The following is a 260,053-nucleotide window of genomic DNA, read 5'->3' as shown; positions in this document are numbered from 1 at the left end:
TTTTCCCATAGTAAGTGCTAAAAACATTAACTTGATATCTGTTTTTTTTAAATTGTATATTTGACTACATATATTTCCCAGCCAAGATATTCATATGTATTAATACATTGGCTCCTCCTTCACCTCTTCAGAGAAATTCCTCAGAGCTATCTGAGAGTCTGTCTTCCAGGCTCTAGTCTTCAGCAAGACACTGAATAATGCTCAACTCATAGCTCTTACCTTGTTTTTGTTTTTTTTCTCAGTTGAAATCTTTAAATACCTTAATTTCTAGTGAAAATTAAGAAGTAAGCAATTATGGACTGCCATAAGTTAGTGGACATGGTTAGTGGACATGGATTCAATCCCTGGTCTGGGAAGATTTCACGGGCTGCAGAGCGACTAAGCCGGTGCGCCACAACTACTGAAGTCCACCTGCCCTAGAGCCCATGCTCTGCAACAAGAGAAGCCGCCACAATGAGATGGCCAGGCACTCCAACTAGGGAAAGCCTGTGCGCAACAAAGAAGACCCAGCACAGCCATTAAAAAAAAAAAAAAAAAGAACTGGACTGCCACCTAAATGATACCAAAAGATTGATCTGCTCAACTACATTGTCTTTAATTTGCTTCTTTCTATCAGCAGGAAGATCTCTGACTAAAATGGAAGTAAAATGATTTCTATGTTCTAGAACTTCAGGGTTCAATGTATCATGCCTTTAAAAAGTTTGAACAAGGCATTCAATAAAGGCCCTCTCTACTGAGCACACAAATCAAACCCAGACAAATTTATACTAGGAGTAAAAGTCTCCGTTATTGCTTCTAATAGCCCCTGAATATTAGCCCCTGTTTGTTACTTCACACTGGGCTTAGGTAACTCTATTGGTCCCCTTCAGTAGGTTTAATTAATACTCCCTGAAGGGCATATTTATATGCCCTATTTTATAGTGCCAGGCAGGGAAGGCAATTCCCAGTGAGAAATTAGGTCTGTCTTCACAATATGATCAAGTAAAAGAGATGCAACATAAAGCCTGTTTGAATACACCAATTTTCTTATAAGCTTCATCTCAGTTCCATCAGCTCTTAGACCTTTAACTTTAGCCTCCATGAAGACCCCCATCAAAAGTCTCGGTCTTAAAAGGAGTCCCAGAAACTTTTCCTTTCTACCTCCCAGTCATTTTATCCACTTCTGTATAAAAGGCTTTGTGGGGTTGAGTCAAGGGACCCAGGCTCTTCAGTCAATCTTTAACTTGATTAATTGGTCTAAATAACTGTTGTCCCAAGCAATTGTTGTTTGCCTTTTCAGTGTAATTTTTTCTTCCTTCTCAGCGTAATTTTTTCCTCTTCCAGCTTTTAAAATTCCTCCAAACTGGGGTAAATAAAGAGGACTTGCTTGGGCCCTTTAATGTTGGGGGGACCAATGAAGGGGATTCATTTGACCCATCCAACCTTAGATGGTGCTGTATCAAAGCCTTTGTTTTAATCCCATCAACATCCATTTTATTTATCTCATTTCTTAATAGCCTTCTAAAGATTTCCATCCTGTTGGGGCAAGTCCCTTGATTTTCCCCTTAACAACCCTTCCGATTCTCTTGTTAATTAACCTAACTAACATTAATCAACCAATTTTTTTTTGGTTTGTTTTCTTTGGTGGGGGAGTGAAAGAGCTGGTTTATTTTTTTCACCCATTTATTTTTATTTTTAATTCTTATTTTATACTGGAGTATAGCTGATGGGCTTCCCTGGTGGCTCAGACGGTAAAGTGTCTGCCTGCAATGCAGGAGACCAGGGTTCAATTCCCGGGTTGGGAAGATCCCCTGGAGAAGGAAATGGCCACCCACTCCAGTACTCTTGCCTGGAAAATTCCATGGACTGAGGAGCCTGGTAGGCTACAGTCCCATGGGGTCGCAAAGAGTCGGACACGACTTCACTTTCACTTTCATGGCTGATTAACAATGTTAATGTTTTCTGTTTTGTATTTTTAGTTTGAGTCCTTTTATTCTTTTTTTTTTCTTTTTTGCTGCACCACCCGGCTTGTGGGATAGGAGATCGCCAACCAGGAATAGAACCCAGGGCCCTCAGCAGTGAGAGCTTGGAGTGCTAATCAATGGACTGCCAGAGAATTGGTCTTCTGTGATAGCTCAGTTGGTAAAGAATCCGCCCGCAATGCGGCAGACCCCAGTTCGATTCCTGGGTCGGGAAGATCCCCTGGAGAAGGTATAGACTACCCATTCCAGTATTCTTGGGCTACCCTTGTGGTTCAGCTGGTAAAGAATGTGCCTGTAATGAGGGAGATCTGGGTCCGATCCCTGGGTTGGAAAAATCCCCTGGAGAAGGGAAAGACTACCCACTAAAGCATTCTGGCCTAGAGAATTCCATGGACTGTACAGTCCATGCTGTGGAAAAGAGTCAGACTGAACAACTTTCACTTTAAATGTTTATATTGGCATCTGTAAGACCCATTGAGATGAAGCTGAGACCACAAATTCAAATAGGCTTCCCAAACAGGTTTTTTTTTTTTAATTATAGGCTTTCTTAAAGTAAGCCATTATATTTCTTTGTATTCATTTTTAATTTACTCTTTCCATACGTACCAATTAAACAGCTGTTTATGATTAGACCTCTCTAAAAATTTACCAATTTAGAAGTTTTTTTCCAATTGAAAGGATCCATCATCTGACCATTGACAAAAAGGATCTTACTGATGACTCAAACCAATAAGATGCAAGAGGTGTTCCCACAGGAGAGTGCAAAGGATGCAGCCCTCACAAGATCTGGGAAGTTTATTCTTTCCCTCTGCCTCCCCCCACCACCCTCAATAATCTATAAGGTCAAGGCCTTCATACAGGCAGACGCAATGAAGGTTGAAATGAAAAAAGTCCTTATAGATGAGGACCCCTTATGACCAACTCCCTGGAGAGCAGGCACACCAGGCAAAAAGACTGCTCAGAATCCCAGTCTCTTTGACTGGATGCCGTACACTGTATGAGTACCTTCTGGGTGGAAGAGACCAGAGAGATTTTTCTCACTGGTCAACAAACCAAGCCCTCAAGACACAGAACAGGATGCTTAAGAAGATCAGGTAGAATATTTACATATCAAAGGCACAGGGAGATAATGCAAGTTCCTCCTAAAAGGACTTTTTCTCCTTTAAGATTAGAATTTTTAAAAAATGTTTTTAAAAAATGATCAAAATAATCACAGACTTTTTTTTGCATGTTTATTTTCTTTATTTTTAATATAACTTATTTAATTATAAATTTACAGGAGCTAATTTTTGATAACAAATGTTAAAATGTTTTAAACAGCTGACTTGCAACATTCCTGAAAATTAACAGTGGACTCTTGTGAGCTGGTAGGAGATGGCCTTAACAAACCACGGACCCATTCCCAGAGGCCTCTATATTCTTGCTCCAATCTGGATTGATTGATGTCTACAGTTACTGCAGGGTCATCATATTAGAATTTTCATTTTGATTTTCTTTTTTTATTTCTCTTTGCTTTATTTATACTCCCTCATCTTGCTGGAGTACATCCTCAAGTAACTCACAAAGAAGTTACCTTTTATATAAGGTGGAAGAAGAAGAACAAAATTTCTGAGTTCTTGTATGCTTGATGATATCCTTATTTTTTTTTTAATTAATTTTTTTAATTGAAGGATAATTGCTTTACATAATTTTGTTGTTTTCTGTCAAACCTCAACATGAATCAGTCATAGGTATACATATATCCCCTCTGTTCTGAACCTCGCTCTCATCTCCCTCCCCATCCACCCCTCTAGGTTGATACAGAGCCCCTGTTGGAATTTCCTGAGCCATACAGCAAATTCCCATTGGCTATTTATTTTGCATATGGTAATCTAAATTTCCATGTTACTCTTTCCATACATCTCACTCTCTCCTCCCCTCTCCCCTTGTCCATAAGTCTATTCTCTATATCTGTTTCTCCACTGCTGCTCCGTAGATAAAATTCTTCAGTACCATTTTTCTAGATTCCATATATATGTGTTAGAATATGATATTTACCTTTCTCTTTCTGACTTACTTCAGTCTGTATAATAGGTTCTAGGTTCATCCACCTCATTAGAACTGACTCAAATGCATTCCTTTTTATGGTTGAGTAGTATTCCATTGTGTATATGTACTGCAACTTCTTTATCGATTCATCTGGTGATGGACATTTAGGTTGCTTCCAAGTTCTAGCTATTGTAAATAGTGCTGCAATGAACAATGGGATACATGTGTCTTTTTCAGTTTTGGTTTCCTCAGGGTATATGCCTAGGAGTGGGATTGCTGGGTCATATGGTGGCATCACCAACTCAATGGAGATGAGTTTGAGTAAGCTCCAGGAGTTGGTGATGGACAGGGAAGCCAGGTGTACTGCAGTCCATGGGGTCACAAAGACTGAGCAACCGAGAGACTGAACTGAACTGAACTGATGGTGGTTCTATTTCTAGCTTTTTAAGGAATCTCCATACTGTTTTCCACAGTAGCTGTATGAATTTACATTCCCACCAACAGTGTAAGAGCATTCCCTTATTCCCTTTTCTCCACACCGTCTCCAGCATTTATTGTTTGTAGACTTTTTGATGATGGCCATTCTGACTGGTGTGAGGTGATACCTCATTGTAGTTTTGATTTGCATTTCTCTAATAATGAGCGATGCTGAGTATCTTTTCATGTGTTTGTCAGCCATCTGTATGTCTTCTTTGGAGAAATGTCTCTTCAGGTCTTTTCCCCACTTTTTGATTGGGTTGTTTGTTTTTCTGGTATTGAGTTGTATGAGCTGCTTGTATGTTTTGGAAATTAATCCTTTGTAAGTTTCATTTGCTATTATTTTCTCCCATTCTGAGGGTTGTCTTTTCACCTTGCTTAAAGTTCCCTTTGCTGTGCAAAAGCTTTTAAGTTTAATCAGGTCCCACTTGTTTACTTTTGTTTTTATTTCCATTACTCTAGGAGATGAGTCATAGAGGATCTTTGATATATGTCATTGAGTGTTCTGCCTATGTTTTTCTCTAAGAGTTTTATAGTTTCTGGTCTTACATTTAGGTCTCTAATCCATTTTGAGTTTCTCTTTGTGTATGGTGTTAGGAAGTGTTCTAGTTTCATTCTTTTACATGTTACTGTCCAGTTTTCCCAGCATCATTTATTGAAGAGGCTGTCTTTGCCCCATTGCATATTCTTGCCTCCGTTGTCAAAAATAAGGTACCCATAGGTGCATGGGTTTATTTCTGGGCTTTCTATCTTATTTCATTGGTCTATATTTCTGTTTTTGTGCCAGTACCATACTGTCTTGATGACTATAGCTTTGTAGTATAATTTGAAGCCAGGAAGGTTGATTCCTCCGGCTCCATTCTTCTTTCTCAAGACTGCTTTGGCTATTTAGGGTCTTTTGTGTTTCCATATGAATTGTGAAATTTTTTGTTCTAGTTCTGAATCACAGACATTTTAATCAGTGCTTTAGAAATATTGTTGCCTTCTGAGGGGAATCAATTTCAGTGTTATAAAAAGGAAGTTCAGGGACAGGTGGATAGCAAGGAGTAGAGGATACTGTGGACACTTAGAGGAACTGGGAGGAACAGAGGGAGGGACCCGGCCTGCGTCAGTGGACTTTTGAAATTTTGATATGTTTTTAAGCAGGTTTTTGTTGCTGTCTTGCAAAGAAATTACATTATCATTTCCTCTTTTAGAAGTTAAATACAATCAAACTAAACATTCCATTCAATCTATCTGATTTTATAGCTGGCTTTCTCTAGCCGTATATGCACACACACACACACAAAAAGGTCAAAAGAACCCCATCTTGGCTAGTTTAGTGTGACATCTTCTTTAGTAAAACTTTCCCATGTAAGTAAGTACTTGCAAGTGTGAGCTCTATGTATCATACATGAACCTGGCTGGTGTGTTATTTGAAGGTTGGAGTCCCTTGGACTGCAAGATCAAACCAGTCAGTCCTAAAGGAAATCAACCCTGAATGTTCACTGGAAGGACTGATGCTGAAGTCGAAACTCCAATACTTTGGCCACCTGATGCGAAGAACTGACTCAATGGAAAAGACTCTGATGCTGGGAAAGATCAAATGCAGGAGGAGAAGGGAATGACAGAGGATGAGATGGTTGTATGGCATCACCAACTCAATGGACATGAGTTTGAGCAAGCTCTGGGAGTTGGTGAAGGACAGGGAAGCCTGGCGTGCTGCCTTTAGTTCTCATAAATTACAACTTGTTTACATCAAAACCAATCCATCTCTATTGGTAAACTGTACCACCACCAGGTAGTTCCTCTTTGACTCCACTGGGCACCCTGTCCCTTTTCCTCAGTGAGTGGTGGCTTCTGATAAAGCAGCTGAGACTCAGAGGCAGGAGGTGATCTGGGCCCAGGAGGTCAGGTTGCCCATTTTCCTGGCACAGCCCTCGGGACATCTCTAACCTCATAGGAGCATCCAGAGGGTGCAGTAAGGAGGAGAGGGGGACTTGATCCACTTCCCTACTCCTACTGAGTCCTGACCCTGTGCCTGGCACTGATCCAGGGCAGGACCCATATTGGTGGACAAGATAGGTCACAGCCTGGCCCTGATGGGGCTTGCTTGGCAGGGGGAGACAGACAATAAAGAAACAAGTATAATTCATGGGAAGAGAAACAATATGGAGAAAGACGGAGCAGAGCAAGGGGAAAAGTGATATGGATGGGTGGACTGTTTTAAGCTGAGGGTCATGTACCCTTTTTTGAGGAGGGACATCTGAGCCTGGGAGCCATAGGGCCATGTGGGGAAGGAGTGTTCAAGGCAGAGGGAGCAGGAAGTGCAAAGGCCCTGAGGCTGGTGTCTTCCAGGGACAAGCTTTCTTTATAGTCCAACTGGTCAACCACCAATTAAAAGTTAAGCATAGGGTACCTCTCTGGTGGTCCAGTGGCTAAGACTCCATGTTTCCAATGCAGGTGGCCTGTGTTTGATCCCTGGTCAGGGAACTAGATCCCACATGCTGCAACTATGACCCGGTGCTGCCAAATAAATAAGTACATAAATAATTTTTTTAAAAAGAAGGGGAAAACAGGAGTTAAAAAACGAAGTTGTCCACTTCATTCCTGCCTGGAGTCTGGGGGAAAAGGTGACAAGTCCTCTCTAGGGTCAGAGACTCTTGTTGAAGGCCTGGGGTGAAGGTCAGTCATTGCTGAAACACAGGTAAGCATAGCCTTGAAGTGGGAGGAAAGACCACAGTGTGGGTCTTACATACTGATAGCTAAAATAAAAGAATCTAAAGAAAGCTGAGCACCACATAACTGATACTTTTGAACTGTGGTGTTGGAGAAGACTCTTGAGAGTCTCTTGGACTGCAAGGAGATCCAACCAGTCCATCCTAAAGGAGATCAGTCCTGGGTGTTCATTGGAAGGACTGATGTTGAACGTGAAACTCCAATACTTCAGCCACCTGATGCGGAGAGCTGACTCATTTGAAAAGACCCTGATGCTGGGAAAGATTGAGGGCAGGAGGAGAAGGGGACGACAGAGGATGAGGTGGTTGGATGGAATCACCGACTCAATGGACATGGGTTTGGGTGAACTCTGGGAGTTGGTGATGGACAGGGAGGCCTGGTGTGCTGCAGTTCATGGGGTTGCAAAGAGTTGGACATGACTGAGTGACTGAACTGAACTGAATGATATCTTCTTGTCTGTGTCACAGAAGCTGGAGAGCTCTTTCTGGTCATGTAGGAAGCAAGGGCAAAGGGCTGGGTAAATTCTCTTGTGGTGGGATTTTTGAGGGTTTCTCTTGATTTAGTTTAAGCCCACACATCTCATTCCTGCAGTGATAGGTGGGTGCAGATGGGAAAAGACCAAAAGCAGTGGACAAACTGAAGCAGAACAAGTCACCAGCAGAATGAGGCTAGGCTCTGGGCTATGCCTTTGGGCTGAGGAAATGCCTTTTTATTTTTCTGGTCCTGCATGTTTAGCACATCAGAGTCTTGTTCCTACTGCTCTCCCCCCTTCTTTCTAGCTGTACCCACTTGCTAAAGGAGAATCGTCTCTCCTGAGAGGGCTCTGAATACCTCGTGACTCTGATGGGGAGAAACTTGCCTCAGTCAGATTTCTGCTCTCCTGGGCTCATCCCTCTCAGAAAGGGACTGAGCTTTCTTTCCACACTAGGGCAAGCAGTTTCTTTACTTCATATTCTTAGCTGAAAGAATGGAGCCAAGACTCTCAACCCTCTGTGTGATGACTCTTCTTTCACCTCTGATGTTAGTAATTTGTGTCTTTTCTCCTCTTTTGTTGATCAGTCTATTTTCTTTATTTTGGGGGTTTCTAAGCTGGGATAGGAACCCCTGGTGGCTCAGATGGTAAAGAATCTTCCTACAATGCAAGAGACCTGGGTTTGATCCCTGGGTTGGGAAGATCCCCTGGAGAAGTCTATGATATACTGTATAATATCACTCATATGTGGAATCTAAAATATGACACAAATGAACTTATCTACAAAACAGAAACAGACTCACAGACATAGAAAACAGACTTTTGGTTGCCAAAGGGGAGGAAGGTAGGAGAGAAATGGATTGGGAGTTTGGGACTAGCAGATGCAAACTATTATACAGAGGACAGATAAACAACAAGGTCCTGCTGTATAGTACAGGAAATTATATGCAATATCCTGTGACAATCCATAATGGAGAGAATATGAAAAAGAATGTGTACATATGTAAAACTGAATCACTTTGCTCTACAGCAGAAAGTAACACAATGTTGCAAATTCAGCTATAAGTCATTAAAAAAAGTATGCCATGAAGACATAATGGTTTGAATAAATTTTCTTTTCTTTTGTTTCATCAGTTGCATTGGTTATATATCCAGAATTCATTCTGTAAATCTTTTAAAATAACTGCATTTTATAAGAATAGCTCACAGTTCAGCTCATTGCACAAATACTTGACACAGGGAGCCATTTTTACAAATACTTATGTTTTCTTACAACAATACTTTAATAAAGAAAATAAGTCTCTATACATTCCACAGCAAATTTTATGCAGTTTTTCCCCCTCCACTTAGCCATCACTTCACATTTCCTATCACAGCATGTCTATTATATGCAATAAGCCAAATTATAATCTGCTGCTGCTTCTTATTTTCCATTACTATTGACATTCACAGTGTGAAGAGTTTTTCGGCTTCTTTTCTAACATTTCCCAATCTGAAAGAATTTACATATTCAGTATAGAAGTGGTAATTTAAATGACATTCTTACTAAATGTAACTTATATTAGGTTAGCCACTGCAGATGAAGAATTTTTTCGCTTCTCACTTAGGCTAGACCAGTTGGTGGTTTACCCCGGTAGAATCAAGCAGAAGGGACAAAGTCCTTACATTCCTGATAGTTTCTAAACTGCAAAAAACCAAACCCTAGAAACAAGAGTTTAATACAAATGTTTAGAAAGTGAAAATTTTGCTAATGATTAGAAGTAGAGAACACTTAGATTCAAGGTTCCTCCTAGGTTAATGAAAACATAAAAGAAAGAAAGTACAAGGATATGGTAGTCATTTCATAAAATGTTGAAAAATTGAAAAAGGTTACTTAACTTGTGTCAGTGGTATGTCATTTCTGAAGTGCCAGATGAAATAGAATCTTAGACTTTGTGGCTAGCTGAACTCACTGTTTGACATTCTTCTTACGCTGTCGTTTTTGAAATAGTCTAATAAATACCCCTTTGCCCAGAGCAAATAGTCATTTTGGCTGGGGGAACTTTACAGAATATTGACCATGTTTCTCTAAAGGGGAAACATTTGACATTCATTCCATTCCTTCGCTGTAACTGAAAAGTGTGTCCAGTTAGCAAAGCTGGTCTTACTTTTCAGGTGCATGAATTAAAACCAGGAGTTTGGCAGTATTCTTCAATCAAGTTTCTGAGTGCTCAGTTCCAATTATCCATTTTTTATTATTTTGGCCATTTTGCTTGTGAGATTTTAGTTCCCTGACATTACTTTGTCAACAAAGGTCCGTCTAGTCAAGGCTATGGTTTTTCCAATGGTCTTGTATGGATGTGAGAGTTGGACTATAAAGAAAGCTGCTGCTGCTGCTGCTAAGTCACTTCAGTCATGTCCGACTCTGTGAAACCCCATAGACGGCAGCCCACCAGGCTCCGCCATCCCTGGGATTCTCCAGACAAGAACACTGGAGTAGGTTGCCATTTCCTTCTCCAATGCATGAAAGTGAAAAGTGAAAGTGAAGTCGTTCAGTTGTGTCGGACCCCTCACGACCCCATGGACTGCAGCCTACCAGACTCCTCCATCCATAGGATTTTCCAGGCAAGAGTACTGGAGTTGGTTGCCGTTTCCTTCTCCGATAAAGAGAGTTGAGCACCGAAGAATTGATGCTTTGGAACTGTGGTGTTGGACAAGACTCTTGAGAGTCTCTTGGACTGCAAGGAGATCCAACCAGTCCATCCTAAAGGAGATCAGTCCTGGGTGTTCATTGGAAGGACTGATGTTGAAGCTGAAACTCCAATACTTTGGCCACCTGATGCGGAGAGCTGACTCATTTGAAAAGACCCTGGTGCTGGGAAAGATTGAGGGCAGGAGGAGAAGGGGACGACAGAAGATGAGGTGGTTGGATGGCATCACCGACTCAATGGACATGGGTTTGGGTGGACTCTGGGAGTTGGTGATGGACAGGGAGGCCTGGTGTGCTGTGGTTCATGGGGTTGACATGACTGAGTGACTGAGCTGAACTGACCGAGGATAGAATCCTGGGCCCCCTGAGGTAGAAGCAAACAGTTCTAATGATTGGACCACCACGGCAGTCCCTGTCCAATCTTCTTAAAACGTTTCTTTTTCTTTTTTTAAAAAAATGTTTATTGAATCAAGCATTTGCCCAATGAGAGAATAGTGCTTGGAGACTACAATATATCCCATTTCTCCTCCTTTTATTTTTCTTGGTTTCTCTTTCTTACCCTACTGTAACAAACTGCTGCAAATCTTTATGAAAATATCTGAGCGGTGTTTTGGAACTGAACTATTTGGAGTTACTGAAAGCGTTCCATCATATTATAATGGGTCACATTTGCGTGTAAGGAGGAAAGTTATCACCAAATCATGCATTCTGCATGATTTGTGAACCGGGTATAGTCGATGTATCTGTCATTGTTTTTGTCACTGTCTCTCAAAACACTGTGTATTAAGTTGATCAGTTCATATTCTTTCATTGGTGGTACAGTGGTGGCCTCCCAAATCAGAACCTGAGGCCTGATGTGCCCTTCCCTTCCTGGGGCCCACCTGTGTGTTCCGTTGAGTCAGGGGCCGCTCTGTCACAATACCTCTCTGTACCTATCTCACCAGACTGGCCAGCTCCCGCTGCCCACCCCCTGCACAAGCCAGCAGGCAGAAGCTCCGCTCCGGGGGGCGCCAGCTTGGGGCCACCTCGGACGAAGGATTCAATGGAGTCATAGACTGGCTGGTGGGGTCAGAGGTGGGCTGAGCCCACAGCACTCACTGCCTCAGATGGCGATCATGCTTGACGGACTAGTCAAGCACCTCTACGTGGCCACCATGGTCTCGGCCGCTCGCGGGCCTGGTTCCACCAAGGGCTGGCGGCTGACGTTGCTGGAGGGGCCGGGGTACTTCTTTCTACCCGGCTGCTTTCTGGAGCCGCCCCTTTCTGCTCCAAGTGCAGCGGCAGTGAAGCAGGCACCAGCTGTAGCGGCCCTGCTCATCCATTGGCTGGCGCAGCAGTGGGCCCCTCCCCCAAGTGAAGGACTGTCATCTAACTTCCTAGGTGGCGCTAGTGGTAAAGATGCCGCCTGGACTCCACTGAATCCCTGGGTCGGCAAGATCCCCTGGAGGAGGGGACAGCAACCCACTCCAGTATTCATGCATGGAGAATACCATGCACAGAAGAATCTGGTGGGTTAGGATCCATGGGGTTGCAGAGTCAGACACGACTGAAATCGACTTAGCACAGCACAGTTACCCTTAGTGGCCTAGCTTAGCCACTAGATGGTGCCAAAATGCCCCCCAACACCCCCAACTTGTATACAGAAGGAGCCTGAATTTGGACCGAAGGAAGATGGTTTTTTGAGATGCTAGTCTGCCATCTTGGTCTCCTAGCTTTCCAGTTAAAGTTATTATTGCTTGTCCCAACAACTGGTTTCCTGATTTATTAGCCTGTTGTGCAGCCAGCAGAAGGAACTTGGGCTCAATAACAGTGGTACCTGTTTGTTCCCTTCTTTTTTATGGACATGAATGATGGCTGTGTAGAGTTCTAGTCCATCAAGCATATTATTGCTATTACAACCATGCATCTTGAAATAATGGAGCTGTAGTTCTTATGGGACATCTTCTGTTTCTGGTTTGTTGGTGACACCTTCCAGATGCTCCATAAAACACGCTTGATCATGCACTCGGTTCTTAATCAGGCCCAGTCTGCTGGGATGGGAGAAGCCAGTCCTGGTTCCTTGGGCCTGGCACCTGTGACACAAAAGTCCCAGGGCAGGCTGCACAGGAAGTGAGTTCTGAGCAGCTGCAGAGGTCTCATGTCAGCAGTACCTCTTTTAGGTAAACCTCTTTCAGCACAGAGAAAACTTCTTATGGTGAATTTGAAACTCTGATGTGTTACTGAATTTGTTGGACCCACCCCAGTGTCCTAGCACCCACCAACACCCCTTGTCTTGGCCAGGGAAGTTCTTTTTTCCATAATATTTGCACAGCCAATAACGAAACCAATGCTAAGACTGGAAGGATACAAGCTTTATTCAATGGCCAAGGATGGAGTAGGAACCTGGTTCACAAATCAACTTCTCGATCCCATTTGGGAGGAGACACCATTTATATAGGAGAGTTGAGGTAAAACAGGGGAACTGGAAGTAGCAGGAGGAATATTCATGACTAATCTGAGAACAGAGGTGTGCTTTGGATGGGAACTGAGGCAATACTCCTTTTCAGTCCTTGTCTGGGCATTTCCAGCTGTTGGCATGGCAATTGTCCATCATCTTAGTGCTGGTGGGTGTGTCACTTAACATATGCTAATGTATTACAGTGAGCGCACAATAAGTCTCAGGGTCTACTAGAATGCAAATCTTCCACCATCTTAGGCCTTGTTAGTTCTAACCAGTTCTGGTTTATTTCTTTCCGGCTTTTCTGAAGATGGCGGGTGCAGTGGAGCTCTGCAGTGCTCAGGGCCACCCCAAGGGACCACGTGCTATAGCTGGATGGCAGATGTAGGTGATAGTCTCCTCTGGCGTAGGCGGCTGGGGAATTAGCCCCAGCGCCTTATTCAGTCCTCTGGACACCAGTAAGTGAGCTGAATGTGTTTTCACAACAGTTACAGAATACAGTTCTGTATTCTTACAGAATAATTGTGTGTTAGCTACCTGTGACTATTTTTTTGTGGAAATTGTTGGAATGACATTATCATATCCTGATAAACATAAAACAAGCATATACACAAGATGCATTTACCATCTTTTATGTTAAGATTGTAGTTGTATGACCAGACACATATTTCCTTGTTTTTCTCTGTGTCTATGCCTATGGTGATTTGGTGCCAAATTATAGTGCCTTTTGGGACTTTCCAGGTGGCTTGGTGGCAAAGAATTCACTTGCCAAGCAAGAGGCACAGGGTTCAATCCCTGGGTCAGGAAGATCCCCTGGAGGAGGAAATGGCAACCCACTCCAGTATCCTTGCCTGGGAAATCTCCTGGACAGAGGAGCCTGGAGGGTTACAGTCCATGGAGTTGCAAAAATTGGACAGACTTACTGACTAAACAAGGAATAGTACCTTTCAATGGATTTAGTTGTCTAGGTCCCAGTCAGGGCAAACCTTATCAAGTGTTTTTTTTCTTTAAATGAAAATTAATAACAAATTTATTTGATTACTTACTAATAAATACCAGGGTATAAATTTACATATTTAAGAATCATTGGTTTCACTTTCTTCATGGTCTATAATTTGGTTCTAGTCTCAGGACTGCTTATCTTAAATTCATACTAGATAATGGGTTAAAACTTTGGTGGTAATGTTTCAGCCCCCAAGACCAGCTCTAATAACCCACATGGTTCTTGCCCATGCAAGGATCTGGACTTGACTCACATAGTTGCTCTGATTGTTATCTTGCATTCTGAATTGTCCCTCCTCTTTTTTGAGTTCATTTTTTAATCTAAATGAAGGAAGAGATAGTAAAAATCAGTTTTTAGCGTGTTATTATAGTGATACTTTACAGGTGCACTTTTCCAAAAAATATTTAAAAAATTGAAGTATAGTTGATGTACAATATTAGACAAGTTACAAGTGTACAAAATAGTGGTTTGCAGTTTTTAAAGGTCATACTCCATTTATTAGGTCTTCCCTGGTGGCTCAGATGGTAAAGTGTCTGCCTACAATGCAGGAGACCTGGGTTCGATCCCTGAGTCAGGAAGATCCTCTGGAGAAGGAAAGGTAAACCTCTCCAGTACTCTTGCCTGGAAAATCCCATGGATGGAGAAGTGTGGTAGGCTACAGTCCATGGGGTCGCAAAGAGTTGAACACGACTGAGTGACTTCACTTTCACTCCATTTATAGTTATCATAAGATATTGGCTATATTCCCTGTGTTGTACTGTATATCCTTGTAGCTTTTTTTTTTTTTATTTTAACCTACTTAATAGTTTGTACCTCTTAATCCTATATTGCCTCCTATATTGCCCTTTGCTGCATCCCTTTCCTCACTGGTAAGCAGTTTGCTCTCTATATTCCAAAAAAACCTTTTCTTATTCCTTGTAAGTTTGTCTGTAAAAAAGAGGAATTAAGCTAAAATTAAGATTAAGTTTTAAACTGTATTAAAGTGTTTAAATTCACTGTGTTCTGGTAACGGACCTATGTGGCAATATCCTAAAATTTCACAAGATGGCGAGCGTTTCCCTTTAAAGCGGAACTGAAAGGCCCTTACTGGAGAGGCAATATGCTTTTTGCTTCATTGAAACAAGAAAACCAGAACGCTTCCTACCCCTCCTTTTCTTACCTACGCTTGTAGTTCAAAAAGACAAAGCAAAACATCTTATTTTACTTTCTTTTTGTACAAAAGATGAAAATAAAAATAAACTTGCTTTAGTAATTTCTACTCATTCTTCATAGTTTTTCTTCTAGAGCAACAGGTACAACTTTTACATTCTAACTTGTAATCTTTCAGATGTCTGACTTCATCGTTCTTTTTCTCTCTTTACTCTTCTCCTTTCTAGACCTACCCTCAGTTATTTCAATTCTCAGCATATAAAAGGGTTTCACAATTCTTAATTCTCCTTTTCTTTCTTATATCAATATTTAATTACTTCCAGAATTTGCAAACAGCCATGAGTCTGTGGTGATAGATGTAATTGCTTGTATGAGGAATTAAAAGAGTAGCTTCTTTTAATACTTTTTTTTTGCCTTGCAGATAGCTTTTGGTTACAGAATAGTGTAAATATAAGGCAGAATGTGTGAATGGGTATTTGGAAGACCAAAATTAAAAGAGCATGGATGGATCAGTTAATTGAAGTTTAAAGGAAAGTTGATATGCTTTTATTCACGTTGACTTTTTTGGTGATATGCGACTGTTTTAGTGGATATTTCTTTAGAGCTTTAGAAAATTAATAATTGATCTGAAAGACAGAGTTACAGTATATGCTTTATTGCATTAAAGAAATATTTTCCACTATTTTTACCTCACCCTTTGATCCTGCTTTTTTTCTCCTGAACTATGTTACCTATAGTGTGATCTGTTTCCTGTATTTTCCAGAACCATTTTGATTATAAAGATCAAAGTTTTATTAACTTGATAAAGAAATTACTAACTGAAAGCATCAAAGATTCTGAGCTTGCCATGAATCCAAGTGAGGCCAAGTCATTTTCTTCCTGAGCAATCTTTCATGTTCTTATCTTGTCCAAATCTAAATATTATCTAAACCAACCTGTGACTTCTAGTGTTTTAACACAAAAATCCTGTCCAGAGCTCAAGAGACAACCATATGGAAAAGACCCTGGGGATACTTAATTCTGTTCTTTAATGGTTAAAGAAATTAACTCTTGGAAAGATGAAGCAAATATTTTAAAGTTTTTTGAGAAAACAAGAGTAAGGAATAGGGCTATAACCCATGACTATAGGCCTTCTGTCAATTTTTCTGCCCTACTCCAAGGCTCTGCTTCTCTGGTATCTCAGCTGGTAAAGAATCCACCCACAATGCAGGAGACCCTGGTTCGATTTCTGGGTCGGGAAGATCTCCTGAAGAAGGAAACAGCTACCCACTCCAGCATTCTGGCCTGGAGAATTCCATGGACTGTATAGTCCATGGGGTCTCAAAGAGTTGGACAGGACTGAGCGACTTTCACTTTCACTCCAAGGCTCCATAAAGTATTCTTGGACTTTCAAAGGACTACCTAGACCAGTCAGTAGTGGCCCAATAACCTTGTTGAAATGCTTCCATTTCTATGAGGTTACCTTCTAAACAACACTTCAGATACCTGATCTTCAAACTACTTAACTGATCTTACCCCAGAGAGCAGGAAGCTCCATCTTGAAACAGAGGACACTTCGGCTTTGGGGAAGGAGAAACTTTGGAGGAAGTGATACTGACTTAGACTGGGTTGGAATGCTCCAGTTGGGACCTTGGCAGCCTCCAAGTTTGTAGCTGGGTTGGGAAATGCTAAAATGATTGGGTATATTTGAATCAGAGGCACATGTCACAGTTTTACCCTGTGGTGACCTGACATACTTTGCACTCTACATAATTAGTAATTAAGTGATCCAAGAGAAATCACTTATCTACTATGGTCCATGGTTGCTTCATCTGAAGTAGGAATTCATGACATCTTAGAAAGGTTCCTATTTTTGAAACGTGATTCCATTTCCTGAGTCATCTTGTAGAAATAGAAAGAACACTAATTTAGCTATGTGCTCTGTAGAGAGTTGCACAATATTTCTTCACCCCTGTTTTAATCTGCTAATTCTGCACTGTAATAATTCCTAACAGCTAATATCTCAGGATTGTGTAACAATTGATTTAAAAAGTGAAACAATTGGTGTGAATTAATTATAGACAGCAAAATGACATATGAGTGTAAGAAATGATTTTGCTTTTAATTAGTCTTTTTTTCCCCAAAAAAATCCAGTATAGAGAATTATCTTATATGCACAGTAAAAGTCTAGCCTCAAGGGTAGAGACCTTGTCAATATCTACTTTCATAGTCCCAAAGCCTTGTGCACTGCTTGGTATAGGTATAAATGTGCTCAATACGTTTATTTAAAAAAAATAGATATGTGAAGCTTCTTCTATTAAGGTTACCAAATCCAGGTAGAAGCCATAATAAGTTATTTAGCAATACTCTGATTCAAATAGTTTTGTCTTGGAGAGAGTTAAGTGAATAGAAAAATTCACGGGCATTAAATCATTAGAACTTCTTTGACTCATTCTGGTTAAAATGGAACAGGGAAAATGTGAACTGACTTATAAAGTTTATCAGTTAATTCTTTCTGGAGGCATTTAGGTGACTGGGTAGGAACTACGTGACAGGCACTTTCAGTAGCTACTGTGTGCATGGACTTGCTCCAAGCATCATGGGAGATTTTCAGTTTTGTAATGTTATTGAATTGTAAGACACAGTCCCTGTTTTGTAAGTGGTGGAGGTCTAACTGAAGAAAAACAGAGTATACATATTCTTACATCTTGGATGAAAGAATCGTAACTTTTAAGAAGCAGCTCATACTCTAAAGTGAAGCTATAATCAGTGATTGAGCATAGTGAAATCTTAAAAGTGATGATATAAATTGGTCATGGAGGACAGGAAAGGGAATTTCAGATGGGTGAAACTATTCTGAACACTGGACAAGTAGATTGGCAAAGAGACTGAATAGATGGAGCAGAGGGCTTTAAATGGTTTGCTAAAGTTGGGGCTTGGGTTGATATAAAGTTGGAGTTGTCATTTAGGAAGTAATCTGAATACTGAGTTAGAAATTTTTAATTTGATTAGGTAGAAATATTTTTTTTTCTGATTGCAGGGTCAACATATATATATATATTTTTCAGTTACCCATTTTTAAAATTTATTTTTATTTATTTTTCTTTTTTTATTTATTTTAATTGGAGGCTAACTACTTTAAAAATTTATTTATTTTTAATTGAAGGATAATTGCTTTACAGTACTGCACTGGTTTATACCAAACAGCAACATGATTACATAGAAATTTGAGCAAGAAGATGTGATAAAAGAATGTTAGTACAGATGATATTTGACAGAAATTATGCAGGAGTTCTTGAAAATGGTTTGGAATATTGTCAGGATGGAGCTCAAAGGATGCTGGAGGTCTCCATTTTCTAGATATAGCATTTTGAGAGTCCAGACAACAACTACAGCCAGGGAGGTGCAGAGAAGTGTGATGATGTTTAGTTCAGTTCAGTCACTCAGTCATGTCTGACTCTTTGCGACCCCATGAACTGCAGCATGGCAGGCCTCCCTGTCCGTCACCAACTCCCAGAGTCCACCCAAACCCATGTCCATTGAGTCGGTGATGCCATCCAACCACCTCATCTCCTGTTGTCCCCTTCTCCTCCTGCCCTCAATCTTTCCCAGCATCAGGGTCTTTTCAAATGAGTCAGCTCTTCACATCAGGTGGCCAAAATATTGGAGTTTCAGCTTCAACATCAGTCCTTCCAAAGAACACTCAGGACTGATCTCCTTTAGGATGGACTGGTTGGATCTTCTTGCAGTCCAAGGGACTCTCAAGAGTCTTCTCTAACACCACAGTTCAAAAGCATTAATTCTTCGGTGCTCAGCTTTCTTTCTTTCTTTCTTTTTTTTTTTAAATTTTATTTGCATTTATTTTCTGCGGCATTTATTCCCGGGCCATAAGTTTTTGTTTCTCCAGTTTCTTCTGGGATATCTTTTTCTTCTGTGCAACCTCCTCTTCTGGTTTAGGAACAATCTGTTCTTTTTCAGTAAGGATCATCTCAGTGTGGCAGGGAGAGCTCATGTAGGGGTTGATCTGACCGTGAGCTCTGTAAGTCCTGGGCCGCATCTTGGGGGCTTTGTTCACCCTTAAGCTCAGCATTACTCTCTGCATTTTTGAGAATTTGTAGTAAAAATTCAGCACTCTTTTTGGGCCACTGACCCTGCGTCCAGCCCCACTGTTTGGCCTGTGCACACCTAACAACTCCACCATTGTAACGACGGAATGGCACACATTGCTTCTTTAAAGTGACATCTTTCAGATACTTGGTGGCTTTTCTAATATGCATACCCTTTATGGCCTGGGCAGTTTCACGAGTATTCTTAAAGTGAACACAAAGATTTGAACCTCTTGATTTGCATGATTTTGTGGGGTTTTCTGGGTCGAGTGAATAGCGCACCATTTTTAGGGGTCAGCTCAGGCTGCTTACTGGAAAAGCTCAGCTTTCTTTATAGTCCAACTCTTACACCCATACATGATCACTGGAAAAACCATAGCCTTGACTAGATGGACCTTTGTTGACAAAGTAAAGTCTCTGCTTTTCAATATGTTGTCTAGGTTGGTCATAACTTTCCTTCCAAGGAGTAAGTGTCTTTTAATTTCATGGCTGCAATCACCGTCTGCAGTGATTTTGGAGCCTAGAAAAATGAAGTCAGCCAGTGTTTCCACTGTTTCGCCATCTATTTGCCGTGAAGTGATGGGACCAGATGCCATGATCTTAGTTTTCTGAATGTTGAGCTTTAAGCCAACTTTTTCACTCTCCTCTTTCACTTTCATGTTTGATGATGAAGTTTAATGATGAAGGAACCAGAATTAGTTGGACAGGCCCGACAAAGCCAATGGAGAAGAAATATTTTAAAAAGAAGGAATAAGTAAGATTTAATTGAGAATGTGGGAACACCCGAGTGGTCTCTGGATTGGTTAAGAAGATTTCCTAGTTGGCCCTAATTAAGAGAGCTGTTTCGACTGAGCGATACTAACACTTAACTTACTTTACTTGGAAGAAAGCAGACAATGCTGAGGGAAATTTCAGTAATGAGGAAAGAGATGCTCTATTTGAATACGTAAATGGAGATGGGCAAGGTCTGAATGACTTAAGTGGAGGCTGGATTAACTGGAAAAATTGTGTGGGAGGGGAATAAAGATACCTAGGACCTGGGACAGTTGGCAGAGTGGAGGCAGAATGAGGTATAGGGATGACAATATGGACCTTGGGTCATGGTGTATGTATTGAATTCTGAGGTCCTTAGCCCCTTCCTGTCCCAGGATTCTTGCAACTACATAAGAGAAGATTGTAGGATTTTTTCCCTAGAGAAACTAAATCGCTCCAGAGAAAAGATTTCCACATACTGACATCTACGTAGAAAATGTCCACCAAGCTGTTAGTACAATGAAAGAAAAAAAAATCTCAAGGCACAAGGATAATAAAGTTTGATGTTGAGATTCAAAACTTTGAAAATTCTGAGAGAGAGAGAAAGGATGAGTGCCTGCATACCCATGAGTGATCTAACCATCTATAAAGATTTTGAGTCAGAAAGCTTTCCGAGTGGACAAGAGCAAATTGGATTCCAACAAACACATTTCATAAAATTTAGGGGAAATAATTATCAAACTAAATTAGGCATCTTTGATCATAAATGTTACTTATTATGCCTCTTGATCTGTGCCCTGGTTTTCGAGTTACCAGGATAACTTGGAGGTGGTTTCACACCGGTTCACATAGAACTATCTTATTTATTTACTTATTTACTTACTGGTCATGTGGTTTGTGAAATTTTAGCTCTCCAACCAGGGATCAAACCTGGGCCCTTGGCAGTGAGAGTGTGGAGTTCTAACCACTGGACTGCCAGGGAATTCTCAGACCTATCTGATTTAGAGATGGCATTGGGTTGTTTAATAGTTAAGAAATCAGACTCTGGAGCCAGTCCATCAATTCAAAGCCCAGCTCTAGTGCTTATTAACCATGTAACTTTAGGCATGTCAGTTAGTCTCTGGAACTCTATGTTTTCATCTGTTAAATGTAATGCCTTGCTACAGTACTTACTTCATTGGGATATTATGCATCTAGAATGAATTAATGTGTCAGTTTAAGGTCAGTTCAGTTCAGTCGCTCAGTAGTGTCTGACTCTATGACCCCATGGACTATAGCATGCCAGGCTTCCCTGTCCATCACCAACTCCTGGAGCTTGCTCAAACTCATGTCCATCAAGTTGGTGATGCCATCCAACCATCTCATCCTCTGCCATCCCTTTCTCCTCCAGCCTTCAACTGAGTATAAATGTTGACCATACCTCCAAATGGTCATCTGAATTAAATTCGCCCATTCCTGTCCATTTTAGTTCACTGATTCCTACAATGTTGATATTCACTCTTGCCATTTCCTGCTTGATCACATCTAATTTACCTTGATTCATGGGCCAAACCCATCACCAACTCCTGGAGTTTACTCAAACTCATCTCCATTGAGTTGGTGAGGCCATCCAATCATCCTCTGTTATCCCCTTCTCCTCCTGCCTTCAATCTTTCCCAGCATCATGGTCTTTTCAAATGAGTCAGCTCTTTGCATCAGGTGGCCAAAGTATTGGAGTTTCAGCTTCAACATCAGTCCTTCCAAAGAACACTCAGGACTGATCTCCTTTAGGATGGACTGGTTGGATCTCCTTGCAGTCCAAGAGACTCTTGATCAACACCACAGTTCAAAAGCATCAGTTCTTTGGTGCTCAGCTTTCTTTATAGTCCAACTCTCACATCCATACATGACTAATGGAAAAACCATAGGTTTACTAGATGGACCTTTGTTGGCCAAGTAATGTCTCTGCTTTAAATATGCTGTCTAGGTTGGCCATAACTTTCCTTCCAAGGAGTAAGCTTCTTTTTATTTCATGGCTGCTATCACCATCTGCAGTGATTTTGGAGCCCCCCAAAATAAAGTCTGCCACTGTTTCTACTGTTTCCCCATCTATTTGCCATGAAGTGATGGGACCAGATTCCATGATCTTAGTTTTCTGAATATTGAGCTTTAAGCCAACTTTTTCACTCTTTTCTTTCATGTTCATCAAGAGGCTCTTTAGTTCTTCTTCACTTTCTGCCATAAGGGTGGTGTTATCTGCTTATCTGAGGTTATTGATATTTCTCCCAGCAATCTTGATTCCAGCTTGTGCTTCATCCAGCCCAACATTTCTCATGATGTACTCTGCATATAAGTTAAATAAGCAGGGTGACAATATACAGCCTTGACGTACTCCTTTCCCTATTTGAAACCAGTTTGTTGTTCCATGTCCAGTTCTAACTGTTGCTTTCTGATCTGCATACAGGTTTCTCAAGAGGCAGGTCAGATGATCTGGTATTCCCATCTTTTTCAGAATTTTCCACAGTTTATTGTGATCCACACAGTCAAAGGCTTTGGCATAGTCAATAAAGCAGAAATAGATGTTTTTCTAGAACTCTCTTGCTTTTTTGGTGATCCAACGGATGTTGACAATTGATCTCTGGTTCCTCTGCCATTTGTAAAACTAGTTGAACATCTAGAAGTTCATGGTTCACGTATTGCTGAAGCCTGGCTTGGAGAATTTTGATCACTACTTTACTGAGTGTCATTTCTGCTTTGGCCCAGCCTCTTCAGTCTTTCTGCAACAATTAGTAATTGCCCTCTGCTCTTCCCCATTTGGACACCTTTTTCTCTGGGGGGCTCGTCTTCCAGTGTCTTATCTTTTTGCCCGTTCACACTATTCATTCTGGCATTCTGGCGACAAGAATACTGGATTGGTTTGCCATTTCCTGCTCCAGTGGACCACGTTTTTGCTGACAAAGGTCTGTATAGTCAAAGCTATGGATTTTCCAGTAGTCATGTACTGATGTGAGAGTTGGACCAGGACATGGAAGCAACCTAGATGCCCATCAGCAGATGAATGGATAAGGAAGTTATGGTACATATACACAATGGAATATTACTCAGCCATTAAAAAGAATTCATTTGAATCAGTTCTAATGAGATGGATGAAACTGGAGCCCATTATACAGAGTGAAGTAAGCCAGAAAGATAAAGACCAATACAGTATACTAACACATATATATGGAATTTAGAAAGATGGTAATGATAACCCTATATGCAAAACAGAAAAAGAGACACAGATGTACAGAACAGACTTTTGGACTCTGTGGGAGAAGGCGAGGGTGGGGTATTCTGAGAGAATAGCATTGAAACAAGTATACTATCAAGGGTGAAACAGATCACCAGCCCAGGTTGGATGCATGAGACAAGTGCTCAGGGCTGGTGCACTGGGAAGACCCAGAGGGATGGGATGGAGAGGGAGGTGGGAGGGGGATCAGGATGTGGAATACATGTAAATCCATGGCTGATTCATGTCAATGTATGACAAAAACCACTACAATATTGTGAAGTAATTAGCCTCCAACTAATAAAAATAAATGAAAAAAAAAAAAAAAAAAGGCTGAGTGCCAAAAAATTGATGCTTCCCAATTGTGATTCTGGAAAAGACTCTTGAGAGTCCCTTGGACAGCAGGGAGATCAAACCAGCCACTCCTAGAGGAAGTCAGCACTGAATATTCATTGGAAGGACTGATGCTGAGACTGAAGCTCCAATACTTTGGCTACCTGATGGTAACAGCCAACTCATTGGAAAAGACCCTGATGCTGGGAAAGATTGAAGGCAGGTGGAGAAGAGGGTGATGGAGGGTGAGATGGTTAGATAGCACCACTAACTTAATGAACATGAATTTGAGCAAACTCCAGGAGACAGAGAAGGACAAGGAAGTCTGATGTGCTGCAGCCCACGGGATCACAAAGATTCAGACATGACTTAGTGAACAGCAACAACAACAAAGGGAGGCTCAAGAGGGAGGGGATATATGTATACATAGAGTTGATTCACTCTGTTGTACAACAGAAACTAGCAAAAACATTGTAAAGCAATTATACTCCAACTTAAAAAAAATAAGATATATAGTTGGGTCTGGGAAGGCTCAGCTCACGCCCTGGAGTCTACAATACTGACGACTATGTGAACCTCAGTGAGCACTGCTGGGCTTCCATAGTGGTTGCCAGGGCAATAGGGGCTGTTAGTAATGCCTCAAGACCCAGCGACTGGGGATTAGGACAGGTGTTGGTGGTGGCCAGAGCTGGTGGTGGGCACAAATTCAGCTGCAGGGGCCAGTTTCAGTCTTTTGTTGGGGCAGAGGCTGGGTGCAGACACACTTACAGTGTGTGTGTGTGTGGGGGGGGGGTAGGCAGCAAGGATTGGGCCAACTGAGGGCTCACTGGCAGTTGCAGGGGTCCTGGCTATTAGTGTGCTCTCCCCCAGCTGCAAACTTTCCCCCTAGACAAGTGCACTGCAGTGGAGACCACAGACAGGGCTCAGATTGGGGGCATGCAGGTGCTCAGTTGGAGGGGTTGGGTTAGGCTAAGTGTATGCCCAATAGTGGGTATCAGCCAGGGGAGTCTAGGCTTGCATCTTGCACACACATAGCCTCAGAAACCTGTGCTGGCTTTGTGTGGTTCTTGGTCTCTGGCTGGGGTCTGGGGACAGGGAGTGGGGAGGGACTCTAGTAGCTGCATCAGCAAATACATGTGAATTTGTGAATATTTAAGTTCACATATGTGACTTTGTGAATACAGTGAATACTTGTGGCACAAAAGCTGGTGTTGTCTTCAGGAGATGCCAGGTGTCTTGCAGCATGTTGGTTTAATCAGTGGTGAAATCTGCTGAATTTGTCTCCTGAATAGGTCACTATGAACTGCCGTGATTCCCACCATGTGTCTGCTATTAGTAGCCCCTGCTTTTCTTCTTGTTCCTCACCATCCTTATACATCTCAGCTTTGTGAATCTGCGTAGGGTGAAATCAAAGCAGGACGTTTGTACAGTGACCCCAAAGGCTGGAGGAGCCTGTTGCTCACTCTTCTCTCCCTTTCCTGGTGAGGGGAACTCTTTCTAGCTGGGAGGTTCCTTCTTGGCACTGAACACTGCTGACTTGGAGGGTGATGTTATTTGTAACCTCCACTAAGGCCTATCCTCTTACCTATTCACGAATTAGAATCCTGGTAAGAGACCTAGAAAGCAGATTCTGTACTCAAATGTTCCCACATATTCTTTGTTAAGAGTTTTGATGGTCACTGAGAGCAAAGGACAAGAGAGTATGATTTTGATTAACAACCTAGTTCTTTTTGAACTCTGACTGAGGGCATCTGATAAAAGATCATTGCCCCCTAAACTTTGAGGTACCTACTATCTGGGGTAAGCCAGGTTATCATAAACTTTCATAACCTTTCAGTTATCTCATGTCTGTGAACTAGAAGTTAATATTTAATAGCAAGTGTTTCCTATGTTTAATATTATGTTTATGGTTTCTTCAGATTCACATGATTAAAAACATCTTATATTTGAGAAGCAAAGACTTTTCAACTGGCAGTTCTGATTTTAACCCACAGTGTGACTAGATGCAGAAGTCTGCCTCTCTGAACCATTGTCACATTGCTCTTAAAATCTGGAAGTAAGTTTTCTTACTTACTTATATGTTTTCTAAGATCTGTTCCACCTCAGTCATTTCTCTGTGTTCTTCCTTCTATGAAGTGTAAAATGGCCAGGCATGTGAACACCCAGAAAGGTTGCATAGAAAAAGTTAAGACACAAGTTTCTTAGACAAAAGAATGACTAGAAGAGAGATGCTGAGAGAGAGAGAGAGAGAGAGTATAATTGTTTGAAAATATGCTATTTTTCCATTACCAGAGATTGAGAGAGAGTGAGAGAAGAAATAAAATCATTTAAAAAATCTACTCTACTTTCAAGACCAGAAATGTCCTAAGACAGTGTATATTAGGTATGGGATTGGACAGCTAATAACTGAATCTCTTTGAAATCTAGTTCTTTGAATCTAATCTTTGAATCCTGGCTTCCTGAAATTCTAAATATTGCAAAGGGACAAAGTGTTCTGAACTCTTATTTTTACTTAATCATGGTGAAATTACTGACTCAATAACTAATTTTAAGCAGATTTTTATGTCCAAATGAGATTGTAGGATACATCATAATTACTCAGCAAATGTGGAATGTAAACAAATTGAAATACTTTCCAATGCAGAGTTCACAAGTTATAAGACCAGAGTTGGAATCGTCACCATTTCTTAGAAATGGAAATTTGGGTGAAATCCTTCAGTTCTGATTTTCACTTGCCTCATCTGTAAAATGAATTCTAAAATACTTGTATGAGTTGATTATGAGATTCAAATAAGAAGATAGTCACAGAAGTGCTCATAAATGTCACAGAGTTCTACAAATAAAAAGATTATTATTGTCTTGCTACAGAGCCCTGGTTTGAGTTCCCTGAGTCATACAGCAAGTTCCCACTGGCTATCTATTTTACATACGGTAGTGCATATGTTTCTGTGTTACTTTCTCCATTTGTCTTAATGGTTCCTTCACTGCCCCTAACCTAGAGGGGTGGGATGGAGTGGGAGGTGGGAGGGTGGTTCAAGAGGCAGGGGACATAAGTATGCCTATGGCTGATTCATGTTGATATATGAACCAACAAAATATTGTAAAGCAATTATCTTTCAATTAAAAATAAGTACATTTTAAAAAAGATTACTATTTTTTAATTAAGGAAAGTCATTTATTTTCTTTTATTTTTTTCTTCTTCTTATTTTTTTTAATAAATATACATTTTTTTTATTAGTTGGAGGCTAATTACTTCACAACATTTCAGTGGGTTTTGTCATACATTGATATGAATCAGCCATAGATTTACACGTATTCCCCATCCCGATCCCCCCTCCCACCTCCCTCTCCACCCGATTCCTCTGGGTCTTCCCAGTGTACCAGGCCCGAGCACTTGTCTCATGCATCCCACCTGGGCTGGTGATGTTTCACCATAGATAGTATACATGCTGTTCTTTTGAAATATCCCACCCTCACATTCTCCCACAGAGTTCAAAAGTCTGTTCTGTATTTCTGTGTCTCTTTTTCTTTTTTGCATATAGGGTTATTGTTACCATCTTTCTAAATTCCATATATATGTGTTAGTATGCTGTAATGTTCTTTATCTTTCTGGCTTACTTCACTCTGTATAAGGGGCTCCAGTTTCATCCATCTCATTAGGACTGATTCAAATGAATTCTTTTTAACGGCTGAGTAATATTCCATGGTGTATATGTACCACAGCTTCCTTATCCATTCATCTGCTGATGGGCATCTAGGTTGCTTCCATGTCCTGGCTATTATAAACAGTGCTGCGATGAACATTGGGGTGCACATGTCTCTTTCAGATCTGGTTTCCTCAGTGTGTATGCCCAGAAGTGGTATTGCTGGGTCATATGGCAGTTCTAATTCCAGTTTTTTAAGAAATCTCCACACTGTTTTCCATAGCGGCTGTATTAGTTTGCATTCCCACCAACATTTATTTTCTTTTAAAAAAGCACTTTAAAATTCTAGGCACATTATTTAAAATGTTAATAGTGGTTTAATGGAAGACTGCTTTCAAATTCGGTTCTTTTATGTGGTATAAAGTTGAATTTTGATTTTATTACATTCAGGTGCTGATCTTAATGCATTATGTTCTTGTCTGTGGAATTGGAACATGGTGGTCTTTTCAGACTGGGGTGTTATTGGATGTGGTTAGCTCCTCAGGCTCTACCCTGAGCCATGCTCCTCTGCTACTGCAGAAGTTGTGGAGGGGAGCTCTTGTCTCCAAGGACCTGCCTGCTGACTTCCTCTGAGGCTGACTCCTTTTGCTGTATTACCAGTCATGGAGATGACTAAGTAACATTGGGTGTCCTGTATTGGGTTTATGGTTCTTAAAAGAGGGACTTCATTCCCTCCAGGCTGCTATTGTATGAGCACGCATTCTTCTTTTTTAAAGTTATAATTGGCATATATGATGTGTCAGATGTCCTAGGTTCACATCTGAACCTAGGACTACCTAGGTGTTCCAGCCCTGCTGTTTATTAACTGGACAGGGAGGTACCTCAATTGTTTCAAGGTAATTCAGCTGAAGGAGATCAGTCCTGAATATTCATTGGAAGGACTGATGTTGAAGCTGAAACTCCAATACTTTGGCCACCTCATGCAAAGAGTTGACTCATTGGAAAAGACCCTGATGCTGGGAAAGAGTGAGGGTGGGAGGAGAAAGGGATGACAGAGGATGAGATGGTTGGATGGCATCACTGACTCAATGGACATGAGTTTGGTTAAACTCTGGGAGTTGGTGATGGACAGGTAGGCCTGGCGTGCTGTGGTTCATGGGGTCACAAAGAGTCGGACATGACTGAGCAACTGAACTGAACTGAACTGAATTCAGCTGAAAGATTTCTGTTCAAAGCATCTTTTGAAGATCAAGTGAGCTAACTGGGTGGTGGAAAATATCTGGAGCAGAGAGTCTGTAAAATATTTCTTCAATCAATCTTGTGGTACTGGTTATATGCTAATTGTATTGGCTTGGCCAAAAAGTTCGTTTGGAACCAGAACAAACTTTTTGGCCAAGCCAATACAATTGCTGTAGCTATATTATGAAATTAGACTACTTAAATATTAAAGAACATTTATTAAAACTAAATTAATTATCTAAATGTTAAAGAATGACAGACTTTATTTGCTTGGGCTCCAAAATGACTGCAGAATGTGGCTGCAGCCATGAAATCAAAAGATGCTTGCTCCTTGGATGAAAAGCTATGACAAACCTAGACAGCATATTAAAAAGCAGAGACATCACTTCGCTGACAAAGATCCGTCTAGTCAGAGCTATGGTTTTTCCAGTAGTCATGTACAGATGTGAGAATTGGACCATAAAGAAGGCTGAGTGCCAAAGAATTGATGCTTTTAAACTGTGGTGTAGAAGACTCTTGAGAGTCTCTTGGATGGCAAGGAGGTCAAACCAGTCAATCCTAAAAGAAATCAACCCTGAATATTCATTGGGAAGACTGATGCTGAAGCTGAAGCCCAATCCTTTGTCCACCTGATGGTAAGAGCCGGCTCATTGGAAGAGACCCTGATGTTGGGAAAGATTGAAGCCAGGAGGAGAAGGGGACAACACAGGATGGAGATGGTTGGAGGGCATCACTGACTCAATGGACATGAATTTGAGCAAATTCTGGGAGATAATGAGGGACTGTGAAGCCTGGCGTGCTGCAGTTCACGGGGTCACAAAGAGTTGGACACTATTGAGTGACTGAACAACAAATCCAAAGTAAGTATTCAAATTTACCCAAAATAAAAGTTATTGCTGTACTTGCTAGCAATGAGGAACATTCTATTGGGTTGGCCCAAAACTTTATTTGGGCTTTTCCAAAGGGGTTATGGAAAAAACCTGAACAAACTTTTTGGCTAACCCATTATAATTATTGTTTATGCCACTTAACTTTGCAATTTTTGTCATTGTTATTTTGCACTTGATTTTTGTACATGATTCACTTTGAATCTTTCTATTTATTTGGTTTCTACTGGTCACTGGATAGTATATTCAGGAGGTGCTTCTTATAAAAACCCATGCAGTATTTGAAGGAAATGAGAAGTCATAATGCCTCACTTGATTTTTATCTCATGCTTAATAGACCTCATGCTTTTATATTGTCTTTAACTGGATTGATCAAGTTTTCTTTATTTCATTTTGCTTTTCCCTATTAAAAGGAAATGTGTTTCATTTTAAGTGGTATATCTGAAGTTTTAGTTAGCACATTTTATATTGTAATTGCTTTTATCTGTTCACATAATCAGAGATGAGAATTAGTACCAACAGCCTTCTCAGGTGGTGCAAGTGGTAAAGAATTTGACTGCCAATGGAGGAGACACAAGAGACGGATTCAATTCTGGGGTTGGGAAGATCCCCTGGAGGAGGAAATGGCAACCCACTCCAGTATTCTTGCCTGGAGAATCCCATGGACAGAGAAGCCTGGCTGGCTACAGTTCATGAGGTTGCAAAAAGTCAAATGTGACTGAGCACACACACACACACACACACACACACACACACACACACACACACACACACACACGAGAGTAAAACCAACAGCTCTCAAAATGCTGGCAACTTCCTACATTCTATATCAGTTTGCAGATTTTTTTGAAAACATCTAGAATTTTAGCTCCCCTTTCCTTATGAAAACTAATGATAATTTCTTTAAGCTTTGCTACCACTTATTAGTCATATTTAGACTCAATAGTTTTACTTGCCTTTTGCACCTCATTTTTTTGTGTTCCACATTCTCTCTTTTGGGGATCTATTTTTATTTGTTGGACCATTTCTTCAGGTAATTATTTCAGAAATGGTCTCAAGATTAGAAATGTTTGAATGTTTACATATCCAAAAGTGTTTATATTTATTTATTTGTTTTATTTTTGGCCATACCATGAGACATGGGGGATTTTAGTTTCTGGACCAGGGATCAAATTCACGCCCCCCTGCAGTGGAAACATGAAGTCTTAACCATTGGACTGCCAGGTAAGTCCCCAAAATATATATATTTTGACCTTATATTTGAATTCTAGTTTATCTGGTATAGAATAATAATTTTAAAGATCATTTCCTAGTGAATCTTTGAAGGCTTTACTTGACTATTATCTATCATTTATAAGCATTTTGTATGGGAAGATTTATTTTAAATTGAGTCTGATTCTTTATAATTTCCTTTTTTCTTTCTAGAACATTTTAGGCTTTTTTTTGTTTTCCTTGATGTTCTCACATTTCACAAGATTTTGAGAGTGTGGTTCTCACTTTAATCCTCCTTAGAACTTGGTGGGTACTTTGGATCTTTTATCATTATAGGAACAATTTATTCCATTTCCTTTGCTTATTATTACATTTGATTATTTTTCTCTCTCCTTGAAACTCCTGTGATAAAGTTGCTAGAATTTCTAGAACTATTGTCCATATAATTCAACTTTGTTTACAGTTTTTATCATTATTATTTTGTACTGTAATCTTGTAGAAACCCTTGTTCCCCCTGAATCTTTCTGATAGAATAAGTCAACCTGCAGGTAAATCTATTTTATCACTCAGCTTATCTGTTTATTAAAAATATTTTTGCAACCACATTCTTAACTACCAGGAGCTTTTCACCTTTCCATTAACTTTTTCTTTTTATTTGGTTACATTTATCTGATGATGTTCTATTTAATTTAACATTTTTTGTTTTTAATTCTTCAGGGATTAATTTTCTGATTTTTAAGATCGATGTTTGTTATGCTATTGAAGTTCCTCAAATAGCTTTTGAGACTTGAAATTTTGTTCTTTTTTGTGAGTCTTTAGACACTTTCTGGAGTGTATTTCCTCACCTAAGTGTGAACATTCAATGTTTGCTCAAGTTATGTAATCCTTATTGGAAATGGGTATGCAAAGAAGGGAGTGGGTGATAAGCAGTCAAGGGACGTTCCACTAATGTCTTTGAGTGATTTCTTTCCTTGACTTGAGGATTCCTCAGTATTTGTTATTCCTCTTTTCTATCTACTGTCTGCTGGCCTGCATCCTCTCTGGGAGTAAGTGGTGTCACAACTCCTGGCACAAAGAAAGAAGCTCTGCAAAAACCATTGGAATACCTCTGCTGCTGCTGCTGCTAAGTCGCTTAAGTCGTGTCTGACTCTGTGTGACCCCAGAGACTGCAGCCCACCAGGCTCCCCCACCCCTGGGATTCTCCAGGCAAGAACACTGGAGTGGGTTGCCATTGCCTTCTCCAATGCATGAAAGTGAAAAGTGAAAGTGAAGTCGCTCAGTCATGTCCGACTCTTCTGACCCCATGGACTGCAGCCTACCAGGCTCCTCCGTCCATGGGATTTTCTAGGCAAGACTACTGGAGTGGGTTTCCATTGCCTTCTCTGGAACACCTCTACTCTTTTCTAAGATAAGACCAGGTCCCTATTCCTTTCTTCATTTGCCCTGCCTCCTCCTTCTATCTTGATCTGGCCTTTCCGTGGATCCTCTGAGAAAAGGACCTAAGAGAGTGCTTCTTTTTCTGCTCATATGATGATGAATTTTGACACAAAGATACTCTCTTTCATCATTTGTGGTGATCATGAATTCCATCCCTTTGAAAATCTGATAGCTTCAATTTCACTACTAAAATATGATCGTCTCTGAGGAATCAAGTTATTTTTTAGTTGGTATTTCCATCAAAAACTTATTTATCAGTATTAAGGAAACTGTTTTTGTTTAAATATCTATTGACAGGCCAAAGTGCACTGATGAGAAAGCAATATTTATTCAAAAGTTCAAAGACTTATTCAATGTTTGGTGATAAGCTTGCACTTGGTATTTTAAAAGTTTTTAGATTCTAAACTTTCAGTTGCCCTCACTCGAAGCACACAATGGATCCCTTCGTAGTTCTGGTGATCTGTCTTTCTTTTTTGATTTTCCTTTTTCTGTGGAATCAGAGGCATGCCAAAGGGAAGCTGCCACCTGGGCCCACTCCTCTCCCAATTGTTGGAAATATTCTCCAGATAAATACTAAGAATGTCAGCAAATCCATAAGCAAGGTAAGTATGAGTGAGTTTCTTCCAATTGTTTGCCATGAGTAAGTAAGACAGCCCTATGTCTTGTATGTCTTGTCCCAGACACCAGGTTTTTTGTTTTTTAAATTGAATTTTTTTGGTATGCTTAGCCTTTTATTTTAAATTATCAGAGTTAGCTCCTATGGAACCCATTTCTGCTGGCAAATCAACCAACTCTTGTTACTGTAGGCACTGTGTTTTTAAAGAGTGGTTTTAAAGGGAATTGCCCAGAGGACACCCAAACATGATTCTATCATTTAGTTATTATTCATTTTTAAAAATGAAAGTATAATTGATGTACAATATTATAAGCTACAGATGTATAGTGATTCACAATTTTAAAGGTTATACTTCATTTATAGTTACTATAAAATATGGGTTATATTCCCTGTCTTTTCTCCATTGTATATTCTTACTTCCTTTGTTATAGATTAATTGACTGTAAGTGTGTGGGTTTATTTTTGGGTGCTCTATTCTGTTCCATAGATGTGCCTGTTTTTGTGCTAGTATCACACTTATTTGGTTAGTTTAGGTGTATAGTATATTGTGATGTCAGGGAGTCTGATTCTTCCAGCTCATTTTGTTTTTCTTTCCTTCAAGATTTCTTTGAGTATTTGGACTGTTTTGTGTTTACATATAACTTTAAAATTATTTATTCTAGTTGTATGAAAAATGCCATTGGTATTTTGTTAGAATTGCAATGTGCAGATTGCCTTGGTTAGTATGGTCATTTTATATATTATTTCTTCTAACTCAAAACAGAGTTTATCTTTCCATCTGTTTGTGTCACCTTCAATTTCTTTCATCATTGTTTTACAATTTTCGGAGACAGGTCTTTTATTTCCTTATGTAGGTTTATTCCTAGCTACTTTATTTTTTTATGCAGTGGTAAATAAGATTGTTTCCTTAATTTCTCTTTCTGATAATTCATTGTTAAAAGTGTATAGAAATGCAAGATATTTCTGTGAATTAATTTTGTATCCTGCAACTTTATTGAGTTAATTGATGAGCTCTAGTAATTTTTTTGGTGGTACCTTTAGAATTTTACATGTACAGTATCATGTCATCACAAGCAGTGACAGTTTTACTTCTTTCTTTCCATTTTGGATTCATTTTATTTCTTTTTACTTTCTGATTGCTGTGGCTAGGACTTCCAATACTGTATTGAATAAAAGTGGCAAGAGTAGGCATCCTTGTCTTATTTCTTGTTTTAGAGGAAATTCTCTCAGCTTTTCATTGTTGAGAGTGATGTTTGCTGTGGGCTTATCATATATAAAATTTCTTTTCTGTCTTTTTTCTTAATTGGAGGATAATTGCTTTACAATACTGTGTTGGCCTCTGCCATACATCAGTGTGATGTAATTTCTTTATTATGCTGAGGTATGTTCCCTCTATACTCACTTTATGGAGAGTTTTTTTTTTATAAATTGATGTTAATTTTTGTCAAAAGGTTTCTCTGCATCCATTGAGTTGATCATATGATTTTTCCTTCAGTTTGTTAATATGGTGTATCACATTGATTAATTTGAAAATATTGAATGATCCCTGCATCGCTGGGGTAAATCCCACTTGACCAAGGTTTTTGATACGTAGATGTGATTTTAAAAGATATACACCTAGAAGTTTGACAGAAGAGAATGAGATCCATGAGGTGATTATTGAAATTGTCAAAAGTAGAAATTCCCTATCTGAATTGTGACATAGGTGCCCTTTATAGTAATTATCCTTTAGTAATATGGCAATGAAACTGACTTCAAGTAAAAAAAAATCTACTCATTTACAGAGTGACAAAACTAAAATTTTCTGAAAAACAGACTGAAGTCAAGGAAATAAGTAAAATTTTAGGAAAATTCAGTTTCTATTACCTCAACAAATAAATGAATAATGGTTCTACTCAGCTATTTATAGAGCAATAACTCTCTAAAGCTTTTTTTTTTTTTTTTTTTAGCTCTCTAAATCTTGAGGGAATTATCTGAAATCAGACTTCTCTGAGACAATTAGTTACCAGAGTACTGCCCAGTGAAGCTCCTTCTTTGTTTGTGTTCAGATCTGGTTTCAAAGGTTGTGTTAGTACCCCAGAATATGCACTTGTTAAATCATGGCCTTGGTTAAGTTTTTTTTTTTCTGGTTAAGTTTTAAAAATATCTCTTGAATTTAATTTCTATTTCTTTAAAATGTAAATAGGAATTATTTTGCACAGGTTATTTGAGTATATTATATGTTCAACAAGTTATTAAATGCTTAATTTCACCAGGGCTTCCTTGTGAAGGTAGAGTCTGCCTACAGTGCAGGAGACTCAGGTTTGATCCCTGGGTCAGGAAGATCCCCTGGAGAAGGAAATGGCAACCCAGTCCAGCATTGTTGCCTGGAAAATCCCATGGATGGAGGAGCCTGGCAGGCTACAGTCCATGGGGTTGCAAAGAGTCGAACATGACCGAGCAACTTCACATCCTTAATTTAAGTGATAAGTATATTAGATTCTGGGATTTTCAAAGATGAATGAAAAAAAAAAAAACAACCCTAGTGTTATGGAATTTACAGTCTAGATGGTAGGGATGTACTTATGAAACAATCATGCAAATAAATGTATGGATGTGTTGTGTTGTGCTTAGTTGCTCAGTCGTGTCCGACCCTTTGAGACCCCATGGACTGCAGCTCACCAGGCTCCTCTGTCCATGGGGATTCTCCAGGCAAGAATACCAGAGTGGGTTGCCATGTCCTCCTCCAGGTAATCTTCCCAACCCCGGGATTGAACCCAGGTCAAAACATATAATGATGATGGTGTGGTTTAGTCGCTAAGTCATGTCCAACTCTTTTGCAACCCCATGGACTGTAGCCGGCCAGGCTCATCTGTTCATCATTTTCCCAGGCAAGAATACTGGAGTGGGTTGCCATTTCCTTCTTCAGGGGATCTCCCCAACCTAGGGATCAAACCTGCATCTCCTGCATTGCAGGCAGATTCTTTACACCCAACACCAGGCATGTATTTATGAAACAATGATGCAAATAAATGTATGGTTACAAAACATGTAATAGGAACACAGTCAAAACAGGCCATGTAGCTTGGAGAATTAGGGGTAAGAGGTTTAGTCAGCAGAAGGTTCTCTGAGGAAGTGAAATTGGAGCTGGTATCTAAAGAAAATAAGACAAAAAATATACAAGCAACTCCTGAAACTCAATTCCAGAAAAATAAATGACCCAATCAAAAAATGGGCCAAAGAACTAAACAGACATTTCTCCAAAGAAGACATACAGATGGCTAACAAACACATGAAAAGATGCTCAACATCACTCATTATCAGAGAAATGCAAATCAAAACCACAATGAGCTATCATTACACGCCAGTCAGGATGGCTGCTATCCAAAAGTCTACAAGCAATAAATGCTGGAGAGGGTGTGGAGAAAAGGGAACCCTCTTACACTGTTGGTGGGAATGCAAACTAGTACAGCCACTATGGAAAACAGTGTGGAGATTCCTTAAAAAACTGGAAATAGAACTGCCATATGACCCAGCAATACCACTTCTGGGCATATACACTGAGGAAACCAGATCTGAAAGAGACACGTGCACCCGAATGTTCATCGCAGCACTGTTTATAATAGCCAGGACATGGAAGCAACCTAGATGCCCATCAGCAGACGAATGGATAAGGAAGCTAAGGTACATATACACAAAGAAATATCACTCAGCCATTAAAAAGAATTCATTTGAATCAGTTCTAATGAGATGGATGAAACTGGAGCCCATTATACAGAGTGAAGTAAGCCAGAAAGATAAAGACCAATACAGTATACTAACACATATATATGGAATTTAGAAAGATGGTAATGATAACCCTATATGCAAAACAGAAAAAGAGACACAGATGTACAGAACAGACTTTTGGACTCTGTGGGAGAAGGCGAGGGTGGGATGTTTCGAGAGAACAGCATCGAAACATGTATATTACCTATAGTGAAACAGATCACCAGCCCAGGTGGGATGCATGAGACAAGTGCTCAGGGCTGGTGCACTGGGAAGACCCAGAGGAATTGGGTGGAGAGGGATGTGGGAGGGGGGATTGGGATGGGGAATACATGTAAATCCATGGCTGATTCATGTCAATGTATGACAAAAACCACTACAATATTGTGAAGTAATTAGCCTCCAACTAATAAAAATAAATGGAAAAAAAATAAAGAAAATAAGAGAGTAACCAGGTAAATTGCAGGTTTTTTCCATTCTTTTTCAATCTGGAGGTTAATTATGTTCTGGAGTCCCTGACATAGGACAAGACTGGTTGTAGCTCCAAGAATAAATAAAAATATGTTCCGAGATAAGTTTGGAGAAGTAAACAGGAGCCAGAACATGCAGGTCTTACAAGGATTTTAAGAATATTAGTCTTTAGCATAAAAGCAGTGTGATGTACTGCAACATTTGCTTTGTGGAAAAATCAGTCTGGTAGCTGTATGGAGAATAAATTGTAAGGTAGCAGAAGGACTCAAACACTGGACAAGTTGAAAGAGTGTAGGTCCTATGTCATGTGTTACATTGAATAAGTTGCCATGATAGAAAGACCTAACTCACATCACTATGTAGGGAAGCTGAAAAATGTCTATGACTATGTCCTATGTATTATGAAAACTTAGAGGTCTCTGGTGCTAAAAAGATGTGGAGAATGGATAATGAGGAATGATTTTTAGTTTGCATGTGGGGGAGATGAAGCACCTTTCCTTAAATGGGAGGAGAAACATATTATTTATTGTAATTATAGGAAAGAAGGGGAATTTTGGTGTAATTATAGGTTTGGTAGAAAAAAGCTTAATAGAACAGTATAAAATTCATACTATATCCTCTGTCATATAGTAGGAGCTGAATAAGGGATAACTATCGATGGTGATGATAATAATAACAATATTACTAGCCATATAATAGTAATTACCATTGGAGAAATGTGATTTCATACTAAATTATTAGTTCTAGAAGTTGAAATTTTTTATAATGGATGAATGAATATTGAAGTGTGTCTTATGAAAATTAAAACTATTTATCACATTGTCTACATTTTCAGTTTTGGAATGCTCACTATTCTTGCATCTCCTGTTCCTTTTCTAGCTAGCAGAAGATTATGGTCCTGTGTTTACTCTGTATTTTGGTATGAAGCCCACTGTGGTGTTACATGGATATGAAGCAGTGAAGCAAGTCCTAATTGATCAGAGTGACAAATTTTCTGGCAGAGGCAGTTTGCCAGTGGTAGACCACATCAACCAGGGATTAGGTATGCTTCTATTTGGGGAGTGTGTGGGAATTGCAGGTTGGAAAGATTCAAATAGGCTAAGGAATTGAGAAATTATAGGTACTTAGAGAAATTCATGAAGACATCATAGTTCCAACATTTCTCTATAAAGAATCGTTGTTGTTTAGTCACTAAGTTGTGTCCAATCACAGTCACTAAGCTGTGTCCACTAAGCTCTTTCATTATCCCATGGACTGTAGTCATCCAAGCTCCTCTCCCATGAGTTTTTCCAGGAAAGAATAGTAGAGTGGATTGTCATTTCCTTCTCCAGAGGATCTTCCTGATCAAGGGATCAAATTCACAGACCTATGTCTCCTGCATTTGCAGGCAGATTCTTTATCCCTCAGCCACCTGGGAAGCATAAAAGAGCATTAATCCATGTTTAAAATTATGAAAGTGACACAGTATCTCTATGAAGCTTTAAATGAGTGAAAACAAACCATCTAATCACTAAGGTTCTATTAATTTTAAATTATGGACAGTTAAGATAATGAGAAAGAGAGAAAGAAGGGAGGAAAATGACTAAGTTCAGTTCAGTCCAGTTGCTCAGTTGTGTGCTACTTTTTGCAACCCCATGGACTGCAGCACGCCAGGCCTCCCTGTCCATCACCAACTGCTGGAGGTTACCCAAACTCATGTCCATCGAGTTGATGATGCCATCCAACCATCTCATCCTCTGTTGTCCCCTTCTCCTCCTGCCCTCAGTCTTTCCCAGCATCAGGGTCTTTTCAAATGAGTCAGCTCTTCCCATCAGGTGGCCATAGTATTTGAGTTTCAGCTTCAACGTCAGTCCTTCCAATGAACACCCAGGACTGATCTCCTTCAATATGGATTGGTTGGATCTTCTTGCAGTCCAAGGGACTCTCAAGAGTCTTCTCCAACACCACAGTTCAAAAGCATCAATTCTTCGGTGCTCAGCTTTCTTTATAGTCCAACTCTCACATCCATACATGACTACTGGAAAAACCATAGCCTTGACTAGACAGGCCTTTGTTGGCAAAGTAATGTCTGCTTTCTAACATGTTGTCTAGGTTGGTCATAACTTTCCTTCCAAGGAGCAAGCATCTTTTAATTTCATGGCTGCAGTCACCATCTGCAGTGATTTTGGAGCCCCCAAAAATAAAGTCTGACACTGCTTCCACTGTTTCCCCATCTATTTGCAATGAAGTGATAGGACCAGATGCCGTGATCTTAGTTTTCTGAATGTTGAGTTTTAAGCCGACTTTTTCACTCTCCTCTTTCACGTTAATCAAGAGGATCTTTAGTTCTTCTTCACTTTCTACTATAAGGGTGGTATCACCTGCATATCTGATGTTATTGATATTTCTCCCGGTGGTCTTGATTCCAGCTTGTGCTTTATCTAGCCCAGCGTTTTTCATGATGTACTCTGTATATAAGTTAAATAAGCAGGGTGACAATATACAACCTTGATGTACCCCTTTTCCTATTTGGAAACAGTCTGTAGTTCCATGCCCAGTTCTATCTGTTGCTTTAATGAAAATTAAAAATACTTATCACATTGTCTACATTTTCAGTTTTGGATTTCTCAAAAGGCAGGTCAGGTGGTCTGGTATTCCCATCTCTTTCAGAATTTTCCAGTTTGTTGTGATCCACACAGTCAAAAGCTTTGGCATAGTCAGTAAAGCAGAAATAGATGTTTTTCTGGAACTCTCTTGCTTTTTCGATGATCCAGCAGATGTTGGCAATTTGATCTCTGGCTCCTCTGCCTTTTCTAAATCCACCTTGAACATCTGGAAGTTCACGGTTCATGTATTGTTGAAGCCTTGCTTGGAGAATTTTGAGCATTACTTTGCAGCGTGTGAGATGAGTGCAACTGTGTGGTAGTTTGAACATTCTTTGGCATTGTCTTTCTTAGGGATTGGAATGAAACTGACCCTTTCCAGTCCTGAGGCCACTGCTGAGTTTTCCAAACTTGCTGGCATATTGAGTGTAGCACTTTCACCGCATCATCTTTTAGGATTTGAAATAGCTCAATTGGAATTTCTTTTTTTTTTTCAATTGGAATTTCATCACCTCCACTAGCTTTGTTTGTAGTGATGCTTCCTTCCTAAAGCCCACTTGACTTCATATTCCAGGATGTCTGGCTCTAGGTGAGTGATCACACCATCGTGATTATCTGGGTCATTAGATCTTTTTTGTATAGTTCTGTGTATGCTTGCCACCTCTTCTTAATATCTTCTGCTTCTGTTAGGTCCATACCATTTCTGTCCTTTATTGTGCCCATCTTTGCATGAAATGTTCTGTTGGTATCTCTAATTTTCTTAATGAGATCTCTAGTCTTTCCCATTCTATTGTTTTCCTCTATTTCTTTGCATTGATCACTGAGGAAGCCTTTCTTATCTCTCCTTGCTATTCTGTGGAACTCTGCATTCAAATGGGTATAGCTTCCCTTTTCTCCTTTGCTTTTTGCTTCTCTTCTTTTCACAGCTCTTTGTAAGGCCTCCTCAGACAGCCATTTTGCTTTTTTGCATTTCTTTTTGATGGGGATGGTCTTGATCCCTGCCTCCTGTACCATGTCACAAACCTCTATCCATAGTTCATCAGGCACTCTGTCTGTCAGGTCTAGTTCCTTAAATATATTTCTCACTTCTACTGTATAATCATAAGGGATTTGAGTTAGGTCATACCTGAATGGTCTAGTGGTTTTCCCTACTTTCTTCAATCTCAGTCTGAATTTGGCAATAAGGAGTTCATGATCTGAGCGACAGTCAGCTCCCAGTCTTGCTTTTGCTGACTCTATAGAGCTTCTCCATCTTTGGCTGCAAAGAATATAATCAGTCTGATTTTGGTGTTGACCATCTGGTGATGTCCATGTGTAGAATCTTCTATTGTGTTTGTGTTAGAGGGTGTTTGCTATGACCAATGCGTTCTCTTGGCAAAACTCTATTAGCCTTTGCCCTGCTTTATTCTGTACTCCAAGGCCAAATTTGCCTGTTACTCCAGGTGTTTCTTGACTTCCTACTTTTGCATTCCAGTTCCCTATAATTAAAAGAACATCTTTTTTGAATGTACGTTCTAAAAGGTCTTGTAGGTCTTCATAGAATCGTTCAACTTCAACTTCTTCAGCATTACTGCTCGGGGCATAGACTTGGATTACCATGATATTGAATGGTTTGCCTTGGAAACGAACAGTGATCATTCTGTTGTTTTTGAGATTGCATCCAAGTACTGCATTTTGGACTCTTTTGTTGACTATGATGACTACTCCATTTCTTCTAAGGGATTCTTGCCCACAGTAGTAGATATAATGGTCATTTGAGTTAAATTCACCCATTCCAGTCCATTTTATTTCTCTGATTCCTGAAATGTCGATGTTCAATCTTGCCATCTCCTGTTTGACTACTTCCAATTTTCCTTGATTCATGGACCAGGTTCCAGGTTCCTATGCAATATTGCTCTTTACAGCATTGGGGATCCTGCTTCCATCACCAGTCACATCCACAACTGGGTACTGTTTTTGCTTTGGCTCCAAGCCTTCATTCTTTCTGGAGTTATTTCTCCACTGATCTCCAGTATCTTATTGGGCACCTACTGATCTGGGGAGTTCATTGCACAAGAAATATTTGTACTCAGCAGAATACAAAGCATAAAGCACAAAAAAACTCTGAAAAGAGGATAATTAAGAAGCATTGTTAAGTTTCAATTGGAAATTCAAGTTAAGTATCAATTGGACTATCAATTAAAGATGATATTAGGAAAAGCTTTTTAAATAAAGTCCTTGAATTGTCTTTCATCTGTGTTTGTAGCTGGGTTCTTACACTGGTCAGTCACTGGGTCCCTACAAAAATAAACAAGGCCCAAACAGGGTCATTTCCTCCTCTACATTGTTCTTTAAGGTCTTTTTGGACAAGTTCCTTGTGAGCATTGTCTTTTCCCCTAATCTCTTCTTGACTCTGAAAGTCTGATGTTGAACTTCTTTGGCGTTAAGACCATATTTCATGGGTGAAATTTAACAAATAAAGAAAAACGTTAAAATGAGAACTGTGACTGTGTCTCCTATTTGAAGAATAGATTTTCTTGAACTTCCTTCCAATGCACAAGTACTGTTTCTTCCCCTCTCGAGAACTGACTCCTTTTGTTGTTTCTTCTATAATTCACTCACAATGCACAACTTGGCTCTGAAAACTTAACCTACAACTTGGACTCCATGGATTGTTAGCTGAGTCATTTTGCCTCTGTGATTTTCAGCATCCTCATAAGTAAAATGGAGACAAAACACTTGGTTCTTAGGGTTGCTCTGAATTTTGCAGGAACTAATGGATAAGGAAGAGTATAGTAATATGTAAAACCAAGAGTCTTGACAGTAAGATACAAGCTGAGTTAAGAGAGGAGGAGGCAGGTGATGAAGGGCCCAATAGGAATTCCTGAGGCTGTCAGCACTATATTTAATCCCTGCTTAGGTGTCCTTGTCATTTCCTGGTTTAAAGACTCTCAGCTAGAATTCATGGCAATAGATTATTCTTCTCTGTTTTTGGTTTTTGTCCTGGTAGGAATTGTTTTCAGCAATGGTGAAATATGGAAGCAAACTCGGCGTTTCTCCCTCATGGTTTTGAGGAATATGGGAATGGGGAAGAGGACTATTGAACACAGAATTCAAGAGGAAGCCTTATGTTTGGTGGAAGCATTAAAAAAAACCAATGGTAGGTATTTCTTTATGCAATTAACAGTAACTGCTTGGGCAGACTAAATGATTTTACAAGTAGACTATAGAGAGATAATGGCTCAAATACAACAGAAGTTTATTTTCTGCTCACATGACAGAAGTGAAGTGGTTGGCATAATGGCCTTTTCAAGCACCTGGTTTTCAGGGCCTTTGATGCCTTCAACATATGAATGCCTTCCAGTGTCACCCAGAGTCCATCTCTTTGAATGGTAGTTGAGGGGGGTGGGGAGTAAAGAAAAGAACAAATAGTGTTTTTAATAGGTGAGATATGGCGGTGGCACACAAAAGTTCTTTCATATTCCATGGGCTGTAACTCAGTCACAGGGTCACACGTAAATGTACAAGGAGCTGGGAAATGTGGTTAGCTGTGTGCAGAGGAAGAAGAGGAGAACATGGATTTTGGTAATCTGCTAGTGACTTGAAAGACTAAGTTCTCAGGTAACTTCTTGAGAAGCATTGCAAATATTTTGCAACGTATGCATGTCATGTCATTATGCTGTAGCACCTTAAACTTGAGCAGTCCTGTCTATCAGTGATATCTTAGTAAAACTGAAACAAGGGTGGTTCAGGTGTGGACTTTGCACCAAATCCTTCTCTGAGTAGGACCGTATTACAGCTCCACTGTGGGTGTGAAAGGAGGGAGCTCAGCAGCACACATCTGCTCAGTGTACACGTGTGTGGATGCCCATGCAGGACAGGAAGAGGGGATGGGAGAGAAAGGGTGAGTAGGAGACTTGACAGGGAAGGAGCAAGATGAGGATCTCAAGACTTTTGTGCTTTTGTAAACCACAATGTTTAATTTTTGAAGAACATTATGAACTTAATAACACTATATTCTAAACAGTGACTAGCCATCATGATTTTTTACCAATGTTTTATTATTGTCCAGATAGGTTTTGTCCCTCATTTTTTGGTGTTACTCATATAAATAATGCAATTATTACAAATATTTGCATGATTTGGGTTTCTTCTTTTGAGTAAGTTTCTCAAGATGGCAGTAGAGTGTCAATGAACATCATTCGGACTTGGTGCATATTATCTAGGAATGGGTGGGAGATCTCGCAGAAGAACACAAGGCTCACCCTGCATAGATTGTTCTCTACTCTTTTGTTCAAATTTAGCATATTAAATAAATATTTTCACATGCTTAATTTTTAAATGTTTATCATGAATATTATTAACAAAATAGAATAGTAATTCATTATTTTCAACATACCATAATTTATTTTAGGCCAAATAGATAGCTTTCAGTTTTTTGTTGCTAATAATATTAAACAATGCAATCTATATTAATCATTGAACACCTCTGATTACTTTCTAGAGTAACATTTTGGAAAGGCAATTAGTAAATCAGTAAATATTGGGATTTAGCATGTTGTTGTTGTTCAGTCACTAAGTCATACCTGACTATTTGTGATCCCATGGATCACAGCACATCAGGCTTCCCTGTTCTTCAGTATCCCCCAGAGTTTGCTCAAACTCATGTACATAAAGTTGGTGATGCCCTCAAGCCATCTCATCCTCTGCCACCCTCTTGTCCTCCTGCCCTCAATCTTCCCCAGCATCAGAGTTGGCTTTTACCATCAGGTGGCCAAAGTATAAGAGCTTTAACTTCAGTGTCAGTCTTCCAATGAATAGTCAGGGTTGATTTCTTTATGATTGACTTGTTTCATCTCCTTGCTGTCCGAGGGACTCAAGAGTTTTTTCGAGGACCACAATTAGAAACATCAATTCTTTGGCACTCAGCTTTCTTTATGATCCAACTCTAACATCCATGCATGACTACTGGAAAAACCATAGCTTTGACTAGATGGATCTTTGTCAGCAAACTGATGTCTCTGTTTTTAAATATATTATCTAGGTTTATTGTAGCTTTTCTTTCAAGGAGCAAGTGTCTTTTAAACAGCTTATTATTAACTGGCTCAATTTTCCCATAGTGAATATGACCTTCTCTCAGCTTCCTTATCTATGACCACCCAGACTCTGTTCGATTCCACCTAAGTATGGAGACCTCATACTCTTGGGGTAGCCCAGTTTGTCACTGGTTAACTAACTGTTGTAAGTTTATTTCACATGTTGACCAGTACCTTTTTTCTTGTAATTTCTACTTTTGATCCCTACTAAGTTTTTTCATTCAGTAGTAAAGTGTTGTGGTAGTAGTCACCAGGAAGAGGCAGGATGGATTTCCCACTGAAAATTTAGTATAGCTGTTGAGGTTGGTAGTGATACACACATCTCAATAGGATATGAAAATTTCTATTACTCACATAATGAGGCTTTCTGTGTAGGGCACAGTGACTAGAAAACCAACCCAAAAATGCCTGGAGAAAGCCGGAAAATGATACAGGCTTGGGATTTTTATAGTGGTTAGGGGGTGGAGTAGGGTTGAGTGTTCCAATGTACAGACCAGGGTTTGTGTGGTTTAAACTTCCTGCTTGTGCCAAAGAAGCAATCACATCAGCTAGTCCAGGTGTGAGTAGAACAAGAAAAGTAAGTCTTAAAAGTTGTCAGGAATCAAACAACAAAAAAATGGTGTCATATTCACTATTTTATATTGTTAACCTGTTTATAGTTCAGTTCAGCTCAGTTGCTCTGTCGTTCCCCACTCTTTGCAATCCCATGGACTGTAGCGTGCCAGGCCTCATGTCATTTACCAACCTCTGGAGCTTGCTCAAACTCATGTCCATTGAGTCAGTGATGCCATCCAACCATCTCATCCTCTGTTGTCCCCTTCTCCTCCTGCCTTCAATCTTTCCCAGCATCAGGGTCTTTTCAAATGAGTCAATTCTTCTCATCAGGTGGCCAAAGTATTGGAGTTTCAGCTTCAGCATAAGTCCTTCCAATGAATATTCAGGACTGATCTCCTTCAGGATGGACTGGTTGGATCTCCTTGCAGTCCAAGGGACTCTAAAGAGTCTTTTCCTACACCAAAGTTCAAAAGCATCAATTCTTCAGCACTCAGCTTTCTTTTTTTTTTTTTTTTTTTCAGCTTTCTTTATAGTCCAACTCTCACATCCATACTGGAGAAGCAAATGGCAACCCACTCCAGTACTCTTGCCTGGAAAATTCCACGGATGGAGGAGCCTGGTAGGCTACAGTCCATGGGGTCGCAAAGAGTTGGACATGACTGAGCAACTTCATTCATTCATTCATTCACGTCTATACACGACTACTGGAAAAACCATAGGTTTGACTAGATGGACATCTGTTGGCAAAGTAATGTCTCTGCTTTTTAATATGTAGTCTAGGTTGGTCATAGCTTTTCTTTCAAGGAACAAGCATCTTTTAATTTCATGGCTGCAGTCTCCATCTGCAGTGATTTTGGAGCCCCCCCAGATTAAGTCTGTCACTGTTTCCATTGTTTCCCATCTATTTGCCATGAAGTGATTGGACCAGATGCCGTGATCTTAGTTTTCTGAATGTTGAGCTTTAAGCCAACTTTTTTACTCTCGTCTTTGCCTTTCATAAAGACACTCTATAGTTCTTCTTCACTTTCTGCCATAAGTGTGGTATCACCTGCCTATCTGACATTATTGATATTTCTCCTGGCAATCTTGACTCCAGCTTGATCTTCACCCAGCTCAGCATTTCACATGATATACTCTGCATATAAGTTAAATAAACAGGGTGACAATATATAGCCTTGATATACTCCTTTCCTGATTTGGAACTAGTCTGTTTTCCATGTCCAGTTCTATCTGTTGCTTCTTGACCTGCATACAGATTTCCCAAAAGGCAGGTCAGATGGTCTGGTATTCCCATCTCTTTCAGAGTTTTCCAGTTTGTTGTGATCCACACAGTCAAAAGCTTTGGCATAGTCAGTAAAGCAGAAATAGATGTTTTTCTGGAACTCTCTTGCTTTTTCGATGATCCAGCAGATATTGGCAATTTGATCTCTGGTACCTTTGCCTTTTCTAAATCCACCTTGAACATCTGGAAGTTCACGGTTCATGTATTGTTGAAGCCTTGGTTGGAGAATTTTGAGCATTACTTTGCAGCATGTGAGATGAGTGCAACTGTGTGGTAGTTTGAACATTCTTTGGCATTGCCTTTCTTAGGGATTGGAATGAATCTGACTTTTCCAGTCCTGAGGCCACTGCTGAGTTTTCCAAACTTGCTGGCATATTGAGTGTAGCACTTTCACCGCATCATCGTTAGGATTTGAAATAGCTCAACTAGAATTTCATCACCTCCACCAGCTTTGTTTGTAGTGATGCTTCCTTCCTAAAGCCCACTTGACTTCACATTCTAGGATGTCTGGCTCTAGGTGGGTGACCACACCATCATGGTTATCTGGGTCATTAGATCTTTTTTGTGTAGTTCTTCTGTGTATTCTTCCCACCTCTTCTTAATATCTTCTGCTTCTGTTAGTTCCATACCATTTCTGTCCTTTATTGTGCCCATCTTTGCATGAAATGTTCTGTTGGTATCTCTAATTTTCTTGATGAGATCTCTAGTCTTCAATCCCTCTCATTATTCTCTTCTGATAGAAAAGCACACTCAACATTTTTCAATGTATTTTGTAAAATATGATTTCAATTCTCCTCACTTTCCTTACCTTCTTATTATATTGCTCAGTTTCTTCTGGGTATTTTGAAGAATATCAACACCAAGAGCTAAATTTTATAGTTTTAAAGACATTTCACAATGATCTCCTTCTTGTGTATTATCCTGTGGCTTTAACTGGAGAATGATATACATAGAATAATTGGGAGAAATTTAATAAATAAATAACACTGGATTAGATAATTTTGCTTAGGGAAACACAGTTTTATTTTATTGTTGTTGTTCAGTTGCTAAGTTATGTCCGACTCTCCACAACTCCATAGACTGGCATGCCAGGCTTCTCTGTCCTTCACTACCTCCCAGAGTTTGCTCAAACTCATGTCAGCCGCTTCTCATCTTGCCCTCAATCTTTCTCAGCATCACAGTCTTTTCCAATGAGTCAGCTCTTCTGATCAGATGGCCAAAATATTGAAGCTTCAGCTTTAACACCATTGAATATTCAGGACTGATTTCCTTCAGGACTGACTGGTTTAATCTTGCTGTCCAAGGGACTCTCAAGAGTCTTCTCCAGCGCCACAGTTCAAAAACATCAATTCTTTAACACTCAGACTTCTTTATGGTCCAACTCTCTAGGCATGTTGAATTTATAGTGATGATGGCAGGTCCAGGTTGTTCCTGTAATAAAAAAATCTTAGAAATCAACCCTTCTCCATTATTTTATACAGTAAACTTAAGATTTATTTGAAAATTATATTCCAGCTTTTATATATTGTTTTTTAGGATCTCCATGTGATCCTACTTTCCTTCTGAGCTATGCTCCCTGCAATGTGATCTTCTCCATTATATTCCGGAATCGTTTTGAATATAGTGATGAAAATTTTCTAACCTTGGCAAGGTACATTGATGAAAATGCAACAATTTTTAGCACCCCCTGGATAGAGGTAAGGTCAGGGTTCTCTTTAAATAGGAGATAATTTTCTGTCTAAATTGATTACCACATCTCTTTGTGCTATTGTTTGTTACTGCTTAGTGAGTTATCAAAGCGATTGAATGTGTTGAAATGAATTTTTAAACAAAATATAACAATAATAATAAAAAAAATAGTGCAACTATTATAGCAAGGTATTTTTTTTTTTTGAGAAATCTTTTTTCCTCTGATTTTTATGTGTATAAATAGGGTGGTATATGCATTTGTATTTTTACTATTAGTAAACTGTCAGAAAAAAATAATAACCTATGTTGTACTATAACTAACAACTAAAATTCCGTGGATCATATTGTTATGATGTTTTTTACCTGGGAAGGACTCTAGAGAACAAATAGTCTATGGATCAGAAAGCTCATCTGGAAATACTGAGCTTATTTTCAAATTAACCAAACCAAAAGAAGAATGAGTTGGATATAAAAACTAGATTTCTTGATTCTCTATCCAGTTTGATACAAGATAGCAGCTGAATAAATTTCTTCAGTGCCTACCGAGGGTATTAAGTCATGAAGGTACTGTTTAAAAAGGATTCTATAAACTCTAGGACGGTGATGGCCAAATGAATAAGGGCAATGTGTACATTTCTGAAGATGTAAAATGCCTAAATAATAAGTTAGGTAATATAGGCATTTCCTTAATCTTTCTAGTATAGTTTCTTCATTTAAAAAATGGTATGGTGTGAACAAACTTAAAAGGAGTTACTGACAGTAATACAATAATACTAGGAGACAGTAACACATCAGTTACATCAATGGACAGAACAGTTCAATTAAGTCACTCAGTCGTGTCTGATTCTATGCAGCCCCATGGACAGAACAGCCAAACTAAATTAATAAGGAAACATTGTCCTTAAGCAACACATTAGACAAGATGGACTTAATAGATTTATATAAAACATTCCATCCAAATGCAGCAGAATACACATTCTTTTCAAGTACACATGAAACATTTTCCAAGATAGATCATATGCTGTTACAAAACAAGTGTCAGTAAATTCAAGAGATTGAAATTATATTGTGCATTTTTTTGACCACAATGGTATGAAACTAGAAATCAGTTACAAGAAAAAAACTGGAAAAAATACAAACACATAGGAGCTGAATAAGATGCTACTAAATAACAATGCATCAAAGAGGAAATCAAAATACCTTGAGAGAAATGAAAATGGAAACACAACATTCCAAAATCTATGAGACACAGAAGCAGTTCTAAGAGGGAAGTTTAAAGTGAAACAGGTCTACCTCAGGAAACCAGGAAAATACCAAGTAAACAATCTAAACTTACGCATAAAACTAGAAAAAGAGTGGGCACTCTCTGTCCTCCTTCTGATGTCTTTGTCAGAAGGTTTTTCTGTCCCCTTTCTTTCTTTAATACAACTGCTACATAAAAGCTCTTGAGTGATCAAGTTTGGTCCCTCGTCCCAAAGTTAAATCTTCTTCAGAGATCACGAATCTGACACCGTTCACCGTAAGCTATCATCTTGGGGGCTCATCTGGGATTTTCAGGACAAGGTAAGAACACTCAAGAGCTCTAGCCTCTCTGCTTTCTCAGTATACACATTTTCTGCTACCTCTATAGTGTTTTTGTGTGAATGAATGACGCGCCCTGCATGAAGCAAGTGATGAGCTCTGCTCTGTGGTTTCGAGGTGCCTCATAATGACTGAAGGCAGCCCCCAAAAGGGGAGCCTGTTGGGAGTTTATGCCGACCTGCCATGCCAAGAGGCTCTCAACATCCTTGCGAAGGGAGTGGCCAGAAATGCGCAAAGCGTGTGGACTGAGCTTTCCTTTCTCAATCAATTTTTTCTGGTCTCTTTGACCATTCTGTAACTGCATGGGGAATTAGAACTACTAACCTAATCTGTCGGATCATAGACTTTCAAGGGAATTGTGATTCATGCCGATACAATGTACTTTTACTTAGACCCCAAGTATGGAAGCCCCTAGCCTTGATAGGAGCCATAAGTTACAAGAGCTTGTTTAGGAGAGAGGTGGAGCTCTAGATCCAGGAATGTCTCTCAGGCTAGAGGTCACTCTCTTGACTGGCTGCCTCAGGGCCCAGAGTCCTAAAAGTGAGTCTTTGTCATGGTTGTGCCTCTTATCTATGTGGATAAAAGCACTGCTGGTGACCATGAGGTTTTTGAGGACATTGATTGGGAATTGCAGGATCTGTTCAGATTGGAAGTGCAATGGGTTTCTTCCTTTGGTAGTGCTAGCTGTTAGCAGACCAGAGAAAGCTCTCCAATGGCTTCTGTCTCAACTCCCTAGGTATTCCTTTTGTGGAATCTGTGGAAAGGAACTGGAAGGATTGGACCTAGTAGCTTGAGGACAAAAATCACTTTTTCCTCACTGGCCAGCCCTCTACCACCTCTTTTGCTATCACATATACTGGCGTGGTGACACTCAGAAGGAACATCTGGTTTTTATTCATCCCTTTATGACTCACCACTTCTACTGCAGTCAGGACTGTACTCAAGAATGTACATGGGCACACGTAAGATGGATGCTTCCTCTAGTAGTCCTAGCTTGGGAAACATCGTGGGAAACTATTCTGGCAAATCACGCAAAGGTCTTGGTGATAAGGAACTAGAAATCAATCTGGGATGCCATCAGGTCTATCCCTGGTGCATCTCCACCCCACCTTGGTGGTAGAACTGGGAGGAATGAGTAAGATGCCTGTGTCAGTAAGGGACAAACTAAGTCTGATCAGGGAAGGAACGCTTCAATGGAAACTCTGTTTGCATGCCCATCTACAGCAGGGAGGGATGCCTCTGGTGGAAAGAAGCCATGGCTGTGGATGCTGCTTTTTTCTCTCTTACATATTGGAGCTAACAGTTTCAGAACCACTCCTTTAAAATGTATTTAAAAAAATTGGGACAAGTTTGATCCCCAGAGTTTAAAAAATACATGCCTGATCTTCTGTGATACTGAATGGCCACAGTATCCTTCGGAAAATGGGGAACACTGGCCGGTTGAAGTGTCTCTCAATTATGATACCATTTTACAACTAGACCAGTTCTGTAGAAAACAAAAGAAATGGGTAGAAGTGCCATATGTGTTGCTCTTTATCTCTCTGCAAGACATGCCTGACTTATGTCCTAAGGGTGCAGACTTGGGTGTGAAGCCTTCAGCTGCCTCCTGTTCTCTTACTGTGCCCCTGTATCTGGGGCTCCCAACTGAACAGGCTGAGAATCAGGGTACCCTTCCAGGAGGGATTGCCTCAGTCTCAGTAGAAATTCAAACAGTCCCACTTGTGGTCGAGACTATTTAGAGGATCCAAAAAGTACATAGAAGGCTTTATGGGGCTAACTTTACTTTATGACCTTACTCGGAGAGATGTAATGTATGTCTAGGGACAGACACTGGCTCCTGATTCAGAAACTTGAGTTTTGGGGGAAGCTACTACTTTTGGAGATGAATGGCTTGAAGGCAAGGGGAAAGAGGGAACGTGAAATAGCCCTCCTTCCTACTGGGGGCCAAACGGTTCCAATAACAGAGCCACTTTGCTGGATGTATTCTTGAAGGACTCAAGGGAGCACAAAGACTTTAGACTATGTTAAGTTGACTGAGACAGAACAGGGAGAGAAGAAAACTGGTAAATTCCTAGCTACACTAAAGGGGGCTCTCCGCAAGTTTACTGACGTTGATCTCGAAATTACAGAGGGAGAAATGATCTTAAAAGATAGTTTTCTTACTCAATCGGCTCCAGATATCTGCTGTAAGTTACAAAAACAGACGTTCGGACCAAATCAGTCTTTAGAAAAACTGTTGCAGCTCTCTCAGACAGTATATTATGGTGGAGAATATAAGGAAGAAAAATAAGAGGCAAAAAAGAACCAGGCAAAAGACTGAACCCCAGCATGGCTGTTAGATCCACTCTGAAACAGCCTGAGGAAAAATGCCCAGAGGGACTCAGGTGAAAGGGATGGACTTGTTATTACTATGGAAAGGAGGGGTATCTCAAATGGTATTGGCCTGAGGCATCTAAGCTGCCCACAGCTCCATGTCCAGTCTGCAAAGGACCATACTGGAGATTAGACTGCCTTCCGAAGTGTAGGCCCCAGGGGTTGGACTCTCAAGACAATGGGACTGAAGCTGCCCGGGGGTCCCCATACAAGCTCTCATCTTAATTACACCTGAGGAACCCTGGGTATTAATAACTGCAAGGGGCCAACCTGTAAATTTCTTTTGGACACTGGGGCAACTTTCTCTGTGCTCACTGAAGCCCCTGGTCCTCTTTCCTCCTGATCCACTACGATATGGGACTGTCTGGATGAGCTAAACGTTATTATCTCATTTGTCCTTTAAACTGCAACTAGAATTCTGTGCTATTTTCTCAAATTTCTAATTGTGCTAGAGTCTCCCTCACCCCTTCTGGGGAGGGATATACTGAACAAGGTCTAGGTCTCTGTTTTCTTGAATATGGAGCCTGCTCTTTCTCTCCCATTAATTGAACAAAATGCAAATCCTAAAGTGTAGGCTGATGGAAAAACTGTGAGTTGAACACAAAATGCTGTTCCTGTCATTATCAAGCTCAAAGACCCTCACCTATTTTCACCTGCTTTCATCAAAAGCAGCACCCACTAAAACTCGAGGTTAAAGAAGGGTTAAAACACATCATTGAAGATTTATAGGAACAAGGGCTATTAATTCCCTGTAATAGTCCATGCAACAATCCTATTTTGGATGTAAAAATGTCAAATGATAAATGGAGACTAATTCAAGATATACAAACAGTAAGTGCCTAATCCTTATACTTTATTGTCTGAAATTCCTTAACAAGCCAAATATGACTTTAAGATAATTGAGAGGATTTTGGGGCATTACAGGCTACTGCCACATTTGGATTGTGGGTTATGGGGAACTTGCCTGGCCTTTATATAAACTTATAACTGAGACTCAGCAGGCCCAAACTGACAAGCTGGTTAGGTCCCCAGAGATTCAAAAGTCTTTTAAGGCTCTTCAAACTGCTCTCTTGCAGGCTCCCGATTTGATCTTGCCTACAGGATTAGAGTTTAGTTTGTTCGTTAGTTAAAAAAAAGACTATCGCCACATTCCTTAAAGGTAATTGCTACTATTGTTTTGCTAATGTCTAAAGCTTGTAAATTGACTAATGGGCAAAATCTTACTGTACTGACTTCTCATGATGTAAGTGAGATCTTAAACTTAAAAGTCAGAGCAACAATGGCTCTGTCTTTAAAGTTGCTGTAACTCAAGGGTTGTCGAAAACTCTTGGAATAGAATATCACTTACAGAGTTCCTGGAGACCCCAATCTTCAGAAAAAGTTGAAAAGGCTAATGACGTTTTTAAGAGGCATTCGTGTAAGCTAACTGAGGAAATATAAGACGGTTGGTTTAAAGTTTACCTGTAGCTTTAATGAAGGCTCGAACTGCCCCTAAAAAGGAAGGACTGTTCCCCTTTGAATGTATCTATGGAAGACCCTTCTTACACACAGACATTGTTATAGACCCTGAAGCCTTAGAATTAACCATGTGACTCAGCTTTCAGCTTTTCAATCTCCTCATCAATTGAAGGCTTCCCGTTTGTGTTTCTCTACTTCAAGGAAAGGACTTTCTTCAACTCTTCACCACAACAATCGTATGTGACGCCTCTTCTTGATCTGATGACTACTAGCAATCCTAAGATGGACTGATGTAACTATGGACATAATGTACTTTTAATTTTGATTATGTTTTAACTTAATTTAATGACTATTTTGACTTACACCTGTAACTGTATAATGGAGTTTGTTTCTAACCGTCTGAAAGCTTTTAGGTTACAAATGGTTGACCAGGCTCCTACGAGTGCCACAGCCTCCTCCAACTATTACTTGGGTCCCTTGGATCAGAGACCCTCAATATGAGGGTTAGGAGAAGATGTTGCCTCAGTAAATTAGAGATGACGCCCCTCAACAGCAGGAAGTAGTTATGGAATGAAAATGATGCCCTTTCCCTTGGCAACATAATTCTCCTAAAAGAAAAAGGGGGAATGATTCAATTCCTAGGCAGGTTGATAAGAAGTTCGGGGTCCCTGGGAAGGAGAAAGGGGTCTGGGGCTCATGAAGTGGAGATAGGGGTCTGGAATTCTCAAGGAGGAGAACAAGACAAACATCCCCCCCCCCCCCCCCACATTCTTTAGTCTTAGTCACATAAAACATTTTTTTCTTTAAGCCCAGAACTGATGATTACACAACAAACAACTCAGTTTAAACTCTGTACCAAGGATTATATAACAACAGTATATACTGCTTGAGGACAGTTTCTCCTTCTGAAAACCTTCCGGCTAATCCTGTTATCTTAAAACGTAAATTATGGGAGTGGATCTAGTAAGATTTTTACAACCTTGAGACATTCTTTTGACTTATCATAATAACTAATTAAAAAAGCATGTAACTCCCCTGCCTAGACTAGTGAGGGGGGCATTCTCTGTCCCCCTTCTGATGTCTATGTCAGAAGCTTTCTCTGTCCCTTTTCTTACTTTAATAAAACTGCTACACACACACACACACACACACACACACACACACACACACACAATAAACTAGAGAAAGAACAAACACAGCCCAAAGTTAGCAGAAGGAAGGAAATAATAAAGATCAGAGACTAAATAAACAATAGAGACTAAAAGGACAATAGAAAAGATTCAGTTCAGTTCAGTCTCTCAGTCATGTCCGACACTTTGCTACCCCATGGACTGCAGCATGCAAGCTCTCCGTCCATCACCAACTCCTGGAGTTTACTCAAACTCATGTCCATTGAGTCGGTGATGCCATCCAACCATCTCATCCTCTGTCATCCCCTTCTCCCCCTGCCCTCAATCTTTCTCAGCATCAGGATCTTTTCAAATGAGTCAGCTCTTCGTATCAAGTGGCCAAATTATTGGAGTTTCAGCTTCAACATCAGTCCTTCCAATGAACATCCAGGACTGATCTCCTTTAGGATGGACTGGTTGGATCTCCTCGCTGTCCAAGGGACTCTCAAGAGTCTTCTCCAATGCCACAGTTCAAAAGCATCAATTCTTTGATGCTCAGCTTTTTTTTTTTTTTTCCAACTCTCACATCCATACACGACTACTGGAAAAACCATAGCTTTGACTGGATTGATCTTTGTCAGCAAATAATGTCTCTGCTTTTAATATGCTGTCTAGGTTGGGCATAGTTTTTCTTCCAAGGAGCAAGTGTCTTTTAATTTCATGGCTGCAGTCACCATCTGCAGTGATTTTAGAGCCCCCCAAAATAAAGTCTGCCACTGTTTCCATTGCTTCCCCATCTATTCGCCATGAAGTGATGGGACCGGATGCCATGATCTTTGTTTTTTGAATGTTGAGTTTTAATATGCTTTTTCACTTTCCTCTTTCACTTTCTTTCTTTAATATAAATTTATTTATTTTAATTGGAGGCTAATTACTTTATAATATTGTAGTGGTTTTGCCACACATTGACATGAATCTGCCATGGATGTACATGTGTTCCCCATCCTGAACCCCACTCCTACCTCCTTCCCCACCCCATCCCTCGGGGTCATCCCAGTGCACCAGCCCCCAGCACCCTGTATCATGCATCAAACTTGGACTGGCGATTCATTTCACATATGATAATATACATGTTTCAAAGCCATTCTCCCAAATCATCCCACCCTCGCCCTCTCCCACAGAGTCCAAAAGACTGTTCTATACATCTGTGTCTCTTTTGCTGTCTCGCATACAGGGTTATCATTACCATCTTTCTAAATTCCATATATATCCTTTATTACTGTATTGGTGTTTTTCTTTCTGGCTTACTTCGCTCTGAATAATAGCCTCCAGTTCATCCACCTCATTAGAACTGATTCAAATGTATTCTTTTTAATGGCTGAGTAATACTCCATTGTGTATATGTACCACAGCTTTCTTACCCATTCGTCTGCCGATGGACATCTAAGTTGCTTCCATGTTTTGGCTATTATAAACAGTGCTGCGATGAACATTGGGGTGCACGTGTCTCTTTCAGATCTGGTTTCCTTGGTGTGTATGCCCAGGAGTGGGATTGCTGGGTCATATGGCAGTTCTAGTTCCAGTTTTTTAAGGAATCTCCACACTGTTCTCCATAGTGGCTGTACTAGTTTGCATTCCCACCATCAGCGTAAGAAGGTTCCCTTTTCTCCATACCCTCTCCAACATTTATTGCTTGTAGCCATTCTGACTGGCATGAAATGGTACCTCATTGTGGTTTTGATTTGCATTTCTCTGATAACGAGTGATGTTGAGCACCTTTTCATGTGTTTGTTAGCCATTTGTATGTCTTCTTTGGAGAAATGTCTATTTAGTTCTTTGGCCCATTTTTTGATTGGGTCGTTTATTGTTTTGGAATTGAGCTGCAGAAACTGCTTGTATATTTTTGAGATAATTTTTTGTCAGTTGCTTCATTTGCTATTATTTTTTCCCATTCTGAAGGCTGTCTTTTCACCTTGCTTATAGGTGCAAAAGCTTTTAATTTTAATTAGGTCCCATTTGTTTGTTTTTGTTTTTATTTCCAATATTCTGGGAGGTGGGTCATAGAGGATCTTGCTGTGATTTATGTCGAAGAGTGTTTTGCCTCTGTTCTCCTCTAGGAGTTTTAGTTTCTGGTCTTACATTTAGATCTTTAATCCATTTTGAGTTTATTTTTGTGTATGGTGTTAGAAAGTGTTCTAATTTCAATCTTTTACAAGTGGTTGACCAGTTTCGCCAGCACCACTTGTTAAAGAGATTGTCTTTTCTCCATTGTATATTCTTGCCTCCTTTGTCAAAGATAAGGTGTCCATAGGTGTGTGGATTTATCTCTGGGTTTTCTATTTTGTTCCACTGATCTATATTTCTGTCTTTGTGCCAGTACCATACTGTCTTGATGTCTGTGGCTTTGTAGTAGAGCCTGAAGTTGATTCCTCCAGTTCCATTCTTCTTTCTCAAGATTACTTTGGCTATTCGAGGTTTTTTGTATTTCCATACAAATTGTGAAATTATTTGTTCTAGCTCTGTGAAAAATACTGTTGGTAGCTTGATAGGGAGTGCATTGAATCTTTTTTTTTTTTTTTAAATTTTTTTATTAGTTGGAGGCTAATTACTTCACAACATTTCAGTGGGTTTTGTCATACATTGATATGAATCAGCCATAGATTTACACGTATTCCCCATCCCGATCCCCCCTCCCACCTCCCTCTCCACCCGATTCCTCTGGGTCTTCCCAGTGTACCAGGCCCGAGCACTTGTCTCATGCATCCCACCTGGGCTGGTGATCTGTTTCACCATAGATAGTATACATGCTGTTCTTTTGAAACATCCCACCCTCACCTTCTCCCACAGGGTTCAAAAGTCTGTTCTGTATTTCTGTGTCTCTTTTTCTGTTTTGCATATAGGGTTATCATTACCATCTTTCTAAATTCCATATATATGTGTTAGTATGCTATAATGTTCTTTATCTTTCTGGCTTACTTCACTCTGTATAATGGGCTCCAGTTTCATCCATCTCATTAGGACTGGTTCAAATGAATTCTTTTTGACGGCTGAGTAAAATTCCATGGTGTATATGTACCACAGCTTCCTTATCCATTCATCTGCTGATGGGCATCTAGGTTGCTTCCATGTCCTGGCTATTATAAACAGTGCTGCGATGAACATTCGGGTGCACGTGTCTCTTTCAGATCTGGTTTCCTCAGTGTATATGCCCAGAAGTGGTATTGCTGGGTCATATGGCAGTTCTATTTCCAGTTTTTTAAGGAATCTCCACACTGTTTTCCATAGCGGCTGTACTAGTTTGCATTCCCACCAACAGTGTAAGAGGGTTCCCTTTTCTCCACACCCTCTCCAGCATTTATTGCTTGTAGACTTTTGGATAGCAGCCATCCTGACTGGTGTGTAATGGTACCTCATTGTGGTTTTGATTTGCATTTCTCTAATAATGAGTGATGTTGAGCACCTTTTCATGTGTTTGTTAGCCATCTGTATGTCTTCTTTGGAGAAATGTCTGTTTAGTTCTCTGGCTCATTTTTTGATTGGGTCATTTATTTTTCTGGAATTGAGCTGCAGGAGTTGGTTGTATATTTTTGAGATTAATCCTTTGTCTGTTTCTTCATTTGCTATTATTTTCTCCCAATCTGACGGCTGTCTTTTCACCTTACTTATAGTTTCCTTTGTAGTGCAAAAGCTTTTAAGTTTCATTAGATCCCATTTGTTTATTTTTGCTTTTATTTCCAATATTCTGGGAGGTGGGTCATAGAGGATCTTGCTGTGATTTATGTCGGAGAGTGTTTTGCCTATGTTCTCCTCTAGGAGTTTTATAGTTTCTGGTCTTACATTTAGATCTTTAATCCATTTTGAGTTTATTTTTGTGTATGGTGTTAGAAAGTGTTCTAGTTTCATTCTTTTACAAGTGGTTGACCAGTTTTCCCAGCACCACTTGTTAAAGAGGTTGTCTTTTTTCCATTGGATATCCTTGCCTCCTTTGTCAAAGATAAGGTGTCCATAGGTTCGTGGATTTATCTCTGGGCTTTCTATTCTGTTCCATTGATGTATATTTCTGTCTTTGTGCCAGTACCATACTGTCTTGATGACTGTGGCTTTGTAGTAGAGTCTGAAGTCAGGCAGGTTGATGCCTCCAGTTCCATTCTTCTTTCTCAAGATTACTTTGGCTATTCGAGTTTTTTTGTATTTTCATACAAATTGTGAAATTCTTTGTTCTAGTTCTATGAAAAATACCGTTGGTAGCTTGATAGGGATTGCATTGAATCTATAGACTGCTTTGGGTAGAATAGCCATTTTGACAATATTGATTCTTCCAATCCATGAACACGGTATATTTCTCCATCCATTTGTGTCCTCTAGATTTCTTACACCAGTGTTTTATAGTTTTCTATATGGGTCTTTTGTTTCTTTAGGTAGATATACTCCTAAGTATTTTATTCTTTTTGTTGCAATGGTGAATGGTATTTTTTCCTTAATTTCTCTTTCTGTTTTCTCATTGCTAGTGTATAGGAATGCAAGGGATTTCTGTGTGTTGATTTTATATCCTGCAAATTTACTATATTCATTGATTAGCTCTAGTAATTTTCTGGTAGAGTCTTTAGGGTTTTCAAGGTAGAGGATCATGTCATCTGCAAACAGTGAGAGTTTTACTTCTGCTCCAATCTGGATTCCTTTTATTTCTTTTTCTGCTCTGATTGCTGTGGCCAAGACTTCCAAAACTATGTTGAATAGTAGTGGTGAGAGTGGGCACCCTTGTCTTGTTCCTGACTTTAAGGGAAATGCTTTCAATTTTTCACCATTGAGGATAATGTTTGCTGTGGGTTTGTCATATATAGCTTTTTTTTTTTGTACTGGGTAAGACTTTCTTTCTTTCTTTCTTTTTTTTTTATTTTTATTAGTTGGAGGCTAATTACTTCACAACATTTCAGTGGGTTTTGTCATACATTGATATGAATCATCATGGAGTTACATGTATTCCGCATCCCGATCCCCCCTCCCACCTCCCTCTCCACCGATTCCTCTGGGTCTTCCCAGTGCACCAGGCCCGAGCACTTGTCTCATGCATCCCACCTGGGCTGGTGATCTGTTTCACTATAGATAATATACATGCTGTTCTTTTGAAACATCCCACCCTCACCTTCTCCCACAGAGTTCAAAAGTCTGTTCTGTACTTCTGTGTCTCTTTTTCCATTTTGCATATAGTGTTATCATTACCATCTTTCTAAATTCCATAACTATGTGTTAGTATGCTGTAATGTTCTTTATCTTTCTGGCTTACTTCACTCTGTATAATGGGCTCCAGTTTCATCCATCTCATTAGAACTGATTCAAATGAATACTTTTAACGGCTGAGTAATATTCCATGGTGTATATGTACCACAGCTTCCTTATCCATTCATCTGCTGATGGACATCTAGGTTGCTTCCATGTCCTGGCTATTATAAACAGTGCTGTGATGAACATTGGGGTGCACGTGTCTCTTTCAGATCTGGTTTCCTCAGTGTGTATGCCCAGAAGTGGTATTGCTGGGTCATATGGCAGTTCTTTTTTTTTTTTTTTTAATTTATTTTTTTTTTTATTATTTGGAGGCTAATTACTTCACAGTATTTCAGTGGGTTTTGTCATACATTGATATGAATCAGCCATAGATTTACACGTATTCCCCATCCCGATCCCCCCTCCCACCTCCCTCTCCACTGATTCCTCTGGGTCTTCCCAGTGCACCAGGCCCGAGCACTTGTCTCATGCATCCCACCTGGGCTGGTGATCTGTTTCACCATAGATAGTATACATGCTATTCTTTTGAAACATCCCACCCTCACCTTCTCCCGCAGGGTTCAAAAGTCTGTTCTGTATTTCTATGTCTCTTTTTCAGTTTTGCATATAGGGTTATCGTTACCATCTTTCTAAATTCCATATATATGTGTTAGTATGCTGTAATGTTCTTTATCTTTCTGGCTTTCTTCACTCTGTATAATGGGCTCCAGTTTCATCCATCTCATTAGGACTGATTCAAATGAATTCTTTTTAACAACTGAGTAATATTCCATGGTGTATATGTACCACAGCTTCCTTATCCATTCATCTGCTGATGGGCATCTAGGTTGCTTCCATGTCCTGGCTATTATAAACAGTGCTGCGATGAACATTGGGGTGCACGTGTCTCTTTCAGATCTGGTTTCCTCAGTGTGTATGCCCAGAAGTGGGATTGCTGGGTCATATGGCAGTTCTAATTCCAGTTTTTTAAGAAATCTCCACACTGTTTTCCATAGTGGCTGTACTAGTTTGCATTCCCACCAACAGTGTAAGAGGGTCCCCTTTTCTCCACACCCTCTCCAGCATTTATTGCTTGTAGACTTTTGGATAGCAGCCATCCTGACTGGCGTGTAATGGTACCTCATTGTGGTTTTGATTTGCATTTCTCTAATAATGAGTGATGTTGAGCACCTTTTCATGTGTTTGTTAGCCATCTGTATGTCTTCTTTGGAGAAATGTCTGTTTAGTTCTCTGGCTCATTTTTTGATTGGGTCATTTATTTTTCTGGAATTGAGCTGCAGGAGTTGCTTGTATATTTTTGAGATTAATCCTTTGTCTGTTGCTTCATTTGCTATTATTTTCTCCCAATCTGACGGCTGTCTTTTCACCTTACTTATGGTTTCCTTTGTTGTGCAAAAGCTTTTAAGTTTAATTAGGTCCCATTTGTTTATTTTTGCTTTTATTTCCAATATTCTGGGAGGTGGGTCATAGAGGATCTTGCTGTGATTTATGTCGGAGAGTGTTTTGCCTATGTTCTCCTCTAGGAGTTTTATAGTTTCTGGTCTTACATTTAGGACTTTAATCCATTTTGAGTTTATTTTTGTGTATGGTGTTAAAAGTGTTCTAGTTTCATTCTTTTACAAGTGGTTGACCAGCTTTCCCAGCACCACTTGTTAAAGAGGTTGTCTTTTTTCCATTGTATATCCTTGCCTCCTTTGTCAAAGATAAGGTGTCCATAGGTTTGTGGATTCATCTCTGGGCTTTCTATTCTGTTCCATTGATCTATATTTCTGTCTTTGTGCCAGTACCATACTGTCTTGATGACTGTGGCTTTGTAGTAGAGTCTGAAGTCAGGCAGGTTGATTCCTCCAGTTCCATTCTTCTTTCTCAAGATTACTTTGGCTATTCGAGTTTTTTGTATTTTCATACAAATTGTGAAATTATTTGTTCTAGTTTTATGAAAAATACCGTTGGTAGCTTGATAGGGATTGCATTGGATCTATAGATTGCTTTGGGTAGAATAGCCATTTTGACAATATTGATTCTTCCATTCCATGAACACGGTATGTTTCTCCATCTGTTTGTGTCCTCTTTGATTTCTTTCATCAGTGTTTTATAGTTTTCTATGTATAGGTCTTTTGTTTCTTTAGGTAGATATACTCCTAAGTATTTTATTCTTTATGTTGCAATGGTGAATGGTATTGTTTCCTTAATTTCTCTTTCTGTTTTTTCATTGTTAGTATATAGGAATGCAAGGGATTTCTGTGTGTTAATTTTATATCCTACAACTTTACTATATTCATTGATTAGCTCTAGTAATTTTCTGGTAGAGTCTTTAGGGTTTTCTATGTAGAGGATCATGTCATCTGCAAACAGTGAGAGTTTCACTTCTTCTTTTCCTATCTGGATTCCTTTTACTTCTTTTTCTGCTCTGATTGCTGTGGCCAAAACTTCCAACACTATGTTGAATAGTAGTGGTGAGAGTGGGCATCCTTGTCTTGTTCCTGATTTCAGGGGAAATGCTTTCAATTTTTCACCATTGAGGGTGATGCTTGCTGTGGGTTTGTCATATATAGCTTTTATTATGTTGAGGTATGTTCCTTCTATTCCTGCTTTTTGGAGAGTTTTAATCATAAATGAGTGTTGAATTTTGTCAAAGGCTTTCTCTGCATCTATTGAGATACTCATATGGTTTTTATCTTTCAATTTGTTAATGTGGTGTATTACATTGATTGATTTGCGGATATTAAAGAATCCTTGCATTCCTGGGATAAAGCCCACTTGGTCGTGGTGTATGATTTTTTTAATATGTTGTTGGATTCTGTTTGCTAGAGTTTTGTGAAGGATTTTTGCATCTATATTCACCAGTGATATTGGCCTGTAGTTTTCTTTTTTTGTGGCATCTTTGTCTGGTTTTGAATTAGGGTGATGGTGGCCTCATAGAATGAGTTTGGAAGTTTACCTTCTTCTGCAATTTTCTGGAAGAGTTTGAGTAAGATAGGTGTTAGCTCTTCTCTAAATTTTTGGTATAATTCAGCTGTGAAGCCATCTGGTCCTGGGCTTTTGTTTGCTGGAAGATTTTTGATTACAGTTTCGATTTCCTTGCTTGTGATGGGTCTGTTAAGATCTTCTATTTCTTCCTGGTTCAGTTTTGGAAAGTTATACCTTTCTAAGAATTTGTCCATTTCATCCAAGTTGTCCATTTTATTGGCATAGAGCTGCTGGTAGTAGTCTCTTATGATCCTTTGTATTTCAGTGTTGTCTGTTGTGATCTCTCCATTTTCATTTCTAATTTTGTTAATTTGGTTCTTCTCTCTTTGTTTCTTAATGAGTCTTGCTAATGGTTTGTCAATTTTGTTTATTTTTTCAAAAAACCAGCTTTTAGCTTTGTTGACTTTTCCTATGGTCTCTTTAGTTTCTTTTGCATTTATTTCTGCCCTGAATTTTAAGATTTCTTTCCTTCTGTTAACACTGGGGTTCTTCATTTCTTCCTTCTCTAATTGCTTTAGGTGTAAAGTTAGGTTATTTATTTGGTTTTTTTCTTGTTTCTTAATGTAAGCCTGTAATGCTATGAACCTTCCCCTTAGCACTGCTTTCACAGTGTCCCATAGGTTTTGGGTTGTTGTGTTTTCATTTTCATTCATTTCTATACATAGTTTGATTTCTTTTTTGATTTCTTCTATGATTTGTTGGTTATTCAGAAGCGTGTTATTTAGCCTCCATATGTTTGAAGTTTTAACAATTTTTTTCCTGTAATTGAGATCTAATCTTACTGCACTGTGGTCAGAAAAGATGACTGGAATGATTTCAATTTTTTTGAATTTTCCAAGACCAGATTTATGGCCCAGGATGTGATCTATTCTGGAGAAGGTTCCGTGTGCACTTGAGAAAAGGTGAAGTTGATTGTTTTGGGGTGAAATGTCCTATAGATATCTATTAGGTCTAGCTGGTCCATTGTGTCATTTAAGGTTTGTGTTTCCTTGTTAATTTTCTGTTTAGTTGATCTATCCATAGTTGTGAGTGGGGTATTAAAGTCTCCCACTATTATTGTGTTACTATTAATTTCCTCTTTCATACTCGTTAACGTTTGCCGTACATATTGCAGTGCTCCTATGTTGGGTGCATATATATTTATAATTGTTATATCTTCTTCTTGGATTGATCCTTTGATCATTATGTAGTGTCCTTCTTTGTCTCTTTTCACATCCTTTATTTGAAAGTCTATTTTATCTGATATGAGTATTGCGATTCCTGCTTTCTTTTGGTCTCCGTTTGCGTGAAATATTTTTTTCCAGCCCTTCACTTTTAGTCTGTATGTGTCTCTTGTTTTGAGGTGGGTCTCTTGTAGACAGCATATATAGGGGTCTTGTTTTTGTATTCATTCAGCCAATCTTTGTCTTTTGGTTGGGGCATTCAACCCATTTACATTTAAGGTAATTATTGATAGGTATGGTCCCGTTGCCATTTACTTTGTTGTTTTGGGTTCACGTTTATACACCCTTTCTGTGTTTTCTGTCTAGAGAAGGTCCTTTAGCATTTGTTGAAGAGCTGGTTTGGTGGTGCTGAATTCTCTCAGCTTTTGCTTGTCTGTAAAGCTTTTGAATTCTCCTTCATATCTGAATGAGATCCTTGCTGGGTACAGTAATCTAGGTTGTAGGTTATTCTCTTTCATTACTTTCAGTATGTCCTGCCATTCCCTCCTGGCCTGGAGGGTTTCTATTGATAGATCAGCTGTTATCCTTATGGGAATCCCTTTGTGTGTTATTTGTTGTTTCTCCCTTGCTGCTTTTAATATTTGTTCTTTGTGTTTGATCTTTGTTAATTTGATTAATATGTGTCTTGGGGTGTTTCGCCTTGGGTTTATCCTGTTTGGGACTCTCTGGGTTTCTTGGACTTGGGTGGCTATTTCCTTCCCCATTTTAGGGAAGTTTTCAGCTATTATCTCCTCGAGTATTTTCTCATGGCCTTTCTTTTTGTCTTCTTCTTCTGGAACTCCTATGATTCGAATGTTGGGGTGTTTCACATTGTACCAGAGGTCCCTGAGGTTGTCCTCATTTCTTTTGATCCTTTTTTCTTTTTTCCTCTCTGCTTCATTTATTTCTACCATTTTTTCTTCTACCTCACTTATCCTATCTTCTGTCTCTGTTATTCTACTCTTGGTTCCCTCCAGAGTGTTTTTTATCTCATTCATTGCATTATTCATTTTTAATTGACTCCTTTTTATTTCTTCTAGGTTTTTGTTAAACATTTCTTGCATCTTTTCAATCTTTGTCTCCAGGCTATTTATCTGTAACTCCATTTTGTTTTCAAGATTTTGTATCATTTTTATTATCATTGTTCTAAATGCTTTTTCAGGTAGATTCCCTATCTCCTCCTCATTTGTTTGACTTGGTGGGCATTTTTCATGTTCTTTTACCTGTTGGGTATTTCTCTGCCTTTTCATCTTGTTTAGATTGCTGTGTCTGGAGTTGGCTTTCTCTATTCTGGAGGTCTGTGGTTCCTTTTTATTGTGGAGGATTAACCCAGTGGGTGGGGTTGGACGATTGGCTTGTCAAGGTTTCCTGGTTAGGGAAGCTTGCGTCAGTGTTCTGGTGCGTGGAACTTGATTTCTTCTCTCTGGAGAGCAATGGAGTGCCCAGTAATGAGTTTTGAGATGGGTCTATGTGTTAGGTGTGACCTTGGGCAGCCTGTATGTTGACGTTCAGGACTATGTTCCTGTGTTGCTGGAGAATTTGCGTGGTATGTCTTGCTCTAAAACTTATTGGCTCTTGGGTGGTGGTTGGTTTCAGTGTAGGTATGGAGGCTTTTGGACGGTCACTTATTACTTAAAGTTCCATGTAGTCAGGAGTTTTCTGGTGTTCTCAGGTTTTGGGCTTAAGTTTCCTGCCTCTGGATTTCAGTTTTATTCTTCCTGTAGTCTCAGGACTTCTCCAACTATACAGCACTGATAATAAAACTTCTAGGTTAATGGCAAAAAGATTCTCCCCCGTTAGGGACACCCAGAGAGGTTCACAGAGTTCCATGAAGAAGAGGACGGGGAGGAGGGAGATAGAGATGAGCTGGAGGAGAAAAAAGGGGGACTCAAGAGGAGAGAGACAGATCTATGCAGTTGTCTGATCCCAGAGTGTTCTCCATAGCCCAGACACCCACAAAGATTCACAGAATTGGATTGGGAAGAAAAGGGGAAAGGAGGAAGTAGAGGTGTTCTGAGGTAGAAAACAGAGAGTCAAGATTGGGAGAGAATAATCAACACACTCCTGAATAAAAATGGGAACTGAATATTGGATTCTTAAATGTTCACAATTTATATCATATACTGAAAAACAAAAATTAAAAATCTAGAGTAGAGGTTAGACTCTTAAAGATACTATATTAAAAAACAAAAACAAAAACACAAAAAAATTTTAGAAATATATATGAAGTTTGGTTTAAAAATAGGGCTTCTGTTTTTTTTTTGCAAGGTTATAGTGTAATGAAAATGAAAATTAAGGAGTAGTAGAGGAGTAATAGAGGACTTTAAAAAGAAGAGAAAAAGAAAAATAGAAAATAGAAGAGCAAAAGGAAAAAAAAAGAAGAAAAAAAAAGAAAAAAAATTTTTTTCCTAATTAAAAAAATCGTAGAAATCTATGAAAATGAAAGTTAAGGAGTAATGGGGGAGTAATAGGGAATTTTAAAAGAAAATAAAAGAGAAAAAATAAAAAAGAAAAAAAATATTTTTTTCTTACTTAAAAAAAAAAAAAAAGTAAAAATATATCTAGGAATTTCTCTGGAGCTGTTGTGGTCAGTGTGGGTTCGGCTCAGTTTCAGATAGCTCCTCGTTCCAGCTTACACGTCTCGCTATCTACAGGCCCCTTCCAGTGTAGTCGGTGTTTTCTACAGGGATTTTAATCTGTTGCACCGGTCCCTTCTGAAGCGGTTCCCTTTGTTTATTTGGCTTCTGTTTGCTGGTCTCTTCAGTGCCGAATTTCCGCCCTGACACAGGCGGGCGGAGGTGGTCTCTTATTCAGGTTGCTAGTTCCGTCTTGCTGTGGGGCGGGGCTGGCGCTGCTTTCCCCCATCTACTCAGGCTCCCGGCTGCTCTATATGGAGCGTGCCCTGCGCTGCGCGCGGTTCCAGCCCTCGGGTGTTCCACAAAAGCACGGAATAAAAAGCTGCGCCTGCTTTTTGTGCCTTCCCCGTCAGAGAGGTTCAGGCAGCCAGGGGCTTGACGGGCACACTCTCCCCGGGTGCGGCACGCCTACTCCCTTCCTCGGTCCCAGTCTCAGTTTCCGCCGGTGCCAGTCGTGTGCGTATGCCTTCTGCCCTCCGTGTCCCCAGCCCCAGTCCCCACCCGCACCGGTCGGGTGCCTGTGCCCTCTGTCTCGCTGCAACCCTCCCGGTGGATGTCAACCATCCAGAATCTCAGAAGGTCTTTGATTAGAAACTGGAGGCCTGTTTGCAGTGCGGTAGGGGATGCAGTCCTTGGGGCCGAGCCTGCCCCTTTCCCCTGCCCCCTGCCTCCAGCCTCTGGCAGGGCTGGGCCAGCCCACAGCCTGCGAGCTCTCCTCTGGACTTTCTCGGTCCCTTTGTTCTGTGAACGGCCGGCAGTGTGTTCGGGCCGGTTAATTTTCTCTCTCTCTTTTGCTATCCCACAGTTTAAGCTGGTAACTCACAAAAGCTCCCTCCGATTGTCCTCAGGGCACTCAGGCCCGGTCCTTACCCTAAGCCATGCTGCTTGCTCCTCTCCGTTCCGCCCCCACTTGCTGGTGGCAGATGCGGGTGTCTGGGGTACTTTTCTGCTGGGAGTTGCTTTTAGGCTCATAATCTGTGGGTTTTATTTATTGTTCCCCTCCCAGTCAGGTTGCCCTCCGAGATTCAAACACTTCCCCCAGACCTGCCAGTGCTAGGGTTTCCTGGTGTCTGGAAACTTCCTCTATTGACTCCCTTCCCAGGACGGATCTCCGTCCTTAGCTCTTTTGTCTCTGTTTTTATCTTTTATATTTTGTCCTACCTCCTTTTGAAGACAATGGGTTGCTTTTCTGGGCGCCTGATGGCCTCAGCTAGCGATCAGAAGTTGTTTTGTGAAATTTGCTCTGCGTTCAGTTATTCTTTTGATGAATTTGTAGGAGAGAAAGTGGTCTCCCCGTCCTATTCCTCTGCCATCTTGGCTCCTCCCCTCCCATATATAGCTTTTATTATGTTGAGGTATGTTCCTTCTCTTCCTGCTTTCTGGAGGTTTTTTTTTTTTTTTAAATTATAAATGGATGTTGAATTTTGTCAAAGGCTTTCTCTGCATCTATTGAGATAATCATATGGTTTTTATCTTTCAGTTTGTTAATGTGGTGTATTACATTGATTGATTTGTGGATATTAAAGAATCGTTGCATCCCTGGGATAAAGCCCACTTGGTCATGATGTATGATCTTTTTAATGTGTTGTTGGATTCTATTTGCTAGAGTTTTGTGAAGGATTTTTGCATCTATATTCACCAGTGATATTGGCCTGTAGTTTTCTTTTTTTGTGGCATCTTTGTCAGATTTTGGTATTAGGGTGATGGTGGCCTCATAGAATGAGTTTGGAAGTTTACCTTCCTCTGCAATTTTCTGGAAGACTTTGAGTAGGATAGGTGTTAGCTCTTCTCTAAATTTTTGGTATAATTCAGCTGTGAAGCCATCTGGTCTTGGGCTTTTGTTTGCTGGAAGATTTCTGATTACAGTTGCAATTTCTCTGCTTGTGATGGGTCTGTTAAGATTTTCTATTTCTTCCTGATTCAGTTTTGGAAAGTTGGACTTTTCTAAGAATTTGTCCATTTCTTCCAAGTTGTCCATTTTATTGGTGTATAGTTTCTGATAGTATTCTCTTATGGTCCTTTGTATTTCTGTGTTGTCTGTTGTGATTTCTCCATTTTCATTTCTAATTTTATTGATTTGATTTTTCTCCCTTTGTTTCTTGATGAGTCTGGCTAATGGTTTGTCTATTTTATTTATCTTCTCAAAGAACCACCTTTTGGCTTTGTTGATTTTTGCTATGGTCTCTTTTGTTTCTTTTGCATTTATTTCCGCCCTAATTTTTAAGATATCTTTCCTTCTACTAACACTGGGGTTCTTCATTTCTTCCTTTTCTAGTTGCTTTATGTGTAGAATTAGGTTGTTTATTTGACTTTTTTCTTGTTTCTTGAGGTATGCCTGTATTGCTATGAACTTTTCCCTTAGCGCTGCTTTTGCAGTGTCCCACAGGTTTTGGGTTGTTGTGTTTTCATTTTCATTCGTTTCTATCCATATTTTGATTTCTTCTTTGGTTTCTTCTGTGATGTGTTGGTTATGCAGAAGCATGTTGTTCAGCCTCAATATGTTGGAGGCTGAATTTTTAATAGTTTGAATAGTTGAATTTTTAATAGTTTTTCTCCTGTAATTGAGATGTAATCTTACTGCATTGTGGTCAGAAAAGATGCTTGGAATGATTTCAATTTTTTTGAATTTACCAAGGCTAGATTTACGGCCAGGATGTGATCTATCCTGGAGAAGTTTCCATGTGCACTTGAGAAAAAGGTGAAATTCATTGTTTTGGGGTGAAATGTCCTGTAGATATCAATTAGGTCTAACTGGTCTATTGTATCATTTAACGTTTGTGTTTCCTTGTTAATTTTCTGTTTAGATGATCTATCCATAGGAGTAAGTGGGGTATTAAAGTCTCCCACTATTATTGTGTTGTTGTTAATTTCCTGTTCCATACTTGTTAGCATTGATCTTACATATTGCAGTGCTCCTTTGTTGGGTGCATATATATTTATAGTTGTTATATCTTCTTCTTGGATTGATCCTTTAATCATTATGTAGTGTCCTTCTTTGTCTCTTTTCACAGCCTTTATTTCAAAGTCTATTTTATGTGATATCTATTTTATGTGATATCACTACTCCTGCTTTATTTTGGTCTCTATTTGCATGGAATATCTATTTCTAGCCCTTCACTTTCAGTCTGTATGTGTCCCTTGTTTCAAGGTGGGTCTCTTGTAGACAACATATATAGGTGTCTTGTTTTTGTATCCATTCAGCCAGTCTTTGTCTTTTGGTTGGGGCATTCAACCCATTTACATTTAAGGTAATTATTGATAAGTATGATCCTGATGCCATTTACTTTTATTGTTTTGGGTTTGAGTTTATACACCCTTTCTGTGTTTCCTGTCTAGAGAAGATCCTTTAGCATTTGTTGGAGAACTGGTTTGGTGATGCTGAATTCTCTCAGCTTTAACTTGTCTGTAAAGCTTTAGATTTCTCCTTCATATCTGAATGAGATCCTTGCTGGGTACAGTAATCTGGGCTGTAGGTTATTTTCTTTCATCACTTTAAGTATGTCCTGCCATTCCCTCCTGGCCTGAAGAGTTTCTATTGAAAGATCAACTGTTATCCTTATGGGAATCCTCTTGTGTGTTATTTGTTGTTTTTCCCTTGCTGCTTTTAATATTTGTTCTCTGTGTTTGATCTTTGTTAATTTGATTAATATGTGTCTTGGGGTGTTTTGCCTTGGGTTTATCCTTTTTGGGACTCTCTGGGTTTCCTGGACTTGGATGATTATTTCCTGCCCTGTTTTAGGGAAGTTTTCAACTATTATTTCCTCAAGTATTTTCTCATGGCCTTTCTTTTTGTCTTATTCTTCTGGGACTCCTATTATTTGAATGTTGGGCATTTAATATTGTCCCAGAGGTATCTGAGGTTGTCCTCATTTCTTTTAATTTGTTTTTCTTTTTCCTCTCTGTTTCATTTATTTCTACCATTCTATCTTCTACCTCACTTATCTTATTTTCTGCCTCCATTATTTTACTGTTGGTTCCCTCCAGAGTGTTTTTTTTTTTAATCTCATTTATTGCATTGTTCATTATATATTGACTCTTTTTTATTTCTTCTAGGTCCTTGTTAAGCCTTTCTTGCATCTTCTCAATTCTTGTCTCCAGGCTATTTATCTGTAACTCCAATTTGTTTTCAAGATTTTGCATCATTTTCACTATCATTATTGGGAATTCTTTTTCAGGTAGATTCCTTATCGCTTCCTCTTTTGTTTGGTTTGGTGGGCATTTATCCTGTTCCTTTACTTGCTGGGTATTTCTCTGCCTTTTCATCTTGTTTATATTGCTGTGTTTGGGGTGGCCTTTCTGTAATATGGCAGTTTGTGGTTCCTCTTTATTGTGGAGGTTCCTCACTGTGGGTGGGGTTGGATGGGTGGCTTGTCAAGGTTTCCTGGTTAGGGAAGCTCGTGTTGGTGTTCTGGTGGGTGGAGCTGGATTTCTTCTTTCTGGAGTGCAATGAAGTGTCTAGTAATGAGTTTTGAAATGTCAGTGGGTTTGGTGTGACTTTGGGCAGCCTGTATATTGAAGGTCAGGGCTATGTTCCTGTGTTGCTTAAGAATTTGTGTGTTATGTCTTGCTCTGGAACTTGTTGGCCCTTGGGTGGTCCTTGGTTTCAGTGTAGGTATGGAGGCGCTTGATGAACTCCTGAAGTCAGGAGTTCTCTGGAGTCAGGAATTCTCTCGTGTTCTTAGGATTCGGACTTAAGCCTCCTGCCTCTGGTTTTCAGTCTTATTCTTATAGTAGCGTTAAGACTTCTCCATGTACTCCACTGGAGCTGGGAGACAAGTCTTCTAAGATCAGTTGCGCTCTGATGCTCTCTGAAAAGATCACAAGTTCAGAGTCCAAAAAATTCACCTGTTCACAGAAAGCCCTGCATTCCTATACAATTTTGGAATGACCGGAAATGTTGGGAAAAGTTAGAATGGCCTTCTCATTTTCGCCTTCGGATGTGACCTCCAGTTCCCCTGCACTTCTCAGGTTGGAAGGCTTCCCCAGACTTCAGGCCACCAGGCAGTTGAGCCGAGGGGCTGCACCAGAGAGCAGGGCTCAGAGGCAGGAAGCAGGTTTGAGGACAGCAGACAGGTCAATGACAAGGAAAGTTTCCCAGTGCTGGGTGTACAGTGGTGCTTCTCTCTGACAGCTTTCTTGTGGAAGTGATGATATCCCTCAGTTCTGGTCGGCCACCCCAGTGCTTGTCTGAGACTCCTCTTTCACTTTCATCAAGAGGCTCTTTAGTTCTTCTTTGCTTTCTGCCATAAGGGTGGTGTCATCTGCATATCTGAAGTTATTGTTATTTCTCCAGGCAATCTTGAATCCAGCTTGTGCTTCATCCAGCCCAGAATTTCCCATGATGTACTCTGCATATAAGTTAAATAAGTAGGGTGACATAGAGCCTTGATGTACTCCTTTCCCAATTTGTAACCAGTGTATTGTTCCATGTCCAGTTTTAACTGTTGCTTCTTGACCTGCCTACAGGTTTCTCAGGAGTCAGGTAAGGTGGTCTGGTATTCCCATCTCTTTCAGGATTTTCCAGTTTGTTGTGATCCACACAATCAAAGGCTTTGGCGTAGTCAATGAAGCAGAAGTAGATGTTTTTCTGGAATTCTCTTGCTTTTTCTGTGATCCAATGGATGTTGACAATTTGATCTCTGGTTCCTCTGTCTTTTCTAAATCCAGCTTGAACATCTGGAGTTTCTCAGTTCACATACTGTTGAAGAGTTGCTTGGAGAATTTTGGGCATTACTTTGCAGCATGTGAGATGAGTGCAACTGTGTGGTAGTTTGAACATTATTTGGCATTGCCTTTCTTAGGGGTTGGAATGAAAACTAACCTTTTCCAGTCCTGTGGCCACTGCTGAGTTTTCCAAACTTGCTGGCATATTGAGTGCAGTACTTTAACAGCATCATCTTTTAGGATTTGAAACAGCTCAAGTGGAATTTCATCACTTCCACCAGTTTTGTTTGTAGTGATTCTTCCTAACGCTCACTTGATCTCCCATTCCAGGATGTCTGGCTCTAGGTAGGTGATCACACCATCATGGTTATCTGGGTCATTAAGATTTTTTTTTTGTATAGTTCTTCTGTTTATTGTTGCCACCTCTTCTTAATATCTTCTTCTTCTTTTAGGTCCATAACATTTTTGTCTTTTGTTGTGCTCATCTTTGCATGAAATTAAAATCAGCAATACATTAACAGGATTATAATCTATGAATAAGCAAAATTTATTCAGGGGATGCAAAGATGATTCAGTGTCTGCAAATCAATCTATGTGATGCTACTGCTGCTAAGTCACTTCAGTCCAACTCTGTTCGACCCCATAGACAGCAGCCCATCAGGCTCCCCCATCCCTGGGATTCTCCAGGAAAGAATATGGAGTGGGTTGCCATTTCCTTCTCCACTGCATGAAAGTGAAGAGTGAAAGTGAAGTCACTCAGTCGTGTCCGACTCTTCGCGACCCCATGGACTGCAGCCTACCAGGCTCCTCTATCCATGGGACTTTCCAGGCAAGAGTACTGGAGTGGGGTGCCACTGCCTTCTCCTAATCTATGTGATACATCACATTAAAAATGAAAAATAAAAATCATATGATTTTTTAAAGTTATGCAAAAAAACCTTTTGACTGAATTCAACATACATTTATGATAAAAACTCAAAAGTGAATACAGAGGGAACATATCTGAATGTAATAAAGCCCCTATAGGAGAAGCTCCCATCATTCTCAATGGTGAAAACCAGAAAGTATCTCCTCTGAAATCAGGAACAACACAAGGATGCCCATTCTCCCAACTTTTAATCAGCATAGTACTGGAAGTTCCAGCCACAGCAAGCAAAGAAAAAGAAATATGGTACTGGCACAAAAGCAGGCATAGTTAATGGAACTGAAGAGGCAGCCTAGATATGAACCCACACCTAGTAGGTAATTAATATACAACAAAAGAAGCTGGAATACAGAATGTAGAAAAGACACCCTCTTCAATCAGTGGTATTGGGAAAACTGGACAGTTACATACAAAAGAATCAAAGTGGATGCCTTTATCACACCACATATAAAAATAAATTCAAGATGGATTAAGGATTTAAATGTAAGAACCAGAACTATAAAAATTCTAGTAGTAATCATAGATGTGTGCTCTTTGACATTAATCTTGTTGATATTTTTTTGGTTATGCCTTGTTTGGCAAGGGAAACAAAAGCAAAAATAAAGGAATGTGACCTAGTCAAATGTAAAAGCTTTTGCACAGTGAGGGTAACTATCAACAAAACAAAATGCCTGCCTGCTGAATAGACTATATTTGCAAATACACAAAAAACTCATACACTTCAACAGCAAAAGAAAACCTTAATTAAAAAGTGGACAGAAAGTTCAAATAGGTATTTTTTCCAAAGAGGACAAACTGTTGGCCCATAGGCACACAGAAAGATGTTCAAAACACAAATTATCAGGAAAATACAAATAGAAACACTGTAAGATTTTACCTCACACCAGTCAGAATGGCTATTATAAGAAAGAGAAGAAATAACAAGTGTTGGGAGGATGTGGAGATAAGGGAACACTCATGCACTGTTGGTAGGAATGTAAATTGAAACAGTCATTATGACACACAGTATAGAGGTTCCTCAAAAAGTTAAAAATAGAACTCCTATATGATCTGGGATTTAACTGGGTACTTCTCTTTAGAAAACATCTGGGTATTTATCTGAAGAAAAGAAGCTTATCCAAAAAGATATGTGCTCCCCTATATTCATTGTAGCATTGTTGAAATAGGTAAGATATCAAAATCACCTAAGTGTCCATTAATAGATGAAAGGATAAAGAAGAAGTGGTATACACACACACAGACACACACAGAAATATTACTCAGCCATATAAAAAAATGAAATCGTGCCATTTTTACAGCATGGATAGTCCTAGAAGATATGCCAAGGGAAGAATGTCTGGCAGACAAAGACAAATATTATATGGTTTACTTCATATTTAGAATCTAAAAATTAAAACAAACAAAATAAAACAGAAACAAATTCATAGATACAGAGAAGAAACTGGTGGTCCTCAGAGAGGAAGAAGTAGAGGGATGAATGAAATAGGTAAAGGGGATTAAGAAGTATAAACTTCAGATATAAACATAATAAGTCACAGGGATGTAATATACAGCATAAGGAATAGAGTCAATAACATTTCAATAACTGTATGATGACAGATGATTCCTAGGCTTATCATGGCTATCAATTTGTAATGCATGTAAATGGTGAATCACCATTTTGTACACCTGAGACTAATTAATATGTATCAACTATTAATATATTTTCATAAAAATGAATATAGAAAAAGTGTATGATCCCTGCACACTTTTTAGTTGACTCTCTATAGACATGTGTGTAGTGTAAACTGGGATAAACACTGGATTCTACTTCTGTCACTTGTTTTGTGTCTTAGACTGGTAGACTAACCTTTCTGAACCTCAGTACCCTCATTTGGAAAGATGTGGTATGATCCTGAATTTCCTCAGAGTTATGGGTAGGAAAATATTTCGAATGGTTTTGAAATTAGTTGTTAATCTGTGTATACTGTCACTCAGGCCATTTTATCAGTTCTCTCTCCTTCAAATCCCAAATGGGTTCCAGTGCAAGAAGCATATCTTACTCATCTTTATTTACTCATTTTATAGCAATATGTCTGCACCATAATATGGGCCTGTAAATGTTTGCTGAAAGAATTGACTGTCTCTTTTCTTTTTCAGCTCTACAATGCTTTCCCCTCTTTACTACATTATCTCCCAGGGAGTCATAATACATTATTTAAAAACATGACTGAGCAAAGAAAGTTTATTTTGGAGAAAATAAAGGAACACCAAGAATCCTTGGACCTCAATAACCCTCAAGACTTTATTGATTACTTCCTGATTAAAATGGAAAAGGTAAAATGGGATCCAGATTTGCTACTTCATCATTGTATGTGGAGTGATGTGATGCATGGAATAACTTTGTTTCTTCTCAGTGGAATCAGTTTACTAAAACAAATGCTCCTTCTTAAAGATATATTCATTGCCTGTGCAACCTATTGTTGTGCAAACTGTACTGGATGTCTTGAATTATTTCTGCATTGTCACTGAAAATTGCTTGGAAGTTTTTATATTTACCATGTTAAAGCTGGTTCTTTATTTGAGAACAGATTGAAACACACACACGCCCACACATTCAAGATAAGTGACAGATAGTATATTTTCTTTCATTAGATAAATTCCGTGAATGGGTGATGTAAGAAATGAGAGAAGGTAGAAATGGGTGGGAATCTAGAAAGGCTTACTCTTGGAAAGACAGTAGGAAACAGATGAAGTAGCTTTTGAGAATTAGCAGAGATGACAAAATTTGTTCAGGGAAAGATAAGTGCAGTGATGAAGTGTGTGGAGTTTTTAAAGAGATTGTCTTGCTAGTAACTGAGGAACTGTCATGGGTTTAATGACTGATGAATTTGGGAATAGTGTTTCAGTTTGAGGATAGGTGATTCTGAAGGCCTGAGTGAGAAATTTAGATTTGATGAAATAGACAATAGATGCCTGAACTGGTGGTGAGTGGCAGTGATAACTTGATAAGAGTCAGGTTAGAAAGAAATGACTGAAGAACTGATTTACTCCAGTGGGTGAGAAAGTGAGGAATCAGAAAGGACTTGTTGGAAGTTTAACTCTGGTTATATTTTAATTGAAGAAATTCTAATAACTCATCTAACTTTGCCTTCATCTATAACATTCTCTAATGTTTGGCTTAATTTGTCAAAAAAGTAAACTTAAAAAATTATGTTGTTATATGATATTATTTTAAGTTACTTGTAAGTTTATTTTACTTATCAAGTAATCCTAATACATCATTGCTAGGAGAAACACAATAAACAGTCTGAGTTTACCATGGACAACTTGATCACCACTCTATGGGATGAGCTTACTGCTGGAATAGAGACAACAAGCATCACTCTGAGATATGGACTGCTGCTCCTGCTGAAGCACCCAGAGGTCACAGGTAATGTCACAGATGATGGACAGGATGAAATTCCAGTTAGAAATTGGCAGGCAACCCTGATGACTTTTCTACTCTTCATCTGCCTAAAAGATGTACTAGAAAAACTTCCATCCTTAGTACATCTTCCTATCACTGTATGAATTGCATTCAAATTAGAGTATAATAAAAAAGGAGAATGAAATAGTTAACCAGCAGCAGAGTTACGGAGGGCAGAGATCACTGTCCTCCCAACTGTGGTGGAGTATCCTTGATTTGCTTCAGGTCAGATGCAGTAGGGGTTCCATGATGGCTCAGATGGTGATGAATCTTCTCTACAATGATATTGCTTGATAAGCTTTCCAAATCCAGATAAATATACTTTTGTCAAAAGTTGATTCTACTCAGATGCATTTGCAATGGAAGGATTGACTCAACAAATCACAATCTTTCTTCATCAAAAAACCTCACTCTTTAAATTAAAACTTATACACAAAAATTCTGTTCAAATACACCCTTCTGGGCAAACAAATTTTTTCCTCACATATGTAATTTCTCATCCTCCTTTTTTTTTTTTTTTTTTAAATTCAGTCCTCATTTAAGAGAATATTTTCATTACTATCATGTTTTGTGCGTTGACTCATTAAGACCCTTTTATTTTTATTTTTTTGAGTTTAATTGTCTTACAATGTTGTAATAGTTTCTGTGGTACAACAGAGTGAATCAGTTATATGTATATATATTTACGGACTTCCCAGAGGGTGGTAGTGGTAAAGAACTCACCTATCAACATGCATGTGAGACATAAGAGATGTGGGTTCATTCCCTGGGTTGGGAAGATCCCCTGGAGGAGGACATGGCAACCCACTCCAATATTCTTGCCTGGAGAATCTCATGGAGAGAAGAGCCTGGTGGCTGACAGTCCAAAGGGTTGCAAAGAGTCAGACATGACTGAAGCAACTTAGCACATATGCATGTAGATTTATAACTGTTATATCTTCTTGTTGGATTGATTCTTTCATCATTAGGTAATGTCCTTTTTTTCCCTCTTGTTCCATACAGTCTTTGTTTTTAAAGTTCGTTTTGTCTAAGAATTGTTTCCTCAACTTTCAACTTCCATTTGTACTCAATACATTTTTCTTGTGGAGTAGCTGCTGGGTGATGGTGGGTGTGGCAGCTGGTTATGAAACCCCTATGGGGCCCAGTCTAGTCCAGGCCCTCTGGTGGTTAGAGCTGGGTCCAGGGTCTCTTCCTGAGATGGCTGGCAGAGAGTTCTGGGATTTCCTAGAATTGGGTGTGAGTTTGCTGTTGGGTGAGCCTGGGGCCCAAGATGTCTTCTAGTGGTGCTGACCTGCTGTTGAGTAGGCTGGATCTTGACATGGTTGGCTGCAGGACTGCTGTGGTCCTGGGGCTGAGGTTGGCCTGCTAGTTGGTGGATCAGGCCCTAGGAGTCTTGAGGATAGTACCTGCCTTCTGTGTGTATGAGGCCACATCCTGGCTTCTCTGGCTGCAGGGTCTTGGGTATCTTGGTGGGAGAGGCCAGATCCTGTGTTCTCTGGCTGTAGGACCCTGAGGATCCTGGAGTTGGAGTTGGCCTGCCCATTGTCTGGATGGGGGCCCTGGGGGACCCGGGGTTGGTGTCTCCCAACGGGTGAGTGGAGTTGGGTCCAGGGGCAGCTGGGGCTCAGGGCTGCTATAGTAACCGACATGCTGGTGGATAGGACTATGTGCCAGCCCAGCTAGCTGCTTGGCCTCCCACATCCAAGAACGGGTAATAACTGGCTGATGTGAAGTTCTGGCAAAATAAGCCAGAGGGAAGATTCTAAAACTGCTCTTACTATCATCCATGTCCATGTGTTGGGATGAGCTGTCTAAAACAGCTGCTACCAGCATATGTGTTCCAGAGGTGAGCCCCAGCTGCCTCGTGCCTCTCTGGGAGGCTGTCCAAGATCAACAAATGGGTCTGACTCAGGCTCCTTTCAAATTACTTTTCCTGCTTCTGGGTCCCAGAGTGGGTGAGATTTTGTATACACTCTTTAAGAGTGGAGTCTCTACTTCCTGCAGCTCCCTAGCTCATCTGAAATAAGCCCTGTTGGCCTGCAAAACCAAGTGCTTTGGGGGCTCATCTTCCTGGTGCAGGACTCGTGGGTTAGGGAGCCCAGTGATGGGTTCAGACCCCTCACTCCTCGGGGAGAACCTCTGTAATTATAATTGTCCCATTCATGGGTCTCCTACCTGGGTGTACGGTCTTAACTGTGCTGTTTCTGCTTCTCCTATGCATTACATGATTCCATCTTTAGTTCTTTAGTTGTTGAAGAACTTTTCTGTTAGACTTCAGGTTGTTCTTATTGATAGTTGTTCTGTAAATCATTGTATTTATCATTTTGTAATGCTTGTGGGAGGAGGGGATCTCAGAGTCTTTATACTTTATCATCTTGGATATTCTCCCTTAACTTACTTATTATTCTTATGTGTTGAGTGAACCAAACATCTTGTTCAGTTGGTCCATTTATTAAGCATTTCCTGCTTGGAGTACTTCTACTCTCTTAGAACTATCATAAAATAAAACTGACATAAACAAAATGGTTAAACTGCATGATGTGAGCCTTTGAGATCCCACGTCCCTGAGATTATTTTAAAAAATACACAAAGGAGAGAATCAGAATTGAGAAATGAATTTCATGATGTAACTGTGTTTTATATGCATGTGTATTTAAGTCTCTAATGAAATTCCAGTTTGCCCATGACACTGAAATTCTGTTTCTTTTTTTCCCTTGTAGGGAAACACATGTAATTTTCCCTTCTCTCCATATCCTACCACAATGTAATCATCATTAAGAAGATAAAATTATATTTATCACTTCACATAAAATCTGATTTCTACCTTGCCAGCTAAAGTCCAGGAAGAAATTAACCGTGTGGTTGGCAGAAACCGGAGTCCCTGCATGCAGGACAGGAGCCACATGCCCTACACAGATGCTGTGATCCACGAGATCCAGAGATACATTGACCTTGTCCCCAACAACCTACCCCATGCAGCAGCTCAGGACATTAAATTCAGAGAATATCTCATTCCCAAGGTGAGAGGTATTTCATTTATACTCCTCATTAAGACTCTTAGGTTTCAGCTATCACAGCAGTAGAAGTATAGATTGCCTAATTGTCTACAGGTATTACACAGTCATGTCTCAGGTATTTCACCCTCTGACCACATGCTCCTTTCCTTTTAGTTTGTAAATACAGTTTAATAAATATAATAGTGCTTATATTCCCACAGGATTCTCAGTACATTGTTAGTCCCATATTCTGCCTGTTCATTAAGCTACTCTTCTGTCCACTCCCTATTTTCCAGTGTGTTTTATTACTCTTACCACTTAATCAGTAAGCACCTCCCTTCTGTTTCACTTGTCAAAAGTCCAGTGCAACAGTTTTCTTCCTCCCTACCTGCATTTGAGCTACTGATCACTTCTAGAAGACCATGCAGCTCATCAGGTTGATATTATTGTCACCAACTCAATCAGTTCAGTTGCTCAGTAGTGTTTGACTCTTTGTGACCCCATGAACTGCAGCACGCCAGGCCTCCCTGTCCATCACTAACTCCCGGAGTCCACTCAAACTCATGTCCATCGAGTCAGTGATGCCATCCAACCATCTCATCCTCTGTCATCCCCTTCTCCTCCTGCCTTCAATCTTTCCCAACATCAGGGTCTTTTCCAATGAGTCAGCTCTTTGCATCAGGTGGCCAAAGTATTGGAGTTCAGCTTCAGCATCAGTCCTTCCAATGAACACCCCAGGACTGATCTCCTTTAGGATGGACTGGTTGTATCTCCTTGCAGTCCAAGGGGCTCTCAAGAGTCCCTTTGAACACCACAGTTCAAAAGCATCAATTCTTCTGCGCTCAGCTTTCTTTATAGTCCAACTCTCACATCCATACATGACTACTGGAAAAACCATAGCCTTGACCAGACAGGCCTTTGTTGGCAAAGTATGTCTCTGCCTTTTAATATGTTGTCTAGGTTGGTCATAACTTTCCTTCCAAGGAGTAAGCGTCTTTTAATTTCATGGCTGCAATCATCATCTGCAGTGATTTTGGAGCCCCCAAAATAAAGTCTGACACTGTTTCTACTGTTTCCCCATCTATTTGCCATGAAGCGATGGAACTGGATACCCTGATCTTAGTTTTTTGAATGTTGAGTTTAAGTCAGCTTTTTCACGTTTCACTTTCATCTAGAGGCTCTTTAGTTCCTCTCCGCTTTCTGCCATAAGGGTGGTGTCATCTGCGTATCTGAGGTTTTTGATATTTCTCCCGGCAATTTTGATTCTTTTATTTATTTGCCCACATAGAAATGACAGTTTGTCTTTCAATTGATGTTTTGGAGTGAGAACTATATCGTGTATTTGGAAAGGCCATGAAATATACCAGAAGGCATTCAGATGGAACTGAATTTGAATTTTGTCTCTTTATTATTATGATTCCAAGATATTATGAATAAAATCTTTGCTATCATAACAATAACAAAATATTGAGCATTTTAGCTTGTGGTAATAACTTCTGTTTAAAAAATATTTCACATATTATTTCATTATATAATAAAATAATCAAATTTATTGTTTATTTTTGTTGTTGTTGTTAGTTTAGTTTTTTTGGCATTCTGAGAGATTTGTGGGATCTCAGTTCCCCAACCAGGGATGAAACCTAAGCTACAGATTGAACCCTAGACACCAGGGAACTCTCTGTTTATATTTTACTAGTGATGGAAATAAGACACGGAAATGCAAAAAAAAAAAAAAAAAAAAAAAAACCAAAAACAACAACAACAAAAAACCCCCCAAAACCCTTGCCTATAGTCACAGAGATTAATTTAGTAGAGAGAAATGTTCAATTGATTCTGAAAACTAAACTAAATCATTATGTTACATGGTATCTCTGAGTTTAGGAAACCTTACAAGAAACCAGAAATGCCATCTTATTTCCAGAAGAATATTCAACAAATACATTGAAAAACCATAGCAGGAGGAGAGAATGCTTACCAGTTTCTCATCTTTGTAGGAGAATAAAATGGTTTTCAAAAATATGGCCACTCATGTAGTTTTGAAGAAGACGTCATATTTGAGAAAGAGCTAGATTTTCAGTGACATCAGCACGTTTAAACAGTATGGTTTTTGTTTTTTGGTTTTTTTTTGTCAAGAAAAATGCAGCTGCTCTAATTTACTGGAAAGCAAGTGCAGCAGGTAGGCTACAAGCTGAAGATGATGGTCTTGGAGTCAGGTTTTAACAGTGCCCTGAACTGGCATTATAAGATTTAAGACCAGTTAGGCTCGGTCATTGGGCTTCCCTGGTGGCTCATACAGTAAAGAATCTGCCTGCAATGAGGGAGACCTAGGTTCGATCCCTGGGTTGGAAAGATTCCCTGTAGGAGGGCACAGCATTCCATAATTCTTGCCTGGAGAATCCCCATAGACAGAGGAGCCTGGTGGGCTACAGTCCATGGGGTTGCAAAGAGTCGGACATGACTGCGTGACTAAGCACAGCACAGGCTTGGTCATTAATTTGTTCTCTGACATGGAAAGAATAACTTTTTTGTATGTGCCTCAGTCATCTCATCTACAAAAGGAAAGGATTAGACAAGGTGCTTTTTTTCAAGCTCCATGACCATTTTTATAATCCCGTTAATCTGTTTGTCTTTATCTCAGGGCACAATCATATTAACATCTCTGACTTCTGTCCTGCACGATGGCAAGGAGTTTCCCAACCCAGAGCGGTTTGATCCTGGTCACTTCCTGGATAAAAGTGGTAACTTTAAGAAGAGTGACTACTTCATGGCTTTTTCAGCAGGCAAGGATGCTTCATTTTTGTTTGTATGTCAGCGGTGAAAGGAGAGAAGGAAGGGCTTTGCATGGAGGCTAGTCTGGGCTGGACAAATTGTCATTTGCATGAGACCAGAGGCACCACTCCCAAAGTGCAGATAATTTCTCACTGGATTGGAGGCTGTATTTCTTGACTTCTGCTCTCTCACCCACTCCTGAGTATTGTAAGAGGTCCTCCTAGATGTCTAGTTCCACTGAGACTTTTCTCCCCTGCCCTGAGAAGTCAATTCACTCAATGAAGTCAATTCACTCAATGAATGAGTCAATTCACTCAATGTAGTCTACATACCTTATATGCAGTAGACTCATGCTCACTCAGGTTCAGAGACACAAATGTGAGTAACAGATGCATCCTTCCTCTAAGAAAGAGGAATGCAGGTTAAAGGCAAGGATACTCCAGAGAGAAAATACTCTTCAAAGGGTTTCTGTCAGCACCCAGAGAGAGAAGCTCTTGAATGTTGCATTTTGAGGGACAGGGCAGAGGGCAGAGTAGTTGGAGAATAAAAGAAGTTTTCTTGCAGGAAGAAATATTTTATACTTAATATCTTCCTTCAATTTGTCAGGGTTCTTGAAAGAAAGAGTTAAGATACTTTAGACAGTTTAATGAAGAGACTGTTTTCAGAGGTGTGGACACGATTAAGGGAAGTGGCAAGGAGTGGTCAAGTACTCAGGGATGGCATCAGTAGGATGATGTTACCATCATCATGATGTTGCTGAAACTCAAGCAGATTTTTAGCAAAGAGAGAATGGATGCCTCAGCAGGAGATGGGTCTGTAGGTTGGAGAATACAGCCACTGCTGAAACTGTGGCCTGACAGGCTGGGACTGAGGGAGGACATACCCTAACCTTCTCAATGTTTAATCTTCTGAGTTTACTCACAGTGAAGAAGGTGACTAACTACTGGAGCCATGCATTCCAAAGAAATCAACTTCCTAAACACAGAGTAGGTGCAAAAGAAAAACAAACAGAATGGATCTGGGAAGATGGAGAAACATACACATAACAATGCCCAGAGGTGATCGCAAAGAGAGACCCTGCTAATCTTATCTTCTTCCTGAATTTTGGGTCCATTGTTACATAATGAGCCTGCTCAAGATTTCTGCTCAATTTACAGGGTTTGTGGGATTGTTTTTGTCCTGACATTGTGCTACCATTTTAAGATCTAAGGCTTTACCTTACGAGCTTATATTCCAGTGTGTGGGAGAGAGGAATAATTATGATTTCATGTGAAATATTCTGTATTAGAAGCATTAATAAGTCTTGTGGAATACCAGTGAGGGAGTAAATTATATTCCCCTGAATAGATCAAAGATATTTGTATGGAATAAATGACACCTGTGCTGGATCTAGAAGGATGTAGAGAAGCTCCGCTGGCAGAGCTGAGGGGATGAGTATTTCAGTTGGAGGAATGACTGGAAATTCCTGACACTTGAAATAGCTTATGTGTCTGGGGCTTGGTGAGCATGTAGTAATACTTGTGTCTAGATTGTGACATTTCTTTTTATACCTGATATGGGTAAACTCTTAAAATAGTGTTAATACAGGGACATGGCAAGGTCAAGATTTTTTTAGGACTCAGATGAGGAGAAATAAACCTGTTGTTGAGACTTGGGTTGGAGGTAGATGGAAAACGTATTGTGTGCCTCATGCCAATTGGGATGAGTGTGTGTGTGTATATGTCTTTGTGTGTGTATATGTTTGTGTGTGTGTGCATATCTGTGTGTGTGTGTTAGTGTAGAAAAATGTCACTGGCCACCCTCAGGAAAGCAATTCCAACGTGGGTGTACAGAATAGATTTTTAAAAATATATGAATAGAATGTACACAGAAATATGTTCTGAGGGAATGAGCAGACCAGATTTTGGTATAAATAGGAGAAGCCATTGGTTATTTGGTCTTTCCTTAGTTTATTTATTTATTTACTCTATTCTTTCATTTCCTATTTATCTACACCTCCCTGTGCACTAGGACAAATGAAAATTATATGAATATTTCATTTATGTGTCTTTTTTAGGAAAAAGAGTTTGTGTTGGAAAAGGCTTGGCCCGCATGGAGCTGTTTTTACTCCTTGTCAGCATTTTACAGCATTTTACCTTGAAACCTCTGGTTGATCCGAAGAACATTGACACTACACCACTTCTGAAAGGGTCAGGCTCTATACCACACTTCTACAAGGTCTGTTTCATTCCAGTCTGAAGAAAGGGCCGCTGCCAGATCACAGACAAGCCTCTCCCGCTCTATCTACACAAGCTGATGATCTTTGCCCGTTCTGTTAGCTATGATCCACCTCTCCCTAATGTCAGGAGTGACATTCCTGAGACCTGTCTCTTCTGATTTTCTTTAAGATTCAGTTCAAGTTTTGCTTCATGAAATACAGCCCACTGTTTGTCTCCAATAAAATGTTTTTTGTAATTCTATCCTGAGATCTTAAGCTGTATCTCATCTACAGTGGAAAGGTACCTGTAAATGTCATATTTTGATTTTTTAAAAATTAGAGTGGTAAATTATCACATGTGTTAAAAAATACATATGTATAATGTACTCATCTCTTACTGCTACTATCTCTTCAGGGGAGTAATCTCTTGACAGTTTGGCATGTATAATTTCTGTTTTTCTCAATGTTCATTAAAGTGTAATTATATGTGTGATGTATATGTTTTTATATATGTGTGTATATATATATACACACACACAGACACATACATACATACAGGCAGGAAGAAACTAGAAGAAGATTGCTCCAGCTAGAGTGGATAACATGAGATGAAAATTACATTTGCTGGTTATTTTCAAGGCTGTCCTTTCTCTTTTCCCCTAGTTATTAAACACAGACCCACACATAGACCCAATTACAGATATACAGACATATTAAAGCAAAAAAGAAGGAAAAGAATATGTATTTATGGTTGTGGTTGAACACACATAGAAATATGCATGTGTGTTTCTGTGGGTATATGCGTATGTACGTATTATTTATTATATATCTCTGACTTCTTGGTGACATTAGATAATAGCAACAGATGCTTTCACAATCTATATAAATAAATGTATCTCATAATACCATATTTCATGCCTGTAATAATCTTAAAAATTATCTTAGCGTTCAAGGATATTTAGATCAATTTTGAACTTTTGTTAATATAGAAATATATATATAGAAAAAATATATATTTTCTATATATACATACATATATGTGTATATATAGATACATAAAAAATATAGAAATGCTCCTATCTGCATATATCTTTTATTATTCCTGTACTACGTCTTAAGGATAGTTTGCTAGAAGTGAAGTGTCTGCACATAAATGTGCATTTTTGTTTTTCATGAATACTGAAGAATAATGCCCTAAAAAGTATGTATCTCTTCACTTTTCTGTCATGACTGAAATAGAAAGACTATTTGACCAAACCCTTTTATATGTTGAGAACTGAATTCTTTGGTAGATTTAGTAACTTTAGTTAGCTTTCATGGATTTTTCAAGTAGGAAATTTTATCACCTACAAATAATATATAATTACAACGACCAGAAACTTGATATAACCTATATTTATGTCTGTATTTTTCTTCCTCTGCCTGGCTCATCACAGACACACGCACACAAACACATGCCTATGTACATATATATCTGTCAGCAGGGAAGAGTGTTCAAAATTGTGAGGATTTCTGGGGACAAGAAAGCAGAGGGTTTGGGAAATCCATATTAGGAAGCCTGTTATTTGATGTGCTTTTACCTTTGAAGTGATTGTTGATTTGAAATCAGGAGCTGAGAGTCTGAAGGCCTGACTATAAAATGTCATGTAGGAGCTTTAGAAACCATAAAAAATTTTGAAGGTTCTGAGGGCTTGTAGGAAAAAAAATGGAGTCTAGAGCTTGCCAAGTAAGAAGGATCAAGTAAATGTTCCAACTTCAGCTGAAGCCTGAAGGTTATGAAGATCTGCAAATAAGCCTTAAGAATAAACCTGAAGTTGAACAGTAGTTATAAGACTAGAGTTCATCTTTAAGTAATTTTAAACATTGCTTTAATTACATTGATTCACCCCTAAACATTTTCTGCTTGCTGGAACATACTTTCTGCTGGAGAAAACTAATGTCACCCAGAGCCTCAGATTATCATTGCATATTTGATGTACAATGTGTAGCATAAACACTAACCTAGCTGATAGAACAAGTGACCTTCTCAGTAAATGTAAAAAGTTTGATAATGGTCAAGATTTTTTCATGATAAACATTCTCTGTAAATTGAGAAAAATTCTGAAAAAAGATGTCTCCAAAATCCTAGAAACTATTTTCATTAATGGTGAAGTATTGAACCCATATCCCGTAAGTTTGAAAAAAGTAAGAGTATCCACTTTTTATTACTTCCTTTCAAAATTAGACTGAAAGATGTCAGCAAATGTGGTATGGAGTAATGACTTCTAATAATTCTCTGATATAAACAATGAAAGCACAATTAAAAATTATCAGGTCTGCTTCTTCAGATCTTTGGCCATTAGCCAAGACGTGCATCAATCTGCAAAGTGTTTCTTCAAGAAAATGGATAAACCTCAATAATAAGAGTGAGTTTTGTCATGTTTTGCCTCATTCCCTTCTATCTTCCCAGCTTTGAGGTAGCCTTGAAATGCTATAGACTATAATCATGGTGAAAAGCATCAACAATATGTTACCCACAAAGAGGAAGCAGTGAGTTGAGCTGGAACTCCTTCAAAACCCTGTTCCCAGAGAATCATTATTATTTGACCTGCCTGTGGTCCCTGTGGAAGACTACATTCAGGATTGATCTGACTCAGAGCTTTCCCAGTATGAACAGCCTTTCCACAGACACATTTGTTGAAAACAATCAGGGGCAATTTTTGAATATTGTAGATGCCTGAAACTATAGAAATCAGTACACTAACAAAAGAGCTTAAAAGGAAAAGTTGAGGAATTAGATATTCGTGGAAGGAAGGCTTTGAAAACCTGATGAATTCCTGAGACACTTTGTGTGGGTGCATGCCAAGTCACTTCAGTTGTGTCTGACTCTGTACAACCCTAAGGACTATAACCAGCCAGGATCTTCTATCTATGGGATTCTCCAGGCAAGAATACTAGATTGGATTGCCATGCCCTCCTCCAGGGGATCTTTCTGATCTAGGGATTGAACCTTCATCTCTTATGTCTCCTGCCTTGGCAGGCAGGTTCTTTACCACTAACAACACCTGGGAAGCCCTCCTGAGACATTCTTCTTCTTCTTCTGAGTCACTTCAGTCATGTCCAACTCCCTGAGACATTAGAAATCTACAAATGTTCTGAAAAGACTGGAGAAGATCCTAAACTCTCACCTCTGGCAAACCCAGAGGTTCTGTGCAAGAAGGAAGTGAAGGATACAGCAGAACTATAAAGTGTCTGGATGCATGTTGAAGGCATGCTCCAACATATATATAAAGTGTCTTGCAAACAGCAGGTGCTGGTTTTGTTCCTAAAACTACTAAGGAAATATCTGTCCAATTATTAGATGTGCACTAAGCTAATTGAGTGGTCTTTAGTGGCCATCAATAGAAACTTTATGTGAGTTCCAAGGAGCTGCTAAACAAAAATAAACAAAGCAAACTGTTAAGCATGTCCTCCTTAGATCTCGAGAATGTTACATTTGAGAGTGTAATAGAAGTACACTGCTGATGGCAAAGTAGAATGGCTTTGAGAACTGGCTACAAGGTTAATAAAGAAATGAATTGAAAAAAAGGAATTGTACTGCTTTGTACTAAGATCAAATAATTAAATAATGATATTGATGAAGAACCATTTAAAATAAGCTAACTGCTCCCTGCTAATATCTAGGGCTGAACCTAATGAATCACGTGAAACACTTCAACACTTCAAATTTCACAACGTTGCTGGGAGAAATTATACCCAAATATAGAGTTATACCCTGTTCATAAATTTAGAAAATCAGTATTGTTTAAGTGTCAATTCTGTCAAAGTAGAGATTCAATGAATTCTCAGTAAATATCAGATCTCCTGAATTGATCAATTGATCTAAAATTTGTGTGGAAATACAAAGAAGCTAATATAATCAAGAAAGAAAGAAGAATAAAGGTTGAAGACTTACACCCGATATGAGGACTTAGTTTAAAGCTATAATAATTAGGACAATATGGTATTGGCACAAGAATAACAACTTGAAATGCATTAGAATAGAAAAAACTTTAGAAATAAACTCACACTTATATGACCATGTGATGGTGCCACTTAATTTAGCTGGAAAGAATAATCTTAATGCTAGATGAAATGGATATTGGAAAAAATCAACTTGTTCCTTACGAGTTGCTTGCAAACACTTGTTTGAGGTGGATCATGGACAAAAGTATGAAAAATAGAACTATAAAGCCTCTGCTGTGAAACATAAGAGAAAGTCATTATGACTTTGAGCTTGACAAAGTTTTAACAAAACAGAAAAAAAAGCACTAATTATAAGAGATCAACAAATTGGTCTTTATTTAACTTAACTTTAAAACTCCTATTCATCAAAAGATATCATTTAATATCATCAAAAAGCTAGCCAGAGTCTGGGAGAAATATTTACACTGAATAAATCCAATGAAGGACTTACATTCAGATTACATCAGTAAAAGGAAAGACTTCCATTCAGATATTTTGTTAGATGGGCAAAATGTGTGAACAAATTCTTCACAGAAAAGAATATCCATGTGGTCAATAAATATGAAAAAAGGTACTCAACATTTTTAGTTATGTGGGAAATAAAAATTAAAATCACAATGGATTACTAGTATGTACTTACCAGAATTTTTTAAAAGTCCTGAAAATTCCAAGTGTTCATGAGGAAGTGGTACTACTAGACCTGCCATATATTTTGGTGGGAGGATAAACTGTTCCAAAACCTTGAAATGTTTACCATATGTTCTAAAGCTAGGCATCTGCCTGGTCCTGGAGCCTGAGGACATTAAGCTGTATATCCTTGAAAAATGTCAGCGTGTATCTAAGATCACACATGGAAAAAAAGTGTTCACAATAGCTTTCTTTTTAGTAGCTCCAAACTGGAATCAACTCAATGTCTATTAGCATAACAGTGGGTAAATGTATCACATCACATTCATGGAATAGGATACTGCCATCAATGAAAAAAGACAATCCTCTGCAACTTGTGGAAACACGGAAGAATGTCCAAGATGAGGTTGAACGAAAGAGTCCAGACACCAAAAAGTACATTCTGTAAGATTCTGTTTCTGTTCTTTTCTAGCATAGGCAGAACTAACCTTCATTGAGAGAAGTCAGAATAAGGGTTTATTGTCTGGGGTAAATAGACTGGAATAGGAAGTGAGAGAGCCTCCTGTGGTATAAGAACATGTTCTAGATTTTGATGTAAATGGTGCTTAGGAAGGTGTACATATATGTAGAAAGTGTACACTTAAGGTTAATACACTTTACTGCAGGTATTTTGTGTTAATATTTTATCAAGGGAAAAAATAAAATAGACGTAAAAAACAAGATGCACACAAAAGTATGAGGATAAAAAGTAGACAATAGAAAGAAAAACCTGTTAAATCTAAGCATTGGAATTATCTGAAAGTAGCAAGTATGATGAAAAATTATGGAGATGAAAAGAGAAAGAATGCGAGAATACAAGGCAGAAAAGAGCATATCTAAGGTGCAATGTAATGGTTTTATATATGAATACATTGTGAATAATTACCACAATTATTCCATAATTATCATAGACATTAAAGCATGTATGAGGTGATGTCTATCTGTGGTTTTTTATTGCATTTCCCTGGTGACTAGGGATGTGGAGAATCTTTTAACAAACCTGTTAGCCATTTGGAAACTTTCTTTGGAAAAATGTCTGTTCAGATCATCTGCCTATTTTTAAAAAACTTTTTAATTTTGTATTGGGTTATAGCTGATTAACAATGTTGTGAAAGTTTCAGGTGACCAGTGAAGGGTCTCAGCCATACATATACATGTATCCACTCTCCCTTAAATACCCCTCAGAGTTCCATATGCTATACAGTAGGTCCTTGTTGGTTATCCATCTTAAATATAGAAGTGTGTACATGTCCATCCCAAACTCTCTAGCTATCCCTTTCCCCTGGCCACCATAAGTTCCTTCTCTGTGAGTCTTTTGTAAGTAAGTTCATTCATATCATTTCTTTTTAGATTCCACATATAAGAACGTCTGCCCATTTTAAAAACTGAGTATTTTTTTAAATTGAGTTGTATGAGTTCTTTTTCTTTCTTTCTCTATTTTTTATGGATATATGAAAAAATTTTAAATTTATTTACACATTTAAGCATAGTTGGTTTATAATATATTTTTCATATGTACAGCATAATGATTTAGTATTTTGTAGAGTATACCCCCTTAAAAGTTGTAACAGGGTAGTGGCTATAATTCCCTGTGCTATGCAGTATATTTTTGTTGCTTATCTATTTTATAGATAGTAGTTTGTATCTCTTAACCTCACGCCCTGGATTGACCTTTCCCCTTGTCTCTTTCCTTTGGTAACCACTAGCTTGGTATATATATCTGTAGGTCTCCTTATGTTGTACACACATATTTGTTTGTATTATTTTTTAGTTTCCACATATAATGGTATGATATAGTATTTGTCTTTGTTTGTCTGACTTAATGTCGATCCATGTTTCTGTAATTGGGAGAATTTCATTCTTTTTATGACTGGGCAATATTCCATTATATGCATATACTACATCTTCTTTATTCATTCATATGTTGACTGACACTTAGTTTGCTTTCATATCTTCATTATTGTAAATAGTGATGCTAGGAATATTGGGGTGCATGTATCTTTTCAAATTCAGATTTTCATTTATTCTGATATATACCCAAGATATGCCCAAGATTGCTGGGAGAAATATCAACAACCTCAGACATGGAGATGATACCACTTTAATGGCAGAAAGTGAAAAGAAACTAAAGAGCCTGTTGATAAGGGTGAAAGAGGAGAGTGAAAAAGCTGGCCCCAAACTCAACATTCAAAAAACTAAGATCATGGCATTGGGTCCCATCACTTCACAGCAAATACATGGGGGAAAAGTGGACACAGTGACAGATTATACTTTCCTGGGCTCCAAAATCACTGCAGATGGTGAATGCAGTCATGAAATTAAGACATTTGCTCTTTAGAAGAAAAGTTGTGACAAACCTAGACAGCATACTAAAAAGCAGAGCTATCACTTTGCCAACAAAGGTCCATATAGTCAAAGCTATGATTTTTTTTAGTAGCCATGTGTGTATGCATGTGAGAATTGGACCATAAAGAAGGCTGAGAACCAAAGAATTGCTGCTTTGGAACTGTGGTGCTGGAGAACACTGTTGAGAGTCCTTTGGACTGCAAGGAGATCAAACCAGTCAATTCCAAAGGAAATCAACCCTGAATATTCATTGATAGGACTGATGCTGAAGCTGAAGTTCCAGCACTTTGGCCACCTGATGCGAAGACCAGACTCCTTGAAAAAAGATCCTAATGCTGGGAAAGATTGAAGGCAAAAGGAGAAGGGGGCAACAGAGGATGAGATGGTTGGATGGCATCACTGTCTCAATGGACCTGAAGTTGAGCAAACTCTAGGAGATAGGGAGTGAGAAGGCTGGCATGCTGCAGTTCATGGGGTTGCAAAGAATCAGACACAACTTAGTGACTGAACAACAAAACAATACCCAAGAGTGGAATTGCTGATTCTATTTTAGCTTTGTGTGGAACCTCCATACTATTGATATTTTTCTTAGTGGTTGCACCAATTTACATTTCCACCTCTTCACATCTGCTCCAACATTTGTTATTTGTGGTATTTTTGATGATAGCCATCTGACAGGTATGAGATGTCTCATTGTTTTGATTTTCATTTCTCTAATAATCAACAATGTTGAGCATCTTTTCATGTTCTTGTTAACCTTTAGTGTGTCTTTGGAATAATGTCTGTTCAGATCTTCTGTCCACTTTTTGATTTGATTGGGTTTTTTATATTAAGTTTTATAAATTGTTTATATATTTTTGATATTAACCACTTGTTGGCCATATCATTTGCAAATACTTTCTTCCAGTTTGTAGATTATCTTTTTATTTTGTTGATGGTTTCTTTTGCTGTTGAATAGCTTTTAAGGTTAACCAGGTCCTGTTTATTTATTTTTGCTCTTGTTCCCTTTGTGTTAGGAGACAAATAAAAAGCAATATTGCGGGGAGGAGGAGCCAAGATGGCGGAGGAGTAGGACGGGGAGACCACTTTCTCTCCTACAAATTCATCGAAAGAATAACTGAACGCAGAGCAAACTTCGCAAAACAACTTCGGATCGCTAGCTGAGGTCATCAGGCGCCCAGAAAAGCAGCCCATTGTCTTCGAAAGGAGGTAGGACAAAATATAAAAGATAAAAAGTGAGACAAAAGAGCTAAGGATGGAGATCCGTCCCGGGAGCTCTTAGGCGGCATTGCTTGGGGTAGGGTCCAGGCCCGAGTGCCCTGAGGACAATCGGAGGGAGCTTCTGTGAGTTTCCAACTTGAACTGTGGGAGACCAAAAGAGAGAGAGTAAATTAACCGGCCCGAACACACTGCCAGCCGTTTGCAGAACAAAGAGACCGAGAGGGTCCAGAGAGGAGCTTGCAGGCTGCGGACCGGCCCAGCCCCGCCGGAGGCAGGAGGCAGGGGGGAGGGGAAGGTCGCGGCGAGACACAGGCCGCAGGCACCCGACCGGCGCGGGCGGGGACTGGGGCTGGGGACGCGGAGGGCGGAAGGCGCGCGGCCGACTGGCGCCAGCGGAAACTGAGTCTGGGTCCGCGGAAGGGAGGGGGAGCGCCACACCTGGGTAGAGTGCGCCCACCAAGCCCTTGGCTGCCTGGACTGCTCTGACGGGGAAGGCACAGAGAGCAGGCGCAGCTTTTCCTTCCGCGCTTTTGGGGAACACCCGAGGGCTGGAACCTCGCGCAGCGCGGGGCGCGCTCCATATAGAACAGCCGGGAGCCTGAGCAGCACAGACGGAGAAAGCAGCGTCAGCCCCTCCCCGCAGCCCCGGCCCATCCCCGCGGCGCAAGCCTGTCCCCACAGCGCAAGCCCCTCCCTGCCCCGCAGAGCGACGGAACTAGCTACCTGAGTAAGAGTCCACCTCCGCCCGCCTGTGTCAGGGCGGAGATGAGGCTCTGAAGAGACCGGCAAACAGAAGCCAAATAAACAAAGGGAACCGCTTCAGAAGGGACCGGTGCAACAGATTAAAATCCCTCTAGGAAACGCTGACTACACCGGAGGGGCCTGTAGATATCGAGAAGCGTAAGCTGGAACAAGGAGCTATCTGAAACTGAGCCGAACCCACACTGACCGCAACAGCTCCAGAGAAACTCCTAGATATAATTTTACTTTTTTCTCTTTTAAATTTTTTTTATTTTTTTCTTTTTTCTTTCTTCTCTTTTATTTTCCTTTAAAATCCCCTATTACTCCCCCATTACTCCTTAACTTTCATTTCCACAGACTTTTACGATTTTTTAATTAGGGGGAAAAAAAAATTTTTTTTTCTTTTTTTTTTTTTTCTTTTTCTTTCTTTTTTTTCTTTCCTTTTTCTCTTCTATTTTCTATTTTTCTTTTTTTCTTATTTCTTTTAAAGTCCTCTAGTACTCCTCTACTACTCCTTAATTTTCATTTTCAATACACTATAACCTTACAAAAAAAAAAAAAAAAGAAGAGAAGCCCTATTTTTAAACCGAAGATTATTCTCTCCCAATCTTGACTCTCTGTTTTCTACCTCAGAACACCTCTATTTCCTCCTTTCCCCTTCTCTTCCCAATCCAATTGTGTGAATCCTTGTAGGTGACTGGGCTACGGAGAACCCTCTGGGAACAGACAGCTGCGTAGATCTGTCTCTCTCCTCTTGAGTCCCCCTTTTTCTCCTCCTGTTCATCTCTATCTCCCTCCTCCCTCTCCTCTTCTTCATGGAACTCTGTGAACCTCTCTGGGTGTCCCTAACGGGGGAGAATCTTTTAGCCATTAACCTAGAAGTTTTCTTATCAGGGCTGTATAGTTGGAGAAGTCCTGAGACTACAGGAAGAATAAAACTGAAATCCAGAGGCAGGAGACTTAAGCCCAAAACCTGAGAACACCAGAAAACTCCTGACTACATGGAACTTTAAGTAATAAGTGACCGTCCAAAAGCCTCCATACCTACACTGAAACCAACCACCACCCAAGAGCCAATAAGTTTTAGAGCAAGACATACCACGCAAATTCTCCAGCAACGCAGGAACATAGCCCTGAACATCAACATACAGGCTGCCCAAGGACACACCTAACACATAGACCCATCTCAAAACTCATTGATGGGCACTCCATTGCTCTCCAAAGAGAAGAAATCAAGTTCCACGCACCAGAACACTGACGCAAGCTCCCCTAACCAGGAAATCTTGACAAGCCAATCGTCTAACCCCACCCACTGGGTTAATCCTCCACAATAAAAAGGAACCACAGACCTCCAGAATAGAGAAAGCCCACTCCAGACACAGCAATCTAAACAAGATGAAAAGGCAGAGAAATACCCAACAGGTAAAGGAACATGAAAAATGCCCACCAAGTCAAACAAAAGAGGAGGAGATAGGGAATCTACCTGAAAAAGAATTTAGAATAATGATAATAAAAATGATCCAAAATCTTGAAAACAAAATGGAGTTACAGATAAATAGCCTGGAAACAAAGATTGAAAAGATTCAAGAACTGTTTAATAAAGACCTAGAAGAAATAAAAAAGAGTCAATTAAAAATGAATAATGCAATGAATGAGATCAAAAACACTTTGGAGGGAACCAAGAGTAGAATAACGGAGGCAGAAGATAGGATAAGTGAGGTAGAAGATAAAATGGTGGAAATAAATGAAGCAGAGAGGAAAAAAGAAAAAAGGATCAAAAGAAATGAGGACAACCTCAGGGACCTCTGGGACACTGTGAAACGCCCCAACATTCGAATCATAGGAGTTCCAGAAGAAGAAGACAAAAAGAAAGGCCATGAGAAAATACTCGAGGAGATAATAGCTGAAAACTTCCCTAAAATGGGGAAGGAAATAGCCACCCAAGTCCAAGAAACCCAGAGAGTCCCAAACAGGATAAACCCAAGGCGAAACACCCCAAGACACATATTAATCAAACTAACAAAGATCAAACACAAAGAACAAATATTAAAAGCAGCAAGGGAGAAACAACAAATAACACACAAAGGGATTCCCATAAGGATAACAGCTGACCTATCAATAGAAACCCTCCAGGCCAGAAGGGAATGGCAGGACGTACTGAAAGTAATGAAAGAGAATAACCTACAACCTAGATTACTGTACCCAGCAAGGATCTCATTCAGATATGAAGGAGAATTCAAAAGCTTTACAGATAAGCAAAAGCTGAGAGAATTCAGCACCACCAAACCAGCTCTTCAACAAATGCTAAAGGATCTTCTCTAGACAGGAAATGCAGAAAGGTTGTATAAACGTGAACCCAAAACAACAAAGTAAATGGCAACGGGACCACACCTATCAATAATTACCCTAAATGTAAATGGGTTGAATGCCCCAACCAAAAGACAAAGATTGGCTGAATGGATACAAAAACAAGACCCCTATATATGCTGTCTACAAGAGACCCACCTCAAAACAAGAGACACATACAGACTAAAAGTGAAGGGTGGAAAAAAATATTTCATGCAAATGGAGACCAAAAGAAAGCAGGAGTCGCAACACTCGTATCAGATAAAATAGACTTTCAAATAAAGGATGTGAAAAGAGACAAAGAAGGACACTACATAATGATCAAAGGATCAATCCAAGAAGAAGATATAACAATTAGAAATATATATGCACCCAACATAGGAGCACCGCAATATGTACGGCAAAAGCTAACGAGTATGAAAGAGGAAATTAATAGTAACACAATAATAGTGGGAGACTTTACTACCCCACTCACAACTATGGATAGATCAACTAAACAGAAAATTAACAAGGAAACACAAACCTTAAATGACACAATGGACCAGCTAGACCTAATTGATATCTATAGGACATTTCACCCCAAAACAATCAACTTCACCTTTTTCTCAAGTGCACACGGAACCTTCTCCAGAATAGATCACATCCTGGGCCATAAATCTGGTCTTGGAAAATTCAAAAAAATTGAAATCATTCCAGTCATCTTTTCTGACCACAGTGCAGTAAGATTAGATCTCAATTACAGGAAAAAAATTGTTAAAACTTCAAACATATGGAGGCTAAATAACACGCTTCTGAATAACCAACAAATCATAGAAGAAATCAAAAAAGAAATCAAACTATGTATAGAAATGAATGAAAATGAAAACACAACAACCCAAAACCTATGGGACACTGTAAAAGCAGTGCTAAGGGGAAGGTTCATAGCATTACAGGCTTACATCAAGAAACAAGAAAAAAACCAAATAAATAACCTAACTCTACACCTAAAGCAATTAGAGAAGGAAGAAATGAAGAACCCCAGAGTTAGCAGAAGGAAATAAATCTTAAAATTCAGGGCAGAAATAAATGCAAAAGAAACTAAAGAGACCATAGCAAAAATCAACAAAGCTAAAAGCTGGTTTTTTGAAAAAATAAACAAAATTGACAAACCATTAGCAAGACTCATTAAGAAACAAAGAGAGAAAAACCAAATTAACAAAATTAGAAATGAAAATGGAGAGATCACAACAGACAACACTGAAATACAAAGGATCATAAGAGACTACTACCAGCAGCTCTATGCCAATAAAATGGACAACTTGGATGAAATGGACAAATTCTTAGAAAGGTATAACTTTCCAAAACTGAACCAGGAAGAAATAGAAGATCTTAACAGACCCATCACAAGCAAGGAAATCGAAACTGTAATCAAAAATCTTCCAGCAAACAAAAGCCCAGGAGCAGATGGCTTCACAGCTGAATTCTACCAAAAATTTAGAGAAGAGCTAACACCTATCTTACTCAAACTCTTCCAGAAAATTGCAGATGAAGGTAAACTTCCAAACTCATTCTATGAGGCCACCATCACCCTAATTCCAAAACCAGACAAAGATGCCACAAAAAAAGAAAACTACAGGCCAATATCACTGATGAACATAGATGCAAAAATCCTTAACAAAATTCTAGCAAACAGAATCCAACAACATATTAAAAAAATCATACACCATGACCAAGTGGGCTTTATCCCAGGAATGCAAGGATTCTTTAATATCCACAAATCAATCAATGTAATACACCACATTAACAAATTGAAAGATAAAAACCATATGATTATCTCAATAGATGCAGAGAAAGCCTTTGACAAAATTCAACACTCATTTATGATTAAAACTCTCCAAAAAGCAGGAATAGAAGGAACATACCTCAACATAATAAAAGCTATATATGACAAACCCACAGCAAGCATCACCCTCAATGGTGAAAAATTGAAGGCATTTCCCCTGAAATCAGGAACAAGACAAGGATGCCCACTCTCACCACTACTATTCAACATAGTGTTGGAAGTTTTGGCCACAGCAATCAGAGCAGAAAAAGAAGTAAAAGGAATCCAGATAGGAAAAGAAGAAGTGAAACTCTCACTGTTTGCAGATGACATGATCCTCTATATAGAAAACCCTAAAGGCTCTACCAGAAAATTACTAGAGCTAATCAATGAATATAGTAAAGTTGCAGGATATAAAATTAACACACAGAAATCCCTTGCATTCCTATATACTAACAATGAAAAAACAGAAAGAGAAATTAAGGAAACAATACCATTCACCATTGCAACAAAAAGAATAAAATACTTAGGAGTATATCTACCTAAAGAAACAAAAGACCTATACATAGAAAACTATAAAACACTGATGAAAGAAATCAAAGAGGACACAAACAGATGGAGAAACATACCGTGTTCATGGATTGGAAGAATCAATATTGTCAAAATGGCTATTCTACCCAAAGCAGTCTATAGATTCAATGCAATCCCTATCAAGCTACCAACAGTATTTTTCACAGAACTAGACCAAAGAATTTCACAATTTGTATGGAAATACAAAAAACCTCGAATAGCCAAAGTAATCTTGAGAAAGAAGAATGGAACTGGAGGCATCAACCTGCCTGACTTCAGACTCTACTACAAAGCCACAGTCATCAAGACAGTATGGTACTGGCACAAAGACAGAAATATAGATCAATGGAACAGAATAGAAAGCCCAGAGATAAATCCACGAACCTATGGACACCTTATCTTTGACAAAGGAGGCAAGGATACACAATGGAAAAAAGACAACCTCTTTAACAAGTGGTGCTGGGAAAACTGGTCAACCACTTGTAAAAGAATGAAACTAGAACACTTTCTAACACCATACACAAAAATAAACTCAAAATGGATTAAAGATCTAAATGTAAGACCAGAAACTATAAAACTCCTAGAGGAGAACATAGGCAAAACACTCTTTGACATAAATCACAGCAAGATCCTCTATGACCCACCTCCCAGAATATTGGAAATAAAAGCAAAAATAAACAAATGGGACCTAATGAAACTTAAAAGCCTTTGCACAACAAAGGAAACTATAAGCAAGGTGAAAAGACAGCCCTCAGATTGGGAGAAAATAATAGCAAATGAAGCAACAGACAAAGGATTAATCTCAAAAATATACAAGCAACTCCTGCAGCTCAATTCCAGAAAAATAAATGACCCAATCAAAAAATGAGCCAGAGAACTAAACAGACATTTCTCCAAAGAAGACATACAGATGGCTAACAAACACATGAAAAGGTGCTCAACATCACTCATTATTAGAGAAATGCAAATCAAAACCACAATGAGGTACCATTACACGCCAGTCAGGATGGCTGCTATCCAAAAGTCTACAAGCAATAAATGCTGGAGAGGGTGTGGAGAAAAGGGAACCCTCTTACACTGTTGGTGGGAATGCAAACTAGTACAGCCACTATGGAAAACAGTGTGGAGATTCCTTAAAAAACTGGAAATAGAACTGCCATATGACCCAACAATCCCACTTCTGGGCATACACACTGAGGAAACCAGATCTGAAAGAGACACGTGCACCCCAATGTTCATCGCAGCACTGTTTATAATAGCCAGGACATGGAAGCAACCTAGATGCCCATCAGCAGATGAATGGATAAGGAAGCTGTGGTACATATACACCATGGAATATTACTCAGCCGTTAAAAAGAATTCATTTGAATCAGTCCTAATGAGATGGATGAAACTGGAGCCCCTTATACAGAGTGAAGTAAGCCAGAAAGATAAAGAACCTTACAGCATACTAACATATATATATGGAATTTAGAAAGGTGATAACGATAACCCTATATGCAAAACAGAAAAAGAGACACAGAAATACAGAACAGACTTTTGAACTTTGTGGGAGAATGTGAGGGTGGGATATTTCAAAAGAACAGCATGTATACTATCTATGGTGAAACAGATCACCAGCCCAGGTTGGATGCATGAGATAAGTGCTCGGGCCTGGTGCACTGGGAAGACCCAGAGGAATCGGGTGGAGAGGGAGGTGGGAGGGGGGATCGGGATTGGGAATACATGTAAATCCATGGCTGATTCATATCAATGTATGACAAAACCCACTGGAAAAAAAAAAAAAAAGCAATATTGCTATGATTTGTGTCAAACTGTTCTGCCTATCTTTTTGTATAGAAATTTTATGGTCTCCAATCTTGCTTGTAGGTCTTAATCTATTCAAGTTTGCTTTATTTTAAAACATTTATTAATTAAATTATTTAATTAATTTTTGGCTCTGCTAGGTCTTTGTTGCTGCATGTGGACTTTCTCTAGTTGTGGTGAGCTGGGCATATTCTCTAGCTGCAGTGCTTGGGCTTCTTATTGTGGTGACCTCTCTTTTTGCAGAGCATGGGCTTTAGAGCACAGGCTCAGCAGTTGTGGCACATGGGCTTATTTGCCCCAAGGCATGTGGAATCTTCCCAGAGCAGGGATTGAACCCATGTTGCCTGCATTGGCAAGCCGATTCTGAGTCACAAGACCACCAGGGAAGTCCTGAGTTTATTTTTGTATATTATGTGAGTAAATGTTCTAATTTCATTGTTTTCCATGTAGCAGTCCATTTTCCCCAGCACCACTTGTTGAAGAAAGTGTTTTTCCACTGTTTATTCTTGCCTCCTTTAACTGACCATAAGTGCATGAGTTTATTTCTGAGCTCTCTATTCTGTCTTCTGTCCACTTTTTAATCAGAGTTTTTTCTTTTGATACTGAGTTGCATGAATTGTTTATATATTTTAAACATTAGCCCTTTATTGGTCATATCATTTGCAATTATTTTTTCCTATTCATTAGATTGTCTTTTTCTTTTGCTGATGGTTTGTCTGCTGTGCTTTCACAATTGTTTGTAAGACATATTTAGTGGTGATAAACTCCCCCAGCTTTACTTTATTGGAAAATTCTTTTTTTTAAATATATAGTTACTTCTGCTATATAATAGGACCTTGTTTCTTTACACTTTTTTTTTTAAATATAAATTTTTTAAATTGAAGGATAATTTCTTTACAGAATTTGTTGTTTTCTGTCAAACCAATATGAATCAGCCATAGGTACACATATTTACCCTCCCTTTTGAGCCTTCCTCCCTTCTCCCTCCCCATCCCACAGCTCTAGGTTGATACAGAGCCCCTGTTTGAGTTTCCTGAGACATACAGCAAATTCACATTGGCTATCTAGTTTACATATGGTATTGTAAGTTTTCATGTTATTCTCTCCATACATGTCACTCTCTCCTTCCCTTTCCCCATGTCCATAAGTCTATTCTCTTTGTCTGTTTCTCTGTTGCTGCCCTGCAAATAAATTCTTCAGTATCATTTTTCTAGATTCTGTATATATTCATTAGTATACAGTATTTATCTTTTTCTTTCTGACTTACTTGACTGTGTATAATAGGCTCTAGGTTTATCCGCCTCATCAGAACTGACTCAAATGCATTCCTTTTTATGACTGAGCAATATTTCATTGTATGTATGTACTACAACTTCTTCATCCATTCATCTGCTGATGGACATCGAGGTTACTTCCATGTTCTAGCTATTGTAAATAGTGCTGCAACGAACAGTGTGATACATGTGTCTTTTTCAATTTTGGTTTCCTCAGGGTATATGCCTAGGAGTGGGATTGCTGTGTCATATGGTGCTTTGATTCCTAGTTTTTTAAGGAATCTCCATACCGTCTTCCATAGTGGCTGTATCAATTTACATTCCCACCAGCATTACAAGAGCATTCCCTTTTCTCCACACCTTCTCCAGCATTTATTGTTTGTAGACTTTCTGATGATGGCCATTCTGACCTGTGTGAGGTGATATCTCATGGTAGTTTTGATTTGCACTTCTCTAATAATGAGCATGGGTATTCATTGGAAGGACTGATGCTGAAGCTGAAACTCCAATACTTTGGCCACCTTGTGCAAAGAGTTGACTCATTGGAAAAGACCCTGATGCTGGGAGGGATTTGGGGCAGGAGGAGAAGGGGTAGACAGAGGATGAGATGGCTGGATGGCATCGCCGACTCGATGGACATGAGTTTGAGTAAACTCCGGGAGTTGGCGATGGACAGGGAGGCCTGGCGTGCTGCGATTCATGGGGTTGCAAAGAGTCGAACACGATTGAGCGACTGAACTTAACTGAACTGAATAATGAGCGATGTTTAGGATATTTTCATGTGTTTATTAGCCACCTGTAAGTCTTCTTTGGAGAATATTTGTTTAGGTCTTTTCCCCACTTTTTGATTGGGTTGTTTCTCTGGTATTGAGTTGTCTGAGCTGCTTGTATATTTTGGAAATTAATCCTTAGTCAGTTGTTTCATTTGCTATTATTTTCTCCCATTCTGAGGGTTGTCTTTTCACCTTGCTTATAGTTTCCTTTCCTGTGCAAAAGCTTTTAAGTTTAATCATGTCCCACTTGTTTACTTTTGTGTTTATTTTTACTGGAAAATCTTGCCTTCACTTCTGGAGGATAACCTTACTGGGTAAAACATTCTTTATTGGCAGTTTTTTTTGGGTTGTTGTTGTTACAACTTTGAATGTATCATCCCATTATCTCCTGGCCGGCAAGGTGTCTGTTAAGGAATATTCTAATAGCCTTAAGGTTGGGTCCCTTTTATAAGAGAAATATGTTTTCTCTTGTTGTTTTTAAAACTCTCTCATCTTTGATTTTAAATAGTTTCATTACACATGTTTTGGAGAAGATTGTTTTGGATTGAGGTTTTGGGGTGATCTATTTGCTTCATGAACTTGAATAGCCAAATCTCTCTCCAAGTTTGGGGAAGCTGTTAGCCATTATTTCTTTAAGTAAGCCCTTCACTCCTTTTGCCTATCTTTCTCCTTCTGGGACTCCAATGGTGCATATGTTATTTCTCTTGAAGATGTCCAATAAGTTCCATAACCTTTCTTCATTCCTTCTCATTGTTTTATTAATTTACTTTTCTGAAAATATATGGCAGAAAGTGAAGAGGAACTAAAAAGCCTCTTGATGAAAGTGAAAGAGGAGAGTGAAAAAGTTGGCTTAAAGCTCTACATTCGGAAAACTAAGATCATGGCATCTGGTCCCATCACTTCATGAGAAATAGATGGGGAAACAGTGGAAGCAGTGTCAGACTTTATTTTGGGGTGCTCCAAGATCACTGCAGATGGTGATTGCAGCCATGAAATTAAAAGACGCTTACTCCTTGGAAGGAAAGTTATGACCAACCTAGATAGCATATTAAAAACCAGAGACATTACTTTGCCAAAAAAAGTCCATCTAGTCAAGGCTATGGTTTTTCCAGTGGTCATGTATATATGTGAGAGTTGGACTGTGAAGAAAGCCGAGCACTGAAAAATTGAAGCTTTTGAACTGCGGTGTTGTAGAAGACCCTTGAGAGTCTCTTGGATTGCTAGGAAATTCAACCAGTCCATCCTAAAGGAGATCAGTCCTGGGTGTCCATTGGAAGGACTGATGCTGAAGCTGAAACTCCAATACTTTGGCCACCTCATGCGAAGAGTTGACTCATTGGAAAAGACCCTGATGCTGGCAGGGATTGGGAGCAGGAGGAGAAGGGGACTACAGAGGATGAGATGGTTGGATGGCATCACCGACTCAATGGACATGAGTTTGAGTAAGCTCTGGGAGTTAGTGATGGATAGGGAGGCCTGGTGTGCTGCGATTCATGGGGTCTCAAAGAGACGGACATGACTGAGTGACTGAACTGAACTGAAAATATAATTTCAATCTTCTGTCTTCAGGCTCACTGCTTCTTTTCTTTGCTTGGTCCAGTCTGCTGATGAAACTATTGTTCAGTCATTTTACTCATAAGCAATGTTTGGTTCTTTTTATATTTTCTATCTCTTTGTTGAACTTCCTATTTAGTTCTTTTATTGTCTCCCAATATTGTTAAGTTGTTTATCTGTGTTCTCTTATAGCTCTCTGAGCACCTTTAGAACAATTGTTTATACTGCTTTGTTGGGCAACTCCTGGATCTCCATTCCTTTAGGGCCAGATACTGGAGATTTCCTGTAGTCCTCTGGTGGAGTCATTTCCCCCTGATTCTTCAGTGATCCCTGGAGCCTTCCACATAGGTCTACAGATTTGAAAAAGCATACACCTCTTCCAGGCATTATTCTTCCAGGCATTTCAGGACTTTCTTTAGTAAGAGAAGATTTTCACCTGTGAGTGGGAGTATGCTGACATATGCTGTTACTCTAGGTCAAGTGCTGCAAGGTATGAGTTATGGGAGCATGTGGAAGCACTGAGTCTGAGGAAAGGGGCATGATGTCTCTTTAGCTCAGGCCACTGGTACCACAACACTGACAAACCTTGGACCTTGATGAACACTCCTGGGATCGCCCAGTGGCTGCAAGGATAATAGGCATCTTCAGTGGTGTCTAAAGGCTCAGTGGCTAGGGAACAGGACAGGCATTGGTGGTGGCCAGAGAAAGTGGTGGACACAAACTCAGCAGTATGAGTCAGCTACAGGTCTTGTGTTGGGGCAGAAGCCAGGTCAGTTCAGTTCAGTTCAGTTCAGTATGAAGCCAGGTACAGACATATATACAGTGTGTAGGTGGCAAGAATCAGGCCAAGTAAGGGCTCATAGGCAGTTGCAGGGGTCCGGGCTGTTGGCAAATTCTCCCACAGCTGCAAACTCCCCTCTAGACATGTGCACTGCAGTGGAGGTCACACACAGGGCTCAGGCTGGGTGTGTGCAGATGCTCAGCTGGAGCAGTTAGTCCAAGTGTATGACCAGCAGTGAGTATGAGCCAGAGGAGTCTAGGCTTGCATCTTGCACTCACACAGCCTCAGAAATCTGAGCTGGCTTTGGGTGTGGCTCTTGGACTCTGGCGGGGGTCTGGGGACAGACTGGGAAGGGGCTCCAGTAACTGCATCAGCAAATGTGAATACCTGTGGCACAAAAGCTGGTGTCATCTGCAGGAAATGCCAGGTGGCTTGTAAGATCTTTGTTTAATCAGTGGTGAAATCTGCTGAGTTTGTTTCCTAAGTAGGTCCCTGTGAACTGCAATAACTTCTACTGTGTGGCTGCTGTTAGTAGCCCCTGCATTTCTTCTTATTCCTCACATCTCTATACATCTGAGCTTTGTGAGTCTGGGCAGCGTGAAATCAAAGCAGGACATTTGTACAATGACCCCAAAGGCTGGAGAAGCCTGTTGCTCCGACTTCTCTCCCTCTCCTGGTGAGGGGACCTCTTTCTACCTAGGAGATTCCCTCACAACACTGAATGTTGCTTCCTTGGGGGATGGTTTGATTTTTTTAGCCTCAACTAATGCCCATTCTCTACCTACTCACAAATTAGAATTCTGGTCAGGGACCTAGAAACTAGATTCTGTTCTCAAATATTCTGACTTATTCTTTATTTAGAATTTTGGGGATCACCGAGAGCAAAGGGCAAGAGAGTATGTCTTGTATTGACATCCCAGTTTCTTTTTGAGCTCTGATTGAGGATTTTAGGTAAAAGACTGTTGTTCTCTAAACTTTGATGTCCCTACTATCTGGGGTAAGACAGGTTATCACAAACTTTCATAACCTTTCAGCTTTCTCATGTTAATTTACTAGAGAGTTAAAATTTAATAGTATGTGTTTGCTATGGTCAATATTATATTTACAATTTCTTCAGATTCACATGATTAAAAAACATATTTGAGGAAGCAAAGACTTTTCAACTGGAAGTTCTGATATTAACCCACTGTGTGATTATGTGTGGAAGTCTTTGCCTCTCTGAGCCATTATCACATTGCTCTTAAAGTACAGATATAAGGTACTTTATTAGAACATTTCTAAGATCTGTCCCGGCTGAACAATTTCTATGGTTTCTTCCTTCTATGAAGAGTAAAATGGTTAGGCATATGAGACCCCAGAAATTTTGCATAGAAAAAGGGAAGTCACAAGTTTTTCAGGTAAAGAGATTGCTCTGGAGGAACAGAGAGAATATTATCATTCAAAAATCTACTCTTCTATGTAGCTTTCATTGATTTTCTACATAAATGATCATATACTTGCAAAAAAAGACAATTTTTCTTTGTTTCTCAAAATTATTCCTGTTATTCAGTCACTAAGTCCTGTCCACTCTTTGCAACCCCATGGACTGTAGCACACCAGGCTTCCCCATTCTTCACTGTCTCCCAGAGTTTGCTCAAATTCACGTCCATTGAGTTGGTGATGCTATAGAATTATCTCATCCTCTGCTGCCCTCTTCCCCTTTGGCCTTCCATCTTTCCCAGAATCAGGGTCTTTTTCAAGGAGTCCGTTATTTGCTCTGGCGGCCAAAGTATTGGAGCCTCAGCTTCAGCATTAGTTCTTCCAATGAATATTCAGGGTTGATTTCCTTCAGGATTGATTGGCTTGATCACCTTGCTGTCCAAGGAACTCTCAAGAGTCTTCTCCAGCATCGCAGTTTTGAAGCATTAATTCTTTGGTGCTCAGCCTTCTTTAATGTCTAGCTCTCACATCTGTATGTGATTACTGGAAGAACTGCAGCTTGGACTATGCGGCTCTTTGTCAGCAAAGTGACGTCTCTGCTTTTTAATACACTGTTTAGGTTTGTCATAGCTTTTCTTCCAAGGAACAAGCATTTTTTTTTTTAAAGTTTCATGGCTGCAATTACCATTTGCAGTGATTTTGGAACCCAAGAAAATAAAATCTGTCACTGTTTCCACTTTTCCTCTTCTCTGCCTTGAAGTGGTGGGACCAGATGTCATGATCTCAAATTTTTGAATGTTGAGTTTGAAGTCAAATTTTTCCACTCTCTTCTTTCACTTTCATCAAGAGGCTCTTGAGTCCTCTTCACTATCTGTCATAAGGGTGGTGTCATCTGCATATCTGAGGTTGTTGTTATTTCTCCTGGCTATCTTGATTCCAACTTGTGATTCATCCAGCCTAGTATTTTACATGATGTACCCAGCATAGAAGGTAAATAAACAGGGTGACAGTAGACAGCCTTTTTGTACTCCTTTCCCAAGTTTGAACCAGTAAGTTGTTCCATGTAATGTTTTAACTGTTGCTTCTTGACCTCTATATAGGTTTCTCAGGACATAAGTAATGTGGTCTGGTATTCCCATCTCCTTAAGAATTTTCTAGGGTCTGTTGTGATCCACACAGTCAAAGGCTTTAGGGTAGTCAATGAAACAGAAGTAGATATTTTTCTGGAATTCCCTTACTTTCACTATGATCCAACAAATGTCGACAATTTGATCTCTGGTTCCTCTGCCTTTTCTTCACCCACCTTGTACATCTGAAGGTTCTCAGTTCACATACCGCTGAAGCCAGGGTTGAAGGATTTTGAGCATAACCTTACTAACATGAGAAATGAGTGTAATTGTTCAGTAGTTTGAACATTCTTTGACACTCTTCTTCTTTGAGATTGGGATAAAAACTGACCTTTTCGAGACCTGTGGCCACTGCTGAGTTTTCCAAATTTGTTGACATATTGAGTGCTACACTTTAACAGCATCATCTTTTAGGATTTGAAATGGTTCAGCAGGAATTCCATCACTTCCACTAGCTTTATTTGTCATGTTTCCTAAGGTCCACTTGACTTCACATACCAGGATGTTTGGCTCTAGATGGGTGACCACATCATCATGGTTATCCAGGTCATTAAGACCTTTTCTTGTGTAGTTCTTGTGTGTATTCTTGTCACCTCTTCTTAATCTCTTCTTCCTCTGTTAGGTCTTTACAGTTTCTGTTCATTATTGTGCCCATCCTTGCATTAAATGTTCCTTTGATATCTCCAATTTTCTTGAAGAGATCTCAAGTCTTTCCCATTCTATTTTTTTCATTTACTTCTTTTCATTATTCACTGAAGAAGACTTTTGTATCTCTCCTTGCTATTCTCTGAAGCACTGCATTCATTTGGTTATATCTTTCCCTTTCTCCCTTGCTTTTTAACTTCTCTTCTTTCCTCAGCTATTTGCAGATCTCCCTCAGATAACCACTTTGCCTTCTTGTTTTCCATTTCTTTGGGATAGTTTTGATCACTGTCCCCTGTATAATATTGCAAACTTCTGTCCATAGTTCTTCAGGCACTCTGTCTATGAAATCTAATCCCCTGAATCATTTGTCTCCTCCACTGTAGTTATAAGGGATTTGATTTAGGTCATACTTGAATATCCTACTGGTTTTCCCTACTTTCTCCAATTTAAGAATGAATTTTTGCAATAAAGAACAATTTTGCAATAAGGATGTTATGAGCCACAATCATCCCCAGGTATTTTTTTTATTGACTGTATAGAGCTTCTCCATCTTTTTTTTTTTCCCATTTATTTTTATTAGTTGGAGGCTAATTACTTTACAATATCATAGTGATTTTTGCCATACATTGACATGAATTAGCCATGGATTTACATGTGTTCCCCATCCTGATCTACCCTCCTGCTTCCTTCCCCATCCCATCCCTCTGGGTCTTCCCAGTGCACCAGCCCTGAGCACTTGTCTCATGCATCCAACCTGGGCTGGTGATCTGTTTCACCATAGATAGTATACTTGTTTCAATGCTATTCTCTCAGAACATCCCACCCTTGCCTTCTCCCACAGAGTCCCAAAGTCTGTTCTGTACATCTGTGTCTCTTTTTCTGTTTTGCATATAGGGTTATCGTTACCATCTTTCTAAATTCCATATATATGCGTTAGTATACTGTATTGGTCTTTGTCTTTCTGGCTTATTCACTCTGTATAATGGGCTCCAGTTTCATCCATCTCATTAGAACTGATTCAAATGTATTCTTTTTAATGGCTGAGTAATATTCCATTGTGTATATGTACCTTAGCTTCCTTATCCATTCATCTGCTGACGGGCATCTAGGTTGCTTCCATGTCCTGGCTATTATAAACAGTGCTGCGATGAACATTGGGGTGCACGTGTCTCTTTCAGACCTAGTTTCCTCAGTGTGTATGCCCAGGAGTAGGATTGCTGGGTCATATGGCAGTTCTAATTCCAGTTTTTTAAGAAATCTCCACACTGTTCTCCATAGTGGCTGTACTAGTTTGCATTCCACCCAACAGTGTAAGAGGGTTCCCTTTTCTCCACACCCTCTCCAGCATTTATTGCCTGTAGACTTTTGGATAGCAGCAATCCTGACTGGCGTGTAATGATACCTCACCGTGGTTTTGATTTGCATTTCTCTGATAATGAGTGATGTTGAGTATCTTTTCATGTGTTTGTTAGCCATCTGTATGTCTTCTTTGGAGAAATGTCTGTTTAGTTCTTTGGTCCATTTTCTGGTTGGGTCATTTATTTTTCTGGAATTGAGCTGCAGGAGTTGCTTGTATATTTTTGAGATTAATCCTTTGTCTGTTTCTTCATTTGCTATTATTTTCTCCCAATCTGAGGGTTGTCTTTTCACCTACTTATAGTTTCCTTTGTTGTTGAAAAGCTTTTAAGTTTCATTAGGTCCCATTTGTTTATTTTTGCTTTTATTTCCAATATTCTGGGAGGTGGGTCATAGAGGATCCTGCTGTGATTTATGTCGGAGAGTGTTTTGCCTATATTCTCCTCTAGGAGTTTTTTTTTTTTTTTAAATTTTTTTAAATTTTTTTATTAGTTGGAGGCTAATTAATTCACAACATTTCAGTGGGTTTTGTCATACATTGATATGAATCAGCCATAGATTTACACTTATTCCCCATCCCGATCCCCCCTCCCATCTCCCTCTCCACCCGATTCCTCTGGGTCTTCCCAGTGCACCAGGCCCGAGCACTTGTCTCATGCATCCCACCTGGGCTGGTGATCTGTTTCACCATAGATAGTATACATGCTGTTCTTTTGAAACATCCCACCCTCACCTTCTCCCACAGAGTTCAAAAGTCTGTTCTGTATTTCTGTGTCTCTTTTTCTGTTTTGCATATAGGGTTATCGTTACCATCTTTCTAAATTCCATAACTATGTGTTAGTATGCTGTAATGTTCTTTATCTTTCTGGCTTACTTCACTCTGTATAAGGGGCTCCAGTTTCATCCATCTCATTAGGACTAGTTCAAATGAATTCTTTTTGACGGCTGAGTAAAATTCCATGGTGTATATGTACCACAGCTTCCTTATCCATTCATCTGCTGATGGGCATCTAGGTTGCTTCCATGTCCTGGCTATTATAAACAGTGCTGCGATGAACATTGGGGTGCATGTGTCTCTTTCAGATCTGGTTTCCTCAGTGTGTATGCCCAGAAGTGGTATTGCTGAGTCATATGGCAGTTCTATTTCCAGTTTTTTAAGGAATCTCCACACTGTTTTCCATAGTGGCTGTACTAGTTTGCATTCCCACCAACAGTGTAAGAGGGTTCCCTTTTCTCCACAGCCTCTCCAGCATTTATTGCTTGTAGACTTTTGGATAGCAGCCATCCTGACTGGTGTGTAATGGTACCTCATTGTGGTTTTGATTTGCATTTCTCTAATAATGAGTGATGTTGAGCACCTTTTCATGTGTTTGTTAGCCATCTGTATGTCTTCTTTGGAGAAATGTCTGTTTAGTTCTCTGGCCCATTTTTTGATTGGGTCATTTATTTTTCTGGAATTGAGCTGCAGGAGTTGCTTGTATATTTTTGAGATTAATCCTTTGTCTGTTTCTTCATTTGCTATTATTTTCTCCCAATCTGACGGCTGTCTTTTCACCTTACTTATAGTTTCTTTTGTAGTGCAAAAGCTTTTAAGTTTCATTAGATCCCATTTGTTTAGTTTTGCTTTTATTTCCAATATTCTGGGAGGTGGGTCATAGAGGATCTTGCTGTGATTTATGTCGGAGAGTGTTTTGCCTATGTTCTCCTCTAGGAGTTTTATAGTTTCTGGTCTTACATTTAGATCTTTAATCCATTTTGAGTTTATTTTTGTGTATGGTGTTAGAAAGTGTTCTGGTTTCATTCTTTTACAAGTGGTTGACCGGTTTTCCCAGCACCACTTGCTAAAGAGGTTGTCTTTTTTCCATTGTATATCCTTGCCTCCTTTGTCAAAGATAAGGTGTCCATAGGTTCATGGATTTATCTCTGGGCTTTCTATTCTGTTCCAGTGATCTATATTTCTGTCTTTGTGCCAGTACCATACTGTCTTGATGACTGTGGCTTTGTAGTAGAGCCTGAAGTCAGGCAGCTTGATTCCTCCAGTTCCATTCTTTCTCAAGATTGCTTCGGCCTTTCGAGTTTTTTTTTTTTTTTTTTTTTTTTTTTTGTATTTCCATGCAAATTGTGAAATTGTTTGTTCTAGTTCTGTAAAAAATACCATTGGTAGCTTGATAGGGATTGCATTGAATCTATAGATTGCTTTGGGTAGTATAGTCATTTTCACAATCTTGATTCTTCCAATCCATAAACACGGTATATTTCTCCATCTGTTTGTGTCCTCTTTGATTTCTTTCATCAGTGTTTTATAGTTTTCTATATATAGGTCTTTAATTTCTTTAGGTAGATATACTCCTAAGTATTTTATTCTTTTTGTTGCAAGCGCTTCTCCATCTTGAGCTGCAAATAATATAATCAATCTTATTTCAATATAGACAATTTGGTATTCTCCATATGTAGAGTCACCTCTTGTGTTGTTGGAAATGGGTGTTTGCCATGACCAGTCTGTTCTCTTGTCAAAACTCTGTTAGCCTTTGCCCTGTTTCAGTTTGTATTCCAAGGCCAAACCTGCCTGATACTACAGGTATCTCTTGACTTCCTACTTTTCCATTCCAATCCCCTATCATGAAAAGGACATCTTTTTTTGGTGTTTTTTTCTAGCTTGTAAGTCTTCATAGAACTGGTCAACTTCAGCTTCATTGGCATCAGTGGTTTGGGCATAGATTTGGATTACTGTGATGTTGAATGGTTTGCCTTGGAAGTGAACGTAGGTCATTTTGTCATTTAAGAATGCACCCAAGTACTACATTTCAGACTCTTTTATTGATTGTGAGGTCTACTCCATTTCTTCTAAGGGATTCTTAGAACAATTGCCCACAGTAGTGGATATAATGGTCATCTGAATCCCCAAAGAATAGCAACAACGAAACAACTCTTCTTCCAGTAGAAGAATGTCCTGAGGCAGTGCACAATAGGTATGGGGTTGCACACCTAATAAGTGCTTTTCTTTGAAATAAAATTCTTTGAATCTGTGAATCTGGTTTCCTGAAGTTCTAGAGATTTCAAAGGGACAAACTTTTCTGAACTCTTATTTTTATTTACTCATGATGAAATTACTGACTCAGTAACTCTTTAATCTTAAATGGATTTTCATGCCAAAATGAGGCTGCAAGATATATAAGAGTTACTCAGCAAATGTAGAATGTATTTGACTTGAAACACTTTCCAATGCAGAGTTCACAAGTTACAAAACCAGAGTCGAAGTCTTGTACAATGCCTGAGAAAGAGTAATTTGGATGCATCCCTTCAGTTCTGGTTCTCATTCTCCTCATCTGTAAAATGGATTGAAAGATATCTGTTTTATGAGTTGATTATGAGAGTCGAATAATAAGGCAGCCACAAAAGTGCTTCATCAACTTTCTACAAATAAAAAAAATTATTTTTTAGTTAAGGGAAGACATTTATTTTCTTTATTAAAAGCACTTATAAATTCTAGGCACATTATGTAAAAATCCAATAGTGGCTTTAAAGAAGACTGCTTTTAAATTTGGTTCTTTTGATTTTATTACATTTAGATGCTAATTTAAATGTGTTGTGTTCTTATCTGTGGAATATGGACACGGTGATCTTTCCAGACTGGGTTGTTATTGGATGTGGTTAGTTCCCCAGCCTCCACCCTGAGCTGTGCTCGTCTGCTGCTGCAGAAGCTTTGGAGGGAAGCTCTTATCTCTGAAAACCTTCTTGCTAACTTCCATGTTGAAAACTAAGTAACACCGGTTGTCCTGATTGATTTTTATATGTGCACAGCTCTGAAGAGGGGGACTTCTCTCGAGGCCTCTGTTGTTGTGGAACACCAGTTTCTTTTTTAAAGTTCTACTTGGCATATGTGGTGTGGCAGATGTCTTAGGTTCACATTCCATCTCTACCCTTTATTAACTGGGCAGGGAGGTATCAGGTAATTCAGCTGAAACATTTCTGTTCAAAGCATCTTATGAAGATCAAGTGAGCTAACTGGGTGGGAAATATCTGGCACAGAAGAGACAGTAAAATATTTCCTCGATCAATGTTATCTTGTTGATTATATACTAGTTGTATTTTATTATTAAATTCAGCTTCTTAAATATTAGAAAGTGTTTATTAACTACAGTGAGCTTCCCAGGTTGTGCTAATGGTAAAGAACCCGCCTGCCAATATAGGAGATATAAGAGAGGTGGTTTCAATCCCTGGGTTGGGCAGGTTTTCTGGAGGAGGGCATGGCAACCCACTCCAGTATTCTTGCTTGGAGAATCCCATGGACAGAGGAGTCTTGCCAGCTATAGTCCATGTTATCATAAAGATTCAGACACGACTGAAGTGACTTAGCGTGCATGTATTATCTAAATTAATTGATTAAATATTATTCAAAATAAGTATCCAGATATACCTGAAATAAATGTTATTGATGTACTTGCTCGCAATAAAGGACATTCTAGAACTATCTTCCATACAACTTTTTGGGTAATTTTCATCATTGTTATTGTTTGCACTGATTTTTGTACACAGAATTCACTTTTAGTCTTCATATTTATTTGGTCCATACTGGTCTTGGGCAGTATATTCAGGAGGTGCTTCTGATAAAAACCCATGCCATCTCTGTAGGAAATGAGAAGTCATAGTGCCTCACTTAATGATTTTTACCTCATGCTTAATAGACTTCATACTTTTATTTGTCCTTAGCTGGACTGATCAAGCTTTCTTCATTTCATTTTGCTTTTCTTCTATTAAAAGGAAAGATATTTCATTTTAAGTGTATTTTAAACTTTCAGGCAAAATTTTTGTATTGTAATTGCTTGTATCTGTCTATATAATTAAAAATTAGAATTACTATCGATAACCTTACTAGCATAAGACAGACCACTCTCTAAATGCTGACAACTTCCTACCCTCTATATCAGCTTGCATATTTTGTTAGAAACATCTAGAATTTTAGCCCTGTTTTCTTATGGAAAATAAGTTGATAATTTCTTTAATCTTTGCTATGACATTATCAATCATTATTTAGACTCAAAAGTTTTGCTTGCCTTTGTACATTATTAATTTTGTGTCCCACTTTCTCCCGATTTGGGGATTTTTTTTTTTTTTGGAGTTTTTCTTCAGGTAATTATTTCAGAAATGATTTCAAGATTATAAGTCTGAATGTTCACATGTCTAAAAATGTCTATATTTTTCTTACTTATTTTATTTTTAGCTCTACCACACAGCACGAAAACCTTAGTTCCCTGACCAGGGATTGAACCCCTGCTCCCTGCAGTGGAAGCATGGAATCTTAACCACTACACCACCAGAGAAGGCCCCCAAATGTCTATACTTTGACCTTATGTTTGAATTGAGATTATCAGGTATAGAATAACAATTTTGAAAATCATTTCCTATTAAACTTTTGAAGATTTTACTTGACTGTTTTTAATCATTTATAAGCATTGTGTAAGGAAAGATTTATTCTAAATTGAGTCTCATTCTTTGTAACTTCCTTTTTCTCTTTAAAACTTTTCAGGGTTTAATTTTCCCTTGTTATTCTCATGTTTCACAAGATTTTGGGAGTGTGTATCTTTTCACTGTAATCCTGTTTAGAATTTGGTGGATTCTTTGGGTTTTTCATCATTGTAGGAAAAATGTATTCACTTTCCTTTGCTTATTATTGTTTGCTTATTTTTCTCTCTCCTTAAAACTCCTGTGATAAAGTCACTAGGATTTCTATTAATAGAACCATTTCCCATACTGCTTAACTTTGTTTAATGTTTTCATCATTATTATTTTGTACTCTATCTTTGTGGAAACCCATGTTACTTGCTAAATCTTACTGCTGTTTAAAATAAGTGAAAATGGAACTAAATTTATTTTATTGCTCAGCATACCCATTTAATGAAAAATATTTTTTGCCACCACATACTTAATTACCAAGAACTTCTCAGTTTTCTAATAACATTTTCTTTTTCATGGCTATATTTATCTGATGATACATTTATTTTAACTTTTCTGTTTTCACTAAGTTAAGTCCTTCAAGGATTAGTTTTCTGACTTTTAAGTTTGATGCTTATTATGCAATTGGAGGTCCTCAAATATCTTTAGAGTCTTGAAATTTTGTTTATATTTGTGAGTTTCTAGACACTTTCTAATATTTATAGTATTGAATGCTGGAGTGTATTTTTTCACCTAGGTGTGAACATACAATGTTTCCTCTGGCTATGTGATCCTTATTGGAAATGGGTATGCAAAGAAGTGGGGTGGGTGATATGCAGTCAAGGGACCTTCTACTGATGTCTTTGAGTGATTTCTTTCCTTGACTTGTTATTCCTGTTTTCTTTCTACTGTCTGCTGACCAGCATCTCCTCTGGAAGTAAGTGGTGTCAGAACTCCTGGCACACACACACACACACAAAGGGGCTCTGTGAGGACTGGAGGGATAGCTCTAGTCTTTTCTAAGATAAGACCAGCTCCCTATTCCTTTCTTTATTTCTCCTGCCTCCTTCTTCTGTCTTCAGCTGGGCTTTCCATGGATTTTATGAGAAATAGCTCTAAGAGTGTGCTTCTTTTTCTGCTTATATGATGAGCAGAGACGCTCTCATCTGTTGTGATTGTGAATTCCAGTCCTTTGAAACTCTGATAGCTTCAATTTTACTACTAAAATATGGGCATCTCTGAGAAAGTGAATTATTTTCAGTTGAAATTTCCATTGAAACTGACATGTTTATCAATACTAATGTAACCTTTTGTTTAGATATCTATTGACAAGCCAAAGTGCACTGATGATAAAGCAGTATTTATTTAAAAGTTCAAAGACTTATTGCATGTTTGGTGATAAGCTGGAACTTTGTTTGTTTGTTTTTTTCTTTGCACTTAGTTTTTATAAAGTGTTTGGATTCTAAACTTTCAGTTGCCCTCACGCAAAGCACACCAATGAATTTCTTTGTAGTTCTGGTGATCTGTCTTTCTATTTTGATTTTTCTTTTTCTATGGAATCAGAGGTATGCCAAAGGGAAGCTGCCACCTGGGCCCACACCTCTCCCAATTGTTGGAAATATTCTCCAGATAAATATTAAGAATGTCAGCAAATCTTTAAGCAAGGCAAGTATGATTACTTTTCTTCCAGTTGTTTGTAATGAGTAAGTAAGACAGTCCTATGTCTTGTCCCAGACTCCATAGTCCCAGACACCATGTTTGTTAAAAGTGGTTTTAAAGGGGAATTCCCATTAGACACCTGGACATTATTTTATTTATTTATTTATTCATTGTTATTTATTTTTATTCATTTATTTTAAAAATATTTATTTTTGGCTGTGCTGGGTGTTCATCAATGTGCACAGGCTTTCTCTCATTGTGGCGAGCAGAAACTACATTCTAGTTGCAGTGTGCGGGCTTCTACTGCCATGACTTCTCTTGTTGCAACAGACAGACTCTGTGGCTCATGGGCTTTAGTAGTTGCTCCTCACAGTCTCCAGAGTGTAGGCTAAGTAGCTGTGGTACTCAGGCTTTTTCCCTGCAGTAAGTAGGGTTTTCCCAGACCAGGGGTCAAACCAGCATCCCTTGCATTGTGAGGCAGATTCTTAACCACTGGATTACCAGGGGAACCCTGTTAATTTATTTTCAATTGAGCTAGAGTTGATTTACAATATTATGTTAGTTTCAAGTGAGAACATAGAAAATTTTATAGATTATGCTCCTTTGAAATTTATTATAAAATATAGGCTGTATTCCCTGTGCTGAACAATTTATCCTTGTAGTTTATTTGTTTTATGCATAGCAGCCTATAGTTTTTAATCCCCTACCTCTCATTTCCCCTTCCATTCTTCTTGTTTCCCACTGGTAACCACTAGTTTGTTCTCTATGTATGTGAGCCTGTTTATATTCTGTTCAGTTAATTCATTTTATTTTTTTTAATATTCCACATATAAATGATAACATAGAGTATTTGTCTTTGTCTGTCTGACTTACTTCACTAAGGGTAATGGCCTCCAGATTAGTTTATGTTATTGCAAGTGGCAAAATTTCATTCTTTTTTGTGGTAAAGATTGTAAAGAATTTGCCCACAATGTGAGAGACCTGGGCTTGATTCCTGGGTTGAGAAAGATCCCTTGGAGAAGGGAATGGCTACCCACTTCAGAATTCTTGCCTGGAGAATTCCATGGACAGAGGAGCCTGGTGGGCTACAATCTAGGGGGTCACAAAGAGTTGGACAGAGCTTGGTGACTAACACTTTCACTTCAGTAGGAGGCAGATCCAAAAGTATACGCTATGATACATGTCAAAGTGTATGCAGCCTATGTTTCCTTCCAGGTGTTTTATGGTTTCTGGTCTTACATTTAAGTCCTCAACCCTTTTTGAGTTAAGTTTTGTATATAGTATGAGAAAATATTTGTTTCTGTGTTGTTCAGTCACTGAGTGTTGTCTAACTCTTTGTGACCCACAGACTGCAGAATGCCAGGCTACTCTGTCCTCCACTATCTCTTGGGGTTTGCTCAAACTCATGTCCATTGAGGCAGTGATGCTATCTAACCATCTCACCCTCTGCCACCCGCTTCTCCTTTGTCTTCAGTCTTTCCCAGCATCAGGGTCTTTTCCGATGAGTTGGCTCTTCCCATCAGGTTGCCAAAGTATTGGAGCTTCAGCTTGATCAACAGTCCTTCCAATGAATATTCAGGACTGATTTCCTTTAGGATGGACTGGTTGGATTTCCTTGCAGTCCCAGGGACTCTCAAGAGTCTTCTCCAACACCACAGTTCAAAGGCATCAGTTCTTCAGTGTTCAGCCTTCTTTATGGTTCACCTCTCACATCTGTACATGACTACTAGAAAAACCATAGCTTTGACTAGATGGACCTTTGCCAGCAAAGTGATGTCTCTGCTTTTTAATATGTTGTCTAGGTTTGTCATAGCTTTTCTTCCAAGGAGGAAACACCTTTTAATTTCATGGCTGCAGTCACTGTCCACAGTGATTTTGGAACCCAAGAAAATAAAATCTGTCACTGCTTCCACTTGCCCCCTTTTGTTTGCCATGAAAAAATGGGATGGAATGCCATGATCTTAGTTTTTTGAATGCTGAGTTTTAAGTTAGTTTTTCACTTTTCTCTTTCACCCTTCTATAGTTCCTCTTTGCTTTCTGCCATTAGATTGGTATCATCTGCATATCTGAGCTTGTTGATAGTTCTGCTGGTAATCTTGATGCCAGCTTGTAATTCATCCAGCCCAGCATTTCATATGATGTACTCTGTATATAAATTAAAATATACTCTCCATATAAGCAGGGTGACAATATACAGCCTTGTTATACTCCTTTCCCAATTTTGAATCAGTCAATTTTCACATGCCCAGTTCTGACTGCTGCTTCTTTACCTACTTGCAGGTTTCACAGGAGACAGGTAAGGAGGTCTGGTACTCCCACCTCTTTAAGAATTTTTCACAGTTTGTTGTGATCCACACAGTAGAAGGATTTAGTGTAGTCAATGAAGCAGAAATAGATATTTTTCTAGAATTCGCTTGCCTTCTTTTAGAAGAGGATGTGACGGTTGTTTGGCTTCACTGACTTAATGAACATGAGCTTGAGTAAACTCTTGGAGTTGGTGATGGACAGGGAGGTCTGGCGTGCTGCAGGCCATGGGGTCGCACAGAACTGGACGTGACTGAGCGACTGAACTGAACTGAACCTGCTTTCTCTATGATCTAATGAATGTTGGCAATATTTGATCTCTGGTTCTTCTGCCTTTTCTAAACCCAGCTTTTGAATCTGGAAGGTCTCAACTCATGTACTGCTGAAGCCTATCTTAAAAGATTTTCAGCATAACCTTACTAGCATGTGAAATATTTTAATTTAATTCTTTGACGTGTAGCTGTCTAGTTTTCCGCACACCACTTATTGAAGAAATTGCCTTTTCCCCACTGTATATTTTTGTGTCCTTTTTCATGGATTCGTTGTTCATGTAAGTGTGTGTTATTTTCTGGGCTACATGTTCTGCTCCATAGACCAGTGTCCATTTTTGTGCCAGTGCAATTCTGTTTTGGTTACTGTAACTTTGTACTGTAGTCTGACATCAGGGAGTATGATACTTTCAGTTCTGTTCTTTCTTTGGATATCTTTGTCTGCTTGAGATCTTTTGTGCTTCCATACAAATTTTAGAAGTACTTGTTGTAGTACTTTGAAAATTACACTGGTATTTTGATAGGATTTGCTTTGAATCTGTTGATTTCCTTGGGTAATATATAATATGTTCATTTTAACAGTATTAACTTTCCCTGTCCACGAGCATGTTATGTCTTTCCATCTATTTGTATTGCCTTTTTTTTTTTTTTTTTAAAAACAGCATCTTATAGTTTTCTGAGTACATGTCTTTTAATTCCTTGGTTGATTAGATTTATTGCTTGGAATTTTATTCTCTTTTATGTGATGATAAATGGGATTGATTTATTAATGTCTCTTTATAATAGTTTGTTCTTAGTGTTTAGAAATGGAACAGATTTCTCTATGTGAATTTTTTATTCTACAACTTTTCCAAATTCACTGATGAGCTCTAGAAGACTTTTGTTGGGCTCTTTAGAATTTTGGACAGCAAGGAGTCCAACCAGTTTATCCTAAAGGAAATCAGTCCTGAATGTCCATTGGAAGGACTGATGCTGAAGCTGAAACTCCAATACTTTGGCCACTTGATGCAGAGCACTGACTCATTTGAAAAGACCCTGATGCTGGGAAAGATTGAGGGCAGGAGGAGAAAGGGACAACAGAGGATAAGATGGCTGGATGGCATCACCGACTCGGTGGGCATGAGTTTGAGTAAACTCCGGGAGTTGGTGATGGACAGGGAGGCCTGGCATGCTGTGATTCACCGGGTTGCAAAGAGTCGGACATGACTGAGCGACTGAACTGATGTCCTTGTGTATTTTGAAAGCTTAGAGGTCTCTGGTGCTAAAGATGTGAAGAATGGATGATGAGGGGATGATTATTAGTCTGCATGTGTGAGAGGTGGAGCACCTTCCTTTAAACAGAAGAAACATATCATTTATTGCCACTATAAAAAGGAAAGAGCAATTATAGGTTTGGCAGAAAAAAGCTTAATAGAATAATACTAATAGAATTCATACTACGGCCTTTGTCACATAGTAGGACCTGAATAAAGAGTAACTATTGATGGTGATGATAATAATAACAGTATTCCTAATAATATAATGATAATTACCCTTGTAGTAAAGTGATGTCATATTATATTACTGGTTCTAGAAATTGAAATCCTTTATAATGTGTGAATCTTAAGAAGATTGCAAATATTTCCCACATTATCTATATTTTCCTACATTATATACATTTTCAGTTTTGAAATGCTCACTGTTCTTGCATCTCCTGTTTTCTCCAGCTAGCAGAAGATTATGGTCCTGTGTTCACTCTGTATTTTGGCATGAAGCCCACTGTGGTGTTGCATGGATATGAAGCAGTGAAGCAAGTCCTGATTGATCAGAGTGAGGAATTTTCTGGCAGAGGTAGTTTACCAGTGGCAGACCACATCAACCAGGGATTAGGTATGCTTCTATTTGGGGAGTGTGTGGGAATTGTAGGTTGGAAAGATTCAAATAGGCTAAGAAATTGAGAAATTATAGGTAATAGAGAAGTTTATGAAAGCATCATAAATAAACAGTTTTCTATGGATCATTAATCCACATTTAAAATTATGAAGATGACACGGTCTGAATGAAACATTAAGTGCAGTGAAAGCAAATCTAACCACTAATGTTCTATTAATAAATTATGGCCAGGTAAGAAAATGAGAGAGAGACAGAAAAAGAGAGGAAAATGACAATAAATTATCCTATTTATTAAATATTTTGCTTTCTGGCCTGAGTCATGGGTGCTAAGAGACTAGTTTTGGGAGCTTGCATAATATATACACGGAACTACCAAAGGTTTGAAGTATGTACATTGCATTTAATTTCTATTCTTCTTAGAAAAAAGGCACAACAAAAATTTTTATCCGATAGAATGTAATACAAAGCATAAAGCAGAAACATGCTCTGAAACGAGGGTCATGGGGAAACACAATAAATATAAATTAGGATATTAAAGAAAATCTTTTGAAATCAAATACTTGCTCTGTCTGTCATCTGTGTTTTAGTAGCTAGACCTTAAACTGTCTTATCCTCTGTGGTTCACTGGGTTCTTACAAAAATAATGCCTGAATAGGGTCACTTCATCTTTTACATTGTTCTTTATGGTCTTATTAGACAAGCTCCCTATGAGCATTGTCTTTCCCTCTGATCTTGTCCTTGGCTCTGAAAGCCTGACATTGAACTTTCTTGGTACAGTGTAAAAAACAGATGACAGACAGTGCAAGTATTTGATTTCAAAAGATTTTCTTTAGTATTCTAATTTATATTTATTGTGTTTCCACATGACCCTCTTGTCAGAGCATATTTGTGCTTTATGGTTTGTATTATAGACCGAGCCTAGCTGTGGGGTTGTCAGAAGAGGGGTGGCAGATACCCACAGGGTAGAACGCAGGGAAGACATCCATATTTTGTGGTAGAGATTAGCAAATAGAGGGAAAATGTCAAAATGGGAAGAGCTATGGCTATGTCCCTTACTTGAGGAATAGATTTTCATGAGCTTCCTTTCAATACACAAGTGCTGTTTATCCCCGTATTAAGAATTGACTCTTTTGTTGTTTCTCCTACAGTTCATTTTCTGTGCACAAATCAATACTGAAAACTTAACCTATTACTTGGACTCTATGGATTGTTAACTGAGTCATCAAAGAGCAGGCATTTTGCCTCTGTGATTTTCAGCATCCTCATAAGTAAAATGGAGACAAAACACTTGGTTCTTAGGGTTGCTCTGAATTTTGCAGGAGCTAATGGATAAAGAAGAGTGTAGTAATATGTAAAACCAAGAGTCTTGACAGTAAGATACAAGCTGGGTTAAGAGAGGAGGAGGCAGGCGATGAAGGGCCCAATAGGAATTCCTGAGGCTGTCACTACTACATTTAATCCCTGCTTAGGTGTCCTTGTCATTTCCTGGTTTAAAGACTCTCAGCTAGAATTCATGGCAATGGATTATTCCCTACTTTTGGTTTTTGTCCTGGTAGGAATTATTTTCAGCAATGGAGACAGATGGAAGCAAACTCGGCGTTTCTCCCTCATGGTTTTGAGGAATATGGGGATGGGGAAGAAGACTATTGAACACAGAATTCAAGAGGAAGCCTTATGTTTGGTGGAAGCATTAAAAAAAACTAATGGTAGGTATTTCTTTATGTAATTAACAGTAACTGCTTGGGCAGACTACATGATATTACAAGTAGACTACAGAGAGATAATGGCTCAAATACAACAAAAGTTTACTTTCTGCTCACCTGACAGTAGTAAGAGGTGAAGTGGTTGGCATAATGGCCTTTCCAAGCACCTGGTTTTCAGTGCCTTTGATGCCTTCAACATATGAATGTCTTCCTGTGGCACCCAGAGTTCATCTCTTTGAATGGTAGAGTGGGGGTAGTAAAGAAGAAAGAAAACAACAAATAGTGTTTTTAACAGGTAAGATATGGCACTTGCACACAAAAGTTCTTTCATATTCCATGGGCTGTAACTCAGTCACAGGGCCACACCTAAATGTACAAGGAGCTGGGAAATGTGGTTAGCTGTGTGCCCAGAAATAAGAGGAGAACATGGATTCTGGCAATCTGCTAGTAACTTGAAAGACTAAGTTCTCAGGTAACTTCTTGAGAAACATTTCAAATATTTTGCAACATATGCAGGTCATGTCATTATGCTATATAGCACCTTAAACTTGAGCAGTCCTGTCTATCAGTGATATCTTAGTAAAACTAAAACAAAATTAGTGGTTCAGGTGTGGACTTTGCACCAAACCCTTCTCTGAGTAGGCCTGTATTACAGCTCCCCTGTTGGTGGGTGTGAAAGGAGGGAGCTTCAGCAGCACACATTTGCTCAGTGTACACGTGTGTGGATGCCCATGCAGGACAGGAAGAGGGGATGGGAGAGAAAGGGGTGACTAGGAGACCTGACAGGGAAGGAGCAAGATGAGGATCTTAAGACATATGTGCTTTTGTAAACCACAATGTTTAATTTTTATTACAAATATTTGCATGATTTGGGTTTCCTCTTTTGAGTGTTTCTCAAGATGGCAGTAGCATGTCAATGAAAATCATTTGGACTTGGTGCATATTATCTAGGAATCGGTGGGAGATCTGACAGAAGAACACAAGGCTCATCGTGCCTAGATTGTTCTCTACTCTTTTGTTCAAATTTAACATATTAAATAAATATTTTCACATGCTTAATTTTTAAATGTTTATCATGAATATTGTTAATAAAATAGAATAGTAGTTCATTATTTTGGATGTACCTTAAGCTATTTTAGGCCAAACAGATTGCTTTCAGTTTTTTGTTGCTAATAATATTAAACAATGCAATCTGTGTTAATCATTGAACAACCCTGATTATTTTCTAGAGTAAAATTTTGGAAATGCAATTAATAAATCAGTAAATATTGGGTTTTAGCATGTTCTTGTTGTTCAGGCACTAAGTGATACCTGACTGTTTGTGACCCCATGGACCACAGCACACCAGGCTTCCCTGTTTTTCAATATCTCCCAGAGTTTGCTCAAATTCATGTACATTAATTTGGTGTTGTCCTCCAACCATCTTATCCTCTGCCACCCCCTTGCCCTCCTGCCCTGAATCTTTCCCAGCATCAGAGCTGGCTCTTATCATCAGGTGGCCAAAGAATTGGAGCTTCAGTTTCAGTGTCATTTTTCCAATGAAAATTCAGGGTTGATTTCCTTTACAATTGACTTGTTGGGTCTCCTTGCTGTCTGAGGGACTCTCAAGAGTCTTTTCCAGGACCACAATTGGAAAGCATCAGTTCTTTGGTGCTCAGCCTTCTTTATGATCCAACTCTAACATCCATGCATGACTACTGGAAAAACCATAGCTTTGACTAGATGGATCTTTGTCAGCAAACTGGTGTCTCTGCTTTGTAATATGTTATCTAGGTTTATTATAGCTTTTCTTTCAAGGAGCAAGTGTCTTTTAAACAGCTTATTATTAACTGGCTCAATTTTCCCATAGTGAATATGACCTTCTCTCAGTTTCCTTGCCTATGACCACCCAGACTCTGCTCGAATCCACCTAACTATGGAGACCTCATCCTCTTTGGGTAGCCCAGTTTGTCATTGGTTAACTAACTGTTTTAAGTTTATTTCACATGTTGAGCAGAACCTTTTTTCTTGTAATTTCTACTTTTGATCCCTACGAAGTTTTTTTCATTCAGTAGTAAAGTGTTGTGGTAGTAGTCACCAGGCAGAGGCAGGATGGATTTCCCACTGAAAATTTAGTATAGCTGTTGAGGTTGGTAGTGATACACATATCTCAATAGGATATGAAAAGTTCTATTACTCATATAATGAGGCTTTCTGTGTAGGGCCAGTAGCTAGAAAACTGAACGAAAAATGACTGGAGAAACCCGGAAAAGGATACCAGCTTGGAATTTTTATGGTGGGTAGGGGCTGGAGTGGGGGATGAGGGTTCCAATGTATAGACCAGGGTTTGTGTGGTTTAAACTTCCTGCTTGTGCCAAAGAAGCAATCACATCAGCTAGTCCAGATGTGAGTAAAGAAGAAAAAGCAAGGCTTAAAAGTTGCCAGGACTCAAAAAACAAAAAATGGTGTCATATTTGCTATTTTATATTGTTGACCTGTTTATAGTTCAGTTCAGATCAGTTGCTCAGTAGTGTCTGACTCTTTGCAGCCCAATGGACTGCAGCATGCCAGGTCTCCCTGTCCATCACCAACTCCCGGAGTCCACTCAAGCTCATGTCCATTGAGTTGGTGATGCCATCCAACCATCTCATTCTCTGTTGTCCCCTTCTCCTCCTGCCTTCAGTCTTTTCCAGTATCAGTTGTCTTTTCAAATGAGTTAATTCTTCTCATCAGGTGGCCAAAGTATTGGAGTTTCAGCTTCAGTATCAGTGCTTTCAATGAATATTCAGGACTGATTTCCTTTAAGATGGACTGGTTGGATCTCCTTGCAGTCAAAAGGACTCTAAAGAGTCTCCTCCTGCACCACAGCTCAAAAGCATCAATTCTTCAGTGCTCAGCTTTCTTTATAGTCCAACTCTCATATCTGTACATGACTACTGGAAAAACCATAGGTTTACTAGATGGACATTTGTTGGCAAAGTAATGTCTCTGTTTTTTTAATATGTTGTCTAGGTTGGTCATAGCTTTTCTTCCAAGGAGCAAGCGTCTTTTAATTTCATAGCTGCAGTCACCATCTGCATTGATTTTGGAGCCCCCCCAAAATAAAGTCTGTCACTGTTTCCATTGTTTCCCCATCTATTTGCCATGAAGTGATTGGACCAGATGACGTCATCTTAGTTTTCTGAATGTTGAGGTTTAAGGCAGCGTTTTCACTCTCCTCTTTCACTTTCATTAAGGGACTCTTTAGTTCTTTGCTTTCTGCCGTAAGTGTGGTGTCATCTGCATATCTGAGGTTATTGATATTTCTCCCGGCAATCTTGATTCCAGCTTATGCTTCATCCAGCCTGGCATTTCGCATGATGTACTCTGCTTATAAGTTAAATAAGCAGTGTGACAATATGCAGCCTTGACGTACTCCTTTCCCAATTTGGAACCAGTCTGTTGTTCCATGTCCAGTTCTAACTGTTCCTTCTTGACCTGCCTACAGGTTTCTCAGGAGGCAGGTAAGGTGGTCGGGTAGTCCCATCTCTTGAAGAATTTTCCACAGTTTGTTATGATCCACACAGTCAAAGGCTTTGGTGTAGTCAATAAAGCAGAGGTAGATATTTTTCTGAAACTCTCTTGCTTTTTCTATGATCCAACGATGTTGGCAATTTGATCTCTGGTTCCTCTGCCTTTCCTAAATCCAGCCTGAGCATGTGGAAGTTCATGGTTCACATACTGTTGAAGCCTCGCTTGGAGAATTTTGAGCATCACTTTGCAGTGTATGAGATGAGTGCAACTGTGTGGTAGTTTGAACATTCTTTGGCATTGCCTATTTTTGGGATCGGAATGAAAATTGACCTTTTCAGGTCCTGTGGCCACTGATGAGTTTCCAAACTTGCTTGCATATTGAGTATAGCTCTTTCACAGCATCATCATTTAGGATTTGAAATTGCTCAACTGGAATTCCATCACTTCCACTAGCTTTGTTTGTGGTGATATTTCCTAAGGCCCACTTGACTTCACATTCCAGGATGTCTGGCTCTAGGTGGGTGACCACACCATCATGGTTATCTGGGTCATTAAGATCTTTTTTGTATAGTTATTCTGTGTATTTTTGCCACCTCTTCTTACTATCTTCTGCTTTTGTTAGGCCCATACTGTTTCTGTCCTTTTCGTTTCATCTTTGCATGAAATGTTCCCTTTGTATCTCTGATTTTCTTGACAAGATCTGTAGTCTTCAGTCCCTCTCATTATTCTCTTCTTAGAGAAAAGCACACTCAACATTTTTCAGTGCATTTTGTAAAATATGATTTCAATTCTCCCCAGTCTCCTTACCTCCTTATTATATTGCTCAGTTTCTTCTGGGTATTTTGAAGAATATCAACACCAAGAGCTACATTTTATAATTTTAAAGACATTTCAAAACGATCTCCTTCTTGTGTATTACCTTGTGGCTTTAATTAGAGAATGATATCAATAGAATATTGGGAGAAATTTAATAAATAAATAACACTGGATTAGATAATTTTGCTTAGGGAAATACAATTTTATTTTATTGTTGTTGTTCAGTTGCTAAGTTATGTCCGACTCTTCACAACTCCATGGACGACTGCATGCCAGGCTTTCCTGTCCTTCACTACCTCCCAGAGTTTGCTCAAACTCATGTCAGCCACTTCTCATCTTGCCCTCAGTCTTTCCCAGCATCACAGTCTTTTCCAATGAGTCAGCTCTTTGGATCAGATGGCCAAAATATTGGAGCTTCAACTTTAGCACCAATGAATATTCAGGACTGATTTCCTTCAGGACTGACTGGTTTAATCTTGCTGTCCAAGGGACTCTCAAGAGTCTTCTCCAGCGCCACAGTTCAAAAACATCAATTCTTTAACACTCAGACTTCTTTATGGTCCAACTCTCTAGGCACGTTGAATTTATAGTGATGATGGCAGGTCCAGGTTGTTCCTGTAATAAAAAAAAAATCTTAGAAATCAACCTTTCTCCATTATTTTAAACAGTAAACTTAAGATTTGTTTGAAATTTATATTCCAAATTTTATATATTTTTTTCAGGATCTCCATGTGATCCTACTTTCCTTCTGAGCTATGCTCCCTGCAATGTGATCTGCTCCATTATATTCCGGAATCGTTTTGAATACAGTGATGAAAATTTTATAACCTTGGCAAAGTATATTCATGAAAATGCAGCAATTTTTAGCATGCCCTGGATTGAGGTAAGGTCAAGGTTCCTTTTAAATAGGAAATAATTTTCTGTCTAAATTGATTACCACATCTCTTTGTGCTATTGTTTGTTACCACTTAGTGAGTTATCATGGAGAAGGAAATGGCAACCCACTTCAGTATTTTTGCCTAGAGAATCCTGTTGATGGAAGAGCCTGGTGGCCTGCTGTCCATAGGGTGGCACAGAGTCGTACATGACTGAAGCGACTTAACATGCATTGGAGAAGGAAATGGCAGCCCACTGCAGTGTTCTTGCCTGGAGAATCCCAGGTACGGAGGTGGGCTGCCATCTATGGGGTCGCATAGAGTCGGACATGACTACAGTGACTTAGCAGTAGGAGCAGCTGTGAGTTATCAAAGCAATTGAATGTGTTGAAATGAGTTTTTTAAAATATAAAAATGGTAATAAAAAATAGTGCAACAATTATAGCAAGGTCTTTTTTTTTTGAGAAATCTTTTTTCCTCTGATTTTTATGTGTATAAATAGGATGTATATACATCGTATTTTTACTATTAGTAAACTGTCAGAAAAAAAAATAATAACCTATGTTGTACTATAACTAACAACTAAAATTCCATGGATCATAATGTTATGATGTTTTCTACCTGGGAAGGACTCTAGAGAGCACGTAGTCTATGGAACAGAAAGCTCATCTGGAAATACTGAGCTTATTTTCCAAGTAAACTAACCAAAAGAAGAATGAGTTAGACATATAAACTAGGTTTCTTGATTCTCTATCCAGTTTGATACAAGATAGCAGCTGAATAAATTTCTTCAGTACCTATCAAGGGTATTAAGTCATGAAGGTACTATTTAAAAAGGATTCTGTAAACTCTAGGACTGTGATGGCCAAATGAATAAAGGCAATGTGTACATTTTGAAGATGTGAAATGCCTAAATAAAAGTAAGTTAGGTAATATAGACATTTCCTTAATCTTTCTGGTATAGTTTCTTCATTTAAAAAATGGTATGAACAGATCACCAGCCCAGGTTGGATGCATGAGACAAGTGCTCCGGCCTGGTGCACTGGGAAGACCTAGAGGGATCGGGTAGAGAGGGAGGTGGGAGGGGGGATCGGGATGGGGAATACATGTAAATCCATGGCTGATTTATGTCAATGTATGACAAAAACCACTACAATATTGTAAAATAATCAGCCTCCAACTAATAAAAATAAATGAAAAAAAAATGGTATGGTGTGAACAGACTTAAAAGGAGTTATTGACAGTAATACAATAATACTAGGAGAAATTAACACATCAGTTACATCAATGGACAGAACAGTTCAGTTCAGTCACTCAGTCATGTCCGACTCTTTGCAGCAGCCCCATGGACAGAACAGCCAAACTAAATTAATAAGGAAACAATGGCCTTAAGCAACACATTAGACACAATGGACTTGATAGATTTATATACAACATTCCATCCTAATGCAGCAGAATACACATTCTTTTTTTTTTTTTTAAATTTTTATTTATTTATTTATTTTTTTGTCATACATTGAAATGAATCAGCCATAGATTTACACGTATTCCCCATCCCAGTACACATGAAACATTTTCCAAGATAGATCATAAATGTTACAAAACAAGTGTCAGTAAATTCAAGAGATTGAAATTATATTGTGCATTTTTTGACCACAATGGTATGAAACAAGAAATCAATTACAAGAAAAGAAAAAAACAAAAAAACAACTGGAAAAAACCCAAACACACAGGAACTGAATATGTTGTTGAATATGTTGTTCAGTTCAGTTCAGTTCAGTTCAGTCACTCAGTCGTGTCCGACTTTTTGTGACCCCATGAATTGTAGCACGCCAGGCTTCCCTGTCTATCACCAACTCCCAGAGTTTACTCAAACTCATGTCCATTGAGTTGGTGATGCCATCCAGCCATCTCATCCTCTGTCGTCCCTTTCTCCTCCTGCCCCCAGTCCCTCCCAGCATCAGGGTCTTTTCCAGTGAGTCAACCCTTTGCATGAGGTGGCCAAAGAACTGGAGTTTCAGCCTCAGCATCAGTCCTTCCAATGAACACCCAGGACTGATCTCCTTTAGGATGGACTGGTTGGATCTTGCAGTCCAAGGGACTCTCAAGAGTCTTCTCCAACACCACAGTTCAAGAGCATCAATTTTTCAGCGCTCAGCTTTCTTCACAGTCCAGCTCTCACATCCACACATGACCACTGGAAAAACCATAGCATCGACTAGACAGACCTTTGTTGGCAAAGTCATGTCTCTGCTTTTTAATATGCTATCTAGGTTGGTCATAACTTTCCTTCCAAGGAGTAAGCATCTTCTAATTTCACGGCTGCAATCACCATCTGCAGTGATTTTGGAGCCCCCAAAATAAAGTCTGACACTGCTTCCACTGTTTCCCCGTCTATTTCCCATGAAGTGATGGGAGCAGATGCCATGATCTTAGCTGCTACTAAACAACAATGGGTCAAAGAGGAAATCAAAAACCTTGAGAGAAATGAAAATGGAAACAAAACATTCAAAAATCTATGTGACTCACAAAAGCAGTTCTAAGAGGGAAGTTTATAGTGAAAAAGGTCTACCTCAGGAAATGAGAAAAATACCAAGTAAACAATCTAACCTTACACATAAAACCAGAAAAAGAGTGGGCACTCTCCATCCCCCTTCTGATGTCTATGTCAGAAGCTTTCTCTGTCCCTTTTCTTTCTTTAACAAAACTGCTACACAAAAGTTCTTGAGTGATCAAGAATGGTCCCTGGTCCCAAAGCTAAATCTTCTTCTGAGATCACGAATCTGACACCGTTCACCATAATCTATCATCTTGGGGACTCATCCAGGATTTTCAGGACAAGGTAAGAATACTCAAGAGCATTAGCCTCTGTGCTTTCTCAGTATACACATTTTCTGCTTTACTTTGCTAACACCATGGTGTTTGTTCGAATGAAAGACACGCCCTGCATGAAGCAAGTGATGAGTCCTCTCTGTGGTTTCGAGGTGCCTCATGACTGAAGGCAGCCCCCCAAAGGGGAGCCTTGTTGGGGGTTTATGCTGACCTGCCAATGCCAAGAGACGCTCAACACCCCTTCAAGGAGAATGGCCAGAAATGGGCAAAGCATGTGGCGTGAACTTTCCTTTCTCGGTCAATTATTTTTTGGTCTCTTTGATCATTCCGTAACTGCCTGGGGAATTAGAACTACTAACCTAATCTGTCAAGAAAGCTGAGCACCAAGGAATTGATGCTTTTGAACTGTGGTGTTGGAGAAGACTCTTGAGAGTCCCTTGGACTGACAGGAGATCCAACCAGTCCATCCTAAAGGAGATTGGTCCTGGGTGTTCATTGGAAGGACTGATGTTGAAGCTGAGAATACAATACTTTGGCCACCTGATGCGAGGAGTTGACTGATTTGAAAAGACTGTGATGCTGGGAAAGATTGAGGGCAGGAGGAGAAGGGGATGACAGAGGATGAGATGGTTGGATGGCATCACCGACTCGATGCACATGGGTCTGGGTGAACTCCGGGAGTTGGTGATGGACAGGGAGGCCTGGCATGCTGCGGTTCATGGGATTGCAAAGAGTGGGACATGACTGAGCTACTGAACTGATACTGAACCTAATCTGTCGGATCATAGACTTTCAAGGGAATTGTGATTCATGCCGATACTATGTACTTTTACTTAGACCCCAAGTATGGAAGCCCCTAGCCTTGATAGGAGCCAAAAGTTACAAGAGCTTGTTTGAGAGTGAGCAGGAGCTCTAGATCCAGGAATATCTCTCATGCTAGAGGTCACTCTCTTGACTGCCTGCCTCAGGGCCCAAAGCCCTAAAAGTGAATCTTTGTCATGGCTGTGCCTCCTATCTATGTGGATAAAAGCACAGCTGGTGACCATGAGGTTTTTGAGGATATTGATTCGGAATTACAGGACCTGTTCAGATTGGAAGTGCAATAGGCTTCTCCCTTTGGTAGTGCTAGCTGTTAGCAGACCAGAGAAAGTTCTCCAATGGCTTCTGTTTCAACTCTCTAGATGTTCCTTTTGTGGAATCTGTGGAAAGGAACTGGAAGGATTGGACCTAGTAGCTTGAGGACAAAAATCACTTTTTCCTCACTGGCCAGCCCTCTACCACCTCTTTTGCTATCACATATACTGGCATGGTGACACTCAGAAGGGACATCTTGGTTCTTGTTCATCTCTTTATGACTCACCACTTCAACTGAAGTCAGCAGTGTACTCAGGAATGTACATGGGCACACGTAAGATGGATTCTTCCTCTAGTAGTCCTAGCTTGGGAAACATCGTGGGAAACTACTCTGGCAAATCAAACAAAGGTCTTGGTAGTAAGAAACTAGAAATCAATCTGGGATACCATCAGGTCTACCCCTGGTGCATCTCCACCCTACCTTGGTGGTAGAACTGGGAGGGATGAGTAAGATGCCTGCGTCAGTAAGAGACAGACTAAGTCTGACCAGGGAAGGAAACTTCAGTGGAAAGTCTGTCTGCACTCCTCTTTAGAGCAGGGAGGGACACCTCTGGTGGAAAGGAGCCATGGCCGTGGATGCTGCTTTTTTCTCTCCTACAGATGGGAGCTAACAGTTCCAGAACCACTCCTTTAAAGTATATTTAAAAAACGGAACAAGTTTGATCCCCAGAGTTTAAGAAATACACACCTGATTCTTCTTCTGTGATACTGAATGGCCACAGTATCCTTGGGAAAACAGGGAACACTGGCCAGTTAAAGGGTATCTCAATTATGATGCCATTTTTACAACTAGACCAGTTCTGTAGAAAACAAAGGAAATGGGTAGAAGTGCCGTATGTGTTGCTCTTTATCTCTCTTCGAGACATGCCTGACTTATGTCCAAAGTGTGCACATTTGGGTATGAAGCCTTCAGCTGCCTCCTGTTCTCTTACTTTGCCGCTGTATCAGGGGCTCCCAACTGAACAGGCTGAGAATCAGGGTACCCTTCCAGGAGGGGTTGCCTCAGTCTCAGTAGAAATTCAAACAGTCCCAACTGTGGTCGAGACTATTTAGAGGATCCAAAAAGTACATAGAAGGCTTTATGGGGCTAACTTTACTTTATGACCTTACTTGGAAAGATGTAATGTATGTCTAGGGACAGACATTGACTCCTGATTCAGAAACTTGAGTTTTGGGGGAAGCTACTACTTTTGGAGATGAATGGCTTGAAGGCAAGCGGAAAGAGGGAACATGAAATAGTCCTCCTTCCTACTGGGAGCCAAGCGGTTCCAATAACAGAGCCACTTTGCTGGATGTATCCTTTTTTTTTTTTTTTTAAAATTTTATTTATTTATTTAGTTATTTTTTATTAGTTGGAGGCTAATTACTTCACAACATTTCAGTGGGTTTTGTCATACATTGATATGAATCAGCCATAGAGTTACACGTATTCCCCATCCTGATCCCCCCTCCCACCTCCCTCTCCACCCGATTCCTCTGGGTCTTCCCAGTGCGCCAGGCCTGAGCACTTGTCTCATGCATCCCACCTGGGCGCTGGATGTATTCTTGAAGGACTCAAGCGAGCGCAAGGACTTTATACTATGCTAAGTTGACTGACACAGAACAGGGAGAGAAGAAAACTCCTGGTAAATTCCTAGCTAGACTATAGGGGGCTCTCTGCAAGTTTACTGATGTTTATCTTGAAATTACAGAGGGAGAAATGATCTTAAAAGAGTTTTCTCACTTAATCGACTTCAGATATCTGCTGAAGTTGCAAAAACAGGCGTTCGGACCAAATCAGTCTTTAGAAAAACTGTTGCAGCTGTCTCAGACAGTATATTATGGTGGAGAATATGAGGAAGAAAATGAGGCAAAAAAAGAACCAGTCAAAAGACTAAAGTCCCAGCATGGCTGTTAGATCCACTCTGAAACAGCCTGAGGAAAAATGCCCAGAGGAACCCAGGTGAAAAGGGATGGACTTGTTATTACTGCTGAAAGGAGGAGCATCTCAAGTGGGATTGGCCTGAAGCATCTAAGCTGCCCACAGCTCCATGTCCAGTCTGCAAAGGACCATACTGGAGAAGAGACTGCGTCCGAGGTGTAGGCCCCAGGGGTTGGACTCTCAAGACAATCAGGACTGAAGGTGCCCAGGTGTCCCCACACAAGCTCCCATCCTAATTACCCCTGAGGAACCCTGGGTATTTATAACTGTTGGGGGCCAATCAGTCAGTTTGTTTTGGACACTGGGACAACTTTCTCTGTGCTCACTGAAGCCCCTGGTCCTCTTTCCTCCTGATCCCGTACCATAATGGGACTGCCTGGATAAGCCAAACGTTATTATCTCAGTTGTCCTTTAAACTGCAACTAGAATTCTGTGCTATTTTCTCAAGTTTCTAATCGTGCCAGAATCTCCTTCACCCCTTCTGGGGAGGGATATACTGAACAAGCTCCAGGCCTCTGTTTTCATGAATATGGAGCCTGCTCTTTCTCTCCCATTAATTGAACAAAGTATAAACCCTAAAGTGTGGGCTGATGGAAAAACGGAGGGTTGAACAAAAATGCTGTTCCTGTCGTTATCAAGCTCAAAGACCCTTCCCTATTTTCACATCAAAAGCAGCACCCACTAAAGCCTGAGGTTAAGGAAGGGTTAAAACACATCATTGAAGATTTAAAGGAACAGGGGCTATTAATTCCCTGTAATAGTCCATGCAGCAATCTTATTTTGGATGTGAAAATGTCAAGTGATAAATGGAGGCTAATTCAAGATATACAAACAGTAAGTGCCTAATCCTTATACTTTATAGTCTGAAATTCCTAAACAAGCCAAGTAAGACTTTAAGATAGTTGAGAGGATTTTGAGGCATTACAGGCTACTGCCACGTTTGGATTGTGGGTTATGGGGAGCTTGCCTGGCCTTAATATAAACTTATAACTGAAACTCAGCTGGCCAAAACTGACAAGCTGGTTAGGTCCCCAGAGATTCAAAAGGCTTTTAAGGCTCTTCAATCTGCTGTCTTGCAGGCTCTTGTTTTGAGCTTGCTCACAGGATCAGAGTTTAGTTTGTTCCTTAGTTAAAAAAAAAAAAATCCTATGGCCACATTCCTTAAGGGTAATTGCTACTATTGTTTTGCTAATGTCTATAGCTCATAAGTTGACTAATGGGCAAAATCTCACTGTACTGACTTCTCATGATGTAAGTGAGATCTTAAACTCTAAAGTTCAGAGCAACAATGGCTCCATCTTTAAAGCTGCTGTAACTCAAGGGGCATTGAAAACTCTATGAATAAAATATCACTTACACAGATCCTGGAGACCCCAAGCTTCAGAAAAAGTTGAAAAGGCTAATGACATTATTAAGAGGCATCTGTGTAAGCTAACTCAGGAAACATAAGACACTTGTTTTAAAGTTCTACCTGTAGCTTTAATGAGGGCTCGAACTGGCCCTAAAAAGGAAGGTCTGTTCCCCTTTGAATGTATCTATGGAAGACCCTTCTTACACACAGACATTGTTATAGACCCTGAAGCCTTAGAATTAGCCATGTGACTCAGCTTTCAGCTTTTCAACCTCCTCATCAATTGAAGGCTTCCCATGGTGGGTTTCTCCACTTCAAGGAAAGGACTTTCTTCAACTCTTCACCACAACAATCATATGTGATGCCTCTTAATCTGATGACTACTAGCAATCCTAAGATGGACTGATATAACTATGGACATACTGTACTTTTAATTTTGATTATGTTTTTTTTTTTTTTAATTTTTTTATTAGTTGGAGGCTAATTACTTCACAACATTTCAGTGGGTTTTGTCATACATTGATATGAATCAGCCATAGATTTACACTTCTTCCCCATCCCGATCCCCCCTCCCATCTCCCTCTCCACCCGATTCCTCTGGGTCTTCCCAGTGCACCAGGCCCAAGCACTTGTCTCATGCATCCCACCTGGGCTGGTGATCTGTTTCACCATAGATAGTATACATGCTGTTCTTTTGAAACATCCCACCCTCACCTTCTCCCACAGAGTTCAAAAGTCTGTTTTGTATTTCTGTGTCTCTTTTTCTGTTTTGCATATAGGGTTATCGTTACCATCTTTCTAAATTCCATATATATGTGTTAGTATGCTGTAATGTTCTTTATCTTTCTGGCTTACTTCACTCTGTATAAGGGGCTCCAGTTTCATCCATCTCATTAGGACTAGTTCAAATGAATTCTTTTTGACGGCTGAGTAAAATTCCATGGTGTATATGTACCACAGCTTCCTTATCCATTCATCTGCTGATGGGCATCTAGGTTGCTTCCATGTCCTGGCTATTATAAACAGTGCTGCGATGAACATTGGGGTGCATGTGTCTCTTTCAGATCTGGTTTCCTCAGTGTGTATGCCCAGAAGTGGGATTGCTGGGTCATATGGCAGTTCTATTTCCAGTTTTTTAAGGAATCTCCACACTGTTTTCCATAGTGGCTGTACTAGTTTGCATTCCCACCAACAGTGTAAGAGGGTTCCCTTTTCTCCACAGCCTCTCCAGCATTTATTGCTTGTAGACTTTTGGATAGCAGCCATCCTGACTGGTGTGTAATGGTACCTCATTGTGGTTTTGATTTGCATTTCTCTAATAATGAGTGATGTTGAGCACCTTTTCATGTGTTTGTTAGCCATCTGTATGTCTTCTTTGGAGAAATGTCTGTTTAGTTCTCTGGCCCATTTTTTGATTGGGTCATTTATTTTTCTGGAATTGAGCTGCAGGAGTTGCTTGTATATTTTTGAGATTAATCCTTTGTCTGTTTCTTCATTTGCTATTATTTTCTCCCAATCTGACGGCTGTCTTTTCACCTTACTTATAGTTTCCTTTGTAGTGCAAAAGCTTTTAAGTTTCATTAGGTCCCATTTGTTTAGTTTTGCTTTTATTTCCAATATTCTGGGAGGTGGGTCATAGAGGATCTTGCTGTGATTTATGTCAAAGAGTGTTTTGCCTATGTTCTCCTCTAGGAGTTTTATAGTTTCTGGTCTTACATTTAGATCTTTAATCCATTTTGAGTTTATTTTTGTGTATGGTGTTAGAAAGTGTTCTAGTTTCATTCTTTTGCAAGTGGTTGACCAGTTTTCCCAGCACCACTTGTTAAAGAGGTTGTCTTTTTTCCATTGTATATCCTTGCCTCCGTTGTCAAAGACAAGGTGTCCATAGGTTCGTGAATTTATCTCTGGGCTTTCTATTCTGTTCCATTGGTCTATATTTCTGTCTTTGTGCCAGTACCACACTGTCTTGATGACTGTGGCTTTGTAGTAGAGTCTGAAGTCAGGCAGGTTGATTCCTCCAGTTCCATTCTTCTTTCTCAAGATTACTTTGGCTATTCGAGGTTTTTTGTATTTCCATACAAATTGTGAAATTCTTTGGTCTAGTTCTGTGAAAAATACCGTTGGTAGCTTGATAGGGATTGCATTGAATCTATAGATTGCTTTGGGTAGAATAGCCATTTTGACAATATTGATTCTTCCATTCCATGAACACGGTATGTTTCTCCATCTGTTTGTGTCCTCTTTGATTTCTTTCATCAGTGTTTTATAGTTTTCTATGTATAGGTCTTTTGTTTCTTTAGGTAGATATACTCCTAAGTATTTTATTCTTTTTGTTGCAATGGTGAATGGTATTGTTTCCTTAATTTCTCTTTCTGTTTTTTCATTGTTAGTATATAGGAATGCAAGGGATTTCTGTGTGTTAATTTTATATCCTGCAACTTTACTATATTCATTGATTAGCTCTAGTAATTTTCTGGTAGAGTCTTTAGGGTTTTCTATGTAGAGGATCATGTCATCTGCAAACAGTGAGAGTTTCACTTCTTCTTTTCCTATCTGGATTCCTTTTACTTCTTTTTCTGCTCTGATTGCTGTGGCCAAAACTTCCAACACTATGTTGAACAGTAATGGTGAGAGTGGGCACCCTTGTCTTGTTCCTGATTTCAGGGGAAATGCTTTCAATTTTTCACCATTGAGGGTGATGCTTGCTGTGGGTTTGTCATATATAGCTTTTATTATGTTGAGGTATGTTCCTTCTATTCCTGCTTTTTGGAGAGTTTTAATCATAAATGAGTGTTGAATTTTGTCAAAGGCTTTCTCTGCATCTATTGAGATAATCATATGGTTTTTATCTTTCAATTTGTTAATGTGGTGTATTACATTGATTGATTTGCGGATATTGAAGAATCCTTGCATTCCTGGGATAAAGCCCACTTGGTCATGGTGTATGATTTTTTTAATATGTTGTTGGATTCTGTTTGCTAGAATTTTGTTAAGGATTTTCGCATCTATGTTCATCAGTGATATTGGCCTGTAGTTTTCTTTTTTTGTGGCATCTTTGTCAGGTTTTGGAATTAGGGTGATGTTGGCCTCATAGAATGAGTTTGGAAGTTTACCTTCATCTGCAATTTTCTGGAAGAGTTTGAGTAAGGTAGGTGTTAGCTCTTCTCTAAATTTTTGGTATAATTCAGCTGTGAAGCCATCTGGTCCTGGGCTTTTGTTTGCTGGAAGATTTTTGATTACAGTTTCGATTTCCTTGCTTGTGATGGGTCTGTTAAGATCTTCTATTTCTTCCTGGTTCAGTTTTGGAAAGTTATACCTTTCTAAGAATTTGTCCATTTCATCCAAGTTGTCCATTTTATTGGCATAGAGCTGCTGGTAGTAGTCTCTTATGATCCTTTGTATTTCAGTGTTGTCTGTTGTGATCTCTCCATTTTCATTTCTAATTTTGTTAATTTGGTTCTTCTCTCTTTGTTTCTTAATGAGTCTTGCTAATGGTTTGTCAATTTTGTTTATTTTTTCAAAAAACCAGCTTTTAGTTTTGTTGATTTTTGCTATGGTCTCTTTAGTTTCTATTGCATTTATTTCTGCCTTAATTTTTAAGATTTCTTTCCTTCTGCTAACCCTGGGGTTCTTCATTTCTTCCTTCTCTAATTGCTTTAGGTGTAGAGTTAGGTTATTTATTTGGCTTTTTTCTTGTTTCTTGATGTAAGCCTGTAATGCTATGAACCTTCCCCTTAGCACTGCTTTCACAGTGTCCCATAGGTTTTGGGTTGTTGTGTTTTCATTTTCATTCATTTCTATACAGATTTTGATTTCTTTTTTGATTTCTTCTATGATTTGTTGGTTATTCAGAAGCGTGTTATTTAGCCTCCATATGTTTGAAGTTTTAACAATTTTTTTCCTGTAATTGAGATCTAATCTTACTGCACTGTGGTCAGAAAAGATGACTGGAATGATTTCAATTTTTTTGAATTTTCCAAGACTAGATTTATGGCCCAGGATGTGATCTATTCTGGAGAAGGTTCCGTGTGCACTTGAGAAAAAGGTGAAGTTGATTGTTTTGGGGTGAAATGTCCTATAGATATCAATTAGGTCTAGCTGGTCCATTGTGTCATTTAAAGTTTGTGTTTCCTTGTTAATTTTCTGTTTAGTTGATCTATCCATAGTTGTGAGTGGGGTATTAAAGTCTCCCACTATTATTGTGTTACTATTAATTTCCTCTTTCATACTCGTTAGTGTTTGCCGTACATATTGCGGTGCTCCTATGTTGGGTGCATATATATTTATAATTGTTATATCTTCTTCTTGGATTGATCCTTTGATCATTATGTAGTGTCCTTCTTTGTCTCTTTTCACAGCTTTTATTTGAAAGTCTATTTTATCTGATATGAGTATTGCGACTCCTGCTTTCTTTTGGTCTCCATTTGCATGAAATATTTTTTTCCAGCCCTTCACTTTTAGTCTGTATGTGTCTCTTGTTTTGAGGTGGGTCTCTTGTAGACAGCATATATGGGGGTCTTGTTTTTGTATTCATTCAGCCAATCTTTGTCTTTTGGTTGGGGCATTCAACCCATTTACATTTAAGGTAATTATTGATAGGTGTGGTCCCGTTGCCATTTACTTTGTTGTTTTGGGTTCACGTTTATACAACCTTTCTGCATTTCCTATCTAGAGAAGATCCTTTAGCATTTGTTGAAGAGCTGGTTTGGTGGTGCTGAATTCTCTCAGCTTTTGCTTATCTGTAAAGCTTTTGAGTTCTCCTTCATATCTGAATGAGATCCTTGCTGGATACAGTAATCTAGGTTGTAGGTTATTCTCTTTCATTACTTTCAGTATGTCCTGCCATTCCCTTCTGGCCTGGAGGGTTTCTATTGATAGGTCAGCTGTTATCCTTATGGGAATCCCTTTATGTGTTATTTGTTGTTTTTCCCTTGCTGCTTTTAATATTTGTTCTTTGTGTTTGATCTTTGTTAGTTTGATTAATATGTGTCTTGGGGTGTTTCGCCTTGGGTTTATCCTGTTTGGGACTCTCTGGGTTTCTTGGACTTGGGTGGCTATTTCCTTCCCCATTTTAGGGAAGTTTTCAGCTATTATCTCCTCGAGTATTTTCTCATGGCCTTTCTTTTTGTCTTCTTCTTCTGGAACTCCTATGATTCGAATGTTGGGGCGTTTCACATTGTCCCAGAGGTCCCTGAGGTTGTCCTCATTTCTTTTGATCCTTTTTTCTTTTTTCCTCTCTGCTTCATTTATTTCCACCATTTTATCTTCTACCTCACTTATCCTATTTTCTGCCTCCGTTATTCTACTCTTGGTTCCCTCCAAAGCGTTTTTGATCTCATTCATTGCATTGTTCATTTTTAATTGACTCCTTTTTATTTCTTCTAGGTTTTTGTTAAACATTTCTTGCATCTTTTCAATCTTTGTCTCCAGGCTATTTATCTGTAACTCCATTTTGTTTTCAAGATTTTGGATCATTTTTATTATCATTATTCTAAATTCTTTTTCAGGTAGATTCCCTATCTCCTCCTCTTTTGTTTGACTTGGTGGGCATTTTTCATGTTCCTTTACCTGTTGGGTATTTCTTTGCCTTTTCATCTTGTTTAGATTGCTGTGTCTGGAGTGGACTTTCTGTATTCTGGAGGTCTGTGGTTCCTTTTTATTGTGGAGGATTTACCCAGTGGGTGGGGTTAGATGATTGGCTTGTCAAGGTTTCCCGGTTAGGGAAGCTTGCGTCAGTGTACTGGTGCGTGGAACTTGATTTCTTCTCTCTGGAGAGCAATGGAGTGCCCAGTAATGAGTTTTGAGATGGGTCTATGTGTTAGGTGTGACCTTGGGCAGCCTGTATGTTGACATTCGGGGCTATGTTCCTATGTTGCTGGAGAATTTGCGTGGTATGTCTTGCTCTAAAACTTATTGGCTCTTGGGTGGTGGTTGGTTTCAGTGTAGGTATGGAGGCTTTTGGACGGTCACTTATTACTTAAAGTTCCATGTAGTCAGGAGTTTTCTGGTGTTCTCAGGTTTTGGGCTTAAGTTTCCTGCCTCTGAATTTCAGTTTTATTCTTCCTGTAGTCTCAGGACTTCTCCAACTATACAGCACTGATAATAAAACTTCTAGGTTAATGGCGAAAAGGTTCTCCCCCATTAGGGACACCCAGAGAGGTTCACAGAGTTACATGAACAGGAGAAAAGGGAGGAGGGAGATAGAGATGAGCAGGAGGAGAAAAAGGGGGACTCAAGAGGAGAGAGAGAGATCTACGCAGCTGTCTGTTCCCAGAGTGTTCTCCGTATCTCAGACACCTACAAGGATTCACAGAATTGGATTGGGAAGAGAAGGGGAAAGGAGGAAATAGAGGTGTTCTGAGGTAGAAAACAGAGAGTCAAGATTGGGAGAGAATAATCTTCGATTTAAAGATAGGGCTTCTCTTTTTTTTCTTTTTGTAAGGTTATAGTGTAGTGAAAATGAAAATGAAGAGTAGTAGAGGAGTACTAGAGGACTTTAAAAGAAATAAGAGAAAAAGAAAAAGAGAAAATAAAAGAGAAAACGGAAAGGAAAAAAAAGAAGAAAAAAGAAAAAAAAGAAAAAAAAACAAAAAAAAAAAAGAAAGAAAGAAAAAAAAATTTTTTTTTTCCCCTAATTAAAAAAATCGTAAAAATCTATGAAAACGAAAGTTAAGGAGTAATGGGGGAGTAATAGGGAATTTTAAAGGAAAATAAAAGAGAAAAAATAAAAAAGAAAAAATATAAAAAGAAAAAAAAAATTTTTTTTTTTTTCCTTACTTAGAAAAAAAAAAGTAAAAATATATCTAGGAGTTTCTCAGGAGCTGTTGCGGTCAGTGTGGGTTCGGCTCAGTTTCAGATAGCTCCTCGTTCCAGCTTACACTTCTCAATATCTACAGGGCCCTTCCGGTGAAGTCGGTGTTTTCTACAGGGATTTTAATCTGTTGCACCAGTCCCTTCTGAAGCGGTTCCCTTTGTTTATTTGGCTTCTGTTTGCCGGTCTCTTCAGAGCCTCATTTCTGCCCTGACACAGGCGGGCGGAGGTGGACTCTTATTCAGGTAGCTAGTTCCGTTGCGCTGCTGGGAGGGGCTGACGCTGCGGGGATGGGCTGGCGCTGCGGGGATGGGCTGGCGCTGTGGGGCGGGGCTGACGCTGCGGGGAGGGGCTGGCCCTGCGGGGGCGGGCTGGCGCTGCCGGGAGGGGCTGACGCTGCTTTCTCCGTCTGCACTGCTCAGGCTCCCGGCTGTTCTATATGGAGCGCGCCCCGCGCTGCGCTAGGTTCCAGCCCTCGGGTGTTACACAAAAGCGCGGAAGGAAAAGCTGCGCCTGCTCTCTGTGCCTTCCCCGTCAGAGCGGTCCAGGCAGCGAGGTGCTTGATGGGCGCGCTATCCCCAGGTGTGGCGCACTCACTCCCTTCCGCGGACCCAGTCTCAGTTTCCGCTGGCGCCAGTCGGGTGCGCGCGCCTTCCGCCCTCTGCGTCCCCAGCCCCAGTCCCCGCCCGCACCGGTCGGGTGCCTGCGCCCTGTGTCTCACCGCGACCCTCCCCTCCCCCCTGCCTCCTGCCTCCGGCGGGGCTGGGCCGGTCCGCAGCCTGCGAGCTCTTCTCGGGACTTTCTCCATCCCTTTGTTCTGCGAACGGCCGGCAGTGTGTTCCGGCCGGTTAATTTTCTCTCTCTCCCTTGGTCTCCCACAGTTCAAGTTGGCACCTCACAGAAGCTCCCTCCGATTGTCCTCAGGGCACTCAGGCCCGGACCCTAGCCCAAGCAAGGCCGCCTAAGACTCCCTTCCCAGGATGGGTCTCCGTCCTTAGCTCTTTTGTCTCACTTTTTATCCTCTATGTTTTGTCCTACCTCCTTTCGAAGACAATGGTCTGCTTTTCTGGGCGCCTGATGACCTCAGCTAGCGATCAGAAGTTGTTTTGTGATGTTTGCTCTGCATTCAGTCATTCTTTTGATGAATTTGTAGGAGAGAAAGTGGTCTCCCTGTCCTACTCCTCCGCCATCTTGGCTCCTCCCTCTGTCTCTACTTTTTAATATGCTGTCTAGTTTGGTCATAACTTTCCTTCCAAGGAGTAAGCATCTTTTAATTTCATGACAGTCACCATCTGCAGTGATTTGGAGCCCAAAAAGTCAGCCACTTTAGAAAAGATTCAGTTCAGTTCAATTCATTTCAGTTCAGTTGCTCAGTCGTGTCCGATTCTTTGCGACCCCATGAATCTCAGCACGCCAGGCCTCCCTGTGAAAGGTTGTTGCTGAATCATGCAAAGACGCTGGGGTTCTTGGCCTCCAGAGGAGAAGAATTCAATCCAGGGCCAGAGATGAGGTTGGATCGCTCAGAGCTTTTGTGTAATAAAGTTTTATTAAAGTATAGAGGAGATAGAGAAAGCTTCTGACATGGATATCAGAAGGGGGAGAAAGAGTACTCCCTTGCTAGTCTTAGCAATGGAATTATATACTCTCAAATTAGTTATTACAGTGACTCAAAAGAATGGAGATTGTAAAGACCTCACCAGGCCTACTCCCAGAATTTACATTTTGAGATAACAGAATTAGCCAGAAGGTTTTTCCAGAAACTGTCCTCAAGCAGAATACATTATTGTTATATAAACCTAAGGAATGTAGAGGAGAAAAAAAAATTTGTCCTTTCTTCCTCCTTGAGAACTCCAGACCCCTCTCTCCATGCGGACCCCTAGACTTCTTATCAACCTGCCTGGGAATTGACTCTCTCACCTGTCCATCACAAACTCTCGGAGTTTACTCAAACTCATATCCATCGAGTCAGTGATGCCATCCAGCCATCTCATCCTCTGTTGTCCCTTTCTCCTCCTGCCCCCAACCCCTCCCAGCTTCAGAGTCTTTTCCAATGAGTCAACTCTTTGCATGAGGTGGCCAAAGAACTGGAGTTTCAGCCTCAGCATCAGTCCTTCCAATGAACACCCAGGACTGATCTCCTTTAGGATGGACTGGTTGGATCTCCTTGCAGTCCAAGCGACTCTCAAGAGTCTTCTCCAACACCACAGTTCAAAAGCATCAATTTTTCGGCACTCAGCTTTCTTCACAGTCCAACTCTCACATCCATACATGACCACTGGAAAAACCATAGCCTTGACTAGACAGACCTTTGTTGGCAAAATAATGTCTCTGCTTTTTAATATGCAATCTAAGTTGGTCATAACTTTCCTTCCAAGGAGTAAGCATCTTCTAATTTCATGGCTGCAATCACCATGTGCAGTGATTTGGAGCCCCCCAAAATGAAGTCTGACACTGTTTTCACTGTTTCCCCCTCTATTTGCCATGAAGTGATGGGACCAGATGCCATGATCTTAGTTTTCTGAATGTTGAGCTTTAGGCCAACTTTTTCACTCTCTTCTTTCACTTTCATCAAGAGGCTTTTTAGTTCCTCTTCACTTTCTGCCATAAGGGTGGTGTCATCTGCATATCTGAGGTTATTGATATTTCTCCCGGCAATCTTGATTCCAGCTTGTGCTTCTTCCAGTCAAGCGTTTCTCATGATGTACTCTGCATATAAGTTAAATAAGCAAGGTGACAATATACAGCCTTGACGCACTCCTTTTCCTATTTGGAACCAGTCTGTTATTCCATGTCCAATTCTAACTGTTGCTTCCTAACCTGCATATAGGTTTCTCAAGAGGCAGGTCAGGTGGTCTGGTATTCCCATCTCTTTCAGAATTTTCCACAGTTTATTGTGATCCACACAGTCAAAGGCTTTGGCATAGTCAATAAAGCAGAAATAGATGTTTTTCTGGAACTCTTTTGCTTTTTTGATGATCCACCAGATGTTGGCAATTTGATCTCTGGTTCCTCTGCCTTTTCTAAAACCAGCTTGAACATCTGGAAGTTCATGGTTCATGTATTGCTGAAACCTGGCTTGGATAATTTTAAGCATTACTTTACTAGCGTGTGAGATGAGTGCAATTGTGCAGTAGTTTGAGCATTCTTTGGGTTTGTCTTTCTTTGGGATTGGAATGAAAACTGACCTTTTCCAGTTCTGTGGCCACTGCTGAGTTTTCCAAATTTGCTGGCATATTGAGTGCAGCACTTTGACAGCATCATCTTTCAGGATTTGAAATAGTTCAACTGAAATTCCATCACCTCCACTAGTTTTGTTCATAGTGATGCTTTCTAAGGCCCACTTGACTTCATATTCCAGGATGTCTGGCTCTAGGTGACTGATCACACCATCATGATTATCTGGGTCATGAAGATCTTTTTTGTACAGGTCTTCTGTGTATTCTTGCCACCTCTTCTTAATATCTTCTGCTTCTGTTAGGTCCATACCATTTCTGTCCTTTATTATGCCCATATTTGCATGAACTTGAAATCAGCAATACACTAACATGTTATAATCTATGAGTAAGCCAAATTTATTCTGAGGATGCAAAGATGGTTTGGTGTCTGCAAATCAATCTATGTGATACATCACACTAAAAATGACGAATAAATCATATGATTTTTTAAGTTTTGCAAAAAAGCTTTTTGACTGAATTCAACATCCATTGAATGATAAAAACTCCAGAGTGAATAGAGAGGGAACATACCTGAATGTAACAAAGCCCCTGTAGCAGAAGCTCCCATCATTCTCAATTGTGAAAACCTTAAAGTATTGCCTCTCAAATCAGGAACAACACAAGGATGACCACTCTCCCCACATTTATTCAGCATAGTACTGGAAGCTCCAGCCACAGCAGGCAAAGAAAAAGAAGTGTGGTATTGGCACAAAAGCAGGCATAATCAATGGAACTTAAGAGATAGCCTAGACATGAACCCACACTTAGTAGGTAATTAATATACAACAAAAGAAGCTAGAATACAGAATGTAGAAAAGACACCCTCTTCAATCAATGGTATTGGGAAAACTGGACAGTTACATACAAAAGAATCAAAGTAGATGCCTTTATCACACCACAGATGAAAATAAATTCAAGATGGATTAAGGATTTAAATGTAAGAACCAGAACTATAAAAATTCTAGAAGTAATCATAGATGTGCACTCTTTGACATTAATCTTGTTGATATCTTTTTGGTTATTCATTGTTAGGCAAGGGATACAAAAGCAAAAATAAAGGGATGTGACCTAATTAAATGTAAAAGCTTTTGCACAGTGAAGGTGACTATCAACAAAACAAAATGCCTGCCTGCTGAATAGAATGTATTTGCAAATGATGTATCTGACAAGGAATTAGTGTTCAAAATACACGAAAAACTCACACACTTCAATAACAAAAAGAAAACCCTAATTAAAAAATAGACAGAAGGTTCAAATAGGTATTTTTCCAATGAAGAAAAACAGTTGGCCAATAGGCACATTGAAAGATGGTCAAAACACTAATTACCAGGAAAATACAAATAGTAACACTAAAAGATTTTTACCACATACCAGTCAGAATGGTTATTGTAAGAAAGAGAAGAAATAACAAGTGTTGGGAGGATGTGGAGATAAGGGAACACTCATGCACTGTTGGTAGGAATGTAAATTGAAACCGTCACTATGGCAAACAGTATAGAGCTTCCTTAAAAAGTTAAAAATAGAGCTCCTATATGATCTGGGACTTAACTGGGTACTTCTCTCTAGAAAACGTCTGGGTATTTATCTGAAGAAAAGAAACTTATTCAAAAAGATATATGCACCCCTATATTCACTGTAGCGTTGTTGACAGTAGGTGAGATATCGAAATCACCTAAGTGTCCATTGATAGATGAAAGGATAAAGAAGAAGTGGTACACACACACACATACACACACACACACACACACACAAAATGAAATATTACTCAGCCATATAAAAGCATGAAATTGTGCCATTTTTACAGCATGGATAGTTCTAGAAGATATTATGCTAAGGGAAAAATGTCAGGCAGATAAAGAAATGTTACATGATTTACTTCATATTTAGAATCTAAAAATTAAAACAAGCAAAATAAAACAGAAACAAATTCATAGATACAGAGAAGAAACTGGTGGTCCTCAGAGAGGAAGAAGTAGAGGGATGAGTGAAATAGGTAAAAGGGATTAAGAAGTATAAACTTCAAATATAAATGTAATAAGTCACAGGTATGTAATATACAGCATAAGGAATAGAGTCAATAACATTTCAATAACTGTATGATGACAGATGATTCCTAGGCTTATCATGGTGATCAATTTGTAATGCATGTAAATGGTGAATCACCATTTTGTACACCTGAAACTAATATAATATGTGTCAACTGTTAACGTATTTTCATAAAAATAAATATAGAAAAAGTGTATGATCCCTGCACACTTTTTAGTTGACTCTCTGTAGACATGTCTGTAGTGTAAACTGGGATAAACACTGTCACTAGTTTTGTGTCTTAGACTGGTTCACTAACCTTTCTGAACCTTAGTACCCTCATTTGGAAAGATGTGGTATGATCCTGAATTTCTTCAGAGTTATGGTTAGGAAAATAATTCGAATGGTTTTGAAAGTAGTTGTTAATCTGTGCATACTGTCACTCAGGCCATTTTATCAAATCTCTCTCTCTTTCAAATCCCAAATGGGTTCCAGTGTAAGAAACATATATTATTCATCTTTATTTACTCATTTTATAGCAATATGTCTGCACCATAATACGGGCCTGTAAATGTTTGCTGAATTAATTGTCTCTTTTCTTTTTCAGCTCTACAATGCTTTCCCCTCTTTACTACATTATCTCCCAGGGAGTCATAACACATTATTTAAAAACATGACTGAGCAAAGGAAGTTTATTTTGGAGAAAATAAAGGAACACCAAGAATCCATGGATCTCAATAACCCTCAAGACTTTATTGATTACTTCCTGATTAAAATGGAAAAGGTAAAATGGGATCCAGATTTGCTGCTTCATCTTTGTGTGTGGAGTGATGTGATGCATGGAATAGCTTTGTTCTTCTCAGTGGAATCAGTTTATTAAAACAAATGCTCCTTCTTAAAGAAATAGTCATTGCTTTTGCAACTTATTTTTGTGCAAACCATACTGGATATCTTGAATTATTTCTGCATTGTCACTGAAAATTGCTTGGAAGTTTTTATATTTACCATGTTAAAGCTGGTTCTTTATTTGAGAACAGATTGAAACACACACACACATTCAAGATAAGTGGTAGATAGTATATTCTCTTTCATTAAATATATTCCATGAATGGGTGATGTAAGAAATGAGAGAAGGTAGAAATGGGTGGGAATCTAGAAAGGCTTACTCTTGGAAAGACAGTAAGAAACAGATGAAGTAGCTTTTGAGAATTAGCAGAGATAACAAAATTGGTTCAGGGAAAGATAAGTGCAGTGATGAAGTGTGTGGAGTTTTTAAAGAGATTGTCTTGCTAGTAACTGAGGAACTGTCATGGGTTTAATGACTGATGAATTTGGGAATAGTGTTTCAGTTTGAAGATAGGTGATTCTGAAGGCCTGAGTGAGAAATTTAGATATGATGAAATAGACAATAGATGCCCGAACTGATGGTGAGCAGTAGTGATGACCTGATAAGTGTCAGGTTAGAAAGAAATGACTGAAGAACTGATTTACTCCAGTGGGTGAGAAAGTGAGGAATCAGAAAGTACTTATTGGAAGTTTAACTCTGGTTATATTTTAACTGAAGAAATTCTAACAACTTATCTAACTTTACCTTCATCTTTAACATTCTCTAATGTTTGGCTTAATTTGTCAAATAAATAAACTTAAGAAATTATGTTGTTATATGGAATTATTTTAAGTTACTTGTAAGTTTCTTTTACTAATCAAGTAATCCTAATACATCATTGCTAGGAGAAACACAATAAACAGTCTGAATTTACCATGGACAACTTGATCACCACTCTATGGGATGTGTTTACTGCTGGAATAGAGACAACAAGCATCACTCTGAGATATGGACTGCTGCTCCTGCTGAAGCACCCAGAGATCACAGGTAGTATCACAGATGATGGACAGGATGAAATTCCAGTTAGAAATTGGCAGGCAACCCTGATGACTTTTCTACTCTTCATCTGCCTGGAAGATGTACAAGAAAAACTTTCATCCTTAGTACATCTTATCATTGTATGAGTTACATTCAAATTAGAGAATAGTAAAAAAGGAGAATGAAATAGTTAACCAGCAGCAGAGTTATGGAGGGCAGAGATCACTATCCTCCCTACTGTGGTGGAGTATCCTTGATTTGCATCAGGTCAGGTGCAGTTGGGCTTCCATGGTGAATCAGATGGTGAAGAATCTTCTCTACAATGATATTGCTGGTAAAGCTTTCCAAGTCCAGATAAATGTACTTTTGTCAAAAGTTAATTCTACACAGATCCATTTTCAATGGAAGGAATGACTCAACAAAATCACAATCTTTCTTCATCAGTAAACTTCACTCTTTGAATTTAAAAATTATACACAAAAATTCTGTTCAAATACACCCTTTTGGCCAAACAAAATTTCCTGAAAAGTGTAATTTCTCATCCTCCTTTTTTTCTTTATTCATTCCTCACCTAAGAGAATATTTTCTTTACTCTATCATGCTTTGTGCTTTGACCTATTAAGACACTTTTATTTTTATTTTTTTGAGTTTAATTGTCTTACAATGTTGTATTAGTTTCTGCTGTACAACAAAGTGAACCAGTTATATGTATATATATTTACTGGCTTCCCAGGGGGTGCTAGTGGTAAAGAACTCACTTGCCAATGTGCATGTGAGACATAAGAGATGTGGGTTCATTCCCTGTGATGGGAAGATCCCCTGGAGGAGGGCATGGTAACCCACTCCATTATGTTGCCTGGAGAATCCCATGGACAGAGGAGCCTGGTGGGCTACGGTCCAAAGGTCACAAAGAGTCAGACATGACTGAAGCAACTTAGCACATATGCATGTAGATTTATAATTGTTTTATCTTTTTGTTGGATTGTTTCTTTCATCATTATGTAATGTCCTTCTTTTTTCTCTTGTTCCATACAGTCTTTGTTTTAAAGTCTATTTTGTCTAAGAATTGTTTCCTCAACTTTCTTTTGACTTCTGTTTGTATTTAATACATTTTTCTTGTGGAGTAGCTGCTGGGTGATGGTGGGTGGGGCTGGGTCATGTGGTAGCTAGTTATGAAACCCCTATGGGGTCCAGTCTAGTCCAGGCCCTCTGGTGGTTAGAGCTGGGTCCAGGGTCTCTTCCTGAGATGGCTGGCAGAGAGTTCTGGGGTTTCCTAGAATTGGATGTGAGTTTGCTGTTGGGTGAGCCTGGGGCCCAAGATGTCTTCTAGTGGTGCTGACCTGCTGTTGAGTAGGCTGGATCTTGACATGGTTCGCTGCAGGACTGTTGTGGTCCTGGGGCTGAGGTTGGCATGTTGGTTGGTGGATCAGGCCCTAGGAGTCTTGAGGATAGTACCTGCCTTCTGTGTGTATGAGGCCACATCCTGGCTTCTCTGGCTGCAGGGTCTTGGGTATCTTGGTGGGAGAGGCCAGATCCTGTGTTCTCTGGCTGTAGGACCCTAGGGGTCCTGGAGTTGGAGTTGGCCTGCCTGTTGTCTGGATGGGGGCCCAGGGGGACCCGGGGTTGGTGTCTCCCAATGGGTGAGTGGAGTTGGGTCCAGGGGCAGCTGGGGCTCAGGGCTGCTATAGTAACTGGCATGCTGGTGGATAGGACTATGTGCCAGCCCAGCTAGCTGCTTGGCCTCCCACATCCAAGAACGGGTGATAACTGGCTGATGAGAAGGACCAAGTTCTGGCAAAATAAGCCAGAGGGGAGATTCTGAAATTGCACTTACTATAATCCATGTCCATGTGTTGGGATGAGCTCTCTAAAATAGCTGCTACCAGCTATTTTATATGTGTTCCAGAGGTGAGCCCCATCTGCCCCTTGCCTCTCTGGGAGGCTGTCCAAGATCAATAAATGGGTCTGACTCAGGCTCCTTTCAAATTACTGCTCCTGCTTCTGGGTCCCAGAGTGGGTGAGATTTTGTATACGTTCTTTAAGAGTGGAGTCTCTACTTCCTGCAGCTCACTGCTGCTAAGTCACTTCAGTCGTGTCTGACTCTGTGCGACCCCATAGACGGCAGCCCACCAGGCTCCCGTCCCTGGGATTCTCCAGGCAAGAATACTGAAGTGGGCTGCCATTTCCTTCTTCAGTGCATGAAAGTGAAAAGTGAAAGTGAAGTCGCTCAGTCGTGTCCGACTCTTCGCGACCCTATGGACTGTAGCCTATCAGGCTCCTCCGTCCATGGGATTTTCCAGGCAAGAGTACTGGAGTGGGGTGCCATTGCCTTCTCTGACCCGCAGCTCACTAGCTCATCTGAAATAAGCCTTGTTGGCCTGCAAAGCCAAGTGCTTTGGGGGCTCATCTTCCTGGTGCAGCACTCCTGGGTTAGGGAGCCCAGCGATGGGTTTCAGACCCCTCACTCCTCGGGGAGAACCTCTGTTAATTGTAATTATCCTGTTCATGGGTCTTTTATCTGGGGGTACGGTCTTAGCTGTGCTATATTTCTGCTTCTCGTATGTATCGCATGATTCCATCTTTAGATCTTTAGTTGTTGAAGAACTTTCTCCTTAGACTTCAGGTTGTTCTTATTGATAGTTGCTCTGTAAATCATTGTATTAATCATTTTGTAATGCTTGTGGGAGGAAGTGATCTCAGAGTCTTTCTACTCTGTAATTTTGGATATTCTCCCTTAACTTACTTATTATTCCTATGTGTTGAGTCAACCAAGCATCTGTTCAGTTGGTCCATTTATTAAGTATTTACTGCATGGAGTACTTCTACTCTCTTAGAACTTTCATAAAAAACTGACATAAACAAAATGGTTAAAGTGCATGATGTGAGCCTTTGAGATCCCACGTCCCTGAGTTTATTTTAAAAAATACACAAAGGAGAGAATCAGAATTGAGAAATGAATTTCATGATATAACTGTGTTTTATATGCATGTGTATTTAAGTCTCTAATGAAATTCCAGTTTGCCCATGACATTGAAATTCTGTTTCTTTTATTCCCTTGTATTGAAACACATGTAATTTTCCCTTCTCTCCATAACCTACCACAATGTAATCATCATTAAGAAGATATAAAATATCTTTATCACTTGACATAAATTCTGATTTCTACCTTGCCAGCTAAAGTTCAGGAAGAAATTAACCATGTGGTTGGCAGAAACCGGAGTCCCTGCATGCAGGACAGAAGCCGCATGCCCTACACAGATGCTGTGATCCACGAGATCCAGAGATACATTGACCTTGTCCCCAACAACCTACCCCATGCAGCAGCTCAGGACATTAAATTCAGAGAATATCTCATTCCCAAGGTGAGAGGTATTTCATCTATACTCCTCATTAAGACTCTTGGGTTTCAACTATCACAGCAGTAGATGTATAGATTGCCTAATTGTCTACAGGTATTACATAGTCGTGTCTAAGGTATTTCACCCTCTGACGATATGCTCCTTTCCTTTTAGTTTGTAGATACATTTTAATAAATATAATAGTGCTTATACTCCCACAGGATTCTCAGTACATTGTTAGACCCATTCTCTGTGTGTTCATTAGGCTACTCTTCTGTCCACTCCTTATTTTCCAGTGTGTTTTATTACTCTTACCACTTAATCAGTAATCACCTCCCTTCTGTTTCACTTGTCAAAAGTCCAATGCAACAGTTTTCTTCCTCCCTACCTGCATTTGAGCTACTGATCCCTTCTGGAAGACCATGCAGCCCATCAGGGTGATATTATTGTCACCAACTCAATCAGTTCAGTTCAGTTCAGTTGCTCAGTTGTGTTCAACTCTTTGTGACCCCAAGGACTGCAGCATGCCAGGCCTCCCTGTCCATCGCCAACTCCCGGAGTCCACTCAAACTCATGTCCATCGAGTCAGTGAAACCATCCAACCGTTTCATCCTCTGTCATCCCTTTTTCCTCCTGCCTTCAATTTTTCCCAGCATCAGGGTCTTTTTGAATGAGTCAGTTCTTTGCATCAGGTGGCTAAAGTATCAGAGTTTCAGCTTTAACATCAGTCCTTCCAATGAACACCCAGGGCTGATCTCCTTTAGGATAGACTGGTTGGATCTCCTTGCAGTCCAAGGGACTCTCAAGAGTCTTCTCCAACAACAGAATACAAAAGCATCATTTATTCAGTGCTCAGCTTTCTTTATAGTCCAACTCTCACATTCATACATGACTACTGGAAAAACCATAGCCTTGACTAGATGGACCTTCGTTGGGGAAGTAGTGTCTCTGCTTTTTATTATGCTGTCTAGGTTGGTCATAACTTTCCTTCCAAGGGGTAAGCATCTTTGTATTTCATGGCTGCAGTTACCATCTGCAGTGATTTTGGAGCCCCCCCCCCCCCCAAATGTTGGCAATTTGATCTCTGGTTCCTCTGCCTTTTCTAAAACCAGCTTGAACATCTGGAAGTTCACGGTTCATGTATTGCTGAAGCCTGGCTTGGAAAGTTTTGAGCATTACTTTACTAGCATGTGAGGTGAGTGCAATTGTGCGGTAGTTTGAGCATTCTTTGGTATTGGCTTTCTTAGGGATTTTATCCAATGTTCTTGTTTCACAACTGAACTCATCTTACTCCAACAAGCATACCACCACCACCAACAACAACCTTCAGCTCTGAATTCTTCCCTTCCAGTTCTCCACCATGGACCTTCCACCAAATGATCTAGTATTTCACAGAGAAATTCAGAAGCCATTTTATGGGTCTCCCTCAACTCCTTTCCACTAGATTTACAAATTTAGCTACATCCACACCCCTTTATTTTGCTTTTCATTTTGTTGTTGTGGAAGAATGGCTTTCCTTTCATTTAAAGTAAATCTTTCCACTTGTGTCATGGATCTCTTTCCTCTCACTTTTTTATGGTTCCTCTTCAGATAATCATTTCTTCTTTTCTCTTTATCCTCTCCTTCCCTGCTGGTTCTTTCCATTAGCATTTAAATATACCCAATTCTCTTGCATCTTAAGGAAAATTTTCCCAAACCCTGACTCCTTCTGTTCAATATAAGTGGTGATTCTGGTCTCCTTACTGATCTTAAAAGAAAAATTTTCACCTTTTCACTGTTGAGTATGATATTGAATGTTGGGGTGTCATATATAGCTGGTAGTAGGTTGAGGTACCTTCCCTCTATACCACTTTGTTGAGAGTTTTTATAATAAATGAATGTTGATTTCATCAAATGCTTGTTTTTTTTTCTGAATAAACAGAGGATTCTATGATTTTTATTTCCCATTTTGTTAATGAATTCTATCACACCAGTTGATTTATACATGTTGAACCATCCTTACATCCCTGGAATAAATCCAGCATGCTCATGAATCCACCTGTTACTGTATTCTTCAATTCAGTTTGCTAATATTTTGTTGAGGATTTTTGCATCTACATTTATCAAGGATTGTTGTTGTTTTTCAGTCCCTAAGTTGTGTCTGACTCTTTTCATCCCCATGGACTGCAGTACGCCAGGCTTCCTTGACTTTCACCATCTCCTAGAATTTGCTCAAATTCATGCCTATCAAGTTGGTGATACTGTCTAACCATCTGATCCTTTGCTGCCCTCTTCTTCTTTTGCCTTCAATCTTTCCCAGCATCAGTTTCTTTTCCAATGACTCGGTTCTTCGAATCACATGGCTAAAGTATTGGAGCTTCAGCTTCGACATCAGTCCTTCCAATGAACATTCAGGGCTGACTTCCTTTAGGATTCACTGGTTTGATGTCCTTGCAGTCCAAGGGACTCTTCAAGAGTCTTCTCCAGCAGCACAATTCAGAAGCATCAATTTTTTGGCATTCAGCCTTCTTTATGGTCCAACTCTCATATCCATACATAATTAACTGGAAAAACCATAGGTTCGACTGTACGGACCTTTGTTGGCAAAGTGTTGTCTCTGGTCTTTAATACGCTGTCTAGGTTTATCATAGCTTTTCTTCCAAGGAGCAAGCGTTTTTTAATTTCATGGCTGTGGTCACTGTCTGCAGTGAGTTACTTTGGAGCCCAAGAAAACAAAATCTATCACTGTTTCCAGTTTTCCCCCTTCTATTAGCCATGCTGTGATGGGACCAGATATCAAGAATATTGGCCTATAATTTTCATTTCATGTACTATTCTTTTTGGTTATAATAGAAGGGTAATGTTGGCTTTTCAAAGTTAGTTTCGAAGTGGCCTTTCCTCTTGTATTTTTTGGAAGAGTTTGAGAATTGGTATTCATTTCTCTTTATATATTTGATAGAATTAATCAGTGAAACTGTCTGGTCCTGCACTTTGTGTTTTGGGAGTGTATGATTGCCAATTCAATCTCCTTACTCAAGATTCATGTATTCAGATTTCTAATTCCTCATGACTGTTTCTTGATAGGTTGTAGGTTTCTAAGAGTCTATTTTTTCTAAGTTTTCCAATTTGTTCAGGTATGGTTCTTTATATTAATAGGTTGTTATGATTATATGTATTTGTCTGGTATCAGTTGTAATGTTTCCTCTTTTATTTCTGCTTATTTTAGTCTTATTTCTTCTTTTCTTGGTAAGTCTAGCTAAAGGTTTGTTGGTTTTTTTTTTTATGGCTTAAAAAAGCCAGCTCTTAGTCTCATTGGGTTTTTTTTTTTCTTATTGGTCTCTGTTTCTTTTATTTACTTTATGATCTCTACTTCCTTCCTTCTGCTGACTCAGCTTTATGTTTTCTTCTTTTTCTAGTTCTTTGAGGTGTCAAGTTAGGTTGCTTGTTTGATATCATTCTCATTTCTTAATGTAGGCATTTATTACTGAACTGTTCTCTTAGAACTGCTTTTCCTGACCTCATAAGTTTTGGTATGCCATGATTACATTTTTTTTTTGTCTCAAGGTACTTTTTGATTTTTTTTTGATTTATTCTTTGATCCTTTGATTGTTCAGTAGCATATTGTTTAATATCCACATCTCTGTGAATTTTCCAGTTTTCTTATAATTGATTTCTCAATTTATAATATTTTGTTTGGAAATATACTTGATATGATTTCGGTCTTCTAAAACTTCTTAATATTTGTTTTGTGTCATAACGTATGATCTATTCTGGATAATGTTTCATGTGTGCTTGAGGAGAACGTGTTCTATTGCCTTTGGATGGATTGTCCTTTTATGTCTATTAAGTGCATTCTACTTTTTAAATTGGAATATTTAGTTTATTGCAATTTAATATAATTACTGATATGGTGGGTTTATATTTGCAAATTCATCATTTGTGTCCTGCATATCCACCAAGTTCATAATTCTACTCTTCCTCCTTTACTGTTTTCTCTTGGGAATAACTGTACTTTTAAATAATTGGTTTTTTGTTTTTCCCTCTTTTTTATATCTCTCTACTTCTTATTTCCTGCCTTCCTCTGGATTAGTATATATTTTTTTCAGGATTATAAGTATCTGTTGTCATTGAACTATTTTTTAAATGATTTCTTTTGAGATTACAATATGTATCCTTAAATTTTTACAGTCTTCTTAAAATTAAACTATTAAATTAAAAAATACAAGAACACTGCAGTCATATATGACTATTTAACCTGTTCCTCTTCCTTTATACCAAAGTTATTACATGTATAATATCTATGTATATTATAAAGCTGCCATTAGTGTTATAATTTTTGCTTTAAGCAGGGTTGGCAAACATCTCTTTAAGAGGCCACGTAGTGATACAGATTTTGTGGACCGTGTGGCCTCAATCTGCCATTGTAGAATAAAGGTAACCATAGATAATACTTTAAGAAACAGGCAGGGAAATATTTGTTTACAACAGGTGGGTATCTGGATATAGATTACTGTGTTAACTGGGTATAAGTTTTTTCTTTTTAGCACTTTAAATATTTCATTTAAGTATTAAATGAAATCAATATTAAATATTAAACAATAATTTTAAATATTTCATTCAAAAATATTCCATATTTTTATTTTCTGGGTCAATTTTTATTGATGAGTAGTCAGCAGTCATTTGAATTCTTGTTCTTGTGTAGGTAATGGGCCATTTTTCTTTGACTGCCTTCAAGTTTTCTCTGTGTATTTGACTATATTTTAACTACAATATATTTATGTTTAAGTCTGGTTTTGTTTTTATTTATTCTATTTGTCTACATTGTAGATGTCTACATTTTCTTCATTATTTTCTCAAATTTTTTTTGCCCATTCTCTCTTACTTATTTTCTTTCTTTTTTTGGTACTCCAATCACCCTATGGTGTTGTTGAAAATGTTCCTTAGGTTCTGTTTGCTTATTTGTTTTCAATTTTTTCCTTCCCTCCAGACTGAAAAAAGTTTTATTGATTTATCTTCTATTTCACCAACTTTTTCTTTCAAACTATTGTAAAGCCTATTTAATAATTAATCTGATCAACCATAAATTTTAGTTTTGGAATTTCCATTTGGGTTCTCTTTACAATTTATATTTTGATCACTCATTCATTAACATTTTACTTTATGTTGAGACATTTTTTCATTTCCTTGACTATAATAGTTATGATTATAAATTCAAAATTTGACTGTGATTCAAAATTCTTATCTGTTTATTCCATTTTCACTATTGTTATTTTAGTGTTAGTGTTGTTTTTCTTTTTCTCTTGTGTATGGGTCACATTTTCTTGGTGTGTGTGTGTATGTATCTGTGTCCTACATATTTTTAATGATATATCGTAGGGATTCGTGATTCATTTATGTCCTTTGAGGAACATCAAGCTTTGTTTATTTACTTGTTTTAGCAGGTCGTTAACTATGCTGTTCTCAATTCAAAATTCTGAGTTTTAAATTTAGTTTTTTTTTAACTTTAGGGTAGTTATCTGGAATTTCTTCCACACGTAATTCAAGGATTATAGGATTGTCAGAGATTTGGGATATTTCATATAGGGAATTTAAGGGTCCTTTTCTCTGGCTCTTTCTTTTATGGTATTAACCCCCCACCCCCTCTTTTTTTTGGTTTCTGTGCAGTAGGTACAGCTGAATGTTGTCATTGATTCTTTAAAGCAGTGAGACGTGGCTTATGGCCATGCTTTAGTCACTCAATATTTTGTTGTCTGAGACCTGTCCTCATGATAACATCTTTAAAGTGGAAAACTCACCCAGTATCTTTTTGTCTTCTCAAGTGTTTTCTACACTTCATGCTTTTCTACATTTTCATGCTTTTGGCTACCTTGCAGAATGTGTGTGTTTGTGTTTATTTCACAGTTTATAATTACTGTCTGTTGGAAAGTTCTTCCAATAGGGGCTTCTGAGCTGTTACTCTATTGATAGGTCTCTAAATTCACTAACTTTTCTTTTGCAGTCTCTAATGTTTTTAATTCAATCCTGTAAAAATTTCATTTCTAGAATTTCTATTTTTATAGTTTTAAATCTCTGTTGAGATTTCTCATTTATTCTTTTTTTGTTATTAATTGTTCCTTTAAGAATTTGGATATACTTATGATAGATGGATTGTAATTCTTGTGTAGTTCTTAGATAATTTTAATATCTAGGATAATATGGGTTCTACTTCTATTGGCTATTTTTCTTCAAATTTGGGTCACATTTCCTTCATTTCATATTTATTTTTTATTTTCTGTTGTATAGTGAATGTTTTGAATGATGTCTTACAGGGAGTCTGGAATACCTTTTCTTTAAAGGGCACTGAATTTTATTTTGAAAGGCAGCTATGAAACAGATCACCAGCCCAGGTGGGATGCATGAGACAAGTGCTCGGGCCTGGTGCACTGGGAAGACCCAGAGGAATCGGGTGGAGAGGGAGGTGGGAGGGGGGATCGGGATTGGGAATACATGTAAATCCATGGCTGATTCATATCAATGTATGACAAAACCCACTGGAAAAAAAAAAAAAAAAAAAAAGAATGAGAAAGGGTATCTATATAATCATAAAAAAAAAAAAAAGAAAGGCAGCTAAATTACTGATAGATGTCCTTTAGTCTCTTAAGCTTACTATAATTGTTTGTCACTGTGATTTAATTTCAATGTTTGATTTAATCTTAGGGCATGACCATTAGTCCAGGGTGGGTTCTTTAATCCAACAATTTAGAATTAGGGGTATCAACCATGACAGAAAATCTGAGTTGCCAGGAAAGTTCTTCCCACTCTCACTGGGTTAGAACCTCAACTTCTCTGTCACTGTACAGTATCTGGTATCCACCTTCAGTTCTCACCTCCCCAGCAGTCATACTCTAATTGGGGTCCTGAAGCTGCCCAACCCACAGATATGAATGTACAGAAGATAGTCTTGTATACTTTCGAGATTGTCCCTGTTTATAGATTCTTCCTGACTTGTGTCCTTCCTCATGAATTGTAGGCATCAGGCTTTGATCTCTGTCTCCTTAGCTTAGAAAGGGTCCCACTTTGCTTGGCTACCACCTCCCTGCACTCTAGGAGGAAAGTGTTCTCAGAAGTATATTAGGAGTGAATATAGGGCTTACCTAATTCCTCTTTATTAGAGTATCATAATCCTGATACAATGGAAAAAAGACAACCTCTTTAACAAGTGGTGCTGGGAAAACTGGTCAACCACTTGTAAAAGAATGAAACTAGAACACTTTCTAACACCATACACAAAAATAAACTCAAAATGGATTAAAGATCTAAATGTAAGACCAGAAACTATAAAACTCCTAGAGGAGAACACAGGCAAAACACTCTCTGACATAAATCACAGCAAGATCCTCTATGACCCACCTCCCAGAATATTGGAAATAAAAGCAAAAATAAACAGATGGGACCTAATGAAACTTAAAAGCCTTTGCACAACAAAGGAAACTATAAGCAAGGTGAAAAGACAGCCTCAGAATGGGAGAATATAATAGCAAATGAAGAAACAGACAAAGGATTAATCTCAAAAATATACAGGCAACTCCTGCAGCTCAATTCCAGAAAAATAAATGACCCAATCAAAAAATGGGCCAAAGAACTAAATAGACATTTCTCCAAAGAAGACATACAGATGGCTAACAAACATATGAAAAGATGCTCAACATCACTCATTATCAGAGAAATGCAAATCAAAACCACAATGAGGTACCATTACACGCCAGTCAGGATGGCTGCTATCCAAAAGTCTACAAGCAATAAATGCTGGAGAGGGTGTGGAGAAAAGGGAACCCTCTTACACTGTTGGTGGGAATGCAAACTAGTACAGCCACTACGGAAAACAGTGTGGAGATTTCTTTTTTTTTTTTTTTTTTTTTGGAGATTTCTTAAAAAACTGGAAATAGAACTGCCATATGACCCTGCAATCCCACTCCTGGGCATACACAACCAAGGAAACCAGATCTGAAAGAGACACGTGCACCCCAATGTTCATCGCAGCACTGTTTATAATAGCCAGGACATGGAAGCAACCTAGATGCCCATCAACAGACGAATGGATAAGGAAGCTGTGGTACATATACACCATGGAATATTACTCAGCCATTAAAAAGAATTCATTTGAATCAGTTCTAATGAGATGGATGAAACTGGAGCCCATTATACAGAGTGAAGTAAGCCAGAAAGATAAAGACCAATACAGTATACTAACACATATATATGGAATTTAGAAAGATGGTAATGATAACCCTATATGCAAAACAGAAACAGAGACACAGAAGTACAGAACAGACTTTTGAACTCTGTGGGAGAAGGTGAGGGTGGGATGTTTCGAAAGAACAGCATGTATATTATCTATGGTGAAACAGATCACCAGCCCAGGTGGGATGCATGAGACAAGTGCTCGGGCCTGGTACACTGGGAAGACCCAGAGGAATTGGGTGGAGAGGGAGGTGGGAGGGGGGATCGGGATGGGGAATACGTGTAACTCTATGGCTGATTCATATCAATGTATTGACAAAACCCACTGAAATGTTGTGAAGTAATTAGCCTCCAACTAATAAAAAATAAAAAAAAATAAAGTATCATAATCCTGGATTGCTTCTTGTTCAATGCTGGAAAGCTGTTACTTCATGTTTTTTCCCCTGTAGATTTCAGAAAGTATTATTTATTTGGCTGCACTGGGCCTTCATTGCTGCATGTGGGCTCTCTCTAGTTGTGGTGAGCAGAGGCTAGTCTTTAGTGCGGTGCCTTGGCTTCTCATTGCAGTGGCTTGTCTTGTTGCAGCATGCAGGCTGTAGAGCATGTGGGCTCAGTAGTTGTAGTGTACGGACTTCGTTGCCCCGAGGCATGTGGGATGTTCCCTGACCAGGGATCGAACCCATGTCCCGTGCAGGCAGATTCTTCACCACTGGACCAGCAGGGAAGTCCTCTCTGTATTTATATTTATTTCAGGTTTGTGAGGGCAACTCAAAAGCAGTTGCTCTGTTATACCTTGAAGTAGATGGTCCCATCTTCCTCAGTTGGGAAGATCCCTGGGAGAAGGAAATGGCAACCCTCTCCAGTATTCTTGCCTGGGAAATCTCATGGACAGTGTGGCCTGGCAGGCTACAGTCCATGGGGTCTCAGAGAGTAAGACACAACTCAGCGACTAAACAGCAACAGATGGTCCCATCATCTAGGATAAATTTTTTGTCACTAATTAACTTTATATGAAAGCCTTTGTAGTGTGGCCATATTATCTTCCTGTACTTCATGCTCAGGGCATATATCTAAGTCCACCCAGGCCAGAAAATGAAACACAGGAGTTTCTGTGTCATAAGGAAGAGGTTCAGTAAAGACTGAAACTTCAGTTTGTCCCTTATTCCACTCAGTTCAGTTACTCATTCATGACCAAGTCTTTGCAACCCCATGGACTGCAGCATGCCAGGCCTCCCTGTCCATCACCATCTCCTGGAGCTTGCTCAAACTCATGTCCATTGAGTCAGTGATGCCATCCAACCACCTCACCCTCTGTTGTCCCCTTCTCCTCGTGCCTTCAATCTTTCCTAGCATCAGGGTCTTTTTGAATGAGTCAGTTGTTGTCATCAGGTGGCCAAAGTATTGGAGTTTCTGCTTTAGTCCTGCCAATGAACTTTCAGGACTGATTTCCTTCAGGATTGACTAGTTTGATCTTGCAGTTCAAGGATCTCTCGAGTCTTCTCCAACACCACAGTTCAAAAGCATCAATTCATTGATGCTCAACATTCTTTATGGTCCAACTCTATACTTGACTACTGGAAAAACTATTGTTTTAACTGGATGGACCTTTGTCAGCAAAGTAATATCTCTGGTTTTTAATATGTTGTCTAAGTTGATCATAGCTTTTCTTCCAAGGACTAAGCATCTTTTAATTTCATGGCTGCAAGTCACAATCTGCAGTGATTTTGGAGCCCAAGAAAACGAAGTCTGTCACTGTTTCCATTGTTTCCTCATCTATTTGCCATGAAGTGATGGAACTGGATGCCCTGACCTTCGTTTTTTGAATGTTGAGTTTTAAGCCAGGTGTTTCATCTTTCACTTTCCTCAAGAAGCTCTTTAGTTCCTCTTCACTTTCTGCCATAAGTGTGGTATCATCTGCGTATCTGAGGTTATTGATATTTCTCCTGGCAATCTTGATTCTTTTATTTATTTTCACACATGGAAATGATGGTCTGTCTTTCAATTCATGATGTTTTGGAGTGAGAACTATATCATGTATTTGGAAAGGCCATACAGTATACCAGAAGGTATTCAGATGGAACTGAATTTGAATTTTGTCTCTGTATTATTATGATCCCAAGATATTGTGAATAAAATCATTGTTATCATAACGGTAGCAAAACTTGTATTTACCGAGCATTTTAGCTTGTGGTAATAGCCCCTGTTTAAAAAGTATTTCTTTTATTATCTCATTATATAATAAAATAATGCAAATTTATTGTTTATGCTTTTTTGTTATTGTTAGTTTAGCTTTTTTGGCATGCTGAGCGACTTGTGGAATCTCAGTTCCCCAACCAGAGATTAAACCTAAGCTACAGATTGAACCCTAGCCACCAGGGAACTCTCTGTTTATATTTTACTTGTGATGAAAATGAGGCATGCAAATGTTAAAAAAAAAAAACAAACAAAACTTGCCTATAGTCACAGAGATTAATTTAATAGAGAAAAATGTTCAGTTGATTCTAAAAACTAAACTCTAAATCATTATGTTACATGGTATCTCTGAGTTTAGGATAAACCTTACAAGAAACCAGAAATGTAATCTTATTTCCAGAAGAATATTCAACAAATACATTGAAAAAACAGCAGGAGGAGGGAATGCTTACCAGTTTCTCATCTTGTGGGAGAAGAAAATAGTTTTCAAAAATATGGCCACTCGTGTAGTTATTTTTTTTTTTCCCTTGAAATTAGTTTTTATTTTATTTTATTTTTCCATTTATTTTTATTAGTTGGAGGCTAATTACTTTACAATATTATAGTGGTCTTTGCCATACATTGACATGAATCAGCCATGGATTTACATGTATCCCCCATCCCGAACCCCCCTCCCACTCCGTCCCCACCCGATCCCTCTGGGCCTTCCCAGTGCACCAGCCCTGAGAACTTGTCTCATGCATCCAACCTGGGCTGGTGATCTGTTTCACCATAGATAGTATACATGTTTTGATGCTGTTCTCTCAAAACATTCCACCCTCGCCTTGTCCCACAGAGTGCAAAAGTCTGTTCTGTACTTCTGTGTCTCTTTTTCTGTTTTGCATATAGGGTTATCATTACCATCTTTCTAAATTCCATATATATGTGTTAGTATACTGTATTGGTCTTTATCTTTCTGGCTTACTTCACTCTGTATAATGGGCTCCAGTTTCATCCATCTCATTAGAACTGATTCAAATGAATTCTTTTTAATGGCTGAGTAATATTCCATGGTGTATATGTACCACAGCTTCCTTATCCATTCGTCTGTTGATGGGCATCTAGGTTGCTTCCATGTCCTGGCTATTATAAACAGTGCTGCGATGAACATTGGGGTGCACGTGTCTCTTTCAGATCTGGTTTCCTTGGTTGTGTATGCCCAGGAGTGGGATTGCAGGGTCATATGGCAGTTCTATTTCCAGTTTTTTAAGAAATCTCCAAAAAAACAAAAAAAAAAAAAAAGAAATCTCCACACTGTTTTCCGTAGTGGCTGTACTAGTTTGCATTCCCACCAACAGTGTAAGAGGGTTCCCTTTTCTCCACACCCTCTCCAGCATTTATTGCTTGTAGACTTTTGGATAGCAGCCATCCTGACTGGCGTGTAATGGTACCTCATTGTGGTTTTGATTTGCATTTCTCTGATAATGAGTGATGTTGAGCATCTTTTCATATGTTTGTTAGCCATCTGTATGTCTTCTTTGGAGAAATGTCTGTTTAGTTCTTTGGCCCATTTTTTGATTGGGTCATTTATTTTTCTGGAATTGAGCTGCAGGAGTTGCTTGTATATTTTTGAGATTAATCCTTTGTCTGTTTCTTCATTTGCTATTATATTCTCCCATTCTGAGGCTGTCTTTTCATCTTGCTTATAGTTTCCTTTGTTGTGCAAAGGCTTTTAAGTTTCATTAGGTCCCATCTGTTTATTTTTGCTTTTATTTCCAATATTCTGGGAGGTGGGTCATAGAGGATCCTGCTGTGATCTATGTCGGAGAGTGTTTTGAAGAAGATGTCATATTTGATTCCAAAGAGAAAGAGCTAGATTTTCAGTGACATCAGCATGTTTAAACAGTATGGTTTTTTTTTTTTTTGGTCAAGAAAAATGCAGCTCCTCTAGTTTACTGGAAAGCAAGTGCAGCAGGTAGGCTACAAGCTGAAGATGATCATCTTGCAGTCAGGTTTTAATAGTGCCCTGAACTGGCATTATAGAATTTGAGATCTATTAGGCTTGGTCATTTGGCTTCCCTGGTGGCTCAGACAGTAAAGAATCTGCCTGCAATGAGGGAGACCTAGGTTCGATCCCTGGGTTGGAAAGATTCCCCGTAGGAGGGCACAGCATTCCATAATTCTTGCCTGGAGAATCCCCATGGACAGAGGAGCCTGGTGGGCTACAGTCCATGGGGTTGCAAAGAGTCGGACATGACTGCATGACTAAGCACAGCACAGGCTTGGTCATTAATTTGTTCTCTGACATGGAAAGAATAACTTTTTTGTGTGTGCCTCAGTCTTCTCATCTACAAAAGGAAAGGATTAGACAAGGTGCTTTTTTTCAAGCTCCATGACCATTTTTATAATCCCGTTAATCTGTTTGTCTTTATCTCAGGGCACAACGATATTAACATCTCTGACTTCTGTCCTGCACGATGGCAAGGAGTTTCCCAACCCAGAGCAGTTTGATCCTGGTCACTTCCTGGATAAAAGTGGTAACTTTAAGAAGAGTGACTACTTCATGGCTTTTTCAGCAGGCAAGCATGCTTCATTTTTGTGTGTACATCAGTGGTGAAAGGAGAGAAGAAAGGGCTTTGCATGGAGGCTAGTCTGGGCTGGACAAATTGTCATTTGCATGAGACCAGAGGCACCACTCCCAAAGTGCAGATAATTTCTCACTGGATTGGAGGCTGTATTTCCTGACTTCTGCTCTCTTACCCACTGCTGAGTATCCTAAGAGCTCCTCCTAGATGTCTAGTTCCACTGAGACTTTTCTCCCCTGCCCTGAGAAGTCAATTCACTCAATGAAGTCTACATACCTTTTATGTAGTAGACTCATGCTCACTCAGGTCCAGAGATACAAATGTGAGTAACAGATACATCCTTCCTCTAAGAAAGAGGAATGCAGGTTAAAGGCAAGGATACTCCAGAGAGAAAATCTCTTCAAAGGGCTTCTGTCGGCCCCCAGAGAGAGAAGCTCCTGAATCTTGCATTTTGAGGGACAGGGCAGAGGGCAGAGTAGTTGGAGAATAAAAGAAGTTTTCTTGCAGGAAGAAATATTTTATATTTAGTATCTTCATTTAATCTGTTAGGGTCCTTGAAAGAAAGAGGTAGCATACTTTAGACAGTTTAATGAACAGACTGTTTTCAGAGGTGTGGACATGATTAAGGGAAGTGGCAAGGAGTGGTCAAGTATTCAGTGATGAGCATCAGCAGGATGATGTTACCATACTATGTCAGAAGGGTAGGGAGATGGAGGGTGTTGCTGAAACGCAAGCAGATTTTTTAGCAAAGAGAGAATGGATGCCTCAGCAGGAGATGGGTCTGTAGGTTGGAGAATACAGCCACTGCTGAAACTGTGGCCTGATAGACTGGGACTGAGGGAGGACATACTCTAAACTTCTCAATGTTTAATCCTCTGAGTTTACTCACAGTGAAGAAGGTAACTAACTACTGGAGTTATGCATTCCAAAGAAATCAACTTCCTAAACACAGAGTAGGTGCAAAAGAAAAACAAACAGAATGGATCTGGGAAGATGGAGAAACATCCCCAGACTATGAACACTGTCCAGAGGTGATTGCATAGAGAGACCCTGCTTATCTCCTTATCTTCTTCCTGTATTTTGGGTCCACTGTTGCATAATGAGCCTGCTCAAAATTTCTGCTCAATTTACAGGGTTTGTGGGATTGCTTTTGTCCTGACACTGTGCTACCATTTTAAGATCTAAGGCTCTACCTTATGAGCTTATATTCCAGTGTGTGGGTCAGAGGAATAATTGCGATTTCATGTGAAATATTCTGTATTAGAAGCATTAATAAGTCTTGTGGAATACCAGTGAGGGAGTAAATTATATCCCCCTGAATAGATCAAAGAAGTTTGTATAGAATAAATGACACCTGTGGTGGATCTAGAAGGATGTAGAGAATCTCCGCTGGCAGAGCTGAGGGGATGAGTATTTCAGTTGGAGGAATGACTGGAAATTCCTGACACTTGAAATAGCTTATGTGTCTGGGGCTTGGTGAGCATGTAGTAATACTTGTGTCTAGATTGTGACATTTCTTTTTATACCTGATATGGGTAAACTCTTAAAATAGTGTTAATACAGGGACATGGCAAGGTCAAGATTTTTTTAGGACTCAGATGAGGAGAAATAAACCTGTTGTTGAGACTTGGGTTGGAGGTAGATGGAAAACGTATTGTGTGCCTCATGCCAATTGGGATGAGTGTGTGTGTGTATATATGTCTGTGTGTGTGTATATGTTTGTGTGTGTGTGCATATCTGTGTGTGTGTGTTAGTGTAGAAAAATGTCACTGGCCACCCTCAGGAAAGCAATTCCAATGTGGGTGTACAGAACAGATTTTTAAAAATATATCAAATAGAATGTACACAGAAATATGTTCTGAGGGAATGAAGCAGACCAGATTTTGGTGTAAATAGGAGAAGCCATTGGTTATTTGGTCTTTCCTTAGTTTATGTATTTATTTACTCTATTCTTTCATTTCATATTTATCTACACCTCCTGGTGCACTAGGTCAAATGAGAATTATATGGATATTTCACTTATATGTCTTTTTTAGGAAAAAGAGTTTGTGCTGGAGAAAGCTTGGCCCGCATGGAGCTGTTTTTACTCCTTGTCAGCATTTTGCAGCATTTTACCTTGAAACCTCTGGTTGATCCGAAGAACATTGACACTACACCACTTCTGAAAGGGTCAGGCTCTATACCACACTTCTACGAGGTCTGTTTCATTCCAATATGAAGAAAGGGCTGCTGCCAGATTGCAATGAGCCTCTTCAGCTCTATCTGCACAAGCTGATGCTCTTTGCCCGTTCTGTTAGCTATGGTCCACCTCTCCCTAATGTCAGGAGTGACATTCCTGAGCCCTGTCTCTTCTGATTTTCTTTAAGATTCATTTCAAGTTTTGCTTCATGAAATATAGCTCACTGTTTTGCCTTCAATAAAATGTTTTTTGTAATTCTATCCTGAGATCTTAAGCTGTATCTCATCTACAGTGGAAAGGTACCCTACAAATGTCATATTTTGATTTTTTAAAAAATTAGAGTAGAAAATTACAATGTGTTAAAAATATATATGTATAATGTACTCATCTCTTACTGCTATTATCTCTTCAGGGGAGTAATCTCTTGACAGTTTGGCATGTATAGTTTCTGGTTTTTTTCAATGTTCATTAAAATGTAATTATATGTGTGGTGTATATGTTTTTATATATGCATACATACACACAGGAAGAAAGCAGAAGAAGATTGCTCCAGCTAGAGGGAATAACATGAGATAAAAATTACATTTGCTAGTTATTTTCAAGGCTGTCCTTTCTCTTTTCCCCTAGTTATTAAACACAGATCCACACATAGATCCAATTACAGAGATACAGACATATTAAAAGAAAAAAGAAGAAAAATAATATGTATTTATGGTTATATTTGAACACAGATAGAAATATGCATATGTGTTTCTGTGGGTATGTGTGTATGTATGTATTCTTTATAATATATCTCTGATTTCTGACTTCTTGGTGATATTAGATAACAGCAACAGATACTTTCACAATCTATATAAATAAATGTATTTCATAATACCATATTTCATGCCTATAATAATCTTAAAAATTATCTTAGTGTTCAAGGATATTTAGATTAATTTTGTACTTTTGTTAATATAGAAATGCTCCTACCTGCATATATCTTTTATTATTCCTGTACTATCTCTTTGGGATAGTTTGCTAGAAGTGAAGTGTCTGCACATAAATGTGCATTTTTGTTTTTCATCAATACTGAAGAATAATGCCCTAAAAAGTATGTATCTCTTCACTTTTCTGTCATGACTGTAATAGAAAGACTATTTGACCAAACCCTTTTATATGCTGAGAACTGAATTTTTGGCAGATTTAGTAACTTTAGTTACCTTTCATGGATTTTTCAAGTAGGAAATTGTATCATCTACAAATAATATATAATTGCAATGACCAGAAACTTTTTGATATAACATCTATATTTATGTCTGTATTTTCTTCCTCTGTCTGGCTCATCACAGACACACACACAGACACACAGACACACACAAACACATGCCTATGGACATATATATTTGTCAGCAGGGAAGAGTGTTCAAAGTTGTGAGGATTTTTGGTGACAAGAAAGCAGAGGGTTTGGGAAATCCATATTAGGAAGCCTGTTATTTGATGTGCTTTTACCTTTGAAGTGATTGTTGATTTGAAATCAGGAGCTGAGTGTCTGAAGGGCTGGCTATAAAATGTCGTGTAGGAGCTTTAGAAAAAAAAAATTTTTTTTTTGAGGTTCTGACTACTTGGAGAAAAAAAAAAATTGGTATCTAGAGCTTGCCAAGTAAGAAGGATCAAGTAAATATTCCAACTTCACCTGAAGTCTGAAGGTTATGAAGATCTGCAAACAACCTTAAGAATTAACCTGAAATTGAAGAGTAGTTATAAAGCTAGAGTTCATCTTTAAGTAATTTTAAACATTGGTTAAATTATATTGATTCACCCCTAAACATTTTTTGCTTGCTGGAACATACCTTCTGCTGGAGAAAACTAATGTCACCCAGAGCCCTAGATTATCAGTGCATTATTTGATGTACAATGTTTAGCATAATCACTAACCTATCTGGTGGAACAAGTGACCTTCTCAGTAAATGTAAAAAGTTTGATAATGGTCAACATTTTTTTTATGATATACATTCTCTGTAAATTGAGAAAAATTCTGAAAAAAAGATGTCCAAAATCCTAGAAACTATTTTCATTAATGGTGAAATATTGAACCCTATAAGTTTGAAAAAAGTAAGAGTATCCACTTTTCATTACTTCCGTTCAAAATTAGACTGAAAGATGTCAGCAAATGTGGTATGGAGTAATGACTTCTAATAATTCTCTCTGATATAAAACAATGAAAGCACAAGTAAAAATTATCAGGTATGCTTTTTCAGATCTTTGGCCATTAGCCAAGACGTGCATCAATCTGCAGAGTGTTTCTTCAGGAAAATGGATAAACCTCAGTAATAACAGTGAGATTTGTTATGTTTTGCCTTATTCCCTTCTATCTTCCCAGCTCTGAGGTAGCCTTGAAAAGCTACAGACTATAATCATGGTGAAAAGCATCAACAATATGTCACCCACAAAGTGGAGGCAGTGAGTGGAGCTGGAACTCCTTCAAAACCCTGTTCCCAGAGAATCATTATTATTTGACCTGCCCATGGTCCCTGTGGAAGACTACGTTCAGGATTGATCTGACTCAGAACTTTCCCAGTATGAATAGCCTTTCCACAGACACATTTGTTGAAAATAATCAGGGGCAATTTTTGAATATTGTAGATGCCCAAAGCTATAGAAATCAGTACACTAACCAAAAAGCTTAAAAGGAAAAGTTTAGGAATGAGATATTCATGGAAGTCTTTGAAAACCTGATGAATTCCTAAGACACTTCGTGTGTGTGCATGCCAAGTCACTTCAGTTGTGTCTGACTCTGTACAAACCTAAGGACTATAACCAGACAGGCTCCTCTGTCTATGGAATTCTCCAGGCAAGGATACTGGACTGGATTGCCATGCCTTCCTCCAGGGATCTTTCTAATCTAGGGATTGAACCTTCATCTCTTGTGTCTTAGGCCTTGGCAGGCAGGTTCTTTACCACTAGCAACACCTGGGAAGCCCTCCTGAGACATTAGAAATCTACAAATGCTCTGAAAAGACTGGAGTAGATCCTAAACTCTCATCTCTGGCAAATCTGGAGGTTCTGTGCAAGAAGGAAGTGAAGGACACAGCAGAACTATTAAGTGTCTGGATGCATGTTGAAGGCATGCTCCAATATATATATATAAAGTGTCTTGCAAACAGTAGGTGATGTTTTGATTCCTAAAACTACTAAGGAAATATCTGTCCAATTATTAGATGAGCACTAAGCTAATTGAGTGGTCTTTAGTGGACATATATGACAAAGAATAGAAACTTTATGTAAGTTCCAAGGAGCTGCTAAGCAAAAATAAACAAAGCAAACTGTTAAGCATGTCCTCCTTAGATCTTGAGAATGTTACATTTGAGAGTGTAATAGAAGTACACTGCTGATGGCAAAATAGAATGGCTTTGAGAACTGGCTACAAGGTTAATAAAGAAATGAATTGAAAAAAAGGAATTGTACTGCTTTTTACTAAGATCAAATAATTAAATAATGATATTGATAAAAGAACCATTTAAAATAAGCTAACTGCTCCCTGCAAATATCTAGGGCTGAATCTAATGAATCATGTGAAACACTTCAATACTTCAAATTTCACAACGTTGCTGGGAGAAATTATACCCAAATATAGAGTTATACCCTGTTCATAAATTTAGAAAAATCAGTATTGTTTAAGTGTCAATTCTGTCAATGTAGAGATTCAATGAATTCTCAGTAAATATCAGAAATTCTGAATTGATCAATTGATCTAAAATTTGTGTGGAAATACAAGGAAGTTATTATAATCAAGAAAGAAAGAAGAATAAAGGTTGAAGACTTACACCCGATATGAGGACTTAGTTTAAAGCTATAATAACTAGGACAATATGGTATTGGCACAAGAATAACAACTTGAAATACACTAGAATAGAAAAAACTTTAGAAACAGACTCACACCTATATGACCATGTGATGGTGCCACTTAATTTAGCTGGAAAGAATAATCTTAATGCTAGATGAAATGGTTATTGGGAAAAAATCAACTTGTTCCTTACGAGTTGCTTACAAACACTTATTTGAGGTGGATCAAGGACAAAAGTATGAAAAATAAAACTATAAAGCCTCTGCTGTGAAACATAAGAGAAAGTCATTATGACCTTGAACTTGACAGAGTTTTAACAAGATAGAACAAAAAAGCACTAATTATAAGAGATCAACAAATTGGTCTTTATTTAACTTAATTTTAAAACTCCTATTCATCAAAAGATATCATTTAATATCATCAAAAAGCTAGCCAGAGTAGTAGCTTTATAGTAGCTCCAAACTGGAATCAACTCAATGTCTATTAGCATAACAGTGGGTAAATATATCACATCACATTCATGGAATAGGATACTGCCATCAATAAAAAAAGACAATCCTCTGCAACTTGTGGAAACATGGAAGAATGTCCAAGATGAGGTTGAACGAAAGAGTCCAGACACCAAAAAGTACATTCTGTAAGATTCTGTTTCTGTTCTTTTCTAGCATAGGCAGAACTAACCTTCATTGAGAGATGTCAGAATAAGGGTCTATTGTCTGGGGTAAATAGACTGGAATAGGAAGTGAGAGAGCCTCCTGTGGTATAAGAACATGTTCTAGATTTTGATGTAGATGGTGCTTAGGAAGGTGTACACATATGTAAAAATTCAGCAAAGTGTACACTTAAGGTTAATACACTTTACTGCAGGTATTTTATGTTCATATTTTATCAAGGGAAAAAATAAAATAAAATGGACATAAAAAGCAAGATGCACACAAAAGTATGAGGATAAAAAGTAGACAATAGAAAGAAAAACCTGTTAAATCTAAGCACTGGAATTATCTGAAAGTAGCAAGTATGGTGAAAAATCATGGAGATGAAAAGAGAAAGAATGCCAGAATAAAAAGCAGAAAAGAGCATATCTAAGGTGCAATGTAATGGCTTTATATGTGAATACAATGTGAATAATTACCACAATTATTCCATAATTATCATAGACATTAAATCAGGTATGAGGCCATGCCTATCTGTGGTTTTTTATTGCATTTCCCTGGTGACTAGGGATGTGGAGCATCTTTTAACAAACCTGTTAGCCATTTGGAAACTTTCTTTGGAAAAATGTCTGTTCAGATCACCTGCCTATTTTTAAAAAACTTTTTTATTTTGTATTGGGTTATAGCTGATAAACAATGTTGTGAAAGTTTCAGGTGACCAGTGAAGGGTCTCAGCCATACATATACATGTATCCGTTCTCCCTTAAATACCCCTCCCATCCAGGCTGCCACAAAACGTTGATCAGAGTTCCTTATGTTATACAGTAGGTCCTTGTTGGTTATCTATCTTAAATATAGAAGTGTGTGCATGTCCATCCCAAACTCTCTAACTATCCCTTTCCCCCAGCAACCATAAATTCTTTCTCTGTGAGTCTCTGTTTTGTAAGTAAGTTCATTCATATAATTTCTTTTTAGATTCCACATATAAGAGTGTCTGCCCATTTTAAAAACTGAGTATTTTTTTAAATTGAGTTGTATGAGTTCTTTTTCTTTCTTTCTCTATTTTTTATGGATATATGAAAAAATTTTAAATTTATTTACACATTTAAGCATAGTTGGTTTATAATATATTTTTCATATGTACAGCATAATGATTTAGTATTTTGTAGAGTATACCCCCTTAAAAGTTGTAACAGGGTAGTGGCTATAATTCCCTGTGCTATGCAGTATATTTTTGTTGCTTATCTATTTTATAGATAGTAGTTTGTATCTCTTAACCTCACGCCCTGGATTGACCTTTCCCCTTGTCTCTTTCCTTTGGTAACCACTAGCTTGGTATATATATCTGTAGGTCTCCTTATGTTGTACACACATATTTGTTTGTATTATTTTTTAGTTTCCACATATAATGGTATGATATAGTATTTGTCTTTGTTTGTCTGACTTAATGTCGATCCATGTTTCTGTAATTGGGAGAATTTCATTCTTTTTATGACTGGGCAATATTCCATTATATGCATATACTACATCTTCTTTATTCATTCATATGTTGACTGACACTTAGTTTGCTTTCATATCTTCATTATTGTAAATAGTGATGCTAGGAATATTGGGGTGCATGTATCTTTTCAAATTCAGATTTTCATTTATTCTGATATATACCCAAGATATGCCCAAGATTGCTGGGAGAAATATCAACAACCTCAGACATGGAGATGATACCACTTTAATGGCAGAAAGTGAAAAGAAACTAAAGAGCCTGTTGATAAGGGTGAAAGAGGAGAGTGAAAAAGCTGGCCCCAAACTCAACATTCAAAAAACTAAGATCATGGCATTGGGTCCCATCACTTCACAGCAAATACATGGGGGAAAAGTGGAAACGGTGATAGATTATACTTTCCTGGGCTCCAAAATCACTGCAGATGGTGAATGCAGTCATGAAATTAAAAGACATTTGCTCCTTAGAAGAAAAGTTGTGACAAACCTAGACAGCATTCTAAAAAGCAGAGCTATCACTTTGCCAACAAAGGTCCATATAGTCAAAGCTATGATTTTTTTTAGTAGCCATGTGTGTATGCATGTGAGAGTTGGACCATAAAGAAGGCTGAGAACCAAAGAATTGCTGCTTTGGAACTGTGGTGCTGGAGAACACTGTTGAGAGTTCCTTGGACAGCAAGATCAAACCAGTCAATCCTAAAGGAAATCAACCCTGAATATTCATTGATAGGACTGATGCTGAAGCTGAAGTTCCAACACTTTGGCCACCTGATGTGAAGACCAGACTCCTTGGAAAAGATCCTAATGCTGGGAAAGATTGAAGGCAAAAGGAGAAGGGGGCAACAGAGGATGAGATGGTTGGACGGCATCACTGTCTCAATGGACATGAGGTTGAGCAAACTCTAGGAGAGAGTGAGGGAGTGGGAAGGCTGGCATGCTGCAGTCCATGGGGTTGCAAAGAATCAGATACAACTTAGTGACTGAACAACACAATACCCAAGAGTGGAATTGCTGATTCTATTTTAGCTTTGTGTGGAACCTCCATACTATTGATATTTTTCTTAGTGGTTGCACCAGTTTACATTCCCACCTCTTCACATCTGCTCCAACATTTGTTATTTGTGGTCTTTTTGACAACAGCCATCTGACAGGTGTGAGATATCTCATTGTTTTGATTTTCATTTCTCTAATAATCAAGAATGTTGAGCATCCTTTCATGTTCTTGTTAGCCTTTAGTGTGTCTTTGGAATAATGTCTGTTCAGATGTTCTGTCCACTTTTTGATTTGGTTGGGTTTTTTATATTAAGTTTTATAATTTGTTTAAATATTTTCGATATTAACCCCTTGTTTGTGACATCATTTGCAAATATTTTCTTCCAGTCTGTAGATTATCATTTCATTTTGTTGATGGCTTCCTTTGCTGGGCAACAGCTTTTAAGATTAATCAGGTCCCATTTGTTTACTTTTGCTCTTGTTCCCTTTGTGTTAGGAGACAAATAAAAAGCAATATTGCTATGATTTGTATCAAAGTTTGTTCTGTCTATATTTTTGTAGGAGTTTTGTAGGAGTTTTATGGTCTCCAATCTTGCTTGTAGGAGCTTTATGGTCTCCATTTGAGTTTGCTGTATTTTTATAAATTTATTAGTTATATTATTTTATTAATTAATTAATTTTTGGCTCTGCTAGGTCTTTGTTGCTGCATGTGGGCTTTCTCTAGTTGTGGTGAGCTGGGGATATTCTCTATCTGTGGTGCTTGGGATTCTTGTTGTGGTGACCTCTCTTATTGCAGAGCATGGACTTTAGAGCACAGGCTCAGTAGTTGTGGCACATGGGGTTAGTTGCCCCAAGGCATGTGGAATCTTTTCAGAGCAGGGATTGAACTGGTGTTCCCTGCATTGGCAAGCCAATTCTGAGTCACAAGACCACCAGGGAAGTCCTGAGTTTATTTTTGTATATTATGTGAGTAAATGTTCTAATTTCATTGTTTTACATGTAGCGGTCCAGTTTCCCCAGCACCACTTGTTGAAGAAACAGTGTTTTTCCACTGTTTATTCTTGCCTCCTTTAACTGACCATAAGTGCATGAGTTTATTTCTGAGCTCTCTATTCTGTCTTCTGTCCACTTTTTAATCAGAGGAGTTTTTTCTTTTGATACTGAGTTGCATGAATTGTTTATATATTTTAAGCATTAGCCCTTTATTGGTCATATCATTTGCAACTATTTTTTCCTATTCATTAGATTGTCTTTTTGTTTTGCTGATGGTTTATCTGCTGTGCTTTTACAATTGTTTGTAAGACATATTTAGTGGTGATAAACTCCCCCAGCTTTACTTTACTGGAAAATTATTAAAAAAAAAAAATATATATATATATAGTTACCTCTGCTATATAATAGGACGTTGTTTTTTTACACTTTACTTTTTATTTTATTTTATTTTTTTGGTCTTATACACTGTGTTTATTTTTGTTCATTTATTTTCATTAGTTGGAGGCTAATTACTTTACAATATTGTAGTGATTTTTGCCATACTTTGGCATGAATCAGCCATGGATTTACATGTGTTCCCTATCCCGATCTCCCCTCTCACCTCCTTCCCCATCCCATCCCTCTGGGTCTTCCCAGTACACTTTACTTTTTAAAAAATTTATTTTTTTTAATTGAGGGATAATTGCTTTACAGAATTTGTTGTTTTCTGTCAAACCAATATGAATCAGCCATAGGTGTACATATATCCCCTCCCTTTTGAGCCTCCCTCCCTTCTCTCTCCCCATCCCACAACTCTAGGTTGATACAGAGCCCCTGTTTAAGTTTCCTGAGCCATACAGCAAATTCCCTTTGGATATCTATTTTACATATGGTAATGTAAGTTCCCATGTTACTCTTTCCATACATCTCACTCTCTCCTACCCTCTCCCCATGTCCATAAGTCTATTCTCTATATCTGTTTCTCTATTGCTGCCCTGCAAATAAATTCTTCAATATCATTTTTCTAGATTCTGTATATATACATTAGTATACAATGTTTGGCCGAGAGGAGCTACCCCAGGCCAGAGGTCAGGGGCAGTGGTGGAGAGGAGCTACCCTGCATCAGAGGTAAGGAGTAGCAGCTGTGCTTTGCTGGAGCATCTGTGAAGAGAGACCCCATGTCCAAGGTAAGTGAAACCCAAGTAAGATGGTAGGCACTGAGAGAGGGACTCAGAAGGCAGACAGGCTGAAACTACAATCACAGACAACTAGCCAATCTGATCACATGGACCACAGCCTTGTCTAACTCAATGAAACTAAGCCATGCCATATGGGGCCACCCAAGATGGACGGGTCATGGTGGAGAGGTCTGAGAGAATGTGGTCCACTAGAGAAGGGAATGGCAAACCACTTCAGCATTCTTGCCTTGAGAACCCCATGAATAGTATGAAAAGGCAAAAAGGATGAACTCCCCAGGTCAATAGGTGCCCAATATGCTACTGGAGATCAGTGGCGAAATAACTCAAGAAAGAATGAAGGCATGGGGCCAAATCAAAAACAAAACCCAGTTGTGAATGGGACTGGTGATAGAAGCAAGGTTCGATGCTGTAAAAAGCAATATTGCATAGGAAAGTGGAGTGTTAGGTCCACGAATCAAGGCAAATTGGAAGTGGTCAAACAGGAGACGACAAGATGACAAGAGTGAACATTGCATTCTAGGAATCAGTGAACTAAGATGGACTGGAATGGGTGAATTTAACTCAGATGCCCACTACTGTTGGTAGGAATCCCTTAGAAGAAATGGAGTAGCCATCATGGTCAACAAAAGAATTGAAAATGCAGTACTTGGAAGCAATCTCAAAAACGACAGAATGATTTCTGTTCGTTTCCAAGGCAAACCATTCAATATCACAGTAATCCAATTCTATGCCCCGACCAGTAACACTGAAGAGGCTGAAGTTGAACAGTTCTATGAAGATCTACAGGACTTCCCTGGTGGCTCAGATGGTAAAATGTCTGCCTACAGTGCGGGAGACCTGGGTTCAATCCCTGGGTTTGGAAGATCCCCTGGAGAAGGAAATGGAAAACCACTCCAGTATTCTTGCTTGGAAAGTCCCATGGATGGGGGAGCCTGGTAGGCCATAGCCCATGGGGTCACAAAAAGTCAGACATGACTGAGCGACTTCACTTCACTTCATGAAGACCTACAAGACCTTCTAGAACTAACACCCCAAAAAGATGTCCTTTTCATTATAGGGGACTGGAATGCAAAAGTAGGAAGTCAAGAAACACCTAGAGTAACAAGCAAATTTGGCCTTGGAGTACAGAATGAAGCAGAGCAAAGGCTAACAGAGTTCTGCCAAGAGAATGCACTGGTCATAGTAAACACCCTCTTCCAACAACACAAGAGAAGACTCTACACATGGACATCACCCGATGGTTGACATCCAAATCAGATGGATTATATTCTTTGCAGCCAAAGATGGAGAAGCTCTATACCATCAGCAAAAACAAGATTGGGAGCTGACTCTGGCTCAGATCACGAACTCGTTATTGCCAAATTAATACTGAAATTTAATAAAGTGGAGAAAACCACTGGACCATTCAGGTATAACCTAAATCAAATCCCTTATGACTATACAGTGGAAGTGAGAAATAGATTTAAGGGACTAGATCTGATAGACAGAGTGCCTGATGAACTATGGATGGAGGTTCATGACATTGTACAGGAGACAGGAATCAAGATCATCCCCAAGAAAAAGAAATGCAAAAAAGCAAATTGGCTGTCTGAGGAGGCCTTACAAATAGCTGTGAAAAGAAGGGAAGTGAAAAGCAAAAGAGAAAAGGAAAGATATACCCATTTGAATGTAGAGTTCCAAAGAATAGCAAGAAGAGATAAGAAAGACTTCCTCAGTGATCAACGCAAAGAAAGAGAGGAAAACAATAGAATGGGAAAGACTAGAGATCTCTTTAAGAAAATGAGAGATACCAAGGGAACATTTCATGCAAAAATGGGCTCAATAAAGGACAGAAATGGCAGGGACCTAACAGAAGCAGAAGATATTAAGAAGAGGTGGCAAGAATACACAGAAGAACAGTACAAAAAAGATCTTCATGACCCAGATAATCATGATGGTGTGATCACTCACCTACAGCCAGACATCCTGGAATGTGAAGTCAAGTGGGCCTTAGGAAGTATCACTATGAACAAAACTAGTGGAGGTGATGGAATTTCAGTTGAACTATTTCAAATCCTGAAAGAAGAAAGTGCTGCACTCAATATTCCAGCAAATTTGGAAAACTCAGCAGTGGCCTTAGGACAGGAAAAGGTCAGTTTTCTTTCCAATCCCAAAGAAAGGTAATGCCAAAGAATGTTCAAACTAAAGCACTATTGCCCTCATCTCACACACTAGTAAAGTAAAGCTCAAAATTCTCCAAGCCAGGAGTCAGCAATACGTGAACCATGAACTTCCAGATATTCAAGCTGGTTTTAGAAAAGGCAGAGGAACCAGAGATCAAACTGCCAATATGTGCTGGATCATTGAAAAAGCAAGAGAGTTCCAGAAAAACATCTATTTCTGTTTTATTGACTATGCCAAAGCCTTTGATTGTGTGGATCACAATAAACTGTGGAAAATTCTGAAAGTGTTGGGCATACCAGACCACCTCACTTGCCTCTTGAGAAACCTGTATACAGGTCAGGAAGCAACAGTTAGAACTGGACATGGAACAACAGACTGGTTCCAAATAGGGAAAGGAGTACGTCAAGACTGTATATTGTCACCTTGCTTATTTAACTTATATGCAGAGTACATCATGAGAGACACTGGACTGGAGGAAGCACAAGCTGGAATCAAGATTGCCAGAGGAGAGTGAAAAAGTTGGCTTAAAGCTCACCATTCAAAAGCGAAGATCATGGGATCGGGTCCCATCACTTCATGGCAAATAGATGGGGAAACAGTGGAAATAGTGGCTGACTTTATATTTTGGGGTTCCAAAACCACTGCAGATGGTGTTTGCAGCCATGAAATTAAAAGACGCTTACTCCTTGGAAGGAAAGTTATGACCAACCTAGACAGCGTATTAAAAAGCAGAGACATTACTTTGCCAACAAAGGTTCGTCTAGTCAAGGCTATGGTTTTTCCGGTGGTCATGTATGGATATGAGAGTTGGACTATAAAGAAAACTGAGCGCCGAAAAATTGATGCTTTTGAACTGTGGTGTTGGAGAAGATTCTTGAGAGTCCCTTAGACTGCAAGGAGATCCAACCAGTCCATCCTAAAGGAGATCAATCCTGGGTGTTCATTGGAAGGACTGATGTTGAAGCTGAAAGTCCAATACTTTGGCCACCTGATGTGAAGAGCTGACTCATTTGAAAAGACCCTGATGCTGGGAAAGGTTGAGGGCAGGAGGAGAAAGGGACAACAGAGGATGAGATGGTTGGATGGCATCACCGACTCGATGGACATGAATTTGGGTGGACTCTGGGAGATGGTGATGGACAGGGAGGCCTGGCATGCTGCAGTCCATGGGGTCTCAAAGAGTCGACCACCAGTGAGCAACTGAACTGAACTGATACAATATTTATCTTTTTCTTTCTGACTTACTTCACTGTGTATAATAGGCTCTAGGTTGATCCACCTCATCAGAACTGACTCAAATGCATTTCTTTTTATTACCCAGTAATATTCCATTGTGTGTATGTACCACAACTTCTTCATCCATTCATCTGTCGATGGACATTGAGGTTGCTTCCATGTTCTAGCTATTGTAAATAGTGCTGCAATGAACAATGGGATACATGTGTCTTTTTCAATTTTGGTTTCCTCAGGGTATCTGCCTATGAGTGGGTTTGCTGGGTCATATGGTGCTTTGATTCCTAGTTTTTTAAGGAATCTCCATACCATCTTCCATAGTGGCTGAATCAATTTACATTCCAACCAGCATTACAAGAGCATTCCCTTTTCTCCACACCCTTCTAGCATTTATTGTTTGTAGTCTTTCTGATGATGGTCATTCTGACCTGTGTGAGGTGATATCTCATTGCAGTTTTGGTTTGCATTTCTCTAACAATCAGTGATGTTGAGCATCGTTTCCTGTGTTTGTTAGCAATCTGTATGTCTTCTTTGGAGAAATGTTTGTTTAGGTCTTTTCCCCACTTTTTGATTGGGTTGTTTCTCTAGTATTGAGTTGTCTGAGCTGCCTGTATACTTTGGAAATTAATCATTTGTCAGTTGTTTCATTTTCTATTATTTTCTCTCATTCTGAGGGTTGTCTTTTCACCTTGCTTAAAGTTTCCTTTGCTGTGCAAAAGCTTTTAAGTTTAATCAGGTTCCACTTGTTTACTTTTGTGTTTATTTTTACTGGAAAATTCTTTATTTTGCCTTCACTTCTGGAGGATAACCATAATGGGTAAAACACTCTTTATTGGAAGTTTTTTTTGGTTGTTGTTGTTAGAACTTTGAATGTATCATCCCATTATCTCCTGGCCGGCAAGGTGTCTGTTGAGGAATATTCTAATAGCCTTAAGGTTGGGTCCCTTTTATAAGAGAAATATGCTTTCTCTTGTTGCTTTTAAAACTCTCTCATCTTTGATTTTAAATAGTTTCATTACACATGTCTTGGAGAAGATTGTTTTGGATTGAGGTTTTGGGGTGATCTATTTGCTTCATGAACTTGAATAGCCAAATCTCTCTCCAAGTTTGGGAAGCTGTTAGCCATTATTTCTTTAAGTAAGCCCTTCACTCCTTTTGCCTACCTTTATCCTTCTGGGACTCCAATGGTGCATACATTATTTCTCTTAAAGATGTCCAATAAGTTCCATAACCTCTTTTCATTCCTTCTCATTGATATATTAATTTACTTCTCTGAAAATATAATTTCAATCTTCTGTCTTCAGGCTCACTGCTTCTTTTCTTTGCTTGGTCCAGTCTGCTGATGAAACTGCCTACTGTTCAGTCATTGTACTCATAAGCAATGTTTGGTTCTTTTTATATTTTCTATCTCTTTGTTGAACTTCCTATTTAGTTCTTTTATTGTCTCCCAATATTGTTAAGTTGTTTATCTGTGTTCTCTTGTAGCTTTCCGAGCACCTTTAGAACAATTGTTTATACTGCTTTGTTGGGCAATTCCTGGATCTCCATTCGTTTAGGGCCAGATACTGGAGCTTTCCTGTAGTCCTCTGGTGGAGTCATTTCCCCCTGATTCTTCAGTGATCCCTGGAGCCTTCCACATAGGTCTACAGATTTGAAAAAGCATGCACCTCTTCCAGGCATTATTCTTCCAGGCATTCCAGGACTTTCTTTAGTAAGAGAAGATTTTCACCTGTGAGTGGGAGTATGCTGATGTATGCTGTTACTCTAGGTCAAGTGCTGCAAGGTATGAGTTATGGGAGCATGTGGAAGCACTGAGTCTGAGGAAAGGGGCATGATGTCTCTTTAGCCCAGGCCACTGGTACCACAACACTGACAAACTATGTGGATCTTGATGAACACTGCTGGGATCGCCCAGTGGCTGCAAGGATAATAGGCATCTTCAGTGGTGTCTAAAGGCTCAGTGGCTAGGGAACAGGACAGGCATTGGTGGTGGCCAGAGAAAGTGGTGGACACAAACTCAGCAGTATGAGTCAGCTACAGGTCTTGTGTTGGGGCAGAAGCCAGGTCAGTTCAGTTCAGTTCAGTTCAGTTCAGTATGAAGCCAGGTACAGACATATATACAGTGTGTAGGTGGCAAGAATCAGGCCAAGTAAGGGCTCATAGGCAGTTGCAGGGGTCCGGGCTGTTGGCAAATTCTCCCACAGCTGCAAACTCCCCTCTAGACATGTGCACTGCAGTGGAGGTCACACACAGGGCTCAGGCTGGGTGTGTGCAGATGCTCAGCTGGAGCAGTTAGTCCAAGTGTATGACCAGCAGTGGGTATGAGCCAGAGGAGTCTAGGCTTGCATCTTGCACTCACACAGCCTCAGAAATCTGAGCTGGCTTTGGGTGTGGCTCTTGGACTCTGGTGGGGGCCTGGGGACAGACTGGGAAGGGGCTCCAGTAACTGCATCAGCAAATGTGAATACCTGTGGCACAAAAGCTGGTGTCATCTGCCAGAAATGCCAGGTGGCTTGTAAGATCTTTGTTTAATCAGTGGTGAAATCTGCTGAGTTTGTTTCCTAAGTAGGTCCCTGTGAACTGCAATAACTTCTACTGTGTGGCTGCTGTTAGTAGCCCCTGCATTTCTTCTTATTCCTCACATCTCTATACATCTGAGCTTTGTGAGTCTGGGCAGCGTGAAATCAAAGCAGGACATTTGTACAATGACCCCAAAGGCTGGAGAAGCCTGTTGCTCCGACTTCTCTCCCTCTCCTGGTGAGGGGACCTCTTTCTACCTAGGAGATTCCCTCACCACACTGAATGTTGCTTCCTTGGGGGACGGCTTGATTTTTTTAGCCTCAACTAATGCCCATTCTCTACCTACTCACAAATTAGAATTCTGGTCAGGGACCTAGAAACTAGATTCTGTTCTCAAATATTCTGACTTATTCTTTATTTAGAATTTTGGGGATCACCGAGAGCAAAGGGCAAGAGAGTATGTCTTGTATTGACATCCCAGTTTCTTTTTGAGCTCTGATTGAGGATTTTAGGTAAAAGACTGTTGTTCTCTAAACTTTGATGTCCCTACTATCTGGGGTAAGACAGGTTATCACAAACTTTCATAACCTTTCAGCTTTCTCATGTTAATTTACTAGAGAGTTAAAATTTAATAGTATGTGTTTGCTATGGTCAATATTATATTTACAATTTCTTCAGATTCACATGATTAAAAAACATATTTGAGGAAGCAAAGACTTTTCAACTGGAAGTTCTGATATTAACCCACTGTGTGATTATGTGTGGAAGTCTTTGCCTCTCTGAGCCATTATCACATTGCTCTTAAAGTACAGATATAAGGTACTTTATTAGAACATTTCTAAGATCTGTCCCGGCTGAACAATTTCTATGGTTTCTTCCTTCTATGAAGAGTAAAATGGTTAGGCATATGAGACCCCAGAAATTTTGCATAGAAAAAGGGAAGTCACAAGTTTTTCAGGTAAAGAGATTGCTCTGGAGGAACAGAGAGAATATTATCATTCAAAAATCTACTCTTCTATGTAGCTTCCATTGATTTTCTACATAAATGATCATATACTCTGAAAATAAAGACAATTTTTCTTTGGTTCTCAAAATTATTCCTGTTATTCAGTCACTAAGTCCTGTCCACTCTTTGCAACCCCATGGACTGTAGCACACCAGGCTTCCCCATTCTTCACTGTCTCCCAGAGTTTGCTCAAATTCACGTCCATTGAGTTGGTGATGCTATAGAATTATCTCATCCTCTGCTGCCCTCTTCCCCTTTGGCCTTCCATCTTTCCCAGAATCAGGGTCTTTTTCAAGGAGTCCGTCGTTTACTCTGGTGGCCAAAGTAATGGAGCTTCAGCATTAGTTCTTCCAATGAATATTCAGGGTTGATTTCCTTCAGGATTGATTGGCTTGATCGCCTTGCTGTCCAAGGAACTCTCAAGGGTCTTCTCCAGCATCGCAGTTTGGAAGCATTAATTCTTTGGTGCTCAGTCTTCTTTAATATCTAGCTCTCACATTTGTATGTGACTACTGGAAGAACTGCAGCTTGGAGTATATGGATCTTTGTCAGCAAAGTGATGTCTCTGCTTTTTAATACACTGTTTAGGTTTGTCATAGCTTTTCTTCCAAGGAACAAGCATTTTTTTTTTTTTCAAGTGTAACGGCTGCAGTTACCATGTGCAGTGATTTTGGAATCCAAGAAAATAAAATCTGTCACTGTTTCCTCTTTTTCCTCTTCTCTGCCATGAAGTGATGGGACCAGATGCCAGGATCTCAAATTTTTGAATGTTGAGTTTTAAGTCAGATTTTTCCACTCTCTTCTTTCACTTTCATCAAGAGGCTCTTGCGTCCTCTTCACTTTCTGTCATAAGGATGGTGTCATCTGCATATCTGAGGTTGTTGTTATTTCTCCTGGCTATCTTGATTCCAACTTGTGATTCATCCAGCCTAGTATTTTACATGATGTACCCAGCATAGAAGGTAAATAAACAGGGTGACAGTAGACAGCCTTTTTGTGCTCCTTTCCCAAGTTTGAACCAGTAAGTTGTTCCATGTAATGTTTTAACTGTTACTTCTTGACCTGTATATAGGTTTCTCAGGACATAAGTAATGTGGTCTGGTATTCCCATCTCCTTAAGAATTTTCTAAGGTCTGTTGTGATCCACACAGTCAAAGGCTTTAGGGTAGTCAATGAAACAGAAGTAGATATTTTTCTGGAATTCCCTTGTTTTCACTATGATCCAACAAATGTTGACAATTTGATCTCTGGTTCCTCTGCCTTTTCCCCACCCAACTTGTACATCTGAAAGGTCTCAGTTCACATACTGCTAAAGCCAGAGTTGAAGGATTTTGAGCATAACCTTACTAGCATGAGAAATGAATGTAATTGTTCAGTAGTTTGAACATTCTTTGACACTCTTCTTCTTTGAGATTGGAATAAAAACTGACCTTTTCGAGTCCTGTGGCCACTGCAGAGTTTTCCAAATTTGTTGACATATTGAGTGCTACACTTTAACAGCATCATCTTTTAGTATTTGAAATAGTTCAGCAGGAATTCCATCACATCCACTAGCTTTATTTGTCATAATGTTTCCTAAGGCCCACTAGACTTCACATTCCAGGATGTTTGGCTCTAGATGGGTGACCACATCATCATGGTTATCCAGGTCATTAAGACCTTTTCTTGTGTAGTTCTTCTGTGTATCCTTGTCACCTCTTCTTAATCTCTTCTTCCTCTGTTAGGTCTTTACAGTTTCTGTTCATTATTGTGCCCATCCTTGCATTAAATGTTCCTGTGATATCTGCAATTTTCTTGAAGAGATCTCAAGTTTTTCCCATTCTATTTTTTTCATTTACTTCTCTTCATTATTCACTGAAGAAGGCTTTCTTATCTCTCCTTGCTATTCTCTGAAACACTGCATTCATTTGGGTATATCTTTCCCTTTCTCCCTTGCTTTTTAACTTCTCGTCTTTCCTCAGCTATTTGCAGATCCCCCTCAGATTAACCACTTTGCCTTCTTGTTTTCCATTTCTTTGGGGTAGTTTTGATCATTGTCCCCTGTACAATATTGCAGACTTCTGTCCATAGTTCTTCAGGACTCTGTCTATGTAATCTAATCCCTTTAATCTATTTGTCTTCTCCACTGTAGTTATAAGGGATTTGATTTAGATCATACCTGAATGTCCTACTTGTTTTCCCTACTTTCTCCAATTTAAGCATGAATTTTTGCTGCAAGGAACAATTTTGCAATAAGGATGATATAAGCCACAATCATCTCCAGGTATTTTTTTATTGACTGTATAGAGCTTCTCCATCTTGAGCTGCAAAAAACATAATCAATGTTATTTCAGTATTCACCATTTGGTATTATCCATATGTAGATTCATCCCTTGTGTTGTTGGAAAGGGTTGTTTGCTGTGACCAGTCTGTTCTCTTGTCAAAACTCTGCTAGCCTTTGCCCTGTTTCAGTTTGTATTCCAAGGCCAAACCTGCCTGATACTCCAGGTATCTCTTGACTTCCTACTTTTCCATTCCAATCCCCTATCATGAAAAGGATATCTTTTTTTTGGTGTTCATTCTATCTTGTAAGTCTTCATAGAACTGACCAACTTCAGCTTCATTGGCATCAGTGGTTTGGGCATAGATTTGGATTACTGTGATGTTGAATGGTTTGCCTTGGAAATGAACATAGATCATTTTGTCATTTAAGAATGAACCCAAGTACTACATTTCAGACTCTTTTATTGATTGTGAGGGCTACTCCATTTCTTCTAAGGGATTCTTAGAACAATTGCCCACAGTAGTGGATATAATGGTCATCTGAATCCCAAAAGAATAACAACAACAAAACAACTCTTCTTCCAGTACAAGAATGTCCTGAGGCAGTGCACAATAGGTATGGGGTTGCGCACCTAATAAGTGTTTTTCTTTGAAATAAAATTCTTTGAATCTGTGAATCTGGCTTCCTGAAGTTCTAAAGATTTCAAAGGGACAAACTTTTCTGAACTCTTATTTATATTTACTCATGATGAAATTACTGACTCAGTAACTTTTTAATCCTAAATGGATTTTCATGCCAAAATGAGGCTGCAAGATATATAACAGTTACTCAGCAAATGTAGAATATATTTGACTTGAAACACTTTCCAATGAAGAGTTCACAAGTTACAAAAACAGAGTTGAAGTCTTGTACTATGCCTTAGAAATAGTAATTTGGATGCATTCCTTCAGTTCTGGTTCTCATTCTCCTCATCTGTAAAATAGATTGAAAGATATCTGTTTTATGAGTTGATTATGAGAGTCAAATAATAAGGCAGCTACAAAAGTGCTTCGTCAACTTTCTACAAATAAAAATAATTATTTTTTAGTTAAGGGAAGCCATTTATTTTCTTTAAAAAAAGCACTTTAAAATTCTAGGCACATTATTTAAAAATCTAGTCGCGGCTTTAAGGAACACTGCTTTTAAATTTGGTTCTTTGATTTTATTACATTTAGATGCTAATTTAAATGTGTTGTGTTCTTATCTTAGGAATATGGACATCGCGGTCTTTCCAGATTGGGTTGTTATTAGATGTGGTTAGTTCCCCAGCCTCCACACTGAGCCGTGCTCCTCTGCTACTGCAGAAGCTTTGGAGGGAAGCTCCTGTCTCTGAGAACCTTCTTGCTGACATCCATGTTGAAAACTAAGTAACATTGGGTGTCCTGATTGAGTTTTATATGTGCTCAGCTCTTAAGAGGGGGACTTCTCTCCAGGCTGCTGTTGTGTAGCACCAGTTTCTTTTTTAAAGTTATACTTGGCATATGTGGTGTGGCAAATGTTTTAGGTTCACGTTCCATCTCTACCCTTTATTAACTGGGCAGGGAGGTCGGTATCAGGTTAGTTAGTTAGTTAAGTCGCTCAGTCGTGTCCGACTCTTTGCGACCCCGTGGACTGTACCACACCAGGCTCCTCCATCCATGGGATTCTCCAGGTATCAGGTAATTCAGCTGAAATATTTCTGTTCAAAACATCTTATGAAGATCAAGTGAGCTAACTGGGTGGGAAATATTTGGCACAAAAGAACCAGTGAAATATTTCCTCAATCAATCTTATCTTGTTAGTTATATGCTGCTGCTGCTGCTAAGTCGTGTCAGTCGTGTCCGACTCTGTGCAACCCCATGGACAGCAGCCCACCAGGTTCCCCCGTCCCTGGGATTCTCCAGGCAAGAACACTGGAGTGGGTTGTCATCTCCTTCTCCAATGCATGAAAGTGAAAAGTGAAAGTGAAGTCGCTCAGTCGTGTCTGACTCTTAGCGACCCCATGGACCGCGTCCTACCAGGCTCCTCAGTCCATGGGATTTTCCAGGCAAGAGTACTGGAGTGGGTTGCCATTGCCTTCTCCGAGTTATACGCTAGTTGTATTTTATTATTAAATTCAGCTTCTTAAATATTAGAAAGTATTTATTAACTACGTTGGGCTTCCCAGGTTGTGCTAATGGTAAAGAACCCGCCTGCCAATGCAGGAGATTCAAGAGAGGTGATTTTGAATCTGGGTTGGGCAGATTTACTGGAGGAGGGCATGGCAACCCACTCCAGTATTCTTGCTTGGAGAATCCCTTGGACAGAGGAACCTGGCCGGCTATAGTCCATGGGATCACAAAGAGTCAGACACGACTGAAGTGACTTAGCATGCATGTATTATCTAAATTAATTGATTAAATGTTATTCAAAATAAGTATCCAGATATACCTGAAATAAATGTTATTGATGTACTTGATAGCAATAAAGGACATTCTAGAACTATTTTCCATACAACTTTTTGGGTAATTTTCATCATTGCTATTGTTTGCACTTAATTTTTGTACACAGAATTCACTTTTAGTCTTCATATTTATTTGGTCCATACTGGTCTTGGGCAGTATATTCAGGAGGTGCTTCTGATAAAAACCCATGCCGTCTTTGTAAGAAATGAGAAGTCTTAGTGCCTCACTTAATGATTTTTACCTCATGCTTAATAGACTTCATACTTTTATTTGTCCTTAGCTGGACTGATCAAGCTTTCTTCATTTCATTTTGCTTTTCTTCTATTAAAAGGAAAGATATTTCATTTTAAGTGTATTTTAAACTTTCAGGCAAAATTTTTGTATTGCAATTGCTTGTATCTGTCTATATAATTAAAAATTAGAATTACTATCGACAGCCTTACTAGCATAAGACAGACCACTCTCTAAATGCTGACAACTTCCTACCCTCTATATCAGCTTGCATATTTTGTTAGAAACATCTAGAATTTTAGCCCTGTTTTCTTATGGAAAATAAGTTGATAATTTCTTTAATCTTTGCTATGACATTATCAATCATTATTTAGACTCAAAAGTTTTGCTTGCCTTTTGTACACCATTAATTTTGTGTCTCACTTTCTCCCCTTTTGGGGATGTGTTTTCATTTTCTTGGAGTTTTTCCTCAGGTAATTATATCAGAAATGATTTCAAGATTATAAAAGTCTGAATGTTCACATGTCGAAAAATGTCTATATTTTTCTTACTTATTTTATTTTTGGCTGTACCACACAGCATGAGGAACTTTAGTTCCCTGACCAGGGATTGAACCCCTGCTCCCTGCAGTGGAAGCATGGAGTCTTAATCACTAGACCACCATGGAAGGCCCCCAAATATCTATACTTTGACCTTATGGTTGAATTGAGATTATCAGGTATAGAATAACAATTTTGAAAATCATTTCTGATTGAACTTTTGAAGATTTTACTTGACTGTTTTTAATCATTTATAAGCATTGTGTTAAGGAAAGATTTATTCTAAATTGAATCTCATCTTAGTAACTTCCTTTTTCTCTTTAAAACTTTTCAGGGTTTATTTTCCCTTGATATTCTCATGTTTCACAAGATTTTAGGAGTGTGGATCTTTTCTCTGTAATCCTGTTTAGAATTTGGTGGATTCTTTGGATTTTTCATCATTGTAGGAAAAATGTATTCACTTTCCTTTGCTTATTTTTCTCTCTCTTTAAAACTCTTGTGATAAAATCACTAGGATTTCTATTAATAGAACTATTTTCCATACTACTTAACTTTGTCTAATGTTTTCATCATTATTATTTTGTACTCTATCCTTGTGGAAACCCATGTTACTACTAAATCTTACTGCTATTTAAAATAAGCGAAAATGGAACTAAATCTATTTTATTACTCAGCATACCCATTTATTAAAAAATATTTTTTGTCACCACATACTTAATTACCAAGAACTTCTCAGTTTTCTAATAACTTTTTCTTTTTCATGGCTAAAGTTATCTGATAATTTTAACTTGTGTGTTTTCAATAAGTTAAGTCCTTCAAGGATTAGTTTTCTGACTTTTAAGTTTGATGCTTATTATGTAATTGGAGGTCCTCAAATATCTTTAGAGTCTTGAAATTTTGTTCATGTCTGTGAGTTTCTAGACACTTTCAAATATTTATAGCAGTGAATGCTGGAGTGTGTTTTTTCACTTAGGTATGAACATACAATGTTTGCTCTGGCTATGTGATCCTTATGGAAATGGGTATGCAAAGAAGCGGGGTGGGTGATATACAGTCAAGGGACCTTCCACTGATGTCTTTGAGTGATTTCTTTCCTTGACTTGTTATTCCTGTTTTCTGTCTACTGTCTACTGACCAGCATCTCCTCTGGAAGTAAGTGGTGTCAGAACTCCTGGTACAAAAAAAGGGCTCTGCGAGGACTAGTGGGATAGCTCTACTCTATTCTAAGATAAGACCAGCTCCCTATTCCTTTCTTTATTTGTCCTGCCCCTTTCTTCTGTCTTCACCTGGGCTTTCCATGGATTTTTATGAGAAAAAGCTCTAAGAGAGTGCTTCTGTTTCTGCTCATATGATGAGCTGAGATGCTCTCATCATTTGTTGTGATTTTGAATTCCAGTCCTTTGAAACTCTGATAGCTTCAATTTTACTACTAAAATATGGGCATCTCTGAGAAAGTGAATTATTTTCAGTTGAAATTTCCATTGAAACTGACATGTTTATCAATACTAATGTAACCTTTTGTTTAAATATCTATTGACAAGCCAAAGTGCACTGATGATAAAGCAGTATTTATTTAAAAGTTCAAAGACTTATTGCATGTTTGGTGATAAGCTGGAACTTTGTTTGTTTGTTTTTTTCTTTGCACTTAGTTTTTATAAAATGTTTGGATTCTAAGCTTTCAGTTGCCCTCACACAAAGCACACCAATGGATCTCTTTGTAGTTCTGGTGATCTGTCTTTCTATTTTGATTTTCCTTTTTCTATGGAATCAGAGGTATGCCAAAGGGAAGCTGCCACCTGGGCCCACACCTCTCCCAATTGTTGGAAATATTCTCCAGATAAATATTAAGAATGTCAGCGAATCCATAAGCAAGGCAAGTATGATTACTTTTCTTCCAGTTGTTTGTAATGAGTAAATAAGACAGTCCTATGTCTTGTCCCAGACTCCATAGTCCCAGACACCATGTTTGTTAAAAGTGGTTTTAAAGGGGAGTTCCCACTGGACACCTGGACATTATTTTATTTATTTATTTATTTATTCACTGTTATTTATTTTTATTCATTTATTTTAAAAATATTTATTTTTGGCTGTGCTGGGTGTTCATCACTGTGTACAGGCTTTCTCTCATTGTGGCGAGCAGAAACTACATTCTAGTTGCAGTGTGCGGGCTTCTCCTGCCATGACTTCTCGTTGCAACAGACAGACTCTGTGGCTCATAGGCTTTAGTAGTTGCTCCTCACAGTCTCCAGAGTGTAGGCTAACTAGCTGTGGTACTCAGGCTTTTTCCCTGCAGCAAGTAGGGTTTTCCCAGACCAGGGATCAAACCAGCATCCCTTGCATTGTGAGGCAGATTCTTAACCGCTGGATTACCAGGGGAACCCTGTTAATTTATTTTCAATTGAGCTAGAGTTGATTTACAATATTATGTTAGTTTCAAGTGAGAACATAGAAAATTTTATAGATTATGCTCCTTTGAAATTTATTATAAAATATAGGCTGTATTCCCTGTGCTGAACAATTTATCCTTGTAGTTTATTTGTTTTATGCATAGCAGCCTATAGTTTTTAATCCCCTACCTCTCATTTCCCCTTCCATTCTTCTTGTTTCCCACTGGTAACCACTAGTTTGTTCTCTATGTATGTGAGCCTGTTTATATTCTGTTCAGTTAATTCATTTTATTTTTTTTAATATTCCACATATAAATGATAACATAGAGTATTTGTCTTTCTCTGTCTGACTTACTTCACTAAGTGTAATGCCCTCCAGATTTGTTTATGTTATTGCAAGTGGCAAAATTTCATTCTCTTTTGTGGTAAAGATGATAAAGAATCTGCCCACAATGTGGGAGACCTGGGTTCGATTTCTGGGTTGAGAAAGATCCCCTGGTGAAAGGAGTGGCTACCCACTTCAGAATTCTTGCCTGGAGAATTCCATGGACAGAGGAGCCTGGTGGGCTACAATCTAGGGGGTCACAAAGAGTTGGACAGAGCTTAGTGACTAACACTTTCACTTCGCTAGTAGGCAGATCCAAAAATATATGCTATGATACATGTCAAAGAGTATACTGCCTATGTTTTCTTCTAGGAGTTTTATGGTTTCTGGTCTTACATTTAAGTCCTCAACTCTTTTTGAGTTAAGTTTTGTATATAGTATGAGAAAATATTTTCTTTCTGTGTTGTTCAGTCACTGAGTTGTGTCTGACTCTTTGCGACCCACAGACTGCAGAATGCCAGGCTACTCTGTCCTCCACTATCTCTTGGGGTTTGCTCAAACTCATGTCCATTGAGGCAGTGATGCTATCTAACCATCTTACCTTCTGCCACCCCCTTCTCCTTTGTCTTCAGTCTTTCCCAGCATCAGGGTCTTTTCCAATGAGTTGGCTCTTCCCATCAGGTTGCCAAAGTATTGGAGCTTCAGCTTGATCAACAGTCCTTCCAATGAATATTCAGGACTGATTTCCTTTAGGATGGACTGGTTGGATTTCCTTGCAGTCCCAGGGACTCTCAAGAGTCTTCTCCAACACCACAGTTCAAAGGCATCAGTTCTTCAGTCTTCAGCCTTCTTTATGGTTCACCTCTCACATCTGTACATGACTACTAGAAAAACCATAGCTTTGACTAGATGGACCTTTGCCAGCAAAGTGATGTCTCTGCTTCTTGATATGCTGTCTAGGTTTGTCATAGCTTTTCTTCCAAGGAGGAAACACCTTTTAATTTCATGGCTGCAGTCACTGTCCACAGTGATTTTGGAACCCAAGAAAATAAAATCTGTCACTGCTTCCACTTTCCCCCTTTTGTTTGCCATGAAAAAATGGGATAGAATGCCATGATCTTAGTTTTTTGAATGCTGAGTTTTAAGTTAGTTTTTCACTTTTCTCTTTCACCCTTCTATAGTTCCTCTTTGCTTTCTGCCATTAGATTGGTATCATCTGCATATCTGAGCTTGTTGATAGTTCTGCTGGTAATCTTGATGCCAATTTGTGATTCATCCAGCCCAGCATTTCATATGATGTACTCTGCATCTAAGTTAAGATATACTCTGCATATAAGCAGGTGACAGTATACAGCCTTGTTGTACTCCTTTCCCACTTTTGAACCAGTCAATTGTTCCATTCCAATTTCTAACTCTTGCATCTTTACCCGCATACAGGTTTCACAGGAGACAGGTAAGGAGGTCTGGTACTCCCATCTCTTCAAAATTTTTCACAGTTTTTTGTGATCCATACTGTAAAAGGATTTAGTGTAGTCAATGAAGCAGAAGTAGATATTTTTCTGGAATTCCCTTGCTTTCTCCTAGAAGAGGATGAGATGGTTGCATGGCATTACTGACTGAATGGACAAGAGTTTGAGTAAACTCCAGGAGTTAGTGATGGACAGGAAGGCCTGGCATGCTGCAGGCCATGGGGTCACAAAGAGTCGGACATGACTGAGCGACTGAACTCAACAGATCTTGCTTTCTCTATGATCCAATGAATGTTGGTAATTTGATCTCTGGTTCCTCTGCCTTTTCTAAACCCAGCTTTTGCATCTGGAAGGTCTTGATTCATGTACTGCTGAAGCCTATCTAAGATTTTGGGCATAACCTTACTAGCATGTGAAATATTTTAATTTATTTCTTTATGTGTAGCTGTCTAGTTTTCCTCACACCACTTATTGAAGAAATTGCCTTTTTCCCACTGTATATTTTAGTGTCCTTTTTCATGGATTCATTGTTCATATAAGTGTGGGTTTTTTTCTGGGCTATATGTTCTGCTCTATAGACCTGTGTCCATTTTTGTGCCAGTATAATTGTTTTGGTTACTGTAACTTTGTACTGTAGTCTGACATCAGGGAGTATGATACTTTCAGTTCTGTCCTTTCGTTGGATATCTTTGCCTACTTGAGATCTTTTGTGTTTCCATACAAATTTTAGAATTACTTGATGTATTACTTTGAAAATTACACTTGTATTTTGATAGGATTTGCTTTGAATCTGTTGATTTCCTTGGGTAACATGTAATATGTTCATTTTAACAATATTAACTTACCCTGTCCATGAGCATGTTATGTCTTTCCATCCATTTGTATTGTCTTTTTTTTTTTTTAAATCAGCATCTTATAGTTTTCTGAGTACATGTCTTTTAATTCTGTGATTAATTAGATTTATTGCTTGGAATTTTATTCTCTTCTGTGTGATGATAAGTGGGATTGCTTTATTAATTTCTCTTTCTGATAGTTTGTTCTTATTGTTTAGAAATGGAACAGATTTCTGTATGTTAATTTTTTTATCCTACAACTTTTCCAAATTCACTGATGAGCTCTAGAAGACTTTTGTTGGGATCTTTAGAATTTGGGACAGCAAGGAGATCCAACCAGTCCATCCTAAAAGAAATCAGTCCTGAGTATTCCTTGGAAGGACTGATGCTGAAGCTGAAACTCCAGTACTTTGGCCACCTGAAGTGAAGAACTGACTCATTTGAAAAGACCTGATGCTGGGAAAGATTGAAGGTGGGGGGAGAAGGGGATGACAGAGGATGAGATGGTTGGATGGCATCACTGACTCAATGGATATGAGTTTAAGTAAACTCCAGGAGTTGGTGATGGACAGAGAGTCCTGGAGTGCTGCAGGCTATGGGGTCGCAAAGAGTGGAACACGACTGAGCGACTGAACTGAACTTAGAATTTTGTATGCATAGTATTGTGTTATCTACAAATAAGGACAGTTTTACTTCATTCTTTTCAAATCCTTTTATTTCTCTTTCTTTGACTGCTATGGCTTTGATTTCCAATATGATATTTTGAGTAAAACTGGCAAGAGTGAGCATCTTTGTCTTGTTCTTGATTTTAGAGAAAATGCTTTCAGTTTTTCACTGTCAAGTATGATGATATTAGCTGTGGACTTATTATATACGTGATTTTTAAATTATGTTGAAGTATGTTGCCTCTATACCTACTTTGTGGAGAATTTTTAATCCTAAATGGATATTGGATTTTATAGAAAACTTTTCTACATCTATTGAGTTACCATATTATTTTTATTTATTAATGTGGTATATCACATTGATCAAATTGAGAATATTGAACCATACTTTCATCCCTGGGATAAAGCCCACTTCTCAATGATGTATGACACCCAGACATGATTTTAGATGGCATACAGCTAAAGGTTGCCAGAATGGAGTGAGATCAATGAGATCATTGTTGAAATTGTCAAAAGTAGGAATTCTCTGTCCATGTTGTGATCTATGTGTCCTTTATAGCATTTTTTTTTTTTTTTGGTGAATTCTAATGGCAATGAAATTGCTTTAATTTTTAAAAACTGTATAGTTACAGAGTGACAACCCCAAAATTTTCCTGAAAGAATACATTGATTTGAAATCAAGGAAATAACCAAGTTTCAAGAGATTTCACAGCTTCTGTTGCATTTGCTCAATGAATGAATAACTGTTCTATAGCTCTTTAAATTTTGAAGGAATTATTTGAAATCTGACTTCTCTGGGAAAGGTAGTTATGAGAGCACTGCTCCTGGAAGCTCCTCCTTCTGTGTATCAGACTCTGGTTTTGAAGAGATTGTGTCAGGACCCCAGGTCATACACTTGTTAACTCACAGCCTTGGTCAAATTTTATAAATCTCTCTGAGCTTTAATTTCTATTTCTTTAAAATGTGAATAATAATTATTATGCACAAATATTAATACCTGAGTGTAACAAGTTATTGAGTGCCTATTTTCAGTAGCAGGTGTGTCAGATGCTGGGAATTTTCAAAGTGAAAGAAAGTGAAAATTTTAATCACTCAGTCATGTCTGATTCTTTTGGACCCCATAGACTGTAGCCCACCAGCCAGGCTCCTGTGTCCATGGAATTCTCCAAGCAAGAATACTGGAGTGGGTAGCTCTTCCCTTCTCCAGGGGATCTTCCCAACCCAGGGACTGATCCTAGGTCTCCCACATTGCAGGCAGGTTCTTTAGCTATACGAGCAGTGAATTAAAAAAAAAAAAAAAAAGTCAGCGGTATGGAATTTACAGTCTAAATGGTAAGCATGTATTTATGAAACAATCATGCAAATAAGTGTATGATTACAAACCATGTAATAGGAACACAGTAGAAAAAGGTGCAGCAGAAAAAGGTGATGTAGTTTAAAGGATTACAGGCAGGAGGCACAGTCAGTAAGGGTTCTCTGTGGAAGTGAAGTTGGAGCTGAGATCTGAAAAATAATTAGTCATTAACTGGATAAAATACAAGTAAATGTTTGTTCCATTTTTTTTTTTTCAGTCTGGAGCAGACTTAGTTATTGGAATGTCTGAAAGAGGACCAATTTGTTTGTTGCCCAGAGAGTAGGTAAAAGCATGGTGTGAGATGAGATTAGGCAGGTAAGCAGGGACCAGAGTATGTAGATTTTACAAGGATTTTAAGAACATTGGTTTTTAGCATAAGAGCCATAGGATGTCCTTTAACATTTGCTTTGTGAAATGGGTTGCTGTATGGAGAATGAATTAGAAGGTAGCAAAAGGACTCAAACATTGGACAAGTTGAAAGAGTGAAAGTCTATATCATGTAGTACACTAAATAAGCTGCCATGACAGAAAGACCACAATAATGCAGTGACTTAAGGAAGACAGTTTATTTCTGCCTTCCACATAGAAAGCATAGAGTTAAGTGCTGCTGGGCTGCCTCTCCTCCATGAGGTCTTTCAGAGAACCAGATCTCCTCAGTCTTGTAGTTTACCATCCTGTGCTCTAAGGCTGTCACAGAGGGGTCATCTCCATGCTGTCATTTCAATCTATGGATAGGAGGAGAAATGAAAGATGTGTTGTCACCCATTTATGCCAGTGTAGAATTTGTGTACATCCCTTCTGCTTATCTCAGTTCATGAAAACTTACATCATCACACCAGGAAGATGGAAAATGTCTGTGGCTATGTCCTTGTGCATTTTGAAAGCTTAGAGGTCTCTGGTGCTAAAGATGTGAAGAATGGGTGATGGAGGGATGATTATTAGTCTGTATGTGTGAGAGATGGAGCACCTTCCTTTAAACAGAAGAAACATATCATTTATTGCCACTATATTAAGGAAGGAGCAATTATAGGTTTGGCAGAAAAAAGCTTAATAGAATAATACTAATAGAATTCATACTATGGCCTTTGTCACACAGTAGGAGCTGAATAAAGAATAACTATTGATGGTGATGATAATAATAACAGTATTCCTAATAATATAATGATAATTACCCTTGTAGTAAAGTGATGTCATATTATATTACTGGTTCTAGAAATTGAAATCTTTTATAATGGGTGAATCTTAAGAAGATTGAAAACATTTCCCACATTATCTATATTTTCTTACATTATCTACAGTTTCAGTTTTGAAATGCTCACTGTTCTTGCATCTCCTGTTTTCTCCAGCTAGCAGAAGATTATGGTCCTGTGTTCACTCTGTATTTTGGCATGAAGCCCACTGTGGTGTTGCATGGATATGAAGCAGTGAAGCAAGTCCTGATTGATCAGAGTGAGGAATTTTCTGGCAGAGGTAGTTTACCAGTGGCAGACCACATCAACCAGGGATTAGGTATGCTTCTATTTGAGAAGTGTGTGGGAATTGTAGGTTGGAAAGACTCAAATAGGCTAAGGAATTGAGAAATTATAGGTAATAGAGAAGTTTATGAAAGCATCATAAATAAACAGTTTTCTATGGATCATTAATCCATATTTAAAATTATGAAGATGACACGGTCTGAATGAAACATTAAGTGCAGTGAAAGCAAATCTTCTAATCACTAATGTTCTATTAATAAATTATGGCCAGGTAAGAAAATGAGAAAGAGACAGAGAGAAAAAGAAGGGAGGAAAATGACAATAAAGTGTCCTATTTATTGAACATTTTGCTTTCTGGCCTGAATCATGGTTGCTAAGAGGCTAGTTTTGGAAGCTTGCATATTGTATACATGGAACCAACAAAGGTTTGGAATATGTAAATTGCATTCAATTTTCTATTCTTCTTAGAAAAAAAGGCACAGCAAATTTTTTTATCCAATAGAATATAATACAAAGCATAAAGCACAAATATGCTCTGAAAAGAGGGTCATGGGGAAACACAATAAATATAAATTTGAATATTAAAGAAAATCTTTTGAAATCAAATACTTGCTCTGTCTGTCATCTGTTTTTTAATAGCTAGACCTTAAACTGTCCCATCCTTTGTGGTTCACTGAGTTCTTACAAAAATAATGCCTGAATAGGGTCACTTCATCCTTTACATTGTTCTTTAAGGTCTTATTAGACAAGCTCCCTATGAGCATTGTCTTTTCCTCTGAAATTGTCCTTGGCTCTGGAAGTCTGACAGTGAACTTTCTTGGTACAATGTAAAAAGCAGATGACAGAGCAAGTATTTGATTTAAAAAGATTTTCTTTAACATTCTGATTTATATTTATTGTGTTTCCACATGACCCTCTTATCAGAGCATATTTGTGCTTTATGGTTTGTATTATAGACCTAGCCTAGCTGTGGGGTTGTCAGAAGGGGGGGCAGGCACCTGCAGGGTAGAACACGGGGAAGACATCCATATTTCTTGGAGGAGATTAGCAAATAGAAGGAAAATGTCAAAATGGGAAGAGCTATGGCCATGTTCCTTACTTGAGGAATAGATTTTCATGAGCTTCCTTTCAATACACAAGTGCTCTTTACACCCGTCTTAAGAATTGAATCTTTTGTTGTTTCTCCTACAGTTCATTTTCAGTGCACAAATCAGCCCCCAAAACTTAACCTATAACTTGGGCTCTGTGGATTTTTAGCTGTGTCACCAAAGAGCAAGCATTTTGCTTCTGTGATTTTCAGCATCCTCATAAGTAAAATGGAGACAAAACACTTGGTTCTTAGGGTTGTTCTGAATTTTTCAGGAGCTAATGGATAAGGAAGAGTGTAGTAATATGTAAAACCAAGAGTCTTGACAGTAAGATACAAGCTGGGTTAAGAGAGGAGGAGGCAGGCGATGAAGGGCCCAATAGGAATTCCTGAGGCTGTCACTACTACATTTAATCCCTGCTTAGGTGTCCTTGTCATTTCCTGGTTTAAAGACTCTCAGCTAGAATTCATGGCAATGGGTTATTTTTCTCTGTTTTTGATTTTTGTCCTGATAGGAATTGTTTTCAGCAATGGTGAAATATGGAAGCAAACTCGGCGTTTCTCCCTCATGGTTTTGAGGAATATGGGGATGGGGAAGAGGACTATTGAACACAGAATTCAAGAGGAAGCCTTATGTTTGGTGGACGCATTAAAAAAAACCAACGGTGGGTTTTTCTTTATGTAATTAACAGTAACTGCTTGGGCAGACTAAATGATTTTACAAGTAGACTATAGAGAGATAATGGCTCAAATACAACAGAAGTTTACTTTCTGCTCACATGACAGTAGTAAGAGGTGAAGTGGTTGGCATAATGGCCTTTTCAAGCACCTGGTTTCCAGGGCCTTTGATACCTTCAGCACATGGTTGCCTTCCTGTGACACCCAGAGTTCATCTCTTTGAATGGTAGTGGGGGTGAAGGAAAGAATAAAGAAAAGTGCAATACTGTTTTTAATAGGTGAGGTATGGCAGGCATACAAAAGTTCATTCATATTCCATGGGCTGTAACTCAGTCACAAGAGTTGGGAAATGTGCTTATCTGTAAGAGGAGCTGGGAAATGTGCTTAATCCCAATAAGACTGAAATAAAATTAGTGGTTCAGGTATAGATTTTGCACCAAGTCCTTCTCTGTGCATAAGGCTGTATTATAGCTCTCCTTGGGTGTGAAGGGAGGGAGCTGCAGCAGCACACATTTGCTCAGTGTACACGTGTGTGGATGCCCATGTAGGACTGGAAGAGGGGATAGGACAGAAATGGGTGAGTAGGAGACTTCACAGGGAAGGAGCAAGATCAGGATCATAAGACATAGGTGGTTTTTAACCTCAATATTTCATTTTTAAAGAACATTATTAACTTACTAAGGCTATATTTTAAGTTGTGACTCGGTATTGTGGTTTTTTACCACTGATATATGGTCATCCAGATAGGTTTCTCCCCCTTGTTTTTTGCTGCTACTGGTATAAATAATGCAATAATTACAGCTATATGGGTGATTCTGGTTTCTTCTTTTGAGTAAGTTTCTCAAGTAGACTGTCATTGCATATCATGTGGACTTTTGGTGCATATTACCTATGAATGGGTGGGAGATTTCACAGAAGCAGTGATAAGAACACAAGGTTCATCTAAATAGATTGTTCTGTACTCTTATGTTAAAATTTAACATATTAAATAAATATGTTTGCATGTTCTTTTATCATTACCATTTTTTATTATCATTATCATTATTAATAGTATAGTAGTCTATTATTTTGCAGGTACCATAGTTTATTTAACCAAGCTTTATTTATTTGTCCAGATAGATTGTTTTCAACACTTTGTCGCTAATAATATAAAAAAAACATATTAATCAGTGAATATTTCTGATTGCTTTCTAGAATAAAATTTCTGAAATGGAATTAGTAAATCAATGAATATTGAAATTTGATACATATTACTTGTAAGTGGTTTTGTCCACCTGATTTGTATTTCAAGCAGCAATTATCGTTAGCTGATAGTTTTCCCATAATTAATATGGCCTTCTCTCAGCTTCCTCACTGATGACCTCCCAGACTCTGCTTGATTCCACCTAACCATGGAGACCTCATACTCATGGGGTAGCCCAGTTTGACTGCAAAGTTCCAGAGAATATCAAGGAGAGATAAGAAAGCCTTCTTTAGTGAATAATGCAAAGAAATGGAGGAAAAAAATTGAATGGGAAAGACTAGAGATCTCTTCAAGAAAATTAGAGATACCAACGGAACATTTCATGAAAGATGTGCACAATAAAACAGAAATGGTATGGACCTAAAAGAAGCAGAAGATATTAAGAAGAGGTGGAAAGAATACACAGAAGAACTACACAAAAAAGATCTTCAAGACCCAGATAATCACGATGGTGTGTTCACTCACCTAGAGCCAGACATCCTGGAACGTGAAGTCAAGTGGGACTTAGGAAGCATCACTACAAACAAAGCTAGTGCAGGTGATGGAATTCCAGTTGAACTATTTCAAATCCTAAAAGATGATGCTGTGAAAGTGCTGCACTCAATATGCCAGCAAGTTAGGAAAACTCAGCAGTGGCCTTAGGACTGGAAAAGGTCAGTTTTCATTCCAATCCCTAAGAAAGGCAATGCCAAAGAATGTTCAAGCTACCGCACAATTGCACATATCTCACATGCTAGCTTTGTTGATAGTGATGCTTCCTAAGGCCCATTTGACTTCACATTCCAGGATGTCTGGCTCTAGGTGAGTGTGTATGAACAAAGCTAGTGGAGGTGATGGAATTTCAGTCGAGCTATTTCAAATCCTGAAAGATGATGCTGTGAAAGAGCTGCACTCAATATGTCAGCAAACTTGGAAAACTCAGCAGTGGTCACAAGACTTGACAAAGTCAGTTTTCATTCCAATCTCAAAGAAAGGCAATGCCACAGAATGTACAAATTACCACACAATTGCACTCATCTCATACACTAGTAAAGTAATGCTCAGAATTCTCCAAGACAGGCTTCGGCAATACATAAACCATGAACTTCCAGATGTTCAAGCTGGTTTTAGAAAAGGCAGAGGAACCAGGGATCAAATTGCCAACATCTGCTGGATCATCAAAAAGCAAGAGAATTCCAGAAAAACTATCTATTTCTAGTTCAAAAAAAAAATCTATTTCTGCTTTATTGACTAAGCCAAAGCCTTTGACTGTGTGGATCACAATAAATGTGGAAAATTCTGAGAGAGATGGGAATACCAGACTACCTGACCTGCCTCTTGAGAAGCCTGTATGCAGGTCAGGAAGCAACAGTTAGAACTGGACATGGAACAACAGACTGGTTCCAAATAGGGAAAGGAGTACGTCAAGGCTGTATATTGTCACCTTGCTTATTTAACTTATATGCAGAGTACATCACAAGAAATGCTGGGCTAGAGGAATCATAAGCTGGAATCAAGATTGCTGGGAGAAATATCAATAACCTCAGATATGCAGATGACACCACCCTTATGGCAGAAAGTGAAGAAGAACTAAAGAGCCTCTTCATGAAAGTGAAAGAGGAGAGTGAAAAAGTTGGCTTAAAGCTCAGCATTCAGAAAACTGAGATTATGGGATCTGGTCCCATCACTTCATGGCAAATAGATGGGGAAACAGTGGAAACAGTGGAAACAGTGTCAGACTTCATTTTTTTGGGCTCCAACATCACTGCAGATGGTGATTGCAGCCATGAAATTAAAAGATGCTTACTCCTTGAAAGGAGAGTTATGACCAACCTAGACAACATATTAAAAAGCAGAGACATTACTTTGACAACAAAGGTCCGTCTAGTCAAGGCTATGGTTTTTCCAGTAGTCATGAATGGATGTGAGAGTTGGACTATAAAGAAAGCTGAGCACTGAAGAATTGATGCTTTTGAACTGTGGTGTTGGAGAAGACTCTTGAAAGTCTCGTACTGCAAGGAGATCCAAGCAGTCAATCCCAAGGAAATCAGTCCTTAATATTCATTGAACAGACTGATGCTGAAGCTGAAACTCCAGTACTTCGGCCACCTGATGTGAAGAACTGACTCTCTGGAAAAGACCCTGTTGCTGGGAAGGATTGAAGGCAGGAGTAGAAGGGGACGACAGAGGATGAGATGGTTGGATGGCATCACCGACTCGATGGACATGAGTTTGAGCAAGCTCCGGAAGTTGGTGATGGACAGCAAAGCCTGGTGTGCTGCAGTCATGGGGTTGCAAAGAGTCAGACATGAATAATCGACTGAACAGAACTGAACTGAGTTTGTCACTAGTTAACTGACTGTTGCAAGTTTATTTCACATGTTATGCAGAACCTTTTCCCTGGTAACTTCTACTTTTTAATCCCTGCTAGACTTTTTCCTTTTGGAGTATAGTGTTGTGGTAGTAATGAGGCAGAGGCAGGAAGGACCTCCCATCCAAAATTTAGTTTAGCTGTTGAGGTTGGTAGTGATACACACATCTCAATAGGATATGAAAAGGTCTATTACACACATAATGAGGCTTTCTGTGGAGGGCAGGTGGCTAGAAACCAGATCCAAAAATGGCTTGAGAGAGCACAGGAAGGATGCAGTTTTGAGATTTTTATGGTCTTTTGGGGATAGATTGGGCATGAAGGTTCTCAGTGAAAAACCAGACCTTATGTGATTTAAATTTTGTTCTTGTTGCAAAGAAGTATCACTTGAGCTTTCTTTAAAGTCACCTAGTCCAGATGTCAGTAGAAGAAGAAAAGATGAGGCTTACAAATTGTCATCAGCCAAACAGGAATAAAGCTAGTCATATTCTTTATTTTGGTTGGGAAGCCTGTTTCTAATACTATAACATATTTTTAAAATATCTGAATGTAACTCCAATTTCTGTCACTGTTCTTTTCTTCTACAGAGAAAGCACACTCCAATTTTTTCCTTTTTTAAAAAAATTATTTGTTTTTAGTTGAAGGATAACTGCTTTACAATATCATGTTGGTTTCTGCCATACATCAACATGAATCAGTCATAGATATACATAGGTCCTCTCCCTCCCTCTTGAATCTCCCTTCTACCTCTCACCCCTTTCTTTTTTTTTTTGAACAGTGCCTGTTCTTTTATTTTATTTTTTTCTTTCTTTTTTTTTTTTATTAGTTGGAGGCTAATTACTTCACAACATTTCAGTGGGTTTTGTCATACATTGATATGAATCAGCCATAGATTTACACTTATTCCCCATCCCGATCCCCCCTCCCACCTCCCTCTCCACCCGATTCCTCTGGGTCTTCCCAGTGCACCAGGCCCGAGCACTTGTCTCATGCATCCCACCTGGGCTGGTGATCTGTTTCACCATAGATAGTATACATGCTGTTCTTTTGAAATATCCCACCCTCACATTCTCCCACAGAGTTCAAAAGTCTGTTCTGTATTTCTGTGTCTCTTTTTCTGTTTTGCATATAGGGTTATCGTTACCACCTTTCTAAATTCCATATATATGTCTTAGTATGCTGTAATGTTCTTTATCTTTCTGGCTTACTTCACTCTGTATAAGGGGCTCCAGTTTCATCCATCTCATTAAGACTGATTCAAATGAATTCTTTTTAATGGCTGAGTAATATTCCATGGTGTATATGTACCACAGCTTCCTTATCCATTCATCTGCTGATGGGCATCTAGGTTGCTTCCATGTCCTGGCTATTATAAACAGTGCTGCGATGAACATTGGGGTGCACGTGTCTCTTTCAGATCTGGTTTCCTCAGTGTGTATGCCCAGAAGTGGGATTGCTGGGTCATATGGCAGTTCTAGTTCCAGTTTTTTAAGAAATCTCCACACTGTTTTCCATAGTGGCTGTACTAGTTTGCATTCCCACCAACAGTGTAAGAGGGTTCCCTTTTCTCCACACCCTCTCCAGCATTTATTGCTTGTAGACTTTTGGATAGCAGCCATCCTGACTGGCGTGTAATGGTACCTCATTGTGGTTTTGATTTGCATTTCTCTGATAATAAGTGATGTTGAGCATCTTTTCATATGTTTGTTAGCCATCTGTATGTCTTCTTTGGAGAAATGTCTGTTTAGTTCTTTGGCCCATTTTTTTGATTGGGTCATTTAATTTTCTGGAATTGAGCTGCAGGAGTTGCTTGTATATTTTTGAGATTAATCCTTTGTCTGTTTCTTCATTTGCTATTATTTTCTCCCAATCTGAGGGCTGTCTTTTCACCTTACTTATAGTTTCCTTTGTAGTGCAAAAGCTTTTAAGTTTCATTAGGTCCCATTTGTTTATTTTTGCTTTTATTTCCAATATTCTGGGAGGTGGGTCATAGAGGATCTTGCTGTGATTTATGTCGGAGAGTGTTTTGCCTATGTTCTCCTCTAGGAGTTTTATAGTTTCTGGTCTTACATTTAGATCTTTAATCCATTTTGAGTTTATTTTTGTGTATGGTGTTAGAAAGTGTTCTAGTTTCATTCTTTTACAAGTGGTTGACCAGTTTTCCCAGCACCACTTGTTAAAGAGGTTGTCGTTTTTCCATTGTATATCCTTGCCTCCTTTGTCAAAGATAAGGTGTCCATAGGTTCGTGGATTTATCTCTGGGCTTTCTATTCTGTTCCATTGATCTATATTACTGTCTTTGTGCCAGTACCATACTGTCTTGATGACTGTGGCTTTGTAGTAGAGTCTGAAGTCAGGCAGGTTGATTCCTCCAGTTCCATTCTTCTTTCTCAAGATTACTTTGGCTATTCGAGGTTTTTTGTATTTCCATACAAATTGCGAAATTCTTTGGTCTAGTTCTGTGAAAAATACCGTTGGTAGCTTGATAGGGATTGCATTGAATCTATAGATTGCTTTGGGTAGAATAGCCATTTTGACAATATTGATTCTTCCAATCCATGAACACGGTATGTTTCTCCATCTGTTTGTGTCCTCTTTGATTTCTTTCATCAGTGTTTTATAGTTTTCTATGTATAGGTCTTTTGTTTCTTTAGGTAGATATACTCCTAAGTATTTTATTCTTCTTGTTGCAATGGTGAATGGTATTGTTTCCTTAATTTCTCTTTCTGTTTTTTCATTGTTAGTATATAGGAATGCAAGGGATTTCTGTGTGTTAATTTTATATCCTGCAACTTTACTATGTTCATTGATTAGCTCTAGTAATTTTCTGGTAGAGTCTTTAGGGTTTTCTATGCAGAGGATCATGTCATCTGCAAACAGTGAGAGTTTCACTTCTTCTTTTCCTATCTGGATTCCTTTTACTTCTTTTTCTGCTCTGATTGCTGTGGCCAAAACTTCCAACACTATGTTGAATAGTAGTGGCCTCTTCACCCCTTTCTACCCCTCTAGGTTGTCACTCTGGTTTGAGGTCCCTGATTCATATAGCAAATTCCCTTTGGTATCTATTTACATATGTTAGTGTATATGTTTCCATGCTACTCTCTCCATTCATCCAACTTTCTCCTTCCTCCCACCCACCTGTGTCGATAATTCTGTTCTCTATGTCTGCATCTCCATTTCTATCCTGCAAATAGTTTAATCAGTGCTGTCTTTCTAGATACATATATATGAGTTAATATACAACAGTTATTTTTCTCTTTCTGACTTATTTCACTCTGTGTAATAAGCTCTAGATTTGTCCATCTCATTAGAACTGACTCAAATGCACTCCTTTTTATGTCTGAGTAATATTCGTTGTATATATGTACCACAGCTTCTTTATCCATTCATCTATTGATGGACATCTAGGTTGCTGTCATGTCCTAGCTATTGCATATAGTGCTTCAGTGAACACTGGGGTACATGTGTCTTTTTCAATTTTGGTTTTCCCAGGATAATGCCTAGTAGTGGGATTGCTGGGTCATAAGGCAGTTTTATTCCTAGTTTTTAAAGGAATCTCCATACTGTCTTCCATAGAGGCTGTATCAGTTTACATTCCTACCAACTGTGCAGGAGCGTTCCCTTTTCTCCACATCCTCTCCAGCATTTATTGTTTGTGGAGTTTTGATGATGACCATTTTGACCAGTCCATTTTTTTCAACTGAATTTTTGAAATATTATTTCAAATTTCCCCAGTCTGTTGATTTTCTTATGATATTGCTGTTTCCTGTAGGCATGATGAGGAAGTATCGACAGTAAAGGCTAAATCTGGCAACATTAAAGACATTTTAAAATAACCTTTTTCTTGTGAATTACGTTGTGGCTGTTATTTGGAGAATGGCATAAATAGGAGAACACTTGGAGGGAAAACAAATAAATCACACTGGATTAGATAATTTTGCTTGGGAAAACACAATACATTTTATTTTAGGCATATTGAATAGTGATGATTGCATGTCCAGGTTGTTCCTATAAATAAAAAAAAAATCTTGGAAGTCAACCCTTCTTACTTACTTTAAACAGTACATGTAAGATTTATACTAGAATATTTTCTAATGTTTATATTGACTTTTTAGGATCTCCTTGTGATCCTACTTTACTTCTGAGCTGTGCTCCCTGCAATGTGATCTGCTCCATTATTTTCCGGAATCGTTTTGAGTACAGTGATGAGAAATTGCTAACCTTGATAAAATATTTTAATGAAAATGCAATGCTTGTAAGCACCCCCTGGATAGAGGTAAGGTCAAGATTCTTTTTAAATGGGAAACAGTTTTCTAACTAATTGATTGCTCATCCTTCCACATCCCTTTGTGTTTTATCAAAATGGATAAAGTTTATCAAACTATCACCTGTGACTGATTAGTGAGTTATCAATTCAATTTAGCTAATGAATTGAGTTTTTAAATGTAAAATATAGTAATAAAAAGAAAAATATAATATTGTAGTGTACTAATTATAGCAAAAATTTTTTTTTCAGAAACCTTTTTAACCCCCTGATTTGTATATCTATAGATAAAGAGAGTGGCATATAAAATATGTTTTTTTTTATGATAGTATATGTCAGGAAAAGTTACTAACATATGTGATACATCCTTTATAACTAAAATTCTATGTGGAATGTAAGGTTATGATGTTTTCCACTTGGGAAGGACCATAGAGGATAAATATTCTATTCCTCATTTTTTGGAACATAAAAATTCACCCAGAGATATTAAACATGTTTTCCAAAGCAGCCTAACCAAGAAAAAGAATGAACTAGACTTAGAAGCTAGATTTCTCAACTCTTTAGCTAGTTTGATACAAGCTACCAGCCTTAATAAATTTCTTCAGTGTCTAGCAAAGGTATTAAGTCATGAAGGTACTATTTAAAAAGGAGCCAATAACTTTTAGGATTAGAAATAGCCAGGTGAATAAGGGCAACATGTATACTTCTCAGGGCTTTCCAGGTGGTGCTAGCAGTAAAAAAGGCATCTGCCAATGCAGGAGGTGTAAGAGATGCAGGTTCCATCCCTGAGTGAGGAAGATTTCCTGGAAGAGGGCTTGGCAACCCACTCCAGTATTCTTGCCTGGGAAATCACATGGACAGAGGAGCCTGGCAGGCTACAGTTCATAGGGTCACAAAAAGTTGAACATGACTGAAGAGATTTAACACATATTTCTCAGGGTATAAAATACCTAAATAAAAATAAGCTACATAATTTAGGCATTAACTTAATATTTCTGGTGAGTTTATTCATTACTAAAAAAGGGTGTGAATATTAATAGACATAAAGGTAATTGTTGATCATAATATAATAATAGTACAAGACTTTAACACACCATTTACACTAATGAACAAATATTGCAGATCTAAACTTAATAAGGAAAAATTGGTGTTAAGCAACACATTAGATCAGATTTATACAGAACATTCCATCCAAATGCAGTCAAATACACATTCTCTTCAAGTGTACACAAAACATTCTCCAGGATAGATTGTGTTATGTCATAAAACAAATAAATTATGTCAATGAATTCAAGAAATTGAAATCATATCAAGCATCTCTTCTAACCACAACTGTGTGAAACTAGAAATCAATCACAAGGAAAAAAAAACTGGAAAAAATACAAACATGTGGGGACTGAATAAGGATCAATAAGGAAATCAAAGAGGAAATGAAAATATTTTGAGATAATTGAAAATGGAAATACAACATTTTAAAATCTTTGTGACAAACAAAAACAGTTCTAAGAGGGAGGGAGTTTTTTTTAGCAAACAGGCCTACCACCCCAGGAAACGAAAAAAAATCTCAAAAAAACAATCTGACCTTACATATAAAATAACTAGAAAAAGAAGAACAAACAATGCCCAAAGTTAGTAGAAGGAAGGAAATAATAAAGGTCAGAGATTAAATAAATGAAACATTAACTACAGACAATAGAAAAGATCGATGAAACTAAAAGCTGGTTGTTGAAAAGCTAAACGAGAATTGATAAACCTTAGCCAGACTCATCAAGATAAAAAGAGAGACAATCCAAATAGATAAAATCAGAAAGAGAAAAGCATTACAACTGATGTCACAACACTTCAAAGGATCATTATCACCACTATGAACAATTACATACCAATGAACTGGATACCTAGAAAAAAAGTGTGCATTCACAGAAACACATAACATACCAAGACTAAATCAGGAAGACACAGAAAATCTAATCAGACTGATCATTAATAATCAAATTGAATTAATTATCAAAACACCTCCATCATTGAAAGTATAGGACCAGATAGCCTCACAGGTGAATTATATAAAAAATTTAGAGACGAGTTAATACATATCTTTCTCAAAGTTTTGCAAAAAAAATTGAAGAGAAAGGAACACTTCCTCAAAAATTCTCAATAAAATATTTGCAAACAGAATTCACCAGTACATTAAAAGGGCCATAAACCAAATGACTGTGAAGTGAAAGTCGATGAGTCGCGTCTGACTCTTTGCAACCCCCATGGACTATACAATCCATGGAATTTTCCAGGCTAGAATACCGGAGTGGGTAGCCGTTCCTTTCTCCAGGAGATCTTCCCAACCCAGGGGTCAGACCCAGGTCTCCTGCATTGCAGGTGGATTCTTTACCAGCTGAGCCACAGGGGAAGCCCAAGAATACTGGAGTGGGTAGCCTATCCCTTCTTCATCGGATTTTCCTGACCCAGGAATCGAACAAGGGTCTCCTGCATTGTAGGCAGATTCTTTACCAGCTGAGCTATCAGGAAAGCCCAAACCATGATTAAGTTAAATTTACCCCAGCAATGCAAGGGTGGTTCCATATCTGCAAATCATTCAATGTGATACATTAAATTAACAAAATGAAGGAAAAAAATCTATGATTGCAAATTATGTTAAAAAAGACTAAAAAATTCAACCTCCATTTATGACAAAAGCTCTTCATGAGTGAGTATTGAAGGAATACACCTCAAAATGTAATAAAGGCCATAATGACAAGCCCATAGCTAACATCATACTCAACAGCGGAAATCTGAAAAGATTTTTTAAGATCAGGAAAAAGACAAGGATGCCAGTGAAACAAAATGGTTACCTATTAAATGGGAAAAGACATTTCCAAACAATATATCTGACAAGGGGTTAATATAAAAAATTCACACAGAACACATACAACTCAAAATCAAAAACAAAAAAGCAAACTCAAAATAAATAAAAGTGTCTAGAAGACTTGAATAGACATTTTTCCAAAGAGGATATATAGATGTCCAGTAAGCATATGAAAATATATTCATCATCGCAAGTCATCAGGGAAATCAAAACCACAATGAGATATCACCTCATACCAGTCAGAATAGCTCTTGTCAAAAAGAAATAACAAGTGTTGGGGAGAATGTGGAGAAAAGGGAACCCTCATGAACTGTTGGTGGGAATGTAAATTGGTGCAGGCACTATGGAAAACAATACGCAAGCTCATCAAAAAATTAAAAATAGAACTAACGTACAATTCAGCAATTCCAGTCCTGGGTATTTATCCAAAGGAAATAAAAACACTAATTTGAAAATGTATATGTACCCTTATGTTCATTGTACCTTTGTTTACAATAGTCACGATATAGAAGCAACCTTAGTATCTGTCAAAGAATGAATGGATAAGGAAAATATGGTTTGTATATACACAATGGAAATTTATTCAGCCATATAACAGATTGAATAGTGCTGTTTATGGATGGGCCTAGAAGATATTATGCTAAAGGGAAAATGTCAGGCAGAGAAAGACAAATACCATATGATTTACTTCATATTTGGAATTTAAAAATGAAAACAAACAAAGCAAAACAGAGACTCATAGACCCAGAGAATAAACTAGTGGTCACTTGAGGGGAGGGAATGTGGGCATGAATGAAATAGATGAAGGAGATTAAGAAGTCTGAACTTCTGGTTATAAAATAAGGTCACAGGGATATAATATACAGCACAAAGAATAGTCAATAACATTTCAATAGCTGTATGATGACAGAGGGTTCCTAAACTAACCATGGTGAAAAATTTGTGATGTATATAAATGTCAAATCACAATTTTGTACACCTGAAACTAATAAAAAAAATATTGCATGTCAGCTATACTTTCATAAAAACTATAACAAAAAGGGTGTGATCCCTGCACACTTTTTAGGTGACCCTCTGTAGACATGCGTGTAGGGTAAACTGGAGGGAACACTGGGTTCTACCTCTATCACTAGTTTTGTGTCTTAAACTGGTTGACTAATCTTTCTGAATCTCAGTACCCTCATTTGGAAAGATGGTAGTATGATCCTGAATTTCTTTAGAGAGTTATGGTTAGAAATGAATTTGAATGGTTTTGAAATTAGTTGGTAACCTGTGCATGCTGTTACTCCAGCCAGTTTATCAGTTCCCTCTCAATCTCAAATGTATTCTAGTGCAAGATGCATGTCTTCTTCATCTTAATCTACTCACTTTTCACTTTCATGCACTGGAGAAGGAAATGGCAACCCACTCCAGTGTTCTTGCCTGGAGAATCCCAGGGACGGTGGAGCCTGGTGGGCTGCCATCTGTGGGGTCGCACAGAGTTGGACATGACTGAAGTGACTTAGCAGCAGCAGCTACTCATTTTATAATAATGTGTTTGATCCATAATATGGGCCCGTAAAAGTTTGCTGAATAAATTAATGAATGATTCTTTCATCTTTCAGCTCTTCAATGCTTTCCCCTCTTTACTACGTTATTTCCCAGGAAGTCATAATACAATATTTAAAAACATGACTGAGCAAAGAAAGTTTATTTTGGAGAAAATAAAGAAACACCAAGAATCCCTGGACCTCAATAACCCTCAAGATTTTATTGATTACTTTCTGATTAAAATGGAAAAGGTAAAATGGAACCCAGATTTGCTCTTTCATCTTTGTGGGTGGAGTGATGTGACACATGGAATAGCTTTGTTCTTCTCAGTGAAATTGGTTTATTAGAACAAATGCTCCTTCTTAAAGATGTGTTCACTGCTTGCACATACAAGAATGAAGACTGCTTGTGCAAACCATACTGGATGTCTTGAGCTATTTATAAATTGTCACTGAAAATGATTTGGAAGTTTTTGTATTTACCATGTTAAAGTTTGTTCTTTATTTGGGGACAGGTTGAAGCACTCACACACAGACAAATAGGCACATTCAAGATTACTGATAGACAACATATTCTTTTTCATCATGTAAATTCCATGAATGGATGATGTAACAAATGAGAGAAAGCAGGAATTGATGGGAATCTAGAAAGGCTTACTGTTGGAAAGATAGTAGGAAACAGCTGAGGTAGGTTTTGAGAAAACTTTGGCTTATATTAGCAGAGATGACAAAATTGGTTCAGGGTATGATAAGTGCAGTGATGAAGTGTGTGGAATTTTTAGAGATTATCTTGATTGTAACTGAGAAACTGTCATGGGTGTAATGACTGATGATTTTGGGAATAGTGTTTCAGTTTTAGGGTAGGTGATTCTGAATACTTGAGTGAGAACTTCAGATGAAATAATAGATGAAATAAACAATAGATGCTTGAATTGACAGTGAGTAGCAGTGATGACTTGATAAGAGTCAAGTTAGAAATTACTGAAGAACTGATTTGCTCTAGTGAGTATCAAAAGTGAAGAATCAGAAAGGACTTGGAAGTTTAACTCTGTTTTAACTGAAGTAATTCTAACAAACTCACCTAACTTTATCTTCATCTATAATACTCTCTAATGTTTGGCTTAATTTGTCAAATAAGTAAATTTTTAAAAATTATGATGTTATATGGAATTATTTTATGTTATTTATAAGGTTATTTATAAGGTTCTTTTATTTATCATTGCTAGGAAAAACATAATAAACATTCTGAATTTACCATGGACAACTTGATAACCACTGTATGGGACGTGTTTAGTGCTGGAACAGAGACAACAAGCCTCACTCTGAGATATGGGCTCCTGCTCCTGTTGAAGCACCCAGAGGTCACAGGTAGGATCACAGATGATGGATAGGATGAAATTCTGGGTAGAAACTGGTAGGCAACATTGATGACTATTCCATTCTTCATCTGCCTACATATTGTACGAGAAGAAAAATTCATCACAAGTAGATCTTCCTATAATTGAATAAATTGAATTCAAATTAAAGTAAAACTCATAATGAAATATTTAATCAGCAGCAGAGGTTTCAAGGGCCGAGGTCACTGTTGTTTTCTGTGGCAGAGTATCGTTGATCTGTATCATGTCAAATGTAGTAAAGAGAGTTACCCTAGGATCTGGAAAGCATTAGCCTTCCTCTTTCTCTAAAAGGGCATTACTTGATAAAGCCTTCTAAGTCCACATAAATATATTTTTGTCAAAAGGTAATTCTACTCAAATGCATTTGTAGCGAAAGGATTGATTCAGCAAAATCACAATCCTTTGTCAAAAAGATTCACTCTAAAAGAGTTATAGACAAATTAAAAATTCTTTTAAGTTATATCCTTTTGGGCAAACAAATTGTCCAATGTAACCATGATTAAGAAGCTAAAAAAATGTCTTTATCACTTGACCTAAATTCTGATTCCTATCTTGCCAGCTAAAGTTCAGGAAGAAATTGACCGTGTGATTGGCAGAAACCGAAGCCCCTGCATGCAGGACAGGAGCCACATGCCCTACACGGATGCTGTGGTGCACGAGATCCAGAGATACATTGACCTTGTCCCAGGCAATCTGCCCCATGCAGCAACTCAGGATGTTAAGTTCAGAGAATATCTCATTCCCAAGGTATTTCATCTATACTCAAGACTCCTGAAAGTGAAAGCCGCTCAGTCATGTCCGACTCTGCGACCCCACGGACTACACAATCCATGGAATTCTCCAGGCCATTATACTGGAGTGGTAGCCTTTCCCTTCTCCAGGAGATCTTCCCAACCCAGAGATTGAACGCAGGTCTCCCGCATCGTAGACAGATTCTTTACCGTCTGAACCACGGGGAAGCCAGTAGACAAGCACTGCATAATTCTACTGCTGTGATAGTTGATAACCTAAGTGTCTTAAAGTGGCTCAGCTGGTAAAGAATCTTCCCGCAGTGCAGAAGACCTGGGTTTGATCCCTGGGTTGGGAAGATCTCCTGGAGGAGGCATGGCAACCCACTCCAGTATTCTTGCCTGGGAAATCCCTATGGACAGAGGAGCCTGGTGGGCTACAGTCCATAGGACCACAAAGAGTTGGACACAGCTGGGTGACTAAGCATGCACACAAGTGTTTACAGGTACTAACTACACAGTCATGTCATACATTTTACCCTCTGACCACATGCTCCTTTCCTTTTTGTTTGTTAATACAATTTAATAAATATAATAGTGCTTAGGCTTCCACAGGGTTTTCAGTACATTGATAACTCCACACTCTGCCTGTTCATTAGCCCACTCTTCTGTCTACTTCCTTATTTACCAGTGTATGTTTCACTATTATGAGCACTTAACCAGTATCCTCTATTCTCATATGTCTCACACCATGCTGAGTATCTATCAGATAGTTAGTCACCTTCCTAACTATCTGTTTCACTTACTTATCCAAAATCCAATGCAACAGTCTTCTACCTTTCTGCCTGTGCTTGAGCTAATGACTCCTTCTGAAAAAGACCATACAGCCCAGCAGGTTGGTATTATCACCAACCTTAAATGAATCCTCAATCTTATACAACATTCTTGCTTGGTAACCCAACTCAACTTGCTCCAACAAGCATGACATGGGCTTTCAGCCCTGAATTCCTCCCTTCCAGTTCTCTGCTGAGGACTTCTCCCCAAGTGAGTTAGTCTTCCACAAAGAAACTAAGCGCCATTGTAGGAAACTCCCTCAACTCCTGTCCACAAGGTTTACAAATTTAGCTACATCCACACCCTTTGTTTTCTCTTTCATTTTGTTGTAGAAGAAGGGCTCTCTTTTTATCTAAAGTAAATCTTTCTGCCTGTCTCATGGATCCCTTTCCTGTCACATTTTCAGGAATCATTTCTTCTTTTTTCTCTGTTTTCTCTCTCTCCTTGCTGGCTCCTTTCTATTAGCATTTGAACATATTCAATCCTTTTGCATTAAAAATTTTTTTCCCCCAAATCCTGATCCCTTCTGTTCAGTAAAAGTGGTGAGAGTGGTCATCCTCGTCTTATTCCTGATGTTAGAGGAAAAGCTTTCCTCTTTTCACTGTTGAATATGATATTGGCTGTGGGGTTGTTACATACAGCCAGTATTAAGCTGAGATATGTTCCCTCCATACCCACTTGGTTCAGAGTTTTTTTTTAAAATCATGAATTAATGTTGACTTTCATAGATGCTTTTTCTGACTCTCTTGAGATGGTCTTATGATTTTTATCCCTCGTTTTGTTAATGAGTTGTACTACATTGATTGATTTACACATATTGACCCATCCTTGCATCACTGAAATTAATCCACCTTGTTCATAGTCTATAGCCCTTTTACTGTATTCTTCAATTTAGTTTGCTAATATTTTGTTGAGGATTTTTGCATCTGTGGTTATCAAGCCTATTGGACTGTAATTTTCATTTTTTTGTAATGTTCTTCTCTGGTTGTGATAGCAAAGTAATGTTGACCTTGCAAAATAAATTTGGAAGTATTCCTTCCTCTTGTATTTTTTGGAAGAGTTTGAGAAAAGTTGGTATTCATTTATCTTTAAATGTTGTATTTGGTAGAATTCATTATCAAAACTATCTGTGTGCTGTGCTTAGTTTCTCAGTGGTGTCTCACTCTTTGTGACCCATGGACTGTATCCAACTGGGCTTCTCTGTCCATGGGGATTCTCCAGGCATGAATACTGGAGTGTGTTGTAATGCCCTCCTCCAGGGGATCTCCCCAACCCAGAGATTGAACCCAGGTCTCCCCCATTGCAGGCCAATTCTTTACTGTCTGAGCCACCAGGAAAACCCAAAACTATCTGGTCCTGCATTTTGTTTGTTGGGAGTTTATGACTACCAACACAATCTCCTTACTAGTTATTGCTGTGTTCAAGTTTTCTGTTTGTCCATGATTCTGTCTTAATAGTTTGCATGTTTTTAAGAATTTATCTATTTTTTTCAGGTTGTCCAATTTGTTCATGTATTGTTGTTCATTATCATCTGTCATCATCCTCTGTATTCTGTGGTATCAATTTTAATGTTTCCTCTTTTATTCCTGATTTTGTTTATTTGAGTTGTACCTCTTTTTTTTTTTTTCTTGGTGAATCTAAAGGTTTGCCAACTTTACTTATCATTAAAAAAAAAATACAGGTCTTATTCAGTATTTTCTATTGTCTTATTGGCCTCTCTCTTTCTTTTTTCCACTCTTTGTTATTTCCTTTCTACTAATTTTGACCTTTGGTTTTTATCCTTTTTCTAATTCTTTGAGGTGTCAAGTTAGGGTTTTTGTTTGAGATCTTTCTTATTTCTTGATGTAGGCATTTATCACTATGAACTTTAAAAAAATTTATTTAATTTGATGCTAATTACTTTATAATATTGTAGTGGTTTTTGCCATACATTGACATGAATCAGCCATGGGTGTACATGTGTTCCTCATTCCGACCCTCCCTCCCACCTCCCTCCCCATCCCATCCCTCAGGGTCATCCCAGTGCAGCAGCCCTGAGCACCCTGTCTCATGCATTGAACCTGGACTGGTGATCTGTTTCACATATGATGATATACATGTTTCAATACTATTCTCTCAAATCATCCCACCCTCGCCTTCTCCCATAGAGTCCAACAGTCTGTTCTTTACATCTGTGTCTCTTTTGCTATGTTGCATATAGGGTCATGGTTGCCATCTTTCTAAATTCCATATATATGCATAAATACACTGTACTGATGTTTTTCGTTCTGACTTACTTTGCTCTGTATAATAGACTCCAGTTTCATCCACCTCATTAGAACTGATTCAAATGTATTCTTATTAATGGCTGAGTAATATTCCATTGTGTATATGTACCACAGCTTTCTTATCCATTCATCTGCCAATGGACATCTAGGTTGCTTCCATGTCCTGGATATTATAAACAGTGCTGTGATGAACATTGGGGCACATGTGTCTCTTTCAATTCTGATTTCCTTGGTGTGTATGCCCAGCAGTGGGATTGCTGGGTCATATGGCAGTTCTAGTTCCAGTTTCTTAAGGAATCTCCACACTGCTTTCCATAGTGTCTGTGCTAGTTTGCATTCCCACCAACAGTGTAAGAGGGTTCCCTTTTCTCCACACCCTCTCCAGCATTTATTGCTTGTAGACTTTTGGATAGCAGCCATCCTGACTGGCATGAGATAGTACCTCATTGTGATTTTTTTGATTTGCCTTTCTCTGATAATGAGTAATGTTGAACATCTTTTCATGTGTTTGTTAGCCATCTGTATGTCTTCTTCGGAGAAATGTCTCTTTAGTTCTTTGGTCTATTTTTTGATTGGGTCACTTATTTTTCTGGAATTGAGCTGCAGGAGTTGCTTGTATATTTTTGATATGAATTCTTTGTCAGTTGCTTCATTTGCTATTATTTTCTCCCATTCTGAGGGCTGTCTTTTCACCTTGCTTATAGTTTCCTTTGTTGTTCAAAAGCTTTTAAGTTTAATTAGGTCCCATTTGTTTATTTTTGCTTTTATTTCCAATACACAGGGAGGTGGGTCATAGAGGATCCTGCTTTGATTTATGTTGGAGAGTGTTTTGCCTATGTTTTCCTCTAAGAGTTTTATAGTTTTTGGACTTACATTTAGATCTTTAATCCATTTTGAGTTTATTTTTGTGTATGGTGTTAAAAAGTGTTCTAGTTTCATTCTTTTACAAGTGGTTGACCAGTTTTCCCAGCACCACTTGTTAAAGAGGTTGTCTTTTTTCCATTGTATATCCTTGCCTCCTTTGTTGAAGATAAGGTGTCCATAGGTTCGTGGACTTATCTCTGGGCTTTCTATTCTGTTCCATTGATCTATATTTCTGTCTTTGTGCCAGTACCATACTGTCTTGATGACTGTGGCTTTGTAGTATACTCTGTTTTTTTCTTTCTTTCTTTTTTTTTAATTTATGGTACTATTCTTCTAACATTTTTTTTTCTTTTCCTTTATTTATTTATTTATTTTTTTCAGTGGGTTTTGTCATACATTGATATGAATCAGAAGTCAGGCAGGTTGATTCCTCCAGTTCCATTCTTCTTTCTCAAGATTACTTTGGCTATTCAAGGTTTTTTGTATTTTCATACAAATTGTGAAATTATTTGTTCTAGTTCTGTGAAGAATACTGTTGGTAGCTTGATAGGGATTGCATTGAATCTATAGATTGCTATGGGTAGTATACTCATTTTCAGTATATTGATTCTTCCAATCCCTGGACATGGTGAGAATGGGCACCCTTGTCTTGTTCCTGACTTTAGGGGAAATGCTTTCAATTTTTCACCATTGAGGATAATGTTTGCCTGTGGGTTTATCATATACGGCTTTTATTAGGTTGAGGTATGTTCCTTTTGTTCCTGCTTTCTGGAGGGTTTTTTTTTTTTTTATCATAAATGGATAAAATTTTGTCAAAGGCTTTCTCTGCTTCTATTGAGATAATCACATAGTTTTTATCTTTCAATTTGTTAATGTGCTGTATTACATTGATTGATTTGTGGATATTGAAGAATCCTTGAGTCCCTGGGACAAAGCCCACTTGGTCATGATGTATGATCTTTTTAATATGTTGTTGGATTCTGTTTGCTAGAATTTTGTTAAGGATTTTTGCATCTATGTTCATCAGTGATATTGGCCTGTAGTTTTCTTTTTTTGTGGCATCTTTGTCAGGTTTTGGTATGAGGGTGATGGTGGCTTCATAGAATGAGTTTGGAAGTTTACCTGCCTCTGCAACTTTCAGGAAGAGTTTGAGTATGATAGGTGTTAGCTCTTCTCTAAATTTTTGGTAGGATTCAGCTGTGAAGCCATCTGGTCCTGGGTTTTAGTTTGCTGGGAGATTTCTGATTACAGTTTCGATTTCTGTGCTTGTGATGGGTCTATTAAGACTTTCTATTTCTTCCTGGTTCAGGTTTGAAAGTTATACTCTTCTAAGAATTTGTCCATTTCTTCCAAGTTGTCCATTTTATTGGCATATAGTTGCTGATAGTAGTCTCTTATGATCCTTTGTATTTCTGTGTTCTCTGTTGTGATTTCTCCATTTTCATTTCTAATTTTGTTGATTTGATTCTTCTCCCTTTGTTTCTTGATGAGTCTGGCAAATGGTTTGTCTATTTTATTTATCTTCTCAAAGAACCAGCTTTCAGCTTTGTTGATTTTTGCTATGGTCTCTTTAGTTTCTTTTGCATTTATCTCTGCCCTAATTTTTAAGATTTCTTTCCTTCTACTAACCCTGGGGTTCTTAATTTCTTCCTTTTCTAGTTGCTTTATGTGTAGAATTAGGTTATTTATTTGACTTTTTTCTTGTTTCTTGAGGTAAGCCTGTATTGCTATGAACCTTCCTCTTAGTTCTGCTTTTATAGTGTCTCATAGGTTTTGGGTTGTGTTTTCATTTGCATTTGTTTCTATGCATATTTTGATTTCTTTTTAAATTTCTTCTATGATTTGTTAGTTATTCAGAAGTGTGTTTTTTAGCCTCCATATGTTGGAATTTTTAATAGTCCCCCCGCCCCCTGTAGTTTACATCTAATCTTAATGCACTGTGATCAGAAAAGATGGTTGGAATGATTTCAATTTTTTTGAATTTACCAAGGCTAGATTTATGGCCCAGGATGTGATCTATCCTGGAGAAGGTTCCATGTGCACTTGAGAAAAAGGTGAAATTGATTGTTTTGGGGTGAAGTGTCTTATAAATATCAATTAGGTCTAACTGGTCCATTGTATCATTTAAAGTTTCTGTTTCCGTGCTAATTTTCTGTTTAGTTGATCTATCCAAGGTGTGAGTGGGGTATTAAAGTCTCCCACTATTATTGTCTTACTGTTAATTTCCCCTTTCATACTTGTTAGCATTTGCCTTACATATTTCAGTGCTCCTATGTTTGGTGCATATATAATTGTTATATCTTCTTGTATTGATCCTTTGATCACTATGTAGTGTCCTTCTTTGTCTCTTTACATAGCCTTTATTTCAAAGTCTATTTTATCTGATGTAAGTATTGCTACTCCTGCTTTCTTTGGGTCTCCATTTGCGTGAAATATCTTTTTCTAGCCCTTCACTTTCAGTCTGTATGTGTCCCTTGTTTTGATGTGTTTCTCTTGTAGACAGCATATATAGGGGTCTTGTTTTTGTATCCATTCAGCCAGTCTTTGTCTTTTGGTTGGGGCATTCAACCCATTTACATTTGAGGTAATTATTGATAAGTATGATCTCATTGCCATCTACTTTGTTGTTCTGGGTTCGAGTTTATGCGCCTTTTCTCTGTTTCCTGTCTAGAGAAGATCTTTTAGCATTTGTTGAAGCACTGATTTGGTGGTGCTGAATTCTCTGAGCTTTTTGTTGTCTGTGAAGTTTTTGATTTCTCCTTCATATCTGAATGAGATCCTTTCTGGGTACAGTAATCTGGGTTTTAGGTTTTTCTGTTTCATCACTTTAAGTATGTCCTGCCATTCCCTTCTGGCCTGAAGTGTTTCTATTGAAAGATCAGCAGTTATCCTTATGGGAATCCCCTTGTGTGTTATTTGTTGTTTTTCCCTTGCTGCTATTAATATTTGTTCTTTGTGTTTGATCTTTATTAATTTGATTAATATGTGTCTTGGGGTGTTTTGCTTTGGGTTTATCCTGTTTTGGACTCTCTGGATTTCTTGGACTTGGGTGGTTATTTCCTTCCCCATTTTAGGGAAGCTTTCAACTATTATCTCCTCAAGTTTTTTCTCATGGCCTTTCTTTTCATCGTCTTCTTCTGGGACTCTTATGATTCGAATGTTGGGGCATTTAACATTGTCCCAGAGGTCTCTAAGGTTGTCCTCATTTCTTTTAATTCTTTTTTCTTTTTTCCTCTCTGCTTTATTTATTTCCACCATTCTATCTTCCACCTCAGTTATCTTATCTTCTGCCTCTGTTATTCTACTGTTGGTTCCCTCCAGAATGTTTTTTTATCTCATTTATTGCATTATTCATTATTGATTGACTCTTTTTTATTTCTTTAGGTCCTTGTTAAACATTTCTTGCATCTTCTCAATCCTTGTCTCCAGGTTATTTATCTATAACTCCATTTTGTTTTTAAGATTTTTGGATCATTTTTAGTATCATCTTTCTAAATTCTTTTTCAGGTAGACTCCCTATCTCCTCCTCTTTTGTGTGGTTTGGTGGGCATTTATCATGTTCCTTTACCTGCTGAGTATTTCTCTGCCTTTTCATCTTGTTTAGGTTGCTGTGTTTGTGGTGGCCTTTCTGTATTCTGGCAGTTTGTGGTTCCTCTTTATTGTGGAGGTTCCTCCCTGTGGGTGGGGATGAGCAAGTGACTTGTCAAGCTTTCTTGGTTAGGGATGCTTTTGTTGGTGTTCTGGTGGGTGGAACTGGATTTCTTCTCTTTGGAGTGCAATGAAGTGTCCAGTAGTGAGTTTTGAGATGTCTATGGGTTTGCTGTGACTTTGGGGAGCCTGTATACTGAAGCTCAGGGTTATGTTCCTGCATTGCTGGAGCATTTGTGTGGTATGTCTTGCTCTGGAACTTATTGGCTCTTGGGTGGAGCTTGGTTTCAGTGTAGGTATGGAGGCTTTTGGATGAGCTCTTATTGATTAATGTTTCCAGGAGTCAGGAGTTCTCTGGTGTTCTCAGGTTTGAGATTTAAGCCTTTTTTTCTCTGGTTTTCAGTCTTATTCTTGCAGTAGCCTCAAGACTTCTCTATCCATACAGCACCAATGATAAAACATCTAGGTTAATGGAAAAAAGATTCTCCACAGTGAGGGACACCTAGAAAGGTTCGCTGAGTTACATGGAGAAGAGAGGAGGGAGGAGGGAGATAAAGGTGACCAGGAGGAGAAGAGGGGGAATCAAAAAGGGAGAGCAATCTAGCCAGTAGTCAAATCCCTATGTGCTCTCCATAGCCTGGAACACCCAGAGAAGTTCACGAAGTTACATAGAGGAGAGAAGAAGGAGCAAGGAGATAGAGGTGGCCAGGAGGAGAAGAGGCGGGGGGGATCAAAAGGAGAGAGACAGATCTAGCCAGTATTCAGTTCCCTAAGTGTTTATCACAGCCTAGAATACCCAAAGAGATTCACAGAGTTGGGTAGAGAAGAGAAGGGGGAGGGAGGAGATAGAGGTGACTTAGGGGAGAAAAAGGAGAGTCAACAGGTGGAGAGGGCAATCAAGCCAGTAATCACACCCCTAAGTAAAAATGAGTACTGAAGACTTGATTCTTAGAGGTCCAAATTGATAACTAATACCAAAAAGTAAAGATTAAAAATCTAGAATAGACATTAGACTCTCAAAAGTATAATATTAAAAAAAAAAACACAATCACAAAAATTATTAAAATATATATGAAATTTACTTTAAAAATAAGGTCTTTTTCTAAAAGGTAATGGTTATAAAAGTGAAAATTAAAGCAGTAATAAAGGACTTAAAATTAAAAAATCTAAAAATGATAATAGTAAAAATATATCTAGGAATTTCTCTGGAGCTGTTGAGGGCTTTGTGGGGTCAGTTCAGTTTCAGATAGTTCCTTGTTCCAACTTTTACTTCTCAAGGTCTATAGACCCCTTCCAATGTAGTTGGTGCCAAATACAGGGCTTAATCTGTTGCAGCTGTCACTTCCAAAGAGGTTCCCTCTGTTTATTTTGGCTTCTTCTGTTTTCAAGTCTCTTCAGTGTCTAATATCAGCCCTGACACAAGGAGGCAAAGGTGGTCATTAATTTAGGCTCACTTGTTCAGTCGTGCTGTGGGGAGGGAGGAATACTGCAAACAAATATCACTGGCGTGTGTGGGCAGTGCTCACAGTGTCCTGGACACACTGGGTTTGCCCCCGCTCAGGGTGTGTGTGCTTTCCCAGTCTACACATCTCAAGCTCCAGGTTGCTCTGCAGGGGAACTGTCTAAAGCGGGCCCTGGATGGCGTGGACTTCCCAGGTCTAAGCTGCTCAGATACAGATTCTTGGGTACTCCATAAAGGCGCAGACTCAGTTGGGCCTGCGTTTTGTGCCCTTCCCAGGTCTGAGCAGCTCAGGTGACCAGGTGCCTGGTGAGCACACTCCCCTCAGGTGGGGCGATGTGTCTTATCACTTCCCCAGTCCTGGCTGCTTGGTTTCCAGGGTGCACAGTGGGAGCCATCTCAGGTGTGCTGAGTGTCTCCTCTGGGGAACTGATCTCTGGCTGTGACCCTCCCGGTGGATGTCAACCATCCAGGATCCCAGGAAGACTTGGTTAGTAACTGGGAGCCTGCTCACAGTTTTGTAGAAGATGCTTTCTCTGGGGCCGAGATTGCCAGTTTCTGGCTCTGGCTGTCGCCTGCCTGCCTCTCTGCCTCCAGCGGGGGATGGGCCGGTCTGCAGCCGGCTAGCTCTCCTCTGGTACTTGCTTAGTCTTTTGTTAGGTGAGCAGGCTGGCAGTGCCTTACCTTAGAGCTTTTCATAGGAAAGTTCTCACTCTCTTTTTTTTCTCTCTCTCTCTGGCTATCCCACTGTTTGGGTGGCTATCTCATGTTAGCTCCCTCAGATTGTCCTCAGGGAATTCAGGCCTGGTCCCTACCCTAAGCAATGCCACTCGCACCTCCCTGTTCAGCCCCCACTTGCTGGTGGTGGACTCTAGCATCTGGGCTACTTCTCGGCTGTGAGTTGCTGTCAGGCGCATAATCTGTAGGTTTTATTTATTTATTTATTTTTCCTCCCAGTTATGTTGCCCTCTGAGATTCCAAAACTCCCCACAGACCCACTGGTGAGAGGGTTTCCTGGTGTTTGGAAACTTCTCCTCTTTCATGACTCCCTCCAGGGATGGGTCTCCATCCCTAACTCTTTTGTCTCTCTTTTAATCTTTTATATTTTGTCCTACCTACTTTCGAAGATAATGGGCTGCCTTTTTGGGTGCCTGGTGTCCTCTGCCAGCGTTCAGAAGTTGTTTTGTGGAAATTGCTGAGCGATCAAATGATCTTTTGATGAATTTGTGGGGAGAAAGTGGTCTCCCCGTCCTATTCCTTCACCATCTTAGGACCTCTCCTCACTATGAACTTTCATCTTAGAACTTCTTTTCCTGAATCTCATGAGTTTTGATATGCTGTGCTTACATTTTTGTTTGTCTCAATGTACTTTTTGATTCTCTTCTGATTTGTTATTTGGATCATTGATTGTTCAATAGCACATTGTTTAATCTCCACATCTTCGTGAATTTTCCAGTTTTCTTCTTATAATTGATTTCTTGATTTATACTATTTTGGTTGGAAAAGATACTTGATATGATTCCAATCTTCTTAATTTATTAATACCTTTTTTGTATCCTATCATATGATCTATCCTGGAGAATCTTTCATCTGTGCTTAGAAGAACATGCTCTGTTGCTTTTGGATGGAGTCTTCCTTATATGTCTGTTAAGTGCATTCTGACTTTTAAGTGGGAATGCCTAGTTCATTAAAATTTAATATAATTATCAATAGGTGTTTTATGTCTATAAATCTATCATTTTTGATCCACTTGTTCACTCAGTTTATATTACACTCTTCCTCCTTCATTGTTTTATTATTCTTGGAATAATTATATATTTAAATAATCACTTTTGTTTGTCCTCCTTTATATTCCATTATTTCTCCTTTTCTTCCTTCTTCTGGAATAGTGTAAGTTTTTGTGTTATTGTAAATTTCTGTTCACATCAAACTATTTTTTTTAGTGGTTTCTCTTGAGATCACAGTGCATTTGCATGTGTTAAGTTGCTTATGCGACCTTACGGGCTGTAGCCTGCCAGGTTTCTCTGTCCATGGAATTCTCCAGGCAAGAATACCAGAGTGGATTGCCCTCCTTCATTGCAATCCATGCCCTCCTCCAGGAGATCTTCCTGACCCGGTGACTGAACCCATGTCTTCTGTGTCTCCTGCATTGGCAGGCAGGTTCTTTACCACTAGTACCACCTGGGAAACCCCTGAGGTTACAATTTGCATCCTTAAATATTTACAGTCTTAAAATTAATAGTATTAAATTCTGTTTAAAATACAAAAACACTACAGTTGTATATGGCTATTTAACTTGCTCCACTTCCTTTATGCTAAAGTTATCACATGTATATTTTTTATATTATGAACATACTATTAATGTTATAAATTTTGCTTTAAAGCAAGGTTGGCAAACTTTTTGTAAAGGGCATGGAAATGCTAAACAACTTACCTATGGTCATAAACCTTAATTTAAGAGAGAAATACTTGATTGATGATAAAAACTAAGCTTCAAATCATTATGTACTATATCTCTGAGTTTGTGAAAACCCTACTAAAACCCAGAAATTCCTTCCTGTTTCCACAGCATATGCAGCAATTACATTGAAAAAACATAGCAGTAAGAGGGATACTTGTCCGTTTCTCATCTTAGAGGGAAACTGAATAGTTTTCAAGAATATGACCAATCAGGTCATATTTGAAGAGGATCCTATATTCAGTTCCAAAGAGAATGAACTGAATTTTTAGTGACATCAGCACTTTTAAACAATGCTCCAATTTATTTGTTAAGAACAAAGCACCTGCCTTAGTTTTCTGAAGAGCAAGTGCTGTTGGTAGGCTACAAGCTGAAGATGATTAGCCTTGGAATCACTTAACAATGCCCTGGACTGCCACTTTGATTTATATGATTGAATCATAAATCATTTATATGGCATCATATGACTTAAGACCTGTTAGGCTTGGTCATTAATTTGTTCTTTGACATGGAGAGAATAAAATATGTTTTATTTTGTGCCTCAGCCACCTCATTTATAAAATAAAAGGATTAGATAAGGCATTTTTTCAAACTCCATGACTTTCTTTATAATCTAGTTATTGTGTTTCTCTTTATCTCAGGGCACAGTCATATTAACATCTCTGACTTCTGTCCTGCATGATGATAAGGAGTTTCCCAACCCAGGGCAGTTTGATCCTGGTCACTTCCTGGATGAGAGTGGCAACTTTAAGAAGACTGACCACTTCATGGCTTTTTCAGCAGGCAAGCATGATTCATTTTTGTCTGTACATCAGAGGTCAAATGAGAGGAGGAAGGGCTTTGTATGGAGGCAACTCTGAGCTGGACAAATTGTCATTTTCATGAGGCCAGAGGCACCACTCCCAAGGTGTAGATAATTTCTGATTGGATTGGAGGCTGCACTCACTGAGTTCTGCCTTCTCACCTGATAATCTTAAGAGCTCCTCATAGAAGTCTAGTTCCACTGAGACTTTTCTCCCCTGTCCAGAGATGCCATTTACTCAATAAATTCTCTGAGGACCTTATATGTAGTAGACCCATGCTCACTCAGATCCAGGGATAGAAATGTGAATAAGGGACAGCTCTCCTCTAAGAAAGAGGAATGCGAGTTAACAGGTGATGATACTCCAGAGAGACAAGTACTATTCAAAAGGCTTCTGTGGAAACCTAGAGAGAGGAGCTCCTGAATCTTACATTTTTGGGGTGGGGCAGAGGACAGAGTAGTTGAAGCAAAAGAGAAATTTTCTTGCAGGAAGAAATATTTTAGTATCTTCCTTTAATTTGGGGAGGACCTTGAAAGAAAGAGGCAAGGTACTCAAAAAGTTTCATTAAAGGCAGTTTAATGAAGAGATTGTTTTCAGAGGTGTGGACATTATTAAGTGAAGTAGCAAGAAGTGGTCAAGTACTCAGGGATGAGCATCAGTAGGACAATGTTGCTATCCTATGTCAGAAGGACTGGGAGAAGGAGGGTGTTGCTGGAACCCAAGCAGATCTTTAGCAAAGAGAGAATGGATGCCTCAGCAGGAGAGGGGTCGATAGATTGGAGAATACAGCCACTGCTGAAACTGGCCTGACAGGCTGGGACTGAGGGAGGGCATAGTCTAACCTTCTCAATGTCTAATCCTCTGAGTTTATTCACAGTGAAGAAGGGAACTAACTACTGGGGTTATGTAGTCCATAGAAATCAACTTCCTAAACACACAGTAGGTGTAAAAGAAAAATAAACACAGTATGGATCTGGAAAGATGGAGAAATGGAGAGTGTTCAGCATAGTCTGAAGGAGAAGGGTAGAAAGTAGAGGGTGAAGGGCCTTTTCTACAGAAGGAATTGAAATAGGGATAGAAATAGGAGGTTTACTCCTCATTGAACATCCAGGAAAACAGGTTTCAAGGAACTCTTGATGCTTGGTCCCAAGATTATGAACAATGCCCAGAATTTGACCTCAAAACTAGACCCTGCTAATCTTTTCCTTATCTACTTCCTGAATTTTGGGTCCATTGTTTCATAACAAACTGGCTTAAGATTTCTGCCCAGTTTATGGGATTTGTAGGATTGCTTTGTCCTGGCACTGTAGTATCATTACAAGACCTAAGGCTTTACTTTGCTGTTGCTGTTCAGTTGCTAAGTCGTGTTCGACTCTTTGCAACCCCATGAATGGCAGCACACCAGGCCCTCTGTCCTCCACTGTCTCCTGGAATTTGCTCAAATTCATGTCCATTGAGTTGGTGATACTATCTAACCATCTCATCCTTTGTCACATCCCTTCTCCTTTTGCCTTTACTTTATGAGCTTATATTCCAGTGTGTGGGACACAGGAATAATTATAATTTCATGTGAAACATTTTGTATTAGAAGTATGTATGAGTCTTGTGGAAAACCAGCAAGAGAGTGAATTATATCCCCCTGAATAGACCAAAGAAGTTTGTATAGAGCAAGTGACACCTGTGGTGGTTCTAGAAGGATGTAGAGAATCTCAGCAGGAGGAGTTGAGGGAACCAATGTTTCAGTTGGAGGAATGACTGGATACTCATAACACTTGAAATAGCTAGTATGTCTAGGGATTAGAGAATGGTTAATAATATTTGTGTTGAGTTTGTGACATTTCTTTTTATACTTGGCAACGGTAAGCTCTTGAAATATTATTAGAAACAGAGACATGACAAGGTCAAGATTAGTTTTAGGAATCCAGATGAGGAGAAATAAATCTGTTGTTGAGTCTTAAATTGGAAGTAGATGAAAAAATATAGTGTGTAGCTCATGTTATTTGGGATGGGTGAGTGTGTGTGTAGAAAGATATTATTGGCAAGCCTCAGGAAAGTGATCCTGACATGGGTATACAGAACAGATTTATTCTAATAGAGAATGTACACTGAAATATGTTCTGAGGAAATGAAGCAAACCAGATTTTGGTGTAAATAGCAGCCATAGGTTAATTTGTCTTTTATTAACTTGTTTGTTTATGTATTTACTCATTCCATATTTATTTATGCTTCCCTTTGTGATATGTTAGAAATAGAATTGAACAACTATTTAATTTATGTGTCATTTTTAGGAAAAAGAGTTTGTGCTGGAGAAGGCCTGGCCCGCATGGAGCTGTTTTTACTCCTGGTCAGCATTTTACAGCATTTTACCTTGAAACCTGTGGTTGATCCAAAGCACATTGATATTGCACCAAGTTTCAAAGGGATAGTCTCTATTCCACCCGTCTGTGAGATGTGTTTCATTCCAGTCTGAAGAAAGGGCTGACTGCCAGGTTGCAGAGTGAGCCTCTCCAGTTCCATCTACACAAGCTGATGCTCTCTGTCCTGGCTGTTAGCCATTGTCCGCCTCTCCCTTACCTTTAGCAGTGACATTCTTGAGGCCTGCCTCTTCTAATTTTCTTTAAGATTCAGTTCAAGTCTTTTTGCATGAAAAAGAACAGTTTTGTCTCCAATAATTTTTTTAAAAAAATTACAGTCCTGAGATCTTAAGCTACATCCCATTTATTGTGTATACTAAATGGAGGGCACCTTATAAATGTTGTATTTTACTAAAAATTAAAGTTGGCAATTATCCCATGTGCTAAAATTTTTTAAAATGCTCTCATCTCTTGCTCCTATTTCTCTCTTTAGGGGAATGATCTCTTGATAGTTTGGATGTATAATTTTGCTTTTTCCCAATGTTATTAAAAATATAATTATGTGTTTGAAGGGTATGTTTGTGTATATATGCATATACATGCAAAAGAAATCAGGTGACTCCAGTTAGAGGGAGTAGTATGAGATAAAACTTGAATTTATTAGTCTTTCCAGAGATGTTCTTCCTCTTTCCCTAAGTGATTAAACACAAACACACACACACACACACACACACACACACACACACACAGACTTACAGATATATAAAACCAAAGAAGAGGGGAAGGTAATTAATATACATGTGGGTTATATTTGAGAAAGAGAAATCTATCTACACAGAGAAATCTATGTGTGTGTTTAGTGTTTGTGTGTGTACATATTACTTATAGCTATGGTTTTTTGGTGACATTAAATAATAGCATAAGATTGATATTTTCACAAGCAGTGTAAGTTAATGTATCTCATAATACTATGTTAATAGCTATAATAATTTTAAAAAATTATCTTCCTATTCAAAGATATTTCTATTATTTTTGAAATCTTGTTAATATAAAAATGTTATTATTAGTACATGCATATATCTTTTATTATTCCTTTACTGTCTCTTCAGGATAGTTTCTTAGAAGTAGTGTGGCTGCACATATATATTCACTTTAATTTTTCATAGATACAGAAGCATAATGCCCTAAAGATTATATATCTGCTTACTTTAATAAAAAGAATTTTTTCTTTGGCCATGCTCCCTGGCATTTGGGATCTTGATTTCCTGACCAGGCATGGAAACCATACCCCATGCAGTGGAAGGGAGGTCTTAACCACTGGACCGCCAGGGAAGTCCTTCTCTTTTCTGTCATGACTGTAACAGAAGGACTATTTGATCAAACCTGTACATGTACTGAGGACTGAATTCTTTGGTAGATTTAATAGTTTTTAGTTACCTTTCAAATAGAAATATCATCATCTGCAGATAATATTTTATTGCAATGAATAGAAATTTCTTGATATAATATATATATTTATGTCTGTATTTCCCTGACTCATCACACAGACACACACAGACCATACACAAACACGTATGTGTGTGTGTGTGTGTGTGTATTTGTCAGCATGCGAGAGTGATCAAAATTGTGACAATTTCTGGGGACAAGAGAGCAGAGGGAATGGGAAGTCCATGTTAGGAAGCCTCTTATTTGATGTGATGTTACCTTTGAGATGATTATTGATTTGAAATCAAGAGGTTAGAGTCTTAAAGGTTGACTCTAAGGTGTCACATAGGAGCTTTAAGACTCCTCCAAATCTTGCAGATTCTGAAGGCTATCAGAAAAAAAGATGGACCAAGTAAACATTTCAACTTCAGTTGAAGCTTGAAGGTTATGAAGAAGATCTGCAACTAAGGAATAAGATTAGCCTGAAGTTGAAGAATACTTATAAGACCAGAGTCCTTCTTTACATAATTTCAGTCATAGATTAAATGCTTGTTGGAACATATTTTTCCCTGTAGAAAATTAATGTCATTCAGAGCCCTGGACTGCATTATTTGATGTACAATGTGTAGCACAGACACACACATGCACACAAACTTACCTGAAAAAAACATGATCTTCTCAATAAACATACAAAAATTAATAAAGTTTAATACTTGTATAGGGTAAACACTCAGCAAATTGAGAGAAAAATGGGACTTCTTTAATTCTGAAAAATGGGACTTCTTTAATTCTGAAAAAGGGCATCTCCAAATCCTAGATAATATTTAAATTCATGGTGAAATACTGAACCCTTTCCCCATAAATTTGAAAAAAGCTGCTTCTATTCAATGTTAGACTGAAGAAACCATGTAGAGTAATAATTTCTATAGGTCTTCCCAGGTAACTCAAGTGGTAAAGAACTCACCTGCCAATCTAGGAGTTGTAAGAGATGCGAGTTTGATCTCTGTGTCGAGAAGCTCCCCTGGAGGATGGCACAATCACCCACTCCAGTATTCCCCAGTATTCTGGAGAGTCCCATGGACAGAGGAACCTGGCAGGCTACAGTCCACAGGTTTGTACAGAGTTAGACACGACTGAAGAGACTTGGCATGCATGCACTCACACAATGACTTCTATAGTAATTTTGTCCAACATAAAACAGTGAGAGCACAGGCAAAAATTGTCAGAACAAATATTTTAGAACTATGGGCATTATACAAAGACTTACAGGAATTTGTATTGTGTTTATTTTTTTTTTTTTAAGTGGGAAAATATCAGTAAGAATAGTGAGGTTTGTGGTATTTTCACTTGCCTCATTCCCTTCCCCATCACTCCAGCTTTGATGTAACCTTGAAAAACTACAGGACATAGGTGAAAAGTAGTGGCCTAACAGCCACTGGATGGGGCTTTCCCGGTGGTTCAGACAGTAAAGAATCTGCCTGCAATGTGGGAAAACCCAGGTTTGATCCTTGCGTTGGGAAGATCCTCTGGAGAAGGAAATGGTTACCCACTAGTATTCTTGCCTGGAGAATTCCATGGACAGAGGAGCATGGCAGGCTACAGTCCATGGGGTCGCAAAGAGTCAGACACAACTGAGTGACTAACAGCCACTGGAGGAGGCAGAATGGAGCTTACACTCCTTCAAAACTCTGTTCCCAGAGATCATTATTATGTTTCCTTCCTGTGGTCATCCTGGAAGATCCTACATTTAGGATTGATCTGACTCTGCTCTCGCCTAATATTACTTACATATGAAGATGTATGGAGATGTGTTAAGTCACATCTAACTCTTTTGCAACCTCATGGACTGTAGCCCACCAGGCTCTTCTGTCCATGGGATTTTCCAGGCAAGAATACTGGAGTGGGTTGCCATTCCCTTCTCTAGGGGATCTTCCCGACCCAGGGATCAAATCTGAGTCTCCTGCATTGGCAGGTGGATTCTTCATTACTGAGCCACCAGGGAAGCTGCCTAGTATTGGGTTGGCCTCCCAAAAAACTGGGATGAACTTTTCAGCCAGCCAAATATGAACAGTATTTTCCCTAGGGCATTTGTCAAAAATAATCAGGGGCAATTTTTAAGCACTAAAGATGCCTGACACTGTAGATAACAGCTGGAGAAATCAATACACTAACCAAAAAGCTTAAAAGGAAAAACTGAGGAATGAGATATTCATCAACACTTTGAAAAACTGATGTATTCCTGAGACATTTGTTGTTCAGTTGCTAAGTCATATCTGACTCTTTGTAACTCCATGAACTGCAGCACACTAAGCTTCCCTGTCCTTTACTATCTCCCAGAGTTTGCTCAAATTCATGTCCATTGAGTCAATGATGCCATCCAACCACCTCATCCTGTTACCCTCTTCTCCTTTTGCCTTCAATCTCTCCTAGCATTAGAGTCTTTCCAGTGACTCAGCTCTTCACATTAGGTGGCCAAAGTGTTGGAACTTCAGATTCAGCATCATCCTTCCAAATAATATTCAGGATTAATTTCCTTTAGGATTGACTGGTTTGATCTCCTTGCGGTCCAAGAGAATCTCAAGAGTCTTCTCTAGCGCCACAATTCAAAAGCATCAATTCTTCAGTGCTCAGCCATCTTTATGGTCCAACTCTCACATCTATACCTCATTACTGAAAAAGCCATAGCTTTGACTATACGAAAACTTATAGTGATGGAAGGTAAAGGTAAGGTAAAGGAAGGTAAAGGAAAAGGTAAAGTGATATCTCTGCTTTTTAATATGCTGTCTACGTTTGTCATAGTTTTTCTTCCAAGGAGCAGCATCTTTTAATTTCATTGGAAGTCCACAAATGCTCAGAAAAGATCAAAAGAAAACCCTAAGCTGTCATCTCTGGCAAACCTGGAGGCTCTGTGTAAGAAGGGAGTGAAGGATAAGGCTGAATTAGAAACTGCCTGGATGCATGTTGAAGGGATGCTCCAACATACACACAGAGCCTCTTGCAAAGACAGGGTACTGCTTTAGTTCCTAAGACTACTAAGGAAATGTCTATTCAATCATTAGATGAGCACCAAGCTAACTGAGCAAAGTCTTTGGTGGATACAAATGACAAAGAATAGAAATTTTACATTAGTTCAGAGTAGCCACTAAACAAAAGAGAGCAAGGCAAATTGCTAAGAATATTCTATTTAGGTTTTTAAAAAAATTTTTTTTTATTAGAGTACAGTTGATTTACAACATTGTGTTAGTTTCAGATGAATCAGTTATGCATGTACATATATCTTTTTTTTTTTTAAGATTCTTTTCCCTTATAGGTCTTTACGAAGTATTGAGTAGAGCTCCCTATACTATACAACAGGTTATTATTACTGTCTATTTTATATATAGTAGTGTGTACATGTCAATCCTAATCTCCAAATTTATACCTCCTTTGTCTATAAATATGTATTACATCTTCTTTATCCATTCTTCTATTGGTGGACAATTAGATTGCTCCTGTGTCCTAGCTATTGCAAATAATGCTGCATGTATTATTTGCATGTATCATGTGCATGTAAATTGGGGTGCACGAATAATTTCAAATTATGGTTTTCTCCAGGTACATAACCAGGAGTGGGATTGCAGGACCATACACAAACATAAACTCAAAATGGATTAGAGACCTAAATGTAAGGCTGAACACTATAAAACACTTAGAGGAAAACATAGGCAAAGCACTCTTTGATGTAAATCACAGCAAGATCTTTTTTGATTCACCTCCTAAAGTAACTAAAATAAAAACAAAAATAAACAAATGAGATCTAATTAAACTTAAAAGCTTTTGCACAACAAAGGAAACTATGAAACAATAGCACAACTCTCAGAATGGGAGAAAATATTTGCAAATGAAGCAATCAACAAGAGGTTAACAGATAGCACACTAAGCTCAATATTAAAAAAACAAACAAAAAACAAAACTGCCAAATAACCCAATCAAAAGATGGGCAGAGGATCTAAACAGACATTTCTCCAAAGAAGACATATAGATGGCCAAAAAGTACCTGAAAAGATGCTCAACAGCAATAATTATTAGAGAAATGCAAATCAAAACTGCTCTCACGTCACACCAGTCAGAATGGCCATCATCAAAAAATCTGTAAGCAATAAATGCTGGAGAGGGTGTGGAGGAAAGGGAACTCTCCTACATTGTTGGTAGGAATGTAAATTGGAACAGTCACTGGGGAGAACAGTATGGATGTTTCTTAAAGAAATTAAAAATAAAACTTCTATTTAAGTTTTGAGTGCCAAATAGATGTACACAGCTGATGATAAAGAGAAATGTTTATAGAAACTAGATACAAGGTTAATACAAAAATGAATTGTACTGCTATAATTAAATAATGATATTGTTAAAAGAATGATTTAAAATAAGCCTACTGACCCCTTAAATACCTAGGAATAAATCTAATGAATAATGTGAAACATCTCAGTTGGTAAAGAATCCACCTGCAATGCAGGAGACCCCAGTTTGATTCCTGGATCAGGAAGATCTGTTCGAGAAGGGACAGGCTACCCACTCTAGCATTCTTGGGCTTCCCTTGTGACTCAACTGGTAAAGAATCTATCTGTAATGCGGGAGACCTAGGTTTGATATTTGGGTTAGGAAGTTCCCCTGGAGAGTGGATAGGCTACCCACTCCAATATTCAGGCCTGGAGAATTCAGGGTTGCAAAGAGTCGGACAGGAACGACTGAGCAACTTTCACTTTTCACTGCAAACTTCATAATGTTGTTTGGAAAAATTAAAGAATACCCAAATCCATAGATAATTATTTCAAGTTTATAAGTTTAAAAAATATTGATAAGGTTTCAGTTCTCTTAATGTGCACTATATTCTCAATGAATTCTCAGTAAATATCTTTTTAAAAATATGTATTTTAAAAAATATATTTATTTATTTGACTGCACTGGGTCTTAGTTGTGGTATGTGGGGATGTTTTATTGTGGCATGCAGGATTTTTAGTTGTGGCATATGGGATCTCATTCCCTCACCAGGATATCACAGAGTCTTAGCCACGGGACCACCAGGGAAGTCTTTCAATACCATCTTATCAGATCTTCTGTGAAATTGATCAATTGATTCTAAAATTTGTGTGAAAATGCGAAGAAGCTAATATAGTCAAGGAAATATTGAAGAAGAAGGATAAAGGTGGAAGATTTACACACTCGATATCAAGACTTACTTTAAAGTTAAAATAATTAGGACAATGTGGTATTGGCACAAGAATAAAAACTTGGAATAAACTAGAATAGAACAAACTTTAGAAAAAGACTCACAGCTTTATAACCATGTGATAGTACCACTTAATTTAGCATAGAAAGGATAATCTCAGTGGTAGATGAAATGGATATTCAATTGGAAAAAAATGTAACTTGCTCCTCATAAGTTGTTTACACTTGTTTGAGCCGGATCATAGACATAGGGCTTCCCAGGTGGCTCAGGAGCAAAGAGCATATGAGTCAATACAAGATACACAGGAGACTCTGCTTGGATCCCTGGGTCGGGAAGATCCTCTGGAGTAAGAAATGATAACCCATTCTAGTATTCTTGCCTGGAAAATTCCACGGACAAAGGAGCCTGGTGGACTACAGTCCATGGGGTCTCAAAGAGTTGGAGACGACTTAAGCAACTGAGCACATCACAACACAACATAGACATAAGTGTGAAAAACAAAACTATAAAACCTCTACTGTGAAACATAAAAGAAAGTCACTATGACTTTGAACTCTGCAAAGATTTCTTAAAAATATAACAAAAAAGGACTAATTATAAGAGATCAACAAATTGGTCTTTTAAAAATTAATTTTAAAACTCCTATTCACCAAAAGATACCATCTAATATAATCAAAAAGTTAGCCAGATACTGGGAGAAAAGTCTGAAATAAATAAATCCAAAACAGGACTTATATCCAGATTACATAACTAAAAAGTCCCCTGTCCAGATATCTTATAATTGGGCAAAATGTTTGCACAATTATTTCACAGAAAAGAATATTCATGTGGTCAGTAACAATTAAAAAAGGTACTCAACATTTTTAGTTATATAGGAAATAAAAATGAAAATCATTATGAATGACTAATACATATCTACTGGAATTTTAAAATTCCCCCCAAATCCCAAGAGTTCATAAGTACAGCTAGACCTACCATATATTGCTGATGGGATTATAACTTATTTCAAAACCTTGGAGTGTTTGAACATATGTTCTAAAGCTAGACATCTGTTACCCCTAGAGTTCAGGGATTTTATTTTTAGCTATATACCCTAGAGAAAAGTGAGCCTGAAAACAAACACATGGACTAGAGTGTTCACAACAGCGTTCTTCATAGAAGCCTCAAAATGGAATCAACTCAATGTCCATTAACATTATAGCAGGTAAATATATCATGTTACATTCATGCAATGGGATAGTGCTATCAATAAAAAAGAACAGGACATCCCTGATGGTCCAGTGTTAAAGAATCTGTCTGCCATTGCAGAGGACATGTAGTATCATAGTATGTGTCTTTCTTTGCCTGACTTATTTCACCTAGCATAATATTTATTCTCTAAATCCATCTGTATTGCTACAATGGCAGAATTTCATTCGCTTCATGGCTGAGTAATATTTCATTGTATGTATATGTCATGTCTTCTTTATCCATTTGTTTTTTGATGGACATTTAAGTTGCTCCCATATCTTGGCTGTTGTAAATAGTACTGGTGAAGTGCAATATACCCAAGAGTGGAATAGCTGGTTCTATTTTTAACTTTTTAAGGAAACTATACTGTTTCCCATAGTGACTAGACCAAGTTACATTCCCACCAACAGTGTACAAGGGTTCCTTTTTCTCCACATCCTTCCCAAAATTTGTTATTTGTGTCCTTTTTTTTGATAGTCATTCTGACAGGTATAAGGTAATATCTCATTGTTTTTATTTAATTTCTCTAACACTTAACAGTGTTGAGTATCTTTTCATGTGTATGTTAGTCATCTGCATGTCTTCCTTAAGAAAATATCTGTTCAGGTCTTCGGCCCAGTTTTTTATTTTTTGTATTGAATTGTGAGAGCTGATACATTGATTTATGTATCATTGTCAGTCATATCATTTGCAAATATTTTCAACCATTCTGTAGGTTGCCTTTTCATTTTTCATTTCATTTCATTAGGTTTCCTTTGCCATGCAAACCTTTTAGGCTTAATTAGGTCTCAGTTGTTTATTTTTGCTTTTGTTTCCTTTGCTTAGTAGGTAGATACAGAAAAAAATATTGCCAGAGTGTTCTGCCTATGTTCTCTTCTAGGAGTTTTATGGCTTCATATCTTACATTTAGGTCTTTAATACATTTTGAGTTTGGTTTTTTTTAAAATATATTGTAAGGAAATGTTCTAAAATCACTTTTTACATGTAGTTGTCCAGTTTTCCCAGTACTACTTTTGAAGAGACATTTTTTTCATTGTATATTCTTGCCTCCTTTGTTATAGATATTTGATCATAGGTACGTGGGTTTATTTCTGGACTCTCTAGTCTGCTTCATTAACCTGAGTTCTTTAAATATTTGCAAGAATAACATCATCAAATATATAATTTGCAAATAATTTCTCTTGTTTGGTAGATTCCCTTTTCATTTTGCTGATAGTTTCCTTTGGTGTACAAAAGCCTTTTACTTTGGTATACGCCTACTTGCTTATTTTTGCTTTTGTTACTTTTTATTTGGCTTTCAAATCCAAATTATCACTGCCAAGACTGATGTCACAGAATTTATTCCATATCTTCTAGGGCCTACATTCAATTCCATGCTATCTAAGTCAATCACATATTCAATGCAGTTCTTATGAAAATTCCAATGGCGTTTTTCACAGAAATAGAACAAGCAATCCTGAAATTTGTATGAAAACACAAAATACTCCAAATATCCAAAGCAATCTTGATAACAAAAAAGGAAGCTGGAAACATCACACTTTCTGATTTCACACTAGAGTAAAAACACATAAATTGGGAATTCCATGGCAGTCCAGTGGTTAGGACTCCAAGCTGACTGCTGAGGGCCTGGTTTCAATCCATGGTCAGGGAACTTTTTAACAAAATATCACAAGCCTCAAAGAATGGTAAAAAAAAAAAAAAAAAAAAAAGAATAAGACAGAAATAAACTGTGGGGATATCATCCTCCTTTAACTAGTTATGATAAAAATAGAGCTGAAAAATAAACTTTGACATTGTTGGGATGTTAACAAGTATTAACTCTGCTCAACTGAAAGTATTAACTGTTGAATCTGGGTGGAGGGCATATAATGGTCAGAATATTCTTCTTTCAACAAGCTTAAACTTTTCAAAAATAAAAAGTTGTGAGTTACTAGAGCCATTTCCATAATGTTTAAAATGTTAAGCTATTTCTTAAATTGTCGTTTTTCTCTTTTTGGCCATATTGATCTTAGTTCCTCAACCAGAGACTGAGCCTGGGGCCATAGCAGTGAAAGCACAGAGTCCTAACCACTGGATTGCCAGGGAACTCCTTTAAAAAGCCATTTTGGGAAAAAAAAAAAAAGCTATTTTGAGAAGAAAAATCAGTTATGCTATGAAGGCATAACTGACCTACAGGAATGAGAAATATAAATGGGTATTTTTTTAAAAAAAATAGAAGTATTATAATTTATATTTATTTCCCCAGACTTCAGGGATTTCATGAAAGGAGGACAGCTTCTCTTGCCAAAGAAACTGTTATGGTGAATCAGCCACTAGTGATAAGAGAAAAGAGGCCTGTTCATATAACAGTATGTCAAAGAAGGAATTCACACAAAACTAAGTGCATTAATAATTCAGTTTTTTTCACACACTTATTCCATATGGTAAATAAAGAAGAAAAGCACTATCAAACTGCTAACCATTACTATCTCTGAGTAGTAAGATTATCAGTGGTTTTTAAAAAATGCATATTAGTTTTTTCAGGGAAAAAAACTTTAGGAAAAAAAAAATTACTTGGGTCAGTGGGCTTTATTTTTTTTTTTTTTTTTTTGCAGTAACATTCCCCTTTAATAGCCTGGTGGGACCTCCAGTGGTGGAGGGGTGGGGTGCCGGGTCCCCAGCCACCCAACCCCCATAACCACCCACCCCAGAGCCCAGAGTAGGGGGTGGGGCTGGACAACACCCAGCGGGGGGCTAGACAAGCCAATTCATTTCCCAACGCTGAGCGGGTCGGGGGAGGCAGCGCCGACCTTAATCACGTGGTGGTTAAAAAAAAAACAAACTAGGAGCGGGTAGCAGGGAGGGGTGGCCGGCCAGGGCATGGGATTCCCCCACCGGCCGCCCCATGTCCCCCCACCTGTGGCCCCCAATAAATATCTGCAGGGGACGCCGGGGCTGGTGGCCCTGGCAGGGGTGGGTATGCACCAGCCCTATTTCAGGCAGCGCTCGAAGTAGGTGGAGCCGATATAGCCACCCCGCATGGAGCGCTGCACATTCTGCTCAAACAGCCTCCGGTTATTCTGCAGGACCTCGGCGGCTTCCTTGTTCAGTGGGTCTTCAGGGTTGGGCTCCAAGAAGAGATACTGCAAGCCATAAATTATGGAGTTTATCGTAAGGACTGGCTTCCAGTCCTCTCTGAGGATGTTGAGGCAGACGTTGCCCTCGAGGTCAATGTTGGGGTGATAAACCATCGTCTCACACTTCACCTTGGGGGGGTCATGCGGGTAACCCTGGCCCACCTTAAAACTGAACACAAACTTCCCGCTCTTGTAGAAGCCCTCATCAGGACAGATAACCAGCTTGAAGTTGAGGAGGTCGTCTGGATCTGAGAAACTGATGTCACACGTCTTGGGCAGATTCAGCTCGTTTATGTCCTTCTGGATCCGCAGCTGCGCCGCCGACGCCTTCTTGCTGCTGCCCTTGGTGCCGCCCGCCGACTCCTCCTCCTTCTTCTGCTGCTTCAGCGAGAACAGCTTGATCATCCTGCCGCCGCCGCCGCTGCCGCCGCTGCGGGGCCCGGGACCCCGGCCACCCGGCCCCCCGCCGCCGCCCGCGCCGCCTCCGCCACTCGGACCCGCCGCCGCGGCCTCTTAGGCTGCTGCCGCCGCCCGCCGGGCCTCAGTGGGCTTTATTTTTAACCTGGACAGCCCCCACCCCCAGAAGTCTAATATGCACATCACCATCCTGAGAACAAAGTCCACTTATATCCCCGGTACATATCAGCTCTTACAGGAATTCAAGGATAACTACAAGGGTACATGCTTAGACCAGAAAATATCTGAAGCTGAAAACTTCCATTGATATCAACTTTTCCCCTCCTACCAAGCGCCAATAACCCCTTTACCCTCTCAAAAGAGTAAAGATGATGAGTGTTCCTTGAGTGTTTATCAATTAAAATATCACTTAACTAACCCACATAAAACTATCTTATTAAAATAAAAGTGATAGTCCCTAAAATGGTTCAAAAATTACATGAAATCAACATTGTTAAAGAAATAACAAAAGGTTACCAAAAATTATTCTTTTTTGTTTTTAAGTCTTCCTCTAGTCCTGTGTTTCTCATGAATTCAGTCCTCAAAGAGGAATCCTTCCTTGTTTCCCTGGTGGCACAGTGGTAAAGAATCCACCTGCCAATGCAGGATGCAAGAGACTCAGGTTTGATCCCTGGGTTGGGAAGACTATCTGGAGTAGGAAACAGCAACCTGCTCCAGTACTCTTGTCTGGAAAGTTCCATGGATGGAGGAGCCTGACAGGTTACAGTCCATGGGGTTGCAAAGAGTTGAAAATGACCGAGTGACTGAACACACACATATCACTCTGCAATTCCACAAGTCTTGACAGAAATGTGCTGTATGTGCTTCCTTCTCTCTCTCTACTCCTAAAAAGCATTTAAGTAAAGAGAAAGAATGTCCAATAAAATTCTTTAGAATAAAGAGTTACAGAAGGTAGGTCCTTGGAAGGGAAACATTCATTGACATGTTAGAAGGTAAGCCAATATACTGTTCTCATCAGCCTTAGGCTCAATGACTCCATGATTCCTTTGGTTTTGTTTTGGAATCTCTCTCTCTGTCTCTCTCTGTCTCTCTCTCTCTCTCTCTCTCTCTCACACACACACACTCCATATCACAGACATAACATGGAGCTTAGTCCCTTCAGCCATGTCCAACTCTTTGAGATCCTATGGACTGTAGCCCACCAGGCTCCTCTGTCCATGAGATCCTCCAGGCAAGAATACTGGAGTGGGTTGCCATGCCCTCTTCCAGGGATCTTCCCAACTCAGGAGTTGAACCCACATGTCTTAGGTTTCCAGAGTTGACAGGTGGGTTCTTTACCACTAGAACTACCTGGGAAGCCCAGACATAACCACACAGATACACAAATATCCAAGAGACTCGTGTTAATATTCAATAGTTATGTATTTCTCATTCACTGGTTCATTTGGATTTTGTAGTCAGGAATTCTCATACCCACATTATAGATGAGGATCAGAGTGTGAAGAGTAGTAACAGAGTATAGAGACTATTACATACACATGTACAGAGAAGCTCAGGAAACTGTCTTTAGTGGAGGTTGGGTGCTCACTGGATATTGAGGGAATGGGGAGATGAGGGGAGAGGTCAGAGAAGGCATTCCAGGAAACAGGATGAAGTGGGAAGGAGGTGAATGATACCCTCATATCATTGCCGATGACTGCACAGCAGCAGCCAGATGGCCTGCCCTTCCTCAGATGGGAATGAAACAGATCTCATAGAAGGGAGGCACAGAAGCAAATCCATTGACAACAGGAGTGGTATCTATGTCCTTTGGATCAATCACAGATTTCAGGTAAAATTTCTGTAAAATTGTGGTCAGGAATAAAAACAGCTTCATACAGGCCAGGCCTTCTCCCACACAAATCCATTTCCTGAAAACAGCAGACACAGAGGATAGTTATTCTTTGAATACTGTGTTTATGACAGGCACAGAGAATACCCAGTTAACGATTTGATGAGTCATTGAATGGAAGGGTGAGTGGACGGAGGGATGAAAGACTGGTTGGATAGACAGAAGGACAGTAATAAGGATAGACAAACTTGTTATCCACCTAATGTCATATCTTAACAAGTACCCTACATTCAACAGATATTTGAGTGTCAGCTCTATGCTAACCATTTCGGTAAGTATTCTCACATTATAACTGCTCTTTTGGAATTTCAAGTTTCCATCCATCTTCTTCTAGAAACACACTCACATTTCTTTTCCAGTGGGCAGAAGGGAGAAGAACGGTGTGAAGGTTCATATATCCGTGTTTCCCTTTCTACCTCTGGTACAAAATTCTGCCAAAGATTTTTCCCCAGTGTGCTTTCAGAAGATTTGTATAAACATGTGATGACCTAAGTTTTTAAACTTTAAATTTCTTTCCACTTGTCCTATAGGGTACAGTTCAATGGCTTGACGTGTCTCTTCACATTCTTTATCCAGTCTGATGTCCCATGATCTTTCCTTCCATTAGCCACACCCTGTACTCTCAGTTCTAAGTGAAGCCGCTCTTTATCAACTTCCAACACACCATCAGTTTCCAGCTATCTCATGTTGTTCCTCTTGACTAAGATGTTCTTCTCTTAATCTTCCTTCCAGGTCTAGGCCAGATGTTATATTTCCTCTACATTCTGTATTTCCTCAGGTAGTAGATTCTTGCTTTCTCTGGCTTTCTTCAGTATTATATTCATGCTTTCAATGAAGCACAAATCACCTTGAATCTTAATTCTTTATTTTTGTATCCTGCTAAAACATGAATTCTTTGAAGGGAGGGCTCAGTCTTTGTGTCTTGGTATCTACAGTGCCAGGCCTGAAGTATGCACCAAGTCACAGAATAAACGAAGGCGACTTTGTGGCCAGACACACAGAGCACACCTTTCAGGTATGGAGACTCAATAACTAAGACACAGGATCATGACTGGAGGAAGAGCAGGTGCTCTGGAATTACTGTGCGGTACCCTACTGCAGTCCCAACATTTTGCTGACCCTATATTTAGTTGGCAGGAAGTTCTCCTCCTTGATCTAGAGCAAGAGGCTCATTTCTATTGTTCAGTTGCTCAGTCATGTCTGACTCTTTGCGACCCCATGGAAGAGGTTCATTACCTCCTTAAAAATGCCCTTTCTTCTCTTCCTTCCCTTCTCTCTGCCCTTTATGAAGCAGCTCAAATATAACTTCTCTTATTAAAATGTTGCTTATTCCATTTTATGCCTCACCATGAGGTATGAGTAATGAAAGAGGCAGTTTCCACCTCATGTTGCTGAGCGGCTTCTTATTCCCTCTCTCCCAGCACTTGTTGTCCTGGCTACAGCAGTCTGTTTACTCTTCTCCTTCAGTAATTGGGATGTAAGCTTCAGGGGTGCCTATTTTGTACTTCATGGTACTTGTGGGAAATCCCCTGATTGTCCAGAGGTTAGGACTCTGAATTTTCACTGCTAGGGGCCTGGGTTTGATCCCTGGTCAGGGAACTAAGATCCTATAAGCTGCATGGCATTGCAAAAGAAAAAGATCTCAGGCTTCCCTGGTGGCTCAGTGGTGGAGAATCCGCCTGCCAATGCAGGAGATGCAGGTTCTATCCCTGGTCTGGGAAGATTCCACATGCCATGGAGCAGCTGGGCCTGGGTGCCACAGCTATTGAGCCTGTGCTCTAGGGCCTGGGAGCTGCAACTACTGAAGGCCAAGTGCCCTAGAGCTGGTGCTCCTCAAGAGAAGTCCCTGCAATGAGAAGCCTGATCACTGCAACTAGACAGTAGCCTCTGTTTTCAGAGTAGCCACAACTAGAGAAAAGCCAGTCCAGTAACAAAGACCCAGAACAGTCAAAAATAAATAAATAAATAAATGAAATTATTAAAAAAAAAAAAAAAACTCACCCTGTGATGACAGGTACCACACAGAAGTTACTCAACAAAGGTGTGAAGTTAGATACCTTTGTTAGAACTGATGAGATATTTTCACATTTCAGGAAGATTTCTGGGTATTGCAGTAATATCTGGAGGTAGAATTCAAGGAACCCATTTTCTAACTTTTTTCTGTTAGAAGAACTGAGTTGACTTTCCAAAACCCCATTGATCTGGCCTAAACTGAGGATGGATCATGAGGCGGGAAAGCAGGTGGGCACTGGGGGTGCTGTTCCTATGCATATGCAAAAGCAATTCTACCAGCTTGAGAGTGGGCACTGTGTACATTTTAGCTGATTTCATGAAGCTGTGTGTTCACCAAAGTTCCGAAAGTAATGAATTTCTGTTACCTGTTGAGAAAAGCATGAAGTAGTCACTCTAAAGTTAACACTCTCATCCAGGAAGTGGCCAGGATCAAGCACCTTTGGGTTGAATTCTTTACCATCATGTAGCACAGAAGTCAAAGATGTTAATATGGTTGTGACCTGGAAGAGTGGACAGATGAAAATAAACTGAGTTATAAAGAAGTCAGGGTGCTAGAAGAAATGTTAAAAGTTAATTAGTCAATCTTTTTGATCTATAAATGGAGAAATTGTGGTCCAAAGAAGTGAAGTGAAATTTTCAGCCAGACTGACCAAGTAATAAACAGGGATGAGTTTGAGGCCAGTGGTTTTAAGTGGGGAAATCTGTTGGTGCAATAGGAGGAAGAGAGAACTTTGTGGGATGAGGTAAATGTTTTATACCTTGATTGTGGTTTGGTTATATGACTACACATATCTGTCAAATTCACTGGACTGTATACTTACGGGAATGAATTTTATTTTACATAATAAATACTTCAACTAAAAATTAAAATGATGCATTAAGTCAAAAAAGCATATATAGTGAAAAGTAAGTCTCCCACTTCATCAAGAAATTCTTTTAGACTTCTCAATAACAGGCATTCCTATTAGTTATATGTGCTTACATTAAAAATGACTATCCAGAAATGTTCTATGCTTTCAATCAGAAAAGCCTATGTACACCTTTTACTTTCCTTCTTCCCTTACTCAAATTACAAACCATCTACTGTATCTGGACTTTTGTATTTAATAAAATAATTTGGATATTTTCCCATATCAACACATATATAGCTGCTTCATTCATGTTGCATAATATGAATAATATGAATGTCACTATACTATTCATAATCACTAGGAGTCTGAAATATTTCTTTATTATAAACAGTTATGCAATTAAGAAAATTTTGGACATTTCTCCATTTGAACATTGAATAGTTACCAAGAATTTGAATTCTTGAATCATATGACATTTAATATTTTAATACTATCAAATTATCCAATTAAATTGATGTATTAACTTATAATTCTGCTATCAGAGCATGCAAGTACCCATTTATAAATATCCTCACCAAAAAAATGTTTTGACAACCTATGAATGTTTATCTTTATCAACCTGATGGGTGGAAATGATATAGTTTTAGTTAACATTCTGCATATGTTAGCTGGCTTAATTCTTTTTTATTTGTTTGTTTATTTACATCCATTGAATAATTGAAAAAGCAAGAGAGTTCCAGAAAAACATCTATTTCTGCTTTATTGACTAAGCCAAAGCCTTTGACTATGTGGATCAAACAAACTGTGGAAAATTCTGAAAGCAATGAGAATACCAGACCACCTGACCTGCCTCTTGAGAAATCTGTATGCAGGTCAGGAAGCAACAGTTAGAACTGGACATGGAACAACAGACTGGTTCCAAATAGGAAAAGGAGTACATCAAGGCTGTATATTGTTACCCTGCTTATTTAACTTACATGCAGAGTACATCATGAGAAATGCTGGCCTGGAGGAAGCACAAGCTGGAATCAAGATTGCTGGGAGAAATATCAATAGCCTCAGATATGCAGATGACACCACCCTTATGGCAGAAAGTGAAGAAGAACTGGAGAGTCTCTTGATGAAATTGAAAGAGGTGAGTGAAAAAGTTGGCTTAAAGCTCAACATTTAGAAAACTAAGATCATGGCATCCGGTCCCATCACTTCATGGCAAATAGATGGGGAAACAGTGGAAACAGCGGCTGACTTTATTTTTTTGGGTTCCAAAATCACTGCAGATGGTGACTGCAGCCGTGAAATTAAAAGATGTTTACTCCTTGAAGGAAAGTTATGACCAACCTAGACAACATATTAAAAAGTAGAGACATTACTTTGCCAACAAAGGTCCATCTAGTCAAAGCTATGGTTTTTCCAGTAGTCATTTATGGATGTGAGAGTTGGACTATAAAGAAAGTTGAGCACTGAAGAATTGATGCTTTTGAAGTGTGGTGTTGGAAAGACTCTTGAGAGTCCCTTGGACTGCAAGGAAATACAACCAGTCCATCCTAAAGGAGATCAGTCTTGAGTGTTCATTGGAAGGACTGGTTTGAAGCTGAAACTCCAATACTTTGGCCACCTGATGTGAAGAGCTGACTCATTTGAAAAGAACCTGATGCTGAGAAAGATTGAAGGCAGGAGGAGAAGGGGATGACAGAGGATGAGATGGTTGGATGCCATCATTGGCTCAATGGACATGAGTTTGGATAAACTCCTGGAGATAGTGAAAGACAGGGAATCCTGGCATACTGCAGTCCATGGGGTCACAGACCTGGACAGGAACAACAACAACAACAAAGCAAACATTCAGTTTAAGCAAGGTCACCAACATGTACTGAGTGTGTACTGTAATTCAGTATCCTGTGATTTTCCCTAATCAGTGATATTTAAAATAAGCATTGAGATAATAATTAGCATCAGTTGATTAAAATAAGAATCAGAAATGTTGGTTTTGCAACCTTGAATAAGCCAAGTCACAATGAATTTTTTACCCAGGACAAAGAGCCATCCTTTGCTACCCGAATTACATAGTGTATACTCTGAGAGAGCTGCAATACTTTATTTTGAATCCAAAAAAAAAAAAAAAAGCAAAGCTGAGCTGCTCTCTTTTTGGTAATCATTTTATTACTCTACTCTGCTCCTCCATCTGGGAAAGTTTCTCTAGGTCCTTTATCTTTCTGTAGAATGAAAGAATCATAGATATTTTAGAGGCAGGAGGGTCTCAGAAATCCACTAGTCTCATCCCTACCTTATTTTTAGGAATTGCTGACTTAGTGAAGTGAAGTGGCACCAACACATCAGCACAAGACCCTATCTTAGGGTCTAGGTTTCCAAACACCCAGTTCAAAATTTCTCCCATAAAAGAGATTTCCTATGGGTGTCTAGGAACTTCCTTCCCTTGTAGATCAGTCAGTAAAGAATCTGCCTGCAATGCAGGAGACCTGGGTTTGATTCCTGGGTCAGGAAGATCCCCTAGGAAGGAAATAGCGACCCACTTTAGTATTCTTGCCTGGAGAATCCCATGGACAGAGGAACCCGGCAGGATGTAGTCCATGGTGTCGCAAGAGTTGGGCACTGCTTAGCAACTAAACCACCGAGGGTGGCCAAGAGGACATCAACATGAAGTCTTCTACAGTCAAACTTGGGCAGAATTATACGTTCAAATTTTCTTTTTAAATAACCTTTTTCATTGAAGCATAATATACCTAGAGAAGGTTGCCTATGTCTTCAATGTACAACTTGGTGAATTTTCATGTGACTATATACTGTGCGGCCAACACACAGGTCAAGAAAAAGAATTAGCCAGGACCCAGAAGACCATTTATATCCCCTCTACTCACTACTTACCCCCTACCCTAAAATGTGTTGTTTCATGCCATAGGTTAGTTTTGCCTGTTTGCAATCTTTAAATAAGTGGAATCATAAATTTTCTCTTTTGTATCCATCTTTTATCACTTGATAATTCATTTGTGAGTTCAGGCAAATTCTTTACCATCTGAGCCACCAGGGAAGTTTGAGTTTATTTCATGTTGTTACAAATTCTACAGTTTATTTTCTGCATTGTATTCTTATGGATATTTAGATGTTTCTAGACTGGCATTATTTTGAATGATGTCATTATGAACATTCTTTTTTCTTTTAAAATCTAATAACTTGAACATCTCTTTCTGCACTACTGTCTTTTTAAAATTCATTTTTATTGGAGTATAGTTGCTTTACAATGTTGTGTTAGTCTTTACTATACAGCAAAATGAATCAGCCATACATATACATACATCCACTTCCTTTTGAATTTCCTTCCCATTTAGGTCACCACAGAGCATTTAAGTAGAGTTCCTTGTGCTATAAAGGAGGTTCTCTATGTTATCATTTTTTTATAAAAATTTATTTATTTTCATTTTGGCTATGCTGGGTCTTCATTGCTGTGCAAGGGCTTTCTCTAGTTGCAGTGAGTGGGGACTACTCTCCAGTTGTGGTGCTCAAGGCTTCTCAACGTGGTGCATGGGCTTTAAGGCATATGGGCTTCAGTAGTTGTGGCACACGGGTTTCGCTGCTTCTCTGTGGGAGAAGAAGAAGTTGCATGTGGGATCTTCCTGGAGCAGGGAATGACCCATGTCCTCTGCCTTGGCAGGCAGATTCTCAACCACTGGACCACCAGAGAAGCCCAGTTCTCTACTTTATACACAGTATCAATAGTGTATATGTGTCCATCCCAATTTCCCAGTCCTCCTAACCCCTTCACCCTTATCCCTGTTGGTATTCATATATTTGTTCTCTACATCTGTGCCTCTATTTCTACTTTGCAAATAGGATCTTCTATATAATTTTTTTTTGATTCCACATATATGTGTTAATATATAATATTTGTTTTCTTTTTTCTGACTTACCTCACTCTGTATGACACACTTTAGGTCCATCCACATCTCTACTAATGATCCAACTCTGTTCCTTTTTATGGCTGAATAATATTTCATTGTATATATGCACCACATCTTTGTTATCCATTCCTCTGTTGATGGACTTTTAGGTTGCTTTCACGTCCTGGCTATTGTAAATAGTGCTGCTATGAACATTGGAGTGCATGTATCTTTTAAAGTTGATTTTCTCTGTGTATATGCTCAGGAGTGGGATTGCTGGATCGTAGGGTAGTTCTATTTTTAGTTTTTAAAGGAACTTCCATTCTGTTTTCCTTAGTGACTGTATCAAATTACACTCACACAATAATTTTTAAATATGGTTTTTTTGATATTCCAATGTACTGCATATCTGTTCAGTACATACATACTAGTGGAATTGTCGGATAGGCATGTGCTTACTTTAAGTGCATGCATGTGTGTGTGTGTGTGTGTGTGTGTGTGTGTGCTCAGTCACTCAATCACTTAGTCATGTTCAACTTTTTGTGATGCTAGAGACCCGCCATGCTTCTCTGCCCATGGGATTTTCCACAGGCAAGAATATTCGAGTGGGCTGCCATTAGTAAACACTGCCAAATAATTGGCCAAATGATTGAACCAATTTATGGTTTACTTTGAGAGTGCCAGTTCCTTCACTTTCTTGCCAACATTTAGTATAATTTATCTTTTTCCATTTTAAGTATTCTGATGAATATATAATAATACTTCATTGAGGTTTCAATGTGCATTTCTGTGATGCTTAATTAACAATGCTGAGCACTTTTTCAGATGTCCACTAGCAGTATCAAATCTTTTGTGAAAGGCTTGTATATTTGGAAATGAACCAAAATATAAACATACAGATATATACATAATTACAAGTGCAAGTCTACAGGAAGGTTGGTAGTATGTATTTTGAATAAGTTGAGAGTAAAATGCTGACCCAATGTTCTAAAGACCTGAACACTTAGTATGCATTTTCTTAAAACCAGGTGATTTTCCTGTATAACCATAATGCAAACTTAAATGCAAACAGGAAATTAATATTGATGCATTTGGACCATCTAATTCTTATCTCTGTCTTTAACCAGTACATCCCAAAGATATTCCTTATGTCCAGTTCCTTAGAATCACATCCTACAATTAGTTGTCATGTCTCCTTAGTCACCTCCAGTCTGGAAGAGTTCCTCAGTCTTTCCTTGCCTTCCAGGATCTTGTCACTCTTGAAGAGTATAGTCTTGGTATTTGTAAAACGTCCCTCAGTTTGAGTTTGTCTGATGTTTCCTCGACTCAATGGACATGATTTTGGGTAAACTCCAGGAGTTGGTGATGGACAGGGAGGCTTGGCATACTGCGATTCATGGGGTCACAAAGAGTTGGACACGACTGAGCAATTGGACTGAACTGAACTGATGTTTCCTCATAATTAGATTCGGGTTGTGCATCTTTGACAGGAATATTACAAAACAATGTTTCTTCTTTTTACTGCATCCTGTGAGGAGACAATTTCAATCTGTTCATCACAGATGCTATTTGCTTAGATTGGATGGTTAGGTTAGTATTTGTCAGCCTCTTCTCATCAACGAGGATAGGCTATGACTTTTCAAACAAGGTAGCTCCCCCAACCTGCTCCACGTGGGTGCCCTCCTTACCTCTCTTGGCTATGATACTCCATACTGGGGTGTCCCTCAGCAGGAGTTCTTTCTTCACCCTACTGCTAAGTGCCCTCACCAGGTTGTCTCATATTCTGCCTCTGCACCTTCATCCCCACCCCAAACCAAGAGAACTCAATAAACAAATATTTTTTTTAAATTAATTAAACTTCAAAAATAAAATTACAAAGTAATTTTTAAAATGTGCATACCTTGGGACTTCCCTGGTGATACAGTGGCGAAGACTCCATGTTCCCAATGCAGGAGGCCCAGATTTGATTCCTCTTCAGGGAACTAGATTCCACGTGCCTCAACTAGAGATCTCACATTCACTTGCCACAATTAAGACCCAACGCAGCCAAATAAATTTTTAAAAAATTGCATATCTTGTAATGACAACCCACAAAGAAAGAAATATGAAAGTTCAAGGAGTAGATGAAAAAAGTGATACAGCATAATTATTCATCAGGGATTCACACTTCATGAAAAAGGCTAAATTTCAAAAACAGCAGTAATTGGCAAAGATGTGGGAAACCGAGTACTGTCAGACTCTAAGAAAATGTAAAAGTACACCCACTTTGGAAAAAGATAGGTAAACATAACATCTATAGGATGTCTAGGGACCATGGGTTGAAGTGACAGCTAGAAAGACAGAACTGCCTGTCTCCCAGGCTAGTGGCATCCCCTGGCCTGATGTGTCCTGGGCCTCACAGAAGGGCAAGCTCAGAAATTTAGGGAGAAACACAGGCTCTTTAATTTTCAGTTTTCACATTAGTACATGAGACTCTCAGCTTCCCACGAAGAGAGCAACCATTTTGGGGGGATGAATTTGGTTCACATTACCCTCCAAACCTCCCATGAGTGTGTGATTTTCCAGCAAGGTTTTAAGCTGTACTTAGGGAAACCTTTTGGAGAGTTCACAGAGTTCACTCTGCAACCTCAGCTTCAGCCAATGATGGCTTTGTCCCTGGCTCACTCATTTCCTTTCTTATTGATTCATCCCACAACCATTGTTAATGCAAGTTCATGTGCCTGATGCACAGTGAGGCCAAATAAACTGAAAGGCTGAAATTTGGAGCAGAGAAAGATTTGTTGCAAGTTGAGGTGGTTCATACCCTAAAAAGCCTTGAGCTCTCTGAATGGCTTTGGTGAAGCCTTTTTTTTAAAGGGCAGGTTCAGTTGGCGGGGGTGATGCCATCCACAGGGTACGTGATTAGCCTTGTGCACAGTTCTCTGACTGGCTGATGATGAGGTAGTAGGGTGGTGTCATGGGGGTTAATATTATCAGTCCTTAGGCTCCAGAAGACCTGAGGCTATGTGCTTATGATCATCAATCAGTTCCCCCATTTGTTGGTAAGGGGGATTCACATCTGCAAAACAACTCAGAAAATGCGCATCAAATACCAGTATCTAAATACTTTAGAGAGGAGCTAAAGCAGAAGATACAGGGGAAGGCCCTAGAGGGTCCTGCTCAGTTATACCATGAACAGGCACATCCCAGACAGAAGGTCTGCACTCCCCTCCTTCTTCAAAGAAATCCTCCAATAGAATCCATGAGAATCAGAATCTGTCCTTTTACTCTTTATAGTTAACATGATAAAACATTCTAAATACAAATAAGGCATAAGACTAGCCCACCCTAGGTACAGGAACTATTACAAACAACTAAAAAAGCCTCAGAGTCTCCAAGGTGAGCTCTAGGTCCCGGGTTGTGAGTCCAGTCACACCTCTGCAGGAAGCTGGCTCATGATAAAAGTCCAGGCAGCTTTTCTGCTGAATGTGGGAATGTGAAATCAAGGGACAGAGTGAAAGTTAATGATATGGCAAACATGTCTAGGAGGATGTTGAAGTGTTAGTGGCTCAGCAGTGTCTGCCTCTGTGACCCCATGAACTGTAGCCTGCCAGGTTCCTCTGTCCATGGGATACTCCAGGCAAGAATACTGGAGTGGGTTGCCATGCCCTCCTCCAGGGGATCTTCCCAACCTGGGGATCAAACCCCGTTCTCATGCACTGCAAGCAGATTCTTTACCACCTGAGCCACCTGGGAAGCCCAGAGGACATTGATTGTAGGTTGCAAGTCAAGTGCTCATTTAAGCATTCAAATCAAAGGGAACAATCCATCTTACACCAATGTGGCTGAGAAGAGAAATAACCCACCTGACATGTCATCATAAAATTTTCCAGACTAAAGAAGGCTCCTTTGAAAGAGCATGTCCACATGTTGAGGAAAAAGGAAATTAAATAACTGAACTTTATCATCATAAAAAAGGGGAACGCCTGGAGATATTACCTGTCAAGGCAGATTGTGACTTGGAGCAAGAAGTGGGATTTTCCTTAAGACCTACAGAAAGTGACTTTAAAAACCTCAAAGAAACACTGCAAAGAATCGTTTCTTAACAAAGGCAGATTCTGTTCCCTGGAACTAAAATCTTGTGTTCTTTGGTTGAGATTTTGGGAGGTTGGACAAAATCTCTTCATCTGTGGAGAGGAGGTTACAGACTTTACACAAAGATCTGTCCACCTGTGATTAAAGTCCAGCTTCCAGGCATGGAAACTTAGGTAGCTGGTGATTCACTTGGAGCATTTGGTCCCTGATTCCTGTTCATGGGTGCTGCTTCCTCTGAGACAGGAGGGTCCCACATTCCTTCCCTGGACCTTCCCCTTAAGGGAAGGCTGTATTCCTTTAATCTGAACCTGAAATTTCCCTTGGATCCGAAAGAGCTGGTCTTAAAATCAAAGAACGGAAAGACCCTCTTTTCCTCACAACCCAAATCCAAGTCCCCACTTTAGTTGGAACCAATTTTTGGAAACCCCCAGGTCCCATTGCAGGTCCTGAGAATGATAAAACCTTTCGAGAAACCTCACCTCTAAGCGTGGTCCCACGGGACTCTCCCCTTCATTGTCTAAAGGGTTTGCAGGCATTCTGAGGTCAGGCATTGAAAGCAGTTAAAACAAGCTGCCCAGCCTTGTACCCAGTGACTCATTTTAGGGCAGGAGCTTGGGATTGGAGAGGAAGTGGGTTATTATTTCACTTAAGTCTACTGATGTGGTAGAGAAGTTAATCCTTCTGATAATGATGGAGTGGCTTTATCAATCCCATCTCGCCATGGATAACAGTGTTTCAACATGGAGAAGTTATTCACAAGAAAATAGCTCACAGAAGTCACTGCAGGGTCACACAAATCGGCATGTCCTGGAGAGGATAGAGTGATGGGGTACCACAAAAAGTGGGTTCTCTGATGGTGAAGCTTTTCCACCCAGGACCAGCTCCCTGAGTGATTTCCCTTGTGTTCACTTCATACCTTGCAAATATAGTTTTCTGAACAGTTTTTATTACACAAAATAGTTTACTCGTTTAGGTTGTTCTTCTTTGCATTATTTAGATAAGTAGCATTAAATTTTTTTTTTTTTTAACATTTTTGTCCGTTCTAGGCTTTTTTCATTATGGTTCATGGGCTTCTCTTGTTGTGGTATATAAGCTTAGTTGCCCCATAGCATGTAGGATCTTAGTTCCCCATTAAGGGATCAAACCTGTATCCCCTGCATTGGCAGGTAGATTCTTAACCACTGGACCACCAGACATGTCCCAATTAGCAGCAAATTTTAATTCAAGAAATCAGCCTACCTTTTCCTAAAAAATACGATATTTACTGTGAGAGATCAGCCACCAGAATAATTTGAAATGTCCAAACAGTCTTCCCTTTTTTAATGTTTTATAGTGTGAGGAGCCCCAGAGTGCCCCCAGGCTTCTCCTCAGATGCATGAATCCTCCTCAAAGGACCTGGAGGATCCAAGAGACCCTTCACCCAGCCCTCAGCCCAAGAATCCAAGGCCAAGTCCAGGGCAGTGAGGAAAACACTGCTCTGTCACTTGTCCTGAGCCCACTCATTGGGAGCAGTCACTTCGAGCCTAGATCTCTCCATCCCCCTCACACTGGGAGCTCTTGCACAGAGAATGCTTGACTTAGAGCTGGCTTGAGGAAGGAGTCCCCGAATCCTCCATCTGCACCAACCACAATACTACATGGGCAGCATGGAATTCTCCATCATCCTAAGGGTCCTGTGACTCTGTCGTGTGCTGACTTCTGGGCCAGCACCCTTGATCTCTGTCCAACTGGAGCTCAAGGTTTCTGTGACTCCTTCTGGGAGCTTCATGCCCAGCCAGGAATCGAACATCATATCCTATGGATTCTGTTCTCCCTGGTTTGGCGTCCTCACTGTGACCCTATCTCTACCACCTCTGCCTCCACGTTGTGGGGGGGATGGGTCACACCAGTCACTTTTATGAAATTCTCCATAGTTTCCAGGTACCGAGGACCTGTTCTCAGCATTCAAGTCCTCCTTCTAAGCATACCTCCCACTGCCCTTCAGCACCCTCCCTCATGCCACACAAGTATGCCCTGTATTCTCCCATCTGGACCTTCTCAGGCTACTTATTTATTTTGGAAGGCCCTTTCCCCATCTTCCATGCCAATTCCTCTCCAAATTTGGAGCCTAGCTCAAATGTTCTCCCACAAGGAGTGGTCACTGCTGTTGCAATCTCCACTCCCACTTCCCAAAGGGCTGGACAAGACTCTTCATCCTCTGAATCCTCTGTCCTCTTGTATTTGGTCACTGTCATCTCCACTCCTGCATTTTTTCCCATCCCACATCTCCATGTGCCCAAGGGCAGAGCCTCTGGGTCTCCATGTCAGTCATTTTACAGTTTACCCTCTCTGTGCTAGGGCTGGCCCACAGCATGAGCACTGTGAACACAGGAGTGCCAGTGGGAACAGGGAGTTGGGCACTGAGTAGTGTCCTCCACCTCCACTGAGCTCTAACTGGGATTGGCATTCAGGCCAACTACTTTAAGGTACTTTTCTCTTATCCTCTCTTCTAAGAAGCTTCCTGTGAGAGATGATGAGGTGGGAGTAATATGACAGTTTCATGAAAGCCCAGAGAGCCAAGTAAGAATTTTTTTTTTTTTTTTAAATTATGAAGGCAGCAAGATACTTTGAATGGATATTTGTCAGCTTTCACCTTGTCCTCATAGAATTATAATTCTGTCAAACACTAAAAATATATCTGAAAGCAGCAGAAACAGATGTTGAAAGATTCTTAGACAGATGTGACACTCCAGGTAAGATTTATTCCTTGGTTGAATGGATGTGGACCTAAATCATGAGTCACAGGCAAGAACGGTTCCTCATTATCTGCACTAATGGTTGTCCTATAGGCAAGATTGCCAAATTTAACAAATAAAAAATACAGGATATTGATTTAAATTTGGATTTCATTGCTGTATGATGCAAGGAACACAAAGCAGGTGCTCTGTGACTACCTAGAGGGGTGGGATCGGGAGGGAGGTGGGAGGGAAGTTTAAGAGGGAGGGGACATGTACACACCTTTGGCTGACTCATGTTGATGTATAGCAGAAACAAGCACAATATTGTAAAGCAGTTATGTACCAATTAAAAATTAAATTAAATTAAAAAAATAAAAGTTTAAATTTCACATAAACAGTAAAGAGTTTTGTTTTTGCATTCTTTTTTTAATCTTAAGGGGATATAATTATATCACAAAATTATTTCTGTTATGATGTTTACATTTTAACCATGCTGTCAAGCTTGTACCCAAGTTATTTTTGACTCTGGTTGGGTTAGGAGGTCTTTCCTGAGCTCTGTGTGGCTGATGAGCAGGGGCTCTGGAACATGTGATGGATGAGGGTAAATGAGCTGGGACTTAGAGCAAAGCTGGTTCTGCAGGAAGGACATCCTGTCCTCCCTGAGTTAGCCCTCAGCTGGTCTGATTTCTGTTGGATCTCCAGAAGGGCTCTCTCTGCTTCCCAGGCCCACTGTGGCCTTATATCCTCCCCTCCCAACTTCTAAAGACCCCTTTTTCTAGCTAATGCCAGAAAATTCAAATTACAGAGGTCAAATGGAGAAATAACATATTTGAGTTAAAAAATATAGAACTAAAGGCATGATGTCCTGGAGGAGGGCAAGGCAACCAAGTCTGTGCCTTTGTGGAGTACCCGAGAACCTGAACCTGAGTGGCGTAGACCTGGGAAGTGCAGGAAACTCAGGGCCCACCTTAGACAGTTCCCCTGCAGAGCAACCTGGAGCCTGAGCAGTGTAGACCAGGAAAGCACACATGCCATGAGTGGGGGCAAACCCAGTGTGGCCCAGACACTGCAAGCACTCGCCACACATGCCAGTGATATTTGTTTGCAGTGTTCCTCCCTCCCTCAGCACAACTGAACAAGTGAGCCTGAATAAATGACCACCTTCGTTCCCTTGTTTCAGGGCAGAAGTTAGATACTGAAGGGACTTGCAAAGAGAGGAAGCCAAAATAAACAATAGGGAACCGCTTTGGAAGTGACAGATGCAACAGATTAAAACCCTGTAGTTAGCACTGGCTACATTGGAAGGGACCTATAGACCTTGAGAAGTATAAGCTGGAGCAAGGAACTATCTGAAACTGAACTGACCCCACACTGTCCTCAACAGCTCCAGAGAAGTTCCTAGATATATTTTATTATTATCATTTAAAAATTTTTAACATTAAAAAAAATTTTAAGTTCTTTATTATTCCTTTAATTTTCATTTTTAAAATGTACTATTACCTTGTAAAAAAAGGCCCTATTTTGAAAGCAAATTTCATATATATATATATTATATATATATTTATAACTTTCTAATTTTTTTTAATATTGTATTTTTTTAGAGTCTAACCTCTACTCTAGATTTTTAATCTCTGCTTTTTGTTATTTGTTATCAATTCTGTACCTTTAAGAATCCAATCTTCAGTACACATTTTTACTTAGGAGTGTGATTACTGGTTTGATTGCTCTCTCCCCTTTTGAATCTCCTTTTTCTCCCCCAGGCCACCTCTATCTCCTCCCTGCCCCTGGTCACCTCTATCTCCTCCCTCCCCCTTCTCTTCTCTACCCAACTCTGTGAATCTCTTTGGGTGTTCTGGGCTGTGGAGAACACTTAGGGAACTGATCACAGGCTAGATTAGTATCTCTCCTTTTGACCCCCCTTCCTCTCCTCCTGGTCACCTATATCTCCTTCCTCCCTCTTCTCTAATGAACTCCATGAACCTCTCTGAGTGTTCCTGACAGTGAAGAGCAAATAGGGAATTGATTGCTGGCTAGATTGCTCGCTCCCCTTTTGATTCCCCCTATTCTCCTCCTGGTCACCTCTCTCTCCCTCCTCCCTCCTCTCTTCTCATGTAACTCTGTGAACCCCTCTGGGTGTCCCCCACTGTGGAGAACCTTTTAATCATTAACCTAGATGTTTTTTCATCACTGCTGTATGAATGGAGAAGTCTTGAGGCTACTGTAAGAATAAGACTGAAAGCCAGAGGCAGGAGGCTTAAATCCAAAACTTGAGAACACCAGAAAACTCCTGACTCCAGGGAACAATAATTGACAAGAGCTCATCCAAAAGCCTCCATACCAACACTGAAACCAAGCTCCACCCAAGAGTCAACAAATTTCAGAGCAAGACATACCAAGCTAATGCTTCAACAAATCAGGAACATAACGCTGAACACAAAAATACAGGCAGCCAAAAGTCACATCAAACCCACAGACACCTCAAAACTCACTGCTAGACACTTCATTGCACTCCAGAGAGAAGAGATCCAGCTCCACCCACCAGAACACTGATGCAGGCTTCCCTAACCAGGAAACCTTGACAAGCCACTCATCCAACCCCACTCATAGGGAGGAACCTCCACAATAAAGAGGAACCACAAACTTCCAGCATACAAGAAATGCCACCCCAAACACAGCAACTCAAAGAAGATGAAAAGGCAGAGAAATATTCAGCAGGTTAAGGAACATGATAAAAGCCCACCAAACCAAACAAAAGAGGAGGAGATAGGGAGTCTAACTGAAAAGAATTCAGAATAATGACAGTAAAAATGATCCAAAATCTTGAAAACAAAATGGAGTTACAGATAAATAGTCCTGAGGCAAGAATTGAGAAGATGGAGGAAAAGTTTAACAAGGACATAGAAGACATAAAAAAGAGTCCATCAATAATGAATAATGCATTAATTGAGATCAAAAGCACTCCAGAGGGAACCAACAGTAGAATAACGGAGGCAGAAGATAGGATAAGTTAGGTGGAAGATAGAAAGGTGGAAATAAATGAAGCAGAGAGGAAAAAAGAATTAACAGAAATGAGGACTACCTCAGAGACCTCTGAGACAATGTTAAACACCCCAACATTCGAATCATAGGAGTCCCAGACGAAGAAGACAAAAAGAAAGGCTATGAGAAGGTACTTGAGGAGATAATAGTTGAAAACTTCCCCAAAATGGGGAAGGAAATAGCCACCCAAGTCCAAGAAACCCAGAGAGTCCCAAACAGGATAAACCCAAGGCAAAACTCCCCAAGACACATATTAATCAAATTAACAAAGATCAAACAAAGAGCAAATATCAAAAGCAGCAAGGGAGAAACAAAAAATAACACACAAGGGGATTCCCATAAGGATAACAGCTGATCTTTCAGTAGAAACTCTTCAGGCCAGAAGGGAATGGCAGAGAAAAACCTACAACCCAGATTACTATATCCAGCAAGGATCTCATTCAAATATGAAGGAGAATTCAAAAGCTTTACAGACAAGCAAAAGCTGAGAGAATTCAGCACCACCAACCCAGCTCTCCAAAAAATACTAAAGGATCTTTTCCAGACAGGAAATACAGAAAAGGTGTATAAACTCTACCCCAAAACAACAAAGTAAATGGCACAGGATCATACTTATCAATAATTACCTTAAATGTAAATGGGTTGCATGTCCCAACCAAAAGACAAAGACTGGCTGAATGGAAACAAAAACAAGACCCCTATATATGCTGTCTACATGAGACTCACCTCAAACCTAGGGACACGTACAGACTGAAAGTGAAGGGCTGGAAAAAGGTATTTCACACAAATGGAGACCCAGAGAAAGCAGGAATGGCAATACTCATATCAGATGAAATAGACTTTGAAATAAAGGCCATAAAAAGAGACAAAGATCACTACATAATGATCAAAGGATCAATCCAAGAAGAAGATATAACAATTATAAATATATATGCACCCAACATAAGAGCACTGCAATATGTAAGGCAAATGTTAACAAGTATGAAAGGGGAAATTAACAGTAACACAATAATTAATAGTGGGAGACTTTAATATCCCACTCACACCTTGCATAGATCAACTAAACAGAAAATTAGGAAGGAAACACAAACTTTAAATGACACAATGGAGCATTTAGACCTAATTGATATCTATAGGACATTTCACCATAAAACAATGAATTTCACCTTTTTCTCAAGTGTGCAAGGAATTTTCTCCAGGATAGATCACATCCTGGGCTAAAAATCTAGCCTTGGTATATTCCCCTCAAAATTGAAATCATCTCAAGTATATTTTCTGATCATAATGTTGTGAGATTAGATGTCAACTACAGGAAAAAAATATTAAAAATACAAACATATAGAGGCTAAACAACACACCTCTGAATAACCAACAAATCACAGAAAACACAACAACCCAGAACCTATGAAATTAAGTAAAAGTGATGCTAAGGGGAATGTTCATAGGAATACAAGCCTACGTCAAGAAACATGAGAGAAATCAAATAAATAACCTAACTCTACACCTAAAGCAACTAGAAAAAGAAGATATGAAGCACCCTAGGGTTAGTACAAGGAAATAAATCATGAAAATTAAGGCAGAAATAAATGCAATATAAACAAAGAGACCATAGCCAAAATCAACAAAGCTAAAATTGGTTCTTTGAGAAGATAAATAAAATAGACAAACCATTAGCCAGACTCACCAAGAAATGAAGGGAGAAGAATCAAATCAACAAAATTAGAAATGAAAATGGAGAAATCACAACAGACAGCAGAGAATACAAAGGATCATAAGAGACTACTATCAGCAACTATATGCCAATAATATGGACAACTTGGAAGAAATGGACAAATTCTTAGAAACGTATAACTTTCTGAAACTGACCCAGGAAGAAACAGAAAATCTTAACAGACCCATCACAAGCAAGGAAATCGAAACTGTAATCAAAAATATTCCAGCAAACAAAAGCCCAGGACCAGATGGCTTCACAGCTGAATTCTACCAAAAATTTACAGAAAAAGTAACACCTACCCTACTCAAACTCTTCCAGAAAATTGCAGAGGAATGCAAACTTCTAAATTCATTCTATGAGGCCAACATCACCCTAATATCAAAGTCAGACAAAGATGCCACAAAGAAAGTAAACTACAGGCCAAGATAACTGATGAACATAGATGCAAAAACCATAACAAAATCCTAGCAAACAGAATCCAATAACATATTAAAATGATCATACATCATGACCAAGTGGGCTTTGTCCCAGGGATGCAATGATTCTTCATTATTCACAAATCAATCAATGTGATACACCACATTAACAAATTGAAAGATAAAAACCATATGATTATCTCAATAGATGCAGAGAAAGCCTTTGACAATATTTGACATCCATTTATGATAAAAACCCTCCAGAAAGCAGGCATGGAAGGAACATACCTCAACCTAATAAAAGCCAT

The 260,053-nt window shown here is 39.0% G+C and overlaps 3 protein-coding genes across 5 annotated transcripts; 2 read left to right on the top strand and 1 right to left on the bottom strand.

Moving 5' to 3' along the window:
* Nucleotides 1-32,170: 32,170 nt before the first annotated feature.
* Nucleotides 32,171-170,295, top strand: LOC122709383 (cytochrome P450 2C31-like). 3 transcript variants are annotated; one of them, XM_043926703.1, is made up of 9 exons: nucleotides 32,171-32,373; nucleotides 37,485-37,647; nucleotides 42,177-42,326; nucleotides 47,636-47,796; nucleotides 75,129-75,305; nucleotides 76,260-76,401; nucleotides 79,270-79,457; nucleotides 82,072-82,213; nucleotides 84,259-85,681. In XM_043926703.1, the coding sequence occupies exons 1-9, from the start codon at nucleotides 32,206-32,208 to the stop codon at nucleotides 84,438-84,440; spliced, it is 1,473 nt and encodes a 490-aa protein (XP_043782638.1). In that variant the 5' UTR covers nucleotides 32,171-32,205; the 3' UTR covers nucleotides 84,441-85,681. The 3 variants fall into 3 exon arrangements, with proteins under 3 accessions (XP_043782638.1, XP_043782637.1, XP_043782636.1); XM_043926702.1 differs by lacking the exons at nucleotides 32,171-32,373; nucleotides 37,485-37,647; nucleotides 42,177-42,326; ... (3 more) ...; nucleotides 79,270-79,457; nucleotides 84,259-85,681 and adding exons at nucleotides 120,181-120,343; nucleotides 121,903-122,052; nucleotides 127,080-127,240; ... (3 more) ...; nucleotides 164,532-164,673; nucleotides 166,716-170,295 and having other exon boundaries at nucleotides 82,097-82,213; XM_043926701.1 differs by lacking the exons at nucleotides 32,171-32,373; nucleotides 37,485-37,647; nucleotides 42,177-42,326; ... (4 more) ...; nucleotides 82,072-82,213; nucleotides 84,259-85,681 and adding exons at nucleotides 115,715-115,907; nucleotides 120,181-120,343; nucleotides 121,903-122,052; ... (4 more) ...; nucleotides 164,532-164,673; nucleotides 166,716-170,295.
* Nucleotides 170,296-190,084: 19,789 nt separating this feature from the next.
* On the top strand, nucleotides 190,085-228,317 carry LOC122709463 (cytochrome P450 2C31). The gene is made up of 9 exons (XM_043926857.1): nucleotides 190,085-190,288; nucleotides 196,795-196,957; nucleotides 198,526-198,675; nucleotides 206,397-206,557; nucleotides 211,007-211,183; nucleotides 212,158-212,299; nucleotides 212,888-213,075; nucleotides 225,228-225,369; nucleotides 227,678-228,317. The coding sequence occupies exons 1-9, from the start codon at nucleotides 190,121-190,123 to the stop codon at nucleotides 227,857-227,859; spliced, it is 1,473 nt and encodes a 490-aa protein (XP_043782792.1). The 5' UTR covers nucleotides 190,085-190,120; the 3' UTR covers nucleotides 227,860-228,317.
* Nucleotides 228,318-238,171: 9,854 nt separating this feature from the next.
* Nucleotides 238,172-239,260, bottom strand: LOC122709437 (NEDD8-conjugating enzyme Ubc12). The gene has a single exon (XM_043926800.1). It carries the CDS (start codon nucleotides 239,123-239,125, stop codon nucleotides 238,574-238,576), a length of 552 nt encoding a protein of 183 aa, XP_043782735.1. The 5' UTR covers nucleotides 239,126-239,260; the 3' UTR covers nucleotides 238,172-238,573.
* Between the last annotated feature and the right edge of the window lie 20,793 nt (nucleotides 239,261-260,053).

Source organism: Cervus elaphus, chromosome 15 (assembly GCF_910594005.1).
Source record: "Cervus elaphus chromosome 15, mCerEla1.1, whole genome shotgun sequence".
Taxonomy (NCBI): Eukaryota; Metazoa; Chordata; class Mammalia; order Artiodactyla; family Cervidae; genus Cervus; species Cervus elaphus.
Note: the sequence above shows the minus strand (reverse complement) of the source record. Positions and strands in the feature narration are given on the sequence as shown.

Excerpts from the sequence above, each read along its gene's own strand:
- LOC122709383 (XM_043926701.1), top strand. The coding sequence starts at position 115,740 with ATGAATTTCTTTGTAGTTCTGGTGATCTGTCTTTCTATTTTGATTTTT. Across the intron at positions 151,748-164,531 it reads GAGAATATCTCATTCCCAAG|GGCACAACGATATTAACATC; the intron begins GTGAGAGGTATT and ends TCTTTATCTCAG. Across the intron at positions 164,674-166,715 it reads CTTCATGGCTTTTTCAGCAG|GAAAAAGAGTTTGTGCTGGA; the intron begins GCAAGCATGCTT and ends TGTCTTTTTTAG.
- LOC122709463 (XM_043926857.1), top strand. The coding sequence starts at position 190,121 with ATGGATCTCTTTGTAGTTCTGGTGATCTGTCTTTCTATTTTGATTTTC. Across the intron at positions 190,289-196,794 it reads TCAGCGAATCCATAAGCAAG|CTAGCAGAAGATTATGGTCC; the intron begins GCAAGTATGATT and ends TGTTTTCTCCAG. Across the intron at positions 213,076-225,227 it reads GAGAATATCTCATTCCCAAG|GGCACAGTCATATTAACATC; the intron begins GTATTTCATCTA and ends TCTTTATCTCAG.
- LOC122709437 (XM_043926800.1), bottom strand. The coding sequence starts at position 239,125 with ATGATCAAGCTGTTCTCGCTGAAGCAGCAGAAGAAGGAGGAGGAGTCG.